Below are 250,573 nucleotides of genomic sequence, written 5' to 3'. Positions count from 1 at the left end.
CACATTCCCAGCCACATGGCCTTCCTGCCCTTTGAACACTCCAAGCTTGGCCCTACCTCAAAGCCTTTGCATAATTGTTTCACTGGAAAACTTCTCCCAGATAAACATGTGACTGTTACCTCTAGGTCTTTTCTCAAATGCCACCTTCTTTCTGCCCTACTTAGCACATATACCTACTCCTTACCCTGCTTCTAATGACCTCATCTTTACCCTATCACCTCTTTTCATGTAAGGCACTTATTTGGCAGGCTTATTGTTTATCTGTCTTGCCCATCAGAATGGGGCAAGGATATATGTTTCCTTTGTTCCCTGATATATTCAATAAATTTAGAATAGTATATAGTACTTAGTAGGTACTCAGTAAATAGTTTAGAATGAGTGAAGGAGGTGGTCACCAGGTTGTGTTCAGGTTATAGCTCGGAAAGTGTGACTGTAGTTGTCTTGAGGTATGGAGTCCCCAGAATGGTGGTTGGGTGATGGGCTGAGGTCAGAGGCCTAGTGGCCAACTCCTGCTTCCTCTCACCTCCCACTCTAAGAGGCTCTAGCCAGGTTGATCAAGGTTGCAGCATTGTCTGAGGAGGAAGGTTGATAGGGAATGCAAGTATCAGCTAACTGTGGAAGACAGCCAGATCCCTCAGAAGGAGAAGGGCTCAGAGAAGTGAAGTGTGGCAGGAGGTTGTGCTGAGTTGGGTGGTAGGGAATGCACTTTGCGAAGATGACATTTGAGCAAAGACTTGGTGCCAGGTCCTGCATATGGGATCAAATCCCAGTTAGGAGGGAGGGAGTGGGGCAGCAATGGGATATGGTAAGCTTATTTCTCTGCTCAACCAGTAATGCTCTAGAGCTCAGAGTCCTCCATGTGCCCTTCTGTATCCACTGAGCAGATGAAGAAAGAGAGAGAGCTTCAAGGATTACAGAGAGATTTTCTTTTAGGGGTCAACTCTAGAAGTGCTGGTATACATCACTACTGTCATCAACCAGAACTCAGTCCTACCTCAGTGTAAGGGATGCTGGAAAATGTGGCCTACCAGTGTGCTCCAGGGGAAAAGTAGGGAGCACTCAGCATCGTTTCTGCCACAGCAGAGACCTTGCAAAATTTTGGGTGAATACTCAGTGTAAAATACATGGAGCAACAGGCAAACACTGCTATGGAGGGAAGAGACATGTGGCCTAGAACAGCCTTTTAGGAAGGCAGTCTTGGAATTTGTGCTACAGAAACATGTGCACAAACATGAATGTACAGGATACACCCCATGTATAGTTTAGAATAATGAATAGTTGGAAATAATGATTTGTCTATAAAATGGAATGCATATAACAATATGAAAATGAAGATCTCCTGATATTGTCTAACAAAATGAAAATTATATTATCTCAGAAAGAATATTCATATACTAATTTTTAACTAATTTTAACTAATATTCATATACTAATTTTTAACTAATTTTTAACTATAACTAATTTTAACTTTACTTGCGTATGCTCTCAAATTCAAAAGGCACAAAAGGCTGTCCATTACAAAGTCTCCCTTTCACTCATTCTTTGGATCATTGAGTTCCTGTCTTTGCAGTTAACCCATGCTCCCAGTTGCTTGTATCTCCTTCCAGAAGCATCTTTTTTTTTTTTTAAAGATTTTTATTTATTTATTCATGAGAGACACACAGAGAGGCAGAGACACAGGCAGAGGGAGAAGCAGGCTCCATGCAGGGAGCCCAACGTGGGACTCGATCCCGGGTCTCCAGGATCACACCCTGGGCTGAAGGCAGGCGCTAAACTGCTGAGCCACCTGGGCTGCCCAAAAGCATCTTTTACATACACCAGCAAGTGTATGTATATGTGGGCACACTTGCACATATATGTCTGTATATTTTTATCACCTCCTTTTTTATACAAATGCTAACTTACTATGCAGGTTCTTCACTTTCCTTTTCTCACCTAAAAATTGAAGTTGGCAACCATTCCTTGTCAGTACATAAATAATTATCTTGTTCTATTTATAACTTCATAATATTTCTATATATGGATATACAAAGGAATTATATTTAAAATTAAGTATTGGGGATCCCTGGGTGGCGCAGCGGTTTGGCGCCTGCCTTTGGCCCAGGGCGCGATCCTGGAGACCCGGGATCGAATCCCACGTCGGGCTCCCGGTGCATGGAGCCTGCTTCTCCCTCTGCCTGTGTCTCTGCCCCTCTCTCTCTCTCTCTCTGTGACTATCATAAATAAATAAAAATTAAAAAAAAAATAAAATAAAATTAAGTATTTTCTGTACATACATAGAACTATATGAAAAAATCCTCAAGCTTCATAGCTCTTGCAAAAGCCCAAATGACCTCCATGTCGTTACACTTTTTGGTCCTCATCTCTACAGCTGGCTGGTGGACCCCTGACAAGGATGCTCAGCTTGAGCAAATTTTAGTCAGGTTCCTCTGGGCCTCTTTTTGAGCCCCATCCTGTAGGCTGGCCTGCCCAGCCCAGTATCAGCAAAGAACCCTGCAAAGTGGTTTAGCAAGAATCTCTTTACCTTTGCTATCTGATCAATTCCTTACACCCCATCTTTGATTCTTGCCTTTAGCAAGAAATCCCCTTTCCCTGATGTCCCCTCTTAGTAGTTTTCCATCCACTGACCATCCATTCTGTTTGTTGGCTATAAATCCCCACTTGGCCATGGATTCAGAGTTGAGCCAGATTTTGCTCCCCTATTGCAATACCCTTATTGCAACAGCCTGAATAAAATCTTTCTTATTCTTTTAACAAGTGTCAGATGACTTTTTTCTTTAACTGCCCTCCTACTTTTTTCCCCCTCCTGCTTTCTTTTATTTATTTCTTTTTAATTTATCTTTTTTTTTTCCCCCTTTAATTTATCTTTTAAAGGATTTTATTTAGGGATGCCTGGATGGCTCAGCGGTTGGGCGGCTGCCCATGGCTCAGGTTGTGATCCGGGGATCCAGGATCAAGTCCCGCATCGGGCTCCTGCGAAGAGCCTGCTTCTCCTTCTGCCTGTGTCTCTGCCTCTCTGTGTGTGTGTCTCTCATGAATAAATAAATAAATATTTTTATTATTTTATTTTATTTTTTTAAGATTTTATTTATTTATTCATGAGAGAGAGAGAGGCAGAGACACAGGCAGAGGGAGAAGCAGGCTTTATGTAGGGAGCCCGATGTGGGACTCGATCCCGGGACTCCAGGATCACGCCCTGGGCCGAAGGCAGGTGCTAAACTGCTGAGCCACCCAGGGATCCCCTAAATAAATCTTTTTTAAAAATAAAGGATTTTATTTATTCATGAGAGACAGAGAAAAGGAGGCAAAGGCAGGGAGACGTAGGTTCCCCATGGAGCTGGAAGCCTGATATGGGGCTCAATCCCAGCCCCACATCATGGGGGATCACGTCCTGAGCCAAAGGCAGATGCTCAGTGGACTGAGACAGCCAGGTGCCCTCCCTCCTACTTTCTTGAAACCCTTCTTCCCTTGTCTTTTTTCACACACACTCTGCAGGAGTCCTCCTTCTCTGGCTATTCCTCCCCTCCTACCCAGCCACCATATGGTGGTATTCTTCAAGGCCTAATCCCCATCTCTTCTATTCTCTACTCTGCAGTGATCTCATTCATTATAGAGAATATCAAACAAATCACTGGCTTGCGGATGATTATGTCCAGCCCAGCCCAGTCGGGCTTCCACCTGGCTACACAGACCTATCCTTATATTTCTCTGGGAACACTCAGCCCCACGGCATCCAGGACTGAAGGCATTGTTCCCTCCAGTTTGTCATTCCTCTCAGCCGCCATGCTGTCTCTTGCCACCATGTCCTGGACTCTGGGCCTGGAGTACTCTTGCTCTTGATGGCAAAGTGTGCTCAGTTAATTCCTACTCACCTTTCAGACCTGAGCTTAGCCCAGAGCCCCTCAGAGAGTCTTCCCTCTCTGCCTCCTCTTCAGAGGGCTGGATTCCACTTCTATGTATTTTCATAGCAACATTCAAGCTTCTCACTCATGACCCCGCTTGAAAAAGGAAATATCAGGCAGATCCAAGTTGAGAGATACTCTGCAAAGTGACTGGACTGGACTCTTCAAAAATATCAGTGTCATGAAAGAAAATACCCAGGAGATGGTACTTGATTAGAGACAAAAGAAACATTGCCCATGCCCAGACCATCCCTAAAAGCCATCATTGGGATAACTGGGGATATTTGAATAAGGACTGCATATTAGATGAAGTATTGTGCAAATATTAAAAGTCTTGGGTTTGATAATGATATTGAGTTTAATATAGAAGAATGTCCTTTGTGGGAAGTACATGTTGGAGTGTATAGGATCAAAGCCCCATAATAAATACAACTTACTCCCAAACAGTTCAGAAAAAAAAAGTGTTTGTATATATATTTATATATCTATATCTAACTTTAGATATGTACCTATACCTATCATTCATATACATGTGTATTTACACATATGTGATATATTAAGCAACTGGTTTTTGATTTTGGTTCAGGTCATGATCTCAGAGTTATGGGATCAGGATCGACTCCCACATCAGGCTCCATGCTCAGCACGGAGTCTTCTTCTCCCTCTCCCTCTGCTCCTCCTTACCACTTGTACTCTCTATCCAGCAAATAAATAAAAATAAAATCTTTAAAAAAGATATTTTTTTAAAAAGGAAAGAAATACCATGTTTCTCTATCCAGTGAATTATCATTTTACATTTTCTGTTGGGACACCTATCTTGTTTTTTTTTTATATATTTTATGTATTTATTCATGAGAGATACAGAGAGAGAGGCAGAGACACAGGCAGAGGGAGAAGTAGACTCCATGCAAGGAGCCCGATGTGGGACTCAACCTGGGAATCTGGGATCACGCCCTGAGCCAAAGGCAGGTGCTCAACCACTGAGCCACTCAGGCGTCCCGGGACACCTATCTTGTACTGCGTTGTATGCATGCACATGTTACAGATGTTAACTTTTAATTTTTCCCTGAGACTTTCAGAATTTTATGAAAGCACTTTATTAAGTCCAAAATTTTCATTAGAGGATGTTGTTTTCTGTATCTCATGAATTTATGAATTCACATCAGGAAACAATTATGTGGATGTCCTTCCTGGTGGGGAGATGCCTTTCTTCACCCTGCTTCCCCCACCAGACTGCCCTGTGCGTGGAGCTTTCCTAGGCATCAAGGCCACCTTGGTTTGGAGAAATGCCAGAGGTGAAAGCATCAGCTGGACCATGCTTTCATCCTACTTGTCTACATTTGGCTGCAGTCCAAGAAAAAATTTCAGTTCATAGAGGTGCCTGAGTGGCTCAGCCTGTTAAGCATCTGCCTTCGACTCAGGTCATGACCCCAGAGTCCTAGAATGGAGCCCCTGCATCAGGCTCCCTTCTCAACTGGGAGTCTGCTTCTTCCTCTCTCTGCCTCTTCCCCTACTTGCTTTCTCTCTTTCTCTCTCCCTCTCTCAAATAAGTAAGTAAATAAATAATCTTAAAAAAAAAAAGAATTTAAGTTCATAGAGAAGACACCTCATAGTCTGTATTCATGAAGAAGAATAACACACCCAAATGAAATCATCTTAAAACAGGATTGTGATAGCTGTACAGAGTAACATGGTCTTCCCCCAACCCGTTTTTACAGGGGGGTCAGATTTTCAGAAGAGTAAATCTGCCTATTATTTTTTTAAAGATTTTATTTATTTATTCATGAGAGACACAGAGAGAGAGAGGCAGAGACACAGGCAGAGGGAGAAGCAGGCTCCACGCAGGAGCCCAATGTGGGACTCGATCCCGGGTCTCCAGGATCACATTCTGGGCTGACAACGGCACTAAACAGCTAAGCCACCAAGCCACTGGGGCTGCCCTGCCTATTGTTTTTAAACCACATTAAACTCATTGTCTTGGCAATGTCCCCGGCCCTGAAGAGAGGCTGAAAGTCCACCTCAGCTTGATTAGATAGTAACCTGGTCTCATTAACTTCATTTGGGAAAGCTGCTCTCTTATTTCACACTCAAACCGTAGATCCTTATCCAGCATTTTCCACCTACCAGATCTGGCAAGGGGGGAAAAAAGAGAGATTAATTTCCTAGATTACAAAGTAGAGTCAGGCAACTACCAGCTGGCCCCAACATTTGCAGCCACGGCAAGAGTGCAGTGGAGGCCCTGCCCCAATACGGCCAATATTTAAAAAGTCAAACTGACAAGATGCTAAAAGAAATATGTCCTGAGCAGCCTGGGTGGCTCAGCAGTTTAGCACCGCCTTCAGCCCATGTATAAAGCTGTAGCTATAAATGATTAAAATCGACAACATTTTATTTTTAAAAAATATTTTATTTATTTATTCACGAGAGACACAGAGAGAGAGGCAGAGACATAGGCAGAGGGAGAAGCAGGCTCCCTGCAGGGAGCCTGATGCAGGACTCAATCCCAGGACCCCAGGATCACAATCTGAGCCAAAGGCAGATGCTCAACCACTGAGCTTCCCAGGTGCCCCTAGAGTTGACATTTTAAAGGTGATTACATCTAATTTTTTTTAAGATTTCTTTTTATTATTTATTCATGAGAAACACACACACACACACAGAGGCAGAGACATAGGCAGAGGGAGAGAAGCATGCTCTTCACAGGAGCCGGATGTGGACTTGATCCCAGATCCCAGCCGCCCAACCGCTGAGCCACCCAGGTGTCCCAACATTTAATCTTTATTGCTCATGTCTGAGTGATTGATGATGGTTGGATGACTAATAAAATAAGAACAAGTAGAATTCAGAATTATTAAATATTTATTTCATTAAATTATTTTTTTGCCTTCATTTCAGCAAAATCAGTATTTTTACTTAATTTGAGAAGCAGCAAGAAAGTGGGTGCTCAGTGGGTGCTTTTCAGGATTGTGAAATATGAAATACATTGCTATGCAAGAACTCAGGATATTCAGAATATCATACATTTCTGATGGGAATGTAATATGGTGCCACTGCTTTGGAAAACAGTCTGGAAGTTCCTCAATAAGTTAAACGTGGAGTTACCATATGACCCAGCTACTCCCCTCCTGCATGTATCCCCCCAAGAGAGTTGAAAACATATTCACACAAAAATTCGTGCAAGAATTTTCATAGCAACATTATTCATAATAGCCCAACAGTGGGGAAAAGAACCCACATCTTTATCAACTGATGAATAAACAGAATGTGCTATCTCCATACAATGGCATATAATTCAGCCATAAGAAGGGGTAAAGTAGAAATATCAGAAAGGGAGACAGAACATGAAAGTCTCCTAACTCTGGGAAACGAGCTAGGGATGGTGGAAGGGAGGAGGCGGGGGGTGGGGGTGACTGGGTGACGGGCACTGAGGTGGGCACTTGACGGGATGAGCACTGGGTGTTATTCTATATGTTGGCAAATTGAACACCAATAAAAAATAAGTTTATATATAAAAAAAGAAACTATAAAAAAAGAAGGGGTAAAGTACTGCTCATGCTGCAACACAGATGAACCTTGAAAACATCATATTGAGTAAAAGGAGACAATTGCAAATGACTATATACTATATGATTCTATTTATATAAAATGGCCAGAATTGACAAACCCAGAGACAGAAAAGTAGATTCATGGTTGCCAGGGACTAGGGAGGGGGAGGAATGGGGAGTGAATGCTTGTTAAGTACTCCTCTCCTCTCCTCTCCTCTCCTCTCCCCTCTCCTCTCCTCTCCTCTCCTCTCCTCTCCTCTCTCCTCTCCTCTCCTCTCCTCTCCTCTCCTCTCCTCTCCTCTCCTCTCCTTTCCTTCTCTCTTTTTATTTATTTATTTACTTTTTAATGTTTTCAAGTTTTTATCTAAATTCTAGTTAGTTGGGACGCCTGGGTGGCTCAGCGGTTGAGCATCTGCCTTTGGCTCAGGGCATGATCCCGGGATCCGGGATCAAGTCCTGCATCGGGCTCCCTGCGTGGAGCCTGCTTCTCCCTCTGCCTGTGTCTCTGCCTCTCTCTCTCTCTTTCTCTCTGAGTCTCTCATGAATAAATAAATCTTAAAAAAAAAATTCTAGTTAGTTAAGGGGCACCTGAATGGCTCCGTTGGTTAAGCATCTGACTCTTGATTTCAGCTCAGGTCATGCTCTCAGGGTGGTGAGATCAAGCAAGCCCTGTGTCGGGTTCTGTGCTTGGTGTGGAGTCTGCTTGAGATTCTCTCTCCCTCTGCTTCTTCATTTCACCCCTCATGCAGGTGAACACTCTCTCTAAAGAAAAGGATGTAGGCTGACCGCCTCTCTCCTCTGCTGTCCTGCCCACCGCTCCCTTGCAGTGTGATAAACTTCTAACTCCTTTATAAAAAGAGGAGGAAGAGCACCTGGGTGGCTCAGTTACTTAAGCCTCCGATTCTTGTTTTAAGGGCATGCTTAAGGGGTCCCTGGGTGGCGCAGCGGTTTAGCGCCTGCCTTTGGCCCAGGGTGCGATCCTGGAGACCCGGGATCGAATCCCACGTCGGGCTCCCGGTGTATGGAGCCTGCTTCTCCCTCTGCCTGTGTCTCTGCCTCTCTCTCTCTCACTGTGTGCGTATCATAAATAAATTTAAAAAAAAAAGAGCCTGCTTAAGATACTTTCTCCCTCTACTACCTCAGCACCACCCCCCTCCCGTCACAGAAAAAGAATGGAGATTACCTGGAATTCTGGTTCCTTAGGTCTCTACATTTAATTACACTTTTCATTATGGATAATTTATTTTATTTATTTCTTTAGAGTGGGGAGGGACAGAGAGAGAGGGAGAGAATCTTTTTTTTTTTTTTTTTTTAAGATTTTATTTGGGATGCCTGGGTGGCTCAGTGGTTGAGCATCTGCCTTCGACTCAGGGCATGATCCCGGGGTCTTGGGATCGAGTCCTGCATCGAGCTCCCTGAGAGGAGCCTGCTTTTCCCTCTGCCTATGTCTCTGCCTCTCTCTATGTGTCTCTCATGAATAAATAAAGTCTTAAAAAAAAGAAAAATATCAGTAACTTTAACTCAGCAATTCACCATCTAGAAACCCATTTATTTTGTCTTTTTGCAACAGCTTAAGTTAAATTACTTACATGGATCTTTAATTTTCACCCTTTAGGGAACCCTGGGTGGCGCAGTGGTTTAGTGCCTGCCTTTGGCCCAGGGCGTGATCCTGGAGACCCGGGATCGAATCCCACATCAGGCTCCTGGTGCATGGAGCCTGCTTCTCCCTCTGCCTATGTCTCTGCCTCTCTCTCTGTGTGTGACTATCACAAATAAATAAAATTAAAAAAAAAAAATTTTCACCCTTTAGTTTTCTCTAACATAAGCATTCAAGGCTGCAATATCTAGACAGTGTTTGTGATATGGTGGTATTGTCACTGTTTTTCATTTCTAAATCCTAAGTGATTTCCACTATGGTTTCTTCATTGACAGTTGAATTATTTAGAAGTTATTTAATGAAGGGGTACCTGGCTGGATCAGTAGATAGAGCATTTGATTCTGGTTCTCGGTTCGTGAGTTCAAACCCCACGTTGGGCGTGGAGCCTACTTAAAAAGAATAAATAAAAAAAAGAATAGATGTTGTTTCATGAATTTCCAAATATGTTTTTCTAATTTTCTTTTTTGGTTAATACTTTCTAATTTGATTGAAACATGGTCAGGGAGTGACATCAATCCTTTGAGGTTTGGTGAAAAATGTTATGTGTGGTCTTTTTTCATAAAAGTTCAACGTAAGATTCAAAAGAGTGTGTACTCCACAACTGTTGTTCCATTTCTACCCAAAAGATATGCTTTTAACTACTGAGTGCAGTCACTATAGTAACATCTTGATCAAAGTATTACTGAAAGTGATGTGTAAATATCCCATGGATAGTAGTATCGTGAATTTCTCCTTGTAGTTCTGCCCATATTTTATTTATATACAGTATTTTATGCTATTTAGTTAGGTTCACACAAGTTTGTATTTATTTCATGTTCTGGTGAATTAAGCCTTTTATCATAATGGAGTGATCCTTTTTATCTCTAGTAATGCTTTTTGCCCTAAATTCTATTTGGTCTGATAATAACATAGCCACATCTGCTTTCTTTTCCTTTGTTTGTCTAAATATATCCTTTTACATTCCTTTAGTATAAAGCTTTTAAGTGAAAATTTTCAGTTATTTGTATGATATTTATATGACAATCAGCAACCTGTTTGGAATATTTTAGCCACCTTATTTTGTGCTTTATATTTGCCTTCCCTTTTAGTTCTATTTGTCATTGGCTTCTTTTGTACTGATTAAATAGTTTTCTATAATTCTTTTCTTTCCCCCCCTCTGGACAAGTGTGGGATTTCTATTCCTAGCTTAATAATTTTTACCCCAGATATTTTGATACTCACAATGAACTTATTGAAGTCTAAAATTAATGAATAGCTTTACTATCCTTCACATCATAGAGGGATAATTGGATACATTGACCTCACATCCTCTATTCCTTATTTTGTTTTTCATCTTGTTATTTTAAGCCCGGCAGACGTTTTTTTAATGTTTTGTACCATAAATGTTCTTCATTTTTTCCTTCTTTTTTTTTTTTTTTCTGGATTGCTCTCCTTCTGTCTAAAGTATATCCTTTAGAATTTACTGCAGCTCTGTTGGAGGCAACCCCTCTACACTGTTAGCTTGAAATGTCTTCATTTTGCTTTCATTCTTCAAGAGTATTTTTACTGATTGCAAAATTCCAAGTCGACAGTTGGTGAGAAAAAAAGAGTTAACATAGCAGGCTCAAGACTGCTATCTTTAGAAAGGACTGCTTACAAGGATGGCCCTTGGCTGGCATTTGGGCCCTTGGATTTCAGAAGGGTTCCCATCATTCCCTAACTGACAAGAATGTCTTACTGTGTTGAAACTATACCATATGGTCTCTGCTGAACATCTGCTCTCCTACTGGAAGTCCGGAATTTTGATGTGTGCTAGACAGGGGTGCCTACGTTACCAGTTCCCAATACAAATCTTACACAGTCTCTAATGAGCTTTCCTGGTGGACAACATTTCACACGTGTTGTCACAATTCCATTGGAAGAATTAAGCACATCCCGTGTGACTCCACTGGGAGAGGACTCTTGGAACCTTGCACCTGGTTTCCTTTGGACTGTGCCCCATGCACCATTTCCTTTTTGTTTTTTCTTTGTATCCTTTTACTGTAATAAATCATTGCACGAGTCTGACTATATGCTGAGTCCTGTGACCCCTCCTGGTGAACTGTTGAACCTGAAAGAGCCGTGACACACAGTCATTTCATCTCAGAACACTGGATATATTCCACCATTTTCTGGCTTCCAATCTTGCTGGCGAGAAGTTAGCTGCAAGTCTTGATGTTATCCTTATATTCTCAGCTCAAGCACAGTGATTGTCATATGGTTGGAACTCAAGTACTTGCTCAAAAATGGTGGAGAAGGGGATTCTACAGGAAGAAGAGGTCCTAGGTCGTTAAATACCCAGAGGCTTTCCTGCTCATAATAACTTGTGACCTGGGCTGCCTGAAGAACTACTAAGGCCTGGAAATAAGCAAGAAGCTGTCTCCAGGATGAAAGATTAAAATACCCTTTAAATAACCCCGGCAACACTGAGGCACCTGCCTCTGTCCGCTGGACTCCCAGGTCAGATGTGGGACGCACAGACTGAGAGACATAGAAGCTGAGGATCAAGGATTCCTGATACTGGCTATGTGGGGAGGAGGGTTTAAGGGCCAATGGGTGGGAAGACAGGAAGAGGCTGGAGGTCCATGCTTAGTTTCAGGGGAGAAGGAGCAGATCTCTATGTGGAATGGCTGCAGAGGAAGATACACAAAATGCAGAATTTGGAGGGTGGGGTCAAGCCCCAGAGCAGAGAGACGGTGGGGAAAGTTGGTCTTGGGAGACAGGATACAGGGCTTGTGCAAGTAACCTCTTTCCTTGCTTCCAATGTCTTTCGCTCCAGTCTGTCCTGAGGGAGGTGCTAGAAATGAATACAAATTCCCGAAGCTTGGGTTCCAAAAGGGAGTTCTGTGCTCATTATGTTGCTGATGACTCCAGTTATCTGTAAACACTTTAGTTGGTCTACTCCTGCTTGTGACCCTACAAGATCATCTTCTTTTTTTTTTTTTTTTTTTTTTAACCTAACCCAGACTTGGTCTCAGGAGGTCCTAATTCCACCTCAAATCACCTTTGAGCACAGCCAGAGGGTGGGAGAGTTACACCCTGGGGTAAGACTGTAAGTGGTCCCAACCAAGGATACAAAAGAACCATTTGCTAGACCACTGACTGCCTACAGCATTCGCCCCACCCATAGCCTGTTTAGCTCCCCCAAGAAGACATCTGGATGCCCTCTCAGGGGAGGCAGTGATAACCACTGGGGCTACCCTTTGGTTGTATGCAAGCTGTCTACTTGCCTTCTGCCAGGACAGAAAGTATAGTTGGTGTAGGAACCAGATGTAATTTAAAGGAGGTATGATAAGCACCTCTTTCTGCACATTCTTTCCTCTTTATGAGTCACACTAATCTGGGCCAATCCCCCTGGGATGAGTGTTGTTTTTGATGGATTATTTTGGTCAGAGGAAACAGTCTCAGGGCTTTTACTTGACCTTTCCCACCTTCCCTACAGGCTAAGGACCATGTGGGGTTATTCCCATTGGCAAGCATGTCCATTCCAATGATCTATTTGTGGATCAGGGAAATGAGCATCAGGTGGATCTATGGACACTGTGGATCCACTATGACTTGCTCTGGCCCAGGACTCCACAAATGACCTTGCTTTTGTAATGATGATGCTTCAAGTCTCTACTTTTCAGTGTTAACTCAGGTCCTGTGTCCAACAGTCCTTGAAATGTCTGGTTATTCCCCTGGTTATTCCCCTTTCCTCTGGGGTCCTTTTATTTTTTTAACTTATTTATTTTTGAAAGATTTTATTTATTTATTCATGACACACACACACACACAGACTGAGAGAGAGACAGGCAGAGGGAGAAGCAGGCTCCATGCAGGGAGCCCGATGTGGGACTCGATCCTGGGACTCCAGGATCACGCCCTGGGCCGAAGGCTGATGCTTAACCGCTGAGCCACCCAGAGATCCCCAACCTCTGAGGTCCTTTTGGAGATCCATTTGGAAAAGGACTGAGGGCATCATTACCATGTACATTTGCCATGACATTGTATAGGATCCTTCCTTATGCAGCCCAGCCTCCCTTTCAGTTAGAAGTCTGAGGGGCAAGGGATCATAATTTTTTATTGGGATGGCTGCCTTGAACCTTTATCATCCATCCTGATTCCCTTTAGTTGTATAAATTAAGCTATATCTTGCCCCCTAGGAATACTATGTTTTAATACCATCTCTCTAATTCTCTGTGAGAACAGACTCCTCTGGCTGCCATGAATCACTACTGTTCTTGTCATGTATTACAGTCAGCTCACCCATCTTGCTGCTGGCAGTGGCTGGCCGTCACCCGGCCTCGGTTATTCTGAGATTCCGTCATCCCTATTAGGATTAGAAGCATTCTTTCTTTCTTTCTTTCTTTCTTTCTTTCTTTCTTTCTTTCTTTCTTTCTTTCTTTCTTTCTTCTTTCTTTCTTTCTTTTTTTTTTTTTATTTCATTTATTCATGAGAGACAGAGAGAGAGAGAGGCAGAGATACGGCAGAGGGAGAAGCAGGCTCCACATAAAGAGCCCAATGTGGGATTTGATCCTGAGTCCTCAGGATCACGCCTGGAGCTGAAGGCAGAGGCTCAACCACTGAGCCACCCAGGCGCCCCAAGCATACTTCTTTCTTAACTGGCATCTCCCATCTAGCCCTGGTCTAGAAAGGAGCCACCACTGAACTTCTCACTTATGCTGCTGGCCATGTTCACCAGCCCAAGCCTTCTCACTCAAGAGAATAAAACATTCTTCAGGTCTTCTTGTGGCCACCTGGTGGGTTTTCTTTTTTTTCTTTTTTCTTTTTTTTCCTGGTGGGTTTTCTGTCTCAGTAGCCTCTCTACACTAGCAGGCCCATTTCTCTGAGTTTTTGGATCCCTTCACCCCTATTTGCCATGGTGGTTCTGACAGTTCTGTTTCCCTTAGTGTGGGCCATTGCTTTTCCTAAGTTTCCATGAGCCAGCCAAGTGGAGCTTTTTTTTTTTTTTTTTTAAAGATTTTATTTATTTATGAGAGAGAGAGAGAGAATGTGTGTGTGTGTGTGTGTGTGTGTGTGTGTGTGTGTGTGTGCATACGTGGGGGGAGGGGCAAAGGGAAAGGGGCAAGCAGATTCCATGCTGAGCACAGAGACAGATGTGGGACTGGTTCCCAGGACCCTGATATCATGACCCGAGCTGAAGTCAGATGCTTAACCTACTGAGCTACCCAAGCACCCCTAGAGCATTAGTGCATTGCCAGGGTGCTAAATCCTGTACTACACGACAGTGCTCCCAGCTTAATCCATTCTCCCTTATCTAACTTCATGTTTTGCCTTACTTGGTGCAGCATGAAGAGAACCCAGTCCTGTGGATTCCCCAGCTCCTGCTGGACACATTGGCCATGTCCTGCAGTTCCTCTGGTGTTCCATCCCATCCTCACCCTGTAGGCCTGCTATCTTACTGCTGTGGCCAAGCAGCAGGTAGCCCCGGCACTCCAGCAGCTCTAAGGTCTGGCTGATATGTGGGCAAAGAACAGTGAGCCCTTTTTCAGATTGGACACTTTAAGAAAGAACGAAAGAGGGACGCTTGGGTGGCTCAGCGGCTGAGCATTTGCCTTTGGCTCAGGGCGTGATCCTGGAGTGCTGGGATCGAGTCCCACATCAGGGTCCCTGCATAGAGCCTGCTTCTCCCTCTGCCTCTCCCTCTGCCTGTGTCTCTGCTGCCCTGTGTGTGTGTGTGTGTGTGTGTCTCTCTCTCTCATAAATAAATAAATAAATAAAACTTTAAATAAATAGATAAATAAATAAATAATAAAAGATAGAAAGAAAAAGAAGCCACTCCATCAAATACTATAGGTAGTTGTGCTGACAGGGACTTAGACCAAATCCTTTTTCCTTCCTTTAGGCAACATTGAATGAGAGTGGACACAACCACGACTCCTCTTAGGACAACAAGGCCAACTTAGAAGATGGATTGCAATCAGGCTTCCCATCCAGGCCCAGGCTAATTTAATATGTCATTATTTTTGGTGCCAGAAGAGGTGTTGGTTATTGTACATACCCTGCCTTGACTGGTCAGCAGACAACCCAGGGCAGTGTGATCATCTATCACCACTCACATGAGATAGGTTAGACTGTTTACTAGTGGCAGGCAATTATGTACCTGATATTCCCTGTAAACAGTACTGTTCACTTGGGGCAAAGGTATATTCGAAGTGTAACTATCCAGCTATCATATAGCCCAGCCCAACACTGTGTCCTGTCCGAGATGATTTAGATTCTGCTAATAGCAAGTTCAAGTCACCTCAGCAGCAGCATTTTGCTAATGTGAAGTCAAGGTCCAATTCTTACAAGACTGGTGATTGGGATTAGCCATGTAAAGGAAACTTAAGTACCAGAAAGAACCTATAAGAGAGAATACTTTCTAGAAAAATACTTCCAAAGTATTCAAAGGAGGACCTCTCAATGGTTTGTCAGCGGGTCAAAAGGGGTAAGACAGATTCAGCAATCCAAGGGAATTTTGTGGGCTTTTTTTATATGTTGGGCCCAAAGTCTCCACTTTTCCAGAACTTAATTTAAGGTCTCCACTAGAATAGGTGTCCTGTAGTTAGGTTGAGGGCAGTAGTGATATTGTGGGACCAGGTTACTGAAGTGCTCCAAGATGACAGGCAGAGCCAGGTGTTCTGCAGCCAAGAAAGGTCTAAGGTATTCCTTCACCACGAGCCTGGGTGGTTGCTCTACGTACATGGTCGCGTAGTTGGTATATCCAGTCCCTGCAATCCACTGGCTCCTGTTCGTGAATCACTGAACACATAGCAACATACATTTTGGAGGGTTTATTTAGGACAAGCACAATTGACTCCAACTGTCCATTGGGAAGAGTTTTCTTTTTCGTGCAAAGTTGTAAACACTTGTTTTCTGTGACTGCACGGCTGCAGGGACCAAGCACATTCCATTGGCCTTTAACTTGACTGATCCATCTATGAATGGGGCCCAGGCATCCTCTGAGACCTTGGTGCACTAGTGCCCCCAAGAAGCTGGAGGCGCTGGCACCAACTTTTCCTCTGGGGTCACTGCATCTGGGGATGTCTGATCTCATTTTTATGCAGCATCATGACTCTTTTGATGCCTGGAGGCTCCAGCCTGTGGAGTAGCCAGTCACTGACTTTTGCAGTTTAAAAGGCTCACAGGTGGGGCATCTGGGCGACTCAGTGGTTGAGCATCTGCCTTTGGCTCAGGTCATGATCCCAGAGTCCTGGGATTGAGTCCCACATCGGGTTTCCCACAGAGAGCCTGCTTCTCCCTCTGCCTGTGTCTCTGTCTCTCTCTCTGTGGGTCTCATGAATAAATAAAGAAAGAAAATCTTAAAAAAAAAAAAAAAAAGACAAGAGAAAATGCTCACCGGGACTAACTGGTCAGAGGGGGTGGGCAGCGCAGACAGACTGTGGGACAGTGGTCTTAAGCACTCCTGCCCACACCAGCTCTTCCATCAGTGAGGTAGGCTCATCCCCACATCCTGTACTGCCTCCCCACGCCACAGGGCCTGGCTGGGGCACCTGCTGGGTCCCTCACGGATATTCATTCCACTGGCACTGTCTTTGTAGCATCTGCCCAGTGGGGTCTCTTACCATCAAGAGAAGTTCTACACATACTTGAAATAGCTGTGTGTCCCCACACTGTGGAGGATGCATGACCTGGATACAATTGTTCCTGTGGGCTAAGTTCATTCTTGAAGGGGACTCAGCTGGGAGTAACTAGCAGTGAATACCCTGGCAGCTTGAGGAGTGAGTCCTGATAGGGATTCAGGGAAGTGTCCGGAGGTCTACTACTCACCCTAAAGTCATTGTGTTCATACTGCCACCACAATGAGACTCCAGCAGGCTGTCACATCATTCTGGGAGGCTAGCCACTTCTAGGAGATACGGCATGTGGTAACATCAGGGAATTCCATGATTTGGGCACACAGCCCACATTTTTTTGTCATAAAATAGTGTCTCATGGCCAAATAATTTGTGGGACACCATTATAATTGAATAAGCATTTGTAAATCTACATACAGTGATTTGGTAGAAGTGCTGTGGGCAGGTAAACAAATCCATACCAAGAATATGTTTGGGGATGCCTGGGTGGTTCAGCGGTTGAGTATCTGCCTTTGGGTCAGGCCATGATCCCGGAGTGCTGGGATCGAGTCCCACATCGGGCTTCCTGCATGGAGACAGCTTCTCCTTCTGCCTATGTCTCTGCCTCTCTCTGTGTGTGTATCTCTCATGAATAAATAAATACAATCTTTATTAAAAAAAAAAAAAGAATATGTTTCTGTTCACTTTCCTTCATTGCCCACCACAACCACATAGGGGAGGTCAATGCAGATGTGGTAACAGTCATTAGCCCTGCATCTTTCAAATTTTTATGGAACTAATTTCTGCAATGTCCCAGAAGCACAGAATTTTGGGGTATTATCTTGGCTGTAGGAGGCCTATTCAAGGACTTCATTTGGCTGTTCTTACTGTAGTAGACCTATTCGTCTGGTAAAGGAAGCAAGGCTGGCAAAATAGCCACACGGTGTGTCTGGGATCCCACCTGACCCTCTATGAGATGGACTCTGGCCAACACTTATCCTTCTGTCCTCTCTAATCCTTTCTCCAATGAATCACAGTGCTCCAGGGATTAGGCTCAGATAAGCACCAGTATCTACAAATGTGGCTTTCAGTAAAATGATCATAGACTGAGATTAAAGCACCTGATTCCCAATCCTCTCTCTTGTTAGGCGTGTATTGGGAAAAATCCTTAAACTCTCTGAGCCTGTTTACTCATTTGTAAAGCCAAAAATATTCTTCTGATTGTTTCTTGTTTGTGCTGATATGATAAGATTACACATCGAGTGCTTTGCCCCCTGCCTAGGATACAGCCTAACACCCATCAGGACCATCCACTTCTTCTAGAAAGCATAAAGAAGAATAGAAATATATATTACTATCTATGAGTATTTTAATACCTCATTTTATGCATTTTTAATAATTTCTCATTTATTTCTAATTTTTGTTACTTCTTTTTTTAAAGATTTTATTTATTCATTTGAGAGAGAGAGAGAGAGAACACGTGAGCATGGGCAGGGGGTCAGGTAAAGGCAGAGGGAGAAGCAGACTCCCTGCTGAGCAGGGAGCCCAGGACCCTGGGATCATGACCTGAGCTAAAGGTAGATGCCTAGCTGACTGAGTCACCCAGGTGCCTCTTTTTTGCTTCTTAATAACAGAACTTAGGGATAGGAACTTAGGTCTAGGTCACTCATTAGGTTGAATGAATATTCTTACGTGACAGATTGGATAGTAAGGACCAGAGAATCAAATGACTTGATCCTTATCTTCCAGTAATTGAGCTATGAGATTTATCTCTTACTTCTTAACATCTAATCTGTACCCCTAGTCTAGGATTTAATTTGGGAAAGATTTTATAAAAGTTCATAAGACTGTAGAAAATATGTGCTCTAACCATAGCTTGTAGCAGTGTGAATTGGTAAAGCATTGCTGTAGAGCAAATATCAAATTAAAACACCAATTTCTGGATGCCAGCCTTAGTTTGTGATCCAGTAGGACTGCGGTGGGGCCAAAGAATTTGCATTTATGATAAGTTCCCAAATGATGCTGATCCTGATGCTGCTGGTCCACAGACCACACTTAACTACTGATGTAGAGTATTCAGAGTTTTCTGTTACTTTTTTTTTTCTTTAGAGAGAGGGAGTAGGGGAGGGGCAGAGGGAGAGGGAGAGACAGAATCTTCCGTAGGCTTCATGCCCAGCACAGAGCTGAGCCTGACTCAGCGGGCGGGGCGGGGGGGGGGGGGGAGTACGGGGTTGGGTTGGGGTTGACCTCACAATTCTGAGATCATGACCTGAGCCAAACTCAAGAGTCTGATGCTTAACAAACTGAGCCACCCAGGTTCCCTGAGTTGTGGTAACATTTAATTGAAGCCAGAAAAATATTCATAAACTTTGACCCAGAATAAATGAAAATGAGCAGCCCCCACCTCAATATTTGCTTCGGATGCTCCCCAACTGATCCCCCAGGGTCTTGCCACAGCCCCTCCTGGTCATGTGGATAAGCCCCTCAGCAACAGTAAGCACAGTGGAGGCCTGACTCATGGGGGCAGGGGGTAGCCAGGTTCTCAGGGTGTGGCTAAGGCAGCAGAGAGGAAGGGCATTTGGACGAGCCCCAGCCCTTCAGCCTACTTAAGTGTTTCCCATGGCCAGTGTAAGCATCTAACACATCACAGATTTGACTGATTTATCTCCTTTATTGCTTGACTCCCTCACCCCTCTACAGTGTAAATTCCCTAGAGCAAGAATTTTTGTGTTTGGGGCAAGAACAGTGCACGAATCATAGCAGGTGTTCGATAAGTACTGATAGAATGAATGACTATACACCCACATCTTTATGTTCATGATACTGTTTCTATAAGGATCTGCAAGGAAATGGCAGGAGACCTCCTGTGGGTAAGGGAAATGGGAGAAAGAGTGGGAGTGAGTATAATTTTCACTGACTCTGTTCAGCCTTTGAATTTTTCCTACCCATTGTTAAAAACAAGACAAGAGGCTCCAAATAAAATTGTTCATGCTGCGCCCCACATCACCAAACCAAGAGTGACAGAAAGGGAATAATACTAAAGCAGTCGATCAGGAGTCACCTGATCAACACTAGTTAGGCGACCTGCCTGAGAGACCCCTGCCATCCCCTAAGGGAAATTAACCTTGCAATACCCTATCCATTTTTCCCCCTAATATGACTTCCTTCCTTGTTCCTGCCCCTTCTGGCTATAAAAGTCTTTCATTTTGTATAGCTCTTCAGAGCTCTTTTCTGTGTGTTAGGTTGAATGTTGCCAGATTATAATCACTTTTTGCTCAAATAAGCAATTTTTAATGTGCCTCAATTTATCTTTTTTTAAGATTTGTTTGAGGGATGCCTGGGTGGCTCAGCGGTTGAGCGCCTTCCTTCAGTTCAGGGTGTGATACTGGAGTCCCAGGATCGAGAACTAGGATCGAGTCCCACATTGGGCTCCCTGCATGGAGTCTGCTTCTCTCTCTGCCTATGTCTCTGCCTCTCTCTCTCTGTGTCTCACATGAATAAATAAATAAAATCTTAAAAAAAAAGATTTGTTTATTTGAGAGAGAGAGAGAGAGAGAGAGAGAGAGAGAGAGAAGAGAGAGCACAAGTGGGGGTAGGGGAAGAGAGAAAGGAAGGAGACAATCCTCAAGTCGACTCCCTGCTCAGCATGGAGACCCATGAGGGGCTTGATTCCAGGACTCTGAGATCATGACCTGAACTGAAATCAAGAGTCAGATGCTCAACTGACTGAGCCACCCAGACAGCTCTATCTTTTAACACTATGTATTTTACCTAGCTAATCAAAAATAAGTTTGATCCTTCTTCTTATTATTATTTTAAGTAAGCTCTACATCCATTGTAAGGCTTGAACTCACAACCCTGAGATCAAAAGTCACATGCTCTATCAACTAAGCCAGCCAGGTGCCCCTAGAGCCCTATTATTGATTAGGAAAAACAAGTTGTAAGAGAAATAATGGGAAAAAAAACATAAGGACCACACACCACTAAGTATGGTGAGATGGTCACATGGGGCTGCTTGAGAATACCCCCAGACAGGCTTGAGGGAAAGCTCAATGCTTACTGAGTGTCCTGCCATGCGGCCTACATGGTCTGGACCTGAGGCCACACCTCAACCCCTCCCTGTGCCTGGCCTTGCCCCAGACTAACCCTGAGTGGGTGGTTCCCAGAGTTCCCTCCTGGAAACCAGAAGTTTCCAGCCCTTCCCACCCACCCATCTTAGTTACAAGTGTCAAGTAACCGCAGTCGGTAAGTTAATGGCAGAAAGAGAGACTTGCCTGTAGCTGCTTCTGGAAGGAAAAAGTACCTCTAACCCCCATGAACTAAAAGGCCAAATGAGCACCCAGAGGTCTAGAAGGGAGACAGAAGAAAATACATAGAGAGAAATGGGAGAAGCTGTGCACTAGGTCTCATGTAATTAGTAAGCATCTTGGGGTGGGAATGAGGGGTTACTGGGAGTGGGGTTAAGGAGCTAGAGGTCCCTGAGACCAAAGGAGGAAGCCCAAGTGGAATCACCAAGAGAAGCAGCTTGGAACTGGGAGAGCCAGACAAGAGATCTGTTAGAGGAATTTCAGAAAGAGAGACAGTAAACTGTAAATGCGCTCCTGGCTTTGTTCAGGAGCGCCTTCCACCTGAGGTGACTGCCCATCTAATTATTTATTCAATAAATGTTTACTGTTGTGTCAGACCCTATGTCAGAAATAGGGTCTTTCTGGACTTATCCAGGAAGCCTCAAATATCAGTGCCTCGTAAAAAGTCTCTAGAAGACCTCTTCCATGACTATTGGCCTTCTTGACCTCAGCAGATGTGGAAACTCTAGGAGAGGGGGGCCTCCTTCCCCTCTGGATCTTTCTGTTGCCTCTGACGGTACAGCAGCATCTGTGCTTGCCCAGCAGAGGGCAGCCAGAGCCTGGGCACCACTTTCCTAGCAACTTGCTTAGGAAACTGGACAGATGGGTACCTAGCCCCCTCACTGGCCACTGAAGCTTGGGCATGGTGCCCACTTGCTGGCGGCAGCAGCCCGAGAGAAACAGGATGCACCAGCAGGCTGTAAAAAAAAAAAAAAAAAAAAAAAGGCTGTTTTGAATTCTCTCTAAGCTGTGGCAGCTCTGCCTGGCAGATGCTCAGCCCTGGCGCTGTGCCACATTCACCCTCTCTAGGGTCCTGGGACGAAGGATCATTTCTTTCTCATCCCATTGCAGGCTGCTTGCCCTGTTTCTACTCGTTCAGGATCTGGTTTTCCAAGGCATAGAGTCCCCAGAGCTGGAAGGGACTTGGGAACTGCTGGTCTAGGAGTTGCCATTTCAAATAACTTCAAAGGCAGGCAGGGAGCCTCAATTTGTCTTACTGACTCAGGGTGAGACGGTGGGGAATGACAGTGGCTGTGTGAGCTGGAGACAAGCCTGGCCAAAGCACCTACATTCACTGGGCTCCTCACCAAGAGGAAAAGAAAACACCTGGGGCTGCGCTGGGACGCTGGCTTCCAGGCCTCTCTTTCATCTTATGGTGAGAAACTGAGGTCCTGAGAGGGAACACAATTTGCCCAAGATCAGGCCCGATTATTCCCTTTCTCACCAGTGGGGTCCCTTTGGTGTCATTCCCCTCTTTCAAACTCGGTAGCTGGGCAGGATTGGACTTCCAGCTCCGCCTGCCCTGCGGGCTGCTTGGTCCTGGATTACTTCATTTCCTTCCTTGGCCTCCGATCCCCTGTTTGGAGAAAGTAGCCTCCCCCAGGATACAGGGCCCTCCTTTTCCTCACAGTGAGTCACAGCTTCGGAGCTGACTTGCGGACAGCTTGACTCCAAGACAGAACTTCCCTCCCACTGCTTTTTCCAATGAATACCTCCAGCTGTGGCACACTGTGGCACTCCACTTCCTCTGGCCACCTCGGGACAGCTAGAAACTTCTATTTACTCAGGTCTTTTACTCCTTGAAATGAGGTCCTATGGAGAAGTACCCAGGGGACTTTCAACCTTAATTCCCCAGATCTCACCAAGAAGTAATGCCTAGCGGCATGAAGTGCTGATTCCCCACATTGTGTGAAGAAGGTCCCAGGGATACAGCATGTGTCTGTAGTGGCTTTGCAAGGATTGAGCATGGTTTTTTAAAAATCCAGTGTTGGGGCACCTGGGTGGCTCAGTAGGTTAAGTGTCTGCCTTTGGCTCAGGTCTTGATCCCAGGGTCCTGGGATGGAGCCCCACACCAGGTTCCCTGCTCAGTGGGGAGCCTGCTTTTACCTCTCCCGCATCCCCTGCTTGTACTCTCTGTCAAATAAATAAATGAAATCTTAAAAAATTAAAAAAATTAAAGTCTTTTAAAAAATAATAAATTAAAAAATCCAGTGTTATACAAGTATATCCTCAACGCAGGCATGCTGGCATTTTCACCCTGTCCAGGGGAATCAGCAGGCTTGGTGGAGATGCCTCATTAGGGCTCAGCCTCCTGTGGCAGGAATAGGGCTGTGGCCTCATTACCTGTCATAGAGACACCTTTGGTACCTGGGATGGAGCCAGTCCTGTGAGGAGTGTCAGTTGTTCTCACCATGAGTAATCTGGGTGAGGATTATTAGCTCCTGCTTGCAAGCACCTCCCAAGCAGCTGTGCAAAAGATGATCAGGGTCCTGAAAATCCCATCTCAAGAGAACATCATCTCAAGAATATCATTTGGGGGGAGGAAATAAGGGCATTTAACTACTTATTCAAGGGAAAAGAAAGAGAAAAAGTGAAAACTAGACTAATGAGATTAGTTAGCTGCAGGGCATGGTGAAAACAGGATGGAAAGGCCAGAGGGAATGAGGGGGATGATGCTTCTCTGAAATATCTTCTTGTTCTGACTTGGCTTTTGGAGCCGTTTTGATTTTTCAAAAAATAAATTTATTTTCATTTCAAAAATAAATAAAAATAACACGAAAGTCACTAGGATGGGGAAACCCCTAAAAATGGAATATACTTAGAAATAAGTAGTAAAGAATGCCCTTTGACTTCTATCTCACATTCCAGTGAAAATAATTGTTCCCTTATATGTTAAACATTACCCTGCAGTTCACTTAACCCGTGCAACATCTCTAAATGGTAGGTGCTGTTACGATCCTAGTTTTACAAGAGAGGAAGTCATGCCTCAGTGGGATTCAGGAAGCTGCCAAGGTCCCAGGGACTTGAACTCAGATTTTGTACCAGGTCTGTAGGAGGTCTCAGTTCTCAGATCATATTATATTCTCAGCTCTGTGTCAGACACAGAAGAATGAATTAGCCCCTCTGGGTTCTAAGAATCTACAACCTCAGTAATTAACATTTAACACCATGAAGCTATAAAAATAGGGAAATGAATTAGTCCCTTATCATTCATAAAGATGTAAAGGCCATAAAGATTTCAGGAATTCTGAGCATTCCTTGAGGGCTGGCTTCCTGGAGATGAGATTGTAGGTAGGATTCAGATTGGTGTGGGAAAGGGGGCGAAGGAATTCCAGGCAGTAGAACCCACTGAGAGCAGAGGTGCAGGAAAGGGGTTGGTGCGGGGAGTCAAGAAGACCAGCCTTTGCAGAACAATGGACAACATAGAAGAGTGCATACGTAACCTTCTTGGAGATGTGTTGGGGTTCAAAATCAAGCTGAACATTATGGGAGGAAGGTGGCCACAGTGAGGCTGGGATGAGGTAGGTGAATTCTCACAGGCCCTAGACGTTAGCCCTTTCATAGCTGTAAATTGATATTTGATATTTGTCTAGACTCTTTCCAGTTAGTAGGGGCTCAACGAAATTACTAGGAAAAGGTAGACACTATAGTCTGGATCAACAGGTTCAAAACTCCTTTTGCATGCAAAGGAGAAATGAAATGCTAGCTCTTTTGTTGCTTTTGCTCTCCTCTTCCATCTCTACTTCCTCCGCGGAGATTCACAAGCAGGAAGAGGAGCCACTCCCAGCTTGTTTGCTGAGCGGAAAGGCAGACTGTTAGCCTTGCACCAGTCTCAAGCCAGCCTGCGGGCAGCCCCCGGGCTATGCAAGGAGAGGTGTTAAGGGAAAGCACTTCTCATCTCCTCAGCTGGAGGGTTTAATGCTCAGCCGGGATAATGAGAGGAGACAGGGAGGGCCAGCAAGGAGGCTGGGGGATACAGAAGGAAGGAAAGCAGGCCGAGCCCAGTGGGCAGACACCAGTGCTGGTTCTGGCTAGGTAGCAAAGCGGAAACATGAAGAAAATAAAAATCTGGACATTTGTATCAGACGAATGTTTAACTGTATATCCTAAGTTTTTATCAGCACCCATATTCAGATAAACCTGAAAAGCTTATCTTGAACCAGGGACCATTACAACAATAGCTTTCAAATTGCTGCCCTCAGGACGCCTGGGTGGCTCAGTGGTTGAGCGTCTGCCTTTGGCTCTGGGTGTGATCCCGGGGTGCTGGGATGGAGTCCCACATCGGGCTCCTCACAGGGAGCCTGCTTCTCCCTCTGCCTTTGTCTCTCTTGCCTCTCTGAGTGTGTCTCATGAATAAATTACTAAAATCTTAAAAAAAAAAAATTGTTGCCCTCCATGTGGTGTAGGGTCATCCCCTTGTGAAACAACAGAACTGATCTCACATCTCTCAGAGGATGAAGTCATCATCTGGCCCCTTCTGATCTTTTCATTGCTGCCTGCTGCCTGTTCCCTCCCCAGCACCGGCCCCCAACCCTGCCTCGGGGCAGCCTCACCAGCCCCAGCCACACACCACCTCCTAGGGGAGCCCGGGGACTTTGGGGTGAAGTGGTGGCTCCCTCCTTGGAACTGGGAGGAGGGGCGCCCACTCCTCTGTCTGTGTGGTTTTCATATCCTGTTCCCAGTGACTGTTTGTCTTTCCACCCTCAGGCTCGGAGCTTAGTCTTGCTTTTTTTCTGTACTAGAGCAAGATACAGTTTTTGACAGTATTTGTTTAGTATTTGAGGAATGGCCATTTTCCCTTACAACAATGTTCCTTAAACTTTTTAAACCACAGCTCTCAGTAAAAAATATCTTTTACACCATGACCCAGTTTACGCAGACTCATCATACACACACCTAACTGAAACAAAAGTTTCAAGAAATAATACTTACTGTGTTAGATGCACTCTGATATTTTCTCTTTTATTTCTCTCTCTTTCCTTCTCCTTTAAAGTGTTTATTGGGACTTGCAGGTGGAAAGCCACAGTCCTAAAGAAAAAAAAGCTGTTGTAGCTCAAATGAGAAGAGCTTCCCTTCCAAGCCAGGATCAGATTAGGATTAAGCTGTAAACAAATGAGGGCCTCAGCCAGCCCTGATGTGCGGACCAGAAGGGCTTTGGCCTTATTATGAAGCAGAGGGCTGGGTGGGCTTTATTGACCATTGATGGACCTCAGCGCGGGGCTACTGTGACCATTGGCATCTTTCCTGTTCGGACCCTCACAGTTTTCCTTCTTTCCTTGACATAGCCATCCCCACCTCACAAAGAGGTCCTCCCGTGGCACTCCGTGCAGACCTCTGTGATTGCTCTTATCATGCCAGACCGAAATGTAAGTCTTTTCCCCGTGGCTGGCTGCTCAACTGAATTCCTGGAGGGGGCCTAGCTTTCCTATGTCAAGAAGGGGTTGGGGTGTGTCTGAGATGAGTGGCTGCACTCTTGGGGTCTGCAGGCGCTCGTCTCTTCTTGACTGCGGCCTGGGTAGGGGGTTGCCACGGGCTCAGGGTGGTGAGACCAGGGAGAAGCAGGCAGGGTCAAGCTGCTCTGGAGCAGGATGGGCAGGTGCTGCCCACAGGCAGGAAGCAGTGGTGCCCGGAATTCAACAGGGAATTTACAAAACTCATTTATCTCTTCACTTTGTGTAGAAATCTCACAATTTAAGAAATGAAGACGAGGGACACCTGGGTGGCTCAGCAGTTGAGCATCTGCCTTCGGCTCAGGGCGTGATCATGGGATCCAGGATGGAGTCCCTCAATGGGCTTCCTGCGGGGGGCCTGCTTCCCTCTCTGCCTTGTCTGTGCCTCTTTCTCTCTCTGTCTCTTTACAAATAAATAAATAAAATCTTAAAAAATAATAATAAAGGAAGACGATAAGCCTGAGCTTCAGGGTAAACTTTGACACTCGAAAGCAGGCTCTTGGGACTGGTGACTGGAGTCACTGATGAACTAATTAGAGTCGCAGGTGGAGGGGCGCCTAGGGGACTCAGTTGGTTAAGCGTCTGCCTTTGGCTCAGGTCATGATCCCAGGGGCCTGGGATCAAGCCCCAAGACAGGCTTTCTGCCCATGGGGAGCCTGCTTCTACCTCTCCTGCCTGCCCATGCTCTCATTATCTCTCTCTGTCTCTCTCACTCACTCTCTCAAATAAATAAAATCTAAAAAAAAAAAAAAAGGAATGGCAGGTGGCAACCAATGGCCCAGCACCAGGAACACAAAGGTGACCCAAGTCTTTCCTGGCTAGTTAATCCAAGCCCAGAGCCTCCAGAGCTCCCGCCTCTTCTCTGCTCTGTTATACATCACCCTGAGCAAGTAAGGAGAATACAGGGACAGAGGGCGGTGAATGCCGTGTCCCTCCATCTCTCAATCCAACATGCTAATAGTCCTGGTAGAAAATTTTCATGTAACTGTCATAAATGACACAGATCATGACACATCAGTAGCACATAAATCACAGCACTACAATGGGACATGTAAGTTATGGTTCTGCTTGTCCTATGATGGGGGTAGCCACACTTTCACAAAGAAAGAAACAACAAACATTGCTAGCTCCATTCTGCACAGGGCCCAACACCACAGAAGGGAACCTGGCATCTGATTCCAGAACATTCCAGCTGGTTTCTGCCTGTATCTGGGCCCCACTCCCTTTGTGTCTTTGTTCTTTCAACCTTACTGAATGCCTTCTAGCAGGATAGCACTGTGGTGTCTCCCACAGGGGAGGGAATTTAACTTGCAGAAGGATTTGCGCAAGCAGCTCTGCAGGTTAAAAAGAAACAAAAACGAATTCCTCTTAGCTGTTTGCCTAGTTCTGCTTTCTGTTACACACCCAAGTTATAATCCACCGTAAGCATTATCACATGGGGAAGAGAACCTGGCCCTTGTTCCCTCTGAGCTGACCTCTCTCGTGTAACTAAGGTAAAATGAAAAGGCCGTGGCCTGAAAAGAACAAAGGTCTGAGCAGAGACTTTGGCTCTGCCACTCACAATCCCTGTAGTCCTGGGACGAGACTGACTCTTTCTGAACCCAATTTCTTCTCCTCTGTAGCATGAGGACAGCCATGCTGCTCCCCAGGCCACTGCAAGGAGGGGAATGAGGGGATAGAGATGGGAACAGCTAACCTTCGTGAAGCTGGTAACTTTCTGAGGTGACCACGCAAGCCCACTGGCTTCAGGGCAAGGAAGAGAGACAGAGGTGGGGAGCCAGACCGGACAGAGTAGGCTTTCCCCGTTGTGAATCAGTGGAAAATAAAGCTGGGTGGTTAGAGGGCCCAGTCATGGAAAAACCTCAGCCAGACGGAACTGGCTGCATTTTGTCCTGTAGGCAGTGGTAGCAGGTGAAAGACTTCATGAAAGTAACGGTTTGGCAGATTAGTCTGGCCTAAAGTCTGGTTGGAAGCAGAGTGAGACTGGAAGCTGGGAAGAGGGGTGAGCAGCTGGACTTAGGAGGCTTAGAAGGACCGGGGCGGGCAGGGGGGAGCAGGTGTGAGAGGCAGGCCCCAAGAGGAGTCAAAACTGGGTTTCTGATAGCTCTATATATTCCCCGCACCGCTTCTTTCTTTCTCCCTGTCTGTTTTTCTCCTTCTTGTCCCGTCCCCACCCCTACCCCCACCTTCATTATCAGCCCTGTGTCCTTCTACCACCTAAGGAGGCAGGCAAATGTGGCCCAGCAAATGCTGCTGATGATAAAGATGCTGCCTGGCAGGCCTTCCTGGGTAAAGCTGCTCTGGCTGGCATTGATTGGGTCATGAGCGGGGAGAGCAGGCCCACGTTTTCTTTAGTATGTGAGTGAGAAAAGCTACTGCAGGTTAGACCTCACAGGAAGCTGGAGCCAAGTGACAGCACCTGACATCAAGTGCAGTACAACTGGGTGGGTGAGAAGAGAGGTGATACCTCTAGGCTGCTGAGGCCCATTGCTCCTTCTACTCTAAGCCAAAGAAATCAGGTCACTCGGTTCACTTGCCAGACACTGAGGGACTGACTGCTGCCTCTGGGGGGATCAACTATAAAGAAATGTTCATGAAATAGTGGCCGAGGCAAGGCACCTGGGTGAGGATCTCAAACTGGTGGCACCTGGGCTTATGAATTTACCAGTCCCATCCTAGAAGGCACAAAGAAATACAAAGATGTCCCAGGGGCACCTGGGTGGCTCAGTTAGTTAGGTGTCTGCCTTCAGTTCAGGTCATGGTCCTGGGGTCCTGGGATCAAGCCTGGCATCCTGCTCAGTGGCTCACTGGCTCCTTGCTCAGTGGGGAGTCTGCTTCTCCCTCTGCCTCTCCCTGCCTCTTCCCTTGCTCGTGCTTTCTCTCTCTCTTTCTGCCAAATAAATAAATAAAATATTTAATTATTTATTCATTTATTTATTTATTTTTTAAAATAAAATATTTAAACAAAAACAAACCAAAGATGTTCCAGGAGCTTCCAACATTGCTGGGAAAACTAAAACAAAACAAATACACAGGCCAATACATTGGGCATACCAGACCCAATGTATGGGGCAGACACTGGTATTTTGAGTTGAGCTTACACAGGAGCTCTACTCCTAATGAGGTCATGAGAAAAGGGTATGTAGAAGTCAGGGGCAACTTGCTGGAAGAGACAGTTCTCAATTGGAGACAAGGTAGGGATGCTCCCAGATAGGGACAGGCAGGAGGAGCCAGTGTTGAGAAGGTGCACATGCAGCTCAGGACCACCTCTGAGGTGTTTGCACAGGGTGGTGATGATGAACACAAAACACAATCCAGGAAATGTAGGGGGTATGTGGGAGCTGAATTAGGGAGAAATTTTTTTAAAGATCTTATTTTTATTAAAAAAAGATGTTTTAAAAAAATATTTCATCGGGATGCCTGGGTGGCTCAGTGGTTGAGCGTCTGCCTTTGGCTCAGGGTCGTGATTCCAGAGTCCTGAAATGGAGTCCCATATCAAGCTCCTTGCAAGGAGCCTACTTCTCCCTCTGCCTGTGTCTCTGCCTCTCTCTCTGTCTCTCATGAATAAATAAATAAATAATTTAAAAATATATTTTATCCATTTATTTGAGAGAAAGTACACAAGCAGTGGGAGAGGGGCAGAGGGAGAAGGAGACTCCCCACTGTGCAGGGAGACCAACCATCAGGACCTGAGCCAAAGGCAGACACTTAACTGACTGAGCCACCCAGGTATTCCAAGATTTTATTTTTCTAAGTAATCTCTATACCCAACGTGGGGCTTGCATTTACAACCCTGAGATCAAGAGTTGAATGCTCTACCGACTGAGCCAGGCAGGTGCCCCAGGTACTTTGACGATGTAAAGACTGGTGTGCAGAGTGGGAGTCAAAGGATCCAGAGGGTATCAGGGAAGCTTGGAGCATCTTAGAGATGCTGTTCTAGACTACGACAGGAAAGTCATCAGAAGGCAGCTGCTTGGGGTGGTGTGCAAGAAGTTGAAAGAAATTTTGATCTAAACGTGTTACATTTGATGGAAGAAATATGCAGCTGGCATTTAGGATGGAGACAGAGGTGATGATTCAGGGCAGCAGTGGATTAGATGGGACTACCATGGGAGATGAGGTGGGGCAAGGTGGAGAGAGAGACAGGTAAGGGGGAAAGGGGGAAGAGCAACCAGGAGAAATCAGAGGAGGAGACTAACCTGGAATTGAAGGGGTGGAGAGTAAACAGATGTCAGCAGGGAAGGAAGAGGTCTGTTAGCATTATCAACTACAGGAGCTTCCAGAAGAACAGAGTGGAGAAAAGCCAGGGGTTTGAAGCTAGGAGGCAACAGGGATTTCTGCTGGTGTGGAGAAGGGGTCAACATATCTCAGAGTCAAGGAGAATGGGTGGGGAGGAAGGTAATAACAGGTACAGAGCATTATCTCAAGGAGCCTGTAGCAGATAGAAGCCACAGTAGGAACAAAAGGAAACCCATGAAAGTTTGAAGGTAGAAGGAAGGATACAGAGGTGAGAGAACTAGATCTAGTCAAAATAAGGGATAAAATGAAGAAGACAGGACCCAGAGGAGGTGCAAGAGGTAGATGGACATGCTCACCTTGGATTTCACAACTTCTGCATCTCCTTGTCCCTCAATGTTGGGCCAAGTCCTGGGTACCTCCCCCCCCAACCCCCCCCTCCGCCCCCCCCCCCCCCCCCCCCGCTGTCCATGGTTCTCATTCTTGTGGTTAGGCAGCAAAAGGAAGTGGGGAGGGGCAGGCTGGGTTCTTCCCTCGATCTGGGACCCAGAGCACCAGCAGTAATCCCTCATCCCCTTTGCCATGGATTCCTCCCCTTTTCTCTATCACAGGGCCCCGTTAGACCTGGTGGCTCCATACTCTCCAGAGGGCTGTACACAGTAGGGAAGCCTCTGGCCCCTGTTTTAGGTGCGCAGGCACAAACAGGCAGACCAGAAGTGAAAGTAGTGTGACCACAAGGAGGAGGGATCGAGGACCGGGTTAATCGTAGGAATTCTCAGCCACATGCTCCCAGCTAGCCTTTGCTGAGACGATGAGTAAGTAACTACAGATGTAGAGTTCTTAGCCACAAAGTTTGTGTCTCTTCAGGGTCTGGTCACCTACGCTGAGACCATAACAACCACCACCCCAACAGACCCGGCAGAGGTAGGAGCATCAACAAGCAAGGAGGTGGTGGTGACGATGACCTCACCCCAAAAGCAAACACATCCTAGGAGGGGAAGGAGGTGCTGGCTCCCAGCGTGGCTGGGGGAGGCTGTTCTGGAGAGTGCAGGGTGGGAAGACAGAGCTAAGCTGGAAGGGACAGTACCAAAGGGAAAGGGATGGTGCCAGAATGACAAGGGCTAAAGAGGAAAAGGGAAAGCCCATTGCTGGGGCTGAGAGTCCGAAGGGTTCTTTCTGGCCCAGCGAGAAGACTCTCTGAAGAGGTAGGCTGTATGGATGGACATCTGGGTGGGCCATTAGGCCCTGACATCGTGTCATCTGAAGGAGATCTAAAACATTCTGAGCCTCGAAACTGGCATTTCCCATTATATGGTGGGTGGGCCTTGATATTTTAGAAAATGAAAACATTCAAACGGCCAATAGCCCAGCTACTCTATTCGCCCTAGGGTGTGCACGTGTACACATGCACACACTTTATAATGGACTCTTATTCAGATATTAAAAGAATGAAGCAGGGCATCCCGGGTCACTCCGTGGTTTAGCGCTGCCTTCGGCCCAGGGTGTGATCCTGGAGACTCGGGATCGAGTCCCACGTCCGGCTTCCTGCATGGAGCCTGCTTCTCCCTCTGCCCGTGTCTCTGCCTCTCTCTCTTTCTCTCTCTCTGTGTCTCCCACGAAAAAATAAATAAAATCTTAAAAAAAAAAAAAAGAAACAGCTCTATCTGCAATGACATGCATGCAAAGGTATCTAAGACAATGTTAAGTGAAAAGCACAGGTTGTATCATTGTACATGGTAGTGTTTCATTTGATTAAAAAAAGAATGACGTAGAGCAGCCCGGGTGGCTCAGAGGTTTGGCGCCACCTTCGGCCCAGGGCATGATCCTGGAGACCCGGGATCGAGTCTCACATCAGGCTCCCTGCATGAAGCCTGCTTCTCCCTCTGCCTGTGTCTCTACTTCTCTGTGTGTGTGTCTCTCATGAATAAATAAAATCTTAAAAAAAGAATGATGTATATTATATATTATAGAGAAATACAAACATGTTTGCATGTGTATATCACAAGGAATTAAAAACACTTTCTTGAGGTATGACTGACATACAACCAGCTGTATGCATTTATGTATACAACTTGAATTCATAAGGAACAGTTAGTAGTTATTTTGGGGGTTGGATTAGAAAATTGGGGTTCTACGGAGGGCCACATTTAACTGGATAGTCTTCAGTGTTAAAAAACAAAATTCATACAAACCCCCTCCTCCAAATTTGGGGCGCCTGGCTCAATCAGGAGAACATGCGACTCTTGATCTTGGGGTTGTGACTTCAAGCCCCACTTTGGGTGTAGAGATTACTAAAGAAAAATAAATGAACTTAAAAAAAATTCAAGATCAAACTGGCTTTGTTCAACCATCCAGGAACCAGGCAGAAAATCACCTAGCAAAATAGGAAGGAGCTCCAAGGAGTTGCACAAAACAGAAGGACTTTACAGGCAGAAACAGAGGCAGATGGGGGTGGGTGAGTGGGTGGAGCAATTAGCAAAAGGAAAGAAAGGATATTTTCAGGCAAGGTTATCTTCCCTTAGGGGGAAGAGCAAGGGTCTTACTAGGTGGATTACCTCATCTTCCTTTGGGGGATGGAGAGGGCCCCTGTGACAGATGACCACACTGGTGCTTTCTAGCAAATTCCTGGCTAGTTGGTTAAGACCACATTTCTGGGAAAAGTTGGAACTGCCATTAGATTAAAGATTAAGCCCCAGTTGGGTGACTTGGCCTAGCATAAGTGACTCCATTTAGGGCCTGGATTTTCTTTTTAATATCCACATGGTGTGGTTTTTAATAGCAGCATATATTATTTAGCTTGATAGTTTCAGTGACCACATTTTGTGAATTAGATAGTCGGAACACAAGGCTGATAAATACGAATTTTTACAGGGACAATGGCACAGAATATTTGCAATGGAGGTCATCCTAGAAAGTGAAGTACACTCTCCTTTTCTTCTCTCTCCCTTATCTGGCCTGGAAGTCTCACTCCTGTAAACAGCTTCTCTGGTGTAAATCTGGAGGGAAAAACGTTGGCCTTTGGGTTATTCATTCATGGACTCCCTGCCAGGGCCTACTGTGCCAGTGTTCTAGGCCCTATTCCCCTACTTACTATCTGGCTGTGGGCTCTTGGCATATCCCTGTAAGATGGAGTAATAATACTTGTTCTGCCTATAAAACCATTTAAAAGCATAAAGTTGAACAAAAATAAAAATGGATGCACTAATGCTTCAGTGAAGTTTAATTTCAAAGTCACCTTTTTCCTCTGTTCTGCAAACCTCCCATCTTCCCTGCTTAGCCTTTTGTTTCAGGAACTTGGTGCCATCCTGAAAATGACTAATGACTTAGGGGGCTGGCAGTACATGCACTGATTTTCCCTATTAAACCCCCCAGCCCTTTCCTCTGGGCAGGCTTGCAGTCTTTGAAGGCCATAGCCTGCTGCTGGGCAAAGCAATAAAGCTATTATTTCTCTTTATCCCAAACTCTATCTTCACATTATGTTTTGGCTCCAAAGCACAGAGCAACAACATCTATATCACACAGATGAAATGAAAAAGCTTTTGAAAATACCTGGAACTAGGAGGGTAAGAGTCCTATATACAGATTTGAGGTTTTTATAAATCATTATCAGAGGCATTATCCAAGGTCACAATTAAAAATTTAATTCCTGGAGCACCTAACTGGCTTTATTGGGGGAGCGTGCAACTCTTGATCTCAGGGTTGGGAGTTTGAGCCCCATGTTGCATGTAGAGAATACTTAAAAATAAAATCTTGAAAAAGGAAACAAACTTCAATTCTCTGCAGTTAGTATCCAAAATCTATAAAAAAACTTAAACAACTCAACATGCAAAAACCAGATAATCCAATCAAAATGGGCAGATGACTTTTTTTTTTATTAAGATTTTATTTATTTATGAGAGACACACAGAGAGAGGCAGAGACATAGAGGGAGAGGGAGAAGCATGCTTCTTGCAGGGAGCCCAATGAGGGACTGGATCCCTGGACTGGGATCATGGCCTGAGCCAAAGGCAGAGGCTCAACTGCTGAACCACCCAGGTGTCCCCAAAATGGGCAGAAGACTTAGACATACTGATGGCTCACAGACATATAAAAAGATGCGTAACATCACTGATTATCAAGGGAATGCAAATCAAAACTACAGTGAGGTATCACATCATACCTGTCAGAATGGCTGAAATCAACAACACAAAAAAACAACTGTTGGCAAGGATGCAGAAAAAAAGGAACCCTCTTGTACCCTTGGCAGGGGGAATGCAAACTGTTACAGACACTGTGGAAAACAGTATGGAAGTTCCTCAAGAAGTTAAAAACAGAATTATGGAATTGGGTGAGAGAATGAGTGAAATAGGTGAAGGCGATGAAGAGTACACATATCCTGAGCACTGAGTAGTATATGGAACTATTGAATCATATTTTACATGCAAAACGAATGTAACAGGGATCCCTGGGTGGCGCAGTGGTTTAGCGCCTGCCTTTGGCCCAGGGCGCGATCCTGGAGACCCGGGATCGAATTCCACGTCGGGCTCCCGGTGCATGGAGCCTGCTTCTCCCTCTGCCTATGTCTCTGCCTCTCTCTCTCTCTCTTTCTGTGTGTGACTATCATAAATAAAAAAAAAACAAAAACAAAAACAAAAAAACGAATATAACATTGTATGTCAACTATACTGGAATTAAAATATAGATAAATAAATAAATAAATAAATAAATAAATAAATAAATAAACAAACAGAATCACCATGTGATCCAGTAATTCCACTAGTGGGTATTTATTATTTTTTAAAAAGATTTTATTATTTTTTGTTCCAATTTTTTAAATTTAAATTCTGTTTGCCAACATGTAGTATAACACCCAGTGCTCATCACATCACCTACTCTCCTTAATGCCCACCACCCAGTTACCCCATACCCCCACCCACTTCTCCTTCAGCAACCCTCTGTTTGTTTCCCAGAGTCGAGTCTCTCATGGTTTGTCTTTCTCCCTAATTTTTCCCCACTCAGTTTCCCCTCCTTCCCAATGGTCCCTTTCACTATTTCCTATATCCCACATGAGTGAAAACATATACTTGTCTTTCTCCAATTTCACTCAGCATAATACCCTCCAGTTCCATCCACATCAATATAAATGGTAGGTATTTATCCTTTCTGATGGTTGAATAATATTTCATTGTATATATACACCACACTTTTTTTTAAGATTTTATTTATTTATTCATGAGAGACACAGAGACAGAAAAGAGTCAGAGACATAGGCAGAGGGAGAAACAGGCTTCCATAGGGAGCCTGGTGCAGGGCTCGATCCTGGGACCACAACCTAAGCCAAAGGCAGACGCTCAACCACTGAGCCACCCAGCCACCTGCACATCTTCTTTATGCATTCATATGTTGAGAGATATCTTGGCTCCTTCCACAGCTTGGCTATTGTGGACATTGCTCTATGAACATTGGGGTAAATACTCAGTAGTATTGCAATTGCTGGGTTTTAGGGTAGCCCTATCTTGAACTTTAAGGATTTTATTTATTTATTTGACAGAGAGAGAGAGCACAAGCAGGGGGAGTGAGAAGGGGGTGCCTCAGGGCTCGAGTCCCCAAACTCTGGGATCGTGACCTGAGCTAAAAGGCAAATGCTTAACCAACTGAGCCACCCAGGTGTATAAATACCCACCCCTCACTAGTGGGTATTTATACAAGGAATATGAAAACACTAATTTGAAAAGCTATGTACACCCCTATGTTTATCGCAGCATTATTTACAATAGCCAAGATATGGAAACAACACAAGTGTCCACCATAGATGAATGGATAAAGAAGATGTGGTATACACACACATACACACATGCACATGCATATGCACATATGCACAATGGAATATTACTCAGCCATAAAAAAGATCGAAACCGGGGTACCTAGGTGGCTTAATGGTTGAACATCTACCTTTGGCTCAGGTCGAGATCCTGGGTTCTGGGATCAAGTCCCACACTGGGCTCCCCAAGGGCAGCCTGCTTCTCCCTCTGCCTATGTCTCTCTCTTTCTCTCTCTCTCTCTCTGTGTCTCTCATGAATAAATAAATAAAATATTAAAAAAAGATTGAAAGCTTGCCATTTGCAATGACATGGATGGATCTAGAGGTATAATGCTGACTGAAATTGAATCAGAGAAAGAGAAATACCACATGATCTCACTCATATGTAGAATTTAAGAAACAAAGGAATGAAGAAAACAAAAGAGATCTGCAGGAAAAACCCCAGACTCTTAACTCTAGAACAAACTGGCAGTTAGTTACCAGAGGGGAGATGGTAGGGAGATGGGTGAAATGGGTGAGGAGGATGAAGAGCACACTTGCCATGATGAGCACTGAGTAATGTATAGAATGGCTGAATCACTATGTTGTACACCTGAAACTAACACCACATTGTATGTTAACTATACCAGAATTAAAAAAAAAAAAGGGAAAAAAAAAAGTTCAGTTGCCTGCAGCTGGCAAGGGGGTAAATTAAACAGTCCTGAAACAGATGCATTTGGAAGTGACAGTAGGTTGCCCTCAGGAAATAAAGTAACCTTTTGAAAATAAAACTAGGAAGAATCTGTACATAATAGATGAGATCATCTACTACAGAAGCATTTCAGCCTAAAAGATAGTAAATACAGTACATAGGAAATTTGGAGACACCCAAATCCAATTAGTATCCAAACGTATTGCATGCTTGCTAAATGCCAGGTATAGTGCAAGCACTTTAGTTATTTGATCCTCATAACAACCCTATTATCTCCACTTTATAGTGGAGGAATGGGCGGCACAGAGCAGTAAAGTGATTTGCCCTCAGTCCTAGCAAGGGAAATGGTAGAGCCAGGATTTTAATTTCAGATTGTCTGACCCCAGAGTCTATGTGCTGAAGGACTCCTCAGCTAAAACGGTAGGAGTACTTGCTCAGGAAAAGGGGGACTTAATATAGAAAAAAGGGGTGGCTTTTCAACATCAGACTGAAGGTCTTTAACATAATGTTCCTAAACTTTCCAGTAGCAAGAACCATTCTTTTTCTGTAACTGCTTCTCAAGCTGTAATGTACATATGAATCACATGGTGACCTTGTTAAAATGCAGATTCTGATTCAGTAGGTCTGGGTGGGACCAGAGACTGCAAACCGCCTGGCTTGCTGGTCTGCAGACCGCACTTTAAGGAGCCAGGCATTAGGCAGAGGGCTAGAAGGTCCCCATCATAGGAAATGGATTTGCCACTGAAAATAAAGAAACTGCTCAGATCCTTAGGCTCCCACGAGGCAGCTTCCAACTGCTGAAGCTCGTCTTTGAGTCCCCAAAGACCAAAATTTCTGGACCTGCTGAAGCTCTGATCTCTCCCCCAAGTCAGACAGCTTTTTCTTCAACTTTACCCATGGAGCCCTGTGGGATTCTTTTCTCTTGCTGAGGAGATCTGAAGACAGGGGCCCTGAGCCAGCGGCAGGGGGGGGGGGGGGAGCCTATGGAGAGCAGGAGGCGGGGCAGGGTGAGTAGGCTGAGATGAGTGGCCTGGCACTCTCTTGCACCCTGGAAATGTTCACTGAGAGAACAATAATAAGGATGTACTGGAAAAGGAGTCATGCGAGCTGGGTACAGGACTAGGAAGTCTGGCGTTGGGTAGAAGGTTGACTTTGCCTCCTTGGCTGTTGTGATCGTGGCTGGTCCTCAGTATGAAGTTCTAGATGTAAGAAAGAGTTTGTGTTTTGTGAGGGCGTGGGCTGGTCAATTTTGTTGATCTGCCAAATCCATCGCAGACTATTTGTTGAATGAATGAACAAATGAAGAGCTAGGGGAAGCAGCTGCAGTGCCTGGAGTCCTTATCCTCTACCTCGTCCTTGAGATGGCTATGTGGATGACTCACGTCCTGCTGCCCACTCACTTTCTCAGCCTAAAACCACATGTCCTGGGGTGTGGTAGCAGTGAGCTGACCTCTTCCCCCCTTCTGCTACAGGATCTTCATGACACACAGTTCCTGAGTTTCCAGCCAGCTGCCTTTTCTCCCTGCTTTCCGGGTAAGAGCTGAGAAATTTGGACCTTGGAGAAAATGGGTCCCAGTTCAGGTCTCTGGAGAGGTCTTTCCAAAGAAGTGTTCAAGAACACTGGGCTGTCCTGAAGCTGGCTTGAAGGAGAACCAGAGACTTCAGGGCCATTTCTAGCTCTAAGAACTATCCCTCTGCCCCCTCTGTCTGGGTGCTAGGCCACATCACACCCAAAAGTATGAACTTAAAACCAAAGGAAAGAAACCAGGCGATGAGCAGTCAGGGAGGAGGCACATAAACTCTGGAGTGGGTAGCCTTGTCCCTCACTCCTGGGATGGGCAGAGGAATGGACTGACCCATTGTCTGAGGCAACTAAAATCTGGCTCTTTATTGCTGTGGGACACTGGCCTGCGACCAGTCTCAACCAGTGTCCCCACATCAGACATTGGCTGTCTGGGTACTTGAAAGCACCCTCCCCCTGCACTCTGTCTCTGTCTGGAACTTACCCTGGACCTGGTGAGGGCAGAGCCATGGATACTGGGTGCCCAGTTCTATTTGATGGGGAGTGGGGAAAAGTTTGAAGGCAGAGGGCAGCTACATCCACAGCAGGTGGGAAAGTGCTGGTGGTAACGGTGATGTGTGGTCCTAACTTTACTATTATTTATTATTCATTCATTATTATTGTTTATTAATTTATTCTGAACCTATTGCCTGTAGGAATTGACTACAGGTGGGTGCAAGATAGATTTCCTTTCTTGAGAAGTCTCAAGAGAACGGAGTTTTCAGTAACTCGAAGACTGGTCAGGCTACTGAATTGACTTTATTTCAATGTGCCCCTGGCTTCCTGCCTCCGCTTTTTACTCTGGGGAAACTGGAGACAATCTTGGAGTCAGGTGTCCTAGAAATGCCCTTTCTATTCCAGCAGGGTTTGAGGAGGCTTATATGTAGGCAGGAGAAACAACAGGGTAAAAACAACAAAGTTAATAAAAATAAAGAGGAAAGAAAGGGCAAGTAGATGTGTTAAGTGCAAATAAGAATTAACACCCAAGGGCATCATATTTGCCTCTGCACTTACTGACAGCCAGGGAAGAAGCACCTATGAACTTGGAGTTTTTACATGTTGCTTTATTCTCTGTGCCTCGGTTTCTCTGAGTGTAAAATAAGGTATGGCAACCTGAGGTTTATGTAGAGTGTCACATGAGATGATACACACAGACCACCTGAAGCAATGTTTGGCACTTGTAAACATCCAATCAAACAATCATAGATACTATGACCTCATTCATCTGTGACCATAGCCAAGTGGAAGGGAGTGGTGGATAGAGGCGAGATGATTTTCCTTTATTCAAAGGTTCCTACTTTCTTTTTCCTACTCCATCCAAGTCCTTTTTTTTTTTTTTTAAGGTTTTATTTATTTATTCATGAGAGACATAGAGAGGCAGAGACATAGGCAAAGGGAAAAGCAGGGTCCTTGCAGGAAGCCTGATGCGGAGCTTCATCCCTGGACCAGGATCACGCCCTGAGCCACCCAGGCGTCCCTCTATCCCAGTCCTAATGGACAGTCTCTGAAATTGCCTCGGATCCTGGTCTGGCTCCAAGATGTTCCCATTGCCACTGCAGTCCCTGCCCCTCCAAGTAGACTATTTCCCGGATACTTGGTTCATGCTCATTGAACAGTGACCTCAGATGCATTTCCTGGACTGCAAGTGTCTTTCAGGCTCAGGAAGCCTCCTTTTTCCCACTTCTGCAGGTCTAGAGGGGCTGGTGGGTCTGCTTTCCCAGCTCTCAGAAGCTTAACTCCCTTGAGTTAGTGAGGGATGGAAACATCTTCCAGAAAGCTCCTGAGCCCACAGTGCCAGGTTGGTGTTTAGCAGCATATAGTAGGCTTTCTGTCTTCTTTGAAGAGGATGGGTCGGGTCCTTTGGGCTTCCAAGCTCGATGGCAGGGACTCTGATCTACCGAAGATGTCCTCTGCCCAGGCCAGTGAGCCCCCCATATGTTTTGTGCCACACACTGCCCTTCCCCCTCTGGCAGCAAGTCCCCAGGATTTTGTGGCCTCATTTTTTTTAAAGATTTATTTATTTATTCATGAGAGATAGAGAGAGAGGCAGAGACATAGGCAGAGGGAGAAGCAGGCCCCCCACAGGAAGCCCAATGTAGGACTGTATCCTGGATCCTGTGATGACGCCCTGAGCCAAAGGCAGACGCTCAACTGCTGAGCCACCCAGGTGTCCGTATGGCCTCCCATTTTTTTTTAAAAGATGTATTTATTTATTTATTTATTTATTCATGAGAGACACAGAGAAACAGAGAGGCAGAGACACAGGCAGAGGGAGAAGCAGGCTCCACACAGGGAGCCTGATGTGGGACTGGATCCTTGGTCTCCAGGATCATGCCCTGGGCTGAAGGCAGACGCTAAACAGCTGAGCCACCCAGGGATCCCGCCTCCCATTTTTTTATCAGCAGTGGGAGAAGTCTAAAAGAGCTTGGGCTGGATCATAGCTTTGACACCTTACACACACACACACACAGACACACACACACAGTAGGGCTTCAGCAGGTAAGGGCAGTATGAATGCTGAGGTAGCACTAGCCATGTGTGAGAACTCTAGAAGAGTTTTTTTACACACTAAGTCCTCACAATGGCCCTATCAAGTAGGAACTCTGCATTTCACCTCTACAGATGAGGGAAATTAGGCAGAGAATTTATTTGCCCTTGGTCATATGACTAGTGAATAGCAGAGGAGGTAATCTGGCTTTACAGTCTGTGTTTAATCACTAGACTGAATGGCCTAAAATCCTAAAGGGTGTGTACCAACACCTTGACTCTAATAGATAAATATTATCATTAGGATCTCTACCCTCTTTTCCAAGTTTAGTGATAAGGTCAGAACCAGTGTCATTTGTGCATGACTTGGGGGTCCTACCTTCTCTTTCCACACTGTAACTTCTCTTACAGGCAGAGTCCTACCTTTCCTCCCCTATGGGAGGATGAAGGTGTCAGGACCAAGGCAAGTCCAGGTCTCTAAGGGCTGTACCCCACTGACCCTCTCTTCCATGGTGAGGTGGCCAGGACCCACCCCAATCTCCAACTTCTCTCTCCTTGTAACCTGGTTGGCAGAGGCAGCACTCTGTTGTCCTGAGGAAGGAAAGGATCAGTCTAAAGATGTTGAGGGAATTCATCTGTAATGCAAGGGGAAGTCTCTTTGAATCTCTGCCCCAGGGCTCTCCTATTCCCTACCAACCCATTCCAAGGGGCCCGAGGGTGAACTCTCACCCTGATGGCTACTCACTGTGGCTGCCCCACCCCCTCACACAGAGGTTGTCCAGCAAGTATTTGCAAACTGGAAGGGCTAATACCACAGGCCAGAAAAAGTATGGACAAAATGAAAAAAAAAAAATCAAACAAACCACACATGCTGTGAAAAGTTTTAAGCAATTCCCTTACAATTAGCTGCTTTGAACATTGTTTTTAAATTTTTATTATTTATTTTTGAAATTCAAGTATAATTAACATACAGTGTTACATTAGTTTTAGGTGTATAATGATTCAACAATTTAACACATTACTTAATGCTCATCATGATAAGTGTTCTCTTAATCCCCTCCACCTATTTCACACATACCTCCTCCAACCCAAAATTATTGTTTTAAGCGGCAGAACACTAAGGACCTTTGATTTAATTTTTTCATAACCTTGAAATGAACTGAAGGTGGAGGGAGGAGTACGTTTTAAGGTGCCAGGATTACATCAGAATTGCATTCTTGGGTCATTGCTCCTGGACATGCCCTTTCTGTTTCAGACCTGACCTTGGGACCCAGAGCTTTGCAGTTACTCACAGAACTGCACCAGATGTTATGGGCAGGTCAGGGGATACTTACACGTAGTTTAAGCCCCCATCGATGTCCCAGACATAGCAATGGCTTATAGCATCTTTCCTTCCGGGATTCAGTGCCCTGCTACTAGATAGAGATGGCAAAAAGGTGGGGAGTGCTCCAGAACATTCTAAGCCTGGTAAGTATTTCTAGTTGAAATTCTTCAATCTCACTACAACCCTGACAAGAAACCACGACTTTAATCTCCCGGCATGATTAGTTTTGATCTTATGCCGCACAATAGAGTGAATGCCCCCAAATACTCAGAACAAATCTTATTAATGTCAAAACTACATTACGTACCCTGTAGGAGATCAGAAATCATTCTTTACATCAAAAGAACAGGAAAGCTTCTGGGATGCACAGAGAACGTCCCTTTACACCCTTTCCTACATCCTAAAACAAGCATTTTGAAAAAAATATATTAAGAGCAAACCGGAAGTTAGCATTCTGTGCCTACTGAACGTTCTGGTCACATTCGCACACGTTAACTCATTTAAGTCCTGCCAACAAAGTAGTCCTGCCACTGTTAACAGTTTCCATTCGTTGGCAGTGCAGTCGGAGAGATCTGGAATTTGCTCAAGGTGACACACTGCAGCAAGCAGGAGTCAGGATTTGAATCTGAAGCAGTGTCCTCCCCCACCCCCGCCCCGGCCCAGCCACCACGCAGAAAACACAGGTCTACTACGGGGAAATTAATGATCCACGGCCTTTCAGAGGTTCTGCGCCATCAACGGGGAGACAACCTGGTCCTCGTGACTCCTCGGTCTCTCTGTTCTCACCCAAGTGCATGACTGCGGGAGCAAAGCGACCACGTGAGCCTTCTCCCTACCCCCGCGAGGGCCAGTGCCTGTCTGGCCAAGGGCAAGTCACAGGTGCGCCAACGTGCCAGGACTGGATCCGGAGCCCGAGGGCTCGAGCTCCCCGGCAGCGTCACTGGACGGACGGGCGGGGACCTCGCCCAGGTGCGGCCTCCGGACGCGGCAGGTCACCAGTGCGCTCAAAGGGAAGCTGGAGACGAAGCGATCAGCACCGTGAAATGGGGCCCGCCGGGCCGGGGTGGGGGGGGGGGGTGCGAACGACCTTGGTCGCGGCCTCCATAACCCCACTGGACGGCCTCCCGCGCTAGCGCCGGGGCCCCTACCCCTGAGCTACCCGGCGCCGCCGCACTCCGCACAGATGCCAGGGCGAGGCTGCAGAGGGGGCTGGCCCTCCCCACGTGGACCCCCTCCCCGCCGGGGGCGTGGCCGCCCGCGCGGGCCCGGCCAATGAGCGCCGCCGCTGGGCTCACCCGGTTGGGCACGCCGGCCGGTGGGGGCTGCGCCACCCGGGGGCGGGGCTCCGGAGCCGGGGCGAGGCGCGGCGGGTCACGCGGGGCGCGGCGCCGGGCTATAAGTAGCGGCCAGCGGCGCGTGCCGCCAGAGTGATGGCTGCCGGCGCGCGCTGCGTGCTGCTCCTTCTCGGCCGCTGAGGCGCCCGCGGGTGCTTCCCGGGTGGGTCGCCAAGCCCCGCCGGACCGTCCTCGGAGCCTCCGCCCGGGCCGTCGCCTCGTCGCTCACAGGTGCGTGCGTCCGTGGCTCCAGCCCCCCGCCGCTACCTGCTCCCGTCGTCTCCCGCTCGGCCCTCCGTTTCCTCTGGTGAGTGGTGGCGCCACCTTGGAAAGGCTTTCTTCTCGCTGTGGGGCCGGGCGCCAGCGCCGTGGCGCGGGACGCGGCCGGATCCTCGCTTCGTTTCTGCCCTCCTCCCTCCCCCACCCCGCCGGCCCGCCCGCCCGCCCGCCCGCGGGCCTTTTTGGCGGTCCCCGGGCGGCGCGCGCGGGAACGGCCTTTTTCCGGTTTTCGTGGGAAGGGCGCGCGCGGGCGGGCTGGGCGGCGGGCTGGGCGCGCGCCGGCCGAGGAGGTCCCCGGCGCCACGTGCCCGCCGCCTGGCGCGCCCTGCTCGGGTCGGGGCCGGGGGGCTGCGGGCGGAGGACAAGGTCTCCCCCGGCCCCCCCCCCCCAGCCGCGTGGGCCAGCGCGGGGCGCCACTCCGGTCCCCCAAGGGCGCGCTGCTATTGTTATTTTCTCCCCCCTCCCCCCAGGATGAACTTGCGTCCTTTCTCTTCTCCGCCATGGAATTCTCCTCGCTTTTAGCCCTCCAGAGCCAAAGAAACCCCAGACAACAGATGCCCATACGCAGCGTATAGCAGTAACTCCCCAGCTCGGTTTCTGTGCCGTAGTTTACAGTATTTAATTTTATATAATATATATTATTTATTATAGCATTTTTGATACCTCATATTCTGTTTACACATCTCGAAAGCCGCTCAGTAATTCTCTTATAATTAAAAAACAAAAAACAAAAAAAAAACAAAAAAAGAAAACAAACCACTAGTCTAGAGAATGGCATCTACCGTGGCAACGCTGATTACCAGTACTATTGCTGCTACTGCTGCTTCTGGTCCACTGAAGGTGGACTACCTATGGATGCTGATCCTGGGCTTCATTATTGCATTTGTCTTGGCATTCTCCGTGGGAGCCAATGATGTAGCAAATTCGTTTGGTACAGCTGTGGGCTCAGGTGTAGTGACCCTCAAGCAAGCCTGCATCCTAGCTAGTATCTTTGAAACCGTGGGCTCCGCCCTACTGGGGGCCAAAGTGAGCGAAACCATCAGGAAGGGCTTGATCGACGTGGAGATGTACAACTCGACCCAACAGCTGTTGATGGCCGGCTCCGTCAGTGCGATGTTTGGTAAGTTCTTTTTATGTATTGCCCCTTAGGGGTGGGTGAGCAAATGGGTAGGTAGTTCCATTTCTGGGCTCTCCTTTTCAGATTTTTTTTTCTTCAGAACGTACTGCAGTCCTAGGAATTTTGTCATTTAATGAGACTTGCCTGTGTTTCAGGTTCTGCTGTGTGGCAACTAGTGGCTTCGTTTTTGAAGCTTCCCATTTCTGGAACCCATTGTATTGTTGGTGCAACCATTGGTTTCTCTCTTGTGGCAAAAGGGCAGGAGGGTGTCAAGTGGTCTGAACTGATAAAAATTGGTATGTTTAATTCTAAATGGTTTTTAAATTGTATTTTTTATTGGAGGGTTTTAAAATTTTTATTCTTGTTCTGTGCTACCATGGCATTATGTCAAATATATGGTGTAAAATGGAGGGATAGGAAGTTTTGAAGATACAATATTAAAATTTAAAGTGGGTTTTTTCTTTTGGTTTCTGATTTTCATTAGTTGACTTTTTTTTTTTTTGTTAAATGTGTTCTGTTCCAGTGATGTCTTGGTTCATCTCTCCACTGCTTTCTGGTATTATGTCTGGAATTTTATTCTTCCTTGTTCGTGCATTCATCCTCCGTAAGGTAATCTTTCACCTCTTTTATGACCTTTGATGGGATTCAGACTGCTGGCATTCTTGCAGATATGATTGGTATGGGTTTGGAAAATTAAAAAATTTATGTTCGGTATATGTCTTATATGTTGCTGAGTTCTCTCAAAGAAACAAGTTTTCAATAATCAAGAATGCATTCAGGAACGGAAAATTGAATGAGTACTCTGGTGTGCCAAGTAATAGGAGAAGCTGGGAATGAAAAAATAAGGAAATTTATTCAGGGTGGCTTTGTACAGGTGTTTGCAGATGATTGCTTTACCTAAACCATCATATACAATCCAGTTTGACTTATAAGCTTGAGGTTCAATGAGTCACAATGTCTCTTGTGGCTTTTTTTTTTTTTTTTTTTTTTTAAGCTAATAGTTAAATTGAGTAGTTTGGGTCTCCAGGTAGTTAGTTTTGATTATCCTAACCAGTTTATAAGTTTCTAGGTGGGGACTCAGTCTCTCACAGTGACTTGAGTAATTTCTTAGACTAGGTAAAAAGAGCCAGTAAAGGTAGTTTTTGGTTTGTTTTGTTTTTCTTGGCAAAAAAAAAAAAAAATTCCAGATAGTCATTTAATTTCCTGCCCCATTTGAAAATCCCTTTTGAGTGACCCAATAGCATTTCTTTTATCAAGAAGTCTGATGCTGGCTCCAAAATGTAGACAACAAGGGATGTTGTTGCTGGACTGAGTTACTTACTGAATAAGAATAAATGCATTTTTCTCAGGAAACAAAGTTGTCCTTTTTCTGAGGTGAATAGCTCTTAACGGTCCATTGTAAGTTCTTAAAAATGCTCCTAAACTGTAGAAATCTGAGTGAAGGGAGATAGGTAGCTTAATCCCAAGGGGTAAGAATATATTCAGACCCACTTGTTTGGACTAGTTGTAAGCTGCTGTAGGGAAGGGTTTGTACCTCTAGAAATAATGACTGATAAGTTGATTCATGAATCACTCTTCCTATGGCCTGAGTCTGGCAGAGTATAGCAGTTGAATACTTGGAAAATTTGAAACGTGTAGTTGGTTGTAATTCGAGAGTAAATAGTTCATTGTTACTACTAATGGATTAGAAGTTTGGTATTGTTCTACTTCGGAAACAAGTGTGATGAGCACCTACCCTCTCAATCCCCACAACTGCCGTACCATATAACATGATTCTTAGATTTGAGGCTTACCAGTAGTCATAGGTCAGATTTTTCAATGTTCTTATTGTAGCCATATAGCCTGCTCCATACTAGAGAACCAGGAGAATTAATAGGATCCCCTGTTAGGGATTCCTGCTTTATAAAAGTTTTACACTGCGTCTTTGTTGATTATTGGGAAGCAGATTGTTCTGATTCTGGGGAGGCTTTGTGTATTACAAGACAAAACAAACTTGTCTTCTTTTTTGGAGGGATAATGATGGTGCTCAGAGATGTGAAGAGGGATTTTTAGTGCCCAGGATTTCTCATTTGAGAAATGCATGGCAGGTATTTTTTTACCCACAATTGAGAGCTTAAGTTAAATATGTTAACTTCTTAACTATGTATTATTCATGTGGGAATGAGAATGGACATGATCAAGAATGATTGGAATAGTGTTTAAAACGATACTGATTTTGAGGAACTTCTTTATCTCCAAACCCCCCTTTCCTTGTCATGGCCCAATCTATCAGTGAGTTTTTAGGTGATGAATGTGAATAGTTCTGATTACTGTTAGATTATAAATCCCAAGAAAAAACCAACTTTATGCTAGTAAGCTAAAGTCTGAATATTTGACCATTTAGATGCTTTCCAACTTAAGATTTTATTTGGGGAATTAATATTAAAATTGATTTTTCAAAATTTTCTGTTTTTTGAATGTCTGTTCAAGGGTATTGGGTAGTCTAGTAGTAGGAAAAACCAGAAAGGAGGTGAGGTACTTCTCCTTAAGGACTGGGGGGCAGTAAACAAGAAATAGGGGAAAAGGGAAAGTTTTCCTGTGGAGTATTTAAATGCTAGTCAGAGAAAACTGGGTTCTTCAGCATTCTCCCTTTTGTTAAGAATCCCATTAAATCTAGGACATCTTTTCAAACTCAGAGGAGCCTTTTTCTTTAGACAAAGGCTTGTGGAAACATCCAGTATGTAAACAATGGGCTAGTCTGGTTGAAGACAGGGAGTTATGAAGATCTTCTTTTCACATCGCACATAACTGGATGATGAGATATTTACATTATTTCCAGGTAAAGTTTCAGGTGCATGTCAGATGGGTCATACAGTAATAAAAAATACTCTAAAGTTGTTAGCTGTGGTTATCTCTTGTGTGGGACAGAGACGAGTCGGGAGGAAGCAAAAGGGAGGACACAGTTTGTTTTATCCCCTCCCCTCCCAGCCAATTTATTATCTTAGCCTTTTTTTGTTTTTTTTTTTAAGATTTTATTTATTTATTCATGAGCGACAGACACATAGAGGCAAAGACATAGGAGGGAGAAGCAGGCTCCCTGTGGGGAGATCAGTGTGGGACTCAATCAGGGATCCCGGGATCACGCCCTGAGCCCAACGCAGATGCTCAACCATCGCTGAGCCACCCAGGCGTCACTGAACTTAGCCTTTTTTAAAATTATGAGCCTGTGTTTCATAATAAACCATAGTAGTATCATTCATTCCCTACCTTCCCCCCAACTAATTAATTATTGGCTACCTTCAGGGAATATATAATTGGGCTATATAGAAAAACAAAACATAAGCTACTGCCGACTCTTATTAATTTGATTCAGTACCATATTACCTAAAAGTATTTGAAAATCTGTTAAGGGATGCCTGGGTGGCTCAGTGGTTGAGTATCTGCCTTCGGCTCCGGTGATCCTGGAGTCTGGGCATCAAGTCCTACATCAAGCTCCCTGCAAGGAGCCTGCTTCTCCCTCTGCCTATGTTTCTTCCTCTCTCTGTGTGTGTCTCATGAATAAATAAATCTTAAAAAAAAAATCAGTTGAGAGGTCCCTATATAATGTTTATAGAACCCTAACAGGTTTTGGCTTTGGGGGGCTTTTAAAACCATGGATAGTTCTTAGAAGAAAAATGCATGTACGCATCAAATTTATAACTTTATTGACTGTCCTTGGAGTGTGATCCACCCTGTTGAGTTATTCCAGGATTCTTAACAGTTTCTAGGTATAGAATAGTTATTGGGCATAAGCTATTTTTATTTTACTTTCCTATTTGTAGCATTTATTTGTTTGTATATTTATTTATATATTATATATGTATATTTAAAGTATGGCTACCTAAAATTCAAAGTGGTTTTCTGGTTTTCATTGCTAAAGTATGGAAGCTAAAATTCAAAGTGGTTTTCTGTGAGGGCTCATTTCTACTGATTTGGAACAGCATCTTCTGTTGAGTGCATCTCTGGCCTCTACCTCCCTCGTCCTAATGTCCGATTACCCTAATCAGAAGCTTTATTTATTTATTTTTTAAATATTTTTTTTTTAAAGATTTTATTTATCCATGAAAGACACAGAGACCGAGACACAGACAGGGAGAATCAGGCTCTATGCAAGGAGCCCGATGTGGGACTCGATCCCGGGTCTCCAGCATCACGCCCTGAGCCGAAGGAAGAGGCTCAACCGCTGAGCCACCCAGGTGTCCCAAGATTTTTTTTTTTTTTAAAGGTTTTACTTATTTACTCCTGAGAGAGACAGAGAGAGAGAGAGAGAGAGGCAGAGACACAGGCAGAGGGAGAAGCAGGCTTCATGCAGGGAGCCTGACATGGGACTTGATCCTGACATGGGACTTGATCCTGACATGGGACTTGATCCCCCGTCTCCAGGATTCCGCCCTGGGCCGAAGGCAGTACTAAACTGCTGAGCCACCAGGGCTGCCCAAAAGATTTTATTTTTAAATACTCTCTGTGCCCATTGTGGGGCTTGAATTCACAACTCTGAGATCAAGAGTCACATGCTCCACCGACTGAGCCAGCCATCCGTCCCTAGTCAGAAGATTTAGAATCACTTTGGGTCTTTTTCTCAAGATTTTCTTTTGGATTGTGATCAAGACAACATTAAACCTTTGGATAACATCTTCAAAGTTTAGTCTTTCTGTATATTCAAATCTGTGTTCTCTTGAAGTGATTGATTTTAGTGTGTTTTCCTGTAGAATTATTACACATTTGTTGTAAGTGGAACTCTTCTTACTTCTAGTCACACTGGCCTTGCAATTCCTTAAACATTTTGAGTTTTTGCCTCAGGGCTTTTGTACTTGCTGATATCTCTGTCTGGAACATTCTCTCCCTCCCCCCCAAAGTGGCTTGCTTTTTTTTTTTTTTTTCCACCCTTAGGTATGTACAGAGTTTGTTGACTTAACCACCTATGTCTTTGTACCCCTCATAGTCCTAGTGTGCGTCTCCTTCCATCACTTCCCCTTATCCTTTATTTTCTTCATAATATTTATTGCTACTTTATTCTGTACTGGAATGTAAATGTAAGTTCTCTGAGGGCAGGAATTTTGTCTCATTTATTCCCATATTTTAGTGCCCAGGATAGTGTTCTACAACAGTCTGTTTTTTTTTTTTTCAACAGTCTGTTTAATGAAGAGGAGACTTAGTGTACAGTTGATTTTTTTTTTTTTTAATTTATTTATTTTGATAGAGAGAGAGAGAGAGAGAGAGGCAGAGACACAGGCAGAGGGAGAAGCAGGCTCCATGCACCGGGAGCCTGATGTGGGATTCGATCCCGGATCTCCAGGATCGCGCCCTGGGCCAAAGGCAGGCGCCAAACCACTGCGCCACCCAGGGATCCCTGTACAGTTGATTTTTATCTTTGCACTTTGATAAACATTAATAATGGCATGTTTATTGATGTCTAGAAAAGATGGTTGCAGGTAAATTCTGCATGTTTTGGTTTTAAGAAATCTTTGCAGACATGGTGAGAAATGTCCTAACATCTCAGTCTATTTCTTTCTTTTTAAAAATTTTATTTAAATTCAATTTTGCCACCATATAGTATGACATTCAGTGCTCATCTAATCATGTGCCCTCCACAGTGCCTGTCATCGTTTCTGATTCCCCCCACCCACCTCCCCTCATAGTCTATTTCTTGACATCTTTTACAAACGTATAGTACTTCTCAGATGGATGTTCAGATTTACATCTGGATATCAGGTACCTTAGAACAGTGGGTCATGGGAATCCCTGGGTGGCTTAGCAGTTTAGCGCCTGCCTTTGGCCCAGGGCGTGATCCTGGAGTCCCGGGATCAAGTCCTATGTTGGGCTCCCTGCATGGAGCCTGCTTCTCCCTCTGCCTGTGTCTCTGCCTCTCTCCCTCTGTGTCTCTCATGAATAAATAAATAAAATCTTTAAAAAACAAAAAAACAAAAACAGTGGGTCATGAAACTGATTGAGATATTCCCAGTCATTGGTATAGGTAGCCTTGTTAGAAATAGCACCCCCTCCCCCCAATAATTAAAAAGAAAAACAAGTAGAAACTTAAATTTAGGTAGATGTAAAAGATGAGATCAGCCTTGGTAGGGAGACTTCCAGGAACAAGGCCAATTGGGTTTTTCCTACTATTATGGAGGCCATTAACTGGCACTATAATTCTTGAATCTACCCTTTTACAAGGTTCTGTGGAAATAACTAACACCTTTTAAGGTATTGATCTTCATGATTTTTTACAGGCAGATCCAGTTCCTAATGGTTTGCGAGCTTTGCCAGTTTTCTATGCTTGCACAGTTGGAATAAACCTTTTTTCCATCATGTATACTGGAGCACCTTGTAAGTACATATCAAAATATTTAAATGTGAATTTAAAGTTGTTTATAAAACTTGCATTAAATGCCCAATTTACCCCTTTTTGCTTTACAGGGCTGAAATCTCCTAGAAGGTGGCTGGCCTGCGCCCATTTCAGAAGGCTGCAGGCTAGTGTATGCTGAGTTAACCTAGATAGTTTTTCAACCAAAGAGACCTGCTCAGATTCTAAATCACTACAGACCTTTACTCTTTAGTCTTCACAGGATCCACCGATAATATGATCTTCTCCCTCCCTTTTTCCTATCTATTATGCTAAAAAATACTGGAATTATACTGACCTCGACTACTGACTACTGAAGAGTCATTAGTTATATTTGGTCTTCAATAATCGGTCATTTAGGACTGGTTTGCTGGATATTCTCATTTTTCTCTCCCAAATGGAGCTACTTTGGTTTCTAAGCACTAAATTTACTTCCTGAATCTGCTTGAATAAGAAGAGTTGGGATGTTTAACAACTGGTCTAAGTACACTTGGAAGAAGAATTTTTGCAGCTATGAGGAAATAATTTGTGAGGATATAAAGATTGAAATGATTACTTTTATTTTGGGACTAAGGCAAAGTATGGATTAAATTATACATGTTTAATTTAGCAACTGAAAAAGATCAATCACTTGTAACAGATCAGGACAGTACATGCTTTGATCAGTTCAGTTTTGCTCCCTAGGGTCATTTGACTTGATGGTCAAGTCAGTGACTTTAGATCTTTTGATTGTGACCCACTGGAAAAAATACATTGTACATTGCTACCCAAGACACACGTGTAGAGACAGAGAGGAGGGAAAAACAAAATAGTATTTTTTTTTAAGGATTTATTTATTTATTCATGAGAGACACAGGAGAGAGGCAGAGACCTAGGCAGAGGAAGAAGCAGGCTCCATGCAGGAAGCCCGATGTGGGACTCGATCCTGAGATTCCAGGATCACATCCTGGGCTGAAGGCAGATGCTCAACTGCTCAGCCACCCAGGCATCCCAACAGAATAGTATTTTGAAGCTACTTACCCTCACGATATGCTGTATACTCCTATTTTCAGACAGTTCTCTAGCTTTTTTTAATGCTCATTGGGGCCCACTAAATTGATCACTTTTCTAATAGATTATAACTTGCTTCTTAAACTTCACTGAAGTAATAAGTCACCAAAAATGGAATTAGCTAAGTATTTTTAACCTTGTCTTTAATTTTAGAATAATTAGGAAAGAAAATGGACAACTTTATGAGAATATTGATCCTACTTAGGAGATAAAGATTCCTTAACCAAATGGTACAGGCAAAGAAAAACTTGGATGCTACATTTCTTTTGTTTTAAATTGACTGCTTCGTGCTAAACTAAAAAAGTCTTGTGAGGCTCTGAGCACTGATGTTTTAACTGGTAAAGCAAAGCTCATAGTTCAGTGAAATCAGAAACGTAAACTTTCAATTGTTTTTGAAGAAGGAACTTGGAACATTTTCTGTTCTTTGTGGATCATTTACAAGAAAAATTTCCCCTCTTATTTTGAAACCCTTTTGGACTTTGAATATAGGCAAATTTAAATTGTGATAGAGATTTATTAAATTTCATGTATATTTTAGTTTGTGTGACTAATCACATGGTTAGAATTGATAGGAATTAAAATGGAAAGATTTATAGTCACTATAGAACCTTTAGTTTTGAAGAGACTATAATTTATATCTGATTTTTAAATATCAATCATTGGGACAATAGATTTTCCATTTTATAAGTAATTTAATTCCTAATCAGAATAAAAAGCAAAAGAACTGCAGGTAGCCAAGCTATTCTTGGATGAACTATAGATTATTATAACATCTTTTAGGCTTAATAGAATTCTATAGTGCGTTGCTTCTGTCATTAGTCTAGGCTAGTAGCTTGGAGTCTGTTGGCATTTGAGTCATAAGCAGGTGAGGAATGATACTAATGATCCCAAAGTCAGGTGAAAAGTAGGCAAGTCTCTAAGATAGGGCTTGTTAATGAAATTACCACTAAACTATTTTCTTTTTGTGAAAGATAGCCCTTTGAACTATTCTTATCTTTTGATAGATAATATTCTGGTTTTCTGTATCTTAGTTTGATAATGTCTCCTAAGAGATAATCTCGTTAAAGGATTTTACTGGAGGGTAATACAATGGATGTGATAACTTCCACAGAGAATTCTGTCAGTATGACAAATTTGACTCTTGGGGACCCTTTCTTTTTTAACATCAAAATCTGTATGTGCAAACATAATGTGTGGCAGCTACCATCTGGAGTTTAGGGAGTGGAACACTTCCATTTTTTTTTTCCATAGCTAGTTGCAGATCCTCAGTATAGTGATCCTTATTCTCTACTAAGCAAAGAAAGGAAAAGAGCTAGTTTTCGAAGGAGGTTGGGATACTTGAATCTAACAGGTGTGGAGAGTGGGCCAGAGGTGGAGGTGTGGGTTTCAGATGACCATGGGATTTTTCTCCCCTCCTGAATTTGTGTAGTCATTAGCACTATAAACCCTGTGGACCTAAGGCTGGTAGCAGTTAGAAAAGGGTGATGGGCTGGCTTGGGGAACCCCAGAGTCCCCAGAGGAGGGTTTACACATTGTTGCAGGGGGCTGTTGCCCTGGGGTTTTCAAGATGCACCATTTTATCTCCTAGTGCTGGGCTTTGACAAACTTCCTCTGTGGGGCACCATCCTCATCTCGGTGGGTTGTGCAGTTTTCTGTGCCCTTATCGTCTGGTTCTTTGTATGTCCCAGGATGAAGAGAAAAATTGAACGTAAGTACCAAATTGTGACAGATCATTTTAACTAGCAATGTGCTTGTTTCTTCTTGTGTGATCACTTAATAAAAATCCACTATTTGGATAGATTGGCAAAGTCAAAATTTTAAATGAGATTTCAGGATATGGCTTATTGTCCAAACTATTTTTGTTGACTTGTAATGACCTGAGATCTAGTCATAAAGAAATATTTGACAGTGCTGGGGACAAACTGTTTATTTAACCTACTTTTTAGTGTACCTTGACATCAGTTGCTGGTAGCAAACAGAGATGTAGCTTAACATTAATTGGGAAGTGTGAAGATATTTTAATGTGTTAATAGGGGTGTAGGTACGAAATATTGTCAAGGAGGAAACTTTGTCCTAACCTCTTCCGTGTGTAACTTCAGATTTAGACATGCAAAGCTGAGTCACATATTAATATCTGACTTTAGATTTGGCTAATTCTCAAAATTGTAGCAGAGATTGTAGAGGCAGACATTTTCTGTGTTAATGTGAGGGAATCATTAGACCATTACTGTGTGTGGTAGTAGAGTGTAATTAAATGGAATAAATTTTGTCAGTGTCTGTCTTCTTTATATCTTGTATTTATTTCCTTATTGGCTAAGATCTGTTAGAATAATCTTTTTCTGCCCTTTTCATTTGCAAATGCTTGGTTAGTGATTTCAGGTTCCTCTTCGGGAAGTGGAGGGATGCATGGACTGCAGGGGCACTAGGAAGAGTGCTGCGTCACGCAGCTGCACTGAGGTGGCTCAGAGAGGCTCTAGTCTGTGCTAGCCTGCTTGGGCCGAGCGCATGGTGGGAGTGAGGCTTACATGACTTCCTGACCTCATTTTTCCCCTGGTTTGGGAGAAGATGAGACAAATCATGCTAATGTTTTATGTCCTGGTCTGTAGCTTGGTTGTGATGCCTGAATGAACATGTAATCAGGGCATTTAGAACCGTAAGGCAGAACCTTAAGGCATACCTGTGTTTTACAGAGCTGGAAATTCAAGGTGGCAATCTTTACTGGCATTGAGCTGTGTTTGAGGTCATTCCTCTTTTAAAAAGAACATGAATTGGACGCAGTGTAAATTTTCAATCTCTCAGCGTCATGCTTTTGAGGTACCTTTCACCTCAGAATGGGTCAGCAGGGAACCTAGGAATGGTTTTTACCCTTGTAATACCAAAACCTTTGTTTCGTAAAGGAGAATACACAGCAAAGCCCATAAAGCCTAAAATATTTTACTGTCTGGCTCTTTACTGAAGAAGTTTCTGATTTCTGAAGCATTGCTGATTTCTTCCCAAAGGAGAGATACATGATACGGCAACTGAAGTAGATAGGGAAAATTATCCTGAATTTTCACTGAAATATATTATTTTGAGATGGATTTTTTGGGGGGAGAAGTGAGATATGAAACAAGTGAGTTTGGTCAAAACCAAATCAAAAACCCCTTTTTTTCTAGGAGAAATAAAGTCTAGTCCTTCTGAAAGCCCCTTAATGGAAAAAAAGAATAGCTTGAAAGAAGACCATGAAGAAACAAAGTTGTCTCTCAGTGATATTGAGACCAGGAATCCCATTTCTGAGGTAGGGTCTGCCACTGTGCCCCTTCGGGCTGTGGTGGAGGAGAGAACAGTTTCGTTCAAACTTGGAGACTTAGAGGAAGCTCCAGAGCGAGAGAGGCTTCCCAGCGTGGATCTGAAAGAGGAAACCAGCATAGACAGTGCCATGAACGGTGAGTGGAGTTTCTTCAGTGGGGAAAATAGAATTTTACTTGTTACTTGTACTGGTGAGGAGGCTCACTGTTTGGACCTGATGCTCTTTGTATTTAGTGTTACTGTTTTGGTCTTGGCCAGGGGCAGTGCAGTTGCCTAATGGGAACCTTGTTCAGTTCAATCAAGCCGTCAGTAACCAGATAAATTCCAGTGGCCACTATCAGTATCACACCGTGCATAAAGATTCTGGCTTATACAAAGAGCTGCTTCATAAATTACATCTTGCTAAGGTGGGAGACTGCATGGGAGACTCTGGAGACAAACCCTTGAGGCGCAACAATAGCTATACTTCCTATACCATGGCAATTTGTGGCATGCCTCTGGATTCATTCCGTGCCAAAGAAGGTGAACAGAAAGGGGAAGAAATGGAGAAGCTGACATGGCCTAACGCAGATAGCAAGAAGCGAATTCGAATGGACAGTTACACCAGTTACTGCAATGCTGTGTCTGATATTCACTCGGCATCCGAGATGGACATGAGTGTCAAGGCAGACATGGGTCTGGGTGACCGAAAAGGAAGTAGCAGCTCTCTAGAAGAATGGTATGACCAGGATAAACCAGAGGTGTCTCTCCTCTTCCAGTTCTTGCAGATCCTTACAGCTTGCTTTGGGTCATTCGCCCATGGTGGAAATGATGTCAGGTCAGTTGACTTGGAATCTCAGCATCACACTTTCTATTTTTATGTCACTTATCCCCTTTATAAGGCTATGCTGTGGCTTTGGTACTCAGACCACCCCATGGAACATAAATAGTCTAAAGAGGATGTGGTAATAGCAGTTACTGACTTAATAAAATATGCAGTAAAATTTCTTTTTTTTTTTTTTACCAATTGTGACTGGCACAGTTGGTAGAACACGTGACTCTTGATCACAGGGTTGTAAGTTCGAGTCCCATGTTGAGTGTAGAGATTACTTAAAAATAGTCTTTAAAAAAAATTCTTTTCCTTTAGAGATTACAAAGAATGTTACTGTAGATGATAAACACGGATATTCTTCATGGAGAGAGCTTCTTGTTTATTGAGATAGGATCCAGTTCTGTGATAGTAAATTCTGTGGACTGAGATGAAAAACTTAAAAATCACTGACCTAGGTAATGAAGTTGGAGGCTGTTAGCCTCAGTTCTGTGGTTTGTAAATTGGTCATTGGAACCTGAGTTCTAGGCTACCTGTTGGAAAATAGGCCACCAAATGCATGGGATTTTTTTCTGCGAGCAGCTTTCATTTTCTTCTGCTATGCATGTTAGGGTTCCATTTATTTCTATTGAAAGGACCATTTCCTAAATGAGCTTGACCACTTTGCTTTAAATAATCTAGTAGATCATTTAGCAAACTGGACCTTGCCGAGTTCTAGTTCTGCCTGAAAAATCATCTTTGTCCTCTTTCTTCTTTCAGCAATGCCATTGGTCCTCTGGTTGCTTTGTATCTGGTTTATGACACAGGAGATGTTTCTTCAAAAGTAGCAACACCAATATGGCTTCTGCTTTATGGTGGAGTTGGTATTTGTATTGGTCTGTGGGTTTGGGGAAGGAGAGTTATCCAGACCATGGGGAAAGATCTGACACCAATCACACCTTCTAGGTAAGTTGGTAAAGCAGATCTTAAGCTAATGCTCATTTTCTTAGGGTGTGTAATACTATGTAGTATTAACACACAATTGTTCAGCTAATGTAATCCAAGCTTGTGTAGGTTCCTGATAATTACTCTTGTTGTGAACTTTTTAGATTTTTATATATTGTCTGGCCCTTATGCATGATTTTGGTCAAATATTCATCTCTGGTGGTCTCTTAAAAATGTAACTTTTCTGAGAAGGGGGTGTGTGTGTGTGTGTGTGTGTGTGTAGTGAATAGCTCTGTATACTTGTCATTTATTTGTCTTAGGAGCTAAGACTGTTTATTAAATTCTTCATAATAAACATGCAGACTTTAATAATGGGCTTCCAGTAAAACTTAAAACCTCAAAACATTAAAGAAGAGGGAAGAGAGCCTGATTTAAAGTAGATTTCAGGAGCTATATAGCAAATTAAAGATGTTAGTGAAGATTTTGTCTGAGTAGAGCACAGTAAGATTGTGTTAACTTTGAGGTAGGGTTAGCTTATAAAACAAAAACAACTTCCATTCTTGACAAGTAATCTTTTTATGTCTTCAGTGGCTTCAGTATTGAATTGGCATCTGCTCTCACTGTGGTAATTGCATCAAATATTGGTCTTCCCATCAGTACAACACATTGTAAAGTAAGTGTAATGTATACGTACTGTGTCTATTGGATGGTTCTAGTAATACTTTTGTTTTTTGTTTTTAAGCGTGATACTGTGGTTTAGAAAGTTTTATGCAATTGAAGTCTTTGAAGAGTTTACAAATTTAGGACAAATGACCACAATAACGTAAAGGCTTATAATTTACAATTCCTTGGGTCAGTACTCTTATTTAAGCCAATAATGTATGTGATCCCCAAATGATGGCAAAAGTCCGTTTAGCCCATCTGTAAGGCTTACTGGGCTATCGAAGGGCAGCATGATTTATGGAAGGCATATATTCATAGCCTCTCAGAACTGAAGTACTAAGAATCTTGTTGAATTCTGAAGTTGCTTGATGGCCATATAATAACTGTAGAAAAAGGAAGAAACTGGCTTCCTTGAGGCAATTTAAGTTGGTTCGTCTCATGGAGCCTGTGAGTCATCCTTTTTCTTCTAGGGTATCTCCAGGTGATTGGCTATATGAGGTCTAATATCTGCCCCCCTCTAAAATGATGTTTGGAAAACTTGAAAATTAATTTATTAAAAACAGTCATTATTAAAGCAGTTGATTACATTCCAGTAGCTCAGGAAAGAGGAAGTGTTTTCATATTTTACCCCAATTAACACAGATTTAATGATTGGATTTTTATATTGCCTCCATCTTCCCATGAGTAATCTGTTTCTTAACCTGTTACAGACCATCTTTCATGGAATCTGTCTCATCCAGCAGACTGGGGCGCCTTACCTATGTAGGGTCATATGTCTGTTACCAAAATATCATTGGCCTTTACTAACCAGTTTCCTTGATCCCCCTTTCTCTGCTAGGTGGGATCTGTTGTATCCGTTGGCTGGCTCCGATCCAAAAAGGCTGTTGACTGGCGACTCTTCCGCAACATTTTTATGGCTTGGTTTGTCACGGTCCCCATTTCTGGGATTATAAGTGCTGCTATTATGGCACTCTTCAAATATGTCATCCTCAGAGCTAAAGCTATTTGAGATTAAAATTCATGTCAATGTTTGGGGCCACCTTACACATTCCTGCTCCTTTGAAGAAGGATCACAGTGTTACAGAAGACCGACAAGAGTCTTTTTAAAGTTTGGGAGCTGTGGGAGGGAAGTGTTACTTGTGCTATAATTGCTTTTGTGCTAAATATGACTTGTCTCAAACTTAGCTATGTAAAATAGCCAGGTTTCCACTGGTTCCTATTGAGGTCCCTTTTCCTTCTGGGCTGTGAATTCCTGTACATAATTCTCTACTTTTTGTATCAGGCTTCAATTCCATTATGTTTTAATGTTGTCTCTGAAGAAAACTTTTTTTTTTTTTTTTTTTTAAACAACCATTCAGAGCCATTTGACAATGTGCTCTGTTTTGGTGGTTTCACCAGCTTCTGCCCTAACATGCACAGGGACTTAACAACAGAAACATAACTGAAGCTTCCCTTGTAGTCTCTTAGAGAAATAGAGCCATTTGTACTCTGCCCTCCTGTCGGTAGTGGCAGGTTCCATTGGCATATGTGGGAACTTCTTAGAGGGACGAGGTTCTTTGGACACTGAAAATTTAAGTTAGTAGTAACTTCTTTGCAAGCAGTTCATTGACTATTATTGCTAAAAAGAAGTAGGAAGAAAAAGCCTTCTGGCAGTCTGGGTTATTTAAGAGTTCTGGCAGTGTGGGATGGATGAATGGAGTGGAATATGAACTTTGGACAAGTTAAATGGGACAGCCTTCCATGTTCATCTGTCTACCTCTTAACTGAATAAAAAAGCCTACAATTTCTAGAAAATTTTGTCCTCATGGTTTTTGTTCTTATTTGAAGCATCTGGACTCCAAATGAATTAGCCCTAGGCCATTTTTAGGAGAATGTGAATATCTTAAATGGGAACTACCGACCCACTTAAGTTTCCCCCCACTCCTCCTTGTTAAGTTTGTGATCACAGCATATATATATATATATATATATATATATATATATATATATATATATATATATATATATTCGACTGTTGTAGCCTTTTGGCATTTTTCCTTGTAATAGCACAGTCTAGATACTTTCATGTTAGCATGTATAAATCTACTCATTGTTTGATAGCCACAAAGTTTTCCTGTTTGAATGGTCTGTTTTACCAGATCCTTTAGAGTGTTCCTAGCTTTGCTGTTATGAAGGATGTTATGAAGGATACACACATGGGGGTGTGTGTATGTGTATAGAGCTCAACTTATTTAAAAATTCTGTGTTGGGTTGAGTCTTTTTTTTTTAAGATTTTATTTATTTATTCGTGAGAGAGACAGAGAGAGAGGCAGAAACATAGGCAGAGGGAGAAGCAGGCTCCCTGCGAGGAGCCCAATGTGGAATTCGGTCCCAGGACCTTGGAATCATGACCCTGAGCTGAAGGCAGACGTTTAACCACTGAACCACCCAGGTGTCCCGGGTTCTTGAGTCTCATTCCTTTATCAGAACAGTTTATGAAAAATGCTTTGCTTTGCAAACTAGGTTGAAAGTTCCTGTCCTGAGAGTTGTGCTTTAAGAAGAGCTTTTGAGAAGCCACACTGTACTGCATAAAGCTATGCCTGCCTGACTTAATGCCTGAGAGAGAGATTAGATCACTGGTTGGGTACACGCCATAGACTTGCTGAGTCAGTATTCACCATTTAAGGTCAGACACTGGGCTAAGCTTTTCATCTACATTTAACTCTCAGGACCTCTTTGAGTAGGTCTTTTACAGGTGATAGAACCGGCCTGGGGAGCTCTATCTTGCCTAGTATTACATGTTAGCAGAGAATGGACATCAGTTGTAGCCTTTGGGGCTGGTGGAATGTAGCCTTGTGACTTTTATTTGAGGAAGGAGGGAGGGGGCCCTGTATGGTAAAGAGAACTTAGCATTAATCCCTGAACTGAAGGTTTTGGGGGAGACACTCCTCTTAGTTTTGGTATTAGCTTTCTTTCCTCGTGACCTGACACAAGCCTCGATCCAGTTTTCCTGTGATGAAATGAACTCTCTTGAGCATTTTCTCCTTGGCTTGGGAGAGAATAGCTGAGAAAATACTTGAATCAAGGATGTGTTTCTCTAGGAAGAGCAGCTAGATCTGGGGAAGAGGAACCCCAAGAGCTAGGAAGAGACCAGAAGAAGTTTGTATTTCTGGATACAGTAATAACCACTGCCATGGGTTGGGGATACATGCTTTGGAGAACCTTGGTGTATGTTTCTTGGGCATAGATGTCTTTTTTTAAACAACGTTTTTAAAGTCAAGGTTGTATGTGTGGTTATGGAGGAGTCGTGATTCAGTAAAGCTTATAACAGAATGGGTCTCCCACCACCATCTCTCTTTTCCTGATGCTGCTCCACTCAGTCTTTTTTTTAAAAAAGATTTTATTTATTCATGAGACATCCAGAGAGAAAGAGGCAGAGACACAGGCTAGAGGGAGAAGCAGGCTCCATGCAGGGAGCCCGACTTGGGACTCGATCCTGGGTCTCCAGGATCTCTTAGCTGAAGGTGGCGCTAAACTGCTGAGCCACTTGGGCTGCCCCACTCAGTCCACTTGGTATTTGCCTCAGTGTTGCCGAATGATAACATGTTTGTAAAACTACTTGACCCTTGGATGCCTGGGTGGCTTAGCGGTTGAGCATCTGCCTTTGGCTCAGGATGTGATCTCGGGATCTGGGATTTGGAAATAATAATTCCCAGGTCGGGCTTCCTGCATGGAGCCTGCTTCTCTCTGCTTGTGTCTCTGCCTCTCTCTGTGTCTCTCATGAATAAATAAATCTTAAAAACAAAAAACAAAAAACAAAAAAAAACCACTTGGCCCTTCCAGCTTTTGGCTTTTGCCTTCCCATTGTGGAAAATGATGAAAAAAAAATTTTTTTTTTTTTAAAGATTGTATTTATTCATGAGAGACACACAGAGGGGGCGGGGGCAGAGACACAGGCAGAGGGAGAAGCAGGCTCTGTGCAAGGAGCCCGATGCGGGACTCAATCCCGGATCACTCAGGAGTCTGATGTAAAGTTTCAGTTGTCTTTAACTTTTACCATACACTGACCCAACCTCCCACTTTCACTGTATAATTGGGTCTTAATTTTGCTAAGATTATACTTGTATTTAGAAGCTGTTACTGAACTTCTGAGCTTGTTTTGTTTTTCTTTCCAAATTCATTTATTTGAGAGAGAGCACAAGCGAGAGGGGAGCAGGAGTGGGAGAAGCAGACTCCTCACTGAGCAGGGAGCTGGACTTGGGGCTTGATCCCAGGATCATGACCTGAGCCCACGGCAGACAACCGACTGAGCCACCCAGGCACTCTGATTTTCATATATATCTTAATTGCCAATGTTTTTTTCTTGCCTCATGCCAAAATTTTGTTAAGTGCTCCAAATTTTGGTAAGGTTCTTGATTTCCTACCTGTGGTGTGAAACTTGTTTCTTTGTAATACTGTTCTCTGCCTTTCTCTTCTGCTCTATTTGAGAGATCTAAATCTCATCCATTGTTTCACCTGAGACACTGAGCTATTTGAAAAGCTGAGAGGGGTCAGCTGGCTGTAGATTGCTGAGGTGTTGATACCAAACTATTCCTTTTGTGACAGATGGAGACTTTTGAGAGTTTATGAATAGAGTTTTTTAAAAATAACTAAAAGAAAACACTGGAACTGCTCATTGGCCATAGTCTTTGCCTTTGTAATGATTGAGCTTTAATGTAAACCTGTTTTGTTATATTCAGAGATGATGCTGGATTTCTCTCATCTGAGCATGCTGTGGTGCAATGCAGAATGCTACTTATTAAGAGGACAAGATGGTTATTTTCTGGAGACTGCTGATATAGCAAGGTCTCTCCTCCCATAGTATTATTGCTAAAGACCTAGATAGCAGGTTTCTAGTTCCCATTCATTCTATTTCTAGAAGCAAGCAAATGTTCTCTAATTGCAGGCTTGGGCTGAATGCCTCAACAGTGTTTCCCACTGTGCTAATTGGAAAAATATAATTCTGAACTAACTGTGTCCTGCTTTGCAAAATAATAGTTGGCAGCTGAGTTGCCACTTTGGTTCCTAAAGTAAAGTGGTGCTTTTTAGGTTAGCTCTAAGGATAATGGATCTTTGGAAATTCCAGGGAGAACTTTTTTTTTTTTTTTAAGATTTTATTTATTTATTCATGAGAGACAGAGAGAGAGAGGTGGAGAAGCAGGCTCCATGCAGGAAGCCCGATGTGGGACTCGATCCTGGGTCTCCAGGATCAGGCCCTGGGCTGAAGGCGGCACTAAACGGCTGAGCCACCCAGGATGCTGCAGGGAGAACTTACGCTGTGTATAAGGACCATTAGAGATCAAGCTTCAGCCCATACGAACTCAGTGCCTATTGATTTGGTACCTTTTTCTAGGAGCTTTTATTACATTTAATTTCAATTAAAATTTTTCGGGGGGCAGGTTCTGGGAATGTAAATCAATATTTCCCATTAGTTGAACAGTCCTAGGAGATGCCTTGTATGTACTTTATTGATTTGGAAGGGAGATAATTTTTTTTTTTTTTAGCTAAGATCTTGGGCTTCTGGCAAGCTTTCCATCCACATCAAATATGGTTAGCCTTGCCAGCTTTTTGGGAATACTGTCAGCTTGTGTGTATAGAGTTGGTGTGACACTTCTGTTTAGAATCTTTGGTTTTTCTCAAGAGTTCCTGTTAGAGTCACTGTCTAGTATAGAGAAGGGCTTTAAACTCCAAAGTTTCCTTTGGAATCAGAGGTCTTAAAGGCAGTTGATTACCTCATGTGTGCAGTATAGTATAGTGGTTAGGAACATAAGATCTGGAGCCACATTTATCTGGGTTCTAATCCCAGCTTTAGCATTTGCTAGTTGTATATCTTGGAGGCTGTTTAATCTTTCTAAGCCTCAGTTCCTTGTTTAGATTGGTGATAATACTGGTACTTATGTCACAGGATTTTCATGAGGTTTATATGAAATAATGCATGTGAAGTGTGTAATGCCTGACACTTCATAAGCCCTTTGTAAATAATGTTAATGGATCTCATCCTCCAAATAAATATAGGTAATTTTCTTGATGATGTTCAACTTGACATGATAACCTTTCCTCCTTGACTGGTGGGACAAATAATTTTTCTTAACTCGATCATCATTTCTTTTTTCTTTTTTTTTTTTTAAGATTTTATTTTTTTAAATTTACTCATGAGAGACACAGAGCGAGAGAGAGGCAGAGACACAGGCAGAGGGAGAAGCAGACCCCATGCAGGGAGCCCGATGTGGGACTTGATCCCAGGTCTCCAGCATCACGCCCCGGGCTGCAGGCGGCGCTAAACCGCTGCGCCACCAGGGCTGCCCTTGATCATCATTTGTTTTTCTTTTCTTTTTTTAAAGATTTTATTTATTCATGAGAAACACACAGAGAGAGGCAGATAGAGGGAGAAGCAGGCTCCCTGCAGGGAACCCGATATGGGACTTGATCCCCAGACCTGGGGATCACGCCCTGAGTCAAAGGCAGATGCTTAACCGCCGAGCCACCCAGGCGTCCCTCTATCATCATTTCTTAAGTCTAAAATAAAGGACCTAACTTTGGAGTGTCTTTGAGGAAAAGTATATAGGACTCTATAAATTGGGATTAGATTAAGCTGAGTGACAGGAAATCCTAAGAACAGGGAAAAAAAGGTGTTTTTTTTTGTTTGTTTGTTTTTTATAATGGCTGTTAAAGGGGCATGGTGGTCATTGGGATAGATTCTATCTTTCCTCATCTTCAGCATGGGACTATTACCTCAAGACTTAAAGACCCAAACATGCCAGTTTTCTCATTGGTAATATTGTTTGATTACTTAGTCTTAATGAGCAGGAAATGCAAGTAGTTTAAATGCCTTAGTAAGATATGTATACATGCTGGGGTGGTGGTGGGATATAAACCCCACTCTTGGTACTAATTTCTGCCTCTGAATCCAGTCAGAAGACAAATCATAGGTGTTTTAACAGAGAATTAAAGAGCTAACAGTGCAACTGAAATGGCAAAAGGCAGACACAGCAGTATCCTAGCAGTAGCATACTGGGAAAACAAAGATAAGACGTTGGAAATATTAAAACCTTAGAAGCAGAAGAACCCCGGTGAAGGTGAAGCTGAAAAACTCAGACCTCTGAGGAATGGTTGCTGTGGGCTGGAGCAGGGCCCGAACCATTGAGGGCATGCTGGCGTATAGTGACTAAGGTCTGTGAAGAGGGCTGATTCTGTGAGGGCTGCTGTATAGGAGGGGATTGCTGCTGTCCTAGTGAAACGTTCCTTCACCAGGAACAAGAAGCAAGCAAGGGGGAAGCTCCTTCCCCCCTGGTCTCCTCCTAACTCCCCCTAGTGGCAGACTGCAACAGAGAAGCAGCTGCAAGCCAATGTGATTGGGGGAGTATGTCTCGCATCATGTGTCCTGCACCCAATATCCCCACAAAGCTTAGAGGCTGAGATATGAGCTTATCCAACACTGGGGGTGCCTGCCAGATGTCTCCATTTTATTTTACTTTCTAGAGTTTTATGAATTCTTTTTCAGATTTTTTTTTAAATAATTTCTATACCCAATGTGGGGCTCAAACTTACAAACCCATGATCAAGAGTTGTGTGCTCTACTGACTGAGCCAACCAGGTGCCCCAGATTTATCCATTTCAGAAGAATCTTTGGAATTAATACCTGATCAGTGGAGTGAAAGATTGTGTGACTGTCCTGTGCTCTAGCAGTCTTACACTCAGTTGCCTTAGTATCCACTGATGAATGTAACTTGAATCAATTACCACTAAGATGGTTGTAAAATGGTGATTTTGGGGGCACCTAGAAGGGTTGGTTAAGTGTCCAACCTTTTTTTTTTTTTTTTAAAGATTTTTATGTATTCATGAGAGACATAGAGGCAGAGACCTAAGCAGGCTCCCTGTGGGACTCAATTCCAGGACCCTGGGATCTCGCCCTGAGCCAAAGGCAGATGCTCAACCACTGAGCCACCCAGGTGTCCCAAGTGTCCCACTCTTAATCTCAGCTCAGGTCTTGATCTCAGGGTCCTGAGTTTAAGCCCCATGCCCGGTGTGGAGCCTACTTAAAAATAAAATAATGGTGATTTTCCTGTTTCTCATTCCTTATATGTTTATTAGTTGACATTCTTTGGTAAAGGCAAGAAAAGAAAGAACCTTTCTTCTCTTGCCATAGGAAACGTGGTTTTCACTTGGGTGGCCACATACACAGCTGAGTTGGAGTTCTAATAATACTTAAGAGCTGGGATGGAACAGACACTGGTGTAGGCAGCTAACACTCTTAACAATTCCTGGCCTAAGCAGTCTTTTAGATCTACAATTGGGTCTATAATTAACTTGAATAGTAAAAGTGTTTAGAATAAGAATTGTGTTTTACATATGGAAGGATGAAGAAAAACAACCAGAATTAGTGTTTCAGGGTCCTCATTCTCCTGAGATGACAACATAGGCCAGTGGTTCTCATCATGGCTGCACCCTGGACTCACCTGGAGAGATGAGGCCTGAGTTCCAGCCTGGGGCATTAGGACGTCATAGGTATAGATGTGACCTGGGTATCAGGATTTTGAAAAGCTCTCATGGATTCCAATATGCTTCCAGAGTTGAGGGCTCTGGAACAGGCAGCTTACATTGGTCACATGGAGTAAATTAAGATTATCTGTTCCTTTCCATTGGATGGGAATGAAGGAATTGAACTGGGTTTATTGGCATGCCTTGCTTTCATATCTGCACTTCCAGAAATCTTCCCACTGTTAGTGTTTGACCACATGGCATGTTTGTAAATTTGACTTCTCCCCTTCAAAGAAAAAAGTTCTCAAAATCCATTCTGACCCAGCTAGTCTAGATCCAGGCAACCAGATTTAGAGCAATTCTCATGACTAATCATAAATTCATTTGAACTTCTGTAAAAATGGAAACATTTTTGTATCTTATGCATGCAGTGAAGGAGAGAATCCCCAAATGAGTAAACACAAGGGGTGAAATGTCTCAGTAAAAAGGATAGAAGTTGTTACTAGTATATGGAGCCTTTGCCTATCCCCAGCATTGTGCTACATAATTATATAAAGCAGGTCTTTAAAACTTTTAAAATTCGATGTGAAACATTTAAGACACGGGGAAAGGTTATATAAAGGATAAAATAATGAACACTCTTGTACCTGCAATATAGCTTAAGGTTCCAGGGCCTGGATTGTTTCCCTTTTTTCCATTTAGGGCCTAACTACTTGTGTTCTTTATTCGTTATGTGATAATAGATAACCAGAGCTACAGGCAAGATAGAAAGTGAAGGGGAGACATTTCTTACCCTTCATGGATATGGAAAAGTATATTTAACTAACATGTCAAAATTTGAGATCCACCCAATACAACTATTTGGTGTTTATTTTTCCCATGTTCTGCAAGTAGCACATTTATAAAATCACCTACCCATGACTCCCAATCTACTATTTTCATTTTTCCATGTTCTGTTCTAGTCTTTGCTTTAATGAAATATTTAATTTCTAATTAATTATGCTATTATGAAATAGATGCAATTTAAATTTCCCATGTTAAAATTTTCAGATGGATTTGGTTAAGGGGAAATCACTGTTAGGATGGTATAAAATTATTCGTAGTTCACGTTAATTTAGCACTCACTGTGCTTTAACTCATTTATACAATAACTCAGGAAGTTGCATACTACAAATGAGAAGACTAAGTCAGGGACGCCTGGGTGGCTCCTGTGGTTGAGCACCTGCCTACCTTCGGCCCAGGGCGTGATCCTAGAGTCCCAGGACAGAGTCCCACATCGGGCTCTATGCATGGAGCCTGCTTCTCTCTCACTGCCTATATCTCTGCCTCTCTGTGTCTCTCATGAATAAATAAATAAAATCTTTTTTTAAAAAAAGACTAAGGCATCCTAGGGTTTAGGAAACAATGCAAGGTCACATAACCAGCACACTAAGTTATGGTAATGGAGACATTATGGTAATGGAGAAAGTTAAAGTACAAGAAACAGTGTATCTGTGGCCCTTACAGAGAGAACACATTCATCAAGTGAGGCAGGAGCATTTCCAGATCAGATAAATGGACTGCTAGATGCCAGTTGGACTGCTCCTCCTGCAGTGACCCAGTGCTAGGAAGACAAGTTAAGGAGCATGGAAACAACATTGGCTGTGTGCTTTGGCAATAGCTCCTTCAGAAAACTAGCCAGCGGAAGAGCTGGATACCATAAAGGCAACCCACTGAGACTTGTGCATGTACTTGGAGAAAAGAGTCCTTACTAAGGAACCCAAGACCTGGGGCACCTGGGTGGCTCAGTTGCTTAAGCATCTACCTTCAGCTCTAGTCATGATCCCATAGTCCTGGGATTGAGTCACTACTTGGGCTCCCTGCTCAGAGGGAAGTCTGCTTGAGATTCTTTCTCCATCCCTTCCATCCCTCCCAACTCACCTGCTCACTCTCTAAATCTTAAAGAAACAAAAACAAAACAGGGAAACTAAAGAACAGTGAGGTGGTTGTTGGCTTAGTAGATGGTAGAGATGCCTTTGTTCCCCACCTCTGGGGTTTTGGTGCTGGGAAGCTTGTACTCTACCATATTAGTGAACCAAGGTGAAGCGCTGGACTTTAAACAGTCTGATTTGCAAGTCTAATTATGGTGATACTGATAATGCTGCCATTTTCTGCATGCCTGGCATGAAACTGGCATTCCCAGTGCAAACCTGTGGCCTGTGGCATATTGGTCTACCCTGACGGCAGAAGGAGGCTTGAGGCATGATGGTGTCCTAATGGGCTAAGCCTGGTTTGCCCCCACCCTGCGTGAAAGAGGCAACTCCCCACTCTCACCTTGTACTTTCAGTCACATGATAGAGTTCATGGATAGGAGCCACTGATCTAATTGACACAAAACTGCTGGGACAAGCAGATGAGAAACCTGCTCTGGAAAGGGGCTGTTCCTGGAATTGCCTTCATAAAGCTGCTGGGTTAACACCAGACTGAGGCTGGCTTCTTTGCTTCCTTCATCCTGAGCAGCCCTTCTGGCACCAAAGAATAACCTGTTACCTCAGGATAGACAGTGACCTTGTCAGGCAAACTTGCATCACAAGGGCCCTTTTTGTTGTAATAGTTGGAACTTGTTTCCCACACAAAGCCCTGTTACACATCCCCATCACTTAGAGCTCGTGTGTACACTTTATTGAGAGACTGACTAGAATAGACAGCAGGAATTTGGCTTTCGAATCCTGAGCTTGGGAAGAAATTATAAGGATATTATAAAGACAAGTGATGTGAGTCCATCTAAAATTTAGGAGGCAAGTTTCCTCCAGTGACAAGTATTTCTCTTCAGATTTCAAGATCTAGGTTCCAGGCTGCTTCCCTTCCAGTTCCTTCAGAAGCAGGAACAATGGATACTTATGGACATCTCAGCAGCCACTCCCTCTTCCCTCTCCCCCTTCCTTCTTGGCAGCTCCAGATTTCTGGTGGAGGTCGTAAGTGGTTCCAGCTCTAAGCCAATCAAGACAAGCCAATTCTATCTTCTGGGATGGACATGTGAACAAGTGTGGTCTAATCAGAGGGATTCTCAGGACTTTTGCTGGGAATTTCTGCTTTGTGATTATCACCACAATCTATCCAAAAGGAAGCATGCGGCAGCCCCAGGTATCCAACCAAAGATGCCACTAGCAATGAGAAAGTGCAGAGCCAAGGATAGAAACATTTTTTTAAAAAAATATTTTTTTATTCATGAGAGACAGAGACACAGGTAGAGGGAGAAGCAGCCTCCCCGCAGGGGATCCCAGGACTCTGGGATCACGACCAGAGCTGAAGGCAGACGCTGATAGAAAAAGCTACCCAGGTGCCCCGAGAAACCGATTTTTTTTTTTTTAAAGTTACTACAATGCTTGGCATATAGCAGGTGAGACAGCAAGGATCCTTCCCACTAAAGATCTTTGCTTTTTTTTTTTTTTAAAGATTTCATTTATTCATGAAAGAGAGAGGGGCAGAGACATAGGCAGGGAGAAGCAGGCTCCATGCAGGGAGACCAATGTGGGACTCGATCCTGGGTCTCCAGGATCACACCCTGGGCTGAAGGCGGCACTAAACTGCTGAGCCACCCGGGTTGCCCTAGAAACCGATTTTTAAAAAATTTTTCATTTATTTATTCATGAGATACATAGAGGGAGAGGCAGAGACACAGGCAGAGGGAGAAGCAGGCTCCATGCAGGGAGCCCGACGTGGGACTCGATCCTGGGTCTCCAGGATCACGCCCTGGGCCAAGGGTGGTGCTAAACGGCTGTGCCACCAGGACTGCCCCTAGAAACCGATTTTTAAAACATTACTGAACTACTGGAGGAAGCCTCACTGTGGACTCTTCCACTCTGCTTCTATGAATTTCCATTGTTATTTAAGCCAGTTTGAGTCAGGTTTTCTGTTTTTTGCAACTGAAACCATCTTAACTGGTACCTGTGGGATGCCAGTTACTACTTTGATCTGAGCTGTTCTTTCTGATGTAGAGGAGGGACAACTTGGGAATCATGGCATAGGCCCTTCTGAGAATTCTAGAACCCCAGGGCTGTAGACTCCGGCGGTGGGGAGGAGGGGGCAGCCCTGACTTGTTCATCCCAATAGTCCTAGCAGAGGTGGAGCCCTTCTTCCCAGAGGTGAGGAGGACCTAACTGCCTGGTCCTGAGGGAGTTGACTGTCAAGCAGTTATGCCGTGTGAATATGGTTTGCCCACTGGGGTTAAAGGCCTAATTCCATATAGGACTATATTCAAGTCCCTTTAGAACAAGGGAAGTCTAGATACCCTGTAAATAACCACAAATGTCCCATTCTCCATCCTTCCCCTATCTTCATTTAATACCAGCAGCTTGGTTAAGCCTCTGACTTTTTAAAAATATTTATTTATTAATTTTTATGAGAGAGCATGTGTGGTGGGAAGGGGCAGATGGAGATTGAGAGAGCCTCAAGCAGACTCCCCACTGAGCACAGAGCCCAACGTGGGGCTCCATCTCACAACCCTGAGATCATGACCTGAGCTGAAATGAAGAGTCAGACTGACTCTTGAGTCAGAGTCAACTGACTGAGCCACCCATGCACCCCAAGTGTCTGACTCTAAATCTCAGCTCAAGTCTTGATCTCAAGGTTGTGAGTTCAAGTCCTATGTTGGGATCCATGGTGGGCCTGGAGCCTACTTAAAAAAACAATAAAATGAATAAAAGATCCTGGCAGCTCAAAACACTGTCTGCCTTTTGTTTTTGTTTTCTGTCACTCCTTCCCTTTGGGTCTCACTGGATGGTCCTGGGGATGTGGCTTTCAGGTGCTGTCAGATGCCTTTTTCTATCAGCCTAGGCAGCCCTATGCCTGTCTGCACCACCCAATCTGGGACTTGATGGCAGGAAGGCAGGGCCTCCTTTGCCTCAGATTCCACTTGGGTATCTTGTTTCTTTCCCACCTAGTTGATCAATAAGATTAAGTATCCTATATGAGGGATTTAAAGCCACCTGGCTTTAAAGAGATAGGGAGAGGGAGAGATAGGGAGATAGGGAGAGGGAGAGCATAACTGATTAAAAATTAATACAAAAGCACAATAACGGAAACAGTTTAGTGCTACTTTACATAAGGTCCAAGAATAGATATCAAATCATTGGAAAGTACTGAAACAGACCTAAGTGTGTAAGGATTCATTGCCAATGTAAAAGGAGTATTTCAAATCACTGGGGGAAACAATAAATCAGTAGTTATCAACTGGGGGTGATTTTGTCTCCCAGGGGATACTTTGCAGTGTCTGGAGACATTTTTGGTTGTCATACCTGGAGAAATGATCCTGGAATTTGATAGAGGTTGAGGATGCTGCTAAATATTTTACAATGTGCAGGTAACCCTGCATCAAAGAAGTTTCTGGCCCCAAATACCAAGAATGCCACTTTCAAGAAACCTTGGGATAAATGAGATAACTGGAAGAATTGGCTAGCCATTCAGGAAAAGGAAATGGAGTTAGATTCTGAATCATATCACAATAGAAATAATTTCAGGTTAGATAAATACATTTTAATAAGTAGAATCTTTAATAAGACCTTTAATAAAACTTAGAAAAAGACCTAGATATTTATCCTTATAGTGTAGAGACTTTTTGAACCATACAATCAGAAACAAGGAAGGAAATATCAATAGATTTAACTCTAATCATGACAAAACACCATAAAGACAATTTAAAAAATACCTACAAGAGTTGCAACATGTGTGACAAAGGATTAATATATTTATTTTTTCATATTGGGAGGATTTTATTAACATTGAAAGAGATGGGATCCTTGGGTGGCGCAGCGGTTTGGCGCCTGCCTTTGGCCCAGAGCGCGATCCTGGAGACCCGGGATTGAATCCCACATCGGGCTCCCGGTGCATGGAGCCTGCTTCTCCCTCTGCCTATGTCTCTGCCTCTCTCTCTTTCTCTCTCTGTGACTATCATAAATAAATAAAAAATAAAAACATTGAAAGAGATTAGTCAAACATCATTTTGCAATGACTTTTTTCCAGCTATATTGAGGTATGATTTTTTTTTTAATTTTTATTTATTTATGATAGAGAGAGAGAGAGAGGTGCAGAGACACAGGCAGAGGGAGAAGCAGGCTCCATGCACCAGGAGCCCGATATGGGATTCGATCCCGGGTCTCCAGGATCGCGCCCTGGGCCAAAGGCAGGCGCCAAACCACTGCGCCACCCAGGGATCCCATATATTGAGGTATGATTGACACTAAAAAATTGTATGTCCTTAAGGTGCACGATGTGGGGGTGCCTGGGTGGCTCAGTCAGGTTGAGCATTTGCCTTCAGTTCAGGTCATGGTCTCAAATTCCTGAGATTGAGCCCCACATTGGGCTCCCTGCTCAGTGGGAGAGTCTGCTTCTTCTCCCTCTCTTGTGCTTTCTCTCTTTCAAATAAAATCTTTTTTTTTTTTTTAATTTTTTTATTTATTTATGATAGTCACACACACAGAGAGAGAGAGAGAGAGAGAGAGAGAAGCAGGCTCCATGCACCGGGAGCCTGACGTGGGATTCGATCCTGGATCTCCAGGATCGCGCCCTGGGCCAAAGGCAGACGCCAAACCGCTGCGCCACCCAGGGATCCCCAAATAAAATCTTAAAAAAAAAAAAAAAAAGATACAATGTGGTGTTTTGATAGAAGTGATGATAATGATCAACACAACACAATTAACATATCTGTTACTTCACATAGTTAAAATTTGTGTGCATGTGTGTATATGTGATGAACACACTTAAGATCTATTCTCTTAGCAAATTTCAAATATAAAAACTTACTAACCATAGTTATCATTCTCTACCTTAGTTTTCTAGAATGTATTCATCTTATAACTTAAAGTTTTTCCCTATGACCAACATCCCCGACCTCTCCACTACCTAGTCCCTGGAAAACAATTTTTTCATAATTGATTTATTATTGTCTAGAAATGATAATGCAAAACTCCAATAAGAATATTCATTATGCTAAGTGAAGCTATGAGCCTCATACATTTGACAAAGAAATGCATTTCTTTTTCTTTTTTAAGTTTTAATTTTAATTACAGTTAACATACAGTATTATATTAGTTTCAGGTGTACAATATAGTGATTCAACAACTCCATGGGCACCTGGGTGGCTCAGTGGTTGAGCGTCTGCCTTTGGCTCAGGTTGTGATCCCGGGGTCCTGGGTTGAGTCCTGCATCAAACTCCTCAGAGGGAGCCTGCTTCTCCCTCTGCGTCTCTCATGAATAAATAAATAAAATCTTAAAAAAAAAAAAAAAAAGAGTCTGGGGACGCCTGGGTGGCTCAGCGGTTTAGTGCCTGCCTTTGGCCCAGGGCGTGGTCCTGGAGTCCTGGGATCAAGTCCTGCATTGATTGGGCTTTCTGCGTGGAGCCTGCTTCTCCCTCTGCCTGTGTCTCTGCTTGTCTCTCTGTGTCTCTCATGAATAAATAATAAAAATCTGAAAAAAAAAGAATCTGTTTCTTGATTTGTCTCTTTTCCCTTTGCTTATTTGTTTTATTTTTTAAATTCCACATATGAGTGAAATCAGAGTATTCGTCTTTCTCTGACTGACTTGCTTAGCATTATACTCTTTAGCTCTGTGTTGTTGCAAATGGCAGTATTTCATTCTTTTTATGGCTGAATAATATTCCATTATGTAATATAATAATATTCCATTATATTTCAATATATATATTCCATTATATGTATATATATCTATCTATACATATATATGTACATATATACACATTATATATACATATATTCCATTATGTATATCTCATCCTTTTTAAAAATTTTTATTTATTTATTCATGAAAGACACACAGAGAGGCAGAGACACAGGCGGAGGGAGAAGCAGGCAGAGGGAGAAGCAGGCTCCATGAGGGAGCCTGACGTGGGATTCGATCCGGGGTCTCCAGGATCACACCCTGGGCTGAAGGCAGGTGCTAAACTGCTGAGCCACCAGGGCTGCCCTCATCTTTTTTTTTTTTTTTAAGATTTTATTTATTTATTCATGAGAGACACACAGAGAGGTAGAGACACAGGCAGAGAGAGAAGCAGGCTCCACGCAGGGAGCCCAATGTGGGACTTGATCCTGGGACTCCAGGATCACGCCCTGGGCTGAAGGTAGGTGCTCAATTGCTGAGCCACCCAGATGTCCCAATCTCACTCCTTTTTTTTATCCATTCATCAATTGATGGACACATGGGCAGCTTCCATAATTTGGCTAATGTAAATAATGCTGCTATAAACATAAGGGTGCATGTATCTTTTTGAATTATTGTTTTTGTATTCTTTGGCTAGAACCTAGAAGTGTAGTTGCTGGATGGTAGGGTAGTTCTATGTTTAACTCCTTGAGGAACCTCCATGCTGTTTTCACAATGGCTATATAAGCTTGCGTTCCCACCAACAGTGCATGAAGTTTCCCCTTTCTCCGTGCACAAGGGTTCCCCTTTCTTCACATTCTCACCAAAACCTGTTGTTTCTTGTGTTTTTGATTCTAGCCATTCTGACAGGTATGAGATGATATCTCATTGTAGTTTTGATTTGCATTCCCCTGATTGTAAGTGATGAACATCTTTTCGTGTGTTGGCCATCTGCATGTCTTCTTTGGAGAAATTTCTGTTCATGTCTTCTGCCTACTTTTAAATTGGATTATTTGGAAAACATCATTTCTTAAGTGTTTCTCCAAATTTGATGATTTTATTTATTTTTATTTTGTTTTTTTTTATTTATTTATGATAGTCACAGAGAGAGAGAGAGAGAGAGAGAGAGAGGCAGAGACACAGACAGAGGGAGAAGCAGGCTCCATGCACTGGGAGTCTGATGTGGGATTCGATCCCGGGTCTCCAGGATCACGCCCTGGGCCAAAGGCAGGCGCCAAACCGCTGCGCCACCCAGGGATCCCTATTTATTTTTATTTTGAAAGATCATTTATTCATTTGACAGAGAGCACATAAGCAGATGGAGTGGCAGGCAGAAGGAGAGGGAGAAGTAGGCTCCCCACTGAGCAGAAAGCCTGATGCAGGACCCTGGGATCATGACTCAAACCAAAGGAAGCTGCTTAACTGACTAAGCCACCCAGCTGCCCTCAAATTTGATAATTTTAAATTCTACATATAAGTGATATCCTGCAATATTTGTCTTTCTGTGACTAGCTGTGTTCTCCAAGTTCATCCATGTTATTGCAAATGGCAGAATTTCTCTCCTTTTTTAAGGCTAAGTCATATTCCATTATAGTATATATAATATAATGAAATAAAAATATATATCATAAGATATCTATTAGAATTCTTTTATTCATCCATCAACTGATATTGGTTGTTTCCATATCTTGGCTATTGTGAATAGTATTGCAATGAACTTTGCAGTGCAGATATCTCTTTGAGATGCTGATTTCATTTCCTTTTTTTTTTTTTTTAAGATTTCATTTTATTTTTAAATTTTCATATTCTTATTTTATTTTTTATTTTTAAATATTTTTTTTATTTATTCATGAGAGACATACACACAGAGAGAGAGAGGCAGAGACACAGGCAGAGGGAGAAGCAGGCTCCATGCAGGGAGCCCGACGTGGGACTCGATCCCGGGTCTCCAGGATCAGGCCCTGGGCTGAAGGTGGCGCTAAACCACTGAGCCACCCGGGCTGCCCTAAATTTTTGTATTTTTAAAAGATTTACTTATTTATTTTGGGGGGGAGGGGCAGACAGAGGAGGAGAGAGAGAATCTCAGGCAGACTCTCTGCTGAGTGCAGATCCCACAACCCTGAGATTGTGACTTGAGCAGAAGTCAAGAGTCTGACACTTAACTGAGATACCTAGCCACCCCTTTAAGATTTTTAAAAATTATTTATTCATTTACTGAGAGAGAGAGGGAGGGAGAGAGAGAGAATGATCTGAGAGAGAGGCAGAGGGAGAAGCAGACTCCCTGCAGAGCAGGGAGCTAGACTTGGGCTTGATCCCAGGACCCAGAGATCATTATCTGAGGCAAAGGCTGATGTTCAGTCACCTAAGCCACCCAGGCACCCTAAAGATTTTATTTTTAAGTAATCTCTACACCCAACATGGGACTGGAATTCACAATCCTGTGATCAGGTATTGCATGCTCCATGGACTGAACCATCCAATCGTCCCTGATTTAATTTCCTTTGGATATATACCCAAGAAGTGGAATTGCTGGATCATATGGTAGTTCTATTTTTAGTTTTTTGAGGAACCTCCATACTGTTTTCTATCATGGCTGTACCTGTTGACATCCCACCAGCAGTGTACAAGTATTCCCTTTTCTCCATAACCTTGCCAACACCCGGTATCTCTTGTTTCTTTCTTTCTTTCTTTTTTTTTTTAATAATAGCCGTCCTAACAGGAGTAAGGTGATATATTGTTGTGGCTCAGTTTTGATTTGCATTTCTCTAATGATTAGTACTGTTGAGTACCTTTTCATATACCAACAAATGTTGGCCATTTGTATGCCTATTCAATGTCTTTGGCCATTTTTTAATTGGGCTATTGTTATTACTATTGAGTCTTGTGACTTCTTTGTATATTTTGGATCTTAACCCCTTATCAGATATATGGTTTGTAAAGCTTTTCTCATGTTCTGGAGATTGCCTTTCCACTTTGTTGATTGTTTCTTTGGCTGTGCAGAAGTTTTTTAATTTGGTGTAGTCCCATAATTTTGCTTTTGTTGCCGGTGCTTTTAGTGTCATCGAAAAAAATCATTGCCAAGACCAGTGTTGGAGAGCTTATTCCCTATATTTACTTTTAGAAGCTTTATAGTTTTAGGTCATATGTTTAAATATTTAACCTATTTTGGTTTGATTTTTGTATATATTATAAGGTTCCAATTTCATTCCATTGCATGTGAATATCCAGTTTTCCCAGGACCATCTGTTGAAGAGACAGTCCCTTTCCCTATTATATATTCTTGGCACCTCTGTTAAAAACAATTGACCTTATAATCAACTAAAAATGAATTGATCATTAATTAATCATATATTGGGTTTATATCTGGGCTTTGTTTTTTTTTTTTTTTTTTTTTTTTTCCTTTTTATATCTGGGCTTTGTATTCTGTTCCATTGGCCTATGAATTTATTTTTATTACCAATACCATACTGTTTTGATTACTTTAGTTTTGTAATATAGAGTGAAATCAAGAAATGTGATGCTTCTAGCTTTGTTCTTCTTTTTTTTTTTTTTTAATTTTTTTTTTTATTTATTCATGATAGGCACACAGTGAGAGAGAGAGAGGCAGAGACACAGGCAGAGGGAGAAGCAGGCTCCATGCACCGGGAGCCCCGACGTGGGATTCGATCCCGGATCTCCAGGATCGCGCCCTGGGCCAAAGGCAGGCGCCAAACCGCTGCGCCACCCAGGGATCCCTAGCTTTGTTCTTCTTTCTTAAGATTGCTTTGGCTATTTGGAGTCTTTCTGGCTCCATACAAATTTTAGGATTGGTTTTTTATTTTTTTGTAAAAAATGCCATTGGAATTTTGATATGAATTGCATTAAATCTGTAGATCATTTTGGGTAGTATGGACAGGTTAACAATATTACTCCTTCCAATCTATGAACACAGGATATCTTTCCATTTATTTGTATCTTCTTCAATTTCTTTCATCATCAGTTTTTAGTTTTCAGTGTAAAGATCTTTCACCTTCTTGGTGAAATTTATTACTAAGTGTTTATATTCTTTTTGCGCTACTGTAAATGGGATTATTTTCTTAATTTCTCTTTCAGAGAGTTAATTGTTAGTGTATAGAAACACAACTGAGGGTTTTTTTTTAAGTTTTTATTTATTTAGTCATGAGACACACACACAGAGAGAGAGAGAGAGAGAGAAAGAGAGGCAGAGGGAGAAGCAGGCTCCATGCAGGGAGCCTAAAGTGGGACTCAATCCCAGGTCTCCAGGATTAGGCCTTGGGCTGAAGGCGGCACTAAACTGCTGAGCCACCCAGACTGCCCCACAACTGAGTTTTGTATGTTGATTTTGTATCCTGCAACTTTACTGAATTAATTTATTGGTTCTAAATATTTTGGTGGAATCATTAGGGTTATATATATATATATAAACTTGAGATCATATATGAACTTGATCATATATATATATACACACGTATATATATGTATATACGTATATACACACACACACACACATATATATATATATATATATATAATCACATCATCTATAAAAAGACAATTTTACTTCTTCCTTTTCGATTTGGATGCTTTTGTTTCCGTTCCTTGCCTAATTGCTGGCTAGGATTTTCAGTACTATGTTGAATACAAGTGAGCATCCTTGTCTTGTTTCTGATCTTAAGGAAAAGTTTTCAGCTTTTCACAATCAAGTATGATCTTAGCTATGGATTATCATACAGGGCCTTTATTGTGTTGAGGTACATTCCTTCTACACTCAATATGAGAGCTTTTATCATGATAATACATTCAGTTTTGTCAAGTCCTTCTTCTTCATCTACTGAGATGATTGTAGGTTTTTTTACCCTTCATTCTGTTAATGTGGTGTACCATGTTTATCGATTTGCATATGTTGAACAATTTTTGCATCCCAGAGATAAATCCCACTTGATTGGTGTACAATCTTTCCCACCCCTCAGCTTTATTGAGATATAATTGATGTATATGTATGATCTTTTTAATATGCTCTGTGGAATTTGCTTTGCTAGTATTTTTTTCTTGTGTTAAGAACTTTTAAGATTTACTCTCTTAGTAACTTTGAAATATGTAATACTGTATTATTAACTACAATCACCATGCTGTGTACATTACATCCCCAGGACATATTTATTTTATAACTGGAGGTTTGTACTTTTTAACTGCCTTCACCTACTCCATCCACTCCCTAATTTGATTTCTGTATCTATGAGCTTGGCTTTTTTTTTTTTTTTAGATTCCACATATAAATGAGATCACATTTGTGTTATTCTGTCTGACCTATTTCTTTTTTTTTTTAAGATTTATTTTTATTTTATGATAGAGAGAGAGACAGACAGGCAGAGGGAGAAGCAGGCTCCATACCAGGAGCCCGACACGGGACTCGATCCCGGGACTCCAGGACCGCACCCTGGGCCAAAGGCAGGAGCGAAACCGCTGAGCCACCCAGGGATCCCCTGTCTGACCTATTTCACTTAACCCCTCAAGGTCCATCCATGTTGTTGCAAATGATAACATTTCACTTTTTTCATGGCTGAGTAGTACTGGATATTGACCTGTAATTTTCTTTTCTTGTAGTGTCCTTGTCTGGCTGTGGTATTAGTCTTAACATATAAGGAGCTATTAGAAATAGTCAAGAAATGGGAGCCTGGGTGGCTCAGTTGGTAGGGTGTCTGACTCTTTTTTTTTTTCTAAAACTTTTATTTATTTATTCATGAGAGACACAGAGAGAGAGGCAGAGACATAGGCAGAGAGAAAAGCAGGGTCCCTGCAGGGAGCCCAATGCGGGACTTGATCTCAGTTCTCCAGGATCACGCCCTGAGCCAAAGGCAGACACTCAACTGCTGAGCTACCCAGGCGTCCCAGATGTTTGACTCTGGATGTCAGGTCTTTTGATCTCAAGTTCAAGCCCCCCATTGGGCATGGAGCCGACTTTTAAAAAATAATGAAGAAAATGGTAACAGACTACAGTTGAAAATGAGCAATGGAAGTGGATGGCCAGGAAGATATTAAGAAAAGAAAGAAGGTCAATAAACCTATGAACAATGTTTAATTTAATTAATTAATTGATTAATTTTTAAAGATTTTATTTATTTACTCATGAGAGACACAGAGGCAGAGACACAGGCAGAGGGAGAAGCAGGCTCCCTGCAGGAAGCCTGATGTGGGACTCAATCCCGGGACTCCAGGATTACGCCCCGGGCCACAGGCAGGCGCCAAACCTCTGAGCCACCCAGGGATCCCTAATTTAATTTAATTTAATTTTTTTTGGAACAATGTTTGTTTGTTTGTTTGTTTGTTTATTTATTCACTCATGAGAGACACACACAGAGAGAGGCAGAGACATAGGCAGAGGGAGAAGCAGGCTCCATGCAGGGAGCCTGACGTGGGACCCGATCTCAGGTTTCCAGGATCACACCCTGGGCTGAAGGCGGCGCAGAACCGTGAGCCACCTGGGAGGCCCATAATTTTAGCAATAAGCAGAGAAATAAAAATTTAAGGGTAGGTGCTTAGTTTACCTAGGATACTGGAAAGGAGGAAAAACTAATAACCCCCATTATAGCATAGATAAGGTTTGGAGAAATGGATACTCATGTATCATTGAGAGAATGCAAAGTTATATCCTTTTGAGGGGCAGTTGTCAATATAAAAAACTTAAAAAGTGAATGATCATGAAAGTATGCAAAAATGAAAGAACCCTGCAAGACTTCCCATTATAGCACTATTATAATAGATAAAAACGAGAAAAAGTCAGTGTCCAATAATTAAAAGATAATTAAACATCTGTTCAAGGGAATACCGTGGAGTCATCAATGAATGTAATAATTGTGTAAAGGATATTTCACTTAGAAGAATGTTTACCATTTATTCCGAGGGAGAAGAAATCACAAATTTGTAGTAGTGTCACATTTGTAAAAGAAAAAAAAAATGTTCCCGTGAGTAGAAAAACGACCATGTAAAGACAGCAAGCAGTTGATTGGATTATCTCTGGTTGAGAAGACTGAGTTATGGACTATAGCCATAACTATAACCATAACTGTGTATTTTTAGAAATTTCTAAAGGGGGCTACTTTGTGATACAAAATAAATGTAATTTTTAAGCAAAGTGATTGTAGAGTACAAACCAAGTGCTCTTCCAGAGTTTTGCAGTCTTGGCTTCTGGTCTTTGGGCCAGACCCTTTCCCTCCTCCCCTGAGCCCTTGATCTTCTCATCTGTAAAATGTGGGCTGGATGGTGTAGACCCTCAGATGCCTACAGTGCTCAACTGCTGCTGTCAAAGGCTGATGAATCATGAAGACTTTGTGCCAAAATATTCCCTTGTTTTTCTTCTTCATTAAGAGGTAGCAATGTAGGGGGCGCCTGGCTGGCTCAGGTGCACGGAGCATGTGACTCTTGATCTCAGGGTTGTCAGTTTGAGCCCTAGGTTGGGTGTAGAGATTACTTAAAAATAATAAAAAATCTTAAAAAAAAGAGTTAGCAATGTGGGCCTTGCAAATTTATGACAGATAATTTATTTACAAAAAGACAAATATATTTCTTCCATCACTGGGATTTGGCCAAATACAAAGTAGAGAGGTGACAGGGCCAATTTTAGAGCTTGGCAACCTGAAGTCCAGAAAGAGGGACATCACTTAGGTTTTGTTTTTTGTATTTTTGTTTTTTTGTTTTTTTTTTCATCACTTAGGTTTGATGCTTTCCTATTCAGGAACTTTTACCTGGTAAAAGTAAACCCAAGGGCCTTTGTATGTACAGGGAGCCCAGAGCTCCCTTATTATTAAGTCACTAAGGAAAGCTGGGCAGAGTACATGGGAGAAGGAGTCTGTGAGCAGCAGAACAAAGCAGTGTTATCAGTGTAAAAGCTAATGTAGAAAAGATGTTCAGGAGAGACCTCTGGAACAGAAAAGTCTAAAAACTCCTGGGGGAAAGGATTATGTTGTCTTGCTGGTGGATCATCAGAGGATGTCACTTAATTTGCTTCTGGTTTCAGTGTCTTCATCCTCATCATTGGGGGAGGGGAGGTGGATTTGGATGACCTGACATTTTAGCTGAAAAATTCCAACATTTTTATGTCTGCTAGGGACTTCTCAAGCCCTTCTGGCTGTGCCTATGTTCTGCGAGGTGCAGGAGAAAGAAACAGAAGAAATCAGGTTATAAGAACTGTTCATCTGGATAGCTCTTTACTGTGCTTTCTTGATTTTCTAAATTAGCCCTGCTCCATAGAAGTATAATGAGAGACTGTGTGTAATTGTAGCATTTCTAGTAGCCACATTTGGATAAGTAAAAAGGGGTGCCTGGGTGACTTTGTAGGCTAAACATCTGACTCTGGATCTCAGCTCAAGCCTCGATCTCAGGGTCATGAGTTCAAGCCCCACGTTGGGCTCCTTACTAGGCATGGAGCCTACTTAAAAAAACAAAGTAAAAAGAAACAGGTGAAATTAATTTTAATAATATATTGGATTTAATCCAATATTGAAAATATTATTTTAACATGTAATCCATAGAAAATTATTGAGATTTATCTTTATTTTTTGGTACTAAGTCTTTGATAGCTGGTATTTTATACTTAGAAGACTCCTTGAATCAGACCAGCCATACCTCAAGTTCTCAATAGCTCCACATGTCTTGTGGCCACCATACTGGCTAGTGCACCTCTAAGCTCTATGAGGTAGGCAGGCTTATTTCCCCTCTTTTAAAGCTGGAGAAAGAGAGGCACAGAGGGCCCACAGGTATGCCCAGCAGAGCAGGGACAGACCCAGCCTTCCCTCTCCTCCTCAGCTGCTCCTCCCATGACACCCATTCGCCTCCACAGCCCTTGGCACAGTTCTGGACTCCTTGGAGTTCACAGGCCATCAGGGGAGACAAAACCAATTCACTTCTAGTGCAGTGACAAGCTGGATAGTGCAGTGGGGTTCAGAGTAGGCAGGGGCCCCTGGAGGCTGAAGGAGACAGGTCAAATTATCTCCCAGCAGCAGGATGGCCTGGGCTGTTGGTCTCGGTGAGTAGGGTCTCCCTGATAAGCTGCCCAGAAAAAAGATTCCCAGAGGCCTTCTCAAGGACCCACTTGCCAGTCTTCCATGACCCTTGATATTCATCTGTGCACAGCATTTTTCGTTTCTATGAGGCTTAGCCCCTCCACAGAGACCAAAAACGCCCAGGAGAAAAAAGAGAAGGCGTTCATAAGAATGATGATACTATTAATATTATATGATGATAATGCATATGCATTTGTGATATGATGATATATTTATGTTATCATATGATATCAGTATATAGCTACCAGGGTGCTATGTCCCCAGCATTCCTGGAAGGCAGGTTGAATATACATTATTCCCTGTATTGGAGGACATCCCCTACTGTTCCCAGGCCCTGCGCTGACCTTCAAGGGGACAGTCACCATGCCAGGGTCCTGCTGTCCATCTGGGGTCTTCAGGCTGGTTTTCCCTGGGTGTGGCCAACCAAGAGATCATTTTATGTGATCTATGAATTTTGGTGATTTTTCTAATGAATACTTTATTATAATAGAAGCAACTACCTACCAAACATGAACTCTTAGCTCAAAAATGTAAGTCAAGAGACAGAGCAGCAGGGTGTGGGTTAGCCAGGCAGAGATAGTGCTGTTGAGCAGAAGAGGGGGCTGAGAATGGAAATACCATGTAGAACCAGCCCTGCGGCTCACCAGAGAGATCTGCGATGTCTCCACAAATATCACAAAGATCCAGATAACATAGCCAATTCTATCCAATAATGCCAAACAATGTTTGTCAGTGTATTAGATCTTCAAAGTGCTTTTCTGAATTGATATAAAATTTTACAGCATTAACTTGAACCTGGATAATAATATGTTCTCTGTCTTTAAAGTTTCTCTGAAGATCAAGTGTAATAATTTAACTGAAAGCCTGTAAATCTTAAAGCTGTAAGTACATGTAGGTTGCTATTGTGCTTAATCAGCATTATTAATTTTCTTTCAAACTAGCTGCAATTGGTATTAATCTTTGGAGCTTCTGAGAATACTCCCATCAGAAAGCCTTTGCAATCTTAAATTCTCTGGATAAAAATATGAGTCTGCCCTTGGCCCAGAGCCTGTCTTCTCATTCTGACATATATATATTTCCACGTAGAGTTATCAGGAGCTGGCTGGAGCTGGAACTCACAGTAACTTCTCTCTCTTGACCGCTCCTCTTCTTACAATCAGAGTGAGAAAGGTGTTCCTCACATTCTTTTAAAAACTTTTTAAATTGAAATCTAGTTGACATATGATATTAGTTTCAGGTGTACAACATGGTGATTTAACAATTATACACATTCTGCTATACTTGCCACGATTAGTGTAGCATATGAAGTTGTTAAAATCTTCTTGACAGATGTAGATAAGCTTCATCTGTCAGCATATGAAATTGTTAAAATCTTATTGATTGTATTCCCAATGTAGTACTTTTCATCCCCATGATCGATTTATTTTATAACTGGAAGTTTGTACCTATCTTTTCTCTTTTTTAAGATTTTGTTTATTCATGAGAGAGACAGAGAGAGAGGCAGAGACACAGCAGAGGGAGAAGAGGCTCCCTGTGGGGAGCCCGATGTGGGACTCAATCCCAGAACCCCAGGAACACGACCTGAGCCAAAGGCAGACACTCAACCACTGAGCCACCCAGGTGCCCCTGTACCTACCTTTTCTTTTTTCTTTCTTTCTTTCTTTTTTTTTTTTTTTTTTTTTTGTACCTATCTTTTCTGTACTGCTCCACTTTTCTAGATATGCTGCCCAAGCGAGTGCCCCCCCAACCCTTTTGAAGTCAGGTTTTAAAGATAATTAATTCCTGCTGGGCTGCCCTGCCTCTCAACCTAGGACCTGAAGATCAAGGCTGGGTAGGGCCTGGGCACAGGCCTCTGGCCCTTGAGAGGGAGCGAGTGAGTGAGTTGAGGGCAAGAGCCTGGGGCCTCCTTGGTTTCTCTCCCCACCCCCGAGTGGTGTCAGGCGCTCACTCGGTGGGTTGTGCAAGGAGATGGAATGTGGAACTGACAGTGACAGTCACTGTTATGACTTTTTTGGGTCTGGTTTTCATGATGTTGCTTGCCTATTTCCCAATAGGAGGAATGAACACCAAACCTTGAAAATAAAATGGAAGCTCTGGCCAGCCCACATACCTGATGCTTTCCTGATGAACATGTCCTGAGCTCAGGGCCAGTCAATTGGTCCTGCTAAGACTGGTAATCAAGAGAACGTCTTTCCTCCTCCAGCATGATTATTCTGAAAGTCTAGCTGGGGCAGTGCCCTTTCACAGATAAGGTACTAATCTGGTGACTGTGGGGCTGAAGTTTGGAATTTACCCTCTTGGAGAAGTGCTGTTGAGATGCCTAGGATGGGGCAGCCCCAGTGGCACAGCGGTTTAGCGCCGCCTGCAGCCCAGGGTGTGATCCTAGAGACCTGGGATCAAGTCCCACGTCGGGCTTCCTGCATGGAGCCTGCTTCTCCCTCTGCCTGTGTCTCTGCCCCTCTCTCTCTGTGTGTGTCTCTATGAATAAATAAATAAAAGCTTAAAAAAAAAAGATGCCTAGGATGTCTTTTTTTTTTTAAGATTTTATTTATTTATTTGACAGAGAGCACAACAAGCAGGGGGAGCAGCAGAGGGAGAGGCAGAAGCATGCTCCCCTCTGAGCAAGGATCCTCCCCAATGTGTGGGACTCGATCCCAGGATCCTGAGATCATGACCTGAGCCAAAGTTAGATGCTCAACCACTGAGCCACCCAGGCACCCCTGACTTCTTTATCATAAACAAGTACTTGGTTTATCAAAAAGATTCTAATAAAATATTTTAAAGCAAAACCAAATTATATCAAGCAGTATGTATTCTTTTGTGTTTGTCAATCCATATGTTTGTGAGGTTTTTCTGTGTTGCTGTATCAGCAGTATTTTTCTTTTTGTTGCTGAATAATATTCCATTGTATGGGTATACCACAAGTTTTAGAATTGTTCTTATTTTTTTTTTAATTTTTTTTTTTATTTGTGATAGTCACACACACACAGAGAGAGAGGCAGAGACACAGGCAGAGGGAGAAGCAGGCTCCATGCACCGGGAGCCCAATGTGGGATTCGATCCCGGGTCTCCAGGATCGCGCCCTGGGCCAAAGGCAGGCGCCAAACCGCTGCACCACCCAGGGATCCCGTTCTTATTTTTGACTTTACAAGAGATGGTCTTTTCATTTGCCCCCTTGGGGTCACTGGTGGCCTGTATATGTACTGGATCTTTCTCTTCTACTTTTTCCTGCTAACCTGAGCCCTTTCTCCCCTATCCCTCTATTGCCTTAGGTCTGCTGTAGAGCAAGCAATTCTTTTGGTTGTTTAAGGTTATGTTAAAAATAATCATTTATTGCATAAGTAGTATAAAGTAACAACAAAAGATGCCAGATAAAAAACTAAAAAAAAAAAAGGGTGCACTCCTGACAGCCCACCAAATTAAGATTTTTGCCCGATTTTAGCAGGCTACCAATTCCTTACCATTTGCTTCTTCAAAAGCCTACCCTTTTTTTTGCCAGAATGCATATTTTACTTTATTTTTTTCTTATGTAGACACTGATATATTTGTGGATGTATCACATTTCTTTTTAGGTGCTTATTTTAAACTGTAAAAACATTTAAAAATAATAGATGAATATGGCAAAACCAGATTCAAAAGTACAGAAGAAATGTCCGTTGAGAAGTCATTCTCCCCAGGTTGTCCTCATTCCTCAGGACAGCCACTGTGGAAGGCTGTGGAAAATCTCCCCCCACATTTCCAACATCCAAAATGCACGTTGTCTGCCCCCTGGCCTCTGCATTCTTGCCTTAGCACAGTGAAATGTGGCCTTGCATTTGAAAATTGTGTAGGTCTTTATTGAAGGTCTCTTGAGAGCATTGAGGAGAGAGGTACACAGCACACACGTGTCTCGGTCAGGATTCTTGGTTGTAAGCAAGAGAAAGCTCTGTTTTCTGTTAGACAATATTAGGTGCTCACACAATCTCTGGATTGCTCACAGCTGGGAGCCTCTGTAGGCGAGACCAACCCAAAAATCATGTCATGGAGTTGGTCTGCTTAAAATGTCCTGACCACTGATGTGGGTGCTGACGGCTGCAGCCTGCAACACCACCACAGCGCCCACTCTCGCCCCAGCTTGCCAGCTGCTAGGGCCATTGCAACCGCCGCCCTGGAGAACGAATGTACTGCCACCATGGCCACCTGTCTCCTGAGTGGGTTTTCTAGAGCGCTTCATATAACAGCTTTGGGATTCAAACACTGATGGGAACCTCTGAATGCTCAATGATTTTATCCTGGCCAACGTAAACATGTGAGAGGGACCAAAATCTGTGTGCATTTTTTATATGAGTTATGTCCTTCTCTGCACAAGGCTTTGGCACCTGACTTTTTACAGCATAGCTCAGAGGTCATTTCATCGTAGTACAAGTAGAGAGCTGCCGTATGTGTTTTGATGACTGATGAGTGAATGAACCACGATTTACTTAATATATCACTCTGGATGAACATGGAGTCGTTCATCGTTAGGAATTCAAACTGTGCTGCATCCTTGTGCTTGCATATCTCACCTCTGTGCATGCAGGGACATGGCTGGGTCCAGCTGGAGGTGAACGCTAGCCCTTCGCCCTCCTAGGCATGAAGTTATAGGGGCTGCTGCTGGTGAGGTCTCCATGTGCCTGTGGGTGGGTGTAGGCACCTGAGTGAGGCTTGGCAGGAAGTCTACAGTGAGAAATGTCACAACCCAAACAGTAGCTATATCTGCAGAGGGCTGAATTTCTTGTTCCACTATGACCAGCTGCATTGTCTGGAGCTCAGAGACTTGGAAGAAAGCCCCAGAAATGGTTATATTAGACGAAGTGCCTGGGACCTGGTTGGCAACTTGGCCTAATATCTCTTGGATATTTTTAAAAAATATTTTATTTATTTATTCATGAGAGAGAGAGAGAGGCAGAGACAGAGGCAGAGGGAGAAGCAGGTTCCATGCAGGGAGCCTGACGCAGGACCCGATCCCAGGTCTCCAGGATCAGGCCCTGGACTGAAGGCAGTGCTAAACCACTGAGCCACCCGGGCTGCCCTCTCTTGGACGTTTTTTTTTTTTTAATTTTTATTTATTTATGATAGTCACAGAGAGAGAGAGAGAGAGAGGCAGAGACATAGGCAGAGGGAGAAGCAGGCTCCATGCACCGGGAGCCCGATGTGGGATTCGATCCCGGGTCTCCAGGATCGCGCCCTGGGCCAAAGGCAGGCGCCAAAGCGCTGCGCCACCCAGGGATCCCTCTTGGACGTTTTTATAGCCACTGAGCAACTCAAATCCTTATTTTGAGGGATAGGTTTGTAGGCTGATCCCTCACCGTGGGACTGGAATGATGTTCGGTTCCCTGTCCCCTTTGTACTCACTCTTTTTCTGAATGCAGCAACCCCATTTCCTTCCACGTGTTCAAGGTCAGGTGCATGCTGGGGAAAGCAGCCCTCGCTAGCTGGTGTGAGGGCAAGTGACTAGCTGAACACTTGATCTGAACCAAAGGCCAAGAAGCGATTCTAGCTGGACTTTGACTTCTGCGTGGAGTGAGGTGAGAGCTGGGGCAGACTCTGGCCAGAGACACGGGGGCAGATGCCCCAGCCCTGCTTGCTCTTCCCATCCCCACAGCTGCCCTTTCTCCCGCCTTCCTGACTTTGGTTTTTGCTGTTTCGTTCTGTGATTCTCACCTTCTCATCAGTGGCATTTTTCGCTTGCTACTGTTGGCTCTACTGCCAGAAACCAGCAAGCCTGGATTTGACCTCTGGCTTCTGCGGTGAGGCTATGACAGTAGTCACAAGAACCCCTGACCCCAATCCTCAGGATCTGTGACTGCCCGGTTTCCCTCACTTTGGTCCAGCAGGGTCTGCACTGCATGTCTGCTCTCTGCCCAGGCTCTCTGCCATCACAGCTTCCTCCTCCCTGCAGTGGGCCCTCTGGACCCTCCGTAGCTCCCTCACTCCCACACCCACACTGGGAGCTGAGGCCAGAGCCAGCCTCGGCCTCTCTGCTGCATCTTCTCCTGTGAGGACTCGCCTTTGCATTCCCTCCTTTGCCTCGCAGAGATTAGATGCTGGAACCTCTGACCGCAAGAGATTGGGCTCAATCTTTTCCAATCCCATGGCTCTCCTCTGGTCACCCTGAGGCAGGTAGGAGTGTCCTGGTGGGGGTGGATGGGCACAGCTGAGGAGCCGGAATGTAGGGGGAGGGTGAGTCACTGGGAGACAGAGCGGGAGCCCCTGAAGAAGGAAATGAGTCACAAATGTGGGCCTGAAGGTTCAACTGATGAATTCTGAGATTTGTGATTTGAAGGTCCTAGAAAATTCTCCTTACTTAGCACTAGCTCTTTTATCAGACTGGGTTAATACAGGATCTTTGGGTTCCTTGTGAAATGAAAATAGTGAAATCATGAACCCATTAAAATCTGGATATTTGAATTTGTTTATCATTAGGTCCTAGTACAGAGCAAGCGCAAGAGGATTAGACACAGGTGTTTTAAGAAGAAAGAAAAACAAATCAGAAAATCTGGATTTGAGATCCACCTTCCCACTGAACAACCTACACAACACATTTGAACTTTCTGGAACCAATCTTCTCATCCATAACAAGGGTGTGATAATTAGCTGTGCTCTCTACCTTATAGGATGCTTAGGGGGGAGGGGGCAGGGAATCAAACGTAATTAGGAGCTTTGAGCAGCTTCAAGCAGTAGCTGGAGGTTAGTCATTGCAGCTACTTTCCCCTCCTGGGAAGAGACGCAAGCTCTCTGTTCCCTGGCAGGAGGGGGTACACTGTCAGCCCTTGCTGTCCTGGTCTTTGGACTTGTGGCTGCGTGGGAATGGGGAACAGAAGGGTGGAGGAAGGGTTTTTCTGGGTGGGCTTGCTCAGTGTCAAGAGAGAACTGGGCTTTGGATTCAGACTGGGAACCTGCGACGAGACCCCAGCATCAAAGCCACAGGAGCCAGTGTTTTGCAGGATTCTATTGGATGCTTTCCAGACTCTCTCTGGTTTTCTCAGTTTCCAAGTTTGAGTTCATTCTGAAGCTGAGAAGCTCTGGGAATGGACCTTGAGGTTCAAAAGAGGAATGCCCACAATGTGCAGATTAGAAGCACCTAGTAAGGCCCCCTCTGCTCCACTTTATCTGCACCTCAGTCAAACCATTGCCTGCCAGCTGTCTGAGAGGAAGCCTCTGTCCCTTTTGGGACAAGATGGTGGCAGAGTGATGGTGCAAGAGCTGGGAAGGCTCAGGGAGAGCCAGGGCCTGAAATAGGAAAGACTTGGGGGTTTCAAGGGGTAGAAGGTTGGTGTGGCTGGAGAAACTCGAGCGGGGGGAGAAGGAGTGATGAGCTGGGAGAGGCCAGGAGGGGCCCTGGGATAAAGAACTTGAAGCCAGTTTGGGGGGTGAAGCTTTGATACACTCTGCCAGCCACCAATTCTTCTTTGGGTTCTTGGGAGGTCTCTCCAGTTCTGTCTGGAGAATGGGTCAGAGCAGGTAAAGGAAGCAATGGCTGTGCCCGTGACCTGGAACCAGGTGGGAGGAGAGGCAGCCCCTCCCTCCCCTCCCCATTCCCAAAGAGCCCCTCCTCAAAGCCCCCACTTGTGTCTCCATGGAAATTAGGTGTTGGGCCTGAACACAGGTGTGTTGGATTTTCATTCCCACGCATTTGTGGTTATTGTTTAGGCAGTAAAGACCCACGAAACTCAAAAGAGCCAGCATCTCTGGAACACCAAGCTGGCGGTAAAGTAGGTAGCAGGTGAACAGGTGAAATGAGGTAGCCTCCGGAGAGACCTGCTTGTCCTCTGGGACACTCATGTGACCGAAAAGGTTTGAGAAGATGTCCTATTTAACAAGAAATCTGGTCGCCGGCTTTGGAAATCCAATGCGCTGCCGGCGGGCCCCAAGCAGAGCCCCGCTTTGTACTGCTGTGGCAGGTCCCGGGGCCGGGCCCGCGGCCAGCCTGGCCTTGGGCCCCAGCAGCTGCAGCCAGCTGGTGTCCTGGGCTCTGGAATGCCACTGGGGCCTGAGGAGCGCCTGGGGTGTTGACTGTGGTTGGGGTGGGGATATCCATCAGGAGGAATTCATGCTTCCCAGGCTCTTCTGACTTTCTTTCCTCCTTCCCCAGAAAGGCCTCCACAGACGGCAGCACAGTTTTTTTTTTTCTAACAAGTGGCTAATGTATTAAAAAAAATTGATCCCTGGGGTGCTTGGGGGGCTCAGTCGGTTACATGGCTGCCTTCGGCTCAAGTCTTGATCCTGGAGCCCTGGGATCGAGCCCGAGTCAGGTTCCCTGCTCAGTGGGGAGTCTGCTTGAGATTCTCTCTCCTCTCCCTCTCCCCTTCCTCCCCCTGCTCTCTCTCTCTAAAATAAGTAAAATCTTAAAAAAAAAATGGTTAAAGTGGTAAATTTTCTGTTATGTATATTAGACCACAATAAGAATAAACAAAGTAATACATGCCCATGGTGAGCATAATTTATTCAAGAAAGGAAATGTTTGGGCACCTGGGTGGCTCAGTCGGTTAAGTGTCTGCCTTTGGCTCAGGTCATGATCTCAGGGTCCTGGGGAGGAGCCCTACGTTGTTGGGCTCTCTGCTCAGCAGGGAATCTGCTTCTCCCTCTCCCTCTGCCTCCCTCTGCTTGTGCTCTCTCTCTGTGTGTCAAAAAAAAGAAAGAAGAAAGAAAGAAATGTTTTCCTATTGATCCTCCCCATCCCCTCCCTCTGGCTCCTGATCCTGTTTACCTCCTCAGAGTTACCCATTGTTAGCAGATGCCGGTGGATCCTTCCAGACATTTTCCCTAGATGTGCTTGTCCTTCACCATGTTTTGTCCTTATACAGATAGAATCTTGTTGTTGACTATACCATAATTTGTTTTCCCCTTGCCAATATCCAGACCATGTTTCCATTTTGGTCTAGACGTATTTGCATCATCCTGTAGAGGGCTGTGTTTTAGGATACTCCACAATTGAGCCAGTTTTCTGCTGATTTTGGTAGCTTCCAGCTTCTTGGCTCTACAAACTATGCTGCACTAAAGATCTTTATATGCCACATTACTTTTGACATCGCTGTGGGAATATATCTGTCGGGTACATTTGCAGACCCCTTCCTGGGTCTAAAGATATGTGTATTAAGTGTTGCTAGATGTTGCAAAATTGCCCTGCAAAAAGGGTACTTCCTATCAATGGGCTCTTTGATCCTTCTTCCCTTCTTTCCTCCCTTCCTGCCTGCATTCTCCCTTGCTTCCATGGCTCCCTCCTTCCTTCTTGCTTTTTCTCTCTCCCTCCTTCTTTCCTCCTCTCCCTTCCTTCCTTCTTTCTTTCCTTTTTCCTTATAACTGAGAAACAGAGAGGCAAAAACTTTGCCTTTTCCATAGTAACATGACAGGAATAAAAATGAAATGTACATCACAATTTCCTATAGTTTGGTGGTTCAGCTGGTTCTCTGGCATCTAACTCCTGGGTATATTCATCATCTTGCTTTGTCACATCACCGCATTCCATTAGCATTTGGTCTGTTGATATGGCTTAAATTATCTTGCAAAGTTTGGGTCCGAGGCATTTGTCTTGTCCCTACTGAGTTAAAAATACATCTTTAATTCTAATAATGACTGAGCACACTCAGGGTATAATTTTGTATCTGGTTGTAATCACATTTTCTGTATATGATCATTTCCCTATGGTTTTTATTTCATCTTTTGAAGAAGTAAGAAATTTACATGGCTCACAATCCAATAATACAAGTCAGCATACTGTGAAGTTTTTTTTCTCCTTATTTCCCATCTCTGATTCCTCCTACCTTCTCTATCCTCTAATATCCTATTTTTTTAAGATTTTATTTATTTATTCATGACAGACTCACAGAGAGAGAGAGAGAGAGAGAGAGAGGGGCAGAGATACAGGCAGAGGGAGAAGCAGGCTCCATGCAGGGAGCCCAACGTGGAACTCGATCCTTGGTCTCCAGGATCACATCCGGGTTGAAGGCAAAGACCGTGCTAAACTGCTCGGACACTGGGGCTGCCCCCTATTTTTAGTTTCTTATATATTATTCCAGGGTTTCTTTATAAAATACAAGCAAATACAAATATTGATTCTTAACCGCCCCCCCCCTTTATACACAGAATGTAGCACACTAATTGTTCTACAACCTCTTTTTCCCCCCATGTTATCAATATACCTTGGAAAATTTTCCTTACTAGTAGATTTTTTCCATAGTTCCATACATATCAGGTATTCTATTATGGAGGGAGCTTATTTATTTAACCAGTCCTCTGTGGATGAGTATTTACTATTTTTTTCACATTACGAAGATTGTTGTAATGAGTATACTTGTATATGTGGTCACTTGAGATGTGTACAAGTCAGTCTTAAGTGTAACAGTGGAGCTTCTGGGTGAGAAGTTTTCTCTTAATTTTGACAGATGCTGCCAAACTTCCTTGCCGAAGGAGTTGTACCACTTCACCAACTCACAAAGAATGTGTGAAAGTTCCTTTTTCCATAGCCTTACCGATGGGGTGGATTATCAACTTGTTGGATTTTTGCCAATCTGATAGGTGAAAATTGGTATCGGCAGTTTTATTTAAAACATTTAAAAATATTAAAAATATTTTATTTATTTGAGAGAGAGAGAGAAAGAGAGAGCGAGCATGAGCAGGAGGTGAGCAGAGGGTCTGACACAGGGCCCGGTCCCACGACCCTGAGATCATGATCTGAGCTTAAGTGTAAGCAGATGCATAACCGACTGAGCAGACGTGCAACCGACTGAGCCACCCAGGTGCCCCTTAAACATTTTTTTATTACCATGTGCATGCATTCATTTTATAACAAATGTCAAGCATTTCTCAAATCACGGGTTTAAGGAAGTTGAGGTAGGTTTCTATGCTCATACATGGGAGAATGTCCAGGTTAACAAATGATTTAAGTTACTGAACAATGGTATACACATCATAATTCTATGCATACATGTGTCTGTGTAGTTGTATATAGAGAAAGGTCTGGAAGGATAGATAGAACTTAACAGTGGTTACCCCTGGACAGTGAGAATAGGGAAGGGCCTTAGTGAGGGAACTTTTAATTTTTACAATAGATTTTTCTATGGTTCTTGCCTACTTTTTAAGAAATTTTATTTAAATTAAAATAGCAAAAACAGCTCACCCGTTTCTCCTGCCCCTAACACCCACCTCCGGCAACCACCAATTTGTTATCTGTATCTATGAGCTTAGTTTGTTCGTTAGTTCAGTCCTTCCTTCCTTCCCTCCTTTCTTCTCTCCTCTCTTTCTTTCGTTCAATTTCTAAAAATATTTATTTGTTTATTTTAGAGACAGTGAGCACGAGGGCAGAAGGAGAGAGAGAGAGAGAGAGAGAGAGAGAGAAAATCTCAAGCCGACTCCTCACTGACCATGGAGCCCGACACAGGGCTCAATCTCCGGACCCAGAGATCATGACCTGAGCCGAAACCAAGAATCAGTTGCTTAGCCAACTGAGCCACCCAAGCACCCCTCTTTTTAAAATAACTATACGTTTTAGGTTCCATATATAAGTGAAATCCTATGCTATTTGTCTTTCTCTGACTTATCTCTTTAGCAAACTGTCCTCCAGGTCCTGCAATTATAAATCCCTGTTCGTTCAAACTGGTTCCCAAACTTATTTAATTACAACACCTTTGCTTCATGGAACCCTAGTAACACCTTTGCAGTCGCTGGTTCTGTGGGACACTACAGGGAGCCCAGGAGCTTGTGCAGGCAATCAAAGTGTCCCAGATCAGGGTCTCAGTGACACGGTGTCCTATGCAAATGTGCTGTGAATCCCGCACTTCCTCAGGGCCTTTCGGGTTTTGCCAGGGTGTGGAAGAAGCCTCAGAGAATGTGAGCCTCCCCTGACAATCCCAGCAGCAGGTGCTGCTGGTGTAGACCACCCTCACCACACCTGCTTATGCAGGACATTCTGTATTCAGCAGCTTTGCTTGTATAACCCAGTGATGGCTGTGGGCTCCAGGCTTATCTAGACATAGGCTTGATCTGAACTCCATATCTCATGCCCTCTAGAAATCCAAAGCACTCCCCAGTGTCCTCACCAACACCCTGAAGATTATGTTCTCATGTTATCTCTGACTTCAGCTCCCGCCCCCATGGGTGCTGTCTCTGTTCCACTCATCCAGATGGTAAATGTCAGCCCTTTATATTTCTACAAAGGGACCTGCTCACACCAAGCATGTGGGGCATGGGAGGCGGTGCTGAAGATCTGGAGCACATGCGGGGATGTGAGGAGGACAGAGGAGGGGTCTTGGCAGCCGATGGCATAGCAGGCAGCCCCACCTTTAAAGTGCCCTGTCTTCGGGGGCGCCACTGGTTTCCGCAGCAAATGTTGTGGCTTTCTCTCTGTCTCCTTTTCTCACCGTCTGTCTACCTTCCTCTCGGGAGCAAGACTCCTGACTCATGCAAGAGAAGTTCAGCTCTATCTTTTGATCTTACCTTACTGGAAGGGGTTTCTCTGGCGGTCAGTCACGAGCATGATGTGAGGTGGCCTGGCCTGTTGGAGCATGAATGTTTTTTTTTTTTTTTTTTTTTTATAACTCTTGCTATTTGTTTTTCTTAGGGTTTTGGGTGTTTTCTGGAAATTCTGCTTTCTGAGGCTCTAGGAGTGGGAGTCAGGACACCCTAATATGGGAGCGATGGAGGAAGAGGAGCAACAGTGAGTGTGTGAGAAAGGGTTGGGAAAGGACAATGAAAGGTGATATAAACACAAGGAAAACAATCCAAAAAAAAAAAAAAAAGAAAAGAAAACAATCCAAACTGTAGAAAACCGAATATAGCATGCAAAGCAAGCCTCTCCCCTCCACCATCAGTCCCCACGTTTGCTTTCCTAAAATAACCACTGTTACCAGCTTCTTATTGATTTTTTGGAGATATTTTATGCATATATAAGCATAAATTACATACATTATGTATATGTATTCTCTTTTAAAAATAAATGGTAGCCTGTTATACATAAGGCTTTTCTTTAGACATTTATTTATTTAAGTAATCTCTACACCCCACGTGGGGGTCTAGCTCACGACCCTGAGATCAAGAGCGATATGCTCTTCTGACTGAGCCAGCTGGGCACCCCTTCTTTTGCCTTTTAAAAATTTAACAATATATCTTTACTATTTTTAATGGAGCTACCTATAAATATATACACGTAATCACTCACACAAACATATGTATTTTTTCTTGTATTCGTATAAAGGGCAAACCTAAGTGACCCTCTTCATTGGCCAGTGGGAAGCCTTCTAGGGCATCGGGGTTTCTGTATGAGGAGGCATTCTGGCTGCTGGACATTCCGATGTCAGATTCAGTACTGGAGGTGATGACAAATACCAAGCATTGTTTCTGAGGGCGTGGCTGTGGTCAATTATAATTTTGTTTCCAGGTATTTCCTGTCCACTCCATAGAGCTTCTGTACCCCTGAATATGACCTTCAGTGAGTGCATCCCCGTGGGAGGAGTGGACATGTCCCCTCACTGGCATCAGCCTTGGCCACATTACCTCCCTGGGCTGATGGAAGTGAGCCGAGGTGACACCTGCCATGTCCGAGTCAGAGCTTTCAGAGCCAGCATGGGCTCCTGCTGTGTCTTTGTCCTTGGACATGAGAATGGAGACAGAGATTGTTCTGTCAGCCTGGGTCCCAGAACCAGGGGACATTTGGTCAAAAGCCACAGCTGATCCACATCTTATGAGTAATATGGGTGAGAAATAAACCTTGCTTGTCATGAGCTCCTAAAACTCTGGATCTTTTGTTACTGCAGCCTCACCTTGTGAAAACTGGCTTATGCCGAGCAAATTGCAAGGGCTGTGATCAGTCACAGAGTCCTAGATGGGTCTGGGGAACTGCTTTACCTGCCTACGTGGCCTCTGGGTTGGATCTGGATTTACCACCAACTGATAAAGAAGCCCTGGTTATTATAGGAATCAAGGTATGCCATGGGCACTACGAAATCCCATACTTTGCTAGTGGCAGGACCAGTTGCTTGGAATGTTTGAAAAGCCATTTGGCAACGTATAATGAGAGTCCTAAAATAATTTTTACTTCTAGAAATCTAGGTCAAGAAAATAACCGGGGATATGCAGGGAGGTTCATAACAGAGTTATTTGACAAATTGGAAACAACCTAAATGCCCCATCACAAGGTCATAGTTTATATTTTATTCTATATGATGGATACTATGCAGCCATAAGAATCAAGTAGCTGGATGTTTAATGAACGGGGGAGATGTTTGCATTTTAATACTGAGTGGATAAATGGGATACAGAACTATAGCCATATGACAATCCTAATTTATATAACAAATACAGGATCATGCTCTCTATAACTTTGTATATTTTTTCACTTACATCATGTGAATAAGCACTTCTGCCAAGTGTCAAACATGTAAGTATGAATAGACAAAGACTGTGAGGAAAGAAGCAAAACTAGTGGTTATCTCTGGCTCGCGTTCTCTTTTCTGTGCTTTCCGTATTTTCCAGATGTTCTATGATGAGTATGTACTACTTTTATAATCAGAAGTAACTGCTATTTAAAATAAGAATTATTCCAGTCACCTCTAGGGCTGTGCCTTTGCGTGGTGGCTGTCCAGGGGCCCTAACTGGGGCTCCTTGTCTAAGAATAAGGCCAGGTGTTTAATTAGGTCAGTCTCTTGCTGCCCTAGAATCCTTGCACCGAGCTCAGCTTGCGCCGCCCAGAACCCCTGAGACGGATCTCAGGCTGGAGCGCTGAGCCTCCTGGGCCGCTGCTATGGCTGCTTAGTCTGGATTTGAGAAATCTGTGAACTGTCACCCTGCCCTTCCAGAGCAGCCACCCTCCCGTCCCTCTAACACGTCTCCTTCAAAAAAGTAATTTAGGGACCCCCGGGTTGCTCAGTGGTTGAGCTCTGCCTTTGGCTCAGGTTCTGATCCCGGGGCCCTGGGATCCAGTCCCGCATGGGTTCCCAGCAGGGAGCCTGCTTCTTCCTCTGCCTGGTGTCTCTGCCTCTCTGTGTGTGTCTCTCATGAAAAAATAAATAAAATCCTAAAAGAAAAAAAGAAAAGTAACAAGACCTCCCAATTTTATGGAAGAGAAAAGTAAGACTCATGAAGTCAACATTCTGACCATTTTGGGTTGACAGTAATCTGGGATGACAATAGCTGCTATGCCAGGCACCTCTTCTGTCTTGCTCCCTGGGGCCTCCTCCGTAAACCGTGTCATACCCTGTGGGCCCTGGAGTGGCTGGCAGGTGGGCCCATGTGGGAGGGAGTATTCTCAGAAATCTCATTTGCAAGAGAGCCCCTCTCCTGGTTTGGGAACCCCATCCAAGGGAAAAAGGAGTCTGCGACCAGCCTGATTGTAAAGGCGCTGGCAAGGGCCACTCCCCTCTATGGATTCCCTAACCTCTTTATCCAGGTTTGCGGGTGTGGGGGGAGGATGTGAGTGAGTGGTGGTGGGCGCTGGGTCCACAGTCCTGGGCAGGGCGGGCCCAGGGGGAGCTGCGATGCACTGGGGGACTGGGAGGGGACAGCGGGACTGGCAGCCTCAGCGGAGCGGAGCCGGAGTTGCCCAGGAGTTGCTCCTCCAAGAAGAGCTTTCGGAGCTGTCCTTACAATCATCTACCTCAACTGCTGAATGATTTCTCTGTCAGTGGAGCACAGACCTCCCTCGCCTCCCAGACCCCATCAGGCTCCCTTGGACCTGCTTCAGCTCCACCCGGCAAGGCAGCACTTGGCCTTGTCTTCTCCCAGACTGCTCCACATCTGAAACCTTAAATTCCATCATCCTGAATTTTTTTTTTTATTGAGGAATAAGGTACATACAATAAAGTACATGAATTCTTATGCATCGTATGTCTGTACGATCTGCCCATGGTGTTGTGGACAGTGTAGTTATTCTTCACTGCTAATTCCATTGGATGGACGTATCTCCATTTATTTACCCATTCTTTGGTGGACACACATTATCTCCATAAGCTGCTTTCTTTTCTCTTCCTCTTTGTTGCTTATTGACACCCCAATCTGGCAGCTGCACCACATTTTTTGGTTTATCAGTCTGGTTACTGTGCCCAGTCTCATTTCTTTTGTGGTCAACACCCCTGCAAGGGGAGCCTCTTTCATGCTACTCCTGCTTCCCTACCCTCTGCCCCACTCAGCTGTCGTCATCTTGACTCTGACGCTCCATTGGTTCAGGTCTCCTCTGACCTACCTTTGTCATTTGTAGGTGACATTTGGGGGTTCTCTGACTTGGCCTTTCTGTGGCCCTGTCCCTGCTTATGGCTCTTTCCCCACAAGGTTTCGGGGAAAGCCTTTTCTACTTCTCTCCTGCAAATCTGGCTGCTCCCTTTCAGCCTCCTTTGCTGTCTCCTCTCCTGTGTCCATCCCCAGGTGGTTGTTCCTGGGGCTCTGTCCTCAGCTCTCATCTCTGCTGAAGGGCCCTCTTGGGTCATTAGCTACCATAGATACCAATGCAACTTCCTTCCTCCTCAATCCCTAGATCCCCAAACTGAAAGGATTTTCCAAACTCATTTGGTGGCAAGCCTTGAACGGGCCCTGACATGAACTTGTTTATTGGAGTTATATACCCACTTCGTGTGAATGAATATTCATACGTTGGCTGCAGGAATGTCAATGTGTTTGGTTATGGGCTCTTGTCCCAGACCCATCAAGGGTGTGATTGTGCATATATACAGTAAATCATGTATTACCTTCTTAAACTCAGAAAATATTGAAACATATCTGGCCCCTTGGACTTCAGGTAGGGGTTTGCAGACCCAGAGCCGTCTCCCCACCTCATGCCCTGCCAACAAACCCTTTTATTTCCTGCTGTCATCTCTGAGTTGGTGGCCCCTATACCTGTGGCTTTTCAGTGTCTTAGCTTTTTCCTTCCTTAGAATCACCTCCAGTTCATCATTCCCAGGTCCTGACTACCCCAGTGACTCTCTGCTTACCCCTCCTCTCTCTGTTCCCTTTAATTCAGGCACACCACACCACTGCCAGGGCTACTGCAGTGACCTCTCAGTAGCTGTCCCTTTTCCTAGCTGGCCAGTCCTTGGCACTGACGCCAGAGGCAGCTTTAAAAAGTTTTAAAAAAATTTATTCATTTGAGAGATTGAGAGAGAGACAGAGAGAGTACAAGCAGGGGGAGAGGCAGAGGCAGAGAGAGAAGCAGACTCTTCATTGAGGAGACAGCCACATGCCAAAGCCTTGGGGCCGATCCTAGGACCACAGGGCTCCCAGGATGCAGAGATCATGACCTGAACCTAAGGCAGATGCTTAACCATCTGAGCCACCGAGGCGCCCCCAGAGGCAGCTCCTTTAGGGTCAAGGTCAAGTTTGTCCGTTCTTTTCTTTCTTTTGATTTTTAAAAATTTAAGAGACAGCGAGACAGAAATAGAGAGCACAAGCAGAGGGGGGAGGGAGTAGCAGGTTCCCCCCCTTGAACAGGGAACCCAATGCGGGACTTGATCCCAGGACCCTGATTTTTTTTTTTTTTTAAGATTTTATTATTCATTCATGAAAGACACACACAGAGAGAGGCAGACACAGGCAGAGGGAGAAGCAGGCTCCATGCAGGGAGCCTGAGGTGGGACTCGATCCCGGGTCTCCAGGATCACGCCCTGGGCTGAAGGCGGCACTAAACCGCTGAGCCACCCAGGCTGCCCAATCCCAGGACCCTGAGACCATGATCTGAGTGGAAGGCAGATGCTTAATCAACTGAGCCCCCTAAGCTCCGTGAGGTCAAGTTCTTTAGTAGAACATAGGACTTTTCCTGATCTGGTTTTGCTTCCCTACCTTACCTCTTTGGGTCTCCCAGAAAGAGTTGTGGGCTCGTTGCACACCTTCTTACTTTCATACTTGTAGTTGTCCTGCTGGGAGTTCTTTGTAAAATCTGGCTGGCATCACTTTCTTCTGGGGACTGCCCTCACCCCTAACAGAGGAGTTCCCCGGTCGCTCTGGCTGGCTGCCTCTGGACCTCATGGGCAGCATCCTGTGCTCAGGACATGGGTGCTAGATATTGGTATGATCAGGGGGCCCATTCTTCAGGGGAAATAAAAAGTCTTATTTAAAACAAAAATATCAATTATATAGCATTTTGTATTCTGCTATTTTCATTTGGCATAAGTATTTCTCGAGTTTCTATGTCACTTCATGTAGCTCTTTTTTTTTTTTTTTTCATTTTCAAGCCATGTATCAGAATATTGAGATACTAAAGACAGGAAATTAAATATAACCTTACATTTTGACCACCCCTGCGTGACTCATACGCACATTAAGCTGTTGTTTATTTTGAGTTATTGTCTCCAGTCCTTTTGTGTCTGCATTTTGTAAATGGTTGGCACGCCAGTGCAAAAGCAATTTTGTGTTCTGCTTTTTTTCTTGCGTGGCATTCTGTCTTTAGCAGTTTTTGAGTTCAGCTTCTTAACCACAATTAGTAAAGTTTGTTCAACTGTTTAAAGATACAGATGTGCTCTTTCGTTGGACACTGAGGTGGTCTATTCTTTTTCATGAATCATCTTACATTTAGCTTTTTTCTTTCCTAGGTGGTTTTGTAAAGGATGGATTCTCAGAACTGGAGGATTCAAACGAAATGGGAATTCTTGGGACTGGATCTGCCTGAAGCCTGGGGAGGGGATAGTGACTGCTGACAACAAATGGTGTATGTGGAGGGCGTGGTCATTCTCGGAATGTGGCCTGGAGGACAGGCCCAGGTCCCATGCTCTCTCCACGTCCTGCCTGATTCAACAGGAGATAGTGGCCAGGCTTGCAGAGGATTTCAAGCTCAACAAAAACATCTGGCTGCTGACCCCTCCCCTTCTGCCCTCCACTCCTTTATACCTTGAGCAGAGCTCCTGGACCAGTGCAACTGTAAGGATTTCTAGTCTTGTTTTTTTTTTTTTTTTCTTTTTAAAGATGTATTTATTTGAGAGAGAGCGAGAGAGAGAAAGCAGACTCCTTGCTGAGCGCAGAACCAGCCTCAGGGCCCGATTCCACGACTCTGAGACCATGACCTGAGTTGAAATCAAGAGTCAGTTGCTCAACCATCTGAGCTACCTAGGTGCCTGCAACAGGGATATCTATTCTTACCCCTGCCCTCCATCTGTCTACTGGGCCAAGTGGAAGAGGGACTAAGGACCACCCCTCCCCCGCCACCCTGCCAACTGGGATGGGGCTGTGGCTGAGACTCAGGGCAGACTACATGGAAATCAGCAGGGATGTTTGCCCCAGAACCTTCCCCAGAGAGTGGGTGGTGGTATTGTTTGTGGTGGCATCAGGTCTTTAAGAGGAGGGTTAGTGAAGGAAAAAGCAAATGCTCAGAGAATGAAGAGGAAGCAAGCCCTCAACTTGGCTCAGCCTCCATTTCCTCCTCTAGAAAGAGAAGAAGATGGTAATAATAGTAATAATATCCACAGTACAGGGGTGAGGTGAGAATCAAATGAGAAAATGAACTGAAGACATAGTTTTCAAAAAATGCTAGGTGTTTCCACGAGGGATGAGATTCCCAAGGCCCAAGGATAGGGCAGCTTCAGCCTCCATGTGCACCCACTGTATCTGGTGTTGGCTTGATTTGTTAAATGTCTTTTTAAAGTGAAGTCCTGAACTGTTGTACGTTATACTCACCTAAGGAGTAAAAAATGCCCAATACTTAGGTCCCACTCTGGACCAGTTACATGCGAATCTCGGAGAGGGAGAAGGTCTGCCCACCTGCCAGGCTGTCACTCAGTACTCAGCACTCAGTCCTCCTGGGCTCGAATGCCCCCCCACCTGCACTTGCCTGGCTGATGCTCACTCATCAACAGGTGATCTAGCTCCCCAGGTGATTTGCACATGCCGCTAACGCTACACCCTTGTCACCCAAATGTGGTGAATGCGGCTGGCATCATGCCAGTGATGATTTGGGCACTTGTTAGAGATGTAAACTCTCAGGCCCCACCTCAAACCTGCTAAATCAGTAGCTGCACTTAACCAGACCCCAGGTAATTCCTATGCACCTCACAGTTTGAGAAGTGCTGACTGGTACACTGTCCTAAGCACATTTGTGGGGACCAGAGCACAGAGCCTGGCCTCTGGGTGCAGTCCTTGCTCTGCTGTGTATTAGTTTTGTACATCTGGGCAAGATGCTAAACTCCTCAGTGCCTCTGTTCAGTCGTTTGTAAATTTGGAATAGCACGAGGCCTGTCTCATAGGGTTGGTCTGAGGCCTGCCTCGTGGTAAGCGCAATGCAAGGATTCTTTTACTGTTACTATGACAAATCTTTTCCTGAAGGGTTCTGAAATGAAGCAAGCCTCACATGTGTGACAGTGGCACAGGAGTCAAGGTCAAGAGGGCCCTGTGACAGCCAAAGGTCCTTCTCTAGCTGGACCTGTAGGTGGTTAAGGAGCTCTCCATGTCCTGGGATGGGAGCAGAGACTGGCCACCTCAGCAGACACAAACACGAGGAGAAGCTGGCTCCTAGCTGTGCCAGCGCAGGTCACAACAGGCCCCACAGAGAAGTGATGGGCAGTAGTTGCCAGCTACAAGCACGACCAGGCATAAGCCTCACGTCATTCAGTCCCCTCCAGGAGGTGGCTGGGAGTGCATTTGGAGAAGTGGCCCAAGAAAGAGCTGAAGTGACAGAGTGTACGAACGTCATTGGCTGACCTCCCTGTCCTCAGGTGAAAGGGAAGCTTTCATGAACATGGAACCCCATGTTTGCCTATAGGAAAAGCAAGTGTTGTGTGTTGACTCCCAGTGGAAGGGCTAGGGCTAGGAACTTCCCAGTGATTTCCTATAACCAAGACCCCCCTGTGCTCCTTTGTTTCTGACTAGATGGGAACCATGCAAAGTACCATAGGAAGGGTAATTTTTATTTTTTTAAAGATTTTATTTATTTATTGAGAGAGAGAGAGAGCATGAGGGGGGAGAGGCAGAGGGAGAGGGCAGACTCCAGCCCAGTGTGGAGCTTGACTCAGGGCCTGACATGGGGCCCGATCTCATGACCCTGAGATTGAGACCTGAGCCAAAATCAAGAGTTGGATGCCCAACCAACTGAGCCACCCAGGTGCTCTGGAAAGAGTGATTTTTAAAAGGTTGACTCAACATGAGCAAAAATCACAGGATTATGGGTGAAACAGACTGGAAATCCTGCTTTCTGAAGCTTGATATTCCTCTGATACTCTCAATAAAGCCTGCCATTTATGGTCCATCTGTCCATTTATCTACTCATCTAATTGTCCATCCATCCATCCATCCACCCCCTCACCCACTTATTTATATAAACATCCATCCATCCGTCTATCCAACTGTCCATCTGTCCGTCCATCCATCCATCCATCCATCCAGTGAGGGACTATAGCTCCTGAATCTCCAGATTCTTACTTCATCATTCTATTTTTTTTAAAAGATTTTATTTATTTATTCATGAGACACACACACACACACACACACACACACACACACACAGAGGCAGAGACACAGGCAGAGGGAGAAGCAGGCTCCATGCTGGGAGCCTAATGTGGGACTCAATCCTGGGTCTCCAGGATCACACCCTGGGCTGAAGGTGGCGCTAAACTGCTGAGCCACCGGGGCTGCCCTTGTCTTCCTTTTAAAAAGAGGACATGCTACATCCATATGTCTTTTCAGATGATCCAGGTTGAAGCTGTAAATGGCAGTCATAGTGATTTGTTGTAAAATCAGCACTGAGGGCCCTCAGGACTCTTTGCAGCTCTACACTCAATGTCTCAATTGCTCTGCTCTTGATATTCACTTGATACCACTTTTTTTCTGATTCTGAGATTCTGCTTATCGGCCACTTCGATTCCCACAGCTTATAAATCTCCAGCCTATGAGGCACTGGCCTTTGAGTTACTGCTGGAGTGCCCAGTGTGCGTGGGGTACCCACGTGAGATCCTGCGTTACACCTGCGACACCTCCTCCCCCACTAGGTGTATGAGCTTGCTGGGGAGGGAGGCAGTGGCCAGTTGCCAGCCCTGGCACCCCCATCCAAGGCCTCTGCACTCTCTCCCTGGGGGGCTGGTGTTTGATGTGCTTGATAGGAACCTGCTGAAGGTGGGCACCCATGGCCTCACCTGCCTTTCAGAATAAGGGACAAGGGGTGGAGAGCAAAGATGCTGGAGGAAAGAAGGAGGTGGGAGGAGAGACTGGGGCTCACAGCAGAGGCGTAACAATGCCCGCTGGATAAAAGAGGGAGAGCAGGGGTGGGTGGAGGTGGGATGGAATGGCAGGGCTTGAATGGGCCACTAGGGAGGGGCCATTGAGTGCACCCAGCCCACTCCCCCCACCCCAGGGCAGAGATCTGGAGCTTCCACCCCAGCAAGTTCATTCAGAGGGATGGCCTGTAGAGGTTCCACATCCTCAACAGGCTCTTCAACCTGCCTGGTGAGGGCAGGATAGGGGTGTCCTCGGGGCACCCAGCTCTGGCTTGGGTGGGGTGCTGCCTGGATCCCTGGGCCAGGGACTGACTGGCCTCTCCACCCCAGAAACCTACCTGTAGGTCTGCATGGTGGACTTCTCTGGCTGCTCCCGCTATACCCAGGGTGTCCTGTGCCCTGTCCAGCCCTGAGTGACCGACTGGACACTGCCACTGCCCAGGGCCCAGGCTCTGAACTGGGGTCCCTGTCAAGGAGCAAAGACCCCTGCTGAGGGGCTCTAAGAGCTCAGTGGGAAGGCTTTCACTGCAGGCCCCACCCCCATGCCCCCCAAAGGATGACCCTCAGCACAGGTGACACTCCTTCCAGCATAGCTGGGACATAAACCCAGTGTGGTTCGAGGGCTGACTCTGGTATAGGGTCCAGGTTTGGTGGTCACCTCAGCCGCCTCATCAGCCTCCCCTGTCCTCTCGGCCTGCCCCAGCTGTGACACTAGCTATCGGCATGGGAACCTCTTCACTCCTTCTGAAGCCTCTTCCTTCCAGGACCAGAGTGATGCCTCTCTCCTGTCTGGCTCTCCCCTTGAGGAAGAACCAAGTGTGGGAGGGGGCGTCTCCCACACATGGGCCTCCCTGGAAGTGGTCAGAGAGAGCAGGGGGTGGGAGGCCAGTGACCTCAGCCAGGCTAAGGGAGGACCTTTTGGGGGGTGGGGGGGAGGCCACAAAAAGGCAGTCGGACGTTGGAGGAGATGCAAGGGGGTGAGATCAGGCTGTGGCAGACCCAAGAGAGGGGAGTGTGTGACACACCCTGTGGCACCGTGTGTGACCAGGAGTCACTGGCAGGCTAACGGGTGAGCGGGGCTCTAAGTCACCAATGGCACTCCTATCCTGTGTCCCTGGGTCGCTGACCGGGCATGAGCGCTGCAAGGGGCTCTGGAGGCTGCCAGGAGAGCCCGCACAGTATCCTACACCTGCTCCCACGAACTCCTTTTGAGCACTTCCTCAAGCCGGCGAGGGCATGGTCAGGGAGGCTGGGGAGCCAGATCCAGGGGTGCTGCGGCGCACGTGGATGGGCTGTGACCTCGGGGCTGGCAAGCTTCCCCCGGCGCAGAGCGGCTGAACCTGGGCCGGTGCCCCTGCCAAGCAAGGTGGGGGGTGGGCAGTGACCGCAGGAGCCGCGGGCTGTGTCACGGTCGGGCCTCAGCCGGGCCCCGGACGTCCTCCTGGGACCAGACTGTGGTAGACACACTGAGCGCGCCTCTCTGCCGAGGGCACGGGGCCCAGACAGAGCAACAGGGTAGTGGCCCTAGTGGGGGGCTGAGGGCCCTGTGGCCTCGTTGTGGGGAGGGAGGCTGCCCCTCAGGCTTGACCTGCCCTTGGCAGCTGCCTCCCTGCTGCTCTGTCTGTCCCTGGAGCCCGGGAACCAGGGTTCCCCTTCGGGGCCCGCTGTCGCGTCGTTCCTCCCGCACCCCATGGTTATCCCTGCCGCTCCCTGCCGCTCGCTGCCGCCGGCTCTCTCTGACCTGGGTGCCCCCTGCCCCAGCAGGACTTGGGCCCCTGCCCGGGGCCCCACCAGCACCGTGCGGTTGACTCTGGACGCACCAGCTCCCTCCTGGCCCCCCTGCCTCCGCAGGCGCCCTACCTTGACTGGGAGCCCGTGTCCCCAACCTGTCCGCCGGGAGAGGGGCCATGAGCAAGCCTGTGTCCCGTTGGCAGGGCAGGCTCCTCGGACGAGGTGCGCGAGCTGCTCGGGGTGCATGGGAAGGATATTCTGTACATCGGGGACCACATCTTCAAGGACAGCCTCAAGTCTAAGAAGCAGCAGGGCTGTGGACTTGCATGGGGGTTCCTGAGCTGTCCCGGGAGCTGGGCGTCTGGGTCCAAGGGAAGGGTGAGCTGTGGAGGGGTCAGGGCCAGGTAGGGGGGCGCTGGCCACTAGTGCAGAGGCCTGCCCCTTCATCATCTTGCTCTGTTTCCTTTTGGGGGTTGGTAGTGACTATAATAATATGGTCCACTCTGTGGTCTACTTTGTAAACGAGGAAACAGATCCAGAGAGGCTAAGCCGCTTGCCCAAAGTCACACAGCCAGAAAGGGCAAAGCCGACTCAACTTCTCTCTCCTCACTCCTGAGTACTGTGGTGTTTCTGTAGTCTGAGGCTTCCTTCCTCACCTGACTCTGCCCTCCCCACTCATCTGAGGACTCTTAGAGAGTGGAAGGTACACTCCCCGACCTGGGAATGACTTAAAGTATCCTCAGGGGCGGGAGTGACTATGAGCCTTAACAATTCTGGTTTGTTCTAAGAGATGGGTTTGAGTCATTGGCATGTGATTTCGGGTGGGTCACCTGACTCCCTGACGGGCTTCCTTACCTGTCCCACAGGACCTTTGCTGTCTCTGCTTTGCTCTGGGTGGAGCTTCACTTGATGTAAGGAGGGGGTGAAGGATGTTATGCACACAGTTTGGGGTGGTGGTGGGGGGAGAGGTGTGTAGACCCCTGGTGACCTCTCTACCCTCACCACATGGTGGACCTGGGCCTGGAGCAGACAAAGGTAGGCAGGACTGTCACTCCCCCCACCCCCCTGCTGTCCCCGGTCAACTTCTCAGAGTGGAGGGAGGAGCTGAAGAGGTTGGACATGCACCTGGTAAAGCTGTACCTCGAGAGCCCTGAAGGGCCCAGGGTAGGGTCGATCCCTGCCTGCAGAGGGGGGATGGAGGGTCCTGGTCAGGGTAGTCAGGAAATCTAGTTCTGTTCCAGGCTGGGCTTCCCTAGTAAACTGGATTTTGGGATCCCTGTGCCCCCCTTGGGCCACACTGTGTGTGACCTCTAGGCCCTTCCTCCTTACCCACTCATCATGGACTCAGACTGCCTATCTTCTCACCCACGTGTATGCGCACCCAGCTCAGGGGCCTCACTGGGTGCCCGTGAATGCCCTCTGACCCCCCTGTGGTCTAGGGAGGTTGTGTCTGGAGCTTGGAGGCCAGGTTCCTCTTCTCCTGGGTCATGTGGCCATTTTTGCACTAGGCACACGGATGGGAGCAGCTATAGGTTGCAAGTCATGAGCTCCATCAAGAGGGAGATGCAGGTAAGAGTGAGTGCTGAGTGAGGAGGAGACCCCGGCGGGGCTGGGGGAGTGGGGTGTGTGCCCCCATCCGCCGGTCCCGTCCCGCAGCCTCCGCCCAGCGCCACCTGTCCTTGTCTGCCGGCGCCCTCTGCCGGCCCACGTTCCAAATGACAGCAGAGGTCCGGCGCGGAAGGGCTGAGTTTAGCCCGGGGTTGCGGGGAAGGAGCGGGGGCGAGGGGGGTCGGGGGGTGGCGCATCTCGCAGTCTCCGGGAACCCTCCTCGAGACGCGGCAGCCTGCCCGCTTGGGGCCTGCTGTGACCCACGGGCCAGCTGTGATCCGTGCCTGGGGCAGCTGGAGGCGCCGCCCCGGAGGGTGGGGTTTAGGGCCAGGGAGCTGACGGGTCCTGGGGAAAGGAGGAGGGGAGACGCCCTGTGGCGCTCCTGAGCAGCCACCGAAGCTGGGGGAGTCCCACAGGCCCGGTGGACGGGATTGAGGCCATTTGGCTTACCCAGAGCCCGCTGGGCCCAATAATGGAAGATCTCTGCGGAGCCTTTGGCGGGGTATAGGGCCCCTTGCACGCTACTGGATCCTTCCATAGCCCTGAGAAGTGGGCTCGGCAGGGGCAGTTCTCTTTATTTTCCAGATGAGGAAACGGAGGCTCAGAGGGGGGCGATAGCATGCTTTTGATCAGTCTGGGAGGAAATGTCCAGGCCAGTTCTCTAGATGCTAAAAGCAAGGTCTAGTGATGAGGTGGGGGCCTGCAAGGGGGCAGGCATGGGGTCCAGTGCGCGGGCCTCTGCAGAGCCCTCTGTCGGGGCATCAGAAACTACCTTAAGCTGAGCGTTTAGTCTGGGTGGTCATTCTCCAGGTCCAGGCAGGTAACCATGAGGAAAGCAGGGAGGGGGGCCCGGCGCAAAGTGGAGAGCTGCCCACCTCCCAAAGCACCACGCGCCGCCTCTGGGTTTAGAGAACTTAGCTTCTTCCCTACGGGGAGAGAGGCTCCAATGTCCTGGGGCGACAGACTCAGGGAGGGCAGAGGGGGCCCAGCCCCAGCAGGGTAGGGTCGGCTCTGGGTGATGCAGGTCCAGGTGGGTGGGATCGCTCCTCTCCCAGCGTGTCACGGAGGAGCGGGCCCTGTGCTACAGCACGAAGGGCAGCCTGTTCCGCTGCAGCTTCCGCCAGACGCTCTTCTCCAAGCAGCTGCCGCGCTGTGCAGACCTCCACGCTGCCACCTGCCTCAGCCTCTGCGCTAGCCGCTCAGCTCGCTGTTTCAGGCAGGCCCAGAGCTGGTGGGTCCTAGACCATCCTTGGCATCCCCGATCCTCTGCCCCAGCTGGTCCCCAGCCCCGCCAAGAGCTTTCAAGGTCACTATAGACCCAATCTCCCACCTCCAGACACAAGTGGGTCAAAGCCTGGCAGGGAACTGTGGTGATATAAAAAAATGCAGGGGAGGAGTTACAGTTATGGAGATGGGATGGCTCTGCTGGGGAGGTTTGCTTCCTGCCCAGCCTTCACACCTGCTTTAAGCTGAGACCACATTACCTCGGTATTTCCTTAGTAGAAAGGGTGCCAGCTGCTAGGTGGAAGGCTGCAGTCCCTCGACCCTCAATTAACAGTGACTTCAGAAGAAATGGACGAAGCAGTAGATGATACAGTAAACACCTCTGCTGGTTTTCCTCTGGAACACCTGCACACACTCCTGAGTCAAGAGCAGGGAGTGGGGGTGGCGATGATGCCACTGGGTTAGCAGGAGCTGAGAGACCCACCAGTGCAGCACTTCCCTGAGCACTCGTGCCAGTTCTCCCAACGAAATGTCAGTATTTTCATCGTAGGACATGTGGTCTTGTGTCAAAGATCTGGACTTGCAAGTATTCTCCGGGGCTCCTTGTTTCCTGCTTTGCTTGCCACTCTCAGCTGCCTTCCAGATGTTCAAGAGGGGAAAACCATTTTCTGAGTGTCTCCTGGGTTTCCTGCATTGGGCTTGGGGGCCTTTGCCTTTTTTTTTTTTTTAAGTAATTTTGCTTAATGCTCAGTATAACCCACCAGTAGTTTTTTAAAATCCTCATTGTACCATTGGCGAAATGGAAGTGCAGAGATCCTAAGTAACTTGCTGTGTCACGCTGCTGGGAGACTGCAGAGCCAGGATTTAAACCCAGTGCTTTTGAAGAACTGAGGACATGCTCTGTCCCCTGCACTGCACTGCTGCACGCTGGCAGAGGGGAGTGAGCCCTCTGGGTGAAGCCTCATCTCATCTCCAGGTTTTTAGATGAGCGGGGCTGGAGCATTCCTGGGGATCCGAAGCCTAGTTATCGGTGTTATGAAAGTATGAAGGTGTCATTATGAAAGTAGTGACCAGACAGGTGAAGAAAAAGCAACCTGAGTACCAGAGTGAAGCATGTAAAGAAATCTGACCTTTACTTAGCCATGCTGGCCTGGGATTTTTGAGAAAGTGATGTCCATCTGCCAGAACCTGCCTTCTCCAGCTGACCCTCCTGAGCTTCCTCTTGCGCAGCATCGTTGGACAGGAAGCTGGCAGCTGTGGGCAGAGTGGAATGGGTTGTTGTCTATGCATAACTGAGGGCTTCCAGAAAGCCTTGCCACTGAGGGAGCTGCTCCATCTCCACCTGCATTTGTCTCTACAGATGCCCCATGGATCAGCTGTGGAGCAAGAACGAGCTAACCTGGATCCCCTCGCCTACCTCTTCTACAGCCAGAGAACGAGTTGCTAGAAGGTGGCAGGTTGCTCATTTCCACAGGAGCTGGGAGGAGCCCCTTGGCTGTGTGTGTGGGAGCTCAGCTACCTGGGACTACCATGGGCTAGGCTAGGGGTTCCCAGTGGAATGGTATTAAACTGAGGAGGCATTCTGGAGATTTGTGGGATCTTTGTTGTCTTCAGTGTAATCATTCCTGAGTACTTATGTAGAAATAGATATTATTTTATCATAAATTGCTTTTCTTTTTATTTCTCCTGTTATAGTAGTACATAGATTTTTAAAGTTATAGAGACAATAATTATATTATCTATGAACCTCAATTCAGGAGAGGAAAGAAGAAATGAAAATGTTTGTTTTTAAAATGGGGCATTGGGTCCCCTAGGGCCAGGAAGCACTGGCTTGAAGCCCAGATTCACAGGTCTTGTTCAGCAGAGGTTAGCTGGTGCCTCCCATCTCTCCAGACCACTTTTGGCTGATTCATCTGACAAATCTATTCCCAACTCTGGAAAAGAACATGTGCTCTTCTGAGCCAGGATTCCTCTCCAGACAGCCTTTATAAACACAATGAGAAGGGCCTCTTCTTCAGCTCCTTTGTCACTTTGTGCTCCTGGTACCCCTGTGAGTGGCTTGGCTCCTAGCCTGGTTTTGCATCCCTGAGCCTGGCATGAGGCTTCCTGGGGCTTGAGTTTTAACATGGCCATTTCATGGGCTTCCTGTGGCTGGGCAGTTCTAGGCTCAGTGTGAATTTTTTCTATCAGTGTTTACCAAGTGCCTCCTGCTTGCCTAGTAATTTAGAAAGCGAATCATAAGCTACTTTACTCATGCCTAGGAGGAGCTCACAATTTAAGTACATTAGCAGTCTTTTATCAGTGGTCTGCAACTATTTTTCCATCTTGACCCACCAGAGGGCTGGACACAATCCCATCAGAACTGCGAGTTCTCTGGGGGATATGTGTGTGGTTTGATTTCTCTACCCCTCATCTCCATCCCAAACCAGACTAGGGCATTTTGACACATTCTCTACCCTGGATTGGGAGCCATTGTGTGAGCTCAGGAGGGCAGATCCCATGACGAGCTTTCTTTGTTTCTTAGAAGGCTGAGGGCAAAGAGAGATGAGGACCAAGAGGGCTGCGTTGAGGCTGAGTGAATCCTGGACATGGGCTGGCATAATAGTAGTCTTCTACTTGAGATATTTTTCAGATCAATGGAAAAGTATGGAAGAGAGAAAAAGAGGTCATATTGAAATCTAAATGTAACAGATTGGAGCCCCAAAATTTGTCTTTTAGGGAGAAGGGAGTCCTCATCCTAGAAGACATCCCCTGTGGCCTTTGAACCATTTGAAAATGGGCATAACAAGTAGAATTATTTTACCTAGGTCCCCTGAGTTGCATCATCATTCACATCCAGTTTTATTTGTACACATTTCTTTTTAAAAATAGCATTTTTGGGTACTTTGATTCTGTTACTAGTATTAACAATAATATTCAATTGGCTTTACATGACTTCATTAACTGTTCTTTCTCTCCAGGTCACTGTGAAAGACAGGAAATGAGACAGCCCAACCATCTTTGAGCTTGATGCATACATGGCATTAGAACATATACAAAGGGCAGCCCAGGTGGCTCAGCGGTTTAGCGCAGCCTGCAGCCCGGGGTGTGATCCTGGGGACCTGGGATCGAGTCCCACGTCCGGCTCCCTGCGTGGAGCCTGCTTCTCCCTCTGCCTGTGTCTCTGCCCCCCGCCCCTTTCTCTGTGTCTCTCATGAATGAATGAATAAATAAAATCTTTAAAAAAAAGGAACATATACAAAGTCAAACTTATGACATAAAGACTCATTTTATTTTGGCAGGAGATGCTATGCGGTGCTAAGCCTGGGCCCTTCATTGTTCTGATGTCACTGATTTGAATTCACTTCTGCGGCTCCTGTTTTGTCTGTTAGTAGCATCATCTGGCATCATCTAGAGGCTTAGGATGAATATACCTACATAACTGAAATGACAAACTCTTGAAGGAACAGGTCCGTGAAACAGTTCACTAGTTTTACTTTCTATGGATAAACAAGGGAAACATTTGGAATATCTGAGGATAAATAAGGGTTTATTTCCGAATAAGTTTCAGAAGCTTCTAGGTCTGGCACTAAGGCCTTTTGTTCTTCTTCCTGGATTGACCTTTGGGCCTGAGTCTGTTAGGTGGATTCTCCAGGCAGAGACCAGGTATCCCTGGCCTTATGTTTTCAAACACTATATTCTTATTCAAGGGCCAGAGGGTAGAATTTTATCAGAAAAATTGCCCAGACCCTAGGGCCCATGCTTTTCTGGAAAGATGCTGAAATATGGTGCAGTAGCTAATGCTACCCATCAATCCTTAGAATTCCCTCCTAGGGTAGCAAGAATGCAGAGAGGGCTGGAGGATGAATAGTCACCAGAAGAACTCTTTGGATCTGAGGAAGAATGGGGGGGGGGGGGGGGAGATGTGGCCAAAGGGCCTTTTGCTTGCTTTTCCTTCTGCCTGAAGCATCCTCTACCTCTTCTGTTAAACTTGTCTTTCCTCAGACTTAACAGGCCTCCCTACCTCCCTGACTGGATCAGATCCTTCTCTTAGTCTCTCTCCTAGTGACCTCTCTTTCTGAGGATTATTCCATTTTCACATGTGTCCCCCCAAGACTCTTGGCTTCACGGGGCCAGGTCACGTGGCTCATCGTTGCATCTCTGGCGTCTATGGTGTCCTGTTTTACTGAGTGAACTACATCATCTGGTTTATTATTATTATTATTATTATTATTATTATTATTATTATTTTGCTCTTTCAGCCATTTCTTTTTATTTACAGTTTGTGTTCAATGCAAATCAATTCCATAACATGAGAAGTTACTATGAATCAAAGCATAAATACACAAACACAATATACAATCCAAAACTGATGTACAGCATTCAGGGATGAAACAAAACGTAATGTTCATTCACACACACAGTAGCTTGAGATCTGTTGGATATTGTTGTTCTGGTGTAGGTTCCTAAAGATGGGAAAAATGACTTTGGTTATCAAGACTACTGTGGCCATATTAGATACTGGAACATCTAAGCATCAGTGTGTGACCATGCGAACAAAAGACCTTATTTTTTTTTTTAATTTTTTATTTATTTATGATAGTCACACAGAGAGAAAGAGAGAGGCAGAGACACAGGCAGAGGGAGAAGCAGGCTCCATGCACCGGGAGCCCGACGTGGGATTCGATCCTGGGTCTCCAGGATCGCGCCCTGGGCCAAAGGCAGGCGCTAAACCGCTGCGCCACCCAGGGATCCCCCAACAAAAGACCTTAGAGTGTCTATTTTTAAAAAGCTTTCTGTGCATCGAGGCAGTTGTGAAAAGATTTACTTTCCAGAATCAAGCCCACTTTAGGCTTAGGACCAGGTTCTAACTATCTAAAAATATTGACTAACAGAAAGTGTTCCAAATGTGGCTATTCTGATTCAGAGTTTTTTTTTTTTTTTTAAAGTATTTACAGAAAAAGTATAAAAGTTTTTCCGAATTTAATGTAAGCAAGCTTCCAGTCTTCACTTCCCAAATACTTGATTTATGATTTTTGGCTCCCGCACATATTTTGCCTTTTTTAATTTCAAGATTTGTCGATTTTACCTTGAAAACAGATCATTTTTAAATTGTAAGAAGTACTCCACCTATGCAGAAATAAGCATTTTGAAATTAGTTGAAGTCAACGTACTTCTACTCTTTGGAATCAGTTTAGCTAAATGAATCTGGCATCCTTGTTCAATAGGAATAAGTGATAAATATTTAAGCAAAATTTATTCGTTATGCTTCACAATCAGGGGTAGATTCCAATTCATCATTGCCCTGGCACATGTCAATTACTATATAAAAAATCAAATGCAATGTCAAACCTAAAGCCTCAGAGGAGAGTTCAGTTCCTAAGAAACAGTGATAGCTTAACAATGTAAAACTTTTATCTAGAGTACATAGGCATTAAATTAGTACTGCTGAAACAATGCATTGAGGATTTACAGTAACACCTGGAAGTTCCTTCTAATGTACATATAAATAGAATCATGGAAGCTTCTTGTATTAACCGTTTTATGGCCTTAAAGATTTAATGAACCGAATGAAAACTGAATCTGTTCATGTCCCATCTTTTACAACTTGGTAAGAGAAAATCTATTCTCATTTTCAAGGTAGAATTTTACATGTCCATACTTTTTAAGCCACATTTAAAGAAATTATCTCTTATCTAATCTTGGATGTTGTCTCTTCATCTTGTACATGAAACTCCAGTAGATTTAATAAACATTCATCATCTAGTCAAACCCTTCACATGTTCTTCAAACCAATCAAATTTGGGATCCTCAACATTTTGTGTCAATAAAATAAGGTGTGGAATTAGCAGATTCAATGAAGACCTGTATTTTTCCTTGTCACACTGGATGTCTAGACGCCATTTGGATTGGGTTTAGAAGATGGGGAAGTATAGACGTTTCTTGGCCTGAGTCTTTTAACAGTAGAGATGTAGAAGGGAGAACGAGATCACGAAGAGACTGGCTGTTGACAGCAGAGCACCGCCAGTTGGTGTGGTGGTGGTATTTGCTGGATTTGGGGCAGTCGAGGTACTCTGGGAGGAGTTACTTGAAAGTGTTACAATAGTTGTTTGATTTGAATAAATCTGCGTGGGTAGGAGCAGCGCCAGGAGCAGCAGCCCCAGTCCCAGCCTGGCCACCATCGCTCTGCCCATGTCCGCTCCGTTGGGGTCGGTGGGCGGCGCGTGTCCCTGGCTGCGGGGCGAGTGGAGGACGCGGGCTCGGGGCGGGCGCAGGCGAGGTCCATCTGGTTTATTATTACATTGCAGGGGAGAAGGTGGGGCCAAAGATTATTATAAGACAAGAGGAAGTGGGGAAAGACTAGAAAGCTTTGGATTAGAACTCTTCCAGGGGCACCTGGGTGACTCAGTGGTTGAGTGTCTGCCTTTGGCTCAGGGTGTGATCCTGGAGTCCTGGGATTGAGTCCCTACATCAGGCTCTCCCCGCAGGGAGCCTGCTTCTCCCTCTGCCTCTCTCTCTCTGTGTCTCTCATGAATAAAGAAAATCTTAAAAAAAAAAAAAAAAAAAAAAGCTCTTCTAAACTCTTAGGAACTCAGCAGGGGCACGGCAGGGTGGAAGATACTTCCATCCAGGGGCTGTTCATTTAATGCATTTTTTTTTTTTTAAACCTAATGTTACCTTTGTACTCATTTTCCTACACCTTAGTTGGAAATGTACTCCATTATTCCAGACTGTAGTCCATTTCAGGAAGAGTTTTTAGTTGGGCGTGTGGCCACCCAAAATGTTTCCCAGCCTTCTTTGAAGATAAATGCATGTGCCCGATGGCCCTGCAATCCTAAGTAGGAATAATGAATAATGTGTCCAACTTCCAAGTTGTAACCTTAAAAGAAGAGGGGCATGTCTTCCACCTTCTTTCTTCTCCCATCCCTCTGGCTGGGATATGACATTCGTTGGAGCCACCCCTGGCCATATGAATGAGGCTGTACCTTGGGGATGGCAGAGCCACAAGACAGATGTCACCTGAGCCTGGCACCTGACACTGGACAGGTTCACTTGGATGCTTTCCCTTTGGGATTAGTTACAGCAGCTGAATTGATAATTCTGACATCCAGCCCTGAGCAGTCAGAAATAAAGGGAATGGAAGCATCATTCCTGCGTTGGTGGCCTAGTGATTAAAAAAATGTGATCAAGTCACCTCATTTGTAGAATAAACAGTACTCTGGCTCTCATAGCAATTTGGCAAATGGGAAGTTCTCTTTCCTTATCACCTTCCTACTCATTATTTTACTTCAAGTAGAGGTAGGGATTGAAAGCTCTGGACTTGGCACCAGACAACTCTGAGTTTGAAATTTCAGCCCTATCATTGACTAACTATCGTCTCCATCCCTATATCATAAGGCTATTGTGAAGATGTAGTGAGATAAGATGCCCAGAACATGGCCAAAGGAAGCAGTAAATAACAGTGTCTTACACTATTGTTTGTGTGTGTAGGACTTTTCTCCTAGCAACTGACAGAAACCTAATTGAAACTGGCTTTTAGATTTTGTGATCTCTAAATAACTCCCTGGACATTATTTGGCTTTGCAGGTAAAGGAAGTCTGTCCAAAGGCAAGGAAAGGACTGGCTGTGTGGATTCCTGTATTTTTGTTATGGTGGCTATCTATTCTTATTGAAAAGTAGCATATTAACTTTATGGTTTTATAGCTCAGTTTTATGGATCTTGTTATTATAAACCTGACATAGAGGGATGGTGCTTCCCTTATTGTGATAAAATCTAGTTCCTGGGTGAGGATGACGGTCAGACCCTTGATCAAGAGGAGTTCTCCATGGCAATGAATGTTCCCTATGAGGCCTCTTAAGATTGTCTATCAGTGTTTCTTGGACAAAACCCTAATTCTCCAGGCCAAGCGATTATCACTGTTTTTTAAAAAAATAATAAATAAATAAGCAGGAATGAACAAAATTTAATTATTTTGTTTTAGATAGTACTTAAATATTAAGAAAGCTAAAATTCAAAATATGTTGGCTAAGTTTTTCTACACATTATATTTACATAATGATTCTGATTTTACCTAAGAACAGTTGCCCAGGAGGAAGGAAAGGAAAGCCTCTGGGGCTTGTACAGTCTTCTCAGGCCAGGTGTCCCATAGCAGAGCAAAGAATGGCAGTGAAGAAGCAAGTGACCCTCCCCTCCCCTCTTTCCCGCTCCCTTTTGTTTTTATTTGAAGCATTTCTGAATAACAAATGTAAAACTGGATTTGGATATAAAAAGCTAGATGACTACCCCATTCAGAACTGTGTTTCATTGGAGAAGCCTTGGCACAGACAGGACGTGAATTGCCCCTCATCTATAGGGACGCTGTGTCAGAAGTCAAAGTTGCACACAAAAAACATGTAGGATCTCTAAGCAAAAGCATAGCTAGCATCAGCTCCATAAAATGAGGGGAATTTGATCAGACAGTCTGTCACATGGCATCTGGTCCAGAAGGCTAGCTTCTAAGCAACACTGTCGGGGCAGGGAGGACTCACCCTCTCTGCTAAGGCAGATGTAGGAAGGAAAGTCTAGCATACTGTGGCACCAACATTGTGATATAAAAAAGAACTATATTGAGAGTAATTTAGATCAATAAAGTGAAAATTTTTACCATACTTGTGGGGTAAATTAATATTCAATATTTTAAAATTTATGTACTATAAAACTGTGGCAAACTATAGTCTTCAATAAACCAAACACAGTCCTGTGGGGATATTAAATTTGAGAGTAAGCCCAGTGAATACTAAATCTTGAGATCCCACAATCTGTCTGTCCATTATAGTTTTTTCCAGGTCACCTGGAGAAGGGTATTTCTTGGTTCACAGAGGCTCTGAAACATCTTTAAGAAAAAAAAGGGCATCAAGAAATTATGACTCGAGGACTTTAAACCCTAATGTTACTGGCAAAGCCTCATTTTTACGGAATATAAAACACTCTGTTTCTTCCACTTCTAACAGCTCATTAAGAGAAGCCACGACTATATCATGTTCCTGCAACATTTCTGGGTAGCGGGACATGGCTCGCTCAATCCTTGCCGAACGCCGTACAGGGGTGATGAGCTTCATGTCTTGCACGTCTGGCATTCCACTTATTCTGTGAGAAAGAAAGATGCATTCAGAATCTTATAATTTCTTTTGAAATTCTTCTGAATTTTTTTCTTCTTCCCTAATAATATACGGTAGACATGTCAAGGAAAGTGGATGTAAGAGTACGTGTAGGGCCACTCTCCTCCGAAGATGGCTTTTCCTTGATCATCAGAATGAACTGGATGGTATCCATCTGCTCTCAAATGAGATAAGCACAGGGATTTACTGAATGAAGTGTTAAGCGTAGTTTTTATTTGGAGTCAAATACTTGGCATTTGGTGTTTGTTTATTCCATAGACTTTCAGAGAGTTGCTAGGTTTTGAGGAAACTGGGTCTAACACCAAATGGCGTTGGACTAATGAATTCTAACATTCTTTCTAGCTTTGACAGAAAATTATTAAAAAAATACCTTTAAAGATGGTGGACCAAACCACAAACAAACTAGAATAAACGGGTCATCTTCCTTGTGAGTTTTAATGTGTTCCAATAAAAAGTAGCCAGGAGGATAGTTTGCAGAGACCTTTCCATGTAGTGAATCTGGTCTACGCCTCACAAACTGCTAGAAACTCTCATCATGAATTCCAGAGATTATTTTCAGGTCACCTGCTTGCCTTCATCTGTCTGTGAGCCGGCTGTAATGCCAGGACTGAAGGAGGGGTTTTGGACTGGAAGAGGCCCAGCTGTGCTTTCCAGGGAACTAAAATATAGAACTGAGTGGTCCTGGTACTTTCGTTTGGAATTCCCTTAAAAGGGAATCCACAAATAGGGCAGCCCAGGTGGCTCAGCGGTTTAGCGCCACCTTCAGTCCAGAGCCTGATCCTGGAGACCCAGGATGGAGTCCCACATCTGGCTCCCTGCATGGAGCCGGTTTCTCCCTCTGCCTGTGTCTCTGCCTCTCTCTCTCTCTGTGTCTCTCATGAATAAATAAATAAAAAATAAAAATTATTTAAGATCACAAATAGAGGGTACCTGGGTGGCTCCATCGTTTAAGTGTCTGCCTTTGGCTCAGGTCATGATCCCAGGGTCCTGGGATCGAGTCCTGCATTGGGCTCCCTGCTCAGCAAGGAGCCTGCTTCTCCCTCTCCCTCCTTCCCTCCCTCTTTCTCTCTCATGGATAAATAAATAAAATCTTAAAATAAAAATCACAAATAGAGACTGATGTTATATTAACGTTTTAGGAAATAGCACTGGTACCCTGACACAGTTCCTATGAATTCTGTCTTATACTTATTCAAAAACTGAACACTTTCAATAAAATTAGCAGCTTCTATCTAGTACATACCTGACTGCACAGCCTGTCCTTATAGGCCTATTGGCTGTCTCTTCTCTCCCACAATTACAGAAGTTGTCCCTGCTTGGCACTCTGTGTCCCTCCCTGGGGCTGGGAGGAAAGGCGGGTAGGATCTGTGAGTGCAGGACCAAATCCAGGAGGGAGGGGAAATCCATTCCAACCCGTCTCCACATTCCAGCATCACCTTCCTCATGGTGGGTTAGGTCTCCTTAGAGTGCTGTGTTGGGAGATGGTGTGTGTGCACAGAAAGGGCACAGATTTCTTGTCAATGGTTTCAACCCTCCCCTCACGCTCAGCTCCTTTCCTTAATGCCAAAGATGGATTAGACCCCCTTGGTCTTCACATGATGTGGGAGTGTTCCCAAACTGCTGGTACTCTGGATCTATGGAAGTGAGACTGAGAACAGGGCTTGAATTAGATCTGTAAACACATAGCTTACTTTAGAGGTTGCTTACCTAGGGATTGGGGCGATCTGTAGTTTGATACTAGGATGATTATCCTGTTCTGCCTTGGTTATTTGGGGTGTTGCTGTAACCTGTTCTCTCTCGTTCAGAGAAAGACAAGACATTTCAGATTCTGTCTTATTGGCCAGTTCTTCTGTTGATGTTATATTTGTGTCAGTAACTATAGAGTCAGAGGTAACTCCTGTATATGCAAGGTCAAGAAGGAAAATAAGGTTTAACAACTTAATGCTGAAACTAAAAGGCAATAAAATGAAAAATCAATATATACAATGATTTCCCAGTTAAATACAGAGCAACTGATTTGAAGTGAGATGTATAACTAGTTTTTCCTGCCCAGCCCTCTAGAAATACCCTGCTATATCAGGCCATCAACCAGCCCTCCAGACAGCCTTTGGGTTTTCTTGCCACTTGAGATGGATTCTTGATACCTTTTCAACATTCTGAACACATCCCTAATCTCTTATTCATTCTTGAGGGAGGTTCCCATAGGGACTAATCATTGTCCTTTACTCTAATGCTGTACCTAGGGTCAATTTCCTTGACTTACTAGGGTTAACTCATTTGACCTTCCAATCTCTTCCTACCCAGAGATGACCACATGGCTATTATTTTGGGAAGTGGGTGAAAAAATGTCTTGTGATAGCTCAGTCACAACAACCAAAATGAAAGGATGGAAATTAGAATGAGATAGGCAGATATTATGGCTGGAGGCTAAAGCTCTAAGAGAGGTCAATGGGGGTCAAGAAGTGGGAAAGGCATGGATTCCTGTCTTTCTTCTCAGCCTTCAGAAGAATAATGCTATAAATTATAAATAAATATCTGAATAGTAACATCATGCCCAGTGTAAGGGTATGATTGCATATATCTTCTCTGTGACCTTATCACCAAAAGTAATGGGCTAGTTAGACATCATTCCACATGACTTGATTGTTCCCCAAAGTTCAAACTGTCTTAAAAGAAAAGCATTTGTCACCTTCCAGGATCAGAAAATGAATCTATTTTATTTTCTCAAAGTAGCTTGTTTTTTCTTTCCATTCATATAACAAATATAAACAACTATAGTGGGCCACTACTGTGTTTGGCACAGTATTTTTCATAGAAGAGTTTTCTAAAGCTTCTGACCAATTACAGCAATGGTTAACTGAGTGAAAAGGTTCCCACTCCAGCTATTTTAAAAGGCTATAATGTGAATTTGGATGTAAGTGCTGGTGGGTTGTTATAACATAGAGGCATCTCTCCCTTCTGCCTCAGTCTTGTCTGAGAAAGAGCCACTTGTCTGCTCCTACCTAGTGCTCCAGGGAAGCAAGACACCTTACTCTAGGCTGCTTTTGTGCAAATAACCTTTGTGTGGTGCTGAGCAGTATATTTACCTGTAAAAATAGAAATAAATCAGCTACTGACTGTGGCTAAAAAAATCAGCTACTGACCGTGGCTAAAAAAAACGTGGCTAAATGAACCAAGAAGTGAGAGGGATTTCAGGGGACTTCTAATTCTTTTCTTTTTTTCCCTTTTGAATTCCTCAATGACTTTTACTTGAGCAGCTGGAGGGAGTGAATTTAAATACAAAAATAACAGTACCTTCTGTGGTTCTGTTTGGGTCTTGCAAAATTTTAAGAACGACTTCCCGTAACTCTTGTATTGGCTAGAAGAAAGAAAATACATAAACAGTATTAAAAACATTAATGGAGAAAATGATCTAAGGAACTTTGCTTACCAACCAATGAGCTTTTTTTTAATAATAAAAATGTTTCCTTTTTTACCTCTTATCTAACTATAACATTTAAAAAGTTCCAGACTTAGAGCTTTATGTGAAAAATGAAGGAACAAAGAAGATGTTGGTTAAATGCTGGCATGCTTGACTTTAATGAAGAGATATGCTTATGGAAAGCTATCTATAGTGACATTTCTCTAATCAGTTAATTTTCTTAATGACTTATATGATCCCACTGAGGTGTGTTTCCACATAAAGATTCTGGCTCAAAGATGTAAAGTTAGCTATACAAAAATGTAGCATATGTTTTCAGTGTTGTCTTAAGTGTCTTTGTGTTTATCATAAAAGCCATATACTATTATATCATATTATTATTACAGGAAAACTGAACAATATTCAAACCTAAAAAGAGAAATCACCCACAATCCAATCACCCAAATACAGCCTTTAGTTAGCATTTTGGATAATTTTTCCCAGCCTTTCCTTTCTTTCTTCTTTTATTTAGTAATATAACATAGCACTAAACACAATATATAAAATAAATATTAAACCTCACATAAAAATATAATATTAGAAAAAATCCATTATTATTAAAAGTACTTTTCTGGTAAAATATTAAACAGTACTTTTCTGGTAAACTTTTCTGAGATAGCCTTCCTTTTTTCAAAGTATCTAAACCATGCCATGGAGCAGAACATCATAAATGAACTGTAATATTTCATAGGAACATTGTATTTGGAGCTTGGTCTTTTTGACCTGGGATTCTGTATCAAATAAATGATAAATGTAAACTGACAATAAAGTATAATAGCAAAGCTATTTATACATTTTCACAAAGTCTAATGTGCTTTAAGCTTAAGGGAATGGGAATAAATGTCCAGAATACCTTGCAAAAAGTCTGAATTATATAAAACATTTATCAAACATATTTTACATTTTTACAGTCTTCTAGTTAAAGATGATGGATTCAATATACATTTATTTCTAACCCCCACTGAACTCTACTAAAATGATAATGGGAATAAAGGAAGCAATAGCTATGAAGAATAGAAGAAATATCAAGATTTGGAAGCTAGAATGTAGAAGGAAGAGGTAATCAACTTAGCCAACTTGAAAGACCTGAATCCTAAGCTGGCAGTGTGGCACAACATGATTCAACCCCAGGGCCTTTCGGAAAGGCTCAGGAATGAAGGGTGGGGTCAAAATCAGGAGGACTCAAACATCTGTTCAGCAGTCAGACCTCTAAGTCTTTTTTTAAAGATTTATTTATTTACTTATTCAGAGAGAACGAGAGAGAGGCAGAGACACAGGCAGAGGGAGAAGCAGGCTCCATGCAGGAAGCCCGATGTGGGACTTGATCCCCAGTCCCCAGGATCACACCCGGGCTGCAGGCGGCGCTAAACCACTGTGCCACCGGGGCTGCCCCTCTTTTTTTTTTTTTTTTCTTTAAAGATTTTCTTTATTTAATTGAGAGAGAGACAGAGAGAGAGAGAAAGCACAAGCAGGCGGAGTGGCAGAGGGAGAGAGAGAGGGAAAAGCAGGAAGCCCAATGCAACCTATCAAGCCTGGAATATGTCAGAAAGTTCTGGGAGAAGGGTTTCTAAGAAAAAGAAATTGCTAGGATATCTGATGTTTTAAAAGTATTGGGATATTTTGGACCTCATCAAGATAAAAAGCTTTTGCACAGCAAAGGAAACAACAAAACTAAAAGGCAACCAATGGAATGGGAAAAGATATTTGTAAACGATATATCCGAAAAAGGGTTAATATCTAGAATCTATAAAGAACTTCTCAAAATCAACACTCCAAAAATAAATAATCCAGTTACTTATTGCTTCTTCAGGCAGAGAACATGAACAGACATTTCTCCAAAGAAGACATACAAATGGCCAACACACATGAAAAAATGCTCAACATTACTTGCCATCAGGGAAATACAAATCAAAACTGCAATTAGATACCACCTCACACCTGTCAGAATGGCTTAAATTAACAACTCAGGAAATAACAGATGTTGGCGAGGATGCAGAGAAAGGGGAACCCTCTTGTTTTGTTGGTGGGAATGCAAACTGGTGCAGCCATTCTGGAAAACAGTATGGAGGTTCCTCAAAAAGTTAAAAATAGAATTATAATTCTATTTTTAGAATTATAAATTCTAATCACCAGCAATTGTACTACTGGGTATTTATCCAATAGATACAAAAATGTTGATTTGAAGGGGTACGTGCACCTCAATGTTTATAGCAGCACTATCTACAATAGCCAGAATATTGGAATGGAATATTACTCAGCCATCAAAAAGAATGAAATCTTGCCATTTGCAACAACATGGATGGAACTAGAGTGTATTATGCTAAGTGAAATTAATCAGTCAGAAGAAGACAAATATCATATGATTTCACTCATAAGTAGAATTTAGGAAACCAAACAGATGAACATAGGGGAAGGAAAGGAAAGGAAAAATAAAATAAGATGAAAACAGAGAGGGAGGTGACGCTTAACTATAGAGAATAAACAGAGTTGCTGGAGGGGAGGTGGGTGTGTGATGGGCATTAAAGAGGGCCTTATTGTGATGAGTACATGGTATTATGTGTAAGTGATGAATCACTAAATTCTACTCCTGAAACCAATACTAAAATACATGTTAACTAACTTGAATTAAAAAAAAAAAAGCATTGAAAAATACAAACAGAAAAAAGCTTGGGAATTAATTATATAGTAATAAATACTCAGAGAACTAAGCAAAGGACTAAGAACTAAGAAAATAAGACAAAAATTAACTTCAGGAAAGTAGAAAGTTGTGCTTGAAAGGCAAAGTAACCATAGTATATATTACATGGCTATATGTATTCATGTATTTCTTACATATTCATAACAATATAAACACAGCATTATTCATAACAATAGTGACCAGGATTTCCATATGACTCTAGTGGAAATATGGAGGATGGCAAAAGTTTGCAGGCATCTATCTCTTGCAGGCGTGTGTGTGTGTGTGTGTGTGTGTGTGTGTATGTGTGTATGAGAGAAAGAGGGTTAAATCCTCATATTGCACAGTTGGAAGTCTACAAATCATGTCTAAAACTGAAAAATCAAGAAATAGCAATATAAGTATAATATCTCAAACTATCCAGGTAAATGTGAAAATAATGTTTGCTCTGGGAAGTGGGGAATGGGAGGGGAGGGACACAGAGGCCTTATGGAAAGAAACTTATTAAATGTTTTTGACTATTTAATCCATGTGTGTGTACAACTCTGATTTTGAACAATCATGGGAAGAGGCACATTGGAATATAAAATGACATGGTAAGTGACATTTAAGTGAAAAGAGTCATAAAACTTGGAGGCAGTCTTTGTTAAAAAAAGTTATATGGAGGGGCAGCCCAGGTGGCTCAGTGGTTTAGCGCTGCCTTTAACCCAGGGCGTGATCCTAGAGACCCAGGATTGAGGCCCACATTGGGCCCTCTGCATGGAGCCTGCTTCTCCCTCTGCCTATGTCTCTGCCTCTCTCTCTCTCTCTCTCTCTGTGTGTCTCTCATGAATAAATAAATAAAATCTTAAAAAAAAAAAGTTATATGGAGACAGTGGTTTTACTAGGTTTTAGAATTAAATTTTTTTTCATGCCCTGGCTCTGAATTATTGCTGGGTGAATATTGACATGTTGGGCTTAATGTGTTTTTAGGTCCTTTATAGTGGGGTATGACTTTGTAAGTACTGCAAATTGACGTAACTTTCATGCTATTACTTTCCACAAATGCCTATTTCTACAATGAGTGTAAAGTGAGACACACTCACTTCACAACAACAGTGATTCTATTGGTTTACATGAAACACTACTTCTTGCCAAATAAATTAAAAAAAATATTTTCAAAGTTTATTCATTTGAAAGAGAGTGCGTGTGCACACGAGTGGGGGGGAGGGGCAGAGGGAGAGGGAGAGAATCTCAAGCAGACTCCCTACTGGGAAGCCCCACATGGAGCCTGATCACATGATCCATGAGATCATGACCTGAACTGAAATCATGAGTTTCTATATACATTTTTAATTAAATATACATAAAGGACATGTTGTGCTTTGTATATTGTATATAACTTTATGAAGTGAATTAGAGATTTAACATGACACTGTATGACTGCCACATTGCAAACAACAGACCACTCACATGAGAGGATTTTCAGGAAGTTACCCAGCCAAGACAGATACTCACTGTTGCCCCATTTCTAATGGCCTCTTCATACAGCCCAATAACATCAAAGGTACCTTTACTTGCCAACAACTTTGCTTTAAGGATCCAGAATTTAGAAAATTTTTCAATCTCAGGAATACTGGACAATATGGTTAATATTGCATTAGAAGGTACACCCTGTTAAAAAAAAATACCCAGAGGTATTATTACCACTTTGTTGTTATTCTCACATTTAATATTCATCAGTTATATAGAAATCAGTCTGATCACTTTTTCTTACTTTTTTTAAAAAAAATTCAGTTATACTGAGGTACAGTTTACATATAATAAAATGCACCCATTTAAACAGTTTATTTAAATGAATTTTGACACTGGTCATTTAATTTTAAGAGTTATATGAGACCAAATAGGAAAACGTTTTTCATAGCTGAAGGTAAGGACTATGTTTACATTTTAATGCAAAACCAACCCCTAAACCGAGCCAAACCTTAGAATAATCAACATGCATATATTTCTTACAAATTCATAATACTGTAAACACTGAATAGTGAATAGAATTTCCATATGCCTCTAACAGAAGTATGAAGGATGGCATAGGTAAGCAAGGGTCAAGGGCTATATATATGTGTGTGTTTGGGGATTCATGCAGTGTATATAAAAAGGGCTAATTCTTACAAAAAGTAACTTTGAAATGGCCTCACTGATTTGGTCCCCTTCTGGCTTGTACCTGGAGCAAGGCAGTGACATGGACCCAGAGGAATGTGGGGAGCTACCATGTCCAGAAACCCAGATACTGGCATACCTGGCCAAGCAGTGCCTCCTACTTCTCCTGAGACAGGGGAGCCCCAAAGATAAGCTCATAATCAAGAATCATCAATGTTTGAGTAAACCAACACTACATGAAAGAGACATAAAACTCAACAGAGTTGAAGAAGAAATCAATGAGCTGATAATTTGGCTGTGGAATTCTCCCAGAACTCAGTGCGACAGAACAAAGTAATGAAGAGCATGAAAGGAAGTTGAGTTCTGGAGGGTGTATCTATTACTCAGGAATTCCAACACCCATCTAAGAGAGGGAACATTCACCAAGACTGATCAGACACTAATTTCAACAAATTCTATCAAGCAGAACACATGTAGGCTACATTTACAATGCAGTATAATTAAAAGTTGAAAGAAAAATAGAAAAAAACCCCACAAAACAAAACAGAACTCTATCTGGAAGTTGAAAAATATTCTTCCAAGATAACTTTCGGGTTAAATGGAAATCAATTATTAACTTAGAGTCTTCTAGATCCAAACCCAGCTTTTATTATCCTCTGCTTGTGACGGGGGGGGGGGGGGGTGGGCGCTGCGCGCTGGGATTCTGTAAATCACTGGCTGCTTTCGCAGCAGCTCCTTGCTGGACTCTGCCAGTAGGGGGACGTTGAGGGAGGTTGTGGGGATGGAGAAGAGAGGGACTTCCTCTTTCCTATTTCCTTTTGCCAAGCCAGCAATGGGCCTTCACTCTGGCAGCAGCAGTTAGTTCTACCCTCCACGTTTTTTCCTGGTACTTAGAGATCCTGCCTCACTGTGCTCCTTCAGCGGCAAGGGCACCAACAAGGTAGCATCGTTTCCTCAAGGTCTGAGTCCTAGACCTGCTGGGCCCCTCCTCCAGTTCCTCTGGAACCCGCATCTCCTGGCATCTCCTAGCTAGTTCGTTAGAGCTGGAGTTTGTCAGTCTCAGCTTCTTGGTTCCGATACCCTCAACCTTTCTTTGTCCCCACCCTCCCAGACCCAGTGGGTGATAGCTGCTTCCCAAAGTTACTGCCACTGTTATGTCAGGTTCCCTTTTGCTGCCAGCCCTGTGTGTAGTACCCACATCTCCTCTGATGGTCCCTTTACCATTTTTTGTGCACACAGGCTCACAAAGTGCTTTCATATCCCACAGCCAGCATCTGCTCCTCTTAGTATGTACCGGGGAGTCAGGGTGCCTGGGAAATTGTCTCTCCAGTGTGGCTGTTAATCAATGACTAGGGAAGTATTAATACTATTGCTCCTTGCCCCTAATCAGGATGACTCTGAGAGGTCTGATCCAGTCTCCAGAGCTCCCCTGTGGGATTGTGCTCACAGTTATATTCCATGGATTTTGTTTGATACTACATCCTACTTGTCCTCCTTTCCCTTCCTGGCTTCACATCCCCACTCCCCTCTTAGTTTTCCTTGGGATCCTCTTCCTAATAAATTACTTTCACACAAATTCTCCTCTTAGGGTTTGCTTCTAGGGAACTTACAAAAGACACTGTGAAAACAACCTTTACATTACATTCTTTTTATGAAGATACCTGGTGCAATTTCTGCTTTTCTGACTTGACTCTAACACAGAACATTACTTAGTCAAATGTAAAGGGTATGACCAAAGCTAAATTCAGAGGCAAATTTATAGCATTAATTATATTTTTAAGAAAATAAGACTGATATAAATGATTTAAGCTTTCAACTAAAAAGGCTAATAAAAAACAAACATAAAAATAGATGCAGACATGGATGCAAGAGAAAAAAAATCAATAAAACCCCAAAGATGGCCTTTTAAAAAGATTAATAGAGAAATCTTTAAATAAAAGGCACAAAATTACTAACATTACCTGGAGAAATATAAAATCCCAATAAACTAATGATCATAGAAAAAAATTGAAAAGATATACCTAAAACTATCCCCCATAGTCTAGATAACTTTATGGGCAAGTTCTTACTAAACTTTCAAAGAAAAAAATAATTCTCATGTTGTATAAACTATTTTCAGAGTATAGGAGGAAAGGAAAATGCCCAACTTATTTGACAAAGACAGCACAATACTAATTTTAGGGAAACACAGGAAAAGACAACTAAAGAATATACATAAAAATCTGAAATAAAATATTTGCAATTCACAAAACTATATACTTCCTTTCTCTTCTTTTATGATAATTGTATGAGATCATATAAAGTGTTAGAATAGGGCCTGGCATTCAAGAGCCACTATTTAAGTGCATGTCATCATTATTATTGCTACTCTTCTTCTATAATTAAAAAAAGCAGCTGAATTTCTGCTTAGACCAGGTTTTTTTTCTCTTAAACTATATTTAAGAAAACTGTTTAAAAACTCTAAGACTCTAGGCCAAGGCTTTGGGAGCTTATCCTTCTCACCTCCTCAATGAGCTGCAGACATTGTGTTAGGGTGCTGTTAATTTTATTGGACAGTTCAAGTTGTGCTTTCTTTTCTTCATCTTCTTTTTCCATACTCTTCCAGAATGAAATATTCATTTCCTCTATTACTTTTCTTTTTGTTTTAAGTTCCATAGGAGGCCGTTTATAGATTTTCCCCTTAGACTTCTGCCATTCTTCCAGTTGTTTCCTGTTATAAAATTAAAGGGGGTGGGGTGGGAAAATGCTTTAGGTTTCTTTTTGTATATAGTCACAGTTCCGAAGTATAGATATGCATGGATTGAGTACCGCTAAATACCTACACCGATACACAAAATTAGGAAAATGGAATAAAAACAATTTACAAATGGGTAATGGCAGCACTGGTTGACCCTACCCTTCAGAAGGCAGACTGCAGAGGGATTACTAGGATTACAGTAATCCCTGTGATACAGTGGCTAGTATCTTAATCTTCAAATTCCTTGACTTCACAATTATTCTTCATTATTTTTTTCTAAAAATTTTCATTTCACCTGTATATTACCTCTAGTATTTGCTTTCCTAGGAGATCCTTCCACCTCTGAGATCTCAAACTCAGTACTCCATTTCTCTTACCATAAACTCTCTGCCATTCAAACAGACCCACCAAACCTGCATTCTGCCCTTATTAGGGTCTTGGGCAGAATGATCCACTTTGCCCAGTTCCTTAGCCCTCTCCTGACCACATATGACCCCCTTCCTTCTTTTTTTTTTATTTTTTTTTTATTTTTTATTTTTTATTTATTTATTTATTTTTTCTTCCTTCCTAAACAAGATCAGTAATTTCAAGAGTGTTAAGGAGCTAGTCTCTGATGGTGGCCAAGTTCTAATCCTCATTCTCCTCCACTGTTCACATCTTCCACTCCTGCTTCTAAGCAGTCAACAGACTACTGTTGGAGGAGGGATCAAGCCCCATGGATTCAAGCATGTGAATGTATGGTCTTTAGCTTCTTTAAATTACTACATGTTTATAACTCACAGATATATATTTCAAGCCAGATTTTTCCCTGGAGCCTCAAACTTTGTAAAACCCACTCCTAATTGTTATTTTTATTAAAAATTTTCTAAAAAAATATTTTATTGGGGCCATCCCTGGATGGCTCAGCGGTTTAGCACCTGCCTTCTGCCCAGGGCATGATTCTGGAGTCCTGGGATTGAGTCCCGCATCGGGCTCCCTGCATGGAGCCTGCTTCTCCCTCTGCCTGTGTCTCTGCCTCTCTTTCTGTGTCTCTCTTTTTTTTTTTTTTTTTTAAATTTTTATTTATTTATGATAGTCACACACAGAGAGAGAGAGAGAGAGGCAGAGACACAGGCGGAGGGAGAAGCAGGCTCCATGCACCGGGAGCCCGACGTGGGATTCGATCCCAGGTGTCCAGGATCGCGCCCTGGGCCAAAGGCAGGCGCCAAACCGCTGCGCCACCCAGGGATCCCTCTTTCTGTGTCTCTCATGAATAAATAAATAAAATCCTTGAGAGAAAAAAAAAGATTTTATTTATTTATTTTAGAGAAATAGAGCAAGGACAAGCAGGGGGAGCAGCAGACAGAGGGAGAGGGAAAAGCAGGCTCCCTGCTGAGCAGGGAATCCCCCCTCCCCCAACATGGAGCTCAATCCCAGGAACCTGGCACATTCAACTGACTGAGCCACTCAGGCACCCCCTTGTTGGTTTTTTTATTTGATGCTGGCAGGCATTTCAAATTTAATACTGTCTAAAACAAAGGTCTTGATTTTCATCTCTAAACCTGTTCCCAAACAGCCTTTCCTACATTGGTGAATAGTACCCCAATCTACCCAGTTGCTAGGATCTAAAGCTAGGAGTTGTCTTTATGTAGTTCTTTCTTTTCCCCACCTCTGACAAACCACTGTAGAGGCAGTAGGCTTCTATCCCTCCTATCACCCTCCTAGTCCTTATCACTATCACCTTCTGCCTGAAATGCCATAGCAGCCTCTTTCCTAAACCATGTCCTTGCTTCCACTTTCATCCTTATCAAATTCATCATGTGCACAGTAGCCAGAGTGGTTTTTAAAGTGTAAAGTGGACTGTGCCACTACCAGAAACTTCCCATGGCTCTTGGAATAAAATTAAACATATTTTCCATGGCGGAAAGGCAGTATAATTTGTGTCCTGCCTGCCTCTCCAACCTCATGTCATACCACTTTCCCTCTCCCTCCCCTCCAGGAGCTCTGGTATCCCTTCAGTTACTTGAGCCATGCTCATTCCTGTCTCAGGGTCTTGAATTATCGTCTTTATCCAGTCTTCTGCCCAAATGACACCTCTTTAAGAGGTAATTATCGGTAATTATTTTATTTCATCAATGTGTTCATTTTTTGTCTTCTCCACTAGAATGCAAATTCTGTGAAGGCAAACACCATGGATATACCAGTGCCTAGCTCAGTGCCTAGAACACACAAGTGTTCAGTAATCTACAGCAAAATTCACTTTTTTTCAAGTATATAGTTCTGCGAGTTTTGACAAATGCACAAAGCTATCTAACTATAACTACATTCAATATATACCTTCAAAAATTCCCTCATGCTTCTTGGTAGTCACTTCTGTTTCTCTTCCCAGCTCCTGGTGATCACCAATCTATTCTGACCTTATGGTTTTGCTTTTTTCCAGAATATCAGTAATGAATTAAAACCTCTTAGCTTCTCTCCTTGACTCCAGAGCACAATCCATAGCACTTATTTCAGGCCCAACTGCCCTGCTCCCTTCACCTTCATGCTGACCACCTGCTTATAATGACAGATGCTGAGATTCTGGCATATGTTTCCTCTAGGGTCCTGGCATTCTTCCTATCTTAGCCTTCCTTCCAACGATAAATGAAGAAGAAATTTACCTTTTTCTAAAGCCAACTTATTCCCAGAACCTCAATGCTATGATTTTATTATTCTAGTACTTTCCATATAGACACCAGAAAAAACTCCACTAAGGCAGACTGTGTGCTCACCCCTGTATCTCTCAGTGTCCAGTACATTATAGGTGCTGAAGGGACATTTGAGCAATGAGTGAGTGATCTATCCCTCTTCACAGATTCCTCTTATGTAATCAAACATGGTCAGCACTCCACACACTGTCTTAAAGACCCATCATCCCTTATCTGGTCTAGACTATGAGCTCCAGGGGAGACACCCTGACTTCCTCATTCACCAGCTTGAGGTCTTGTACTCAGTTTTCTCTTTGCTCAGAAGGCTCATCCTTTTTTTTGTCACTATCTTTTCCTAGACCAGATGTCACTGTTGAAAGTATTTCCCTGACCCATCTATCTCAAGAAGTCAACTCAGCCTCATTCTCTCAATCACTTCACCCTAAATTAAACTGTTTATTTTCTGTCTCTTCAGGAGGGCAGAGAGCTTATTGGTGGTGTGCAGGGCTGTATTCAGGGAATAAATCCTGCCCTCACTTCATCCTGCTATATACCTTTTGGCTACCATCTCATTTTCCATGTTCATTTCACCTTTGTCGGGAATCTCCTTATTTTCTACTCCAACCAAGTGTACACAAGTGCTTCTTCTGGGAGGTTCACTGCATTATGAGACTATATCAGGTCCTGTGCAGGCAGACAGTGTGAAATCCCTTGGCTTGGTTTCCAGCTACATGGGTGTTAATGTTAACTCCCAGTACCCTGAGATCCTGATTTCTACCATTTGAACTCTGGATGTGAACTCATTGCTCCTCTTTGTCTTAGCTTACGTTCCAAAACGGCCTGCTCACACTCATGGAAGTTTCCTGTTCCTTCTTCCCTGATAGCTTTTCTGAATTTAACCACTGATCTGCTTAACAACGACTACCAGCTCCCCACGTGCTAGCTTTGTAAATTCAGTGTTCTAGCTCCTCCCATTTGGCCTCTTGCACTGCTCTTCAGTCCCTGCAGGGTGTTTCTTGAATGAGTAGTCTACATCTTCAACCCCTATTCCTCACTCAACCATTGTTTCAATTTCTTTTTAAAAATAAATTATTTTTCGCTTCGGCAGCACATATACTAAAAAAATAAATTATTTCAAGCATACAGAAAATTACAGAAAATAATTTCTAACACATGTATGTACTACCCAGCTCTATCAAGTCTTAATATTTGTTATATTTGCTTCCAATCTTCTCTTTTTCAGGGTTGTAGCTAAAAATTACTCAGAATCCATTATTTACAGAAGCCTATCTCCTGATTGAGTATTCCTGATTCTCAGTTTGCCTAATCTTAAATTGCAAAACTATGGAATTAGACAAAGTACCTTCGATCCTCTGCTGTGATCTTCTTAATATTTGGATTGGTCTGGGTCCCATTTGGGACTCTTCCTCCATTTATAGTTTTGTTACCAGCTTGAGTTTTGGGAGCTGTCTTATTAAGAAAGTGGTTCTGGGGAAGAGTCTTTTTCAACTTGGAGTCCAAAGTCTGTGCTTTTTGTTCATAGCTGTTGCGGCATTTATTACCACTGGTTCCATTTGCTGTTATGACAGGGGTGCTTGGAATGACTGAATTAAAACTGCCAACTGCCAAATTAGGCCTTTGGCTTGTGCGTTTTGATTTTTGTGGTGCACATGACGTCTGAGTTTTGGAACAAGGTTGAGTGGATTTCTGATCTTGCTTAATGTTTGGATGTCTGTTGTTAAAGCCTCCCCGAAGCACACTGGGGCATGTCCAGGGTTTGGTTTGTTTTACTTTCTGTTCAGTAACAGTGTGTGACTGTACCTTACTTTCATTTGGTCTTTCAGAGTTATCTCTATTAACCTTTATATCCTTTATGTCCTTGACCACTGTTTTTTTTGATGCCTGAGTCCTACCAAGGGTCTGAACATTATGAGACGGAACTGTCTTTGGGAGTTTTTCTCCTGGTCTTGCAAGATTTGTTCCTCTTGAGAGTTGCTGTGACTTTACTGGTGGTGTCCTAATTTGTGTTTTTCCAACAAACTGTTTATTAACTCTGTCTTTCAGAACAGCACTATTTCCTGAACCTTTGCCCAAGGCTTGTTTAGGAGCCAAACTGCTCTTGACTTGATTATAAGAGTTAGTCTTTGGCTTACCTATGGCCCATAATTCAGGATTTGGCTTCGTTTCAGAGTCTGGTAAAGTTTGGGGCAAGTTCTCTTTGTTCATCTCTTTTAGAAAGCTATCCAAGGGTTCATTTTCAATATGGTTACTGTTCACAGAGTCTGCATATTTAGTATTTCCTTGATCTGCTACTTGCTGCTTTGCAGTTTTCAATTCTTGCATATTAAGTGATCCCATGGTTTTTCTAGATAATTCTTCAGTAGTGGATGATACAGCTTTATGCTGTTGGCCTTTGCTGGAAGGCTTACAGTTCGAGTTAGAAGAAACACATCCTGAAGTCAGCCTTCTACCCAGAAGTTTTGGTGGCTCCAACTTTGACTTCTGGGATCCCATAAGATTGCCAGGTCTGGGCTGGAGCTTAATGCTGATGGGTCTTGTAGCTTTGATAGGCAAAGCAACATGATTGGTAACATCCTTTTTGGGTATTATATTCTAAAAAGACAAAGAGAAACATAAAAAAGTAAATTCATCACAATAGCTCACTATTTTTAAAATAAAAAATTACTAAAAAATAAAAAAAATTATTTTATTTAGAATTTAAGAAAGCTGAATCTGAGAAAATAAATGCTCATTGATGACTTAAAATTTATTTATTTAATTTAGAGAGTGAGCATGAGTGGGTGGGGGGAGGGGCAGAGGGAGAGAATTTCAAGCAGACTCCCCACTGAGTGCAGAGTGTAGAGCCAGACCAAGGCTTGATCTCCTGACCATGAGATCATGACCTGAGCTGAAACTAAAAGTCAGATGCTCAAATGACTGAGCCACTCAGATGCCCCTAGATGATCTTGAAAACTTGAACTGTAATCAGAATATACCAGAATATTTAAGCTTGATAGAATTAAGCAGAGATACAGTGAACATCCAAAAATTGCTATTTAAAAAATAAATTTGCCTCAGTTGAACAAGTACTTGCTGAATGCTCCATTATGTTCCAGATCAAGTGTCCTTCTAGGGAGGGACTCTGGGAAGATAGATACATAATAAACTTCTGTTGAGGTATCTCCCAAGTGCCTCCTAGTAGTACTGTGTATTGCTCCACTAATTTTTTCTTCTTCTTTTCTTTTTTAAACAACACTGTTTTTGTAAAGGTCATTGTCACACAAGAACCTTTGTCTTGTCTCTGGAGATCAGTGCAATGATAGGTGGTAGATGCTGGGAGGCCTAAGATACTTTAGAACAGTTTTCAATAAAATCTAACATCTTAGTAGAAAGTTAGTCAAATTTTTAAAGCCGGGACACGGTTTTAAGGTTAGATTCTACATTATTATCAAGTAAATATTTTAGTTATGTGATTTTATCTTGGATAAGAAAGGTAGGACTAGGTCATAGAGAACTTAGAAAACTAGGGATAGGAATTTATAATTGATATGGGAAATAATTAGAGCAAGCCACTGTGGATTCTGGAGCATTTGCACTGAGAACAAGTATTTACTTATTTATTATTATTATTATTTTTATTATTTTTTAAAGATTTATTTATTTATTTATTCATGAGAGACACAGAGAGAAACAGAGAGGCAGAGACACAGGCAGAGGGAGAAGCAGGCTCCATGCAGGGACGTGGGACTCGATCCCGGGTCCCCAGGATCATGCCCTGGGATGAAAGCAGATGCTAAACCACTGAGCCACCCAGGGATCCCTATTTATTATTATTTTTAAAAGATTTTATTTATTTATTCATGAGAGACACACAGAGAGAGGCAGAGATACAGGCAGAGGGAGTAGACTCCCTTTGGGGAGCCTGATGTGGGACTCAATCCCAGGACCCTGGGATCATGACCTGAGCCAAAGGCAGATGCTCAACCACTGAGCCACCTAGGTGTCCCTGAGAGCAAGTATTTAGAAAGGAGAATTTGGCAGAGATTTATAGATTATATATGTCCAGGGGAAGATATGGGAGTGCTAGAGTTACCACTCTTTACTTTTGATTTGGTAATATTCTTGAGAATTACTATGTAAACTTTGTGAACATATAAAGAAAGTCTATAATCAGAACTATTTGACATTAAGGGCAGAGATGTTCGCTCTAGAATGGTAAATGTACAGCAGTGTTACTGGGGGTGGGATGGGGCAGGGTTGGAAGTGGGAGGCAAGGAGATGGATGGTTACATGGTTACCATGGTTAAAGCTGGGTTACTCCTTGAGTCCTAACGTTTACATCCACCTCTGATCATTCCATTATTGCTTAGTGAAGAGGCAGGGATGATGGTATCAAAGTTTCCAAACATGTGCTATTCATTAGTTGTTCTTTTTATTTAAATTGAGATATAATTTGCATCCCATAGAATTCATCATTAAAATGTCTAAGTCAGTGAGTTTTAGTATATTCACAAGGTTGTATAACCATCACCACTCTCTAGATTCAGAATATTTTCATCACCCCAGAAAGAAATCCCATACCTGATAGAAGCCACTCATTTCCTTCTCCCCACAAACAGTGGCAACCACTAATCTACTTTCTGCCTCTACAGATTTGGCTGTTCTAGACATTTCATATGAATGGAATCATATAATATGGGCCTTTTGTGTCTGGCTTCTTTCATGTAGCAGAATGTTCTTGAGGCTCATTCATATTGCAGCATGTGTCAATCTTCACCACAATTTTTCAATAATAAACTTTATTTTTTTAGAGCAGTTTTAGGTTCAAAGCAAATTTGAGTGACAAGTACAAATTCTTGTAAACTCCTTGTCTGCATACATGCATTTCATTACTTTTTATGGCTGAATAAATATTCCATTTCATGGATATACCATATTTTGGTTATCTACACATTGACTGATGGGCATTTGAATTGTTTCCACTTTTTGGCTATTATGAATTATGTTGCTATGAACATTTGTTATAAGCTTTTATGGGAGCAGATTTTTTTCAGTTCTCTTGGATATATACCTAGGAGTGGAATTGCTGGATCATATGGTAATTCTGCTTAACTTCGAGGAACTGCTAGACTGTTTTCCAAAGTGGCTGTAGCATTTTACATTCCCACCAACATTGTATAAGACTCTAATTTCTCCACATCTTCCCCAATCCTTGTTATCTGTCTTTTTTTGATTATAACCATCCTAGTGGGTATGAAGTGGTATTTCATTGTGGTTTTTATTTGCATTTCCTTGATGGGTAATGATATGGAGCATCTTTTCATGCCCTTATTGGCCACCTGTATATCTTTGGAGAAATGTTTATTCAGATCTTTTGTCCATTTTTAAATTATTATTATTATTATTATTATATTACTATTTTTCTTTGTCTATTTTAAAGTTGGGTTATTTGTCTTTTAATTGTTGAGCTACAAGGGTTCTTTATATATCCTGGGTAGTATAGGTTCTTATCATATATAAGACTTGCAGGTATTTTTCTCTTTTGTTCAGTTTTTATTCCTTTGAGATCAGCCTGACCTTGCTAATTTATTTAAGTGGTAGAAACGGTCCTGTCCTTCAGTTTTAAGTACTAAATGCTTACAAGAAACACTATGCTTACAAAAGTCATCTGGCTAACAAAATAGCCTGCAATCAATATGCAAATACAGACCATTAAGGCTGGAATTTTATTTTATTATCATCATTATTATTTTTTTTTAAGATTTTACTTTTAAGTAATCTCTATACTCAACATGGGGCTCAAACCTACAAATCAAGATCAAGAGTTGCATGCTCTACTGACTGAGCCAGCTGAGTGCTCCTTGGGTTGGAATTGAGCCCCTCCATTTAAGAAGGAAAGGTCAGGCATAGGCAGGGCTGGAGCTAGAACTTCAGTCTCCAGCTCCTCATTTCTGATAACTCACCTCAGAATTGATGGATCAAAATGATTAAAAAAAAAAAAATCCAAGAATGTACAAGAAAGAACAATTGATTCAAACTGAATTGGGTCACTTTATTTTGGACATATGAAGCCAGAGGAGAGAGAAAATGCACAAAGGATATGACTAGAATTTAAATCAAGACAGGTTTTCTGGATGTATACTAGGCACTGTACCAGACTCTAAGGGCATGCAAAGATGAGAGGAGAGGACACCTGCCGCTGAGGAGCACTAATAGAAATGGTAGAAGGATGACATTGCCAAGGGATGTGGGAAAGGATTAACTGTATGTGAGGCACATTCTACAACAAATCAATTTTAAGCATTGGAAGTTGAAAATCTGGAAATTGATTCTACTAAAATGTTTACCCAATGGAGATATTTATGCACCTCCAGAGGATCATACAGTCCAGTGTGTAGACATTTCTAAATGTATTTCAATATGCACTAACTCAATCCCTTTGAACAGCTCTATGAGATACCACCTCTTATTTCCATTTTACAGATAAAGTTAAATAACTTGCCCAAAGTCATTTAACTAGAAAATGAAGGAGTTAGGATTTGGACCTAGGTATTTTTTAACAATTATGCTTTACAGTTTCTCAATAAACTTAAGAGCATGGCCCCAAGGAATCCTTTCAAATCTTGGTTCAATATGTTAAACTGCCAGATAGGAACAGAAGATGAAAAACATTATGTGTTCCTTTAAGTAGTAATACTGCGGTAAGAGTATGCCAGAAAAGCTTTGTTCAAGTCCTGGCTCTAACCCTTAATGGCTGTGTAATTTTGGCAAAGTACTCAATCTCCTTTAGCCTCAGTCTTCTCATCTGTAAAATGGGAATAACAATAATGATATTTATCTTCTAGGAAGGGTGTCATAACATTCTGGTTTTCAAAAGATAGTTTTTATTTATGGCTATTGGCCCAACAAGTTTCCCCCTTTAATCTCAAAAGTATCTGGGCATTAAATCGTAAGGCCACTCTTCTTACAGGGTTGTTTTGAATATTGAGATACTGTGTGTAAAGTGTCTTGTCCAGTATCTGGATGATAAGTACTCAAATGTTAGCTATTACAATTAGGTATGAAAATGTTTTATAAGTTTTTTATAAATTCTGTCATATAAATGATGACTATTATTTGCCTAGTCCTTTTAGTTTCTCCTATTCCATAATTGCCTTTCCCCCTTAATTTTTATCTTCACAATTGGGTAAAAAAGATAGGTAGGCATCACCTCACATAAGAGATGATTTACTGAAAATCAGTATTGTCAGCTTCTAGAGAAGCCTCTGGGAACTCTGAATGTGGACAGTTTTTTTTTCCCAGGAGATTTTTCCTCTAAGACTTGCATGCTACACTAATTCAATCTGCATAAAGTAGAAGTTTAACCTAGTGATTCTCAACTGTTCACATCATGATGTACTAATTTTGCCTTATATTCATTTTCTATCCTTCACAGTGTCAATTATGTTATATGTAGCCTTTCAGAAGACTAGTTTTTCCCATTTAAACCTTGAAAATGTGAGGATCCTTTACCACTCTATCCATAATCTAGCTGAATTGAACTGTTGAGGAAGCTATCTTGTTAAGCAGCTTGGAAGATCTAATATAGGTGTTCCCTTTTAATGGCTACCGAGCCATTTAACTTCATGGCAGTACCAAAGTGGTTAAGACCATAGGCTCTCACTCTATCATGTAAGAACTATGTGACCTTGGGAAGTTACTTAATGTTTCTGTGAGTTAGGTCCCTCATCTGTAATATGGGGCTACTAAGTACTTACCTTATAAAGTTATAAGGACTCAATGAGTTTATGTTAAGTCAGAAAAGTGCTACACATAGCATGTACTCAATTAGTGTTAGTTATTAAGAGGACCAATGTACACCTGAGGATTTTTTTGGTTAATAAAGCTGAACTATAACATGCTATACTTTTCAAAAAGTGATTCTATCTCTTACTAAACCAAATGTTTTTTATTTATGAGAAATATCTTTGCATAACATAGTCTTTAGGTTGCAAACATCTTTATTATTTTTATCATTAATCATCCAAAATGATGATTATTAGTTTTAAAGATTTTATTTATTTAGAGAGAGAATGCATGCGGTGAGTGGGGGAGGGGCAGAGGGAGAGGAAGAGGCACAATCTCAAGCAGATGCTGCTGAGCACAGAGCCTGATGTGGAGCTGGATCCCAGGACCCTGAGATCATGACCTAAGCCGAAATCATGAGTCGGTCGCTCAACTGACTGAGTCACCCAGGTGTCCCCAAAATGATGATGATTATTTTTTAAAGATTTATTTTATTTACTTATTTTAGAGAGAGAGAGAGAGAGAGAGAGAGAGAGAAGGGGGAGGGCTGGACTCAGGTACATCTTAAGCAGACTCTACGCTAGGGGAGAGCCCGATGTGGGGCTTGATCTCACAACTTTGAGATTATGACCTGAACCAAAATCAAGAGTCAGGCACCCAGGCACCCACAAAATAATACTTTTTTTAAAAGACTTATTTCTACTTACAGATTTAGAAGGTGGAGGATTCAGACGATTACTCTTGGCTTTTAGATAAGGCCTATAAAAGATAAAATAAGATTAATTCTTAGTACAGAATGATCAGTAAGGTTTGGGAAGTATAGTGATTAAAATTTATTATAATTAGAATTATAAATAACTGGAATTTCTGTATATAGTAAAATAATTCAAAATTATATGCAATAAAGTCTTCTTATTATCCCTTTCTTATGCCTGCTATTCTACTCCTCAGTGACCACACCACTCTCCCATTTTTTTGTGATTCTTTCAGAGATGTCCTATGCATAAATACAGTACTCTAACAAGGTTAATGAAATATATGTGTTTTCTTCATATTTGCATAGTGTTGTTCATTCAAACATCATTCCTTGAACATGGCAATGTGCCAGGCTCCTCTAGAGATACAATGTCAAGTAAGGTAACAGCTCCTTTGAAAAATTTCCTTGTTTTAAGTATCTTTCACCGTGAATATTCATTATTTACCCCTGAATATTAAAAAAATAAAAACCAGAGGCATATATAAAATCTAGCCAGTGAGACAGAAAATGCAAAAAAGGTTAGGAAAGTAGAGGAGTATTTAGAAGGATTCAATATGCATGAATCAAAAATAATTGCCAGCCTAATAGGGACTTTGATCATGACTTGCTGTTAGTTTCCTGTATCTTGAATATAAACCCTGGAGGGGAAGGTACCTCTCTGTCTTTTTAAGTACCATATCTCCAGAACCAAGAGTGATTGATATAGTAGAGGTATTAAATAAGGATTTGTTGGACAAATGAATTAGATTTATTTAATCAAGGAACTAGAGTTGAGTGAAGTCCCAGAGTAAAAGGAAACTAAAATACAAGGCCAAAACTAACTTTGTAAAAATTCACTTCCAAATAAAAATTTAGCAACATCTGGGGAGAAAAATACATCAAGACTAAAACAAGAGGGACTAATAACACCACTACAATGGCAAGCTGTTGACAAAAGATAAAAGTGAATTAGTCATAATCTGTCCACCTCAAGAGTAAATGCTAAGAGAATGACCAAAGAGCACTGTCAGGCTGGAGGATGATGGTGTGCAGCTAGGGAAGACTGACTAGAACTGGCTCTCCTGCCTTACTAAGGACAAACAGAACCAGCATCATTCAACTCCTGAACTCTTTCTAGCCTTCACAAGAATCACTTTCCCAGGAAAGAAAAAGCAGGGTCAGGGAAAGTTTCCAGTAGGCAATGCTGTGGACCTTCTCCCCCTTCCTACAGAAACTGTCACAATAATAGTGCTTGGGCTGCCCAGGGGTTTTTGTCATGTCTGGACTAATATACCCTTTTTTGAGGGATCATAGGATGTCAACGCAGGCTGAGTACACTGCAAACAATAGGGCTATGTTTTGAAAGGCTTTAAATTGCTAGTTGCAGCGAGGGTAACCAAACTTGCGTAACTGTGTGAAACAAACTCACTTGGTGGTTTGGCACTTCAGTTTTCCTTTGGCTGCTAGGTACTCCTGGAGCTTTCTCTGTCGCTCTTCTGCAAGATAGGCAAGCAAACAAACAACAGGACTTTAGATGGAGATTTTTAACCAGTTCATCTATATTCTAAAAGATGGCACTTATTGGTAATGATTTTGGCATTGGACCATATTATAAGTCCCTAGATCCACAAATTTGCCTCTAAGTTAATGTCTATATCAACAGTATCATTTGTGTGCCATGTCCTATACTAAGTTCTTCATATTTACATTATTTTTCTTTAATCCTCATCACAAGGTTTTTTACAGTCTGAAATCTAAAGAGGGTAAATGAGATGCCTAGCTGATATGTAGCAAAGCTGGGATCTGAAACCATGTTTGTCCAACCCCAGAACCCTTACTTACAGCCACCATTCTCAGCTACAACATATGCACTGCATGAAGAAATCTGTTACTGGCTCACCTGAGTTGGTGAACCAGTCTTGGTCTTTTTTAAATATATATTTTTTGATTTTGAACTTGTTTTTAAGTAGGCTCCATGCCCAGTATGGATCCCAACATGAGGTTTGAACTCACGACTCTGAGATCAAGATCTGAGCTGAAATCAAGAGTCCAGTGCCTAACTGATGGAGCCACCCAGGTGCCCTGGCCTGGTCTTAGTAGTTATATATTTTTTTTGACAGGGATGATGGTTTTTGCCACAAACCCTTACAGGGTTTCCTTTGGGCCTACAGACAAAATAGGCCAGGTTAGGTGGTTCATGGCAAACATCTATTACATGGTAACTTTCTAAGCAAGGCATTTGTGAGGGGATGAAAATGCAGTATTTCTGTCTTCAGAAAGTTTCAATTTACTAGGGGAGATAAAATAAACACAAGAATAATTACAATATAAGGCAAAACCTGGGTACCATAAGAAAGGGTCAAAGAAAATTACAGGAGTTCGGAGGCAGGAACTGAGAGAGAAGAATAGGTGGTTGGAAAAGTCTAAAATGAAGAATAGGTGGTTGGAAAAGTCTAAAGTCAATAATGGACACACACACACAAAAAGATAATAGAGGTGCAAAACTATTCTTAATTTCACCTAAACTGAGGTGCTGTGTGTTTTAATATCTGGCTCTGATGCATTCCTAGGAGACAGCTTTGAGGATTATGCATTTTACCCTTTGCCAGGCAGTATAGAGATCAGGTGCTAAGACACCCAGCTGGAATCCCAACGCTGTGGTTTCTAGCAAGTTAGCAAACCTCGCTGCTGCTGAACCTATAAAATGGAGACAGAAATTTCCATCTTGGGGTGCCTCAGTTGGTTAAATGTCTGCCTTCGGCTCAGGTCATGATCTCAGAGTCCTGGGATCAGCCAGGTGTTGGGCTCCCTGCCCAGGAGGGAGCCTGCTTCTCCCTGTCCCTCTGCCTGCTGCTCCCCCTGCTTGTGCTCTCCCTGTCTATCTCCATGTCTCTGTCAAATAAATAAAATCTTAAAAAAAAAAAAAAAAAAAAAAGAAAAGAAAGAAAGAAACGCCCGTCTCTAAGTGCTATTATGTAAAAGGCCTAGAACAATGCCCAGGTCCTAGCAGACAGTCAACAGGTATTAGGAGTTACTGAAACTATCAAAACACTGAGTGCATTTGGGAGGTGGTTGGCATCTGAATTGTATTTTGAAAGGCAAGCTAAAGGCTCCCTGTACATTTACCTGGTCAGGGAACCCAGGACCCTCAGTTCTTGGTGCAGATTTAACCATCAACTTCCAGTGCCCCCAGTTAGGGTCAGACCCCGCCTCTAAGCAGCTGTCAAAGTTCAGGCCGCAGCACAAATGACCACACCCAGGCTCTGCCTGTAGCCAAATCTGGGTGGCAAGAGCGCATGGCTTTCTTCTGGATGTGCGACCGGAGCAAGGGAGGGTATCAGGTTTTCCACCTAAACGAGGTGACAACGACATCTCTTTGCAGAGCGGCTGCAGGAATTACGGGGAGGATGCCTGTGAGGCATCTGGCCCCGCATCTACTCTCCTCTACCAGGGCCGGCGTCTGGGCTCGCGTCAGCGTCCCCTGGACTGGAAAACGCCCAGGGGGAGACTGAGGCAGGCACGCGAGCGGACGGCCACCTCCCGCAGAAAGAACTGACTGGGTGGCCTCCCTTCTTCCCCGCCCTTGCTGGAGCGCCTGCAAGACGCAGGGACTCCTGGTCATACTCACGGGCGGCTGCGGATGGCCCCGGTGGCACCATGACGGCTCCGCGACAGTTTTTTTTTTCAAAGCCCGCGCCTGCAGCTACGGCTGGGGCATAACGCGTCTGCTCGCTCTGATTGGCTCCTGTGGGTTTGAAACCCGCCAGTAGGAAGCAGGGGAGGGCGGGACAAGAGGGAATGGGCGTCTTGCGATTGGCTCTGTCTTCGGAGCTCTCGCCGGGGCCCTTTGATTGGAAGACTGTGCATCTCCCCGGCTTTAAAGGCGGCTGCGGGGCGGCAGCCGGTGTCCGCCCCGAATCCGGCTGGTGCCTTCTCGGGCGCGGTGGGCGGCGGGTTGTGGAGTCGTTCCTGGAACCTGCTCGGCCGCATAGGCAGGGCCGCCTCACACCTCAGCCCCCAAGGTTCACAGGAGCTCTGAAAACACAAGGTAAACCCCAAATCTGATGAATTCGGGGCGCCTCCCCAGTATATTAGCTTTACATGTGAAGGTTCTCATGAATCTAAAAGCTCTAAGTTCTTAGTACTGCAGGGGGGCTGCTCTTATTGTTTCTAACTGGTTAAAATATACGTGACAGAAGTTACCATTTTAACCAGTTTTAAGCGTACAGTCCAGTGGCACGAAGTACATTTAGAATGTCAGAAAGGAAGAAATAAAATTGTCTCTCTTTTCAGATGACATGATAATATATATAGAAAACTCTAAAGACTCAACCAAAAAAACTATTAGAAACAGTAGATGAATTCAGTAAATTTGCAGCATAAAAAAAAATCAATATATAGGAATGCCTGGGTGGCTCAGGGATTTAGCACCGCCTTCAGCCCAGGGTGTGATCCGCCTTCAGCCCAGGGCGTGATCCTGGAGACCCCGGGGATCGAGTCCCACGTCGGGCTTCCTGCATGGAGCCTGCTTCTCCCTCTGCCTGTGTCTCTGCCTCTCCCTCTCTCTCATGAATAAATAAATAAGATCTTTTAAATAAATCTTTATCTATATATCTATATCTATCTATATGTATATCAGTTGCATTTCTATACACTAAAAATGAACTATCATTAAGATAAATTAAGAAAACAATTCCATTTACAATAGGATCAGAGTGTATAACCTCAGACCTGTTAGTGTGGTTGTCATCAAAAAGACAAGAGAAAACAAATACTGGCAAGGATATGGAGGAAAGGGAATCCTTGTACAGTGTTGATGGGAATGTAAATTGCTGCGGCCTCTATAGAAAACATTATGGAGGTTCCTCAAAAAACTAAAAATAAAACTACCAAATGATCCAGGACTTTCACCTCTAGACATATATCCAAAGGAAATGAAAACAAGATATCAAAGAGATAATCTGCATTTCTACATTTATTGTAGCATTATTTACTATAGCCAGGATATGGAAACAATCTAAGTGTCCATCAAAGGATAATGTTGTAAGTATTTTAAATAAAAACAGGATCACACTGTAAAAATGTTTATGACCTATTCTTTATGGTCTCCAAAATACTATAAACAAAAACATGCACACCAAATTACAGATGTCACAAAGCTAAAATGGAAGAGCCAATATATATAAAATAGAAATTGGGAGTCTGGGGATGCCTGCGTGGCTCAGTGGTTGAGCATCTGTCTTCAGCTCAGGGCGTAATCCTGGAGTCCTGGGATCGAGTCCCACATTGGGCTTCCTGCATGGAGCCTGCTTCTCCCTTTGCCTATGTCTCTGCCTCTCTCTCTCTCTATGTCTTTCATGAATGAATAAATAAAATCTTACTATTTAAAAAAAAAAAAGAAACTGGAGTCTGGAATGATCTAGAAAGAACTGGGGCCAAATTAACAAGAATAGATTTACAGAAATACATTTAAAATTTTGAAATTAGATTCAGAACCCATAGGTGTTAATTGCCTACAAACACTGAATCACTTGCTTTCGAAGAGCTAATGTTACTTCTTAGCGAAACCTAGATGGCATCTAAAATAGGAAGGACAAGATGCCACGTCTAGTCTGTGCTCGTCTGACTATATCTTGAGTACTATACTCAGTTCTTGGCAAAAATTTTATGAAAGGTATTGATAAACCAACACTGGTCAAGATTCAGGAGGGCAATTGTGACAAAGGTATATAGTCATAAAACCCAATCAAGGAATAAGTATAGATATACAAGCATATTTTACATCTACCACAATAATTATTGCTATCCCACCTATTTCCATCACTCAAGAAAGTTCAAATTTAAGTGTTTTTAAGTGTCATAAGGATTACAGTGGGAGGTGGGTCGGGGAAATATTTTTTGACTTTTTGTTTTTGTAGCTTAGACTTAAAAAGGTGGAATTTTGGCTTTCTCTCATCAATTTGGAAACTGATATATAAGACTGTAATAAAAGAAACAGACTCCAACAAGTTCAGTGCTGAGACTGTTGGATTTCATTGTGGTGACCTTCTTACCAATTAGACAGTGGGAGAATTTGGACTAGAAAATATATAGAATAACATTTTTAGGCTATTTCTAGAACAATTTAATATTTCACTATTAAAAACTGAGCCGGCTATTATACTTTTAAGCTTTTCTTGAATTGGTATTGCTTGCTCAGTGCTCTGTACTTCTCAATTTCTTAAAGTATCAAGATACTAGTTTTACTGTAGCCAGACTTGGGTATGGAGACTGAGGGAAAGTTATGGCAGCTAGAAGGAGCCAGGTGAAACAAACAGATCAGACTTTTTCCTTTTTTTGTTTGTTTGTTTCTCCCCGTGGTGCCCTATGTAAGTTAGGCTGAGTTTGGTTGTAAGTAATAGGAAACCAGATGACAATGGCTTAAAACCACAATAATGTTTCTTGTTTTTGTTTTGTTTTGTTTTGTTTTGTTTTGTTTTATGTCTGGCAGTGAGTAGGCAGTTAGTGCAACAGTGTCATCATAGATTCTGGCTTTTTCTCCTGCCATCTGTCTTCTTCAGTATGTCTTTGTGAAGGTTGCAAGTTGGCTACCATAGTTCCAAACTTCACATCCTCATAGAACCTGTCTCATGCAGGAAGGATGGAAGAAAAGGACTTTCTTCTATCTTTTATCAGAGTAGAAAATCTTTCCCGGAAGTTCTCTCCAGAAGATTGACATTTCGATTAGATGGGATTTCCTCAACATGACTCAGTAATGTGAGGATAGAATGGACATGATTGGCTTAGATCAACTTAATTTGTTCTTTAGGTCAACACATTTTCTTCTGAATGAAATCAAGATTCTGTTGGTAAGGAAGATGGAGGGTTTGGCAGTTAAATGTACAACCAACATTGTTCACCATATGCTTCTCTTCTTTTCTTTCTCTGATGTCACTTTAGGATTTTACCTGCTATAAACTTGCTGATGTCTTCCAAATCTACTATCTAGTTCTAACTTTTCTCCTGAGTTCCAGACACATTATCATCTGTCCATTGTACATCTTCATTTGGGTGTCTTGCCAGTAGCTTGAATTATGGCTAAAATGGTACTCCTTATACTTCACCCTGGAACTGAGAACTCCATATTTCTACCAAAAATACTGAGTAAGGAACCACTGTTCACTCATTCTCTAGTACCAGGAAATTGAGAGTCACTTTGGACTACACCTTCCTCATTATTTCCCATATCTAATTTCAAGATTCCCTGACTCTCACTTTTCCTAATTCAACATATCTTGTATCCATGCTTTTCAAATGGATCCATTAGTTTTTAATGTGGTTCTATATGTGTTTGTATGGCTAAATTGAGAGTCACTTTGGACTACACCTTCCTCATTATTTCCCATATCTAATTTCAAGATTCCCTGACTCTCACTTTTTCTAATTCAACATATCTTGTATCCATGCTTTTCAAATGGATCCATTAGTTTTTAATGTGGTTCTATATGAGTTTGTATGGCTATATGAACACAAGTGTTGCATATGTGTAATGGAAGCTTTACACGAACCTGGAAATATTATCGTTCTTTTTTAAAGAAAGATTTATTTATTTTTATTTGAGAGAGAGAGAAAGAAGGAGGTGAGGGGAGGGGCAGAGGGAGAGAATCTCCCTCCTTTTTTTTTAAATTAAATAATAAATTTATTTTTTATTGGGGTTCAATTTGCCAACATACAGAATAACACCCAGTGCTCATCCTGTCAAGTGCCCCCCTCAGTGCCCGCCACCCAGTCACTCCCACCCCCCGCCCTCCTCCCCTTCCACCACCCCTAGTTCGTTTCCCAGAGTTAGGAGTCTTCCATGTTCTGTTTCCCTTTCTGATATTTCCTACCCATTTCTTCTCCTGAGAATCTCCCTCCTGAGCAGGGAGCCTGCTGTGGTACCAGAACTCACCACCCTGAGATCATGACCTGAGCCTAAATCAAGAGTCAGATGCTCAACCAACTGAGCCACCTAGGATCCTCTCATTCTTTTTTTTTAGAGATATTTATTTATTTATTTATTTATTTATTTATTTGGGACACATAGAGAGAGGCAGAGATATAGGCAGAGGGAGAAGCAGGCTCCTTGAAGGTAGCCTTGTGTGGGATTGAATCCCAGAACCCTGGATCACAACCTGAGCCACGGGTAGATGCTTAATCACTGAGCCATCCAGGTGCCCCCCTCCTTTTAAAAAACTATTTATTTATTTATTTATTTGAGAGAGAGTGAGAGAGAGAGAGATCACAAGCAGGGGGAAAGGGAGAAGGAGAGGCAGATTCCCTGCTGAGTAGGGAGCCCAACACAGGACTTGATCCTAGGACTCTGGGATCATGACCCAAGCCAAAGGCAGATGCTTAACTGACTGAGCCACCCAGGTGCCCTCCCCTTATTCTTAATATCATTTATGCATATTGGCAAGCTAATAAAGGATAGAGAAAAACCATACAACCTTGTTTTGGTTTTCTAAAGTAACACTAATTACAGTTATTTATGTGAGGTTTTATAATTTGTTCCTAATTACCACACATTAATGATTAAGACAATACATGTGTGTCAGATTTACTTCTTTTAGTAAGTTTTATTATGACTTATAATAATGTATTAATTGTTATTGTTGTTAGTAATATAATACTGTAGTTTGATCACAACTTTTAGAACCTTGGAACATTGTTTACATTCCAGAGAAGAAAGTTTAGATTTACAGTTGTCTCATAGTTACCAAAGTTGTTTATCCCATTTTAGCTAGTAAAACTTGATAGCAGGTGAAATTGAATGAAACAAGAATGCTTAAGCAATTTAAAAGTAGAAGAGTGAAAGATTGGTTAATTATCAGCACAACGTATTAATATAATTTATTATCACAATTATAGGGCTTCTAGGTACTACAAAAAGCAGAACTCAGACCAAAGTGCCTTAGTGTTACTAAATCAAACTCATTTAGCCTAAAAAACACTCTTTACTATTGTTAAGGACGACCAGTAACAGAGAATGCAAGGAATTGACATAAATATAATAATATGTTATAATTACCTTAAATATATATATATTTATTTTTTTTAGCTTAAGTATATTTAAAAATATATATGTATACATAAATAGTAAAAATATATATTCATGCTTTCCTTTCTTGAGGCTCAGTATTTCATTCAAGAAGCATTTTACTAGACTGATCTCACTGATTGGCATAAAATTCTGTTGAAGCAGAAAGGATATCTTCCCTTCCATTTTGAAGATGATCAAACTGAGGTCCCAGAAACTTACAGTATTTGATTAGGAGTCCATCAGCAACTTAAAGGCAAGCTGTTAGAACGAAATTCTGGGCCTATGACTTCTCATTCCAACTCCTGTTGTGCATATTTAGTTTTCTAATGCCTCAGTTACTTAACCCATCTGTAATATGGGTAGAATCTTTTCAGTAGCCATAGTCAGTAGCCCTGGTCTTCCCAAGATTGTTATCAAGAGTAATAATGAAACTAATTGGTAGTTTGCAAAGTATAGGGTGTTCTTTAAATAACAAACAATATTATATGTTAGTGTCGGTTCCATTAGACCTTGCTCACTCTCTTACAAAGAGAGTAAACATTCATTTGGAATTACAAAGGCTCAGCACATTCTCAGCAAGTGACTATGAGTAAAGGATTGGACTCTTCCATGTACATAGTACACGTGGACTGTCAACACATCACAAGTTATAGACTCCAGAGTCAAGGCTGGGTTTCCAGTAACCGAAAGTCAGTGATAGAGGGTTGCCCTCTTGCCATGTGCACCAGTTTTCGTTCCTGTGTGGCAATGAACAACTTGGGCTGGGCAACTGATTTGAAGTAGTGCTTACTGCCATGACGCTCCCAAAAGAAAAGAAGGTTTGTCTCATCTCTGATAGTTTTGGGTGTCTCAGGCATCTCCTATGATAAGGACAGCAGAGGTATGTTAGAGAACAAGATTCTAGACAAAGAACTGAAATGCAATCCCTTGACATCTGGACTTTGTGAGAAATATAGCTCTTTAGGACTCTGACTCTGAAATATAATGATATAGATTCTTCATTCATTTGTTCATTCAGCAAGCATTTATTACATGACTATTAGATGTGTGGCCCAGTCTACACATAATAGTTAATTTCCTTACTTAACTGGAGAGAAATCCAAATTAGTCATGAAGATTGCCAATGACACTAGTGTCTCACTGTATCCTGGCAGGTAGAGTAAGACACTGTTCTTGTCCTGCCTTCAACATGAGGATAAGACATTTTGCATAAAATCTGAGCATTAGCAATTGAGACCTCTAAACATTTTGACCTCTAAGTGTGCAGATCATATCTTTGGGAAAATAATTTATTATTAGAGATGTTTATCTCCATGTTTAAGCCAGCAATTAAAAGTTTTAAAAAATCCCAAACACACACATACACTTCCAGGTATATCAGCAACTGGCTCTTCTCAATATAATTTTTGACAATTGTGATCTCTTTAGGCTGTATTATTCTTGAGAGTATGAATGGAATAACAATACTTTAATGGAAAAGTGAAATTCAAATTTCAACTTGAGATGCTTCTACTGTGTTCTTTTTAATTTAGAGAAACTTCTTAAGGGTTCCTGGGGTTTTTAATGTCAACAAAAATTTATTTCACAAACCCATTCCTCTCCTAGTTTTTTCCCAACTCAGTAAATGTATTTTCTTCACACCCTGTTGGTTCTATCTCTAAAACATCACCAGTTCTGTCTACTTATTTCGATCTGTCTCACTACCCCAACTCCCATGACTATTATTATTATCTCCTAATTGAGCTCTGTGCTTTCTCCAATGTCTTCCTGCCAACCTATTCTCCATTTTAGAAAATATAAGTGAAGTCAGGACACTTCCCTGTTTGAAACCCTTTCATGGTTTTTCATTGTACCTCAAAGGAAACCTAAATGCAAGGCTCTGCAAACAATAGCCTCTGCTTATCTTTCCTCCTTCTTACAGTGCCCTGGTTCTAGAGTGTTCCTTCTGATTTCTGAAGCTGGCTTTAAACTCTTGAAGCTCTAGGTCCTAGATATGCTCAGATCCCTCTGTTTGGAATGCTAACCCTCACTCATCCCCTTCCATGTCATGCTCCTTCCTATCATCAGATCCCATTTCACAGGGAGCTCTGCTCTTGCCACTGTATGTAAAGAGCACTCTCCCATTTTTCTTTATCTCAGCACCCTGTTCATTTGCTTTATGGCATCTTGTATTTTTTGCTAGTTGTTTGGCTTGTCTACTGTCTGTGTCCTCAAGAAGACCAAGTTCTATAAGGCTAGGGACTTTGGCTTACCATGGTCTACATAGTTGTTGGCACTATGTTTGAAAAATAGAAGGCTCTCAATAAATAATGCCTGTTGAATGAATTCATGAATGGAGCTACTGCCCTAGTCTGTAGAGATTACTTTTACCTCAGTTGATCCAGGTAGAGAAATACATGCACCTACAAAAATCCTGGTTGGATTTGGGGGTTTGCATTATACATTTACTAAATAAGAGTCACCTATTTATCAGTGGAGTGAGCATCTAAAGCTACAGTGGGTGTGTTTAGGTGTCTATATGTTTGAGGGGAAGGTGGTAGTGGAGATGGGGCTGGGATGAGGGATAATGCTGACACCAATGAAGAGAGAGGAATAGAGTCAAAAGGCCAGGGTTTGAGTCTTGGCTCGTTTTTTTTTTTTGCTTTGTGCCCATTGACAAGTGATTAACACTCTCTGCTCCTAGTTGGCTTATTTGAGTTTTTTGGAAGAAGGCCCCATTGTCCTAATGTCTACCATCACATAGGTCAGATGGTAGATGTTAGTAAGATGGATGCCCTGGGTTGGAAGGTGACTAGGGTCAGGCAGGGTAAGGAAAAAGAAGGAAGAAGGCAATTTACCTTTTATTCACTCTTGCCACCTCCATTTTACTTTCTCATAGATCCTGCCTAGAAGTGCCTCTGGGGATAGGTGAGAAGTAGCATGCGGGGGCAGGTGGGCAGGTAGAAACTGTGTTAGGAAGGGAAAAGGACTGTGCCACCCTGCTAGGGGTATCTGCCTATTGGAATCATTCACAAACATGGGATGTAAATGAAGGTAAATTGGAGACTGAGAACCACTGACCTTTAGCAATACAGGTTCATCTTCATTTTGGGCACTCACAAAGAGTCGAGTTTTTGATATTCTTAGAGTCACAGGAAGTTTAGAATCTTCTGATGTGTAAGCTCCCATGTCAAACTTCACTGGCAAAGAGAAAAGTCAAAAAGGAAGTAAATCCATTGTTATTTGAATGAAATCAAGTGTTATGTAGATTGTGTGTATGTGTGTTTGTAGTTAGGTCTCCAACTATGGTGTAAACACCAGAATGGAATTCCACACATCTTTGTATCCTTCACAATGTCTGCTACATTTACTAGGCAGGTAAATACTTGGTTAATGTCTTTAGAATTTTCTGTGTTGAATGAATGCCTGGGGGCTGGCTATTTGTTGAATCTCTTATAATTACATTAGTGGGATAAGACCCTTCAACTTATGAGCTCATGAGTTTATAATAACCTAAAATGGAGGGGTTTAGGGAAGCTGATATACTCATGTTGCTAGTGCTAGTGAAAACTAGTTGCTTTCCTTAGAGAACAGTGCTTAATAAGAACTATATGATTATTTATTCCTAGGAACCAGGAGTTCCGTTTTTGGGGTATGCTCCAAAGAAATAACCTCATAGGGAAAAATTATATATACAAAGATATTTGCAGTATAGTTACTTAGAGCAAACCCAAGGCACCCAAATAGCAACATGATTGAATATTCTAGTGCCATTAAAATGCCTGGGTGGCTCAGTTGGTTAAGTGTCTGCCTTCTGCTCAGGTCATGATCTCTAGGTCCTGGGATTGAGCCCCTCATGGAGCTTTCTGCTCAGCAGGGAATTTGCTTTTCTCTTTCTCTCCCTCTGCCCCTCCCCATCACTTGTTCTCTCTCTTTCAAATGAATAAAATCTTTAAAAAAATGGCAAATATGTATGCTATTTCAATACGTGAGGAAATTATGTGAAATTATATTAAGTAGGAAAATACAGCACAAAATAATTTGTAAATGTCAAGGAGTAGAAAGCATATTATCTGAAGTATGTCCAATCAGAAAAAGCCCTGTTTGTTTTTTGCAAAGTAGTCTCTTTGGAGTTCTGAAAATAATTTTGTATACTGAGGGCATGTCCTGAAGCTAAAATACATACACCATGAAGATTGGATTTGTGTGACAAAATTTCTTGGATACTAAATTTCATCCTCCAGAACATATTGTCAGCTTATTGGGTGTTTTGCTTCACAACTGTGTTATCAAAGATGATGATTCTTTTCAGTTTGATGATACTTGTAGGTTTGAGCAGCAGGCTTTCTAATGGGGAATGATTGCTCCTATTGGCTTCTGGGTAAATTTGAATAAGTCATTTAATATTCCTGAGAGTCAGTTTCTTCATCTTTAAAACCAAAGATAAGAGTGTCTGAGAGAATCAAAGGAGCTACTTCATCAGAAAGCTTTATATTCGGTGCTCTCAAAGATAGGAAACTTCTCTCTTGTATAGCTTCCTGATTTGGCTGAAGCTCCCATCCTTGCCTAGGATTTTACTGGGGATGTTGTGCTTCATCCAATTCAGTAATTATACTGAACTATACTGCATCCTACTGCAGTAACTATACTGCAAATATCTTTGTATATATAATTTTTCCCAATGAGGTTATTTCTTTGGTGCATACCCCAAAAATGGAACTCCTGGTTCCTAGGAATAAATAATCATATAGTTCTTATTAAGCACTGTTCTCTAAGGAAAGCAACTAGTTTTCACCAGCACTAGCAACTAGCAACATGAGTGTATCAGCTTCCCTAAACCCCTCCATTTTAGGTTATTATAAACGCATGAGCTTACAAGTTGAAGGGTCTTATCCCACTAATGTAATTATAAGAGATTCGACAAATAGCCATCCTAAGAATTGTGCAAAGCTAGGAATCTAGAGAGGTTTATATTTTGAAAGCAAAAAGTTAGAAAGAAATACAGAAATAAGAGGATGGGAGAATGACAGAGCTGTACATTTACCTGCATCATCCAAATTCTGTAATGCAGCAGTCATGAGGTAATTTCCTCCTGTTTGTCGAACTATACTTTGATTGAGGTTGTCATTCAGGATGAATTGGGATTTGATGATCCTTATATAGTTGTATTTTTCATTGTTATGGAAGTTGTATGCTACTGATCTGGGCTTCATGATTACTAAAACCATTATCACAAGCTCAGATTAATGTCTATGAACAAACACAGGTAATATATCTGCTCTAATACAAGTATCAAAATTAGCTATGGAAGGGACATTAGGAATATTTCAATCCGGGTGAAAAAATTGAGAAAGAAGTGAAGTTACCCAGTCAGCAGAAATAGTTTCTAGGATTATCTTTGTGGCTACTTATTTCTTTTTAAACTTCAATTCCTTAGGCAGTAATTTTTTAAAAAAAGATTATTTGTTAAATATTCTCATTTTGGTTGTTTGGAGGTTTCTAAGAAAACAGGAAGACTGCTAACATTCACATCTACATTTTTCAGATGAATACACTCTAAGGAAAAAAATGAATATATTAAGACTTATATTTGTTACTGAGGATATAAGTCTAAATGTCTACCCCTCTTTCTGAACAGTGGTATAAATCAACAACTTCACAAATCCTCATGGTTCTGAGTAATTTTATGACTAGGAATCTATTCTAAGGAAATAGTGATAAAAATAAGGATATAATATGGATATTAATTGTTATATATTTATAATGTTGAAAAATTGGTACTCTAGAATGCCCTTGGTATATTGCTAAGTGAAAAAAAGCTGAATATAAGATTGTATATAATATAATCCTCATAATATTTGTTTATATGTGTGTATGTGCATGGAAAAGACTTTAAGGACATACCATAGTGCTGGCAGTGGCAAACTCTTAGTGGTAGTATGAATAATTTTTATTTTCTTTTGCATTTTCTTTCATCTTCCTATTTTCTAGGTGACTGTGTATCAGTGTTTACCTGTTACTTTAAAAAGCTATTATTGGGCAGCCCGGGTGGCTCAGTGGTTTAGCGCCGCCTTTGGCCCAGGGCGTGATCCTGGAGACCCGGGATCGAGTCCCACATCAGGCTCCCTGTATGGAGCCTGCTTCTCCCTCTGCCTGTGTCTCTGCCTCTCTCTCTGTGTCTCTCATGAATAAATAAATAAAATCTTTAAAAAAAGCTATTATTTAAAACCTATTTATGTTTCATGTAGAGGCTTATACAGTAGAAGCATGGGAGAATAATCCTGACTGTTAAAATCAGAACTGAATTTGGTTTAAACCTCTTCTGCTTATACACTATGTGACTTCTCTAACTGAGCTTAGTTTTAGTTTCCTCCTATGTAAAATGAGAATATTAGATTGTTGTGAAGTGTAGGGATAATATAGCCAGTAATAAATTAGCAATGTTGGTAGTAGTAAGAAAGGTAGTAGTAGTAATGGGAGTAGTAGTAGGAGGAGGAAGATAAGGAGGAATAACAAAATCTAATGTTTATTGGGTATTTATGTTCCAGGCATCATTCTAGTCCAGGAGCTTGCAAGTATAGATTCATTTCATCTTCACAAGTGGGGCCCTGATTATCTCCATTTTACAGTAGAGGAAACTGAAGTATAGAAAGGTTAAGTAACTTACAAAGGAGCATAGTTATTATCTGGAGAAACATAGCTTATGAGTAGTATGTAACTGCTTTCTGTCACAAGGATAAAAGGCACATGACCTTTACAATATGGCCACAAAATGCACCCATGAGGAAGTATTCTGTAGGCTCAGGCTACTCACTGCTGCTCTCTTCCCACTGGAGAAGGACAAAAATTAATTTTCCTTCCTTGTGGTTACTAGACTGATGTCTGGTTGCCCCCTTATTACTCTTATTCTAGGTTTTATTTTCTGCTAGCTCTGTTTGCTTAAGAATGGAAAACAAAGATATTATTTGTACTTGACCTCTTACCTTCTTCTGTGTCATTGGCAATGTCTTCCAGGTCATCATCGGTGATGAATTGACTTAAACTCAACCGTCTCTTCTTTAGAATCTTCCCATTGGCTGCCACCACTACCACATTTTCCTTGAAGGTAAGCTGGGATGTCTTTGAGATTTCAGAGGTACTCAGAGACATGCAGTCCTCATGAAGTGGGTCACAGCTCATATCATAGAAGGATTTCTATGAGGAAGGAAAATAGAAACTGAAGGGCTATATGTGGTCATAGGAAGAGATCACTTTCAGCAGAAGTTTTATCTAATAGATTTAGTGAAAAGGATCTCTATTCCATCAATCTTCTCCCCTTTCCCTCTCTCCTTCCCTCCTTCCCTCGTCCTCTTTTTCTCCTCCCCTCCCACCTTTCCCTTGGAAAATCTGTTGAGCATGGAGAATGTCATCAACAATTAGTGTAGAGAGGCAGTTGGTCTCACTTATAATGAAGAAATATTTGTCTCTGAACCTCTAGTGAGGGCGAAACAAAAGCTTCTAGGATTCAAGCTATTGCTGTTTTCTCCTGGTAGAGAAAATACTGCATAAGAATAGTAACCCCATAAGAATTGCAGTCATTTACTTACCTGATTCAGAGAGAGATGGTCAATTTCAGAACTGTATTCTTCATTTTCACTGTCAAACAAGATAATGAGAATGTAATTCTGTTTGTTACATCTCTGCAGTTGTTTTAATGACCACATTAGCTTTGGTAACACACACGGTCATTACTGCCATCTTTGAAAATTAAGGATTTCTATACGTATACATACATATGTGCTGTAATTGTGCCTCACTAATTTGGAATTAGTAATCATCAGTAATTGTCACTGAACTGTACCTGTGCTTTATCTCTAAAAATGGGGCTTGGCTAACAAATTGAAGGGTTGTAGTTGAATTTCAAGGAAAAATGTTAACCTCCTCAAGAGGAAAATGCTTTTGAAGCATTAAAATTTTTAAATAATGTTAACCAAGTAGGTCATGTGTTATACACTACTTTCATGTATTCACTTAAACAGATGTAATAATGTACACTTGGGAACTATCCAGGCAACATTTTGATAGCTTGGTTTGTGTTAGTATATACTAATAGATAATGGGAATACCTTGTTTGTTTAAAGTATCCTATAATTTAACATTTTATTCATTTACCCTTATGTCTGAATGAGTTTTGACTGTGTGTGTGCATTCACATGCTCAAATTGCTATGGAGCCATTACCTATTCCAGACTGAGATCCAGAAGTTTTCCTGAGAATGATTTCTCTCTCTGACAGTCCATTAAAACCCGTTACAATATCAGAGCATGTGAACCTGACTGAGGCTGTGTCTAAGTAGATGTTGAAATTCATTAGTTCTTAGGAGACAGTAAAAATAGTTTTTCAAAAAAAATAATTTTTTCTAAAATGGCTATCTCCCTGTCAGTGTCATCTCAGTGTAGCATGCTAGAAGCTTACTCTTTCTGGATCTTTGCTGAATCTGTCCTGACTTCAGAGGTAGGACACATCTCTATTTATGCTTCTGCCAGTCTGGCTCCATGCTAGTTACTGTAATACTAGGTAGATTATCATGTACCTTGATCTCCTCATTAAATTGCAAGAGATAGAACTGATTTCCTACCTGTAACAGTTCTTCAGGTCTTCAAAGAGGTCAGGAACTTTGGCCATCTTGATTTCTGCAACAGAGAACATGAGTGGCTGTCAGCTTAGCCAGCCACTGAACCAAATACCTGCAAGCGGAATCACCACTGCTTTGTGCTTCTTGAGAAGCTTAATGAATGACTTAGCCCACACTCAGCATTTTCCCCATTCTTCTTTTCACTCCCTTGTGTTATCTGCATATGTATCTGCCTCCTCTCCTAGATTGCAAACTTCTTTTAAAGCTTTGATATTCTCTATGTGCTCAACCCAGTGCATTGTACACAGTAGGCATCCAATGAATGCCTGGATAAATTAAAGAAAAAACCTACAAGAATGAGGTATTTGCCTTACATAGATGTAAGAGAGAGACAGATTTGGAAATTTCTAGTTTTCTCTTAGTAATTTTGGTAGTAGAGCCTCCTTCCAAGGGAAGGCTCGGCTGCACCCACAATGCCTTTATATGAAACCAGTTCTTCTGTTCCTCAGTTCCTCATCAGTAGAAAGAATTATTTTCTGAAATCTGACCGTGATTATAACTCACACACCAAACCAGGCACAGACAAGAAAGGAAGGAAAAGGCTTGAACTTCAGAGAAGGCAGTTTGAGAGACAATGGCCAAGGAGAAAAGCAAAATATATTTTAAAAGTCAGAGATGTGATCAGGACAATACCTTTGCTGACTCAGGAGACAATGAAGCGACTCCCTCTCTGCCTGGATACTTAGCCCTAGTCAGACTACTTCGCCTTTTGTCTTCTTGGAGTAGGCGTGGTCTGTGTGCGTCACAGGGGAATTTACAGGGAAGAATTGTATTTTTTTTTTTTTTTTTATCTTCCTTTAACTGGAAACTGGCCAAATAACGACAGATTACATACTTGATAATAGTGTTGTTTACAGAGATTCCAGGACTTCCTAACTTGGCTCATTTATCTGGCTTTGCTCTAAACAATTATAAACATGTAGTCTTAGAAAAAGGGAAGAAGGACAGGAAATTTAAGTTTCTAAAAACATAGTGGTGGCGAGGAAGAGAGAACTCCTAAAATCAGAATTCTAGGTGGTTGGAATTAGACAGGAACTTAGGAACTGTAGTTTATGTTTTAGCTTAATTTGTTTTTTGTACCCCAGCACTGAGTATGGATTGATGGAATGCTTGGCAGCCCCTGGCAGTAAAGGATTGGCTATGAGGGAAGATGATCTATCTTTTCTGAAGAGGGAGATTTGCTTGAATAGGCATAAATCACTCTGAGAATGGGGAGACAACCTCCTGGTTAGGGCAGGGTAGGGGAGAGAAATGATAACTATAAGAAGTCTTAGTCCTCTTACTCCTCTGAATATTGTTAACCCATTTCCTACAGAAGTGACAGGGCTTTAGGAGAGAACTCTCTGCTCTGGCCATGTTATAGCAAAGTGGCTCTCTATCAGGACCCAAAGGAAGTCTGGTCTTTTCTAGAATAAACCTAAGGTGTGTGAGGATAGCTGCAGACTCAGGGAAATATGGGCAAGCCCTGGCCAAAAGCTGGTAGCTGGATTTGAGAATAGAGGTTGAGGGAAGGGGAGGGACTTTTATATAGGCACTACATCAGTGTTGCCTGGCTGTTATTATCAAAGATTTTATTGGCATCTTGAGGCTGGCCCAGTTCAGGTGGTACAACGTCAGACTCTTGGCAGATAAATGTTGAAGGTTTCCTGATTGGACTTTAAGCCATGTAAAAAGAAAAAAATTTTTAAAAAGATTTTACTTATTTATTTGACAGAGATATCCAGGGAGCATAAATGGCAGAGGGAGGAGAAGCAGACTCCCCTCTGAGCAGGGTGACTGATGCAGGACTCCATCCCAAAACCCTGGGATCATGACTTGAGCCAAAGGCAGATGCCTAGCCAACTGAGCCACTCAGGTGCTGCTAAGCCATGTAAATGTTAGATAAAGAAAATGGATGGAAAAAGAGGGTAGAGGAGAGGAATAAAAAGGTAAAGAGAGAAAGGTGAGGCACTGCAGTGTAACATGGTATAAAAAGGCAAAACTGCTCAGAACTGAGAGTAAAGTGGCTGTGTGAGTTGGGTAGAGTATTTTCTCTAGTCTTTTTTTTTTTTTTTTTTTAAAGAAGACTTTATTTGTTTATTCATGACAGACACAGAGAGAGAGAGGCAGAGACACAGGCAGAGGGAGAAGCAGGCTCCATGCAGGGAGCCCGACGTGGGACTCGATCCGGAGTCTCCAGGATCACGCCCTGGGCCGAAGGCGGCGCTAAACCGCTGAGCCACCCGGGCTACCCTCTAGTCTTATTTAACAGCAAGTAGGGGGATCCCTGGGTGGTGCAGCGGTTTAGCGCCTGCCTTTGGCCCAGGGTGTGATCCTGGAGACCCGGGATCGAATCCCACGTCAGGCTCCCGGTGCATGGAGCCTGCTTCTCCCTCTGCCTATGTCGCTGCCTCTCTCTCTCTCTCTCTCTCTCTCTCTGTGATTATCATAAATAAATAAAAATTAAAAAACAAAAACAAAAACAACAAGTAGGGGTTGGTTAGATGTTCTTTAAGGTCTAGCCTAAGTGCAAAATCTCTGATTCTGATGCTATTAGCCAGTCCAGATCCTCTTGTTCATAGACCTGGTCACAATAGTTATAAACAAGAGCCACAGAAATAATGTATCCTAGATGTAGGCAATGTAAATTTAGGACCAGATTGGGACAGATCTTGCGTGTCTCTGGAAGGATCCTTGTTTGAATGGTGATGGTAGCCAATTTTCTATGTCTGTGGTTCTCCTTCAGGCAATACAGATATTAATCCTGGTTATTCCTTCTGCGTCCTGGAGATCTTGTGAGGGCTATTACCAAGAAATAATTGCAAACTACACTATGAATGTGGGCTGCTATGGAGATGCAACTAAACAAAAATAATAACAATGCTAATGATAGCTTCTGTCACTTGGGAACCTATATAGTCATTATTGTAACACCTTACTTCACTGAAGAATATATAGTTCTTATGAAAACATTGCTTTGAAAATTTTAACAAGGAGGACATTTTCAGGTGAAGGCCTCCCTTGAAACCCTGAAGATATTTAGTTCCTGGAAGGAATGTATAGCACCTGTTTGGTAATCCAGGAAAACATCCTTGGTCCTACCTTTAGTGGTTACACCCATCCTGGCCTATGTCCCTCATGTAGAGAATTGGAATTCCCCAAATATGGTTATTGACTTTCTCAAGGACAGTTGGAATTTTTTCTAGATAGCCAACTTAGGCTGAGATTTCACTAAACTTTTTCCTTCATATGACCTTTTTGAAAATTGGCTTTTAAAGGGAACAACATGGATGAGGTTTAGAGAGTGGGAGTTCTCACTTTGGGGGAACCTACTTTTCTGTATGTATGTACCTATACTGACTTGTAAGTAAGTCTCATCACTAGACCATCTCTACCTAGGGAATGGAGAGAGAAACATGCTAGGTAGAGCTCTGTTGGAGCCCAGGAGGTCCTTGGGGGTTCAAATACCCATCTCTTGACTCTGAGGAGGCTTCAGTAACTGTTAGTCAATTTCCACCAGATCATATAGAAAAAAAAAGTTTATTGTGTACTTATTCTGTGCCAGAGTTTTTGTTAGACATAAGCATTTTTCTTTCAGGATTCACCAAATTAGATACAAGATGAGATGATATATTTTGGTAGGTAAGTGGATACACTTTATTAGCCTGGAAGTTGTAGGTTAAAGAATCATGGTGGTGCTTTTCATTTGAAAACTGCTTTATACTTCACAAAGAGCTCTCACTTGTATTGTCTCACTGGCTCCACACTTAACCCACAGAGGTAGTTGCTATCTCTTTTCACATCTGAGGGGCCTTGAAGAGGTTAAGTGGATGGTTGTCACAAAACTGGCAGAGCCAGCCCTCTAACTTCGGGTTTCTGTTCCAAGTCCAATCTTGACTTTCTAGTGCATTTAGGTGCTCAAGTCTCTTGCCTCCACCAAATGCCATGTGATGGGGCTGAAAGAGACCATTTTTGAAGGTCTTGTCAGCCTCAAACACCCTGTCATTGATTCTAGGATTTTTTTTGTTGTTGTTGTTTAAAAGAAAAGATGAAAAAAGAAATGATTTGAAATATCCCCCCTCCCTCTCTCCTCCTCCATCAATGAAATCTCATTTTGTTCTGTGACATACAGGAAAAGGATGGAGGTGGTCAATGTAGTTAAGTGCATGGTCAGTGGTGGAGTCTGGATACAGACTTTAGCCATACTCTTGCCATTGTACCATGAAGACAAGAGAAGATCTTTGGAACCAACTTTAAAATCATTGCATGTAGTTGGATCTACAGCATTGCTTGAATGAAAAAGTAAACATAACTCTTCACTATGAATTTTTCAGGGGATGTAATTATTTGTTTTCAGGTTGTAGAAGTCCTCTTCAGAGGAATGAAGTGTGCATAAACCATTACATACAGAGACAATTGAGCCTTTTGTCTCATCTCATCCTATTTAATTGTAACCTGCTTTTAAATTCTGTGACGGTTAGTGGGAAGGAGGAAAGGATCTAACATAGTCTTCCAGGTGTTATAATACATTTTCTCATTTAATCTTCTCATCAACCTTGTGAGGTAGGTATTCTTATCACATTTTATAGAAGAGGAAGTCAAAGTCCAGGGAGATTAACCAATCTGTCTAAGATTTTGAGGTTACCAAATTGCTGAAATGGGATTCAGATACCAGAGCCTAAGACTCAAGAAACTACTGGGCTCTTTTTCTTAGTATGACCTCTTCCTTTTCTTTATTCTTTTAAAAAAATTTAAAAAGATTTTATTTATTTATTCATGAGAGAGAGAGAGGCAGAGACACAGGCAGAGGGAGAAACAGGCTCCATGCAAGGAGCCCAATGTGGGACTCGATTCCCGGTCTCCAGGATCATGCCCTGGGCTGAAGGCAGGCGCTAAACCACTGAGCCACCTGGGCTGCCCCCTGAGTTGATTTCAAGTTTCATTTAGACCCATTCTTTTTTTTTTTTTTTTTTTTTTTAATTTTCTATTGAGGTATAACTAATACACCATGTTATATTAGTTTCAGGTATATGATATAATGATTCTACAATTCAATATATTTCTCAGTGCTCATCAATTTAAGTGTGCTCCCTTGCCTTCTCCCTTGGTACACTGTCTTTCTGTCTTTTACAGATGCACTTAAAATCAGAGTTCATTAGGGAGGTTCTGTGTGACCACAGTCATGTCTATACCTGTCTCTCATTTTTCTTCTTGTTGGCTAATTGTGATTGCCTAATCAGAAGAGCATTTTAGAGAAATTCCCGTTTCTTTTGAGTCATTTTCCTCATGGAATCATAGTTGTCTCTGGTCTGAACTTGTTTCACAATTAATAAAAAACTTGGATTACTTTTCTGGATTCTAAAACATGATTATTAAATATTGCTAGGGAAATATAAAAAATATAAAAAGAAAATAAAATCCACAAACAAATAACTAGAGGTATTCAATATTACTACCTTGGTGTATTTTCTTTCATTTGTTCCTTTTTTAAGGCATATATAGCTTTGTTTTTATACAAATGGGATACTCTGAGCATTTCAATATTTGCTCCTCTGAAATCTAGGGAATGTATATGTGGTAGATTCTCCTTACCAAAAATCCATTTGTAGGATTACTTGATAAATGTCTGTCTTCATTTCCTAGTCTCCCTTGCATGGGTAAGGGATATATGGTTCCTTCTGGCCAAAGCGTGAGCAGGAAGTGATACGTGATATGTTATACTTCTAGGCTTATGCAATTGAGGGCCACTGTATGCTTCCGTCATCTCCAGCTTCCTCTGATGCAGCAATTTTGGAAGTCACGTATTCCAGATGGTATGGCTACAAATGGATGAGGTATGGTTGCAGATGTATGAGACTAGAACAATCTGCATTTATCTTTGCATGAGTGAGAAATCTTTATTTATTTTAAAAGATTTTATTTATTTATTTGATAGAGAGAGAGAGAGATTGAACAAGAAGGGGGAGTGGCCGGCAGAGGGAGAGGGAGAAGCAGGCTTCCCGCAGAGAGGGAGCCCAAAGTGGGGCTCAATCCCAGGGTCCTGAGCCAAAAGCAGACACTTAATTGACTGAGCCACCCAGATGCCCTGAGAAACAAATGTTTGTGTGACGTCACTGAGATTTCAGAGTTTAACCTAATCTATTCTGTATACTATGCAGTATAACCTAATCTATTCTGATTACTACTGTGTATAACGATCTTTCCCTTCTCCATCACAAACTCCAAGGTGACATGCACTTTATCTCAAATTTCTTCTTTCATATAATCAATTCCTTCTTAGACAGAATTGTGTCTAGATTAGTATTCCTCTTATCATATTCTCTACTCTCTGAGAGATGATTTTCAAATCAAGTGAATTAAAAACCTAATCAGATGCTTTCATTTTGGCCAAATTCTGATCCCAGGTATAAAGATATATTTAGTTGTGAAAATAAAAAGGCCAATAATAAACTGTTAACATCCCAGGTGGAAATCATATAATAATTACATTAAACATCTAACATTTGTATGGCATTTTATAGTTTTTCAAAACATTTTTTCTAAATATCAGTATAAGCATTCACTATGATGTGAAGCTGACTTATGGATGCAAATAATTAACAGCAAAGGTCCAATGCCCAGTGCATGATTCTGTTCTCCTTCCTTTTGGTATGAATTCCTGGGTACTGGGGAGGATGGACCCCTGGTTAGAGCAACTGTGGCGCAGGACAGGGAATGGCAAGTGTGGTACACAGTGTGGTTGGAAAGGCAAGAGACTTGGATCTGGCTTTGACCCTAACCCATTGTTGTGTGACCTAAAAACATTTCTATACATCTCAGAGCTGTCCTTATCTATGAAGGGAAAAGATTGGACTGGATGACAGTTGGGATTTTTGCAGCCATGGCTGTTCACCCCACACTTCATGACTACCCTGAACCTAACCATATCTGCTTCATGGTACTTCTATACTCTTGAAGTATTGTGTTTGGTTACATAAGGCTCATCCTGTATTCATTCCTTAATATTCTTTTGTAGGATCTTTCTCTGTCACATGTACAGTTGCGTTAGAAACAGATACATGCTTTTTCATTACTTCAGTGGCCGATTTGATTTGTCACTGAGTATAAATAGAAACAAGTTCCAAAAAAAAAAAAAAAAAAGAAACAAGTTCCATTTCTAGTACAGAAATATATAACAGTCACTGACATAAGGAAATAACAACTTTACTCCATTGATGATGACTCAGGCTTGATAGAGATGAGAGATCATCTGGGGCCTTGCCTTGGTTACCTTTAACAGAGTTTAAGTTTCTGAGTCAGAAAGGCTAGACAAGTTTTACAGTATTTTGATTAAAAAAATGAACATCCAGGGAAGAGATGTGATCTTAACTTTCTCTTCTCTACTGTGCTCTCCATGAGATCTTAGTGCAGTCCTCTGTAGATCATTATATCCCCTTCATAGTTGCTCAAAGGCACTATAGCTCCCCTGGGAGAGAAAGAGCAGGCTGAGAGAGCCTGGACTCAGGAGCAGGACCTAGGTAGGGGCAGAGGAGAGCAGGAGTTTCCACAGAGCAGAGTTGCAGGAAATCTTACTGAAGCCAGCTTGGCAGTCTGCTTCACAGTGAGGCGTTGTATCAGAAGCCATGGGGAAAGAGGTGGCAAAGAACTCCACCTGCCCTTAATAAGCTCTAAACTTGTGGAGAAGACCTGTGCAGATGACTACAGTGCAAGCAGAATAAAAGAAGTCCTGTAATAGAGGCACAGCAGGCAGATGGGAAGGGAGAGGCTGAAGCTAACATGGAGAATTATGGAAGACTTTACAGAGCCTGCATTTTAGCTGTGACTTGAAGTGGTAGGTTTGGATAGTGGAGAATGGATGTTCCAGGCTGAAGAAATTGGGTGAGTAAAAGCATAAGGCATAACATTTCATGTCAGTGTCTCCTATTGCATGGCCTTGGCAAGTTACTTAACTATTAGAGCTTTGGTTGCCTCATCTGTAAAACTGGGCTAACAATTCTTCATAGGGCTTTGGAAGTATTAAATGAGATTGTGTTTGTGAGAGTATTTAGTTCAGTGTTAGTTTCCCTTTCTTTGTCCCCAAGTGTCCAACTTTCTCCTGATTCTTTGCTCAGGCTGTGCCCCCTTTGGGAGTTATTCTCCCCTCCCCCACCCATGGAATTAGACCTTTCTTTGCTCTGCTAGTCCAGGCTCATCCTTGACATAGAATGGAAAAAAGATTTGCTGCAGGGAATTTCAAATGTAGCCAACCAAAAATCAGGTTATAGTTATAGGAATTCTAAGTAAAATGCAAGCTTGTCCATAGTGGTTATAGTAGATTGGAATAATTATTAAAGGCTATCAGTTCATGCTGTCATTCATAGGTGAGGAGCTTTGATCCAGGAACATGCTTCTGGAGCAGGAGACTTAGTGGTGATTAAGACAAACAGGGTTCTGAGCCTCATAGAACATCTCTGCTTGTGGAGAAGCATGTATGATCATAGTTGTGGTGGTTTTTAAGAAAGGGTAGTGTGGGATGCTTTGAGATATATGCAGGGGGAGTGGAAGGTGGGGAGGGAGGAAACTTAAATTAGTCTGAAAGGTCACGGAAAGTCTCTCTGAGAAAGCAGCATTGTGGATGGAAAAGGTAAGATTTAGCCAGATGAAGGTGCAGGTAGATGTAGGAAAAAAGATTCGTGTCTCAGGCAATGGGAGAAGCATGTGCATAGGCCCTAAAGGGGCCTATGGGGCCTTCTATGTCCTAGAAGGACATTGGTGTATTAGAGAAACTGAAAAGGGCCAGTGTGGCAGAAACTCAGAGACTGAGAGGCAAAGTGGCAGGAGTTACGGCTGAAGAGGTAGGCATGGTCAGGTCATGGACAGCCCTGCAAGCAGGTTAAGGACACTGAGTATATCCTGAAGGCACTTTTGAAGTGTTTTAAATAGGGGAGGAGCAAAATTAGTTTTGTGTTTATAAAAGATCTGTCTGGATTCTAAAGAGGAGAGAGCAAATGTGGGGAGAAGGTTCATGAATTATCTGGGTGAGAAATGAGGATGGCTTTGGACTCATGTGGTGGCCGTGGAGATGGAGAGAAGTGGATGCATTTGAATTATCAGAAGGGTCGAATCATCACAGCTTGGTGATTGGTTAGAGGTGGGATGTGAGGAAGATAGATGTCTCGAAGGAAAGTGCACCTTCTGGGAGATCCCTCGGTGGCTCAGCGGTTTGGCGTCTGCCTTCGGCCCAGGGCATGATCCTGGAGTCCTGGGATCGAGTCCCATGTCGGGCTCCCTGCACGGAGCCTGCTTCTCCCTCTGTCCCTCTGTCCCTCTGTGTCTCTCATGAATAAATAAATAGAATCTTAAAAAAAAAAAAAAAGTGCACCTCCGTAGACGTATAGGATATTTGAGTTATCATATTCTGGAAGCAGTTGTGTGGAACACAGAAGCACCATATTCTGAGCGAAATGCCTGCAGACTTAGAGGAAATGGCATGGATTGTGAGGATCTCATGAAGCAAATCCCATGGGAGTTGCATGCATGAAATTAGAGCTTGGAAGAGGCAACGAGCTAAGGCATGGAGTCTTAGGAGTGGGCATGAGGAGCAGGGGAGAGTGTGGAGGTGAGGCATGTTCCCGAGTCAGAGTGTGTGCATCCAGGAATGGCAGACAGGGTGACTAGGAAGCAGAAGCCAGGCATGTCCGGAGGAAACGTGGAATGTGGTATCCTGGGAGTCAAGAGAGTGGACTGCCTGGGGCATCCACATAGAGATACAGTTGGTGTGCCACAACCTCCCCAATGCAGCCAAATCACGATGAGCTCTCTTTTGGCATACCTTATTGCTCTTTCCAGCTTCTTCTGACCTTGGTTCAGCACTGTCTTCGATCGCCAGTGTCCTATTCTGTTCCCAGATCTTTCCTGACTTGGAGGAAAGAAATCACCACTTAGATGAAAATCTTTGATGCAAAATTTCCAGGACCTATATGGTGCAACTTGCAGATGTATTTATGTTTTTTAAAAGAATAGCTTGGAAAAAGCATGGCTTTACTTTGGGCCTGGGAATTTTGCTTTTGTGAGGGCTACTGACCCACTGAGAAAAGTAAATACATGGGTATTAAAGTAAAATGAGATTTAAAAATTTAAAAATTAAGACCAGGCACTATAACACTATTCAATACATGAATAAACAACCTTTAAAAATATTATTTATTTATTCTGGGGGGCAAGGCAGAGGGAAAGGGAGAGCGAGTTTAAGCAGACTCCGCACTGAGCGCAGAGTCCACCATGGGCATGATCTCACGACCCTGAGATCATGACCTGGGCCAAAACCAAGAGTCAGATGCTTAACCCGCTGTGCCACCATGGTGCCCCTTGAATAAATTTCCTTAAATTCAGTTCAGACTAGAGACAGAAGAGGAAAGAATCATTTAACAAAATATTTAACAAAATATTAAATTCCAAATGAATAAAAGGCTTAAACATACAAAAAATGGCATAAAATTAACAGAAGAAAATGAAGTCAAATTTATCTAATCCTGGGGAAATATTGGAGACAGAGCGTTATGTTGGAATAAGGAGAAAAGATTGGAGAAGTAGATGGGGTAGGAACAAATTGCAGTGGGCCTTGCTTAGGGTAATGTCTGGACTTTAATTTATGAGCAATGAGGAACACCTGGAGTGTTTTAAGCAGCGCAGTGACAAGTGATGCAGAAAAGTGTCATGGTGGTGAGTTTAGTGGATTAGTCCAGGAAGTGAGTGAAGCTGGGAGATTGCTCTGCTCCTCCTTGTGAAAGGCAGGAGGATCTAGACTGAGGGAAATAGACATTGGATGATGCCACAGTGGGAGTGCACCTGAGAAGCCCACGCAGGGAAGGAAGAAATGATGCAATGTGTCCTGGGTGGACAGGCGAGCAGAAAGAGGACTCTAGGATGACATTCTATAAATAACCTTGAGGAGGAAATGGTTTGGGGAGGAAAAGATGATTTAGGCTGTAGACAGTTTGAGTCACCATATAGGATAGGCTGCACTGAATAGGTAAGCATTTCCCCGATTTCTCCATATCAGTTAGTTCTGCTTTGTCCTCGGGCATTAGAAATTTCTCTAGAACTGAACTAGTGGCCTTGCAGAGTTTGGAAAGAAGGAATTCGTAGAAACAAAGTAAAAAAGAGGGGAAGTGACATATTCATTGTCTCATTGGTTTGAGGGAAGAAACGGGATTTCCTCAAATGTTGCCCGAGAGGCAGTGGATTACGTTTAAAAGTCAAACTCCACTATTGGAAATCAGAAGGGGAAAGTGTGGATTGATTAAGAAGTAGTGTTTGGGAAACAATAAGCCATTTAGAAAAATTAAGAATTAAAAAGTTACATTCTCTCCTTCATACTAAGTTAAATTCCAAACAAATAAAAGCTTAAACATACAAAAAATGGCATAAAATTAACACAAGAAAATGAAGGCAAATTTATCTAATCCTGGGGGAAAATTTCCTTAGGATGAATTATTTTCTTTCTTTCTTTCTTTTTCTTAAGATTTCATTTATTTATTCACGAGAGATAAAGAGAGAAAGAGGCAGAGACACAGGCAGAAGGAGAAGCAGGCTCCCCTCAGGGAGCCTGATGCGGGACTCTATCCCACGACTCCAGGATCACGCCCTGAGCTAAAAGGCAGACACTCAGCCACTGAGCCACCTAGGCGTCTCTCTTAGGATGAATTTCTAAAAATGGAATTTAGGGTCCAAAGGTTTATGGTACTCTATTGCTAAATTGCCCTCCAGGAAGCTTGTGTCCCTTTTTACTGCTACCAGCATTGTCTGAAAGTGCCCATTTTCCTATACTTTTCACCAGTGCTATTTTCCCTTCAAAAATATTTCATTAATTTCCTGCTTATGACTTTTACATTTTTTATTGAAGGAGTTAAACTTTCATGTTAACTTTTAAGAGCTCTTCATAAAGGGCAGCCCGGGTGGCTCAGCGGTTTAGCGCCACCTTCAGTCCAGGGTGTGATCTTGGAGTCCTGGGATCGAGTCCCACGTCAGGCTTCCTGCAGGGAGCCTGTTTCTCCCTCTGCCTGTGTCTCTCATGAATACATAAATAATTTTTTTTAAAAGCTCTTCATAAAATAATCATGTAAACCAATTGACACAAATGAAGCAAATATGTTTTTTTTTCCATTTTGGTCTGCATTTCAGTTACTGGGCAGCATATGCATTATGATTCTATTTTACAAAAACAAAGAGGACTGACTCTATATCCAGCAGCATGTCAACAATAGAAATATTTTGGTAGTGGGTTCACAGATTTGTGATTTTCTTATTTGGGATTTTCTTTATTTTAAAAAATTCCTACAACAAGCACATGTTACTTTTGTCATTCTTTGGTAAAGTCTGATTTAGCATTTTCTGTCCTCATTCCTCAGTCTCATTAAATGAAGACTTGGGAAACTTCTAGTGTGTGCCTGACCTTAGACCTTTTAGAATTTGGGTGCTGTTTTCCTAGTTCCATCTTTTCTTCAAGTAGGGGTAAACATTTAAAACATGTCCCAAAACATCAGAAAACATCTTGAAAAATTGAAAAAAATCTTTCTCAACTTTCTTTCTTTCTTTTTTTTTTTTTTAAAAGATTTATTTATTTATTTATTCATGAGAGACAGAGAGAGAGAGAGAGAGAGAGGCACAGACACAGGCAGAGGGAGAAAACAGGCCCCATGCAGGGGAGCCCGACATGGGACTCGATCCCTGGTCTCCAGGACCACATCCTAGGCCGAAGGCAGAGCTAAACCACTGAGCCACCCGGGCTGCCCTCTTTCTCAACTTTCTATGAAAATTTTATAAAGAGATCTTCCTCTAGCCTTCAGTTCCTAGGAGTATTCTCTTCTGGGCTCCTGAAGTTTGTGGGGTTGGGATGTGAGCTTCTCTTTTTATTGGACACTTTAATGGCTTTTTGGGGTAGTAGACCCCTGTATAAAGTTCTTCCATTTTGTCTCTCCCCAGCTGAGCAGCCTCATACTCAGTGTTACTTAATATTCTGGGTTGCCTTAATGCATTCTCTGTTAAAGTCTAATTTAGCATTTTCTGTCCTCACTCTTCAGTTTCATTAAATGAAGACTTTAGAAAACATATAGTATGTGCCTGACATACCTTTTAGAATTTGGGTACTGTTTTCTTAGTCCTTCCTCTTCCTCAGGTTAGGGGTAAGTAACTTCTGTTGCATTCCTGTAAAGATGAAGGTGATTTGAGAAATGGGACACTTGTAACTTTGTGAAGCAGCCCACTTTACAGCTGGAAATGTGATGACATTCACGAATGTGATGACATCTGTTATGTACTCTCCTAAGTCTTCTCTAACTGTTCTTCACACAGCGTATTTCTTAGACCCCCTCATTGAGGTAGTTACTCTGAGCAGTGCAGGGTCAGTGTGCCCGGGGCTCTCCTGAAATATAGTAGACTCTTAAATACTTAGGATGTAAAGGACAATGTGGGTTGGCCTTTCTACTTCTCCTGGATTGGGTCTTAGTTGATCTCCAGTGGAGCAGAGGTGAACCAGATTTTTCTTTTTTAAAATCCTCAGGAACTGTGTCTCTAGAGGCAAGGCCTGGCCAAACCAGCTTGTAACTAATTCCATTTACTTTAAAAAGACAGATCAATCAAGCAACAAATATTTTCTCTATGACTGGCACTGTTCTGAGTGCTGAAGAAGATACCAATATTACCCTAGGCTCTCTGGACCTTATTATACACCTATAAGAATGTCTACAGTGAAAAGGACTCACCATACTAAGTGTTGTTGAGGATGGTGGAGAACTAGAACTTTTATACATTGCTAGTGGGAATCCAAAATGGTATAAACAGTTTGGGAAACAATTTGACAGTTTCTTAGAAAGTTAAACATGTAGCTAGCTACCATATGACCTAGCCCTTCCATTGCCAGGTTTCAATTTACCCACAAGGAATAAAAGCATATGTTTCTGCAAATATTCCTATAAGAATATTCATAGCAACTTTATTTGTCATTTCTAAAAATGGAAATAATGCAATTTCATCAACAAATAAATGAATAAACAAACTATGGTACATTCATACAATGGAATACTATATAGCAATAAAAAGGAATGGACTAATGATACATGCAACAATACGGATGAATCTCAAAATAATTATGCTGAAAGAAGGCAGGCATGAAAGAGTACATACCATATGATTTCATTTATATAATATTCTAGAAAATGCAAACTCATCTATGGAATGGAAAAGTTATCTGGTGTTGGGGTGCAGCGAGGGGGAGGGAAGGTTATAAAGGGGTATGAGGAAACTTTTTTTGAGAAAATTTTTGGAGGTAATGCTTTTGTTCATTATTGTGAGTATGGTGATAGTTTCAGTGGTATATGCCTATGTCACAATGATCCAATTATATACTTTCAATTTGTGCAGTTTTTTGTTAAAAGACTGTTCACTGAGGGGGGCACTTCACAGGATGAGCATTGGGTGTTATACTATATGTTGGCAAATCAAACTTCAATACAAATATAATATATATATAAAAATATATATAATATATATATACATATATATTCAATACAATATAATATATATATATACTCATATATATATGTTTAAAAAAAGGACTGTTCACAGAAAAACAAAACAAAGACTCTCTGACCCTCATAACTCTGTGGGTGTAAAGGAATTGTAGTATTGGAATTGATTGTTCCAGGAATTGTAGAACTGGAATTGATTCCAGTTTCCTTGGCTCCTGTTCCCTTCTGACCAGTAACTTGGGGGCTCACCCTGCAGATCTCACCTGGCTTATCTTAGAGTCCTCTGTGGCTGTCTCATGTCTGGTAGCTACAGTTCCCACATGGTACCACCCCTGCCGTTGCTGAGGGCAGCCTGGATGCTTTAAGAGGGCACAGCCCTGGCCTTGCCCCTGGGACCGACAGAGAGAGCTGGTGTCTACACCAGAGGCCTATCTCTTCCGGGGGGGGGGGGGTTGTGTATGTGTCCAAGTACCAAGGCTATTCTGCATTTGTGCTGCAGAGGGAAGAACACATCCACTGCCTCCCTCTGTGCCCTGGGTACTTCTATATCCATGGCTCACAGAGTCTGGTGAAATAACTCCTACAAGCCCCTTTCTCCATGATTTCTGCCTGAGCAAAGGCATCGACTAACCAAAAATGCCATGTTGTTTTCTCATGGCTGATTCCTCTGCAGGTTCTCCCACCCCTGCATACAGATCAGCTCATGCCAGAGAATGACTTCCTGCTGCTTGCCCCACCCTGTCATCTGACCTGCTTGGACAAGTTGTATCCAAGCACCAGTACCACCTAGGCCTCAGCAGGGTGCTCCCATTCCCTGGGGAGGCTTGGTTTCTCTGGCAAGCCCCAGGTATGGAAGACTTTCCCATTTCCCACTGCCTCTTCCTAGGTTCCAATCAGTGGAAGAATGGCAGAAGATAAAGAAGAAGGAGGAAGGAGGGAAGGAATAGACATTTTCCCCTTCCCAGAACTGTAAATCAGACTGAGCAGGGGAAGGCAAGAAACTTTGAATTAGGTGTGAAATTGTGTTCTTCCTCTTGCCCTCTCCTCACCCATTCTCATCATGAAAAGTTTCAAAATAAGACAGGTGTAAAGAATGGCACAATGGACATCTGCATACTCATCTTCCTAAGCCAAGAGTCCTCAGTGTTTTGTCATATTTGCTTCATATGTATGTGCATGTGTGCACATGTGCGTGCGTACACACCCACACAGAGGCAGGCGAATGTTCGGCTGGATAAAAAATTCTAGGCTGAAATTAGTTTTCCCTTAGGATTTTGAAGGCATTGCTCCATTTTCTTTTAGTTTCCAAATTTGCTGCTGAGAAGTCTGATGCTATTCAAATGCTCAATTATTTCCATGTTGCTTTCTATCTGGAATATTGTAGGATTATCTCTTTATCTCCTGTGTTCTGAAATCACATGGGGTGGGTCTTTTTTCATTCATTATGTTAGACACTCAATGGGAACATTACAATCTGGAAACTCTTGTTTTTTCAAGTTCTGAAGAAACCTTATTAATTATTTGATTAAGTGACTTTTCTCTCAGTTTTTTTTTTCTCTTTCCTTTTTTTTTCCTGGAATCTCTATTTTCACCTTTTGAGACTCCTGGACCTGTCCTCTAATATTCTTATTGATTCTATCCTCTCTTTATCCTTTTGCTTTACTTTCTGAGAGATTTGCTTAACATCTCTAATTCTTTTTTTTTAAGATTTTATTTTATTTATTCATGAAAGACAGAGAGAGAGAGAGAGAGATTGAGAGAGAGAGAGACAGAGAGAAAGGCAGAGACACAGGCAGAGGGAGAAGCAGGCTCCATGCAGGGAGCCCGATGTGGGACTCGATCCCAAGACTCCAGGATCATGCCCTGGACTGAAGGCAGGTGCTAAACTGCTGAGCCACCCAGGCTTCCCTCTAATTCTTTTATTAAGTTTTTATTTCTCTTATCATATTTTCTTGTTCTTTGAATATTCCCCCTCACCTCACCCCTGTAGTATTTGTTCTTGTTTCCTGGTTCTATTATCTTACTGCTCTGAGGATATTCATAATAGTTTTTTTAGGTTTCTTCTTTTTGCATAGTTTCTTTCTTCACCCACTTTTAAAAATTCCAGTATAATTAGCATACCATATTATATTAGTTTCAGGTGTACAGTATAGTGATTCAACAATTCTATACATTTCTCGGTGCTCATCATAATAAATGTACTTTAATCCCCTTCACCTATTTTACCCACCGCTTCTGTGACCTGTCTTCTGGTATCTACCTCTTTGTTCTCCTTCCAGATCCCATATACGTTGTTGCAAATGACAAGATCTCATTCTTTTTTATGGCTGAATAGTATTCTGGTGTGTGTGTGTGTGTGTGTGTGTGTGTGTGTGTGTGGTGTTTGTATTTATCTCACGTCTTCCTTGTCCATTCATATTGATGGACACTTAGGTTGGTTCCATAATTGGGCTATTATAAATAATGCTGCAGTAAACAAAAAGGTACATATATCTTTTCAAATTAGTGTTTTCATATTCTTTGAGTAAATACCCAGTAGTGGAATTACTGGATCATATGGTAATTCTATTTTAAATTTTGAGGAACCTCCATGTTGTTTTCCACAGTGGCTGCACCAGTTTGCATTCCCACTAACAGTGTGAGAGGATTCCTGTTCGTCCATATCCTTGCAAACACTTGTTCTTTTTTGTTTTTGATTTTAGCCATTCTGACAGTTATGAGGTGATATCTCATTGTTGTTTTAATTTGCATTTCCCTGATGATGAGTGATGTTGAACATCTTTTCATTTGTCTATTGGCCTCTTGTGTGTCTTTTTTTGAGAAATGTCTGTTCATGTCTTCTGCTCATTACTTAATTGAATCATTTGGTTTTTGGTGTTGAGTTGTGTAAGTTCTTTATATGTTTTGGATAGTAATCCTTTATCAGATATGTCATTTGCAAATATCTCCTCCCATTCATTAGGTTGTCATTTGGTTTTGTGTATTGTTTCCTTTGCTGTGCAGAAGCTTTTTATTTTGATGTAATCCTAATAGTTTATTGCTTTTATTTCTCTCGCCTCAGGAGACATGTCTAGGAAAATGTTGCTATGGCCAATGTCAGAAATTACTGCTTGTGTTCTCTTCTATGATTTTTATGGTTTCAGGTTTCACCTTTAGGTCTTTAATCCATTTTGAGCTTATTTTAGTGTATGATGTAAGAAAGTAGTCTAGGTTCATTCTTTTGTGTGTAGCTGTCCAGTTTTCCCAAAGCCATTTGTTGGGAAATGGAGACAAGAGACTGTCTTCCTCCCATTGTATATTCTTGCCTCCTTTGTCAAAGATTAACTGACCATTTAATCTGGGTTTATTTCTGGGCTATTTATTCTATTCTATTGATCTATGTATCTATTTTTGTGCCAGGACCATACTGTTTTGATTACTACAGCTTTGTAGTATATCTTGAAATCTGGGATTGTGATACCTTCAGTTTTTTTCTTCTTTTTCAAGATTGCTTTGGCTATTTGGGGTCTTTTTTGGTCCTATACAAATTTTAGGATTGTTTGTTCTAGCTCTGTGAAAAATGCTGTTGGTATTTTGATAGGGATTGCATTCAATCTATAGATTGTGTTGGGCAGTATTGACATTTTAACAATATTTGTTCTCCCAATCCATGAGCATGGAATATCTTTCCATTTGTGTCATCTTCAATACTTTCATCAGTGTTTTATAGTTTTCAGAGTTTGTTTGGTTTGTTTTGATATTAATCTTACTAAAAATTTTCTGCAGATGTTTAGTAGCTTTTCTGCTTACATTAAGAGTAGGTAACTTGAAAGCAGATTGGAAGCTCTGAGTATATATGAGGTCTGTAGGCTGTAAATGTTGTCATTTGATGACCTGGAAAGGCCAGTGCATTGGAGAAACCCTAAAATCAATATTGACTTTGTTCCCCAGAGAAGCCTCTTTTAGTCTCCTGCCTCAAGGATAAAGGCCTGGCAACCATCCTTCTGCAAGTGATGTGGGAAAGAAGGTCTGAGATTTTCAACATCATGCTGCATGCTTTCATTATTCATCCTACTTTTGATATTTTTCTCCCACCTTCAGATGTGCCTCATGTCCCCTACTCCCTCTTTATTTTACATTTTTCTACAGAATAAACCTGTTGTATTCTACTAGAATGGGATATAACTATTAGTTAAATTATTATCATATTGTTCTTCAAAAATACTGAACCAGTCAAGCGACAAGTGAGAATTTCCTCACAGGTCTGCCAGTACTTTTAAAAAACAGTGTTATTGAGATAAAATTGACATATAATAAACTGCACATATTTAAACTGTGCAATTATGTTTTGATATACCCCCTTGAAACTGTCACTATGGTCGAGATAGGGAGTGTATTTATTACCTGTTTCCTCAGGCCTCTTTGCAATTCTTCCTTCTCCTCTTCTTCACTCCCAAGCACTGACCTATTTTCTGTCACTATAGATAGTTTACATTTTCTAGACTTTTATATGAATAGAATCACATAATACATACTTACAAATGTACTTTTTCTTTTGGTTTGTAACCACATTTTAAACTAGCCTCCAAACAGTCTTCCTTATTTTACCCTTCTCTCTAGTCTCAAAGGTACTAGATATTGGTTGGTTCTAGTTTTTCCACTGCTCACTTAGGATCAGCTTCCACTTGTCCAACTGCTTTCCAGCTTTCATTTTTTCCCTAAAATATTCCTGTGTGAGACTGGGAACTCTTGAATTTTTTGTGAATGTGAACTCAGTGAAGTGTACGCCCAGGAATTGCCTGATTGATCAAAACAATGTGTATCCCCACCATCGTTGCTGTGTCATTTTCTCCATGCTTGTAGGTTTGTGCCTTTAAAGATATCTGTAACGTTATTTTAGTGGGGTTTGGGGAAAGAAATAAAATTAGGTGAAAGGGTTCATATCTGGCATCTTTATCTGGAGGTTGAGACTGTTCATATATGAAGGTTGTTCACTAGAAAGTTCTGCAATGGCTGGAGATGTCAGAACATGTGTGAAGCAGTTGCTGGAGGAAAAATTTCTTGTTTGTAATTCACTAAGTTCAGACTGCCCAATATATCTGCTATATTTGATATTCAAGAAAAAAGTAGTTTCTCCTTCCCTCCTCTCCTCCTTCTACTGCAGCAGCTGCTTTGGGGAAACTTCTCAAGAAGTTTCTCTTCTCAGGAGGGGAATGTGCCAACCCACAAGTAGAGAAGACATATTGCAAGGATAAAAGAGATGCTGCAGGTCAATTTAGGAGAGTGTACAGGTCATTGAAGATATCTCAGGAGTCAGCTAGTTGGAGAAGGGACTTCCTTCCAGGGAAGAGGGGAGGGGAAATGGGAAGAGAGTTAAGGATGAGCCTCTGAGTATAGGGGATTTCAGGGTCTGCAGTCAGGAAGAGACTATTAGGAGGCATGGAGGGCCTGTAGGCATGAGCCTGTAGAGCCTCAGCTGATTAGCAGCCTGAAGTCCAAAAGAGGACTTTTGTCTGTGACTAGGTAGAAAATTCTTTCCTCACAAAGGGAAGCCAAGTAGCAGATAGGTGAGGGGGGCATGGAGAGACATCCCTGGGACAGCTTTGGGAAATATGCTCAGGCAGGGACTGCAAAGTTCTTATTGATGAGTCGTTTTTCACCCCTACTCTAAGGAAATAGGATCCAAGGCCCTTTGAGAGTGCAGGATAGATGGAAGGAGGAAGGGTAACTGGTAACTCTCTCTCCTAGAGAGCTGTGAAGTTACTGCTCAGCTGTCTCTCAGGGATTCCGCTGAGGTCATTGTGAAGAGAAGAGATTCTCAGCCTTGCTCGGTGGTATTAACCAAAGGAACCTTATTATTAGCATTCACTTCCTTCTCTTTTGATGAAAGTTTAAAGGTCACCATTTCCTCTGACAAAGGAAGTTCCACAAATATTTCATTTCCAGCCTTAGAAATAGCAAGACATGAGGATGACTGCATACTCCCTGTTTGGGGGGAATTCCCAAGGAGAGGGAGGTAAAGCTCTGATGGAGACAGTGAATTCAGAGTGATTACTCAGTGGTAGCAATAGTGGTAGCAGTGGGGACCCGAATTTCCCCTCATGTGTCTCAGGCTCTCATTTGCCAACTCAATCCCTAAGTATTTCTACTGACAGAAAGAAAATAGCTGTGGGTGAAAGAATTCATTTTTTAGGCAAGGCCTCTACCCATTCTTTGCTAAGAGACCTGTCTCATTTTTCTCCTAGGTGGAAGATGCAAATGTCCTTAACGTTGTTGGAGAGGGAAATGCTTGGGTATCTATCTACACTTCAGTTCTGTCCACTTAGAGCAATGGACAGAGATGAATGTCAAGTGTGTAGACATTTTACACACTGTACGCAATCTCATCCTGCCACTTCTGATGAGTTGGCAAGGAATGCAATGGTTTTGGGTTGTCTCACCCCTCTTTGCGGTAGATAATCTAAAGCTCACTTTCTGTGGATGGAGGGTCAGAGGTCAAATGTGAGTAATGCAGCCATTACTAGAACTCCAGAGTTACATGCTGAGTCTCATATGTCAGTCATCATTTGTTCATGTGAATAGCTGTGGAATCATGTCTGAGGTTAGGACCTTCCTACCATTTCTGGGGGAACAAAATTCCCATACCAATCTAAGATGCTTCTGTTAGAGAAGGTTTTTTTTTTTTTTTTTTTTTGACTAATTTTTTTCCCCAGATACTTTGTTCTAAAGATGTAAACATCTTACTTAAGAGAGATAGCATTTTGTGTTGTTGTTTTTTTTTTTAATTATTTATTTATTTATGATAGTCACACACACAGAGAGAGAGGCAGAGACACAGGCAGAGGGAGAAGCAGGCTCCATGCACCGGGAGCCCGACGTGGGACTCGATTCCGGGTCTCCAGGATCACGCCCTGGGCCAAAGGCAGGCGCTAAACCACTGCACCACCCAGGGATCCCAAGAGAGATAGCATTTTGAATCAGAACAAGATCAGAAGAACCAGCCCAAAAAAGATGGGGGAGAAGTTCTGGGCATTGTGTATAACAGCATTTAATGGGGAGAAGGGACAAGGCTGACCAGGAGGGAAAGTATTTTCACCGTTTCCCACTCTCATGCTGAAGATAATCACCTTGTTCTTCATTGACACAACAAAGGCAGTTGGGCAGGAACTCATCTTCCCACCATAATACTCATTCCACTCTCCTTCTCTGCTATAATGACAGGAGAGATATCCTTGAGGACAACCCTTGTCTTAAGCTCTGGTGTTCATGCTTAGGATTTTTCTCTCACCAACACTATCAGTTCTTCCCTCCCTCTCAGGTTGTTGCCATCAGCAATGAACATGCCCAAGGGTCTGCCTTTGTGAAGAAATCTTCCCTTGACCCCATAACTCTCTCCAGCCACCACCCCACTTCTTTGTGTTCCCTCCCAGAGAGGTGTACTTTTTTTTGCTGTCTCCATGCCTACGTCACCCGAATCATTCTTCCTTCTCTTCTGGTGGATCTTCTGTATCCACCATTCCTCTAAGATTCACATGCCAAAGCCAGCACAATTTCCCTCTGGTGGCTACTTCCCTGTCCTCATCTTCCCTTGTCAGCAGCATTGGACACAGAGTAACCACTCTGTCCTTTTTGAAATGCTTCCTTGCTTTGCTTTCTTTGACACTGCACTCCCCTGGTTTTCCTCTGCCATGGCTGCCTTTTTCAATCACCTTTTCTGGCTCCTCTTCTCATACCTCTCAATGTTGGCATGTCCCAGGCTCAGCTGTGGGTGTGCCTTCTTCTCAAGAGGATAATTTAGTCCCGTGGCTTCATTTGCTGTCTGTCCATTTCTCTGTTGTCCATTCCTAAGTGTTTATCTCCAGCTTATGAGTTTTCTCTGAGCTTCACACTTGTATATCTAGGTGACTCCTTGACATCTTCACTGTTTATTCTTTCTTCATCCTCCATTATTGAAGCTTAGACACATGATAATCTAAGCCACCATCATGGTGCCATAGTCTAATTTGTATGCTGAGCATACAGTCCATTCTTCACACTGGTTAGACTAATGTTTTAAAAACATAAATCTGGTAATGTTACTTACTGCTTAAAATCTTCCCAGCTTTCTTGATGATTTTGATCCAGATTCCTCAGTATGGCTTAAAAACTTGAGTGATGCAGCCATTAGAAACGACAAATACCCACCATTTGCTTTGACGTGGATGGAACTGGAGGGTATTATGCTGAGTGAAATAAGTCAATCGGAGAAGGACAAACATTTTATGGTCTCATTCATTTGGGGAATATAAAAAATAGTGAAAGGGAATAAAGGGGAAAGGAGAAAAAATGAGTGGGAAATATCAGAAAGGGAGACAGAACATGAGAGACTCCTAACTCTAGGAAATGAACTAGGGGTGGGGGGAAGGGGAGGTGGGCTGGGGAGGGGGTGACTGGGTGACGGGCACTGAGGGGGGCACTTGATGGGATGAGCACTGGGTGTTATTCTATATGTTGGCAAATTGAACACCAATAAAAAATAAATTTATAAAAAAAAAACTTGAGTGATGGTTGCCTCTATCTATCTCTCAGTTTCATCTGATACCACTGTATGTATGCTGAAGCTGTCCTACCTGGTCATGAGACCTGGTTGTGTGCATATCTTTTCAATTTTGTATTTAGTGACATCATATTGGTAGCATGTTTGGTGGAAGTATTTATACCTTACAACTGGTAAGTGCTATAAACCAAGACTGTTTCTCAGAAGGTCAGTTGTTAAAACACTTCCTAGCATTGGTTTTCTCCTTTTATTATTTTTTAAAGATCTTATTTATTTATTCATGAGAGACACAGAGAGAGGCAGAGACATAGGCAGAGGGAGAAGCAGGGTCCCCACTGGGATCCTGATGCAGGACTCAATCCCAGAACCCCAGGATCATGACCTGAGCCAAAGGCAGATGCTCAACCACTGAGCCACCTAGGTGCCCTGGGATCTTTTTGTTCATTGAACATTTATTAAGCTCTTGTCCTGGGCATTGTGCCAGATGTCAGAATGAAAATTAAAGTCACTCCCATGATTGTTCTGTAGAATAAAATGTGAAGTTTGTAAAAATAATAGTAAAGTGCTATACAAATATGGTTATTCAATGACTGTGTGGGCATTACAGGGGATTTATTCTTTACTTTCTCATTATTGAGAATATCCTTTTTGTGTAATAAAAAGGAATTTACAGTGTTGGTTGTTATTTTTATTTTCATTATAACTGGCCTATTTCACTTGCTTTTTTGTTGCCTCCAAGCTATTCTAGGACTGCCGTCTGGACACTCATCATCTCAATAACTAAGGAGATAAAGCATTAAGAGATGAATAAAGATCAGTACTGGTTTCTTTTTTTTTTTTTTTTTTTTAAGATTTTATTTATTTTTTCATGAGAGACACAGAGAGAGAGAGGAAGAGACACAGGCAGAAAGAGAAGCAGGCTCCATGCAGGGAGCCTGATGTGGGACTCTATCCCAGGTCTCCAGGATCACACCCTGGGCTGAAGGCAGTGCTAAACCGCTGAGCCACCTGCACTGCCCAAGTACTGGTTTCTTTCTTTTTTCTTTTTTTGATCTTAATATTAAGACAACATTGTGATGAAGAGCTCAGCACTGGAGCCAAACTGGTTCAAATCCCAGTTCCACATTTACTAGCTATCTAACCTCAGGCAAGTTATTTAACCTCTCTATGCCTCAGTTTCCTTATCTACAACACGGAGATGACAATAATACCCATTTCATAAGGTATTACTATAAAGTATTACTTGGCATTATTATCAACTTAATTGTTAATTTTTTTGCTGTTAAGTCTTTTGTATTTTTTATTTATTTATTTAATTTTTTTATTGGAGTTCAAATTGCCAACATATAGCATAACACCCAGTGCTCATCCCGCCAAGTGCCCCCCTCAGTGCCCATCACCTAGTCACCCCAACCCCCTGCCCACCTCCCTTTCCACTACTCCTTGTTTGTTTCCCAGAGTTAGGTGTCTCTCATATTTTGTCACCCTCACTGATATTTTCACTCATTTTCTCTCCTTTTCCCCTTTATTCCCTTTCACTAATTTTTATATTCCCCAAATGAATGAGACCATATAACTATTGGTGGGAATGTGAACTGGTGCAGCCACTCTGGAAAACTGTGTGCAGGTTCCTCAAAGAATTAAAAATAGAACTGCCCTATGACCCAGCAATTGCACTGCTGGGGATTTACCCCAAAGATACAGATCCAGTACTGGTTTCTTATAGGAAAATGGCCCAGAGGAAGCAGAGACAAGAAGTGAATTGGCGAAGATGGATTTACGTTTATAAAATAGCAAAATTAGATACAAAAATAGGGCAGTAGTACCATTTGTTTTTATAACTGGGAAGGACCTTAGATACCATCTGGTTCAAAGGAACCCATTTTACAAGTGGGGAGATAGAGTGGAGAAGTTAAGCTGGTGATTACAAGTTTGATTAAAAGCTGGGAATCCCAGCCTGGCACTGTTCTTCCTGTGCTTCATGGTTGACATTGACCATTTTTTGGGGAAGCTGGAAGCCTGATCACGGTGGACAATATCATTCTCAGGACAGTCCTAAAGTAGGTATGTTAGCAATGAAGGGAGTAATTCAGTATACTTGGGTATGAGGTTTGGTCCTTGTTTTGTGCCAAATCATGGTGCTATTGAAACAAGTCACTGCCCTCCTCTGTGGCTCAGTCTTCTTTTTTTTTTCTTAAGAAGGAGGGAGTGCTGGCAGGCAGTCAACACACCTCGGTTATCTTGGGGCCAGGTCACAGGTTGGGGATGACCAGTTGGCCTTCCTGCCTGCAGAATTAAATCCAAACTGTACCATGCATTCTGTTTCTTCCAAATACCAGTCTTACCTCCTTCCACACCAGCCATGGCCCACCCTCTCTCTCTGGTCACACCTGACTCTGTCCCTTGCACTTCCTCCCTTTCCCTTCATCTTCTTTGCTTCTATTTCACCTGTCACACGTCCATTAATAGAAATTCTTATTTTTCGAGATCTAGCTTAAATTCCACCTCTTTTATGAAAACTTTCTTGAACCTCGTTCCTGTTCTCTCCTCCCCTCCCCCACCCTGAGCCAGAGTCAATGCTTATTTCCTTTTATGGTCAGGGGACTGGGTTTGTATATATATTTTTCAGGGTACTTAATGTTGGAACCAAATGTTCCAAGACCTCACCAGCCAGAGAGATAAACTATGGTGTGTGGGCTCCCACTTGGACTTGCTGATTCAGGGCCTCTGCCTTCTCCCCAACTTTCTCTACTATTTCAAGAATTTTCCACAGTTACGGCACAGCCCACAAGCTTAGGGTCAAGTCCACACACATTTTCACTTCCTCTCTTCTACAGATGACTTCCTGAAGTTCTGTGGATCCCAAAGCTGCTCCATGGTCTGTAGAATGAGTAAAGAGGGATCTTTCACAGTGATGCTGTCATTTGGCTCCCAGAAAATAGAAAGAGACACAGACTCTCAACAAATAGTTGCCTTGTTTTCTGGTCTTAACCTCTCTCTCTCCTGAGGGCTCAAAACCCCTAGGCTAAGGAGAAGGACCAGTATAGTCCATCTTAATCATCATCTTTGTCTAATCTTTTTGTTCTCTAGAGCAGATATGAGATATATAGTATATGCATGTAATACATATTATATTATATATAATATACATTACATGTAACATACCATACCATATATTATATACATATGTGTATATAACACATTATATAGCATATATGTATAACATGTTATATGTTCTGTGTAGATATATAATATATGCATATATCATATGTACTGATAAAATTTGGAATAACATGTTTACTTTGTTATTTACTTTTATTTTCATCTAACAGTATATAATGAACATTTATCTCTGCTATAAGATAGTCTATTTAAATGTGATCTTCGATGGCTGCACAATATTCCATTATGTAGACATCCCCAAAATTATTTAACTGGTTTCCAGTTGTTGGGTGATCAGATTATTTCTAATTTCTTTCTTTCTTTCTTTCTTTCTTTCTTTCTTTCTTTCTTTCTTTCTTTCTTTCTTTCTTTCTTCATGAGAGACACACAGAGAGAGGCATAGACATAGGCAGAGGGAGAAGCAGGTTCTCTGCGGGGAGCCTGATGTGGGACTTGATCCCAGGACCCCAGGATCATGACCTGAGCCAAAGGCAGATGCTCAACCACTGAGCCACCTAGACATCCCTATTTTCAGCTTTTTAAAAGCTATTTAGGATAGTTCTAGTAAACATCAATAAGAACACATAAAATTTGTTGCACATCCCTACTTTTTTCTTATAAGTAGAATTTTTGGACCAAAGGGAAGCATTTTGTAGACTTCAAATACTTACTGCCTTTGCAGTATTTTTTTTTTAGATTTTATTTATTTATTAGAGAGAGAGAGAGAGAGAGAGAGAGAGTCAGGCAGAGGGAGAAGCAGGGTCCATGCAGGGAGCCTGATGTGGGACTCGATCTCGGGTCTCCAGGATCAGGCCCTGGGCTGAAGGCAGCGCTAAACCGCTGAGCCACCAGGGGTGCCCTGCCTTTGCAGTATTGATTTCAGTGTGACTCACAGTTTGGGGAACAGAAGAGGAGGTGGTGACAGTGGTCTCCTCCCTGTCCCCACAGACCTCTGTGGGTGAGATCAGAAAGTCAGGACAGGTGGAGCTTGCCCTGGTAGAACCTGCTTCCTGCACTTCCTTTAAATTCACCCAGCCCAGTCTTAATGTCCAAGTCTCTTTTAACTCCAGGAGCTCAAGCACTGAGGGTGGGTCAGGGCTGGAGGAGGAACTGTAAAACCTCCAAGGCCTGGGGAATGGCTGAGCAGTCTGGTCTGTGATATTGGTTCTAAGAGGACAGGAAAAAAATTATTGACATACAAGTTGTCAAAGTATAAGTTTTTAAAGTACTAAAAATATAACTATTTTACAAATATATAGTAAACGTGTAAAAAATTTAATTGGCATTAGGGCAACCAAGAGTATGGCAAAGCTGGTCAAAGGAGGAGATAAGGGATGGATCTATATCTATATCTATATCTATATCTATATCTATATCTATATATCTATGTATATATATTTATGTAGGTAAATACATGTAGATATAGATATAGATATATAAAATCAGTGGGATAAATAGCAGTTAGATATAAACCAGGGCAATAATATTGTAACAGCTGGGTTAGTGTTTTCCTGGACAGAAATAATTTGCAATTTTACTGTTTTACTGGACAAAAATGACCCAACTCATCAATCTTCTGCAAGTTAACATCTAAGTTTATAGACTGGGCCTTGATGCAGGGAGCCTGACGTGGGACTCGATCTCGGGTCTCCAGGATCGGGCCATGGGCTGAAGGCAGCGCTAAACAGATAAAGAGTAAACAGTAAATTAAACAAAAGGATACTTTCCTCTAGAGAAGGGGTCAGCAGGGATCCCTGGGTGGCGCAGCGGTTTGGCGCCTGCCTTTGGCCCAGGGCGCGATCCTGGAGACCCGGGATCGAATCCCACGTCGGGCTCCCGGTGCATGGAGCCTGCTTCTCCCTCTGCCTGTGTCTCTGCCTCTCTCTCTCTCTCTCTCTCTGTGACTATCATAAAAAAAAAAAAAAATAGAGAAGGGGTCAGCAAACTGCCTTGTGGGCTCAATCTGGCCTTTTGGCTGTTTCTATAATAAAAATGTATTGGAACACAAACATACCCATATGTTATAGATTGTCAGTAACTGCTTTCGAGATATAACAGTAGGGTTGAATAGTTGTGCCACTGCCCTTACGACCCTCAGGCCTAAAAGATTTGCTATCTGGCTTCTTATAGAAAATGTTTTGTGACTTCCTATCCTAGAGCATTGGATGCTAGTTAGACACTGAAAAAGCATGAGTAGTCTTTTTGCCTTTCCTTTACATTTTAGATAGCTTTTCCTAATACAGTGTTTTAGCCGTTTCCCTCTTACTTCTGGCCTCCAAGGGGCAATTCTATCATAGCCAGTCTCATTGTTTTGACTTTAGTGATGCCAAATCTGTAAAGAGTAGAGAGTCTAGGACATGGGGGTAGAGATTTTAATAGTGTGGATGAAAGAGAGGTGGAGGCAGCTCTTTGGATGCGGGCACGACCACTGGATGAGAGAAAAAGAGAATTCCAAGAAATGTGGCATATGGGCTGTATATACTTTTCATGCAGCTCATGAGAATAAGCAAAGAATCTGAATCATTTTAAAATTGCTTTTCTGTTGCCAGTGTGTGTTTGTGTGTGTGTGTGTATGTGTGTGTGTGTGGGGGGGTGTGTGGATGGGCCTGTTCCAGGACTCAGTGCTGAGACTCAGCAGCATAGTGGCCCATCATAAGGGGTTTGAAGGGACTGTTAATGCATTAGGAAGGAGTAAGACAGGCACAGCTTCATAAAGACCACTTGGAGAGTGACTGTTTACAGTCTGCTGAATTAAGAGCCCTGCAGGCAGGCTGACTTCCTTAATGTCAATGATTTTGGTGGGGATGTGTCATTTAAGAGTTGCTTGTATGCATAGAAAATACATTTTTAGTTATTGGAGCCTAAATTTACATGATTAATTTTATAACAATTATAAATTTCAAAAAACCCAAAATTTTCTTAACATTTTAAGTTCAACTTAACAAATCTTGCTGTTCTATTTATAAGGCCAGTTTTGGGTATAGCAATGAGAAAAACAACTTACACTTTTTAAGTTCATGGCTCAATTACTTTATTGCTTAACATATTAAGGCTCCCTAAATATTAAACTGTCTTTTATACCACAGTTAATCAAATTCTCTTAAGCATTTTAAATGATAAATTTAATGTATCTGCAAATTTAATATATAATTCTTTCAAACACTTCAAATGTCTGCCAAAGCAGACTTAAAAATCTAATAAGCAAAGTCTTCCCAAGCACCTAAGTAATTTCCTGTAACTCCAAAAAGAGCAGATGAAAAAAGTTTTGTAAATTAGACTCTAAAAAATTGAAACAAGTTTTACAAACATAAGCAAATTGTTTTCTACCTTTCAAATTAAAATCAGAAGTCTAATATCAATTACACATTTCATTTTTTTAATTGCTCAGTTTTTTAAAAAGATTTTATTTATTTATTCATTCGTGAGAAACACAGAGAGAGAGAGAGAGAGAGAGAGAGAGAGAGGCAGAGACACAGGCAGAGGGAAAAGCCGGCTCCATGCAGGGAACCTGACGTGGGACTCGATACTGGGTCTCCAGGATCATGCCCTGGGCTGAAGGCGGCGCTAAACTGCTGAGCCACCCAGGCTGCCCAAATTACACATTTCAAATTGAAATTACAAAAATGTTTCAGATTCTTTAATGTTTCATTTTTTTAAAAAAGAGTTTATTTATTTATTCATGAGAGACACAGGGAGAGAGGCAGAGACACACAGGTAGAGGGAGAAGCAGGCTCCCTGCGGGTAGCCTGATTTGGGACTTGATCCCAGGACCGTGGCATCACGACCTGAGCCAAAGGCAGACGCTCAACCACTGAGCCACCTGGGTGCCCCTTTAAACTTATTTCTAAACACAAAAGTGTTAAAGCTATCGGTTCATTTACATCATCAGCTCTATGCTTTTTTTTTCTTAAATATTTTCCTGGACCTGTAAAGCCACTTAATACAGGGGCACAGATCACAGATTAGTCATCTGAGATGGTTCCTAGGCCAAAGATTCTGACCCTGAGGTTCCTGGGTCAAAGATTCAGGAACTTGGTGTGAGCTATTGGCTTGAGAATCTAGGACACCATCATTGGTCTCTTCTTGGTTAACTTGATGCAAACCACAGTCATTTCTTAGAGTTGGGGCCAGACTGTTAAGTCAGTGGGAATTGGTTTCACAACTTAGCCCCATGGACATCTTTCAAATGTCCCCTTGCCCATTTTTTATCTTAACCCCTTTCAACTTTTCCCACCTGATATAGATGAAATCTTGCCCCTTATCTGGATTCTAGTTAACCTCTTTTAAGCTTTATCAGCTAACTTTTTAAAATTTATTTTTATTTATTTATGATAGACATAGAGAGAGAGAGAGAGAGAGAGAGGCAGAGACACAGGCAGAGGAGAGGGAGAAGCAGGCTCCATACCGGGAGCCCGACGCGGGACTTGATCCCGGGACTCCAGGATCGCGCCCTGGGCCAAAGGCAGGCGCGAAACCGCTGAGCCACCCAGGGATCCCCTTTATCAGCTAATTTATAATTCCCTTAATATCTGATTTTTTCCCTCAGTGTTTGCTAATGACTACAATTCTGTACTCATAATAATTAATGAACGCTTTCTTATGCATTCATTGCCTATGATGGCATAAATTCTTATGATTTATTGTCTGTGATAGCCGCTGTTCACAGCTTCCAAGTGATAATGAGTAGGAGGGAGATGCCTCTCAGACTCTTCTGGAATCGAGTAGGACCTTAAAGGGGTTGATAGTAAAGCACAACAGTTGGAGTTTGGCAGAGGATGACTCCAAGACAATGTGCCAGTGGCTAGGTCAGCTCAACTTGTTTGGTCTGAGAGAATGAGCTGGGCAGTGAAAATGGTCCTGCTTAGGGAGCCAGGAGAGGAGAACCCAGTCTGTGCAGGAATAACACCCACAAAGCCCTGAGTAGCTAGCGTGGCTGAGCATACTCTGTGTTATCTTATTCAGAAGACAGTTACAATTCGGAAAGAGTTGCCTTGTATTTCTACCCCAGGCATTACTGACCACCTTGCATCTGTATTCATGTACATCACCTCCCTTCATCACCTTCCCTACTGGCTACTCCAGGCTTTGGCTCTTATAATTCTCCTTTTCCTCTCCTGCATTATTTCCCCCTCCTTTCTATTAATTGATTATATGAACCTACCAACAACTCCATCTTAGATGTGAAAATCCTCTTTTGATCCCACAGCCCCCTCCAGCTATCACTGTGTTTCTCTGTCCCCCCCCCTGCTTTTTTATAGCAAAACTATTCAAAGAATGGGGCACCTGAGTGACTCAGTGGTTGAACGTCTGCCTTTGGCTCAGGTCGTGATCTCAGGGTCCTGGGATCAAGTCCCGTATCAGGATTCTTGCAGGGAGGGACGCCTGGGTGAGCATCTGCCATTGGCTCAGGGTGTGATCCCGGGATCCGGGATCGAGTCCCACATCGGGCTCCTTGCAGGGACCCTGCTTCTCCCTCTGCCTGTGTCTCTACCTCTCTCTCTCTCTGTGTCTCTCATGAATAAATAAAAAAAAAATATTTGAAAAAAACTATTCAGAGGAGCCTTGTCTACTCATTGATTCCACTTGCTTGCCTTTCATTCTCTCCTGAATCAGTTCTGAGAAGGGTTTTGTCCTCAAGCTTGGTCTTCACTTTTGCTGTGGCCATCCACAACGTCTTTCTCAAGTCCAATGGCCAGCCCTCATATACATGACCTCTCAGTATTGTTGGATTTGGTGGATCTCCTTCTACTTTACCCACTTTCTCCTGTTGTCCTCTCTCCTCTCCTGGTTTTTATCTCACCTCATTGGTTACTCCTCAGTCTCCTTCCATGGCTCTATTTCATGGTTTGAACCCCTCTATGCTGTTGTACCATTCTCTCTTTTCTAGCAGTTCACTTTTGTTAGGTAGTGTCAGGTGACTCATGATGGCATCATATGCCTTCTACATGCCAGTTGCCCTTGAATCTGAATCTCAAGGGATATTTGGATTTTATATTCTCATGGCTAATAAATATCTCAAATATAACTTGGCTAAAACAGAACCTTTGATTTACCCCCTCACAAAAAGGATACCCACCGCTTCCTGAGGCTTCCCAATTTCTTTTTTTTTTAAAAGATTTTTAAAAAAGATTTTTATTTATTTATTCATGAGAGACAGGGAGAGAGAGAGAGAGAGAGAGAGAGAGAGAGAGAGGCAGAGACACAGGCAGAGAGAGAAGCAGGCTCCATGCAGGGAGCCCGACGCGGGACTCGATCCCTGGGTCTCCAGGATCACGCCCTGGGCCAAAGGCGGCGCTAAACCACTGAGCCACTCGGGCTGCCCTCCTATTTAAAAAAAAAAATTTTTTTATTGGAGTTCAACTTGCCAACATTTAACATAACACCCAGTGCTCATCCCACCAAGTGCCCTCCTCAGTGCTCACCAGTCACCCCAACTCCCCGCCTACCTCCCTTTCCACTACCCCTTGTTTCCCAGAGTTAGGTGTCTCTCATGTTTTGTCATGCTCACTGATATCTTCACTCATTTGCTCTCCTTTCCCTTTATTTCCTTTCACTAATTTTTATATTCCCCAAATGAATGAGACCATATAATGTTTGTCCTTTTCCGATTGACTTATTTCTCTCAGCATAATACCCTCCAGTTCCATCCACATCGAAGCCCTCCTATTTCTTTAAATAACCCCATTTACCTTACTTACTCAGTTCTCAAACCTGTGAGTCCCCTTGATTTCTCTCTCTTCTTCATCTCCTACATCTACTCCATCAGCCAGTTCTGTTGTCTCTATGCCCAGAATACATGCCCCATCACCTGTTACCCTTGTTGAACATACTGTTATTTCCTTTTTTTTTTAAGATTTTATTTATTTATTTATGAGAGACACGGAGAGAGAGGCAGAGACACAGGCAAAGATAGAAGCAGGCTCCATGCAGGGAGCCCGATACGGGACTCCATCCTATGACTCCAGGATCATGCCCTGGGCCAAAGGCAGGTGCTAAACTGCTGAGCCACCCAGGGATCTCGATACTGTTATTTCCTATGTAGTCCATTGCCATGGCCTCCTAACTGGGCTGTCTACTTCCATTTTTGTCATCCTCTCTTCCTGTCCCCAGGGTCCATTCTTCACACAACAGCAAGAGTGATAAAATATACAGAAGATCATCCCTTCTGTGTTTAAGAAATTCCAATGGTTTTGTATGACACACTGAGTCAAAGCTCCATTATAGAGATCTGGTCCTTACTTGCCTCTCTGTCCTCTGAAGCCCCTCTCTCCTGTGCTCACTTTGCTTCAGCCACGTTGGCCTTCTTGCTGTGCCTTATTCATGTTAAGTCTGCTTTTGATCTTGGGGCCCTTATATCTAGAAGTTCCCTCCTCTTGGCACACTCTTCTCCCCAGATCTTTGCAAGATTGGTAACCTTATCTATATTCAGGTCTCTACTTAAGCCACTTTCTCAGAAGGGCCTTCCCTGACCACCTCACCTAAAATAGCACCTTTCATTGGACCTACCCAGTTACTCTCTATCCTATTGCTGTGTTTAGTTATTTTCCTATCACTGGTGATGAACTGAACCACATGTGATAGAGCTGATTATATGACCTTACCCCTACACTGCATTATGACAGAGAAAGCAAAAAGGTTAGAGGTAAGAGTGGGCCCAGGCTTCCCACTCCAATCTTCTCTCCCTCACAATGCAGCAGAGCTCAATTAGGTGCTGTCACTGTAGTCACCTGACATCCTGACAGCAGCTGTGGTCACTCTTGGCGTTTATCCAGTCCAATAAACAGCACCAGGGCAGACAGCCACGTGAGTAGCAGAAAGGAGGCCAGACTGACCTTTACATCCATTGTATGTTTGCCCTTCTACTCTTCAAGAAAGATGAGAACACCAGTCTTCCCACACATTCCTAAACTTAGGAAGTTACACTGCCCCTGGGGCACCAAACAAAGGGAATATTTCAGTGTCCAGTGAAGGACTCTAAGGACTTTTGTAGCTCAGGTGGTTTCCATTTCTTAACTTCCAACAAAACTGAAGGAGAACTTAAATAAGTTGTTGATTAATAAGTCATGAAACATAATTTTTGATGATAGATGATTATGTGATTTTGGCAAATAAGGTTTTCAAAGAATTGTGTGATATTGCTATAATAAATTCCTTTCATTCCTATTTGTTACTTATATGTACATATTTTCCCATTACTTACATTAAAAAACAAAACAAAATAATAATAGGATCAGTGTTGAATAGGATCATTCTAATTAGGAGTAATATATAAATATATGAGTAATATATAAATATATGAAATAATTTTTTTAAAAGCTTCGTCTTATTAAGATGCATGTCGATTAAGCATCTGACTCTTTTTTTTTAAATTTATTTTTTATTGGTGTTCAATTTGCCAACATATAGAATAACACCCAGTGCTCATCCCATCAAGTGCCCCCCTCAGTGCCTGTCACCCAGTCACCCCCACCCCCCTGCCCACCTCCCTTTCTACCACCCCTTGTTCGTTTCCCAGAGTTAGGAGTCTCTCATGTTCTGTCTCCCTTTCTGATATTTCTTGATTTCAGTTCAGGTCATAATCTCAGGGTTGTGAGATTGAGCCCTGCATCAGGCATAGCACTGGGTGTGGAGGCTGCTTAAGTTTCTCTCTCTCTCTCTCTCCCCCTCCACCTTGCCCCCCCAAAAAAGTTGGTTCTCATCAAGACATATTGCTAATAATCAACATTAATGATATATTGTGTTTATATATTTATGTTATTTTGAGTAATTGTGTACTAACGATAATTGTAATGATGACTTAATCTAGAAGAATTTTTTAAAAATTTAATATCCTATGATTATATAAAAAATATATTTTTTATTTTTTATTTTATTTTTTTTTTAAATATATTTTTTAAAAATTAAGTTTTGATTGAACACATTTTTATTGTTGGAAAGAAGTACCATAGAATGATCAGTAAAATGCTTTTAAGCATAATATGTATTATTACATTATGATAAAATTTCATGGCAGAAATGAATGAAATATCAATTCAAGAAAAAAAAGGAATATTGCTAATTTTTACCTGTTGAAGAGGAATTTGTTAATGTAATTTTTAGATGGATGACAGTAATAATCACTGTGGTATTGGGATTTTGTTGGGTATGTTTACAACTGATGTAACAATTTTTTTAAATGTCAAATTCACAATATTCCAGAAATGATAACATTAGCAATTAACTATTTAAAATTATAAAAAGTTTCAGATTTTCCTAAAACAGGTATGTTGGCAAGGGGTAGGCTTGGCTTTTATAAGCTAAAATATTGGAAGACCAACATCTATAAGGATTAGGGCCCTGGAAGGGCCTTTTGGGGAGGGAATTAGACTTGCTGCTCTAGAAGTGAGGTCCATGATGGATGGTACATCAAGAGGACATTATGTACTTGGGACAAAGGTCTTATCGCTATGACTAGGAGGGCACTGAGGCTCAGCTCCCATACTTGACATCTCTTCTAGGTGTTCCTGATATGTTATATTTTAAAACCAAATCACAGTGTGTGTAGATGCTCCTGTATGTATCTGGATTCCACATATCCCTCTGCTCCAAGGATTCATCCAAACCCAGCCTTCACATGCAAACCATGTAGACCCTTCTGCCTAGGTGCTTCAGGTTGACTTGCTGTGTCAGGATGCTCAGATGGTGTCTAGGACTCCCTTGGCTCACACTTTTGATCCTTGGCAGATGAAGGATGTCATACCTTTTTTGGCTCTGAGGGCTGATGGGTTTGGGTGCAGGGAGACGCTGAGAAAGAGAAGCACTTTCACACAGACTATGTGGAAGCTCAGGTCAAGGAAGGGAGTGGCTGAAAACCAGCAATAACTTACACCTTGGTCCCCAGAGGGCCCTACTTGCCCAAGCACAGGCTTTACCTGGACCCCTTTATCTCTAGTTGCCCTATTTGCCAGAAGGTGAGATGTTCTCAGAGACAGGGAGGCCCCTTATTTGAGAGAGCTGCCCAGGCCCCTGGCACCCTCCCTGCTCCTCCCAGACCTACCTTTCCTGGTCCATGTGCTTCATTTCATTTTTTCATTACTTGCTTTCCAAAAAGGATTTGAATTTTCATGATTATTTGTGTAAGCAAACAATCATCTTAATAAGAAAGACTTTGATTCTGGACTTCCCAGGGGAAAATCTAATCACTTGGCTTGTGTCCAAAGTGCCAATTTAGGAGCCAGGGCATGGGTAAGATGTGTTAGAACTAGGAGGAGGCTCTGACTATGGTCCCACACCCCTGGGTGGTCATCACATCACTCTGGGTGGTCATTCTCACTCTGGCTTCCAGTTGAATCAGAGTTTGTGGACAATTCAGCAAGGCTGTATAGGGGGATGAGGAATGGGGCAGGGAGGAGATCTGTACAGAAGACATGCTGACTTATGCTTCCATCACTGACCAGGACATTGTAGCGGCCACCCACCTCCAACCTACCTTTCAGACTAAATGTGCTCCCACATACCATTGCATCATTTACCTTTGCCCCACCAGATATTGGCTTACTCCAGCCCAAGCATATAGGATAAGCCACATCCTAAACTTATGGACTCAAATTTATAAGCACTTGCCTGCTACTCTCTAGGTACGTGGGATATCCTTGAAGACTGGTAGGAGCTGTGGTGGTGTGGTGTATTACCTACTGGAGGTGCAGACAAATAGACTTTTCTGCCCATTGTAAAAACTTCCAGTTATATTTCATGTGGTTGGTAGTGTTGGGGGTGGGTTCTGATTCTCTCTGATTTGCACTCAAATCATCTGATCTTTTCCATTTAGAAAAGGCTATTTCTCTTTTCCAGGATAAGAACACGCAGTGCAGAGAAAGGAAGAGCTGTTACCAGGGAAAGAACTTGGCTCCAAACCAGGAATAGGATAGCCTTTAGAGGGTCAATTTTAGTTTTTGGCTCAGTTCCAGGAATTGAAACTCAGGCCTTTTGAACATTTTAATGCAGAAGGATTTTTTTAAAGAACATTATATAAGTAATTCATGAATACATTCTTCTTTATTTTTATTTTTTTGAATACATTCTTCTTGTAAAAAATTCTAACAGAAATAAAACAAGTTCCTCTTGATGACCCCCTCTCCTCCCCACCCTATCCCACTTAACCACTATTTTTGGTTTAGCCAATACCCTTCCAAAGCTCTCGGTCTTACATATTGTTAGAAGCACATGGATGTGCAGTACTTTTTTCTTTTATGTGAATAGTATCATCCTGTACTTAAGGTTTTGCAATTTGACCTTTTCTCTCAATGACTTGTCTGAATCTTTTTCCATTTCAGTACTACTTATTTTTATTTTTAACTTGCCATGGTTTATTTAACCTTTTTCTTACCCGTAGACATTTAGGTTGTTTCCATTTTACTTTGTTTAACTTTTTATAAACAATTCTAAAATAGACATCCTTGAAATTGTTTCTTTAGGGAAGACACCAAATAGTGGAATTACTGAGTCATAAGTCATGTTAAAAATAAATTAGACACTGCCAATTTTTTCTCTAAAATGGCTGTACCAGTTTATACTCACATGGATGATTCGCAATCTGGCTTCCTCACAAGATTAGATGACTTCACAGTTTGGCACTCTTTCTCATATTCTCCCTTTTGGACCTGTGAGAGATGGGTGGGATTTTATCAGTCAACCAAGGAAAGGGGACGGTATCATTGCTGGGACTCCCAGGAATACCTCTGTTTTCTTTCCTGCACTAGCAATATCATCATGTACTGGGGAATGAATGCCATTTGAGTAACTTCTCATCCTTTGCACTGTAGTTATGAAGCAGACAGAGCTGAGAGGGGGCTTTGCCAAGTTGTAGGGCCTCCATCCAGCTCCTGAGCCCTAGCTTGGAAAGCTGTGAAGGGGGAAGGAGAGGAGGAGGAGGAAAAGGTACTGGGAGTGAGCTGCTGACAACTGGGACATTTCAATTAAATCATATATATGTATGACTTGATAAGAACTATGAAAATTACAAATGAACATCCCTTTTGGCCCAGCAATTTATACACACACACACACACACACACACATATATATACACATACACACACATACATATATGTGTGTGTGTATGTGTGTATGTATTTTTTCTTAGACAAATACCTTTTAGAAATTTTTACCATTTTATTTCTAAGTAGGTAATATATTCACATGATTAAAAAAATCAAACTATATAAAAAGTATCTAGAGAAATATCTTGCTCCCACCTTTGTTCCCTGTATCTTATTCTCCCTGGCCCCTCACAGTTACTTTTTAAATTTCTTATGTATCTTTCAGAATTTTTGAAATCAAATGCAAACACATTGGAAAGTATTGCCTTATTCCCCACTCCCGCTCTTTGTTACATAAACGTGCACTATAAACACTGTCTGCCTCTTGCCTTTTTTTTTTTTTTTTTGGTTACCAGCATATCTTAGACAGGCTTCCATATTGGTGTGGAGTGCTTTCTGATTTTTTTTTTTTGAGAGAGAGAGGGAGAGAGGTGGGGGAGGGGGGGAGGAGACACACACACACACACACACACACACACACACACACAAACACACAGAATATCTGAAGCAGGCACCATGCCCGATGAGGGACTCCATCTCACAACCCTGAGATCTTGACCTGAGCTGAAATCGAATTAGACACTTAACTGACTGAGCCATCCAGTGCTCCTCTGATCTATTTTATAGCTGCCTGGCATTCCATTGTATAGATGTCCCATAAGTCATTTAGCCAAGCCCCCATTGATAGACATTTGTGTTTTTTTCCAATCTTTTACTTTTACAAGTCATGTGCAGTGAATAATTTTGATCACGTGTCATTCCACATAGGTATATAGCCACCCGTAGGATAAATCCCCAGAAGTGAAATTGCTGGGCCAAAGGGAATGTTCATTTGTAATTTTCATAGTTATTGGGGGACCTGGGTGGCTCAGTTGGTTAGGCATTTGCCTCAGACTCAGGTCATGATCCCAGGATCCTGGGATTGAGCCTCACCTCAGGCTCCTTGCTCAGTGGGGAGTCTGCTTCTCCCCCTCCCTCTGCTTGCCTCCCCCTACGCCCCCTACTCTTCCTCTCTCTCTCTCTCTCTATCAAATAAATAAATAAAATCCTTAAACATTTTTTCGTAGTTATTATCAAATTTTCCTCTATAGGAATTGTACCAATTTCTGCTCCCACCTGTAATGTTTAAGAATTTCCCTAGTCTTCCCAACAGAGTGTGTCATTAAACTTTCGATTTTTGGTAATGTGATAGGAGAATACTGCTTTTTTCAAAGTACTGTTAATTCAATTTTCTTATCATAAGTAGTATTGAGCATGTTTTACTCTGACCAAGACCTAATAGTATTTCCTTTTCTGTGGATTGCCTGTTAATATAGTGTTGGATTTATGCCTGTTGTTTTGTTGGATTTATGTTCATGTTTTTCCTAATGTTTTGAGGGAACCTAGACAAATTATCCCTTTATCTGAGATACAGTTACAAATATTTTTTCCTTGGGTTGTTTCTGTGTTTTTACTTTGCTTCTGGTGACTTCTGCAATTCTGAAAGTTAACTCCTTGTGTCATTTATTGTCCATTCTTTACTCCATGCTTTTGATCATACTGTTCCACTACTAAGAATAACGTTTCCCTTCTTATCTATATGAGGAACTCCTGCTCATTCTTTTAGGCCTGACTCATATGTTGTTCTCCTTGACCCTCTGTCCTTCACAATAGATGTTGTCATTCCTCCCGGCTATTCCTTTCATACTTTGTCTTACCTCTATTTGCCACATTGCCTTATTTTTGCTTGTATTTATCTGCCTTTCCTATCTAACTAGGAATGCCTTACCTGTCTTGTTTCTGTACCTTCTAGCTCCTAGTACATAATATTTACTTAATAAATGTTTGTTGAATAAATGAGTAAAGAAATTGTTGGTGGTGATTACCACCAACATTTCCTTCTTTACTTCAGCTGATCTGATTTTTCAAATGAAACTTGTATACCAAATATCCTTTTGTTGAGAAACAGAAGTGAAGGGGAGGGATAAGGAGGCTTGTCTTTGCTGGTTAGTGATGTTCCTAGGTATTTTGCCATGCTCAGTGATGAGGAGTGGACTTCTTGTGTCTCAAGAAGACCTCTTATGGCCCCATTTATCTTGACTCTTCTGTGTGAGATTCAAGAAAAGGCGATGAATTACCACACAGAAAAAAATTGTTTTTCAGTGAAATTTATTTCAGAATCATGGAAGCAGTGTGATCATACATAATCATTCATAAATATTCCTATTTAAACAATCTGAGCTTATACATTTTTTCAGCCTTGGCAAAAGGACTTGATATAAAGATGGCACACCAGTGGAAATTAAATTCACTTCAGAGCTATGACAAGTGGGCTTTTTCATGGACACTGATGCTTCTTGCCCCTCTTGACTTAAACTAAATAGATTAACCCACCAATAAATAAATAAATAAATAAATAGTTCAATGGTTGTTCATCAGAAGCTGGGCACAAAGGAGGGTTTCTTGGAACCTGATGTATAATGACTTCTGCCAGGCTAGCTTCAGATGAGTAGAAGAGATAAAGAGACCTGACTCAGCAGAGGGATTGGCCCTGGGAAGGGGGCTATTCCGCTTGGCTGGTGGACAAGAAATCTTAGCAGTGATTTAGGGAAGGCAGCTGTGCACTTATTAGATAATAGTGAAATTCAGCCTGAGGCCACATTTAAAACCCTTCTACTCCCTTTCCATCAGCCCTAAGGGTTACCCAGCACTTGTGGACTCTCTGGGTACAGGTCTCTAGGAAGAGAATTCCATGGTGAAGTCAGTTATATCCTGGCCACCTCTGGTATTTCCTAGGAAGACAGGCATTCCTTCGACTTGAGAGGTGCTGATGTACCAGTTAGGGTACTGAGAAGACTCAAATTCCACTGTGTTCTTGATTTCTATCTTGTTGAAGACAAATCGCTTTTCCATCTTCCTCTTTGGGTAGACTTTGGGGTCTACCTTCTGCAACAAAACAGAAATAACAATTTTTATCAGGGAAGGGACAAAGACACTCTGGTGAGGTTATTTTCTGGTTCAGCTAGAGAGGAAACTGAGGAATCATAGGACCAGGATCCAGACTCCCGATTTATCTTTGTGGCCCCAATTTTCTGTGTAGTGATTGAAAGAGCTCTTACTCTTTTCTGAAACTTAGTATCAAATGATAGGGAGCAAAATATAGGTGGGAATTTTATTAAAAAGTGAGAATTAGATTAAAATTTCTAAGAGTAGCTAGCTTTCCAGCGACTTTTGCTGTATTTTTCCATATGGCCCTGGCTAGAATGACTTCACAATGACTAGACATGAAACTTTTGCTGGGACAGCTGGTTGTCAGGAGAGGGGAAGGTGATTTTGGGAGTGGAGGAGATGACAAGTGATAGCTCCCTTGAATTGATTAATTTCCCAAGGTGTCATTTATCAAATGGAGTAACTCCAACAATGTTATAATCCTTCTAACCCTAACATTGTATAATCTGTTAGGTGGTAACAATGCCAGGACATAATATCAGAAAAATGACTTAATTTTCTTTGGTGGAGGTGGAAGTTGCATACATTTAACAATTATATTAAATTTGTTGACATTTATGCAGAATTATCAAGTAGATCTCCCAGATTTCCTGGGGGGAAAAGTGGTAGTCTTGGAAGTAAGTGAGGGCTAAGGTTGTTTGAGAGGAGCCTGGGAAGCCTTTAGCCACTCGTACTCACTCACCTCTAGCTGTAGGGTGGGCTTTCCATCCTTCATCACACAGGACAGGTACAGATTCTTTTGTTTGATGCCCAAGACCACAGGTATCTTGTTATTACTTTCATCCCCGTGCACAAAGCTCATGTGGAACACCACTAGGGAAAAGAAGGGGGCCTTGTGGTCAGGAACACATAACAGTGCAGGGTTAGCCCAGCTACTAGACCCCAAACCCAGGACTCATACAATTAACATCTTCTGTGAGAGCCCACACTGAGGTCCCCATGGCCTAACAGATAGGATAACTTGGCTTCTCATAGGCAATAGCAGGGTTAGTTGGTTGATTCTTTTCTCCAAAGAATGTCTGGGGGTTTCTTAAAGCCTCATCATATGGCAATGAAGAATTAGGGAGTCTAAGTTTTAAAAACTGAAGGAAGGAAGCCATTTCATGACTGGTCAGTGGTGTGCCCAACCACATGAGCAAAACAATTTGATCAATGTGAAAGGCAAGAAAAGAGGTAGATCAGGGTTCCTGAAAGATATCAGGGATAAATCTGTTTCAGGAACATGGAACAACAAGTGGGAAGAACTTGGGAGAGGGGAGGCTTAGCTGGGTAAAAGGGCTCCAAAGAGACTCATTTTATCTTCCTTAGTCACAGCCATCTCATCTGGGGGCCTTGAGGTCATGCTCACAACCCAGTTCTAAAGAAACAGTTTTGTCCTGGCCTGACTGAGATGCCTTTCTCCAAGGTCAGCAGCCTTGGAAGAGAACAGGCTGCTCCCTTCATCTACTCCCTTGGCTGCACTCCTGCATGCAGGTTTCAGCCACAGTGGCAAGGTGCCAGGCAGATTTCCACAACTAATGGGCTCTCTAGACTTGAGACATTTGCTAGTTAAAATAGAGAAATAAGCTCCTACTTGTCAGTAAAATTTCCCTACAAGGAACCATCTGGTATTGGGCGGAAAGGATGTTAGGGTTAAGGGGACAGGGTTGGAATGAGGATGGACACATTATCTCTTCACCATTCTAGTTTTAACCTCAACAGCAGGAAAAAGGGACCCACAGGCAGTTAGGTCATGTCCATCAAATGACCCCTTTCTAATGGAAGGATTGACATTGCACTATCATTCAAAGACTTGGCTAGACAATGGTCCAGGATGTGCTTGAGCATTCTAATTTCTCAGAATCCCATCTCTTGCTGAGAAATGAACACACTAAGGGTGTTCTGGTCAATCTGGTGTCATTGCTGGGACCCAAATGAAAAGTTTATATATTCATTATTTTATGTTTTTTTAGTTATGTCCATAATTCGCCTTATTGTTCTACTTTGTTAAAAATGTGGAGAATTAGCAAGCAGCCAGGGAGCCAAGAAAGGAGTCAAGATGTCCCCCGTTACCTTGTTTGTTCACATTTTCCCCATTGAGGTGGAGAGCCCGAAGCTCATATGAGTTAGACAGCACCAGGTATTTGTGGCTTATGTCCTGTAACTTGCAGTCCACCGATTGCATGGCTGCATCACTCATAAAATTATCCGCATCTGTTTTGCAGATGATAGGTTCTGAAATGTGGAGCACACATGTTGAGGAAGAAAATCAGAAGAGCAGGCCAGATGATAGAAGGCAGCAGAAATTATTGGAGAACATCCAAGCATACACAGTAAATACCTTCTTCAAAGATGTAGCAAAAGATGCTCTTCAGGTCATCCTCCTGGAGGACCTGTGGGCAGGGCTTCTTCAGCTTCTCCAAAGCTACAATGACTGACACGAAATGCCTCAGACTCTTGTTACAGAGCTGGTGGGAGACTTGCAACTGGATGCCCTCATCTACCAGAGAACTGTGGTTCAGGTCTTGGCAGCAGCACTGTGGAGAGACCAAGGAAGAGTTTGTTAAGGTGGTCAGGCCAGAGAACTCCTGTTTTTTACATCAGAGAGGCTGAAGGGGCCTTGGAAATAACTGAGCTTCTAATGTTAAACTCTCTTCTCTCTGAAGCCTAGAGAGGTTAAGTGATTTATCAGAGGGCATGTGGCAAGTTAGAGGCAGATTCAAAACCAGAACTATAGGTTTTCTGATGGCCTATATGGTGTTCTTTTAGAATAAGACACATGTCTACCTCATTTATCTTTTTTATACACTGTTCCACCTAACCATAAATTTACACCTTCTTAACCTCTATGTCTTTTTGTATCCCTAATGCTTTAACACTTTGTATTTAATTTTTCATGGCAATGATGATCATAACATTTTATATTCATCTATGCTCATTCAACAAGTTTTTAATTATTCTATACAAGTTCTTTCTTTTTTCCTAAACACTGTCTTATAAGCATTCTACAAATACTTTAAAAGTGGTTACTATTTGTGAAATATGTTTCCACTTTCCCATTATTCAGAGAAACTTCCCATTATTCATAGAACTGGCGTAACTATGTGAAGGCTTAAGTGAGGTTGCCCTGGTACCATGATAATGGTTTGGATACTCAACAGATAGTTAAAGAGGCCTCTAACAACACAGAGGAAAGCTGAGTATGAGAGAAGTTCCTGCCCAGAAATCTGGGAGCAAAAAACTATTCTACTTTTAAAGGGGAGCAGATATACATTAATTCCCAAGGACTTAAGTGATTTATGTAGGCTGAATCTTCTCCTAAAAGGAGAATCAAATTTGCATTGGAGCCTTGGCTGCTTTCCTAACAAAAAACCAGCAAGCTTTATCATCACTGCCATCCCTCCACCCTGTGCAAGCATGACCATCATCACCAAGCCATAGTAAGTGATTGTGGGAGTGGTGTAGTGACCAAGTCAGCATGCAGTGCCATCTGCATCTGTCTTACTGCAAGAGATGAAAGTCCTTTCATTACAAAATACCCTGGAAACAAGGTAGCCCAGAACCCTTTTCCTGGAGCCTCTCCCATATCAGAGTACCTCCAGGTGTTGTGAGCTAAGCCCATGGTCTCACCTTCACATTTCCAGGGCCATCAGCTTCAAAGAATAGGTCATTCTCATTGTTACTGTAATAAAACCAGAGAGATTGTTCAAGTATGTCTCTCAGACAAGTTCTTTTTCCTTCCCCCCAAACCGTCTTCACTGTTAATAGGAAACTACAAATAGTATGTCCCTTAAAGTTGCTAAAAGCTGCTGGCAAGTTTTATGGTGATATGCATGGAATGGCGTAGGAGGCAGGGCAGATATCCTAGATACTACCTGTTGGATCCTGAGACCTATCCTTCATCCACTTAACATCTGAGCTTTTCTTCTCTCTCAAGCCAAACTTTGCCAAAAGGTTGCCTGTATTGTTCACTTGTAATCTCTTTTTCCTATTTGCCATTTGCAGGGACCCTTGCAGCAACAACATGTAGATAGCCTATGGGTCCAAAGAAAGGCTAGACTTGCAGTGGGAAATCAGTCTTTAAACCATGTTAACCTAGAGCCCTGCTTGCCACTGGAAGAGGAAGTTTGGAGAACAGATCTGGTCTCCAAGCACAGATAACACCCCACTCTTGAAAGAGGAGCTCTACTCATATGGCTAATCTCAATCACCTCACTGACCTGGAGTAAGCCATCATTTCACTGGTGAGTTCGGGTACTGCTGCCATGGCTGCTTTAGAAACCTGCGTAAAGAGGAGAAAATAAATGATTCCTGCCAGGCCAGTCTCCCCCAGGGCTGCCTTCATATGTGAGTTTCCCTTAGCACCTGGTACATGGCAGGCATGTAAAGAAACAATCTTTAAATGAATGAGTGAATGCATGAAAGAACCTTCCTTTGGGTGCAGAGGAAACATTTGCTAAACCAAACCCAAACCAAGAGTATATTTGTTAGATCTGGAGCAGAGGCTTTGACACTGATTTCTCAGTTGTCAAGCTGCTACATAAGCAATACTCGTTCCCAGAAATTTTCACAAATCATAGCCATAATCTCAGGCAGAGAGGAAAGGAGAGAGGGAGAAAGAGACAGACAGAGACAGAGAGACTTGACTGGAACCCAGTCATAAAGAAGAGTTAGTTCAAGTTGTACCTGAATAGTGAAGACTGGCTGGAGAGAACAGAATCCTGGAGTAGACCACTGTACCTCGACGAGCTATGCTGTTTGCCAATTTCTACCTAACTTTTATACTCTTTAAAAGCAGAAGTAGATAGCTGAGAAATTTCCTGGTCGGTTAACAATTTCACAACCAAGTTAAAAAAAAAAAAAGAAGAGGACCAGTGGAAACTTCTAGGGTAGATTAAACTGAAATAATTGTCTAGCGCATGAAGGGCAAGTGGTAGCAAATGATGACACATTTTCTCAAATGTGTCATTATGCAAATCTATATTGTTTTTTTTTGACAACTGTTACACAAATGATGTTAATATTAAAAGACAGGATTTTCCTAGGTTTGAATAATATTTTAATTTAGGGTCTCTGGGACAAAGTGGAAGACACACAGACACCTATACAAACAGGCTCCCTCACTCATGCATTGCACTTACATTTAGGAGCCTTTCAGAGAACCTGGAGATGGATTAAGGGGTATAAAGAAGTGATGGTAACCATTCCAGTCTGAACTAAGGGTGCTGTTCTCTACTTTGGGAGCTTGAGGTCAATTACAGGAGCCCCTGAAAAGATAGTTGACCTCCTAGGATGGGACAGAAAAAATATAGTTGTGCAGGGGTTCAGGCTTCTAATGGGATGGGGGGAACCTTGCAGATAAGCTCATTCAACTCTTTCAGACCAGGTGCTGGGACCCTAGCCAGTTACACATGCAATCTGTATCAATACTTGATGAACAGTGAATAAGCCTGGATTGAGAATGTATTTGAAAAGATTGTGAATAAGTCAAGGTTTCAGGATCACAGTCACTTTTTAAATTGCAGACAAGATGTTTTCTGCCTAAAATCATTTTTCTCCTAACTTTGAAAAATAGAATATTTTTTAAAAGAATATCCAGCTGTGACTATATCTCTTAATATTTCCAAGAGTTATTAGACTGTTTTTTTCCAGGTCTATTAAGATATAATTTAAAAAGATTGTTTAAGGTGTACAACACAATGGTTTGCTATACATACACATTGTAAAAAGATGACCACAATAGGTTAATCAGCATACCCATCAGCTCACGTAATTGTACATATTTATCTTTTTATGGCAAGAGCATTTAAGATCTACCCCTTAGCCACTTTCAAGTATATGATATGGTATAGTTAACAACAGTCACCATGTTGTATAATAGATTCCTAGAACTTATTCATCTTATAACTTGAAGTTTGACCAAACTATTCCCATTCTTTTCTCTGTTACTATGAGTTTGCCTTTTTTCTTTTTGTTTGCTTGTTTTAAGATTCCACATATAGGAGAAATAATAAAGCAATTGTCTTTTCTGTCTGACTTATTTCACTTAGTGTAATGCCCCCAAGGTCCATCCATATGCACAAGTGGCAGGATTTCCTTCTTCTTCTTTTTTTTTTTTTTTGTGACTGAAATATTCCTTTATATATCATATTTTTAACCCATTCAGCTGTTGATTGACATTGAGGTTATTTCTGTGTCTTGGCTGTTGTGAATAAAGCTGCAATGAATGTGAGAGTGCAGATGCCTGAGACAGTGATTTCATTTCCTTTGGATATGTGCTTAGAAGGGGGAATTCTGTATCATATGGTAGTTCTAGCTTTAATTTTTGGAGTAACCTCTATATTGTTTATTTTCCATAAAGGCTGCACCAATTTACATTCCCACCAACAATGTTCTAAGGTCCCTTTTTCTTTTCTTTTTTTTTAAAGATATGATTTATTTATTCATGAGATCACAGAGAGAGGGAGAGAGAGGCAGAGACACAGGCAGAGGGAGAAGCAGGCTCCATGCAGGGAGCCTGACGTGGGACTTGATCCCGGGACTCCAGGATCATGCCCTGGGCTGAAGGCAGGTGCTAAACTGCTGAGCCACCCAGGGATCCCCATAAGGTCCCTCTTTCTCTGTAGCCTCAGCAAAACTTGTTATTGCCTATCTTTTTGATGATAGCCATTCTAAAGGTGTGAGGCAATTATTTCTCATGCTTTCAATTAAATTTCCTTGATGATTAGTGATGTTAGGCATCTTTTCATGTAGCTTTGGTCATTTTAATGTCTTCTTTGGAAAAATGTCTTTTGAGGTCCTCTGCCCATTTTAAAATTGGATTATTTATTTATTTTTGCTATTGAGTTATAGGAGTTCTTTATATATTTTTGATATTAACCCCTTACCTATAATATGATTTGCAAATAACTTCTACTCTGAAGTTACCTTTTGGTTTTGTTGATTTTTTTTTTTTTCTGTGCAGAAGCTGCTTAGTGTAACATAGCCCCATTGTTTATTTTTGCTTTTTTTTGCTTGTGCTTTTGGTGTCATATTCAAAAAGCCATCAGCAAGACTAGTGTCAAGGAGCTTTTCCCCTATATTTTCTTGCAGAAGCTTTACAGTTTCAGGTGTTACTTTTAAGTCTTTAATATAGTTTGAACTAATTTTTGTAAGTGGTACAAGATAAGGGTCTCCAATTTCATCCTTTTGCATGTGAATATCCAGTTTTCCCAACATCATATATTAGAAAGACTATCTTTTCTCTATTGAGTATTCTTGACTCCCTTATTAAATATTAGCTGGCCATATATGCATGGACTTATTTCTGGACTCTCAGTTCTGTTCCTTTGGTCTACATGTCTGTTTTTATGCCATTACCATACTGTTTTGATCATTATGGCTTTGTAGTTTAGTTTGAAATTAGGAAGCGTGATGTCTCCACCTTTGTTCTTCTTTCTCAAGATTACTTTGGCTATTCAGGTCTTTGGTTCCACACAAATTTTAGGATCCTTCCTTCCTTCCTTCCTTCCTTCCTTCCTTCCTTCCTTCCTTCCTTCCTTCCTTCCCTCCTTCCTCTGTCTTTCTAAAGAAAAAAGAAAAAGAAAAAGAAAGCATGAGAAGGTAGGGGAGGGGCAGAGGGAGAGGGAGAGAGAGAATCTCAAGCAGGCTCCACACCCAGCATAGAGCCTGATGTGGGGCTCAATCTCACAGCCCCTGAGATCATGACCTGAGCCGAAATCAAGGGTTGGATACTCAATGACAGCCTCCCAGGTGCTCCAGGATTGTTTTTTTCTATTTCTGTAAAATATGCCACTGGAATTTTAATAATTTAATAATAATAAAATAATTGTAATAATAAATAATAATAATTGAATCTATAGATGGATTTTTTAATAGATGGATTTAAATAGTATGGACATTTTAGTAGTATTAATTATTCTTTTTTTAAAAAAATTTTTTATTTATTTGTGATAGTCACACACACACAGAGAGAGAGGCAGAGACGTAGGCAGAGGGAGAAGCAGACTCCATGCACCGGGAGCCCGACGTGGGATTCGATCCCAGGTCTCCAGGATCGTGCCCTGGGCCAAAGGCAGGGACTAAACCGCTGTGCCACCCAGGGATCCCAGTATTAATTATTCTAATCCATGAACTTGGGACATCTTTCCATTTATTTGTATTTTCTTTAATTCTTTCATTAATATCACATAGTTTTCAGTGTAGAGATCTTTCACCTTCTTGGTTAAATTATTCCTCTTTATTTTATTGTTTTATTTATTTTATTCCTATTTATTTATTGTTTATTGTTCCCACATAAATGGGATTCTTTTCTTTATTTCTCTTTTAGATATTTCATTGTTAGTGTATTAAAATACACCAGCTTTTATTGAACTCAGAGACCAGCAGAGTGCCCACCCAGGGAACTGCTCCAGGGTAGCCTTCACATTTGTAGAATAATTGAATGACCAGATCATGAACTGTGTATGGAGCCTAGGAATGGGGCCTTCATCACCCCTTTTGGCACATCTATAATACAGCACTTATTGCATTGAATTAAAACCTTGCTGACTTATCTGGTTCCCTTAGGAAGCTGTGAACTCTCAGACCTGGGTCTGGTGTAGTAGCTGGCATGCAAACTGAGGCAGCAAAAGTTTCTTGCCTGTGTGGGTAAGCAGGAATTTGACAGATTTTCCCTTAAATGATCATGTGCTTACTATGTGTCAGGTATTGTGCTTGTTCTGTGTCGTCCATGGGACAGAGTCCCTGATTTTCCAGGTAGAAGGGAAATAGACTCTAACATGGGGCAAGGATTGCCCAGCACACTGGCTCACCAAGCAGCCTTCTGATTCTTAATTTGGCTCCTAGTATCTTGATATCAGGAAAGTAGACACAAGAATGCCATATTTGGTAAGTTATATGTTCCACAGGGAATCTGAAGCTGCATCCCATCCAATGCATCAATTTCTTGTGAGTTTGGTAATCAACAGCCAGGTCTCAACTCTGAGCCCTCATAAAATTGGGTGTCTGGCTCTACAGACACTTTAGAGGTCCTGTCTAAGGAGTGTGAGGGATTTTTCTGTTTTGCCTCCATAGACTTCACTTTGTAAATTAAGCAGTGGTCCCCAAACTTCATTGAAGAAACTATCACCTTGCTCAGAGTCTTTATGCTGGAGTCAGCAAGACATGGAGATCTGACAGCAGTCTGGGCTCTCCTGACAGAGAACACAAGGATGCCTTTAGTCTGTTGATGTGGTTAGAAGTTGAGTGAAGGAGGATGAAAGCCAGTGACAGAAAGGCAGTATGCAAAAGACTGAGGTATCATTTCTGAGTTAATCTAATCTGTTTCTAAGGATTTGAGATTGAGGTCAGGAATCTTGAGTCTACTTCTCCATCTTTTAGCATCTAGGGTGCATAAGTTACTATCCATTTTGCTCAAGGGAAATTTTGGAGCCATGAGGCAATGCCCCGTGACGTAGTAATTTCTATGGTTCGGCCATGTCTCATCCCAGCCTGGACCCCAAACCTGGCAGCATCCTGTCCATCTCAGGAAGTGAAACTTCTTATTGTGTCAGGCAAGCATGTTGCAAAATGCATGTATCAAATCCTGTCTTTTCAAGGAGACTACTCAGGCCACAGCACTTCCTTCTAGTCCCTAATCAACAGAAAATGTCTCACTACAGAAACAGTTGCACTGGGGGAGGGCCTGGAAGAGTGATGATGTAGTGATTTAGTTTTGCAATGCAAACTCAAGGAAATGGAACAAGCAGAAGCGACGAGTTGGCAATGCCAGGATGGAGTCAAAAGTTTTGGGGGGGATTCTTCAGCTTTTGAGTCACTCAAGCCCTTCTCATCTGCAAGTTACCCTCTACACTGGCAGATCATTTCTTCAAGACAAGAGACTGGCATTTATTCAGAACAGCAAGTGCCTTGGTACTGTCTTATGTCTGATCTTAAGCTTCTAGCCTCTTTTAACAAGATTGGCCTCACCCAAATGGTCTTCGATCATTTTGAATAAGAAGAGAAAATAATCGTGGGTTAGTTCTTATATTATCATGTGTAATTATAGTAATATCGAGTCTCTGTCATAGGCCATTTCATTTTTGTTGACTGTTTGCACAGAAAAGCATTAAGCCATGACTATCCCCACCATTTTCTCCAAGTCTCATCTCATCCTGGCATTGACTCCCTAATACTATTCTTAAGTCTGTCATGTCTTTCCACCATTTCTATGGGTCTTTCTGGTATCTTAAAGTATTTACAATGTCCTGTGTAGCCATGGTTGTCTCCATGGATACCTCTCTCCTATTCTTTCTGTTTGAGGGGTTTTTTCAGATTGGAGAGTCTAATTTTAGTTTTGAGACCTCTGCTCTTCCTCTTATAGCATCCTCTCCATGGAGTCTGCCCCTCTCCTGGATCCAGTTACTCAGAGCAGACAGGCAGGTTCCAAGGTTGCTCTATTCTCCTCCCTGGTCTAGAACAAGAAAGACTCAAACATATGATCAAGCTGCTGAGCCTAGTGAGATATGTGGTCTGCAGAGACTTCTCTCTATTGCCTAAGTCATTATTCCATCTCTGAAAGGCCAATGAAAACTTGTCCTTCCTTTGGATTCAACAGTAAAAGCCCTTTGGTATGTGAGGTGGATGCCAGGACATTTCTACTCTATATCTTTTCTTACACATAATGGGTAAAAGATAACCACAAACACAGGGCTCTCATGATACTTATACTAGGAGTCTGGAAACATTATGTATAGGGACCAGATAGTAAATATTTTAGGCTTTTGTGGGTCATAGTGTGTCTGTTGTAACTACTCAAGCCTGCCATTATTGTGAGAAAGTGTAGATAGATAATACATAAATCAGTGGGCTTAACTGGATTTGGTCTGCAGGTCATAGGATACAGGCCCCTGTGTTATATCATTGTGTTAGACCATATTTCTTGGATATAAATTTAGAAACAATACTAAAAAAAAAAACCCTGTCCTTTATTGAGTACCAGGCACTTTTTTTTTTATTGTCTTATTTAATTTTTGCAACAAACTTTAGGGTAGATAGTATTGACCCATTTCACCTATGTGAAAACCAAGACTGACAGATAACTTAAGACCAAACAAACAACTAGTAAATACTGAAACCATGACTCAAACATGGTTTAGTTGAACCTAAACCAGATCCTTTTTTTTTTTTTTTTTTTAAATCACTTTTAGTTGTTACAAGCATTTTTTTGCTCCTGTTTTATGCTGGCCACAGTGTTCATCTGCAGACTTCTTTCTCAATAATTCAATTATATTCTAAAGGGGGATGCCTGGGTGGCTCAGTGGTTGAGCATCTGCCTTTGGCTCAGGGTGTGATCCTGGAGTCTGGGATCGAGTCCCACATTGGGCTCCCTGCATGGAGCCTGCTTCTCCCTCTGCCTATGTCTCTGCCTCTCTGTGTGTCTCTCATGAATAAAAAAAATAAATATCTTAAAAAAATTATATTCTAAATGACATTAGCTTGGCAGATTGACGTATCTCTGCATCTCTGCCCATAAATGTTTCCACACTGTCCTCTTAGGATTAGGGTAAACTCTGTTCCCTTGTCCTTCCTCCTTTTCCCACCTGGCTGTGACATGTTGTGTGAATTTTCTTCTTTCTCCTTCTCTCAGGGTAGCATTGGGACTTTCCAGATTGGGTGTTTAGTTCTCTCTCTTCTGTTTTCTGAGTTTCTTCCTTATTCTTTTCCATGTTCTCACCTGCAGCTCTCTTGTTTGATTTCCTTTATCCTTTCCTTTTTCTTTAAGATTTTGTTATAGCACTGTCAAAAAAATCTCTTTGGAGTTACTACCCCTGGAATCGTACGCTTTAAAAAAAGTAATGCTTAAAAATACTTTGCTCCTAAAATCTGTGATGAAATACTTCTCTCCTAAACTGTCTGTGGTGTGTGTATTCTACTTGCTGATTATTACATAATTAAATGTGATTTGGCCATTTCCTTCCAGGACTTAAATTAATTTCACTTCTTCAATTACTTCCTCCTTGTTGGCTGGAACTGAGTTTTCTATCTTCTGGGAATAGAAAGGTCTTAGCAAAGCCACTCAGGATTTGTTGGGTGCAATGGTCAAGACTATGACCCAGACTCTAGGTGGTTGGTCTCACCTAATTACTGAGCAATGTGGAATAAGAAAGTCTGACTGTATAAAGATATTATAAAAATTCTGCCCATAATTCAATACAATGGATAGATATTCCAGAATTCAGCAACCTCTGACTTGGGATTCCTTTTTCTCCTTGGTAATAGAGGGTTGGAAACTCTTCCAATATGTAGTAATGAATCTATGAAGCTGCCACACATGACCCATTTTTCAAAGTAGGTTTTCACAAGGGAGGATGTTTGATATGATAGTTCCAGAAATGATTTATGAAAGTTAACTAATGACATGTGCAAGCAGAAAGTTATATGTTAGAACTGGTAGTGATTTAAAAAATATCCTTCTTAGGCTTTTTGTTAATATACCTGCTCATTTTGAGAGTTTCAAATAATACAAAAGTATTTAAACTAAAAAGGAGAAGCCCTTCACTCTCTGTACTCCACTGCCTCTCTCACTGGATAAGCCATGTCACCAGAAAGTATCCCAGTCACTGCCACCCAAGTACTCACCCATCCATTCATTCGTTAACCACCATCAGTTCTTCGAATAGGTCTTTTTAGAGCACTTCCTGACTGCCTGGGATTTGACCATTTCTCTCCATCTTCATCATTATAATTCAAGCCATTCTTCCTTCTTACCTAGGTCATTTAAATCATCTCCTAATTGGTTTGCTTGCTGACATGGAAACCCCACCCATCCATTCCCTATACATCAGCTACAGGGATGTTTCTACAAAGCAAATCTGGTGACATGAAGCCTGTGCTCACATCTTATCATTGACTCCCTATCTTCTTCATGGAGGAGTCCAAGCTCCTGAGCATGGCAAGCAAAGTCCACCATGAAATCCCCTGCTCTCCTCTCCTACTGCACACTTGAGCTCTCCCAAACTATTTGTACTCCCTTGAATGCAATAATATTCTTTCTAGCCTCTGTGCTTTTGCAAAACCTGTTCTTTTTACCTGGACCCTTCTTCTCCTCTTTGTTTGTCCATTGCCTAATCCTTCAAAACTCAGTTCATACTTTGCCTCCTCCATGATATGCTCCTTCTCAAGCTAGAATAGGTGCCCTTCCTCTGTGCTGTGTGCCTCTAATACCCTTTACAAACCTCCCTCATTATGTTTTATTTGCTCATCTCCCTTACTAGTAACATACCTGTTGCAAGAATGGGATTATAGCTCTTATCTCTATGCCTGGCACATGACAGTGTTCCATGAATGTTGGCTGACCAAATGAAGGAAAGTCAGGAATGATCATGCTGCCACTCTCATGGCTTCCATCTTAAGCAACTTTCCTCTATTTCCTTAGAAAAGAATATCTTAGATCAAAAACAGAGACTCACCAGAAGTGCAATGTTCAGCTCTGAATGAATTCCTCAGTAAGCAGCCTTATTGATAATAGAGGTGGCAGGTAGGCCCCAAAGACTCGTAGAGATTTCTGGGCCTGACCAAGGGTGCTGTTCTCTTGGAGAAGTGTAGTTCCTGCCACAAAGGCACAATGAACACCTTGCTGGCTTTAGTCAGAGTCAGTGTCCATCTGCTCTTCTGGGGGAATCCTCAGCTTTTTATGAAGTTTTCTGGGATAGGGAGGTGATAAGAGCTGTGATAGTGTTCGGGATAGGGAGGTGATAAGAGCTGTGATAGTGTTCTCTTGCTCTGTGTTTCACCAGAATTGCCTCAGGAGGTAAATTTTTGAAGAGACACTCCCATTTTCCCCCAAAAGGCAGTTTTGAAGTATTACTTGAGGACTTTTCCAAATTCCTCTGAGAATTTGGGAGTTCCAGAAAGATAAAATCAGAGGTGATAATACATCAGGATAAGTAGCTTTTGAAATGACTTCCATCATTTCAAAATGTAAGGTGTATTTGTGTGTGCGTGTGTGTGTGTGTGTGTGCGTGTACACAGAGAAAGGAGAACAAAACTATACAAGACATGGTACTCATCCTTAAAGCGTTTTTGCAAATGCCTACAATTTAAGGCAGAATATGGCAAGTGTTATGAAGTGTATAAACTGCCACAGAGGGTTGTCTACCCTTTCCTCTACATGTGCTCAGGGACGTGGCCACGAGAGAGGAAGGAGAGAAACATATGATTTGGCTCTCTGTGAACTGAGGATGCTCTAGGCTGCACACTGATATGCTGTTTGGGAATTTGTGGGTTCATGTTGGAAGGATTGTTTACTGCAGAGCAGAGGGAGGATCTGAGAGTGCCAGGAAAGGCATGAGGCAGAGCCTCCTCACTCTGGACAAAGGACTGTAGGAAAGAACTAGGCTGGCCTTGGCAAACTGGGCTGTGGACTAGTGTCTTCATGTGGTCATTGTTGCTGTCTGGATTGAAACCTTGAAAGAAATGGATATTCACTGTCAGACATCCTGGGGACAGGGGACAGGGGACAGAGGATGCTGGGACAGGAGGAGGGCCCTGGTGGGTGAGTGGTTAATCTTTCTCTGTTAGGCCTCATGGCAACTAGGGCCAGGATCCTGGGCCTTGGACCTTCCTGGAACTCACCTTGGTGGGGGGGTTGGGGTATAGAAGTGGGGAAACTGGGAGTGAGAAACATCAGGAATGAGGCAGGGAAGGAGGCCCTGGACATGGTCTGGGGGTAGCCACACTGCCCATGGCAGTATTAATTCCCTTCTTTCCTCTTCAAGCAGCTAGCCTCATTGAAGGCAGGAAGTTGGTCTCAGAGATTTAAGGGAGGGTGACATCCCCTCTCCAGGGCTGATGTGACAGAAGCAGTTAGGAGGCATTGTGTGCCCAGCAAAGCAACCACCTCATGAATGGTCCCTGAGAATAGGGGCCTGGGTGCCTTTGCTCACTGCAGTATTCCCAGACACTAGAGCAGTGTCCAGCAGGTAGCTGATTCTCGGTGCAGGTGCAGTTTGATTGACATGAATGAATGAATGAATGAATGAATGTCACAAGCAGCAGTCTGAATGTGGTAGCCTGAGGTGAAAGTCAGAGGGAGGATTCTGAGACAGTGTCTTAGGGACTCTCAGAAGGTCATCACTGGGAACACATCCAGGGAGATACATATCTGTTTCTGTCCTCATAGTTGGATATAAGGCAAATTTGACCCCTACTGAAACCCGGGCATGTTGTGTGTGGTGGATGAATTAAAAGGAGTAGAATGTGTCATTCAGAATGAACTAACTTGGCATGTGGATTATTTTGGGCTGAAGGCAATTAGGCTCTAAGCTCAGCTTGTTACCTCTCTTGTAACTACCTAAAATAATTTAGATAAGTGGCCTGTAACAGAGAGAGGGTTGTTACCAGAGGGAAATTTTATCTGAAAGACTTTTCTGCATGGCAAGGCAAACATCTGATTACCAAACACCTGCTCTTCTTATTTGCCTGTGAATTGCCCTCTGAAGCCCCAGGCCCCTCTCCCTTTCCCTAGCTCAGAATGGCATACATAAACCCTCCATTGCCTGACTGTCTTATATTTTTATGGGGCTCCTATACAAATGAAATTAAGTTTGCTTTTCTCCTGTTAATCTGTCTTATGTCAATTTAACTATTAGACCAGTGAACAAACCTAGAAGAGAAGGGAAATTTTGTCTGTACAGAATCTTCACCACTGGCCTTCCCTTTAGGAGCCCAACTTCATCTTCCCTCTCCCCAGAAGTCTACTTCAGCAGAGCATCAGGAAGGTTTGTACTGTGCAAAGGGAGGCATAAAGAAATGAGTATGGGGGCCCCTGCCTCAAGACATGATACGAAGGGGAGTGACTCAGTGTGTGCATTGGGGAATCAATCACAGGAGGGCTCTGAGTACCTGAGTGGCTCACCCTCGGCTAGTCCAGGTGGCTAACATTGTTTGCCTTCAGTTGAGGCCTGTCCATGTCTGTAGTTGCATAATGCTTATGGACTGGGGAGCATAGAGTTCATAACTGTGTTTGTGATGGACTCTAGATACCCCTCTTTAGGGGAAAGGCTCCCCCTTTGTCCTTGGGTTTGGGGTGGATCCATGACCTCAGTATGCCCCACTGTGATGTCATTGGCTAGTTTAGGTGGTGTCTCCTTCTCTGAGGCGCTTCCAAGGCTCACATAGCCCAGCCCTGCTGGCACTTTCTTCATCCCTCAGCCCTCTTTCTGTTGCTCATCACATGCAGCACGTAGGCCTTCTGTCTCATCCTTGACTTGGCGGTCTTATCTCAAGATAAACCTCTTGCAAGTTGGTCTGTCTTTTTCTCATCAAGGTCTCCTTTGACAACCCCCCCCCCCACAGCTTTCATTCTCTGTCTCCAATTCCAACCATTTAAAAAAAATGTTAAATTTTTATAGTCTATGTCTTCCTCTGTGAAATTTCTGTTCATGTCTTTTGCCCATTTTATAATTGGATTGTTTGTTTCCTTGCTGTTGAGTTTAATAAGTTCTTTTTTTTTAAAGATTTTATTTATTTATTCATAGAGATGCAGAGAGAGAGAGAGAGAGAGAGAGAGAGAGGCAGAGACACAGGCAGAGGGAGAAGCAGGCTCCATGCAGAGAGCCTGACGTGGGACTCCATCCAGGGTCTCCAGATCACGCCCTGGACTGCAGGCGGTGCTAAACCACTGCACGACCGGGGCTGCCCAATAAGTTCTTTACAAATGTTGGATCATACAATGTTCTATTAGTTTCAGGTATACAACGTAGTGATTTGACAATTCTTTTTTTTTTAAATTTTATTTATTTATGATAGTCACACACACAGAGAGAGAGAGAGAGAGAGAAAGAGAGGCAGAGACACAGGCAGAGGGAGAAGCAGGTTCCATGCACCGGGAGCCCGACGTGGGATTCAATCCCGGGTCTCCAGGATCGCGCCCTGGGCCAAAGGCAGGCGCTAAACAGTTGCGCCACCCAGGGATCCCTGATTTGACAATTCTATACATTATTGATGCCCACCATGATAAGTGTAGTTACCATCTATAAGCTTACAATGCTTTATAGTATTATTAACTATGTTCCTTATGCTGTACTTTCCATCCTTGTGACTTATTTATTTTATAACTGGACCTCTTAATCCCCCTCATCTATTTCACCCGCTCCATCAAGCCACTCCCTTTCTGGCAACCAGTTAGTCTCTGTATTTACAAGTCTGTTTCTCTTTTGTTTATTTGCTTTGTTTTGTTTTTTTAGATTTTACATACAGACCTATAAGTGACATTGTATAGTATTTGTCTTTCTCTGACTTAGCATAATACTCTTTAGGTTCATCCATGTTATTGCAAATGGCAAGATCTCATTCTTTTTTTTTTGGCTGAGTAATATTCCATCGTATATGTACATATATAACATATAGACATATATATAATATATTATATTACATTTTTTATAAAACTGGATAGCTGCATGCAAAAGAATGAAACAGAACCGTTGTATTATACCATACACAAGAATAAACTCAACATGGATTAAAGACCTACATGAAGGATCCAAAGCCATAAAATTTATAAAAGGAAAAGGCAGTAGATGCCTTAGATGCAGGCTTCAGCAGCATATTTATGGATATGTCTCTTCAGGTAAGGGAGACAAAACCAAAAATAAACAAATGGGACTACACCAAAATAAAAAGTTCTAGCCACTCATTAGCACATTACTCCTGTGTATTTTCTTCTTGCTGTCTGAAATTATCTCTTATCTATTGTTTACTGACAGATGGCTCCACTAGCCTGTGGGTACAATTGGAGCATACTCCTCTTGTCTTATTTCTATTGTATCCCCAGGCCAGGGTGGATGATTAGTAATTTTTGAGTCGAGATTGATCAGATGAGCTAGCTGGCTCCTGTCTCAGGTTTCACTCTACACTTTCCAAAGAATGCAGGGTCTGAAAAATCAGTCATTCAGTTCAATGTCTTTGTGGGGGTGGTTTGTGTCCTTGCCTCCCACCTGGTAGAGTGTGCTGCTCTGGCTATCTATGTAGGTTCCCCTGCCCTCTCTTACTTCTTCTTCTTGGGAGTTCCTCCTGAAATTGCTTATTCAGTCTAGAGAATGACTTTGCCCAACAGAATTCTACTCTACATGGGCTTAAGGCAACCAAGGACTCTTGCTCAGATATCTCCTACTGAGTTCTTGACATCAGTTTATGGATGAAGAACAAGACTACTCCAGGGTTAAACCGCAGATTGGGTAGGTTGCAGATTCCCATACAGATACCCAACTTCTGGCTTGAGTTCTCCCTATACTGGGTGTTCAAGTGGAGAGAGGGGAAGGTGTTACTCTGGGCTCCTTAGGAAGCCCAGGACTGAAATCTTAGCCATGAGCTGTGTTCTTTATAGGAACTTGCTCAGCCAGTCCCAGCACTGGGAGTTGGCTCCTGCCTGACTGTCTTATTATAGATGGCTTCAAGGACAAGGGGACTAGACTGGTATGCGTAGAGGTGAGGGGAAAAGGGAATCAGCCCATAATATTTGCTCTGAACCCACAGCAGCTTTATTGGCTTTGACACAGATTGATTGTCAGACCACATATATTTTATCCTGTGGACAATCAGATCTCAGGAATCAGATTGTGAATTCTGGCAAGTTCCTTGATTCCCTGTTTCCTGAGATTGATTTTTAGGAGATATTATTTTAAAGTATCAAAGATACAATAGGATTCACCTCAGTCTCACTTTGTTTGCTGGACAGGGAAGTTTGCTCTAACTCTTTTAAGTGCTAGTCATAAGGAAAACAATCCTACAAATAAGCAAACAAACTCATCATGTCAATACCCAGAACAGAACCTTTCAATTTAGTCTCCCCCAAGTAATAAGCCTCCCATGTTGGTTAGTAGGGAGTTGCTTTGAGTGTGATTGTTTGGGAACACATCTGACCTTCCTCTCCTAGAGGGCCATGACAAAATTAGCCACCTCTTCTTCTCCTATGACAAATTGCTTATGATCAACACTCAACCAAAAGGCAGAATTATGACTGGAATGAAGGATTCTAGGAGACATTCAGTGGGTGAGTCAAAAAGAAATCAGATAAAGCTCTACTCTCCTATCCTTATTTCTGAAAGTCACACATCTTCCTGGCCAGAGTCTTTATGTTTGAAATGAAGACAACAAGACCTATCTCTTGGGTTTGTTATGAAGATAAACAAGGTCCTATATGTGAAAGCATTAACACAGAAGTGAACCATGATTGACACAGGAAATACTAGTTTGCCTCCCTCCCTCCTTCTTCCCTTCACACTGAGAGTGGCCTCCTTTTTACTATTGACGTGGAATCTCTGATAGTAGTGAAAGTCCAACAGGGATTACTGGTTATATGTGAATATGTGTGCATTAAGACTGGAAAGTGGGGAAGCCCAGGTGGCTCAGTGGTTTAGGGCCACCTTCGGCCCAGGGTGTGATCCTGGATACCCAGGATCGAGTCCCACGTCAGGCTCCCTGCATGGAGCCTGCTTCTCCCTCTGCCTGTGTCTCTGCCTCTCTCTCTCTCTCTGTCTCCCATGAATAAATAAATAAAATCTTTAAAAAAAAAAAAAAAAGACTGGAAAGTGTCGGGCAGCCCGGGTGGCTCAGCAGTTTAGCGCCTGCCTTTGGCCCAGGGCATGATCCTGGAGTCCCGGGATCGAGTCCCACATCAGGCTTCCTGGATGGAGCCTGCTTCTCCCTCTGCCTGTGTCTCTGCCTCTTTCTGTGTCTCTCCTGAATAAGTAAGTAAAATATCAAAAAAAAAAAAAAGACTGGAAAGTGTCAACTGACAACATTCATTCATAACTCACTTGTCCTGAGGCTGCAGTGGGATGGGGAATCTTGTTCCCCAGTATGCATCACTGTCCCTTTGTTTCATTGGTTCCATGGGGCCTTTGTCCAAGGAATGGACCCCCCATGGGCTCACAAGACATGGGCGTCCTGAGTTTTTCAGCATCCTTAACAATTTAGTATCATCCATTCTCAAAAAGTATAATTACCTTCCATATAGTATTTTCAGTATTGCTAGGAATACAAAGATGAATTAAACATGGGTACCTCTCTTCAGGGAACTTACTTTGAATACCAGGAATTAATAGTAGTTGCTGAGAAGAGACGCTCCTTTTTGCTACCCTCAAAGCTACATACCTCTTGGAAAAACTCCATTTAGGCAATCATGCACATAGATATCCTCCTTTCTAACCGCTGCTTCCTGCCTTCTCACTCCAATATTCTCAAAGGGCCAATTATTCAACCTTATCAGGACCTCTAGCCCATAGACATCCTCCCTCTCTATCTGTCCTGCTTTTGCTTCCTTATTTAGCCAGTTTAGTTAATATGCTCCATCTCTTCAACCATTTTCTTACTGGTCTTCTCAGCAGCCTTTTCCTTTTTCTTTCTTCCCTAGCACATCCTAGGCAAAACCCCAGGCTTGGTTATATTGGTGATCTGCTTCTTCTGCATCTCTACAGGGGCTGCTAGGGGCTGTTGGGGAAAACTACCTAGCCTCAGAGATGACTGCCACTTGGATGCATGGGTACCACCACCTACTGGGCTCTGGCATTGTGTGGCAGTCCTATTAAGCTCTCCTAGTCTGCTGTGCACAGCAGTGATTTCAAATACTCACCATTTACCTCAAATCCTAACCCTAATTCTTTCCCTCATACTTCGTCCTAAAAATAGACATCATCATATGAGATCTCCTGAAACTTTTCCTTTGCTTAAAGAGAGACAGAGAGAGAGAGAGAGAATGAATGGGGAGTCGGGAGAAGCAGAGGGAAAGGGAGAAGCAGACTCCCTGCTGAGCAGCGAGCCTGATGTGGGGCTTGATCCCAGGACCCTGGGATCATGACCTGAACCAAAGACAGACATTTAACGTACTGAGCCACCCAGGTACCCTATCCCTCAGCATTTCCTACCACACTTCCAACTTGCATCCCACCCAACCCAGCAATCTGCTCTCTTATTGCTGGAATAGGAAGCTCTCTATCCTACATGGGCTCTTCCACCCAGGTCCTGAACGTCCTGACCCATTGTTGTATAATAAAAATTTTATCTGGTTTTTGTCCCAGATTGCTTTCAGAGAACCTCTGAAACTCTTGGAACTTTTGACTCTTGGCAGTGCTCTTAGATAACTTCAGGATGGAGGCTAGTCTCCCAAAAGACCAACCATGTAATTAGATGATTGGGGCTTTGAGCCACGATGATATCAGTCAACTCTTCTCCCCGCCTCCTGAGAGGGAAGAAGTGGGGGGCTGGAGATTGAGTTCACTCATGTGGCCAATGATTTAAACAATCATACTTAACATAATGAAATCCCAGGAAAACTTTGGACATTGGAACTTGGAGAAGCTTCCTTATTATTGAACACAGTGATGTACTGGGAGAGTGATGCATCCTGATTCCACCTAGAGAGGGCATGGAAACTGTTCTCTCCCAGGCTTTTTCTCTATGTCTTGGCATTTGGCTGGTTCTCTTGATTTGTATCCTATATAATAAAATAATAATAATAACAGCACTTTCCTGAATTCTGTGAACCTTTCTAATGAATGAAAAAGCCTGAGGGGGTCTTGAGAACTTCTGAATTTGTAGCCAGTCAATTGGAAGTGTGGGTGGTCTCTGGCCAGGACAGTCTTACTGGGGATCATGCTCCTTAATTTGTGGGAACTGCACTAACTCTGGATGGTTATTGATAGGATTGAATTGAAATATACCCAGTTAGAGTTGAAATGGAATACCTATCTTCTCAAGGACCTTGGTGTTTTGGTTTCTGTCTTTCTCCCTCATCTTTGACCTTTTACTTTTTACTGGCTCCTTCTTACCAAACCCTCTCATGCCTTGCTTATCTAAGTCAAATCAAAACAAAACAAAACTGCTTTGTTTCTCTTAAAAAGTGCCTTTGCTTGTTTTTCCTCCTACTCCTCAATCTTCCATACTTTTGCTTCCTTTCTCCACTTGGTTAAAACTTCCGACCTTGTCACCACAGTCAATGATCATTTTCAGCCTTTACAAACAAACAAACAAACAAACAAACAAAGAACCTCTTGATTTCTCCGCAGTATTTCACACTATTGAGCATTTTCTTCTTAAACTACAACCCCCTCCTGCCCCAGTTTCTGCAACTCTACTCAACTTTTCCTCCAGCCATTCCTTTCCCAGTTTCCTATCTAGTCTTCTTCTGTCTGTAACTATGCCAAACTGCACCCATTTTCCACTTCTCACCCTCCTTTTTTAATTCCTAGCCCATGAAAGTCTCACCATCCACCCAAATACCCAGAGAATCACCTTGAGCCCTTTACCTCATTCACCACTTCAACCTCATGTCTAATGAACCACCGTGCTTGGTTCCTTTTACTTCCCAAATACCTCATGTCTCTGTACATTTATACTCTCTGCTTCTGTTACTCCCCAGTCCAGATGACAACCTCCAGCTCACTTCCTCAGTAGTTTCCTTGCTTCTAGTTGTGTGACCCTCCAACCTGTTCACTACCCTACAGCTAGAGTAGTATTTCTAGAACAGATGCAATCATCTAGGTCCAGAGCCTATATGGAGCTTGCCCAATGGCAAGTGCCAGTGAATTTCTGTTGAATGAGTGAATGAATGAATGAATGAATGAATAAATGAATGTTATGTCCTTGCTGAAACCCTTCAGTAGTTTCCCATGGCTCTTAGGTTCCAAGCTCCTGGTTCTAGTCCTCTTGACCTGGCCCTTGCACACTCCCCTTCTTGTCCTTGAATGTATCATGCCCATCCTCCTTCTATCTGCAACATTCTTCCCTTCCTTTGGCTGGGTAAATGTTATTCATCCTTACATCTCAGCCTTCATGGGCTCTTTCCTGCCCCACCTGCCATATGTCCTAATCACTTCCTGCTCCACCTATTATATACTTATTACATTGCATTGCAATTGTTTGCAGTACTGATTTATACACCCACTAGCGGTATCTCAACATCCTCATCACTCCACATTCTTGGCAACATTTGATGTAGCCAAACTTTTAATATTTTGATAATTCATTTAGTATAAAATGGTACCTTCCTATGCTTTAATTTCCATTTTTCTAATTTTTAATGAGGTGGAGCATTTTTTCAAATGTTTCCTAACCTTTTTGTATTTACTTTTTTGTGAAATGCATTTACTTTTCCTGCTGGATTTTTTTTTCATATTTATTTGTAGGAGTTCTTTATGTATTCTGAATACCAATCTTTTGTGAGATGTATTTGTTGCAAATTTTATATCCCAGTTTGTGGCTTGCTTTTCTACTTGACAGAGACTGTTCTAACTGACCATGACTCTTTGTGAACTAAGAGTTAACAACATCAATTTACATTTTGATAGTATCTTTAGCTTGTTTTAGATGAATTGTTGATTGCATAGGCTGAAGATTTATAATTTGAGGGGGAGTTGGCTGTTGTCCTTGATGGTTTGACTTATTTCAAAGTTACAGGTTACAGGTAGGGTTGTTTTTTTTGTTCTGTTTTGTTTTGTTTTGTGAAATAGTCTGGATTCTCAAAAAAAAAAAAAAAATGTTGGCTTGTATAATGCTGCAAAGTACTGAGCCACTCGTCTGTAAAAGTAGGCCTGAGAAATAATTTGAGCTACTTTATAGAGGGACAGTACTGACATCTACCTCTGTCTTAACTGGCTGCTCAGATATAGATAGGAGGTGATGAGAGGAGTAGGATTTAAAAGTAGGTACTGAGCTATGTGTGATCTGGTTGATCTATAACCCAGAAGACTGAGCCAATGGATCTCAAGAAAGAGGGATGGGCATTTATTGATCCCACTATGTGAAGAGCACTATGATAAGCACTGGAAAAATGAAGCTGAGTGAGAATTGGTCTTTGATATTAAGAGGCTGACAGGTTTTGGGGAAGACAGACAAAAATATTTAATAAAAATATTTAATGTTACAAATGTTCCAACGAAGTTATATTCAAGAGATCAAGAGGAGGGTTGGTTGATTGAGTCTAGGAGAGTGGGAGAGCACATTCCAGAGCAGCTGCTACTGGTACTGAGTCTTGAAGAAGAGTACATGAGAGGGGTGGGGAGTGTCAGGCAAAAGGACTTCAGGTAGCGTCTCTGCAGGAAATGATGAAGGATAAGACCAGGAAATGGGTAAGGGACCAGATTAAGAAGGGCCTCATACAGTAGGCTAAGGAGATCTGAGTGACACAGTCAGTTTTGCATTTTAGTAAGTTCATTTTCACACTGTAGCATAGAAAAGACTGGAGCTGGGCCAGGCTCAAAGCAAGGATACAGAAAGTCTGGGGGAGGTGATGAGGCCCTGAAATAAGGCAGCAGTGGTAAGGAGAGAGTGGAAGAGACAGAGCTGAAATTTTTCCACAGTAAAATCGGAATGGACTTAGTGACCAATTGGATAGGAGTGTGTGTTCAGGAAACAAAAATTGAGGATAACTTTGAGACTTCTAGGTTGACCTACTAAAGTGGCATTATCTAACACCACCTGGAAGCCAGGCAGTTGATCAGCTTTCCTTGTTTATTTGCTTTGGACAGAGTGATATAAGAGGAGTTACTGCATTAAAGTTTGGATATGTGAATTTGGTATGCCTTCAGGATTTATAAGCAAATTTCCTCAGATGGTGATTGAATATGTCTGTGTAGGATAAGGAAATAAGAACTATTTGGCTGGTAATGTACAGTTGGAAGTGGTCATTGTATTTCCCAGAACTTAGAGAGAATAGCTAAATGGAGAGAGCAATCCTAAAGGAGCAGGGTGAGGAACTAGGGGAAAAAATGCTCTCATATCACCTCTCTGCCTCTGACTTCCTCTCAGGTTGGCTAAACCTGATTGAAAGCCATGGAGCCCTGTGGATGTAGTCCCATATAGGTCAGCCTCCTATGGACCAGAGCAGGATGGAAAAGGGTGATAGAGGATCTGGGGGTTCAAAAGGAATATATCCAGGACAACCAGCATCTGAGAGCAGGTAGTACAAGAATCGTCAGTAAAGGAGACTAAGGAGCTAGAGGTCAGAGGAAAAACCAGGCAACTTAGAAGCCAAAGTGAAAAGGAAGTGGAAATGGCCAATGGTGCCCAATGTTGCAGAAGTCAGGCGAGACAAGGATTGAGTCCATTGGATGTGAAAATTAGGAGACCTTCACAAATGTAGTTTTAATGGAGTGGTGGAACCAAGAATCAGCCAGTAAAGCTGGATTAAAAAATAAAAAAGGATTTTCATTTAGCAATATGGATGACTAGTCATGTAGAGTAATTTCTCACAGTAAAAGACATCTGAAAAAGCTGGATAACCTAGTTTTAAGATTTATTTATTTATTTATGAGAGAGACAGAGAGAGAGAGAGAGGCAGAGACACAGGAGGAGGGAGAAGCAGGCTCCATGCAGGGAGCCCGATGTGGGACTCAATCCCTGGACTCCAGGATCGTGCCCTGGACCAAAGGCAGGCGCTAAACCACTAAGCCACCCAGGGATCCCCGGATAAACTAGTTTTAAATAAAATATTTTTAAAAGCATGACTGAGCTGATAAGAGAAACAATTTGCTGCCAGATGAAATGGGAAACTTATTCTGCAGCTGAGGGTAAACACTAGAGTAGGCAAAGAGTTGGTTCATTACAAAGGAACAACAATTATAATGATGGCAGACTCTTCAACAGTGATAGTAAAGCCAGAAAACAGTGCAATAATATTTTCATAGTATTGTGAGTAAATGCTATCAACTTAGGGTTGTATACCGAGTAAAATTATCTTCCAAAAATAAGAACCCATGCAAAGATGTTGGTGATGAGAAGATTCATACCAAGAGAACTTTATGAGAGTAGCTTCCAAGGGCGGTACTGCAGGGCAGAGAAAATGACCCAACTAGGAAGGCCTGGGTTATACGGGATGGTGGGCCAAGAAGATGGTCAAGGTTTAAATAAAGCTAAACAAATATTAGCTGTTTAAAGTAATAATAATATGTCTAATTTGTAAGGGAACTAGAATTCTGGGCAACAGTAGGTTTGGAGAGGTGAGAGATTAGGGTTAAAGCATTCTGTGGTTCTTTTATTCCTAGTGGAGAGGGAAAATATTGATAATTTTTTTATTTTGTTAAATTAGATATGATGTTAAAAGTTCTTGGAGGTGAGGATTGCCTGGGTGGCTCAGTCAATTAAATGTCTTACTCTTAATTTCAGTTCAGGTCATGATCCTGGGGTCATGGAATTGAGACCTTGAATGAGCTCTGTGCTCAGCAGGGGCTTTGCTTGGGATTCTCTCTCTCCAGCTTCCTCTGCTCCTCCCCTTGCTCTCTCTTTCTCAAATAAAAAAAAAAGAAAAGAAAAAAAAAAAGTTCTTGGAGATGAGCACCAAAATAATAGAGATAAAATATATCATTCCCAAATCAGTAAACAAAACATTAATGGCATAATAAAAACAAAGTCATCTAAGAAGAGAAAAATGAAAAACAGAAGAAGTGGGCAAAATACACAAAATAAGATGGTAGAAGGGATTAAAATATATGAAAAGTCACCATCAAAGTAAGTGAGCTAAACTTATTAGTTAAAAGGCAAAGATTATCAGACTGAATTAAAGAAAATAGAGCTACATTTTACCACAAACACACATCAAGATACATAGTAAAATACAATAAAATAAAGGAATAATAAGTCTGAAAATAAAGTGGTGAAAAGAATATATGTTAGACTAGTTTTAAACAAGATAAAGCTGTTGATTAATAATAAAAGAAATAAGCAGTAAGACAAATCGCATTACTAGAGATAAGTAGGTTCACTCATATTGATTAAAAAATTCCACAAAGAGGGGCATCTGGATGGCACAGTCAGTTAAGCATCTGTCTTTGGCTCAGGTCATAATTCCAGAGTCCTGGGATGGAGCTCCATGTCAAGCTCCCTGCTCAGCAGGGAGTCCGCTTTTCCCTCTCCCTCTGCCCCTTCCCCCATTCATGCTTTCTCTCTCTCTCTCTGCTGTCTCTCAAATAAATAAATAAAATCTTAAAAACCTCCACAAAGATACAAAATTTAAACATGTATACACTAATAATATACAAAAATACTAAAGTAAAAAATGACAGATCCACAAAGAGTCACTGACAAAGTCACCAATACAGTGAGAAATTTTAATACACATCTCTTAGTAATTAAAGGCAATGTAGACCCATATCAGTAAAGAAATAAGAAGCTTGATTGGATGGATATACCTAGAATATGGAATCCTACAACTGGTGCCAGTTTTTCTGTGAAATGAAGATAAGAACTTCAGTCAAATGGAATATACTGTTAGGAGTAAATACGATAAACTGCTTAAGATACTTTGTACAGGGCTTAGTATGTATTAAGCACTTGATAAGTTCTTGATAAATATTTGTAATTTGTTCCCTAAGATGCCACTGGGAGATAGTTGAGAACAAACCAACAAACTCTGTCCCCTTTGAGTCTTTGACAGGTAGAACATCAAAGGGCAGGTCTGAATAAAGACGGTGGAGAAATAGCTGAGGGCCATGGGGGCTGGGAGCACCATTATGGCTTGGGGCAGTACCGGGAAAGTTCAAGGAGGGCATAGTAATGAGATTGAATGTGGTCCTAGCCACTGCTCTCCCTGCCCCTGCTTCTACATGCGCATGTAGTCTCTGTCTCAAATAAGTAAATAAAATCTTTCAAACAATTAAAAAAAAAAATCATGTTGCTTGGCAAGGTATCATTGTCTTACCCCAAGCCTGATTTGAGGAAGAGAATGCTCGTACATAGTAGCTACCCAGGATTATGGCGGCTTCTTTAATTTCCTAAGTCACATTCTTCTATATTTGTCTTTCTGAGGCTTCATCTCAGGATAGCCTTTGAGGTTCAGAGTGGCCCACTGAGTTATTCTAGTCCTAGAAGTTTCCAACACTTCTAAATGACAAAGAGACCTGATGTATGTGAGTGTTTAGTGAGGTCCTAGTGACAGGATGCTTAGGAAACATTTAAAATTCTCCCAGCCTAGAGAGAAATTCTGTGAAAAGATTGGCATTTCCAATTCCAGATATATATAAAAAGATGACATTAGCAGTGAGTTGAGGTGACTCACACTGGGTTTGGGTTTCCAACTGTGGCTTCTCACTTAGATCCATTATAAAATGGCTCCAACTTATTGGGTCACATTCTGAGGACCAGCTTGGGATAGGATAGAGTAATGGTTGATACCCCTGGCACCTGCTTGATGCCTGCCCTAAGCATATGGAGGCTGGAGTATATAGCTTTTAAAAAGCTTCCTAGAATTTTACTTTCCTTAAAACAACTGTACTTGAAGAATTTAAACAGCTAGATAAGGTAACTGTTCAGCAGGTCCAAGGATCTCCCAGGTGGAGGTGGGAAAGGTGATGTAGCATATGTTAAGTTTTTCTCTGAGACAAACTGGGAGATATTCTTAGGGAAGATACCCAATCCTTGAACCTTGAATCATCTAGGAAACCTTGGACTAGTAGGGTAGTCATATCTGTGGAAGCCTAAGAATTCCTAGATCGCTCAACTCCTTTAATTCCCAAAGCAATCCTGTATGATATTAAGGAGCTCTTGCTAGTAAACCTCCAAGTATTTACTGGTAAAGGTGGTGGTATTTTTGGCCTAGTGGTGCAGTGGGGCTGTGAGGTGAAAAGGCAGTTCATTCTAAACCTAATAATTTAATTTATTGTTTCAGAATGTTCTGATGCAATTAAACTGAGGTACAGAAGATAGGTGCTGTTGATGGACAGGGATGCTCTATTTAAGTACGTCCAAGGTGTCTTCAACCAGGATCCTTTCATGATGTAATACATTGGCGCATCTGGGGTCTCTGCTTTCTCTACTTTTTCTTCTTGGCCCTAAAATCAGGACATGGCCACTTTGTCTGGACTGGCCTTCTGAAAGCAAAACATCCTACTTCATCTTCATCATGGATTAGAACTAGTGAGGTCTTGGATGGACAGCAGATGGATCCAAGTGGGATGGATAAAGGCTGTGGAGCAAGATGAAGAATGAAATATGTAGCATTTGATGTTGGAGCTAAGGGAGTGAATGAACATAGAATTGGCAGTGAGTGGGAAGAGGAGAGACCCTCCTGGAGGAGGAGTGGATAGAAAAGGAAGTGCCCATGGGAGAGACAGAGGTGGAATGGTCTGCTGGCAGGCAGGCAGTGGTGGTATATGTGTATGTTTTGCATCCCCATGTACTCGATGAACTCTTTAGAGACAGACCCTAGGCCCTAATACTGCTTCAGTATCTCCAAAGCATAGAGCTGCATGCATGGTGGGTGGGTAAGAAAATGCCCACAGATTCATATTGCCTAGTGTTTCATGGCTGATTTTATATATATAAACATACACATATATATGACATATATATCATGATACATATGTTTGTATATAAAAATGCATAGTTCATCAAGGATTTTTCTACTACTGCTGAGATTTGAGGATATATAAGTTGGATACTGTAGTATTAAAATTCCTAGAATTTTAAAATTAGAATTAAAAAAGTGGGCAGCCCTGGTGGCCCAGTGATTTAGCACCGCCTTCAGCCCAGAGTGTGGTCCTGGAGACCCAGGATCGAGTCCCAAGTCAGGCTCCCTGCATGGGGCCTGCTTCTCCTCTGCCTGTGTCTCTCTGTCTCTCTCTCTCTGTGCCCATCATGAATAAGTAAATAAAATCTTAAAAAAAAAGTATATGAGCTTAGGGTGTGCAATCAGTGCAGAAGAGTTCATCGTAGAAAGTACAGTGCTCTGTGTCTGCTCAGGGATGGATATTGTGGCCCAGATACGACTGCCATCAATAGTGATTTTTTTCTATTTTGATGGTTATGTAGGGTGTATAGCTTAGGAGGCTTGATGTTAGGGTGGGTCTTAGAAGATCATTGGCAGTCTCATGAAGATAGACACACAGTGGGGAGATTTCCCATGGGGCTCATTAGCCACTTGTCCCTTTTGCCTCTGTGCCCAGATTGGGCTCAGGATAGCCTGCAGTGGTGGTCAGCTGTGGGGAGCATGCTGGTATGGAGTTATCAGAAGCTCACTTAATGTCATTCTGGGCTACCTGGAAGGTCTGCTAAGGGAACCAGGCCCTCTGAGGGGCTCTTAGGAAGGAAATATGCCTGTCCATTTAGGGTTTTCTAGATCCAGAGTTTAGGGAGGAATGGTTTAGCTTTAGGCCATGAGCCTCTTTGCTAGGCTGAATGGGACGTACCTGTGAGCTATTGGGCTGGGTCCTGGGGAAGAGAGCCAGGCAGGAACCAGAGGCCAAGAAGCTGATGGGGTGTAGGAAATCCCATCAAACAGGCTGGGCAGCAAAGGTGGGGGCTGAGGTGGGGGAAAATGCAGCACTACAAACCCACAAATATGTGAGTGGTGGTAACCTTGCACTAATTCTCTGTTTTCTTCCTTTTTAAAGATTTTATTTATTTATTCATGAGAGATACAGAGAGAGAGAGAGAGAGAGAGAGAGAGAGAGAGAGAGAAAGAGAGAATGAGGCAGAGTCATAGGCAGAGGGAGAAGCAGGATCCCCGTGGGTAGCCCGATGCAGAACTCGATCCCAGGATCCCAGGATCATACTCTGAGCCAAAGGCAGATGCTCAACCACTGAGCCATCCAGGCATCCCTAATTCTCTGCTTTCTTGATGCATTTTGGGCTCTCTAGTAGCAAATAACTGGGTGGCTTGGGCCTCAGCCATCTCCATAGTGTAAAAACTGCAGCTTCTGAACTGGGCAAGACAAGGCTACTCTGAGTCCTGTTAGGAGGAAACGTGACAACGACAGCAGCAGCAGCAGACAGATTGGCTGATGGACAGACGTGCAGGTGGCTACTCTATTAGATTTGTTTTTTGGGGGACCTCCAAGCAGAGAACCCTCAATGACTGACTGATTCAATGAGAAAGAAATGGAGGCCATCTGTGAGTCAGGCCACCACAGATGCTAAGGGTCTTAGTATCCCATCCAGTGCCTGTATCTTCTTTGCAGCTGGATCTGAGCCCAGTTGGTAAAGGATGAACTGATCAGAGAGGCCTGTTACAGAGCTACCACACATTCTTGTAGGAATGCAGTCACGAAAGCATGCACAGGCAGGAACGCTGTCACTTCCCCTTTCACCACCAGAGCCATGTCTAGGTGAGCTGGCTCTGTCATGTGGGAAACCAGATTGTACTTAGTACATAAAGATAAAGGACTTTGAGGAGCCCATCTATCCTGAGACTCTGTGTCCAGCCCATAGATATTGACAGGTGCCTGTTCATCCAAGGCTGGGTCTCAGGGCAGGCTTGTGGTCTTTTACCCACCTGTGGTATTGTCTAGCTCATGAAAGACTCCTCACCCTCTCTCTGCCTGTAGCAAGTACAGGCCCCAGGCCCTGGCAAGGAGTTGTGGCTGTTTGAGTAACTGATGGAGAAAGTGAACCAAAAAAAAGTTATCCAAATGGCATTTCCCTTGGGATGGGGGAGGGGGAAGCTTAATGTCACATGACTCCCATTTACATTTTTCAAACCTGTTCCCAAAGCTGGACATGCCATGGAGGAGGGGCTGCTGAGTAGACAATCAAGAAGGAGCTCTGCTAAGGGGCCCCAACACCTGGCCTGACCAGAGAAACACCTGGCTTCACTCATGGCTTATGTTTTAGATACTTGTGTTGACTCATTTCTGTTTAATCTTACAGAAACCCATTTCCTATGACGAGCCTGGACTGGTTACTTTCAGTTTATGCAAATCAAAAAAGAGGGATGAGGAGTTTATGCTGATGGTGCAAGAGGAAGTGACTGGGGCATCACTAGAATTGGGACTGGATCTTGCTGCCCAGCTGAAGGAAGAAGCTCCACCCTGTTCTGTATCTTGTCTGCTCTAGGAATGTGAACCAGATCCCGGGCAGGACTGGGGCTTATCCCTGCAGCTTAGGGCGAAGATCTTAGTCTCTTGGCAGAGAGTACTTTCCAGGGGCAGCTCCTCCTCTTATCATTGCCTCTTCCTCAAAGCAGCCCATGTGTAGATACACCAGGTGCAGTGTGGCCTGGAAGGCATGGATAGAGGGGAGTGGAGGCACACTGTCCAGCCCCAGGGAACGTGTCCTACTGAAGGAGAGAGGACACACATACCCACTTGCATACCAAGAATTGCCTAACACAGGCCGCTTAACAAAGATCAGTGACATTTCCAAGTGAGAAATGCAAGCATAATGGAAGTAGGGACCCAAGTAGTCACCAGGTAGGGGCCATGGATGTTGAGGTGCCATGAAGGGGCAGCACTGACTAAAGGAAGATTAAAAAAACAAAAAAAAACCAAAAAAAAAAAACCCCAAAAAACCTACTAGTCTATATAGCCAGAACAAAGCCATCTTCCAAGCCTCTTATTTGATTACTGGAGTAAAGGTCAACACCAGGCCTGAGTCTGAGGTTCTTGGGGCTGAAGCCTTTGCCTCGGATGATTTCTTGCTGTCTTATACATACATTATGTCTTTTGATGCATGTATCTTATAGCTATCAGTAACTTGTCATTAAATCCTCCTTAAAATGTTATAAACATTCTACTCTATTCCAATGAATCTTTTCACTTAGCCAGTAACTAACATACAACTCTCTCCAAAATGCTATACTATGCACAGTAAGGGTCTCCCTGAATTATTGCTCCTGAAGAGAACCAGACAATAGCAGTGACCATGGACTGAACATCTTCTGTGTGACCAGCGTGGGTGCCAGTAGGGTACATGCCTGGGGGCCCAAGGGCTGGAGGCTGTTCTTGTAGAAACTGAAAAGGAAGGAAAAGCAAAGGGAGAAACCCAAGTCAGAGTGACCACCATATTGTGGACTTAGTCCCCATCAGAGCCCAATGATGTCCCTTTGCCTGATCTACAGTGGATCAGCCAAGCTCAGATGTGGAAGCAAAACCAAAAGAGCCTCTGACCCCAAGAAACTATTGGAGGCAAAGGCTTCAGCCCCAAGAACCTCAGACTCAGGCAGTGGGAGAGCCTGGCCCTGACCTTTACTCTAGTAGTAAGAGGCTTGGGGGGTGGCTTTGTTCTGGCTATAAAGACTAGTGGTTGTTGGTTTTTTAAAAATCTTCCTTTAGTCAGTGCTGCCCCTTCATGGCACCTCAACATCCATGGCCCCTACCTGGTGACTACTTGGGTCCCTACTTCCATTATGCTTGCATTTCTCACTTGGAAATGTCACTGATCTTTGTTAAGCGGCCTGTGTTAGGCAATTCTTGGTATGCAAGTGGGTATGTGTGTCCTCTCTCCTTCAGTAGGACACACGTTCCCTGGGGCTGGACAGTGTGCCTCCACTCCCCTCTATCCATGCCTTCCAGGCCACACTGCACCTGGTGTATCTACACGTGGGCTGCTTTGAGGAAGAGGCAATGATAAGAGGAGGAGGAGCTGCCCCTGGAAAGTACTCTCTGCCAAGAGACTAAGATCTTTGCCCTAAGCTGCAGGGATAAGCCCCAGTCCTGCCTGGGATCTGGTTCACATTCCTAGAGCAGACAAGATACAGAATAGGGTGGAGCTTCTCTCTTCAGCTATAGACCTCCTCCATGTCTACACCTGGCCCCATCCCTAGGGCCTCTAAGTGTTACTCCCATATAAAATTCTCCTGCTTTTACACACAGGGAAACCCACAGCATCCAAAACAAATTATTATGCGCTCCCAAACCAGGTAGAAGTTCCCTTCTCTAATCGCAGTTTTGTATTTTTTGACAGTTTTTTTTATTACATGTCACGATTCTCCACAAAAACTGACTGCCTTTGCAGAGTGAATTTTATTTTATTTTTTAAAAGATTTTATTTATTTATTCATGAGAGACACAGAGAAAGAGAGGCAGAGACATGCAGAGGGAGAAGCAGGCTCCCTGAGGGGAGCTTGATGCAGAACTCCATCCCGGGACCCTGGGATCATGACCTGAGCCAAAGGCAGATGCTCAACTGCTGAGCCACCCAGGTGTCCCAGCAAAGTGAATTTTATTTATTTATTTATTTTTTTTTTAAATTATAAATTTATTTTTTATTGGTGTTCATTTGCCAACATATAGAATAATACCCAGTGCTCATCCCGTCAAGTGCCCCCCTCAGTGCCCGTCACCCAGTCACCCCCACCCCCCACCCACCTCCCTTTCCACCACCCCTAGTTCGTTTCCCAGAGTTAGTCTTTCATGTTCTGTCTCCCTTTCTGATATTTCCCACTCATTTTTTTCTCCTTTCCCCTTTATTCCATTTCACTATTTTTTATATTCTCCAAATGAATGAGACCATATAATGTTTGTCCTTCTCCGACTGACTTATTTCACTCAGCATAATACCCTCCAGTTCTAACCATGTCGAAGCAAATGGTGGGTATTTGTCGTTTCTAATGGCTGAGGAATATTCCATTGTATACATAGACCACATCTTATTTATCCATTCATCTTTTGATGGACACCGAGGCACCTTCCACAGTTTGGCTATTGTGGACATTGCTGCTAGAAACATCGGGGTGCAGGTGTCCCGGCGTTTCACTGCATCTGTATCTTTGGGGTAAATCCCCAGCAGTGCAATTGCTGGGACGTAGGGCAGATCTATTTTTAACTCTTTGAGGAACCTCCACACAGTTTTCCAGAGTGGCTGCACCAGTTCACATTCCCACCAACAGTGCAAGAGGGTTCTCCTTTCTCCGCATCCTCTCCAACATTTGTGGTTTCCTGCTTTGTTAATTTTCCCCATTCTCACTGTTGTGAGGTGGTATCTCATTGTGGTTTTGATTTGTATTTCCCTGATGGCCAGTGATGCGGAGCATTTTCTCATGTGCTTGTTGGCCATGTCTAGGTCTTCCTCTGTGAGATTACTGTTCATGTCTTTTGCTCATTTCATGATTGGATTGTTTGTTTCTTTGGTGTTGAGTTTAATAAGTTCTTTATAGATCTTGGAAACTAGCCCATTATCTGATAGGTCATTTGCAAATATCTTCTCCCATTCTGTAGGTTGTCTTTTAGTTTTGTTGACTGTATCCTTTGCTGTGCAAAAGCTTCTTGATGAAGTCCCAATAGTTCATTTTTGCTTTTGTTTCTTTTGCCTTCGTGGATGTATCTTGCAAGAAGTTACTGTGGCCGAGTTCAAAAAGGGTGTTGCCTGTGTTCTCCTCTAGGATTTTGATGGAATCTTGTCTCACATTTAGATCTTTCATCCATTTTGAGTTTATCTTTGTGTATGGTGCAAGACAGTGGTCTAGTTTCATTCTTCTGCATGTGGATGTCCAATTTTCCCAGCACCACTTATTGAAGAGACTGTCCTTTTTCCAGTGGACAGTCTTTCCTGCTTTGTCGAATATTAGTTGACCATAGAGTTGAGGGCCCATTTCTGGTTCTCTTTTCTGTTCCATTGATCTATGTGTCTGTTTTTGTGCCAGTACCACACTGTCTTGATGATCACAGCTTTGTACTACAACTTGAAATCCGGCATTGTGATGCCCCCAGCTCTGGTTTTCTTTTTCAATATTCCCTTGGCTATTTGGGGTCTTTTCTGATTCCACACAAATCTTAAGATGATTTGTTCCAACTCTCTGAAGAAAGTCCATGGGATTTTGATAGGGATTGCATTGAACATGAAAATTGCCCTGGGTAGCATTGACATTTTCACAACATTAATTCTTCTAATCCATGAGCATGGAATATTTTTTCATCTGTTTGTGTCTTCCTCAATTTCTTTCAGAAGTGTTCTGCAGTATTTAGGGTATAGATCCTTTACCTCTTTGGTTAGGTTTATTCCTAAGTATCTGATGCTTTTGGGTGCAATTGTAAGTGGGATTGACTCCTTAATTTCTGTTCCTTCAGTTTCATTGTTAGTGTATAGAAATGCCACTGATTTCTGGGCATTGGTTTTGTATCCTGCCACACTGCCAAATTGCTGTATGAGTTCTAGCCATCTTGGGGTGGAGTCTTTTGGGTTTTCTATGTAGAGTATCATGTCATCTGCAAAGAGGGAGAGTTTGACTTCTTCTTTGCTAATTTGAATGCCTTTTATTTCTTTTTGTTGCCTGATGGCTGAGGCTAGGACTTCTAGTACTATGTTCAATAGCAGTGTTGAGAGTGGACATCCCTTTGTTCCTGATCTTTGGGGAAAGGTTCCCAGTGTTTCCCCATTGAGAATTATAATTGCTGTGGGCTTTTCGTGGATGGCTTTTAAGATGTTCCCTCTCTCCCTACACTCTGAAGATTTTTGATCAGGAATGGATGCTGTATTTTGTCAAATGCTTTCTCTGCATCTATTGAGAGGATCATATGGGTCTTGTTTTTTCTCTTGTTGATATGATCAATCACATTGATTGCTTTACGAGTGTTGAACCAGCCTTGCATCCCTGGGATAAATCCCACTTGGTCGTGATGGATAATCTAATTAATGTATTGTTGGATCCTATTGGCTAATATCTTGTTGAGAATTTTTACATCTGTGTTCATCAGGGATATTGGTCTATAATTCTCCTTTTTGGCAGAGTCTTTGTCTGGTTTTGGAATTAAGGTGATGCTGGCCTCATAAAACGAGTTTGGAAGTATTCCATCTCTTTCTATCTTTTGGAACAGCGTTAGTAGAATAGGTATTGTTTTTTCTTTAAACATTTGATAGAATTCCCCTGGGAAGCCATCTGGCCCTGGACTTTTGTGTCTTGGGAGGTTTTTGATGACTGCTTCAATTTCCTCCCTAGTTATCGGCCTGTTCAGGTTTTCTATTTCTTCCTGTTCCAGTTTTGGTAGTTTGTGGTTTCCCAGAAATGCATCCATTTCTTCTGGATTGCCTAATTTAATGGTGTATAGATGCTCATAATATGTTTTTTAAATTGTTCGTATTTCCTTGGTATTGGTTGTTATCTCTTCTTTCCCATTCATGATTTTATTAATTTGAGTCTTTTTTGTTTTTAATAAGTCTGGCTAATGCTTCATCTATCTTATTAATTCTTTCAAAGAACCAACTCCTGGTTTTGTTGATCTATTCCATAGTTCTTCTGGTCTCTATTTATTGAGTTCTGCTTGAATCTTTATTAAGTCTCTTCTTCTGCTTGGTGTAGGTTTTTTTTTTTTTTTTTTTTTTTGATGTTCTTACTCCAGTTCCTTTAGGTGTGAGGTTAGCTTGTGTATTTGATATTTTTCCAATTTTTGTGGGATGCTTTATGCGATGTTGTTCCCTCTCAGGACTGCTTTTGCTGCATCCCAAAGATTTTGAACGGTTGTATCTTCATTCTCGTTAGTTTCTATGAATCTTTTAAATTCTTCTCTAATTTCCTGTGTGACCCTTTCACCTTTTGGCAGGATGCTCTTTAACCTCCCATGTTTCAATTTCTTCCAAATTTATTCCTGTGATTAAGTTCTAGTTTCAAAGCATTGTGGTCTGACAATATGCAGGGGACAATCACAATCTTTTGGTATGGGTTGAGACCTTATCTGTGACCCAGTATGTGGTCTATTCTGGAGAAAGTTCCATGTGCACTTGTTAAGAATGTGTATTCAGTTGCGTTTGGATGTAAAGTTCTATAAATATCTGTGAAATCCATCTGGTGCAGTGTATCATTTAAAGCTCTTGTTTCTTTGGAGATGTTGTGCTTAGAAGATCTGCATTTGCAGAAAGTGCCATATAGAAGTCACCCAGTATTAGTGAATTAGTATCTAAGTATGCCTTTTCTTTGGTTATTAATTGATTGATATACTTGGCAGCTCCCACATTAGGGGTATAAATATTCATGATTGTTGGGTCCTCTTGTTGGATAGATCCTTTAAGTATGATATAGTGTCCTTCTTCATCTCTTACTAGAGTCTTTGGGATAAACTTTAATTTTTCTGATATGAAGATTGCTACCCCTGCTTTCTTTTGAGGACCAGTTGGATGGTAAATGGTTCTCCAACCTTTCATTTTCAGGCTGTAGGTGTCCTTACGTCTAAAATGAGTCTCTTGTAGACAACAAATAGATGGGTCTTGCTTTTTTATCCAATCTGAAACCCTGCGTCTTTTGATGGGATCATTAAGCCCATTCATGTTCAGAGTTACTATCGAAAGATATGAATTTAGTGTCATCATAATACCTATTCAGTTCCTGTTTCTGTGAATTATTTCTTTGGGCATCCTCTTTCTTTTACAGAATCCCCTTTAATACTTCTTGCAGAGCTGGTTTGGTGGTCACTTATTCTTTCAGTTCCTGCCTGTCTTGGAAGCTCTTTATCTCTCCTTCTATTCTGAATGAGAGCCTTGCTAGATAAAGTGATCTTGGACCCTGGATATATCCTGCCAGCCCTTTGTGGCCTGCCAGGTCTCTGTGTAGAGGTCTTCTGTCAATCTAATATTTCTCCCCATATAAATTAGGTATCTCTTGTCTCTTGCTGCTTTAAGGATTTTCTCTTTATCTTTGGAATTTGCAAGTTTCACTATTAATTGTTTAGGTGTTGAACGGTTTTTATTGATTTTAGGGGGGACCTCTCTATCTCCTGGATCTGAATGCCTGTTTCCCTCCCCAAATTAGGGAAGTTCTCAGCTATGATTTGTTGAAATATGCTTTCTGGTCCTCTGTCCCTCTCAGCACCCTCTGGAACCCAATTAAATGTAGATTTTTCCTTCTGAGGCTGTCATTTATTTTCCTTAACCTATCCTCATGGTCTTTTAATTGTCCTTCTCTTTTTTCCTCAGCTTCCTTCTTTGCCATCAACTTGTCTTCTATGTCACTCACTCTTTCTTCTACCTCGTGAACCCTCGTCGTTAGGACCTCCAGTTTGGATTGCATCTCATTTAATTGATTTTTAATTTTGGCGTGATTAGATCTAAATTCTGCAGTGATGAAGTCTCTTGAATCCTTTATGCTTTTTTCCAAAGCCACCAGTAGCTTTATAATTGTGCTTCTGAATTGGTTTTCTGACATGGAATTGTAATCCAAATTCTGTAACTCTGTGGCAGAGAGTACGGTTTCTGATTCTTTCTTTTTTGGTGAGTTCTTCTTTCTAGTCATTTTGCACAGTGCAGAGTCACTAAAAATGAGTTGTACTCGAAAAAGGAAGAAAAAAAAAGAGGAGGGGTATCCTCTGGTTCTATATGCTGTAAATCCCTTGACTTCTCCTGGAACTTTCCAGTTGCTGGGTCAAGAATTTGCTCTTCCCCTGTCCTTCCAGCTGGTGTTCTGGGTGAGGGGCCTGCTGTGCTGATTCTTAGGTGTGTGCACCTGGGGGAGCTGCCCTTCCCCCTGCCTGTTCGGGCTCAGTGGAGTTGTTTACCCCATGAGGCCCCTGTTTCCTGGTGGCCCCACTCCATCCCATGCCCAGGGTGACATCAGGAGGAACAATCACACTGGCGGCGGCCAGTTCTCCAGCCCTGGCGTCAACTTCCGGAGTAACTACTGCAGCTCCCAGTCCTCACTGGCCTGGATGTTCCGGGGCGGGGGCTCTGACCTGCACAGCTCGGGGCGGGGGGCGCGGGGTGGCTGGAGCATCCTCGCTGTCCTGTGTCCTCCCCGCCTCCGCCTGTCCCGAGGGGAGTGCCAGATCCTGAGCTGTGTCCTCGGTGCCCTGGGATCTGGGGCCTGCGCTGCTGGAATGTGCTCCCGGGGCCCGGCTCCCGAAGGCAGCAGGCGCAGCCCCCTCCGCCCCGAGCCCCCCACCCTGAGCTGCTCCCCAGGCCCCGCCGGGCGCTCCAGCCCTTTACCGCGGTCCGCCTGCGGTGTGTGGCGCGCTCTCCCCAGGGTGCACCTCCTCTGTTAGTGACCCCGGGAACCTGGGGGCTCCTCTGCCCCCGCTGCAGTGCTGCCTGGGTTCCCCGCTGAGCGCCTCTCCCTCTGGGAAGAATCCGGTGGGTATTTTTAAAGTTCCTGCTTCTCCGGGGCTGGGCTTTCCTGTCCTGGAGGCTCTCGCTGGGGGCCTTAGCCCAGCTCCTCGTGGGGTCCCTCTCCTACTTGATTCCTTTTTATTTTCTTATTTTTTTCCACCTTCCTACCTTTAGAAGCACAAATTCTTCTCTCTGTAGTGTTCCAGCTGTTCTCTCTTTAAATCTCAGGTCGAATTTGTAGGTTTTCAGAATGATTTGAAAGTTATTTAGGTAAGTTGGTGGGGACAGGTGACTTGGGGACCCTATTCCTCCACCTTCTTGCTCTGCTCCTCAAGGTTTTTTGTTTTTTTTTTTTTTAAATATATGAGGGACACACACACCAGAGGCAGAGGGAGAAGCAGGTTCCTTGTGGGGAGCCCAATGTGGGACTCTATCCCAGGACCCCGGGATCACTCCCTGAGTCCAAGGCAGATGCTCAGCTGCTGAGCCACCCAGGCATACCTGTCCAGACCTTTCTAGTGACTGTTTTTGTTATTTGAAGACCCCATAAGGCTTGCAGCTTCCTTGGGCTCTCTTAGATGTCTAAATCGATCTTTTTTTTTTTTTTCTTTTTTCCCATCTACCCGTTACGGGGCTCTGCTTGGAGAAGGAGAGCGTTGGACAGCTGTTCCTGGGCCCTGTTCCTCCCAGAGCCCCTCTCTTCACATCAGGGCACCTATTTTAGTCTAGTGGGCAGTTGTCTGGCTGTTGTACATAGGCTTGCGGCTTTGAAGGGTGTAATTGGGCATAAGGCAGATCTCACATGGAATCAAAGTTGCCCTTGGAAATCCCTGAGATAGCCACTGTCAGCTGGCTTTTCTTAAGTTAACAAATCAGTTTTTCTTGGGGCAGTTTGGGAGGCTGGCGGTGGAGTGGGTTGCAGCGAGTGGTCAAGGAAGGGCAAAAGAAAATAAGCAGATGTATGTAGAGACAATTCTTAGTTAAATACTCCAGCTTTGCCTTGCCACCAAGGCTTCCCCTGTTCTCCATTTCCAGATTTGGGCTAACTGCCATTGTATCAGCAATTTCTCCCTATAGAGAGATAAACCAAAGGAAGCAGTGACAGAAACAAATCCTTCACATGGATACAGTGGTTAAACGGTGAGCTAGATGTTATCTTGGCGCTAGTCTGCTTTAACAACAGTGAATGCACAAGCAAAGCAGAGCAAAGGACCCCAGGGGGCCGGTAAATAAAACGTCTTTAAAAATGAATTGGTCATAAAAGTTTTCCTCTGAAGGATAGTCTTTTCATCTACTAAATAGGCATGTTCTGGAGGTCTTAAGCAGAATCTACGTTCATTTGAAAGCTCTGTGGGCAGAGCGGAGGTCACTCCGTGCCCCCTCCCCCCACGCACGAGACTCTCTCCCGCCACCTAGTGGTCATGTACCCACGGAGGAAGTACCTGGATGAGTTCAGCAGTCCAGGGTGTTACCCACTGACCTTAGTAAAGAAAAGCTAAACTCAGTAAAAGAAGTGGGAAGAAGGGAAGAGAGAAGAAATGGGTAGGAAATGTCAGAAAGGGAGACAGAACATAAAGACTCCTAACTCTGGGAAACGAACTAGGGGTGGTGGAAGGGGAGGAGGGCGGGGGGTGGGGGTGACTGGGTGATGGGCACTGAGGGGGGCACTTGACGGGATGAGCACTGGGTGTTATTCTGTATGTTGGCAAATTGAACACCAATAAAAAATAAATTTATTATTAAAAAATAAAAGAAATGGGAAGCGTGTGTGCACGCGCTCACACCCTCACACCTCCTACCCCCACCCCAAAAGTATTTTAAGAGAAATTTGGCATCTGTTTGTATTTCAGCTCTATGTCAATTTATTGCTGTCATAAATAGTGCTTATACGTGCCAAGCACTATTCTAAAATGGAAAATACATTTTTAGATGTGCCTAGTCTATGGGCATTAATAGATAGTTGATATGAAATTTGCTATGATTCATGGTTTTTTTTTTGGGGGGGGGTAAGATTCAGGATTTTTTGAGGCTAAGTTGTAGCGTTCTAGAATGCTCAAAAAAACCAGTCCTGGTTGGGCTAGGAAGGCTGAGCAGGTGCCTCAGCTCAGGTGGAGTTAGTGGAGAGCATTCAGACAGATGACTATGTGAGCACTGTCCCTGCCAAAGCTGATGTGAGGAAACTGAAAGACAGCTCTTCCCAATCCTGAGAAAAAGTTAATGGTAAAAATGACATAAGTATTTTTTAACAGTTGAAATCAGAAACCATAGCATTAAGTGTTCTCACTGAAATTTGGCAATGTTTTTTATGTTTGGGAGTCTTCTGCGTAGCATTTGGACATGGTTTTACATATTGTTAGAAAGAACAACAGATGATGGAGAACATCTTCCTTTTGAGCCCTCACTTGGGACTTGGGTTATTCCCACACATGCAGTTAGAAAGCTTAGATGTCAATCCCATCTGCTCTAGTGTTCCCTGCACAAGTCACTTAGGTTCCATCTCCTCCTCCTGCTAAGTTGTGTTTTGGTATTTTTTCCCCACAAAATTCAAACAAAACAGAATTTGCAGAAGAGAATCTCCAAGTCCCCCGCCGTTTTTAAAAGATTTTATTTATTTATTCATGAGAAACACAGAGAGAGAGAGAGAGAGCGAGAGTGGCAGAGGGAGAAGCAGGCTCCATGCAGGGGAGCCCGAAGTGGGACTCGATCCCAGGTCTCCAGGATCAGGCCCTGGGCTGAAGGCGGTGCTAAACCACTGAGCCACCCGGGCTGCCCTCCAAGTCCCCTTTGATAGCTCCTCATTCCCAAATGAAATCCTTAATGCCAAGATAACCATATATCAGCTGGTTGGCATTATTCTAGGTTAAACTCTTTTCTTTGCATGTATACACAGTACATATCATGTATACCATTTATTTATTTGCTGGCCTAAATGAGGTCACACTTAGCCATATTATTTTTCCTTAAAAATTTACTTTATTGAGGTATAATTTATATATAATAAAACACCCATTTTTAAATGTACACCTTGGTGAGTTTTGACAAACAAAAATCTTGTGAAACTAATACTTCAGTCAAGTCTTGGAATGTTCCCCTTAAAGTTCCCTTTTGCCTGTTTGCAGCCAACTTGCCACTCCATCCCCAAGCAACCACTCAGCTACTTTCTGCCACTGCAGTTTCAGTTGGTTTCTTCTACAGTTTCATATAAATGAAACAATATATTGTGTAGTCTTTCATGTCTGCCTTCTTTTGCTCAGCTTATTTCTAGAATGTGGCTGTGTTTTTTTGTTTGTCAATAGTTAATTCCTTCTATCACTGAGTAGTTTTTCATTTTATAGATATACCATAATTTGCTATCCATTCAACTATTGATAGACATTTGATTTGTTTCCAACTGTTAACAATTATGAGTAGAGCTATTATGAACATTAATGCACCAGTCTTCGTGTGAACTGATATTTTCATTTCTTTTGGTTAAGTAGCTAGGTCCAGAATCACTGAGTCATATGGTAAGTATATGTTTAACTTTGTAGTAAAAACTGCCAGAGAGTTCTTTGTAACAGCTATTCCATTTTGTATTCCTTACACCCATGTGTGAGAGTTCCAGTTGTTCCATATCTTTGCCAACACTTTTTGTTTTATTTACTGTTAGATGTCTAAGTGAGAATGGAGAGATATCTCATTGTGGTTCTAATTTTCTTTTTTCTGATTACTAGCAATGTTGAGCATCTTTTCATGTACTTATTGACTATTCACATTTTTTTTAATAAAGCTTCTGTTCAGATCTTTTGCCTATTTAAAAAAATTGGTGGTGGGGGATCCCTGGGTGGCTCAGCGGTTTGGCGCCTGCCTTTGGCCCAGGGCATGATCCTGGAGTCCCGGGATCAAGTCCCGCGTCGGGCTTCTGGCATGGAGCCTGCTTCTCCCTCCTCCTGTGTCTCTGCCTCTCTCTCTCTCTATCATAAATAAAAATAAATAAATCCTTAAAAAAATTGGTGGTTTGTCTTATTGTGTTGGAAGGTATGAGATAATAGAAAGTATTTACATTGGTCTCTGCCCCTGGTTACTGGCACAGAGTTCCTAAAGCCCTTATAAATTCCTAGGTGATAAGAACACTAGGAGCATCTTTTGTTCTATTGAGGCTACTCTGGGTGGGCTCCTAAATGAAAAATGGTCACTAGAAAGGTTTGTCATGAGAGAAGGGAGAGGGGCTGGAAATGGAGTTAATAATTGATCATGTCTACTTTTGGAAGCCTTTATAAAAGAACAATAGCACAGGGTTTGGAGAGCTTCCAGGTGGATGAACACGTCCACACTGGGAGGGTGATGCATCCCAACTCAGTGGGACAGAAGCTCTTGTGCTCGAGACCTTCCTAGACCTCATCCTATCGATCTCTTCATCTTGCTGTTCATCTGTATCCTTCATCATATCCTTTAATAAATTGGTAAACATAAGTAAATGTTTTCCAGAGTTCTGTGAGCCATTCTTGCAGATTAACCAAACCCAAGGATGGGTCATGGGAACCCCTGATTTGTAGCCAAGTCAGAAAGAAGTTGTGGGTAAGCTGGAGACCTACTATTTGTGACAGGACTCTGAAGTGGGGAGCAGTCTTGTGGGACTAAGCCCTTAACCTGTGGAATCTGACACTATCTCCAGGGAGATGTGTTAGAATTGAATGGAATTATAGGACACGCAGCTTGTGTTGCAGAGAATCTCTTGGTGGATATGTGAGTGAACCTTCCAGCCTCCAATGTAATTGGGTCTTAAAATCATTACAAAAGAGTTCCATATTTACTTTTTATTCTTTATCTATTTTGTATACAAGTCTTTTGTCAGATATAATATCTGTGTTGCTACCTCAAGGACTGGTCAGATACGATAATAAGCAGGAAAATGATCTGCAAATGGGGGAGCATAATTCAAATGTTCATTAAGGGCATAATATCCTTCCTGTTGTGGTCACAGAGGCTACTTCTTCCTCATTTTTGTAGATCAGCACTATGGAGTGACCCAGGCCATTTGTGTTGTCTCCCATTAGTTAATCAGAGAGTTTTTGTTTCTCTTTTCTTGCCTTGTCATTCTAATTTGTGACACACGATCAACCACAATGTGTGTTTTCGGTTATGACACTGGACTGGAAGGCCAAGGGGTGATGTGAAGTGGGTTTCCCTGATTTTGCAACAATTGTGTGTTTTGCTGGTCTTATTACACCATATTCTGTTAATATGAATTCATGGAAGTGGAACATCTGGTAAGATACCTTGAAGATCTTCTCCCCTTCTTCATGAATTTGATTTCTCATACATATAGTGTTTGTTTGATACTTTATTATTAAAGGCAGTAAGGCTCATTGAGAAACTTTGGAAACCTAGCGTAAAGCATAGAAACTTAAAAAACCTAGCATAGAGGAAACCTAGAAGAAACATTTCCATCCCCTCAGATCCCCATTTTCTTCTCACAATAAGTGTCATTTCTGGCCTTTTAACAGTTTCTTTTCTACCCTAGTTTCCATGTGTGAGTGTTGGTCTTTTTAAATATTTAGATTTGGTCCTGGTTATCAGAGTAATATAAGGTCTTTGCAGAGAATTGGAAAGTGTGGAAAAATGGAAAAAAATAATCATAACCCCATCTTTCAAAAGCAGTCACTGTTAACATATTTCTAGACTGTTGTATTACTTCTTCCTTCTAGCCATTTTAACAGGAATCTTCAGACCATGGTCACATCTTTGAGTTTTAACCTTTCTTAGATGAAAATAATCTTCACTTAGGTGCTCTTACTAAAGAGAATTATAAAATAATAACTTAAAAAATAAGATTGAAAAGTTACAAAATAATACTTTTTAAAGATTTTAATTATTTATTTATTTGTGAGAGAGAGCAGAGGGAGTAGCAGAGGGAGAACAAGCAGACCCAGTGCTGAGCACAGAGCCCCATGTAAGGCTCGATCCCATGACTCTGAGATCATGATCTGAGCCTAAATCAAGAGTTGGACACTCAACCAACTGAGCCATCCAGGTGCCCCCAAAGGAATAATTTTTATTAACACTGGATTTGGGCCTTGGGACAAGTTACTGAGAAGAGATGCTGTAACTCATAAGGGATGAAGGAAATGAGGAAGTTGATGTTTGGAAAAAGACCAGAGATGTGGTTAGGTTTCCCAAAACAAACAGTGAGTTAGCAGACAAGCAAACTTTAGATGTCCTTAAACTAGCCACACCCCCTGGACTACTGGGCAGAGGTGACAGTAAAACTCCTATGTACTGGTTGCAGTAGGGGTTCTCACACACAGGCGGGAGGAGAAAAAGCTTTTCATAATAGCAAGAGGAAGGGTCAGCCTGCAGAAGAGTGTGATGAAATAGCAACCTCTAGAAATCTCTAAACTTCATGGGGTGACTTTGTCACTAGGGTGCTGGGTGGAGCTTTCTCAGCCATGCAGCCCAATTCTGGTCTTTCCAACCAAGCCTGGGATCTTCCTACCCCTAGGATCTTAGGTTATGTTATCTTCTCTACTTGAACTCAATCAATGGATATATGTTAGGTACCTACCATGTGCTCTGTACTTTGTTTAGTGAAGTTTTAGGGGTAGGACTTGGTGGCTAAACCCTACTACATACCTCTCCTTCCTGCCTGTGTCCCTATGGAGGAATTTATATGTGCAAATTATAATAGCTTACCAGAGAACAAAGGACTAATTCTGTAAAGGATTGGAGAAGCATCTGAGGGCACTCAATGTAGAGCTCTTGTGGTATCTTGTTGGGGGTGGGGGGCCTATGGATTAGCTTAAGGCTGGAGAAGGGCCTCACTCATTTCCTCCCATAAGATTGTGGATGGTTAGGTATGTGAAATAATTAAGCCAGCCACGTGGATGAGAGTTGTTTTGGAGAAAGTGTGATGGACTGCTGGGCTTCTTCCAGAAGGCTCTGACCAGGTGCATTTACTACCTGTGAGAGGAAACAAAAAGAAGAAAGGAGGATGGCTGGACCTTCTTTTTTGAGGGAGAATATGGCCAGAATCTGTCTCAGGAACCATGGCCTTCCTCAGAGTACTCCACAATGGCAAGGGGGCCCATTCTGTCTGTACAGAGAGTGGGTGGACATGGGCATAGCCATGGGCTATTAGCTGACTCCCTGGTCAAAAGCACCCCAGTGCATGTCAGAGCATCTAATTAGCAACTTCTCCTCTTCCTATGGGTGGGTGCTGAGCATATTCTCTCTCTCTTTAGGGGGGGGCGCTTTAGGGGCATAATGAGGACAGCCTTCCTTAAAAACAAACATGTAAGCTAGGGCCTGAACAATAAGCTACAGAGGGCTGGGAGCTCTTTAGCCCTCCAGACTATGGCAGGGTAATGCCAAGGTCCCATTTTAGGTCATCTGTTTGGAAACTGGATCTCAGCTATTGGCTGAAGGTTTGAGGACCAGGATTCAGCTTCCAAGAGTAAGAAACTAGTGAGCCTGAGTGTCAGGGTTCAGTCTAGTAAAGCAAGGTGGGGCTGTGGTCACAGGGGGAGAACTGTTGTCTGTTAGGAAACCAGGAAAAACATATTTACACAGCCAGGGAAGCATAGCGGGCCTCTGGTAAGTCATTCATTCAACAAATATTACTGAACATCTGTTGTGTAACAGGTTATGTTATAGCCACTGGAGTGATGAGGTGGACTAGGTGCCTGTACACATATAGCTTATGTTCCCATGGTAGACAGCAAGGGACAAGTTAAGAATAATAAATTAGGAAAATATTCTGATAGTGACATAGTTTATGAAGAAAATGAAACAAATGATGTTGGGGAGGGCAGTGGGTATGTAACCTGTAACCTGGGAGAGGTTGGTCAGGGAAACCTGAGGGGTGCCCATGAGAAGGAGCCAGGTATGATAATATCTGGTGAGGAGCCTCTGCTTTGGGTATAGGCATTAGTGAGTGCAAACGCTCTGCCATGTCGGAAGACCTGAAGGAGGCCTGTGTAGCACAGAGAGTGAGGGAGAGGGGGGTGATGAAGTTAGAGAAGTAGATGGGGCCTTATTAGCCAGGGTGAAGAATGTAGATTTTATTTTATTTTATTTTATTTATTTATTTTTTTTTAAATTTTTTAAATTTATTTATGATAGTCACACAGAGAGAGAGAGAGAGAGAGGCAGAGACACAGGCAGAGGGAGAAGCAGGCTCCATGCACCGGGAGCCCGACGTGGGATTCGATCCCGGGTCTCCAGGATCACGCCCTGGGCCAAAGGCAGGCGCTAAACCGCAGCGCCACCCAGGGATCCCTTATTTTAAATGAGATAGGAAACCATTGCAGGGTTTTAAGCTGGGGAATGACAGGACCTAATTTACACTGTAAAAGGATCATCTTTTACAGGGATAAAGCAGGGACTCAGGTCCGGGGATGAGCAGAAGAGCCCTACCCTTGGGGTGGGGCAGTAGCAATGGGGCCTGAGCGATATGGACAGTTGAGATATATCTTGGAAGGTGGAGTCACCACGACTCATTAATAGACTATAGAGGAACGGCAGGCCAGGTGTGCTGATTCCTGAGGGAGAAGATTTGGAAGAAGCACGTTTGGATGACTAGGAGGCAAGAGTTTGGTTTTGGCCATTTATTGTTTGAGATTCCAAATATCAACGTGAGATTGGCAGTTAGACAAACAAGTCTTGATTCCATGGGAGAGATGAGAGCTAAGATGTGAACATGGACATCATTGGCTAAGAAGTGGTATTTGAAGCCATGAGACTGGAAGAGATGCCTTCAGTAGGTCAGTATCTGGGTACCAGCTTGGACGGTGACCAAATCCTGCCACCTGGTGGGCACTGGAGAGGGCAGGGTGAGTCTGGCTTGCAGCTGAGTCTTTTGTAGCCATATATACATGTGGCCGATTCAAGTGGGGACTGGCACTACTCCCACATCTTTCTTATTTCTCCCTCTGTAGTTCCACTCACATGTTTTCTATAAGCCCACATTGTCTTCATACTCCACCAGGGGCAATACCAGTTGGGCTCTAGGGCCCAGAACAGATGTATAATGGTCCTCGTTTCCATGTGTCCTTAGGGGTCATGCCTTGGTTTTTGCCCTCTGTCTCATAAAAAGCCCACATTTATATTACATGGCAGCCCTTTCAGGCCATCTGAGGGCTTTCATATCAAGAACTGCAAGAGTTTCTTTAACAGTCATTCAGTTTTCATTTCAAAGATGGGAAATGGAAGGCCAGAGAAGAGAAGTAGCTTGGCCAGGGTTACAGAACAAATCAGTAGGAACTGTGAACTCTGGGAGGCCAGGGACTACTAGCACTGCATCTTGATCATTGTAGAGAAATATGAATTCCAATAGTAAAAGAGGCCTTTTAAAATTAAATGGCATAGCCTTTTAAGAAAATGTTTTATTTAGAAATAATTATAGGTTGGCAGGAAGGTGCAAAGGAGTATACAGGGAAGTTCTGAGTACTCTTTAGCCTGTTTCTCCCAGTGTTAACATCTTGCATTCTTACTGTACAATGGCAAAACCAGGAAACTGATATTGGTACAATCCACAGAGTTTATTCAGATTTCACCAGTTACACACACACTCATTTGTGTATATCTGTGGCTCTATGTCATTTTATTACATGTGTAGCTCCATGTAAGCACCAAAATCAAGATACTGAACTGTGCCACTCCACACATCTCCCTCTTTATAGACATACCCACCTTGTTACCCTCATCCTTAACTCCTGGCTACTACTGATCTGTTCCCCATCTCTATAATTATGTTATTTAATGGATGTTATATAAATGGAACCATGAAAAAGTATTCTTTTGAAATTGGCTTTTCTTCACTCGGTAATTTCCTTGAGGTTCATTCAGGTTGTTGGGTATATCAGTAGTTCTTTCCTTTTTATTGCTGAGTAGTATTTCATGATATGGATGTACCAGAGTTTGTTTAACTAGTTACAGTTTGTTTAATGTCCTCTTGAAGGACATTTGGATAGTTTTCAATTTGGGGACCATTATGAATAAAGCCACCACAAAACATCAGTGTGTAGGTTTTTGTGTGAACTTAAATCTTCATTTCTCTGGGAAATATGCCCAAGAGTGCGATTTCTGGGTCATATGGTAGGTTCATTTTTTGTTTTAAAAGGAACTGCCAAACATTTTTTCGGAGTGGCTGTGCCATTTTATATTTCTATCACAATGTATGAGTGATCCAGTTTCTCTACGTATTTGCAAGGATTTGGTGTTATCACTATTTTTTTTTTTATTCTTGCCATCATGAAATGTAAGGGGTGATATCTCAGTGGTGTTTTAATTTGCATTTTTCTAATGGCTAATGCTGTTTAATATATTTTCATTTGTTTACTGTCATTTGCTTATTATTTTTGGTGAAATGACTGTCCATATCTTTAGCCCACTTTCTTTTTTTTCTTTTCTTTTTTTCTGTATTTTTTATTGGAGTTCGATTTACCAACATATAGCATAACACCCAGTGTTCATCCCGTCAAGTGCCCCCTTCAGTGCCCATCACCCAGTCACCCCAACCCCTGCCCACTTCCCCTTCCACTACTTCTTGTTCGTTTC

General features: G+C 42.6%; 5 protein-coding genes and 1 long non-coding RNA gene across 12 annotated transcripts; 3 read left to right on the top strand and 3 right to left on the bottom strand.

Moving 5' to 3' along the window:
- Nucleotides 1–43,762: 43,762 nt before the first annotated feature.
- Nucleotides 43,763–59,975, top strand: SLC20A1 (solute carrier family 20 member 1). 2 transcript variants are annotated; one of them, XM_072770200.1, is made up of 11 exons: nt 43,763–44,001; nt 44,444–45,093; nt 45,246–45,386; nt 45,614–45,699; nt 51,336–51,432; nt 54,087–54,206; nt 55,654–55,923; nt 56,045–56,603; nt 57,354–57,539; nt 58,107–58,191; nt 59,020–59,975. In XM_072770200.1, exons 2-11 carry the CDS (start codon nt 44,745–44,747, stop codon nt 59,188–59,190), a joined length of 2,064 nt encoding a protein of 687 aa, XP_072626301.1. In that variant the 5' UTR covers nt 43,763–44,001; nt 44,444–44,744; the 3' UTR covers nt 59,191–59,975. The 2 variants fall into 2 exon arrangements, with proteins under 2 accessions (XP_072626301.1, XP_072626302.1); XM_072770201.1 differs by having other exon boundaries at nt 43,782–43,925.
- A 36,046-nt stretch (nt 59,976–96,021) lies between these two features.
- NT5DC4 (5'-nucleotidase domain containing 4) lies at nt 96,022–113,312 on the top strand. Its single transcript, XM_072768933.1, is given in 12 exon segments — nt 96,022–96,041; nt 96,611–96,695; nt 97,138–97,305; nt 105,113–105,434; nt 105,620–105,777; nt 106,140–106,426; nt 107,436–107,547; nt 107,550–107,708; nt 108,082–108,143; nt 108,741–108,801; nt 111,425–111,514; nt 113,025–113,312. Coding segments are annotated over 11 exon segments (1,521 nt in total). The 3' UTR covers nt 111,512–111,514; nt 113,025–113,312.
- Nucleotides 113,313–113,329: 17 nt separating this feature from the next.
- On the bottom strand, nt 113,330–145,177 carry CKAP2L (cytoskeleton associated protein 2 like). 5 transcript variants are annotated; one of them, XM_072770188.1, is made up of 10 exons: nt 145,031–145,177; nt 142,832–142,898; nt 141,374–141,425; nt 134,245–135,494; nt 129,981–130,188; nt 126,837–126,992; nt 122,497–122,560; nt 120,910–121,099; nt 120,446–120,544; nt 113,334–113,485 (listed from the first exon to the last, which is right to left on the bottom strand). In XM_072770188.1, the coding sequence occupies exons 1-10, from the start codon at nt 145,059–145,061 to the stop codon at nt 113,455–113,457; spliced, it is 2,148 nt and encodes a 715-aa protein (XP_072626289.1). In that variant the 5' UTR covers nt 145,062–145,177; the 3' UTR covers nt 113,334–113,454. The 5 variants fall into 5 exon arrangements, with proteins under 5 accessions (XP_072626291.1, XP_072626289.1, XP_072626287.1 ...); XM_072770186.1 differs by lacking the exon at nt 113,334–113,485 and adding an exon at nt 114,905–119,170; XM_072770190.1 differs by lacking the exon at nt 120,446–120,544 and having other exon boundaries at nt 113,330–113,485.
- Nucleotides 145,178–145,278: 101 nt separating this feature from the next.
- On the top strand, nt 145,279–206,780 carry LOC140601381 (uncharacterized). Its single transcript, XR_012004387.1, has 4 exons — nt 145,279–145,450; nt 157,457–157,547; nt 164,823–164,929; nt 202,549–206,780. It is a non-coding gene; the product is annotated as an uncharacterized lncRNA (long non-coding RNA).
- IL1A (interleukin 1 alpha) lies at nt 149,975–159,854 on the bottom strand. The gene is made up of 7 exons (XM_072770191.1): nt 159,750–159,854; nt 159,060–159,114; nt 158,029–158,077; nt 157,426–157,636; nt 155,487–155,660; nt 153,524–153,642; nt 149,975–151,323 (listed from the first exon to the last, which is right to left on the bottom strand). Exons 2-7 carry the CDS (start codon nt 159,104–159,106, stop codon nt 151,126–151,128), a joined length of 798 nt encoding a protein of 265 aa, XP_072626292.1. The 5' UTR covers nt 159,107–159,114; nt 159,750–159,854; the 3' UTR covers nt 149,975–151,125.
- Nucleotides 199,488–213,959, bottom strand: IL1B (interleukin 1 beta). Of its 2 annotated transcripts, none has more exons than XM_072770193.1 (7): nt 213,775–213,959; nt 204,544–204,605; nt 203,954–204,005; nt 202,665–202,860; nt 202,397–202,558; nt 201,027–201,157; nt 199,488–200,281 (listed from the first exon to the last, which is right to left on the bottom strand). In XM_072770193.1, the coding sequence occupies exons 2-7, from the start codon at nt 204,588–204,590 to the stop codon at nt 200,072–200,074; spliced, it is 798 nt and encodes a 265-aa protein (XP_072626294.1). In that variant the 5' UTR covers nt 204,591–204,605; nt 213,775–213,959; the 3' UTR covers nt 199,488–200,071. The 2 variants fall into 2 exon arrangements, with proteins under 2 accessions (XP_072626294.1, XP_072626293.1); XM_072770192.1 differs by lacking the exon at nt 213,775–213,959 and adding an exon at nt 205,010–205,094.
- Nucleotides 213,960–250,573: the final 36,614 nt, after the last annotated feature.

Source organism: Canis lupus, chromosome 12 (assembly GCF_048164855.1).
Source record: "Canis lupus baileyi chromosome 12, mCanLup2.hap1, whole genome shotgun sequence".
NCBI lineage: Eukaryota > Metazoa > Chordata > Mammalia > Carnivora > Canidae > Canis > Canis lupus.
The sequence above is the reverse complement of the archived record's forward strand: the minus strand, read 5'-3'. Positions and strand labels throughout refer to the sequence as shown.

Coding starts and splice junctions, on each gene's coding strand:
- SLC20A1 (XM_072770200.1), top strand. CDS start 44,745: ATGGCATCTACCGTGGCAACGCTGATTACCAGTACTATTGCTGCTACT. Junction 45,094..45,245: donor CTCCGTCAGTGCGATGTTTG/GTAAGTTCTTTT, acceptor CCTGTGTTTCAG/GTTCTGCTGTGTGGCAACTA. Junction 56,604..57,353: donor CATGGTGGAAATGATGTCAG/GTCAGTTGACTT, acceptor TTCTTCTTTCAG/CAATGCCATTGGTCCTCTGG.
- CKAP2L (XM_072770186.1), bottom strand. CDS start 145,061: ATGGTGCCACCGGGGCCATCCGCAGCCGCCC. Junction 126,993..129,980: donor GTCTGCAGCTCATTGAGGAG/GTGAGAAGGATA, acceptor TTTTTTTAACAG/GGTGTACCTTCTAATGCAAT. Junction 121,100..122,496: donor CCCAAACAGAACCACAGAAG/GTACTGTTATTT, acceptor TTGCATATACAG/GAGTTACCTCTGACTCTATA.
- IL1A (XM_072770191.1), bottom strand. CDS start 159,106: ATGGCCAAAGTTCCTGACCTCTTTGAAGACCTGAAGAACTGTTACAG. Junction 157,637..158,028: donor ACCATCTCTCTCTGAATCAG/GTAAGTAAATGA, acceptor CCTTCCTCATAG/AAATCCTTCTATGATATGAG. Junction 151,324..153,523: donor ATGAACCTGTATTGCTAAAG/GTCAGTGGTTCT, acceptor TCCTTATCATAG/GAGATGCCTGAGACACCCAA.
- IL1B (XM_072770193.1), bottom strand. CDS start 204,590: ATGGCAGCAGTACCCGAACTCACCAGTGAAATGATGGCTTACTCCAG. Junction 204,006..204,543: donor GAAATGATGGCTTACTCCAG/GTCAGTGAGGTG, acceptor GTTTTATTACAG/TAACAATGAGAATGACCTAT. Junction 200,282..201,026: donor AGCCCACCCTACAGCTAGAG/GTGAGTGAGTAC, acceptor GTTTTGTTGCAG/AAGGTAGACCCCAAAGTCTA.